Source organism: Eulemur rufifrons, chromosome 29 (genome assembly GCF_041146395.1).
Source record: "Eulemur rufifrons isolate Redbay chromosome 29, OSU_ERuf_1, whole genome shotgun sequence".
Taxonomy (NCBI): domain Eukaryota; kingdom Metazoa; phylum Chordata; class Mammalia; order Primates; family Lemuridae; genus Eulemur; species Eulemur rufifrons.
The window spans coordinates 94337965-94563118 of record NC_091011.1 but is presented as its reverse complement, the minus strand read 5'-3'; the positions used below and the strand labels follow the sequence as shown (position 1 = coordinate 94563118).

Here is a 225154-nt window from a genome sequence, read left to right as displayed (position 1 = left end):
TGCAGTGGAGTGTTGAAGTCCCCAACTATTATTGTATTGGGGTTTATCTCTGCCTTTAGATCTAATAATATTTGCTTTATGTATCTGGGTATTCTTGTGTTGGATGCATATATATTTACAATTGTTATATTATCTTGCTGAATTTATCTCTTTATTATTATATAGTGTCCTTCTTTGTCTCTTTTAATAGCTTTTGACTTATTTTGTCTGATACAAGTATAGCTATTCCTACTCGCTTTTGGTTTCCTTTGCATGGAATATCTCTTTCTACTCCTTCACTTTCAGCCTATGTGTTTCTTTGCAGGTTAGGTGAGTTTATGTTAGGCAGCATATATTTGGGTCTTGCTTTTTTATCTACTCATCCAATTCATATCTTTTAAATGGGGACTTTAATCTGTTTATTTTCAGGGTTAATAGGTGAGAATTACTCTTGTCATTTTATTGATTTCTGGTTGTTTTGTATACCCTTTATTCCTTATCTCTTTGTGAATTTCTCATTCAAATCATGAATTATTTTCCTGATTTCATTGAATTATCTGTCTGTATCCTCTTGTATCTCACTGAGATTCCTTAAGATTATTATTTTGAATTCTTTTTCTTGCATGTCATGTATTTCCTTATGATTGGGGTTTGTTAATGGAGAATTATTGTGTTGCACTGGTGGTGTCATATTTCCTTGCTTTTTCATATTTGATGCATCTCTACATTGATTTCTACACAACTGGTGGAAAACTTTCCTCTTCCAATTTTATGGAGAAGGTTTCATAGGGAAAGACTTATTCATATGAATAGGCCCTGGGGTGTTGGTTTGATGAGGTGCATTGGCCTTGGTTCTAGGTGGATGTAGTGTGGTCTGTGCAGTTTCTCCAACTGTAATCCACACTAGTGACATTTGTGATTGTCTCAGTGGCCGAAGCTTGAGAGAGTTTGTGGCAGTGGTCACACAATTTTGACAAGGGTCTCACCAGGCTGTTTCTCAGGTCAGGGACACCTGCATGCACACAGTGGGTCAGACAAATTGGGGCTGGGGTTGGGGCTACAGGGCTACTTCTCCGACTCCAACTAGGAGCACATGCACACAGTTTTTTGGCTCGCTTGGGGACATTCCTGCCAGGAGCAGCCCATGGGGCTCTTTCTGAGGTACGGGACATGGGCACACAGCTGCTCAACCTGCTTGGGGGGAGTGTTTGCTAGGGGTGGACCATGGGCTGTTTCTCAGGCTCTGGGACATGGTCGCATGGCTTCTCAGCTGGCCTGGTGGCCCACAAGGCTGTTACTCAGGCCTAGGATGCAGGTACAATGCTGTTCAGCTGGACTGGTGGGAGCAGGAGCAGCCTATAGGGCTGTTTCTCAGACCCTGGATGCAAGTGCACAGTTGCTCCACAGAACTGGGGGTGACGCACAGGGCCATTTCTCAGGCCCAGGATGCAGCCACATTCCTTCTTAGTTGATGTTGAGTGCAGGTCTGCTGGGGGTGGCCCGTGGGGCTGCTTCTGTGTCCTGGGATGAGGGCACACAACTGTTTGGCCAACTTGGGGGTATGTGTGCCAGGGGCAGCCTATGAAGCAGCATCTTAGCCCTGGGATGTGGGTGCACAGCTGCTTGGCTGGCCTGGGGGCATGGTGGCTGAGGGTGGCCCATGGAACGGTTTCTAAGGCCCAGGACACGGGCTCACAGTTGCTCAGCAAGACTGGGGGCTTGTCCACCAGGGCCAGCCTGCAAGGCTGTTATCTTAGCCCAGGACACAGATGCAACACTGTAGTGGGTGGGACATTGAAGGCTGATTCTAATGCCCAGGAGCCTGTCAGCTGCTCAGAGGCTTCAGGGCTGCTTCTGCTCCAGGGAGGGTGTGCAGCAGTTTGGCTGGCTCAAGGGCAGATTCACCCTGGGCAGGAATGCCAGATTGTTCCTCCAGCTGGAAGTGAGGTTGGCAGGAGTTGGCTTCTCTGCTGTGCAAGATCCTGTACCCAGGCTCTGCACTGCTGGAGCTGTGGTGGTCATCCACTGGTGCTGGCTTGGTGGAATTAAGATGGAGCCCCAGTGCTGCAGAGGTGCAGTGGCTACTGGCCTCCAGAAGATGACACACTCCAGAGGTAGCTCTCATCTCAAGATGGTGCTGTGCTACAGCAGCTTGGCTCACAGGGAATGGATGGGGGGTGGGTGGGGAGTGCACACTTTGTGCTCCTAAGCCAGAGCAATACAGCTGCGTGAATTCATAGCAGCTCTCCAAACTGGGCTCAGGGCTTGTGAGGACTGCAAGATTCTTCTGTAGTAAGGACCATAATATTTGCAGTGGCACTTGGGGCTAGTGGAGTTCTTCTGCTTACATTTTCCCTGCAACGGATGTCCCTCCTGTCTCCAGGCTGAACTGATCCGTGCAGGGCAGATGGAGCTGCAGGATCCAGGTGCCTCCATGCTGCCCTCCTGGACTTCCAATCACCACAGGTGCCTCCGCACTCCCCGCTGCATTGCAGCCCTCTCCCTTCAACATTCCAGTCAAATCTTAGCTGTTTATCCATTGTGTTGATGCTTTCTTGTGGGATGGGTTGTACACAGTATGGGATACAGAGTGATGTTGCAGTACATACAATGTATAGTGAGCAAATCAGAGTAATTAGCATATTTATCCAGAAAATACTGAATGTTGTTTATGGATACTTATGTATGAATATAAAAGAATTTTAAAATGAGACTTGTATCCAGAATGTATAAAGAGTCATCAAAACTCAGCAACAACAACAAAAATTCCAATTAGAAAATGGGCAAACAACCTGAACAGATATTTCACTGAAGAGAATGTATAGTTAACAAATAAGCACATGAAAAGATGTCAGCATCGTTGGCCATTAGGGAAATGCACATTAAAACCATACTGAGATGTCACTACTCACCCAGAGAAACGAAAACTTAAAAAACCTGTCCACAAGTGTTCATAGGAGTTTTATTCATGATAGACAAAAGCTGGAAAAAACCCAAATGTCCTTCAGTAGGCGAATGGTTAAGCACACCATGGTACATCTATACCATGGAATACTACTTGGCAATACAAAGGAATCGGCTATTGATACACACAGCTTGGATAGATCTCAAGGGGTTTATGCTGAGTGAAAAAAAGCCAGTCTCAAAAGGTTACACACTGTTATATGCATGATTCCATGGAGGGCTGAGGGCAATGGCTGTGGCTATGAAAGGGTAGCACAAGGGACCCTTGCGAGGGAAATTTTCTGTGTGTTGAGGTAGAACTAAACGTACACAAGAGCAGGTAAATCAGTGACATCTGAATAAGATTGGTGGCTTGTGTCAATGTCAGTTTCCTGGTGGTGATATTGTACATTAGTTATTTAAAATTATGCCATTGGAGGAAACTGGCTGAAAGATACACAAGATCTCTCTGTTTCTTACAACTGCCTGTGAATCTACGATTATCTCAAAATAAGTTTTAAGAAAACAGTGAAAGGATACAGGCTAAATTCATAATAGCAGTTGTCTTTAGGGAGGAGAGGAGTGGGATGGATTGGAGGAGGAGGATGTTAAAGGGAACTTGGCTGCATTGATGGGATTTTATCACCTTGAAATGATGAGCCCAAAGTTATATTTACATTACGTTTATTCTATTAGGTGGACAGTAGCATTGTGTCTAAACAATGTGCATACCTTAATTAAAAATACTGTCTTGCTGAAAAATGTTAACAATCATCTGAACCTTTAGCAAGTTATAATCGGTTTTCTGGAGAAGGGTCTTGCCTTGACGTTGATGGCTACTGACTGATCAAGGCGGTAGTTGATGAAGGCTGAGGTGGCCATGGCAAGTCTTAATATTAGACAACTGTGTTAAAGTTTGCCGCATCAATTATTGACTTTTCTTTTCTTTTCTTTTTTGTGACCTTGTTTGGAAGTCTCTTCCTTTCATCAAAGATTTCTTTGTAGCATGGGACACTGTTTGATAGCATTTTTTTTTTTTTTTTTTTTTTTTGAGACAGTCTCATTCTGTCACCTAGACTGGAGTGCCGTGGCATCAGCCTAGCTGACAGCAACCTCAAACTCCTGGGCTCAAGTGATCCCCCTGCCTCAGCCTGCCAAGTAGCTGGGACTACAGGCACACACCATGCTGCCTGACTAATTTTTCTATTTTCAGTAGAGACAGGGGTCTCACACTTACTCAAGCTGGTCTCAAATTCCTGAGCTCAAGAGATTCTCCTGCCTCAGCCTCCCAGAGTGCTAGGATTACAGGTGTGAGCCACCGCGCCAGCCTGTTTGATAGCACTTTACCCACTACTGTACTTCTGTCAAAATTGAAGTCATCCCTCTCAAACCCTGCCACTGCTTTACCAACTAGGTTTATGTGATATTCTAAAACCTTTGCTGTCATTTTAACAGTGTTCACAGCATCTTCACCGGGAGTAGATTCCATCTCAAGAAACCACTTTCTTTGCTCATCTGTAAAAGTAACTCCTCATCTGTTCAAGTTTTATCATGAGATAGCAGCAATTCAGTCACATTTTCAGGCTCCACTTCTAATTCTAGTCTTTTACTATTTCCACCACATCTGTAGGGACTTCCTTCACTAAAGTACTGAACCTCTCAAAGTCCTCCATGGGGGTTGGAATCAACTTTTTCCAAACTTCTGTTAATGTTGCCATCTTAACCTCCTCCCATGAATCATGAAAGTTCTTAATGAATCCTTTCCAGAAAGTTTTCGATTTTCTTTGCCCAGATCCATCAGAGGAATCAGTATATATAGCAGCTACTGCCTTACAAAATGAATTTCTTAAATAATAAGACTTGAAAGTCAAAATTACTCCTTGATTTGTGGGCTACAGAATGGATGTTGTGTTAGCAGGCATGAAAACAACATTAATCTCTTTGTATATCTCCATCAGAGCTCTTGGGTGACCAGGTGCATTGTCAATGAGCAGTAATATTTTGAAAGGAATATTTTTTTTCTGAGTAGTAGATCTCAACAGTAGGCTTAAAATATTCAATAAGCCATGCTGTAAACAGATGTGCTGTCACCCAGGCTTTGTTCCATTATTAGGGCACAGATAGACTAGACTTAGCATAATTCGTGAAGGCCCTAGGATTTTTGGAATGGTAAATGAGCATTTGCTTCAACCGCAGTAGCCCCTAACAAGAGAATCAGCCTGTCCTTTGAAGTTGTGAAGGCAAGCAGGGACATGTCCTCTCTAGCTATGAAAGCCCTAGAGGGCATCTTCTTCCGAGAGAAGGCTGTTTTGTCTACATGGAAGATCTGTTGTTTAGCATGGCCACCTTCATCAATTATCTTAGCTAGATCTTGGGGATAACTGGCTGCAACTTCTACATCAGCACTTGCTGCTTCACCCTGCATTTTTATGTTATGGAGACAGCATCTTTCCTTAAACCTCATGAACCAACCTCTGATAGCTTCAAACTTTCTCTTACAGCTTCCTCACCTCTCTCAGCCTTCACAGAATTGTAGAATTGTAGACAGTTAGGTTTTGACCTAAGGGAATGTTGTGGCTGGCTTGATCTTCTATCCAGATCTCTAAAACTTTCTACATATCAGCAATATGGCTGTTTCATTTTCTCATCATTTGTGTGTTCACTGATATAGCACTTTTAATTTCCTTCAAAAGCTTTTCCTCTGCATTTACAACTTGGCTGTCTGGAGCAAGAGGCCTAGTCTTTGAACTTTCTCAGCTTTTGATGTGCCTTCCTCACTAAGCTTAATCATTTCTAGCTTTTGACTGAAAGTGAGAGATATGTGATCTTTCTTTCACTTGAACACTTAGAGGCCATCATAAGGTGAATAACTGGCCTAATTTCAATATTGTTGTGTCTCAGGGAATAGGGAGGCTCAAGGAGAGGGAGAGTCAGGGAATGGCTGGTCAGTGAAGCCGTCAGAACACACACATTTATCAATTAAGTTCACCAGCTTATATGGGCACAGCTCATGGTGCCCCAAAACAATGACAATAGTGACATCAAAGATCACTGATCAAAAATCACCATAACAGATACAATAATAATGAAAAAGTTTGAAATATTCTGAGGATTACCAAAATGACACAGAGACACAAAGTGAGCACGTGCTGTTGGAAAAAATGATGCCAGTAGACTTGCTCGATGCAAGACTGCCACACACCTTCAATGTGTGAAAAACGCAGTATCTGGGAAGTGCAATAAAGCAAAGTGAAATAGAACAAAGTGTGCCTGTAATACAGAGTCCCTTTGCCATCGATGCTGACACACCTGTCCTGGGATCAACCAAGCCTCTGGACCACATTGGGAAGGTACAGAAAAAGACAGTGATTTGGAGATGAGAGAAAATCTAAAGAATCAAAAAATTTAAGATTGATGTCAGCATGGATGGGATGGGGGAGGGTAAAGGGAACACGAAGGAGAAGTGAGCAGTGAGGCTTGCAAGACAGTTCTCTGGGTGGCCTTGGACCATTCCAGGTCTCCACCCCTTTTTGCTTGCAGGTCTCAAGAATGACTATAGAATGTGCCGGAAATGCCCCATCCTGAGATGCGGAGGACCCGGCCAACACAGCCCGGGCTCTATTCCGCTCTGTCCTGAGAACAGCATGTCCATCAGTGCTTTAGCCCTGCATTTCATGTCACCCCCGGGATGTCAAACCCAGGCTGGGCTGCTTTCGAGGGTCCCCAGACAGGACTCCATCCACCCTGGGCAGCTTTCCTGAGTCTTACGGGACTGACTCTATGAATCCGAGGCTCCCGTTGTCCCTTGCTGCCCATCTGCAAGGAATATTCCCGCTCGTGTAGCCTGCTGTAGGTGAGTGTTCCGCCTCACTGGACGCGGGCAAGTAATAAAAGCACAGCCTAAGATGCCGTGGGCCAAAGTGGTCACCAGTGCACGCTGGAACTGCTGTGCAGGGGGCAGGATGCATGAGACAAAAAGCTAAAACAAATTTTAAAGTTCATCTGCCTTGAACAAATGTGGCATTGGAAGGAGAGGTGGGATAGGTCGTGCTGGTCCCACACTGTGTGTTATTGGACAGTGATGTCAACTGAAAAGCTAGCAGGGAAAGTTCCCAACCCTGCTCGGTAAGCAGCACCTGCCTCTGGGGCTTCACCTTCTGCCTGTACACAAGCCAGGCACAGACTTTGTTGTCTCAGATGGAACCTTCCGTGAGCTTCCAAGCTGGTGCCAAGCAATGATGGTGTCCTTTTTGAAAAAGGAGGATAGTTATGGCATAAGGAGCTCCGTTTAGGTTGAGCAAGACCGGCAGCTCTCTGCTGAGTCAGAACGAGCACCTGTCCGTGTGTGAGTGGAAGGGTAAGGAAGCACAAATTAGGTGCTGCCATCTGTAGGAAGGTGTGTAGCCCAGTGGTAGAGCATTTGCCTGTAGATCAAGAGGTGTGTGGTTCAGATACAGCTGCCCCATTTGAAGGGTTGCATTTTCCTCCTTGAGCTGACTTGAAAAATCAAGTTTTACTTGATCACGGTCCATAGTCTAATCCCCTCATGGGCAGAGGCTGACTAGAGCCTATCAAACAGCGCCCACGTGGCTCACGGCCATCCCCTGTGAGTCAGGGTCCAGTGAGGGGCTCAGCACTGCCTTAAAGACCAAGGACGAGACCAAGTCCATCCTCAATACCTTCTCTGAGGGTACGTTTCCTGGTACCCCACTGGTAGCAATTTCTGTATCATCCATGGTCCCTTTGGAAAGGGGTTTTTTAACAGAGAATTCAATATAAGTAATTGTTTACCAGTGTATCAGTTTCCCAGGGCTACCGTAACAAAGTACCACAAAATGGGTGGCTGAAAACAACAGAAACACCTTGTCTCACAGTTCCTAGAGAACGCCAAAATCAAGGTGTCGGCAAGGCCGTGCTCCTTCTGAAAGCTCTAGGGGATGATCCTTCCCTGCCTCTTCCAGCTTCTGGTGCTCGTTGGCAATCCTTGGCGTTCCTTGGCTTAGATGCATCCCTCCAACCTCTGCTACATCTTCACATGGCTGTCTTCTCCCTGTGTGTCTCTCTCCTCTTTTTATAAGGACACCAGTCACACTGGATCAAGGGCCCACTCCATCTCAGTCTGACCTCATCTTGACTAATTGCATCTGCAACAAACCTATTTCCAAGTCTTGTTCTGAGGTCCTGGGGGTTAAGACTCAACATATCTTTTAGAGGGACGACAGGATTAGAGAACCGTATGGGCAAAGAGGGAAGGCTAAGTATCATGTAGGTAGTGCCTTCAAGAAGCAGCTGTCACCTTGGGCTGGGGGAACAAATAGAAGAGGTTGAACTTGTTAAAATCTTAGGCGCTTGAAGAGTATCTCTGTGGGTCAGGGACCCAGACCCCTAAGGAGGTGCTAGTGTCGGGGAGGAGTTATGATGATGCTGGTCCTGTGATGCAGCCGGCTGCAATCACTGTTGTTTCTGGGTTGAACTGTCACTGCCAGATGACACACACAGGGGCCCAAAGCTTCTCCATCCTCTGACCTAGTCCCTCTAGAACCCTATTGGCAGGACCAGCCAGGAAGCCGGCAAAGGAGAAGTGTGGTTTGCGGAGTCCCTGACCCAGCATCACAGAGCAGAGCACACAAGGGTGGACTTGGAATTAGAGACAGTCACATCTTCAATCATTTCTTCAGAGACCTCATTTCAGCAGATAAAAGGGTTGACTATATGGAGATTGGGGCAACAGGAGAGAAGGTCAGCCTGAATCCTAGGGAGTGGTTTTGTGGGGAGAACTATAATCCAGCATCCAGAAAATGTGGGTTCTGTGAGTGTTGCAGGGTTGGCCAGGCCATTGCACATTTTGAGTCTCTTTCCAGGTGCTCAGCACAAAACCCACGATATAGATGTCTCTATAGATCCTTCCAGCTGTCAGAGGAATGCTCCCTAGGTCACTGCCCTTTCCCAGGGACTGAGGATGGAGAGGTGGCAGAGGTGTGACATATGGGAACCTGCTGCTCCTTCTAAGGCAGGAAGATGAATTGGCAGTAAAGCAGGCCTGGCAACTCAGAAACTCGTCTGGGGCAGCAGCTCTGGGTGTGGCTGCACAGGGAAAGGTGGTTCACTGGGCCTCACCACACAGCAGGGGGTATAGCTCAGGGGTAGAGCATTTGACTGCAGATCAAGAGGTCCCCAGTTCAAATCTGGGTGCCCCCTAGCATTTTGGCCACTAAAGATAGAAAAGGAGTTCCAGTTTCCTCTCCCCTTGCTGAGTTCAGTTTCTTCCAGCAAAGGAAGAATCAGAGGACATCCTTGCCTCCCTCAGCTGATGTGTTTCTCTCAGCTCCGACTCCTCCTCCGGTCTTCCCACTCCCCCTCTCCTGGGCCCTGGGCTCTGCAATGTGTACTTTGATCTTCTGGTCAAGGGCAGGAACTAGGCCGTTTCAGGGTAGGCAGAGAGAAATCTGAGATCACCTACTGCTGGCCAGAAGATAGTGCAGTAATGCACTCAATGTGTTGAGAAGAAATAACAGCCAGGTGGGCACTCAATGTATTGAGAAGAAATAACAGCCAGGTTAGAATTCTGTTCACAGAAAAATTGTTCTTCAAGAACAGACAAAAGACCAGAGACTTTACCACTGACAGATCCTCACCAAAGAAAATTCCAAAACGTATACTTTAGAGAAAAGTAAAATGATCCCAGATAGGAGGACTGTGGTACAAGAAGGAATGTTAAACAACGAAATTGGTCGATCTGTAAGTAAATCTAAATGTCACTGACCATAAAACATAATAATGTCTGACATAGTATATTTTAAAGATAAAACTAAAATACTGGTGTGTTACTCCATTTTGTGTTGCTATAAAGGAATACCTGAGGCTGGGTAATTTATAAAGAAAAGAGATTTATTTGGCTCACGGTTCTGCAGACTGCACAGCACGGCCCCAGCATCTGCCTCCGGTGAGGGCTTCAGGGAGCTTCCAATCGAGGTGAAAGGTGAAGGGGGAGCAGGGTGTCACACGGCGAGAGAAGGAGTAAGAGAGGGAGGAGGTGGTGCCAGGTTCCTTTAAACAACCAGCTGTCACAGGAACTAATAGAGCAAGAACTCAGTCATCATCACAGGGAGGGCACCAAGCCGTTCTTTAGGGATCTGCCTCCACGACCCAAACACCTCCCGCCAGGCCCCACCGCCGATACTGGGGATCAAATTTCAGCATGAGGTTTGGAGGGGACAAGCATCCAAACCATCTCAGCTGGTTATCAAAGTTAAAGGAAAGAGGAAAGAGGTTATCAAAGTTAAAGAATTGTAATGTCATTATGTAATTTGGGAGGAAGACAAATATATTAACTTTAGGCTTTTTAAATTTTCCTGCAGAAATTTCTAGTGTATCACTTAAAAAGTTGTGGTTTTTCCAAACAAAAGACTATAAGAGAATGGAGGGTAAATGCTAGTAGAGCAAATATATAAAATGGAAAAAAACATTCCAGTTAATCCAAAAGTAGGCAGGAAATGAACAATGAAAGAAAAATGGGGCAAATGGAAATCAGGCAGTTGGAATAAATCCTGATACATCAGTGTGCTGGGCTGAACGTGGTATCAGTTTCCTAGGGCTGCTGTGACAAAGTACCATAAACTGGGTGGCTTAAAACAACAGAACTTTATTTTCTCACAGTTCTGGAGGCCGCAAATCTGAAATTGGGCTGTCGGCAGGGTCACACTGTCTCTGAAGGCTCCAGGGGAGAATCTGTTCCAGGGCTTTCTCCTGGCTTCCGGTGTTGCTGGCATGCCTTGGCTTGTAGACACGTCACTCCATTCTCTGCCCGCATCCCGTATGGTGGCCTTCTCATGTCTGTGTCTTCACATGGCATTCTTGTCTGTGTGTGTGTCTGTCTCCATATCTCTTCTCTTCCTAAATGAACACCAGCTATATTAAATATATGCATAGGTCTGTTCTTGGACTCTGTTCTATTCCATTGATCTGTTTCTCCCTATGCTAACATCTTGCTGTCTTAATTACTATGGCTTTGTAATCTTTGTATCTGGTAGAGCTAGTTATCTCATTTTATATTCTTCAATAGTGTCTTACCAAGTTTGGGCCATTTGTATTGACACATCAATTTTAGAATTAACTTTTTCAACTCTCCCCCCACCCCTTACCAAAACAAAGCCTGTTGATAATTTGATTGGGATTGCATAAAATCTATAACTCAGTTTTAGGAGAACTGAAACCTTTATGATATGGGATATGGAGTATTTTATTCTGTTTGTTTACTTATATTATTTCTCTCAAGGTTTTATACTTTTCTAAGCAAAGATCTTGCCTAGGATTTTGATAGGGATCACACTGAATCTGTAGATCACTTTGGATGGTATTGTCATCTTAACAATATTAAGTTTTTCAATTTATAAACATGGGATGAATTTCCATTGACTTATGTCTTCTTTAATTTCTTTCAGCAATGTTTTATAGATTTCATTGTACATGTCTTTTGCCTCCTTCATTAAATAATTTCTAGGTATTCTTTCTAATACTATTGTAAGTGGAATTGTTTTTATAATTTCCTTTTCACATTGTTCATTGTTAGTGTATAGAAATGCAGCTAATTGTGTGTTAGCTTTTTATCCTGCTACTTTACTGAATTCATTTATTAGTTTTAACAGATTTTTTGGTGGAATCTTTAGGGTTTTCTACATGTAAGATTATATTATCTATTAACAGAGATAAATTTACTTTTTCCTTTCCAATTTGGATGACTTTTTTTCTTGCTTAATTGCTCTGGCCTAAAACTTTCAATACTATTTTGAATAAAAGTGGTGAAAGAAGGCATCCTTGCCTTGTTTCTGATCTTACAGAAAAACATTTCAGTCTTTCACCATTGAGTATGATGTTTAATATGGTTTTCCACATACGGTTTTTATTATATTGAGGTAGTTTCCTTCTATTCCTAGCTTGTTGAATGTGTTTATCGTGTAATTGTGTTGAATTTTGTCAAATACTTTTTCTGCATCAATTTAGAGGAGCATGTGGTGGGGGGGATTCCCTTCATTCTGTTAATGTAATGTGTTATGTGGATCAATTTTCATATATTGAACCATCCTTGCATTCCAATAATCCCACTTGGTTATCATGTATAATCCTTTTAATATGCTGCTGAATTTGGTTTGCTAGTATTTTGTTAAGGATTTTTACATCAATGTGCACAAGAGATATTGGCCTGTAGTTTTCTTTCTTTGTGGTGTCTTTGTCTGGCTTTGGTATCAGGATAATTCTGGGCTCATGGAATGATTTAGAAACTGTTTCCTCCTCTTCAATTTTTTGGAAAAGTTTGAGAAGGATTGATGTTAGTTGTTCTTTACATGTTTTATAAAATTCAGGGAAGCCACCAGGTCCAGAGCTTTTCTTTCTTGGGAGGTTTTTGATTACTGATTCAATCTACTTACTCTAGTCATAAGTCTATACAGATTTTCTATTTTTTTGTAATTTAGCCTTGATAGGTTCTATGTTTTTAGGAGTTTTTCCACTTCATCTTGGTTATCCAGTATGTTGACATATAATTATTCATAATAGTCTTTTATAATCCCTTTTATTTCTATAAAATTGGTAGTAATGTTCCCACTTGCATTTCTGACTTTAGTAATTTGAGTCTTCTCTTTTTTGTTAGTACACCTGGCTAAAGGTTTGTTAGTTTTGTCTTTTCAAAGAACCAACTTGTGCTTTTATTGATTTTTCTATTCTCTATTTTGCTTTATATTTTTAATTCTCTATTTTGCTTATCTCTGCTCTAACCTTTGTTATTTCTTTCCTTCTGCTAGCTTTGGGTTTAGCATATTCCCTTTCTACTTTCTTACGTTTTAAAACTAGGTTATTGATTTCAGATCTTTCTTGTTTTCTTTAATTATTTGTTTTATTTCAGCATATTATAGGGGTACGATTGTATAGGTTACATATATTGCCTTTGCCCCACCTGAGTGAGAGCTTCAAATGTGTCCATCTCCCGGATGGTGCACACCACACCCATTAGGTGTGAATATATCCATCCCCTCTTCCCCCCTCCCACCTGCCTGACACCTGATGAATGTTACTACTATATGTGCACATAAGGATAATGTGAGTGTTTATAGCTATAAATTTCTGTCTTAGCACTGCCTTCACTGTGTCTCATAAGTTTTGGTATGTTGTGTTTTCGTTTCCATTTATCTCTCTATATTTTCTAATTTACTTTGTTATTTCTTCCTTGGTTGGTTAAGAGTGTGCTGTTTAATTTCCACAATTTTGTGAATTTTCCAGTTTTACTTATGTTATTGATATTCATCCTATTATGGTTGGAAAAGATACTTTGTATGATATCTATCCTTTTAAATCTATTGACACTTAATACACAGCCTAATATATGCTCTATCCTTGAAAATGTTTCGTGTATACTTGAGAAGAACATGTACACTGTTGTTGGTGGGGTAGAGTGTTCTATATATATTTGTTAGATCTAATTAGTTTATTGTGCTGTTTAAGTCCTCTATTTCCTTACTTATTATCTGTCTGGTTTTTTTAATCCATTATTGAGAGTTGGATACTGAAGTAGTCAACTTTTATTGTAGAACTGTTTATTTCTGCCTCAATCATGCCAGTTTTTGCTTCACATATTTTGATGATCTGTCATTAGGTGCATAAATGTTTATAATTATTATATATTCTTGCTGTATTGAACTTTTTACTAATATATAATGTTCTTTGTTGTCTCTTGTAATCTTTTTTGACTTAAGGTCTATTTTTTCTGATATTAGTACAGCCACCCCTTCTTTCTTTTGATTACTATTTGCATAGAATATCTTTTTCCATCCTTTCACCTTCAAACTATTTGTGCCTTTGGATCTAAAGCAAGTCTCTTGTAGACAGCATATAGTCAGACCATTTTTTTTAAAAACTATTCTGCCAGTATCTTTTTATTAGAGAGTTCAATCCATTTACATTTGAAGTAATTATTGTTAAGGAGGAACTTACTTCTGTCATTTTTGCTATTTATGCCTTATAGCATTTTTGTCTCTCATTTCTGCATTATTGTTTTGTGTTTTTATTTTGTAGTGAATGTCTAAATTTCTTTCTCATTTCTTTTTATATATATTCTATAGACATTGTCTTTGTGATTACCCTGGGGATTACATGTAGCATCATAATGTTGCAACACTCTAATTTGAATTCATACCGCCTTAACTTCAATAACATACAAAAACTCTGATACTTTATCAGCTCTATCCTTACCCCCATTGGTTGTTGGTTTCACAAAATTGCATCTTTATACATTGTGTACCCCAAAACATGAACTAATAATTCCTTTAAATGCATTAGTCATTATCCAGGCACAGTGGTGCATGCCTGTCATCTCAGTTACTTGGGAGGCTAGGGTGGGGGGATTGCTTGAGCCCAGGAGTTTGAGGCTGCAGTGAGCTATGATTGTGCCACTGCACTTCAGCTTGGGCAACAGAGCAAGACCCTGTCTCTTAAAAATAAAAATATGTATATATAAATAATGAATGCATTAATCTCTTCAGTCATGTAGAAAACAAAAAGTGGAGTTACAAACTGTTGATGCTATAATATTAACTTTAATATTTGCCCATGTAATTACCTTTATTGAGGTCTTTATTTCTTCATATGGCTTCAGGTTACTGTCTAGTGCACATTCATTTCACCCTGCAGGACTTTCTTGAGCAATTTTTGCAGGGAATGTCTAGTGGTAACAAACTTTTCAGCTATTGTTTATCTGGAAATATCTTAATTTCTCTCTCACTATTGTAGGGCAGTTTTGCTGGATATAGGATTCTTGGTTGGTAGTTTTGTTCTTTTAGTACTTTGAAAATATTAGCCCACTTCCTTCCAACCTCCAAAGTTGCTGATGAGAAATCTGAAATAACTTAATGAGGATCATGTGTGTGGTGAGTTGCTTCTCTCTTGTTGCTTTTAAGATTCTCTTTGTCTTTAGATTTTGAAAGTTTGATTATGAGGGGAAAAATACAAGTTCCCCACCACTGGCTTTTTATGTTTAGCAGGACTTATGCAGGTTTCTTTTGAACTTAGAGATATAGATCAAAGCAAGGAAGCAGAAAGAAATACAAAGCACAAAGGGTATTCTTAAGTAGCTCCTTTTGCATAGATGGTCATAAGTCTCAGGACGGGTTTAAACTGTTTTAAGCTGCCTTAGTTGCCTTATAGCACCATTTAGTTAATTGTAATACTAAAGTCCCCACCTAATGGGAAGTACTGCACATGCTTAACATGTAGCATACGTAAACATGCAATGATAGAGAGAGCTCTGTATCACTTGCCAGAAGGAATTGAAGACTCCACCATGGGCAGGCAGTGCAGATCTTACACTCTGGAGAATTCCTGTGCCACTCAGAAATTGAAAGCTCTGTGTAAGTAAACTCTAATAAACTCATATAACTTGCCAAACAAGCTTAATTTTGTTTATTATACTTGAGATTCATTGGCATCCTTGAATGCAAGGATTGATGTCTTTCATTAGTTGTGACATAGTCTCAGCCATTGTTTCCTCAATACTGCATCTACTGTAGTCTCTCTCATTTCTTATTTCAAGATCCCAATTAAATATACATTAGACTTTCTTACTGTATCCTCTATATTTATTATCTTCTCTTCTGTGCTTGCCATACGTTTGTCTCTCCATGCTTTATAATGGATAATTTTTCTTCCCAATGTTTTAGTTCACTGATTTTCTCGGTAGCTTAATCTATTCATTGAGTTTTTAATTTTAGTTATTGTATTTTTGGATAAAAAATTTTCTATTTTGTCCTCTTTTCAGATCTCCTTAGTTAATTTTTATGCTTTTCAATTTCCTATTGAGATTTTCAAGCTTGGCTTTTATCTCCTTGAACACAATAAGCATTGTTATTTTACAGTGTGTTCCTGGTGTTTCTAACATCCAAAATCTCTTTGTTTAGTTCTGTGGTCTGTTGTTTCTATTGATTTTTCACTCATAATTCTTTGCTTCCCCATATACATGGTTATCCTTGACTATAAGCTAAACATTTTCATTTTATTTAAAATTTTAATTGTAGAACTAATTTTCAGCTAGGGATGATAATATCTTTCTTTATTTGCTTTTTCCAGGTTAGGACAAAGTAGTTAGGACACCTTAGTATAATTTCAAGGCTTAAGTTTTTCAGCTATTACAAAACCAACTATGAATTCTTATAGTGGCTGTTTTTCTTTCAGTTTACTCTAATCCCTTGGGGTCCTAGTCCAAAGCCAGAGATGGTTTTACTAGTGTCTGTACTCTAGTTAGGCCCATAATTCTGACTTCTATCCCCCTAGTCCTGAGAGGCTTCCAAAAGTTCCACTCAGCTTCTCAGCTGCTTCTTTTGGACTGAAAAACACATCTCAGGGCCAAAGCAGCCTCTGATGTGAAGGTTTAATTTTGTTTCCCATCGTTTTCAAGTCCACATCTAGTATTTCCTGTCTAACTAGTTAGCTCTTTGATGCTTTTAATGAAATGTTTTTCATACTTTACAAACTTTTATTTGTCCTCATAAAAAAGATTGTTTCAAACTGCTTTGTCCTTCAAGGAAAATGGAGAATCCTCTGCAGATTTCTTTTTTTTATTTCAAAATATTAAGGGGGTACAAATGTTTTTGTTACATGGATACTTTTTATAATGCTTAAGTTGGGGCTTTTAGTGTGCCCATCACCTGAACAGTGTTCACTACACCCAATAGGTAGTTTTTACCACTTTTCTCTCCCCCCTTCTTGACTTCCAATGACCTTTACATCTATTTGTGATCATGTGTACCCATCGATTAGTTCCCAATTATTAAAGAGTACATGTGGTGTTTGTTTTTACATTCCTGAGATACTTCACTTAGGATAATGGTCTCCAGTTCCATCCAAGTTGTTGCAAAAGACATTACTTCATTCCTTTTTATGACTGAGTAGTACTCCATGATATGTGTATACATATGCCACATTTTCTTAATCCACTTATGAATTGATGGGCACTTAGGTTGATTCTACATCTTTGTGATTGTGAATTGTGCTGTGATGAACATTCAAGTGCTGGTGTCTTTTTTATAAAATGACTTCTTTCCCTTTGGGTAGATACCCAGTAGTGGGATTTCTGGATCGAATGATATACTTATTTCTTTAAGGAATCCCCACACTGTTTTCCATAGAGGTTGTACTAATTTGCAGTTCCACCAACAGTACCTAAGTGTTCCTTTCTCTCTGCATCCATGCCAGCATCTATTGTTGTTTGATTTTTTAACAATTGCTATTCTGACAGGGCCTCTATAAGATTCTTTACAATTATTTATATGTCTTAAATATTTTATCTGAATTTTTAAAAATTATAATATAAAGTAGGGCCTACTTCTAGGCATTCTCACCAAGGAAATACTAACCCAGGGCGAGAAAGAAGTGGTAAAAGAGAAGGAAGGAAGAAGGGGAATCGGTGGCCAGAGTCCGTTGTAGAGGCAGCACCGCCGAGAAATTCCCAGGAGAAGAAAAAGATGGCTTTTGGCATGGTTTTCAAATCACTGCAGTTACCCCTGGAGGAAGGAAGATGTGTATGTTCCCTCCATACCTCACGGAGCGTAGTAGCAAGAACAAAGAGATAGCCTGTGCCTTCCTTCTGGAGATGAGAGAGGCTGAGGAAGTAAGACATTAAGACAGAGAAAGTAGGCCGGGCGCAGTGGCTCACGCCTGTAATCCTAGCACTCTGGGAGGCCGAGGCAGGAGGATCAATTGAGGTCAGGAGTTCGAGACAAGCCTGAGCAAGAGCGAGACCCCATCTCTACTAAAAATAGAAAGAAATTATCTGGCTAACTAATATATATATATAGAAAAAATTAGCTGGGCATGGTGGCGCATGCCTGTAATCCTAGCTACTCGGGAGGCTGAGGCAGTAGGATCGGTTAAGCCCAGGAGTTTGAGGTTGCTGTGAGCTGGGCTGATGCCATAGCACTCACTCTAGCCCGGCCAACAGAGTGAGATTCTGTCTCAAAAATAAATAAAATTGAAAAAACAAAAAAAGACAGAGAAAGTGAAATCACACATGTGCCATGAAGGTGCAAGAGTCCCAGGGGCTGGACTGGGCTGGGCTGAGCTAACTTGGTCACCTCTTCTGTCAAACGTGACCCTGGCAGTTATGTGGATGATAGTCAGGGGAGGATTCTTGGAGCTTGTCTTGATCCAGACTCTAAATTTTATTACAAGACAAAGCACATTAATTTAATGGCCCCAGGTGGGAAGAAGGGGCAGGAATCCCAGCACCTACTTCAGGTGATTAAAAGGGTCAAGGAAGTAGGGGGCACCTGGATTTGAACCAGGGACCTCTTGATCTGCAGTCAAATGCTCTACCCCTGAGCCATACCCCCACCTATGCATGAATGCTCATTAGCACCTTTTCATCGATGGTACTACACCCAGGGTATCTGTATATTTGTAATCTGCTGTCTTTTCTGCATGTTCCAGAAACTGGCAAGCCTTCCCCACTGTGGCCTGCCCTCCTTTCCTTCCTTTCCACCTTGACTAGTTTCCCACTCCCTCTTTCTGGGACTGTGGCAAGGGCACCGGAGTGTGAAAGGACATTTGACTCTCGAGTTCCCCCCCCCCGCCACCCCCCCCACCCCGAGTCCGCACGGAGTTCTCAGGACAGGAGCTCTGCTGCGGGGTCTTCGGTGAGCCTCACACTCAGCCCGGGGACGGCCTCCAGCAGCGGTGGGGAATCTGCGGCCTCAAGGCCATCTGTGGCCCTCCAGATCCCCAAGTGTAGCCCCCTGACCGAATCCAGACTTTGCAGAACAAATTCCTTTATTAAAAGGATTTGTTCCATAAAATTTGGATTCAGTCAAAAGGTTGTACTCAAAGATCCAGAAGGCCACATATGGCCCCAAGGCCCCAGTCCCAGTGGCTCTGCCTCTCCCACCGATTCTGTCCTCATAGTGTCTTCTCTCTGTGCCTCCCTTTATGTCCCACCTTCCAAGGGGACAAGTCTGACCTGCTGTCCCCTGGGCTGACGTTAGCTCCTTCCACCCGCGGCTACTTCAGCCCGCAGGTCCATGTCCTAGCAAAGCTGCTCTGACAAGTCTTCACCCAGTGTTGGGGGCTGGGAAGAGAGGACATGGTGGAGACGGGGACTGCAGGTGTGGGGAGGGGTCAGGCAGTGGCCTCACTGCCAGGGAGGGGTTCCACCTGGGCAGGTGCTGGGCCCCAGACACCCCCTCCGCTGAGCTGGCTGCAAATATCACATCCTTGGGTCAGTGAGGGAGGCTGTGCCCAATCCTGGTATGTTGAAGTGGCCTTGAGACAGAAGGAAGCGCAGGGGGCCTGAGATTCCTCCAGAGTGCTGGGTAGACCTGTCCAGCCAGCCCACAGGTGTCAGGGACTCTCCTCAGTGTTCTGGACAAAATCACTGCTTCCCCAAAGTCCCCGTGAGCTTCATGGACGACTGGAGGCTGACTCCATGGAGAGAGCATGGGTGGGCAGGGCGCTGGGAAGGGGCGATAGAGGAGTCAACCTCCTTTGTGGCTTCTCTTCCAGCGTGTGGGGGTTCTCCTGGCTCTGTCCCCCATGCCAGGCCCAGCATGCAGGCCAGAGGACAGCGCCCTGCCCTGCTGCCCCTCGCCCTGCGGTTCAGGCGGAGCCGCCTCCTGCTCTGCTGGGAGTCCGGGAACCATGTCTTCCCTGCCCCGGGGACTCACAGCCGGTGACTGCGGCGTTCCCTCGGCAAACCCCCACCGCCGGCCCCCTGGCCTCCTGAGTTTTCTTTTTGAGAGGGAATCTGGAGCTGGCTCACCTCGCTTCTCCACAATGCTTAGCAGATTGTGGGGGTTGGACGCATGACACACACGGTGGGAAGGGAGAAACAGGTCTTGTGTCTCAGGGCGTGGGGTCATGGCCAGGCTCTTGTCCAGGACCTGCCCGTCTGTCTGTCATGCGGCAGGGTGCCCCCACCCCAGGCAGGAGCTTGGCTGTGCATCCGGAAATAGCTGTCAGCTGCGTAGTTCTAAAGGTGCAATTAAGACATAAGGACAGGCCTGGGGGTATAGCTCAGGGGTAGAGCATTTGACTGCAGATCAAGAGGTCCCCAGTTCAAATCTGGGTGCCCCCTGCCAGGATCGCTTTTAGATGTAGTAGACAGGAGGAGGCAAATAATTGCCCTGGTCACCCATATTGGCTCTTAACTCTCACCCATATTGACTCTTAACTCCCACCCTTTCCCAGGCAGTAACCGAGCTGTGCTCAGTCTGTGTCATCTCTAGACACAGTCACAGGCTGTCCTCCAAAGGCAGTGACTGTGAGTCTCACTCTCCGTGGTGGACACTCAGCCTTCCCAGATGTTCGTGGGGTGGATAAACAAACCTTCCTCGGAATAATGTCGCAGCCTCGAGCCTCAGTGAGTTCCAGACACACCTGAGTCTCACTCTCCGTGGTGGACACTCAGCCTTCCCAGATGTTCGTGGGGTGGATAAACAAACCCTCCTCGGAATAATGTCGCAGCCTCGAGCCTCAGTGAGTTCCAGACACACCTGACCCACTTTTTAGGAAAATCTTTGTTCTTTTTCCTCCCGTGGCCTGGAGGCCTCCCCAGCTTCTCCCGCTGGCAAATGCCCCTCGCCCTCTCCTCCAGGAGGCCCCCAACTCCCCCGGCAGGACGGCTCCTCGCTCCCTTCTCCCATGGCCTCTGCGTAGGCTCTGCCACTCCTGTGGAAATACTCTGCTTCGTGGGTTTGTCTCCTATTTGGACAAGCCTCTGAGGAACAAGGTCAATGTTTTATTTGTTTCTCTGTCCTCCACGTGGATGACAGGGCCTGGCACCGCACAAGCTCCATGAGTGTTCATGGGGCAAGTGAATGGGTGAAATAATTAGCACCCTCCTTGAGGACTGGGCCAGGGTGGGGGAAGAGACCGTGCTCTGATACTGTTTTTAGTTCACTGTGGTTGCCTAGAAAGAAACCATGAGTGAGCACAGCCGAAATTCTAAGTCACTCAGGAGAGCAAGAAATGTGGGCTCTCGGCAGTGTAGGGCTGTGCAGTTTTCAGCCTGTTGAAGTGAGTTCTAGAAGGAACGGTGGCCACAGCAGCAGCTGGGAGGAGGGCAGGGCCTCAGGGTCCTCTACCTGTTTGTTACACACGATGTTCAAAGGTCACTGCTGTTACTGCTGTTTTATGTTGAGGAAAGACTTGCAATTTGTACTTCCTCATCTCATAAAACAATTTTTTTTTATTTTATATAGCAAATCTCATCCATTTTTGTTGTTATATTTCCAGCAGTTAGAATTGATACTGTGTTCTTTCTGAGGTTGGGGACTTGTGGTATGACTTTGAGTTAGGCAAAAATTTCTTAGATATGACACCAAAAGCTCAATTGCTTAAATTAGACTTCATCAAAATTAAGAACATTTGCTTTTTGAAAGACACAGTTAAGAGAATGAAAAGACAGGTCACAGACAAGGGGAAAATATTTGCAAACCATGTATCTGATACAGGACTTGAACCTATAATACATACAGAACTCTCCAGACTTAATCAGAAGAAAACAAACAACGCAAATGAAAAAAATGGACCAAAAGATCTGAATAGACACTTCACCAAAGAAGATATGTGATGGCAATAAGCACATAAAAATATGTAATTAGGAAATACAAATTAAAAGCACGATGAGATACCACTATTAATGAATTACATTGGAATATAAATCAGAAAGACCGACCGTAACGAGTGTTGGTGAGAATATGGAGCAACTGGAACCCTCAGACACTGCGCGTGTTAACTTAAAATGCTACCGTCACTTTGGAAAACAGTTTTGCAGTTTCTCAAAAGGTTAAACATGAACCTACCATACGACCCAGCTATTCCATGGCTGAGTATTTACCCAGGAGACGTGAAAGCATGTCTGTGCACTTAGGCACGAATGTTCACAGCAACTGTGTTAAAGCTAAAAACTGAAAACAACTCATTTTATAAACAGATGAAAGGATAAACAAATCGTGGTATACGCATACAATGGAATACCTCCCATAAACAAAAATGAATGAACTAGTGATACACACAATAGAAACAGATCTTGAGTAAAAGAAGCCAGACCAAAACAAAACAAAGAGTACATATGGTACACTTCCATTTATATAAAGTTCTAGAAAATGCAAGCTAATCTGTTGAGACAGAAAGTGGATCAGTGGCTGCCTGGGGTGGTGGCAGTGTTAAAGGGACTAGTGCTTTACCTAGAGAGAGAAGGCAGAGAGGGGTGGGGGAAACAGAGCCCCAGTTCATGTCTCTCCCACCTTCCCTAGCCCTCCGCAAAGCTCTGCAACCCTGCAGCCTCCCACCTTGTGGCCCTATGTCAGTGGCGGTTGGCACCAGCAGAGAAGAGCGTTTTTAGTAACAATAACCTGGAGTAAGAATGAGGTTTGAATCCAGACCTGAGTTTAAATTGTGGTTTTACTACTTACCCCTGTGGGACCCTAAGTGGGTCATTTAACCTCATTGAGCATCTATTTCCAGCTCTTGAAAGTGTGGGTAACAAGAGTACCTGTTCCTAGGGTTATTGTGGTTATTAAATGAGAAAGGACACTTAAAGGTGACAAGAACAAAGTAAACATTCAATAAACATTAGCTCTCCGTGCTACCAATAAAATGTTACAAAATTTTTAAACAACAGCATCAACAGCCAAGACCCTTTGATAAACTCACTGTTCGTCACAAAGCTCCTTAAAATGGTAAAGAATTGGAACAACCTAATGTCCAACCTTAGCAGAGTAGTGTGAGTCAAGGCGTATCAAGGTAAGAGGTCTTCACAAATGTGAACTTCCTCTGTCTTCCTAGCCCAGTTCCAGATGCTTCCCCTGGCCTCAAAGACCTTTCTACACTCCACATTGCACATCTCCCAACCAGACCCTTCCAGACTGAAACTGCACTTGTTATCTAAGCCTGGCATGCGGAGCCCCTTCCCCCGGCTTCCCCTCTGGCTCCCTGCGCCTGACACACCAAAATATCCACCAAGTGTAGGTCGCTGATGAGCCTGATGAAGGCTGCTTGCGTGGATGAGTAAAATGAAAGCTGGATTGGAACAGGAGGTGAGGATGTGGAGTCAGTGATTACACACAATTGTTTTGAGTCATTTTTCCAGGAAAAAGGAGCAGAAAGAAATGAGCAGGAACTGGAAGGGTGGTTCATGGGATCATCAGAAACTTTTTAAGATGGGCAATGACTGTTAAGGCATGTTTGTGTGCCTATGATGATGATCAGTATGAAGGGAGAAAATGATGCGAGAGAGTGAAGACATCATCACAGTGGAGCCTCGAGAAGGCAAGAGGTGGACTGTAATTCACAAGTGATAGGGTGACCTTGGGCAAGAACGGACACACTTCCTCCTAACAGGCAGGAAGAGCGTGTGAATGCAGATGGAGACTGGTCGGTTGGACTCGGTGGAAGAAAAGTGGAGATGGTTCTCATCTGATTGCCTCAATTTTCTTAATATTCAAGATATTTGTCAACCACAGAGACTCTAAAAGAAAATGATGTTTATTCAGGAATAGGCATTGCAATGGGAATACACGTGCTGTAGTAAACCATGTGCATAGTCAGGGAGATAAAAGAAGACAAAGGTTTTTTAAAAGAAAAGTGGGAGGATTACATGATTGTTTTGAAAGATAATTATCCTTGGCTACAAGGATCAATACCAAGGGTGGTGCCAGTCCAAGCTTGGACAGGCAATTGCCAAGCAGCTGTCCTTGCAGAAGTGTTTTGTGTGTGTGTAAGGTTGTGACGGCCTTTGTGCAAGGTTGTGGTTTTTGCAGTCTTTTGTGACACCTCTTGCTATCAGGCATACTTGTGTGAGAACCCTCCCTTCACGGCGTTCCCTGGCTCCATTTCTCAGGGTTTCTAACACAAATGGACTCCATTTTGACCCTGACAAGTCTCGAGTATATCTCCCACAATCAGAAACAGGGAGGGTAGGGAGTGTTAAGGATTTGAGAGGAGCACAAATGAGGTGAAACAGCCATCGCAGAAAGTAAGAATGCAAGCGCATTGTACAGCCCAGGCGGCCTGCCCAGCGGTGTTAGACGCTGATTGGAGAGTCGGGTCACAGGTGACTACAGTCAACACAGGTGTGTGATTTTTTTCCCCCAGCAATGTCCCCCTGCTCAGTTGTGGGCATGGACCAAGTGAATACCTGGCTTGTAAATCCTATATGAACAGCTGTGCTAAGTGGTCCCTCCTCCTCAAAGCAGGAAACGGGGAAGCTCCTTTGAATTTAGTGCAGAACAAAGGACAGGACTCAGGCCAGGCAGTGGAGCCGAAAATCAAAAATTCCAAGTATCTGCTTTAAAAGTTTGGTGTCTTTCTATAAGCTTTTAGTCCTTTTAGTCCTCAGAGCCTGGTGCTGACAAACTAGGCTACGCAAATCCCACGTGCCCCCGTCTCCCTGGCTGCTTCTAGAAGGGCTTTCATGTCCCAGCTGGACCTGGAGAAGAGAGGGGAGGGGCCTGTGGAAGAAGGGAGAACGTGTGTGACTGTGGAGGTCACACGAGGAGGAGGAGGAGGACGGGATGAAGAGGGGTCATGGCTGGTTCATGCATTCAACAGACAATTATTGAGCCGCTAGCGTGTTTCAATCTGTGCCATGTTCTGGGGACCCCTAGCTGATGACGACTTCATCTTGGCACCCAAGGAAGTCACAGTCCGGAGAAATATCCTGCTGCAGATGTATCTGCCAAAGGGCAATGTCATCGCCTTCCTACTCTCAGACCTCCAGAAGAGGTCTCTGCTCACAAGGCTAAGGGCTCCTTGGGGCTTGGGCGTTCATTCTGTGCAGGCCAACAAAGAAAATATTTTCTTGTTGATGTCTTTGTCCACAGCATGGAGAAAGGGAAAGGGAAAGGGAAGGTTGCAAGGCTGGGGGACTAGACCTCCAGGTGAGGGAGATGGTTGAGAAGGTGCGATGCTCAGCCCAGCTCCACTCATCACATCTTCCTTACAATTGTCTAGCATCTCTTCCTGCCTTGTCCTCCTCCAGCCCAAACACTGCGGGGCCAAACAAGGTTTTGTTTTGTTTTAAGTTTCATTCTGATCACATCACTCCCTCTGGTGAACAGCTGTTGATTCTGGTTACCCACTACCCATTTCTCCAGCTCCTTAATACTCTTTCAGTATTTCTCCTTTCTCACCACCTTTTTTTCCCCAAATACTATCTCCCAAAAGATGAGCTCCAAAGATTCTAGGAGTAAAGAAAGCAAGGGGGCACCCAGACTTGAACTGGGGACCTCTTGATCTGCAGTCAAATGCTCTACCACTGAGCTATACCCCCTGCTGGCATTCTGCTTCTTACTAATAGCATTTCTCCTTTAGAATCATGTTGTATTACACGGTAAATGGCAGAGATCAAGTTTCAACTGATAGAAAATAAAAGAAGGAATGTATTGAGTCGCAGCAATGTAAACAGAGAAGCAGCTGACTTCCAGGAGCTCAGATACTATCAGGACTTTCTCCCTCCAGCTTTCTTCTTTGGTTCCCTCTTAAGTCAGATTTAATGTCTCAGACCAGTCTCTCCACGCAACTGACACCCTGCCTGCAAAATGTGTGGGTTCGCATCTCCACACTTTGGTTGCTGGAGAGAAGTCTGAAAAATCCTAAGGGAGGACTCTACTTGGTTTGGCTTGAGGTCTGTGCCTATCCATGACCAACCACTGTGACCAGGGGGTAGGGCACATGAGTGGTATAACCATTTCAGAAGCAAGGTCTTGTAAGAATATATCTGCTCCCACTCAGAATCTATGTCTATAGTATGTGGAAGAAAGGTGGTTCTGCCAAAGAAGTCACAGGTAGCCAAGACATGGCCACAGGGGCCATCGCTGCAGCTCTCGGTCTTCTCGGTGGAGTCTCCCGTGTTAAGGAAGACTTGGCAACCTGCTGCTCGGCTGCCCGGGGCCATCAGATTCCGTGATAGTTACTGTTGGGCGGAAAGGCGAGTAGGTGTTCACGTCCCAGGTGGAGAAAGATTTTTCACACAGAGATTCAGATATATAAAAGTAAAATTTACTTTATCCTTTAGAAGGACAGAGAGAGAGAGAGAGAGAGGAGGGGGAGCAGAGAGACAGCGTGGCATCCCAAAAAAGAGAAGGGAGATGCCAGTAGCAAGGCCAGGTGTTTTGTTGCTTTTATGGAGACGAAGAGAAAAATAGTGATTGTTGTGAAGTAATTAGTAGGTAGGCCCAGGACGTCTTTCTTGTTTTTTCTGTTCCTGGAGAGCTGGTTCTCTCTGAGATGTAGTCGGGCCTTAGGTGCCTGTTGCGTGCCTGAGTCTAACGACCCCACAGTTCCTGAGCTCAGCTTCATGGAGCTGCCTGACCTGGCAACACATGGCAACTACTCTGGAACATGGAAGAGCAGCGAGAATTATACGCAGGACTGAGGCTGAAGCAACGGCATGTTCCCTATTTGGACTGGGTCTTGCGCTCTGAGGCGCTTACTTAGTAAACAAGGCGGTGGGAAGGAATCCAGGTGAACATGGCAGCAGGAGCAAAGGAATCAAGTGCAGCCTTGACCAGGTTTGAGGATGGCTGCTGCGCACGGCGCCGTGGGACAGGAGCCCGGAGAGGAGGTGTTGAGGCCCAAGGGCCCCTGCAGAACTAATAAGCAGTATGATCCCTGAGTGTGACTCCACTGGAGAAAAGGGACAGTCACCTGTCAGTGTGTTGGGGCTGGAGCGTAGGGCACTGGATCTTGGGTGGAGAAGTCCGGGTTCACGTCCAGACGGCTTCTCCCTATTCTGGCTTTTGCACGTGAATGTCCTCCTGTTTCATTCACACCACACCCCACGCGCTCCGGTACTTGGGGGCGAGGGGAATCTTCACTGTGCGTGTTCGCCCAGAGGAAAAGTCCCTGTTAGGGTTGAATTGTGTCGCCTAAAAAGATATGATGAAGCCCCTAACCTCTGGTACCTGTGACTGTGACCTTACTTGGAAGCAGCGTCAATTCAAGACGAGGTCATTAAGGAGGGGCCTAAGCCAACATGATGGGTGTCCTCATAGGAAGAGAAGACACATAGACACGCACACACAAAGAATGTTACGTGAGGACGGAGGTGGAGATTAGAGCTCCGACCGCATGCCAAGAGCACCACGGACTGAAGCTACCACCTGAAGCTAGGAAAAGGCGAGGAAGGGTCCTACCCAAAGTCTCGGAGGAAGTAGGTTCCACCAGCACTTGATTTCTGACTTCTGGCCTCCAGAACTGTGAGAGAATAAACTTCTGTTGTTTCAAGCCACCCAGTTCATGGCATTGTGTATGGCAACCCTACTGTCCCCCTGCAGGGGGTCACTTGGTCTCTGTGTCCAGGGCAGGGACGTGGCCTGCGGGGGGAGCAGTGAAGTGGCCCTTCCGAGCACCTCCAGGCTGCTAAGGACCAGCTTTGCTGAGCTGCTCAGATGTGGGGGTCCCTGGATTGCTGGGACTGTGGCCTCTCTGGCCATGAAATAGCTTTCCCTGGAGACCTTTGCTCCTCAAGGAAGGGGGAAGGCTGAGTAAGAGAAGGGAAGGGAATATTCAACCCAGATCAGGAGAAAATAAGTGGCCTCTGTTAGGTCCGGAGCCGAGAGACACACGAAGCCTCATGTGTGTGTAGCAAAATGCTGTTTATTTTGAGCATCTGGGTGCAGGCTGAAAAAGCGTCCACCCCAGGAAAGGGAGAGCGGAGGGTTTTTCCGGGGGAGTAAATAAGTGGGTCAGAACAGCCGGCTGTAACAAATTCTTTTGCAAACAACCAGCTCCTAGGACCCCTACCCCAGTCACGTCCATCCTTCAGCTCCGGCGGTGTCCTTACCAGGAGAGGGAGGGAGGGACAGACTTCGTCTCTGTGGTGGGGGGAGGAATGCTGGCTGGTAGATTAATCGCATTCCATCCTATACATAGTTGTCGGGCTCCCACCTGGAACAAACCTAACCGCCTCCACAGCGTGTGGCGAAGGAGAGAAGTGCCCAGGCCTGGCGGTCAGGAGTGCTCCGCGAAGGCTCCACACACGACCCGGCTCCTTACAGGTGAGGCTGGGGGTGGCCGGGCCCTCTTAGGTCCTGCTCACCTCCTCGCACCTGCAGGAAGGGAAGGAGTGAGGAGGCGGCTGCAGCTCTGGGAAGGGGGGGAGGGGCCGCCGTGAGGGCTGAGTGTGGCCGCACCCCCCAGTGTGCCAGCTGAGCCCCTTCTCTCTAGCCTGTCTAGGCTCTGCTTCACCGTCTGCTCCTGGGGATGATAAAAGGCCCCACAGTTGTGAGGATGAAATGAGAAACTTTAGAGCAGGCGTCAGCTAACTACTGCCTGCCACGGGGTACAGCTCTCTGGGCGAAGAATGGGTTTGCTATTTCTAAATGCCTGGGTGAGAAAAAGAAGATGGGAGCTCATAGATTTGAGGAAAAGTGAATGAGACAATTGTTTTTTAAAAAAAATGGCAGAGAGTGCTCCATAAATATTAGCCGTACTTTAGAAAAACATTTTGTGGCATGTAAAAATTATATGAAATTCTAACTTCAGTGCCCGTGAATAAAGCTTCCCTGGAACACGGCCACTCTGGTTTCTTTACGACCTATGGCTGCTTTCCTGTAGCAAGGGCAGAGCTGAGTGGTTGCAATAGACTGGCCTGTAAGATAGCAAATACATATAATCTGGCCCTTTTCAGAAAAAATGTTCAGAGGCTAGGCTTGGTGGCTCAGGCCTGTAATCCCAGCACTTTGGGAGGCTGAGGCACGAGGATCGCTTGAGGCCAGGAGTTCGAGACCAGCCTGGGCAACACAGCGAGACCCAATCTCTACAAAAAGTAGAAAAATTAGCTGGGCATGGTAGCATGCCTTTATAGGCCCAGCTACTTGAGAGGCTGAGGCAGGAGTATCACTTGAGCCCAGGAATTTGAGGTTGCAGTGACCTATGCTGACACCACTGAACTCTAGCCCAGGTGACAGAGTGAGATCCAGGTCAAATTCAAGAGCAATCTGGGATCCTAATTATTGCCAGTCCATCTGATAGGGCCCATCGCAGTTCTTGGCTCAGTTTCACATTTCTAGGACCTTTGTCTAAAAATGATCTTTTGATCTGACATTATCAAGAATAGTAACCATTGGCTAACTTGTCAGCCACCTGGCTAGTTATCACTTCTTAAAAGGATGCCCACCACACACATATTTTCCCCAATTTGGGAACATGTCTACAGTTGGGATGCACTTACTAGCCTGCACTGAGAACAGCCATAGTGAAATGGACACATTTTTTCCTTGTTTAGTGAAACAGAAAATAAAGGTATGTCTTATAATCGATGGATCTCAGGTTCAATGTGAAATACAGTAAGTATATAACTATTCCTCAAGGTAGGAAGTGGTAGATAAATGTTAACATTTTTATTCATTCATTCCACAAACACAGGGATGGACGCTCAGGGACCTGCCCTCCAGGCCCACCTGGACTCCGCCCTTCTTTGGAACCCTGTCCTGGACTTCTGTCCTTCTAGCACTTTTTTTTAGAACTTCCAAATGAAAGCGTAATTGAAAATAACTGTAATTCACCACCAATCACTGGAGCCTAGAGTTAAATATTGTTACCGCATCACGAATAAGAATAATCACAGAGTAAGGAGGAGGAGAGGGGAAATTTACAATTCCTCATAAATATTTTCTTATTTACAGAGATTTGAAGTTATTATGGCAAATCAGAGAGCTTCCATCAAAAACCTACTCGAGACACAGCGAGAGCTGGGAGACAGCGCCAGAGTCGCTGCGCCGGGCCGGACGCAGCTCTCCAGGGTTCACTAACAGCTGCTTTGTGCCCTCCAGTGAGGAAGACGGTGTAGACAGCACCAGCTCCTCCCGAACTAGTCCTCGGAAACCACAGGCACAGTGTCAAGTACTCAGGTGAGGGGCGGGGGGAGACGGGGCTTACCTGGCAGCGGGGGCTCTGAACTCCTAGGGATCTGGGGAAGTCGGGGTCACAGCTAGATCTCCAGTAGCTGAGGAGGAATTCAGCTTAGCAAAATGGCAGGGTCCCAGCCATCCGCAAGGGCCAATCTGAAAAGCCCAAGTTATTGGCCTAAGTTGCTCAGATGGTGGCAGAGGCCACCAGGGTCTCCGGGGGACTTTTCAGCTGCTGGCAGACCACGTCCAGGTTTCTCTCCCCGCTTCCTTTCAACGTTTAGGTGCTTCTGCAACATTTACTGGAGCCTGTGCCATCTGCTGGCACTTCTGTGTGCTCCCCTCATGCCACCATTGATGGCGGCCACCCCTTACAGCCCCATAGCTAGGGAGCAGGCCTTGGTTTTCTTTGTACCCCTAGTGGCCAGCACAGGTTGGATCTTCAGAAAGGCCCCTTTGCCTGCTTGCTACAGCAAGGGCTTGAAGGAAAATCTGACACCAACTGGACAGGGCCTATGGTGGCCAAGAGGGCCAGTAAGGAGCACCAGGCTACCGCCAGCCCAAGCCCTTCTGTGACAACGTGGCCCACAAAGTTGCCTTTCCCAGGTAACTGGGTGGCGGGGTGGGGGCCTGGGGGTGTTGAAGTTACAGAAAGTTCCCGTGAATCTTGTGACAGCTTACCAAGCCTCTTGGATTCACACCTGAGGGACACTTGGGCTCAGCCTATTAAACAGGAGGCAGAGTATAGCCTGGCCTCCCAGCACTACTGCCCACCTGGGGAAGCACTTTAGAGTTTGCACAGGTCGCATCCAGGAAACCAAGCAGCACGGTTCAGGGTACACAAGCCCTGGCTCCCCCTGTAGGCACTAAGCAATCACCATCTCCTAACCAGCGTCTCCAAAAGTCACTCCCCTAATGGAACAAGGACAGCAAGCCACTCCCTGCCACCCCAACCCACACCCTGGCAGTCCCCTCCAGTGAGGCTCAGGTCTCACCCTGGGCTCCGCCTCCCTGCAGCAAGACACCTGTGAGCACTCTGCCCACCTCACAGTCCATGGGACAGCAGCCCTCCCCTGGGAAGCCCAGATGACAGCACAGGAGACTCTGACCTGGCCAAGGAGTGCCCTTAGGAGAGGCTGCTTGGATTCAAGGAGCACCCATCGCCCCTGCACCCTTAGTGGCCCCTTCAGGGAGTTCTCTGGGTGCTACCCTGCATTCTCCATCTTCACACGACAGGGAGAACTGTGCAGGGACCCCGGCAGACTTTCCTGATCACCACCACTCAGCTGCCTGTCCCCAGGGCTCTCTCCGAGACCCAGCTCAGTCTTGGCAGTCTCAAATCTGGGCACAGCAGAAGGGTCACTGGGGGCCTTCCCCCATACTGCACCCTTGAGGCGGTGGCTGGGCTCCCCAGTTGGGGAGCCCCTCTCACACATGGCATGGGGTGGAGAGGGTTGGCTGCCCTGGTGGCGCACAAGCCAGGAGGGACAGGTGAAGCTCTCACCACACTGGTCACAGGGATAACCCTTCTCCTGCCAGTGGCAGCGCAGGTGCCGCAAGAAGCTGGGCTTCTGCACGCAGCGCTTGCCACAGTGGGAGCACTGGAAGCCACGCTCACCTGAGTGCGTGCTCTGGTGCACAGTCAGGTTGGCCCAGCGCGTGAAGCGCTTGTCGCACTGTGTGCACTGGAAGGGCCTCTGCCCGGTGTGTGTGCGGTAGTGGGCGGTAAGCGTCGACGGGTGCATGAAACTCTTGCCGCACGGCTGCAGGTGTAGATGCGCACAGTGATGGCTGGCGAGGGTGGCCCGCTGTGCGAAGCTTTGGGAACAGTGGGCACACGCAAAGGGCTGGGGGCCATGGTGCTCCTTCCAGCGCAAGCTCTGGCCACACTTGGCGCAGGGTGGGCACCGCCCCATGCCTGCAGCATCTGGTACAGCCAGGTTCTGGGGGCTTGGAGGGATGGAAGCCACTTCTCTCTCCCTGGGGACAGGAGGTGGATCCCTGCAGGTGGTCCCCTCTAAGCCTTCCTTGCCAGGTTCCCCTTCGGCTACCCAGGCTGGCTCCCACGCCTTGGATTCTTCCTCCAGACTCTTCTCTTTGCTGACCAGCCAGGACTCTGCTGGGAAGGGACACAGAGGGACTCAGCGTGAGCCTGTCACTGAAGACCCTAGCTCTGGACCGGCCTACTTGATCTCCTGCTTGCCTTCTGCCAGGGTCCCACCCTGTGCTATTCTACCTAATGCCAACCCAACCCACCTCTGAGCCCCGGCTCCAGGGTCCCCTCCAGAGTGCCTCCGGCCTCCCCTCTCATGGAGCTTCCCAAGCCCAGACGGTGATGTTCACCCAGCAGCACCTTCATCTGGGCCACACGTGGCCACTGAGATATCCCTTCTACCACAGTGTAACTACAGAGCGCCTTCAGCTGTACCCATGTGGTAAATATACGTGGTTTTTCTTACGATACTGGCCATTATTTTCACTGGATTCTCAAAGGGCTCTCTGGCTCTGGCAACAGTTGTTTCCTCCTCTTATTTTACACTGTTGATAACCACGCTGGTGTCCTCCCTCCTCCTAACTGCAAGCTCCTTGAAGGGAGAACACGGTGTCTTAGGCACCCGTGAGTCCCTGCCCAGACCGCACTGCCTACAGACAAGTTCATAAAATGAAGCTAGGACACAGTTTCAGGAAGAAAAGAATTATTTCGTGGAGCAGTATAGGAGGACACAGCACAGCAAACACACAGGACCAGAAAGACAACATGGGAGGCTCCCCAGGGGCCCCCACGGTTCCCAAGGCCCAGGCACGTAGCCTGCAGCCCTGCCCACTGAGCCTCACCTGGGCGTAGGCGTTGAGTGGTGGTTCCTGCGGGTGAGGCCAGCTGGCCTGTTCCTAGGGGGAGAGTAGAAGGCCCTGGGGGCATCAGATGTCATGGGGCTCCCATCTCAGTCTTTGCTTTTACACAGCAAAATGGTAATAGTGGCTGCCCCGGGGAGGGGACCAGGGTCGCGCAGGTGGCCAGTAGAGAGAGCCTTTAGCTGTATCCGTGACCTCTGCACTGCTTGGCGAGAGTGTGTTCCTGAGAGACTGTATCTGCATAATCAAAACAGACACTTTCAAAGGTTAGAGGCTGGTCAGTCCCTGTTCAGAAGGATCGCACAGCCTTGGTTCTCAAACTCTGACGCACCAGAATCACCTGAGGAACGTGCTGAAAGTGCAATGCCCAGACCTACTGAATGAAGACCCCATTTACACCGTTCCTAGAATTCTGGCAGGAGGAAGGCACCTGTGGAAACACCCAGCCTACACCCATACTGAGGCCCACAGGTCTGCAGCAGAGGAAGGAGCCCCTGAGAGAGAGGCCTAGTCTCGGGGGTAAGGGAGGAAAAACTCCTCCTGATAAGTCTGGAGATGTTATAGAGAGGGTGGAAGACACGGAAGGAACTGCGAAAACAGCAAGGACTACCCAGACCCCAGGGCAAACCCCCGAGCACACCTTATTCCTCCATGTGCTTGGGGCTTTGCTCAAGTTGCATTTGGGAGCTGCCCTGGCTCCCTGGCAGAGCTAACCCAGGCTGGGGGTGGCCTCTGGCCCAGGGGCACCTCGGCCAGGCCCTGCCTGCTTTGCATCTACCCAGAGCTACTGCAGCCCTGGGGACCATGGTGCTGGCCACAGCCTCTGAGCCAGTCCTACCCAGACCTGCTGAAGGGACCCAGCGCCCCTCCTCGTACCACAGGGGAGGAAGCCCTGCCCAGGTCCCTGCGGTGACAGTGCTCAGTGAAACCACAGAGCCCGAGTCCCCTGCTTCCTGGCAGGCTCAGCACACTCGCTCGGGCTGCCACCTTCATCCTGCCTCGCACAGCTCCTTTACTCACTGTCCCTTCCCTGGGTCCTGGTGCCCTGCAGGTGCCTGAAAATGCTACTTTTAGCCTCACTCCTACATGTCAGCCATTCAAAACCCTTGTAAACACCCACCTCCTTCTCCGGGCTTGCTGTGACTTAATTTACCTAAAGAGCTTGCTTCAAAGGGGAACCTATCTCCCCAAATAAAATGTAAAAATCTGGGAATTAAGAAGCAGTGTCATGGCATAATCCATTTTGTCCGAGCAAACAGGGCTCCAGGGTTCCTGTCCTCTGCTTCAACAAGAGAGGTCCCATTGTCCCATCTGTTATGTATTTCCAGGTGCCATTTGAATAAAGTGTTCCTCAACTTAGGAAAAAAAGCTTTGAAAATTGCATTCTGATTCAACACTGCTATTTGAAAGACAACTGCACTCCTATTCTGGTTCATCGTTCACTCACTGTTCATGACTCACTACCCTAGTTCGTGCAGGGGCTGGGCAGGGCCGTTACAGCAAGACACAGTCCCCTGCCTCGAGGAGCAGGACCTGCAGTGAGGCCCTGAGCGTGCAGGTGCAGGGCAGGTCTCCAGGAGGAGGCTGCCCTCCAGCCCACCCCACCTCGCAGGATTCTGCACACCCCACGATAGCCTTTCTCAATCTCGGGTTCCTCAGTATCTGCTCTGCCCTTCCTCACAAGTCCCACAGTAGTCTCAGGCCATAGTGATGGCTCCACAGGGACACAGAGTGCGGGAAGTGGCTTAGGCATTCCCTGGGTGTCAGAACCTGGGTCTGGCCCTGACATCAGGGGACCCCTGACACCATATGCCCATACCAGGTGAAGGTGGGGAAGGCCCTGTCCCACCCCACCCTGAGAGACTCACCAGTGCCAGAGCCCTGGCCCCCTGCACTGGGCAGGCTGTGGCTGCCTGCCTCCTCTCCCCTCGCCACTGCGGTCAGGAGCTCTGGCTTGGTGGCGGCACAGCCTGTGGGGAGAAAAGGGCAGTGACAAGGCTCTCCTCCACAGGCCCAGAAAAGAGCGGGTATCTTGCCAGGCTTGAAACAGGACCCACTGCCCTTCAAGGTGTATGTTAGGGGCAGAGTGTGGGATGGGGCAAGGCCTCCCAGTCCTCTCAAGCCAGAAGTAAGAGTGACAAGGCCAGGAGGAAGGGTCCCACTGACTACACAAATAAGAGGCCAGTCAACCTGTCCAGCCACCTCATATGACAGATGGGGAAATGGAGGCCCAAGAAGGGGATGTAGTTACACACGGTCGTCAGCTCTCAGGCTTCCTGCTGCCCTCCCTTCGATGTGCTCACCCCTGCCCCCCAAGACCAACCAGCCTCCCTCACCCCACCTCCCCGCAGCACAATGGTACCCTCTTGTGGAAGAGGAACCTTTGGGGCCAGGCAAAGGGAAGCAAGACACTTTGTTCTGGACCTCAGCCTCTGACAAGGGGAGAGGGTGGACCAAATGCCAACTGCTCACCTGCCAAAGCAGGGAGAGTTCAGGTGTGCAAGCAGGGGAGCACGGAGTGGGAGTGGCTATAAAAATTCAGGTCTAATCAAGTCTTAAGCACACACACACCCCTAGCTGAAGAACCTAACATTCCAGGGATGGCCCTCATTTTCTAGACTTGGGGCACCCTTAAAAGCAGCATACAATTAACCAAGAGTTTCTTGAGAACTCACAGGGTGCAGAGTATAGCTCAGCAGTCAAATACAAAGTAGGGGAGGCCCCCACGCCCCAGAAGTAAATGGGCTGGCAAGGGAGAGCTGGCGAAGGGCAGGACAGCGAGCACCAGATTCCAATTCCTACTGACTCTCCATGAGATCCTGGACAAGTCATTTAACCTGCTTCGTTTCATAAAACCTAAAATGATAATTAAGGACACCTTCTACCTGGCCTAAAGACAGAGGGCCGATTAAATGATCGCCACGTGCTTCCCACTCTCACATCCAAGTCACCTGAAGAAAGAAAGAAAACCAAGGCTTGGGGCCAGCCTCTTACCCAGGGAGCGCAGGGCCTCGCGGTCCCCCCTCATGGCATCCATGCAGAGCTCCTTCTGCTGGTTCTCTGGGGCGCGCCCCCGCTGCTCTGAGCAATACACCGCTACATCTTCAGGAGACCCCGGCACCTACGAGCACAGCCACCCACAGCCATTACAGAGAACAGCCAAAACCAGTCCAGTCAGGTCTCTTCTTTCCCCTTCTCCAAACCAGAGGGCATTGCCATCCGAACCACTGGGCAAACTCATTTCCAAGTTAAATGACTTGTTCCTTCCACTAAAGGGATTCAGGATCAAGCCTTCTGGGTTCTCCTCCCCTCTCTTAGTCACACATATATCTTCTGTCCCAAGTGTGGACTTCATGGAAGGACTTTCTGGTGATTTCCCCTACTTGAGCCAGTCCTTATTCTCAGAGATCATTCCAGAATAATAGGTATAACCATTGCTGCACAGCCATATCCCTCCCAACAAACCTCATTCCATCTGCTAAAACAGGCATTTTCCTAGAGTCACAATTTTCTTCTGACATTTTTCAAGCCCTTCAAAGTCAGCTGGTGACTAGCATTAAGCACCCAGGGGTCAGGCTTCAGCAGCCGAGGGGCTCCCTCCACTATGTCGGTCCTCTCCACCCACACCCTATTCCTGTACCATGGGGGCCTCCTCCTTGCTGCCCGGGGGGCAGCCGCAGGACCCAGAAGTTTCTGTTGCGCAGCAGGTTCTCCACGTTCTCCAGCCGCCTCTGCAGCAGCCCGTACTCCTGCAGCAGGGTCCCCAGCACGGCCCACTTGCCCTCCAGCTGGTTCCCGAACTCCACGGCCGTCTTCTCGCAGTCGGCCAGCTTCTTCTCAGCTGTCCCCGTGCGCCCCTCCAGGCTTTGAAGTCGGATAGCCTGAGACTCCATCTTCTTCTCCACGGCCTGAACAGCAGCCAAGACGGCCAGAAGGGAGATCTCAGCAGACTGCATCTGGGCCTCTTGTTGGAGGTCCGAACCCATACGCCAGTCCTGTGACTAGACACAAGGAGGTGAGTCGGCCACCAGAAGAGGAGCCCCAAGTCATTCCCAGCTACAGGAAGGTCTGTGTCCTCTGGAATACAGACTTCTTCCAGGTGCCAGAGACCTCACTGGTCAGACTCCAAACAGACCCCACCTGATAGTCAAAGACAGCACACACCAGACCCCACAGAGCCCCGGTGAGAACAATCCTGAACCAAGCCCTGGGGGCAACAGAAAAAGAAATAACAAGCACTACTATCACAAATGAACAGAGAGTGTAATGGAGTGGAATCCCAGCTCTACCACTCACTTAGCTTAGCCAATTACTAAACCAACCTGGGATCACAGCCCAGCAGCAGCAGCAGCCGCCAGTCCAGAACAGTGCCGGGGGCCCCAGGTCCCACACACACCCAGGCAGCAACCTCAGTCCTCACCTTCCTCTAGAGCAAGCACAGCCCCCTTAGCGGACTCAGAGGGGAGGAAGATCTTGCTGTTCTGGCCGTGGGCTAAGGCCCTTCTGCCCCGACATCTACTGGTGTGTGACTTCCTGCTCTGCCTGAGATTCTGGGTCCCTATGGCCCAGCTGCCTCGTGGACCAGCCCCAGGGTAGTCTCCACACTAGAAGGCCAGGTCCTAGCTGCCAGGCAATGGGGGCCCGAGAAAGTCAAAAGCAGAACAAGGAGAGAAGTGCAGCAGAACAAGGAAATATTTCAAAGAATACCTTGCCCACAGGAGGTAGAAAAATGTACCATATATTACCAGAAATAAAAATCCAAGAAGCCTCAGCAGGGAACAGCTGAGGTTCAAAGGGAGCACTCCTGGAAGGGGAGCTCTACCAGAGCTTCACCCAATGCCTCTCCTGCCATCTCAATCCTGCGTAATTGGAGGTAAAGCCACGTAACTTCTCCAAGGTTCTGTTTTCTCACTTATGAGGACATAACTTCCCTAACTCCTAAGGTGGTTGTGTGGATGAAATGCACTACAACTATGGTTAAAGCACTCAGGGTGTATGACATTAGCACATATTATGTTATTAAAAACAAATATAAGGACCACGAAGCAATGATCAGAATGTGTTATGAACCAAAGACTGTGATTATTCCAATTTTGTGCGACTGGGTTTCCCAAGACCTCCCTGATAAAAGTACTCAGAAAAGTGCCCCACATATACTAGGCACCAGTTGCCAGATGCCTACCCCTTCCTTCCTCCCCTCACAGCACAATCTCTCCATCCTCGAGTCCAGCCTCTGCCCAGTACAAAGTGTACGTGACCTCCACAGATTACGGGCAAACATCCTTAGCTCCCTGCAATGCCCTGCCACAAATCTGGCATCCTGGGATGTATCTAAAACCACTACAAAGCTGTTGCTACCAGGAGGTGACCCCTCTACCTTCAGAAACAAACAAAAATCTCATCCCAATAGTTCTTGTCAAGCAGGCCAGGGATGGACTAGGTCAAGCCTAAGCCCGAAGCCCACTAATCAAAAGTCCTCTACGATGCAGACCCAGCCAGGTGTGGTGGTGTATGCGCATGTAGTCCAGGCAGATCGCTTGAGCCCGGGAGTTCGAGGTTGCACTGAGCTATGATCAGGCCACCGCACTCCCACCTGGGCAAGAGAGCAAGCCCGTCTCAAAACAAACAAAAAACAATGCAGATCCCTTCTCAGCAGCAGTAGGAAGGGCTTCCTGGGGAATTTTTGAAAACAGTGGGCAGGCACACAAACCCATCCTGATTGGAATCAGAGCTCAGGCCTAGAAGACCACTCACAGCCAGGGGCGAGGCTCTGGCTCCTCCAGGGAAAGCTGAGGACTCAGACTGGAGGGAATACACCCTCCCCAAACGACAGCACCTGTCTGAGCTTGGAAAAGGAGAATGAGAATGGGGTAGATTGTCTTTCTGAGACGGCCACCTGGGGCACGAGTGTGTGCCCAAAGGACAGGAGCCGACAGAAAAGCCTTGGGGAGTCTCTGGAGGAAGGACATCCACAGTCCACTGCCCCCACACCTGGACCCAACAGAGCCTGATCCAGTGGATATCAGGTGTGGAGGGAACCTCAGAAATCTGGTGGTTAAGTCCCATCGCCTTGTTCTATAGAGAAGGAAACTGGGTCCAAAGATGGAGAAGGGACCTCACTGTGTGCTCTCAGGCGGCCTTGTCCTCCCTCCACCCAGGCTGAGCCCTCCCCAATTCCAGGGGTGGCAGGACGGGGAGCGGAGCTGGGGAGTAGGACCTCCTCCCGGGGGATTCAGGACTCGGCTCCACGTCCCCAAGCCCACTGTGAGGGCCGCCCTTACCGGAGCCGCAGCCACCTCAGCCATGGCCCTGCGCTGTCCAGCCCGACCCGGGAGTCGCCGCCGCCGCCCCGCGCGGCCCCACGCAGACTCGGCCGCCCGGTCCTCTCCGCAGGCAGCGCCGGCCCGGCCCCGCCTTCGTCCCACGGACTGGGTTCACGCGGTCGTCGGGCCTCGGGACACGCTGGGCGAGCAAACTAATCCCGAGCGGCCGCGTCAGCTCAGGCGCACGAATGTACGCGCGCGGCCGGGCAGGCGGCTCCCGGGCGGCCAGCGGGGCCCCGCCCCGCAGCCCGGGACCAGCTCCCCATTGGCTGGCCCTGGAGGCCCCGCCCACGTCCCGCGCCCGGCCGGTCCCTGTCGCCGGGAGACGGCACCCCATTGGCCTGCCCGGGAGGCCCCGCCCCGCAGCATGCACCCGTACCTTGCGGACGCCCTGCAGGTGTGAGTACCAGCGCTGGGGCTACCTTCACTTGGGAAGGCGCCCCGAACCCGCAGCTCGTGCGCAAAAGCCCACCGGAGTCGCCAGCTGTTACTGCCTTGTACGGCCGCTCACCTAGCCGAGAGCAGGAACCAAGTTGCGTGCACCATTCACTTATGCCAACATGTTTATTGAGCACTGATTAGGGCAAGAGACCGCCACCTTCACGGTTCTGAAGGGCTTTTAATGTCGTGGCCCAGCCGCTTCTTTGTTTTACAAAAGAGGAAGCCCAGAGCTGGGAGAGTCTGCGGCCCAACCGCGGCTCCTGCCTCCCGGTCTGAGGTACGCTAGGCTCCTGCACCACAAAGCTTCCGTTTACCTATTTCAACGTAAAGAACGTTCTTTCAATGCGTCCTATTGAGTGCAAGGCAAACTCCCAAAGCTTAGCTCAGAGCCGAACACACTGAAGGTTATAATAAAAGAAAAGGGGCACACAAGCGCATAGCAATTCGTGGTTTGTGTTTCTATTAGAGTACCCGTATTTGTGCAGGGCATTTAGCATTAGAACGTGGCAAAATACTTAGCCCAGAGGCATCCCCAGAACACCTGAGACTAGCTTTGCAGCTGAGGGTTAGGCTCTGAGCAGCTACACTTGCACCATAATCCTGTCTGACCACCAGCTGACAGCCCACTGCTCATTTGTGAAACACGTGGGCAGGATCCACAGCCCAGAATGGTGTCTCTTCCCAAACCCAGGGGAGCTTGGCTGACTTGTGGGATACTTACCCTTGCCCCAGAAATGATGGCAACGTTATCACCTGCCCCTAACTCTGTTCAAGACTTTGGGAAAGCTGTGAGGGGTCAGAAGGGCAACAGGAAGGGGCACAGCCAGGACCCAGGGACCCAGAAGCAGGTCCAAATGCTGGCCACTTCTCAGTGCCAGACAAGACAGCAACCTACCAGGATAGCTGGGGACCCATCACTCCAGCTGCAGAATTACTCTCACCAGGCTGCTCTAGAGGCAGTACCCAAAGTGGTGTGATTAAGAGGCACAAGAAGCTAGCTTTCCTCAAGACTTCTCCATGAGGCCTGATACTGCCTGAACTTCCAGTCTGAATCTTATGCTTTGATAAGAACTTGGTTGAAATATAAAGGGCTCCTGCAGGACACAGCCCAGCGGGAAAGTCTTCCACTGAACCCAGCAGAACCCCACTCACTCCAGAAGACAAAGGTGCTTCCTGAGGGATTTTGACTGGGGGAAAGAGCTGGTGACCAACATGGAAGAGAAAGGAGGCCCTGAGCTGGAACATGACAAAACTAGGCTTCACGTTTGGCCCAGTGCCTCTAAATCTGACCCTGACAACTCTAAAGTGAGGTAGGACACACTGGAGCCATGACCCCCTTTGACAGACAAGGACTGTGAATGAGACCATCAGTGGTTGAAGGATTCACCCAGATCTAGCCCAACTCTGCCCCAGAGCCTGATTCTCAAAGAACTCCACCTTCAAGAGAAGGCAGCCCCTTCTTTAATGCCACAAAGCAGGCCTGGAGAGCTGACCAGCCTCACCCAGCCCAGGGTCTTCTTGGGGAGGAGCTTCCTGGGCTCGCCCTGCATCCCCCCAGGGTGTTTTCTGGGGTCCAGTTGATGGACCTTGCACACCCATGAACACTGAGACCTTAGGGGAGGAGTGTCTTCCATTCCCCTCTCAACTGATAACAAAAGTCAATAATGCATGTGACTGGCCAGTGGGGGAAGGACTGGGAACACTCTGGGCCAAACCCCTACCTGCGAAGACACTTTGTTTCCAGAACGGCAGCCACGGCCTCCCATTGAGACCCACAGGCTGGTGGAGACTGAGCTCCTCTTCTAGCCCTGCCAGCCCCACTCGGAGAGGAGGTGGCAGAATAATTCCTGCCCCTCAAGAGCTCTTGGTCCCCTTTGCAACTACACACATACAAAAGCACTAGAGAAGCTCCATAGAAGAAAAAAAAGTTTCAAAGTAACAAAGCAGAAAGCACAGTTTCCAGTGCCTTTTGTTCAGGCTGTCCATCCGCTCTGCTGTTGCTCATGCTGACTGCAGGTGAGACCTCTGTGAACACAATCAAAACCCCAGGTCCCCCAGGTCTCTATCGCAGCGCTGTGATCTCTGCTCCTCTTAACCATGGTACCTGCCAGAGGCCCCCACCAAAAATTGGCATCCTTTAAGCCCTAAGGAATCCTTCACAAGTCAGGAATGTAGAAAAGGCAGTGAAGAGTGACAAACGCAGGGAAACAGGAAATGGAGGCGTCTGGTCACACATATACACTCTGTCACCAAAAGGGCCACTGCTTCCCATCTGAATGAAAAAAAAACAAAAAACAAAAAACAAACCTCTCTCCAAACCATACCGGATGAGGAAGCAGAGTCAGGACCAGGGGGAAGGCAGGCCCCGCCCCACAGAGAGCGAGCAGGTGCTGCCAGGTCAGCCCTCCTCGGTGTGGCGGGGGCGCGGCCGGGGCAGGCTCCCCTGGCGGGCAGAGGGAGCCAGAAAGTGCGGGCCCGCCTGGCCGCGGGCGTGAGTCTGCATGTGGACAGCCAGGTGGTGGTTCCGGTTGAAGGCCCGGCCACACTGCGGGCACTGGTACGGCCGCTCCCCGGTGTGGATGCGCTGGTGCCGGAAGAGGTCCGAGGGCCGGCGGAAGGCCTTGCCGCAGTAGGGACAGGCAGGCCAGCCCTGGCTGTTGCCTGTGTGCAGGCGCTGGTGCAGCAGCAGACTCTTCCGCTGCTGGAAGAAGCGCAGGCACTCGCTGCAGTGGTACACCTTGGCGGCCGCCGGCCTCCGCCCCATGAAGGCACGGCCGGCCACGGAGCGGTGGCCCTCGGGCTCCTCGGGGAGCCAGCGGATGACAGGGCCCGGGACCACCACCTCTCCCGGCTCCAGGGCGGCGTGGCCTGCCCCCCACCCGGTGGGCGAGCTGCCCCGGGCCTCCCCGGGCTCCTCCTCCACGTGGGTCCGCTGATGAATCGTCAGGTTAATCTTCAGGCGGAAGCTCTGCCCGCAGTCTGGGCAGGGGAAGGCCCGCTCTCGCCGGCGAGGGAGGACTCGGGGCGGTTCCCCCATAACCCCTGGTGGCCGCGGCCCCCCCGCCCGCAACCTGGGCACACCCTCGGCGTGATGCCTGCTGGGGCCCCCAGTCCTGTTCCCAGGCCCTTTGGGGATTCCACACTGGGTCTGGCTTGGGGACGCCACCAGGAAGAGCTGCTCCGGCATCATCTTGTCTTCAGACTGTGCCTCTGTCTTGATGGCCACACCACCACCTGGCAAAAGGAATCCACGCTGGCTTCCAAGTGGACCTCACCGCCCTGGCCCTGGCCCCAGTCCTTGCTTCCAGCCTCAGCCCGGCTCCTGCCTCCCTGGAATCCTTTGTCCTCTGAGTGCTCACAGCACAGAGGCACTGCCTGAGGATTTCATTCAGTCCTGTCTGCTGCCATTTGCCCCGTTCCTGGAGGCGGCCAGGCTAAGGACATCAGGAAAGAGGTCATCAAACTGCCAAGCCAGGAACCAGGGAGGTCAGGGGTCAGCCAGATAGGAGAAAGATGGGTGGGAAGATGAGGGGGCGACACAGAGGCAGAGACCCTGGAGAGTGAGACACTCCGCATGGCAGAGGTGCTGGCAGGACCCCACCCCCACGAGTCTGATGAAGTTAGTTAGGACACGTCAAGGGCAATGAGCCCTGTAGGCTCAAAGTTACTCATCCACATGACAAATTACACGGGTGTACAGGCCTGGCACTGCACTCGCTGGTGACAGACAGAGGCACTATGACCTCAGTGTGGGCCTCGCTCAACTCTGAGGGGGACTGAGGCACAGGAACAGCCAGGACAGGGCAGTGGGAAGGACGGGCTGAGGCAGCAGTGGGTAGTCACAGCCATGTGCCCGGGACCCAAGACCTGAGGTCTCAGCAGACAGCTCTCCAGAGTCCCTACCACTGGGAAGGAAGGGTCCTGGCGCCAAGCCCTGTCAGAGCACAGACGCTAGGCCGAGGAACCTGAATCAAATCGCAGGCCGCACATGCACACTGCAAGTCACGGGGGACTGTGGGCCTGGCCACTTCACAGTGCTGCTGAGGCCAAGACCATGGGTGTGGCTTTCTGTCATCAACAGAGTGCAAACCTGGTGGCGTGCAGCTTGTTTTCATGCAGTCCCTTTCCACCCAGGCCAGACCGCAATGGGGAAAGACCAGGCCCACTGACTGATCTGGGTCCCCACAGTCCCGGGGGAAATAGCAGCCGGGGGGTGAGGGAGGAGAAGCCCCTCACCAGGTCCCATCACCCAGCCCACCCCACTCCCAAAGGGCCCCCTGAGTGCCTGTGAGGCTCTGCTGTGGCCACAGGTGCCTCCGCCCTGCACTCACCTGGCTCCAAGCAGGGCAGGATGTCCCTAGGAGGGGCAGTTGATGACTCCCTATCTGAAGACTCTCCCTCCTGTTTAATCAAGGACAAAACACTCGTGCTGGCTGGAGGCTCTGTGAGAGAGACAATCTCATGAGGGCCTTTTCTGACACTGGATTCCTATGGTGGGACAGCCATGTCCCCTGTGGGCTCTGGACATGCTCAAGTACCAGCCAGGGAGAGGGGGCCACAGGGATTCTGTATAGAGAGCTTCAGAAGTAGGCTGGGCACGGTGGTTCACACCTGTAATCCTAGCACTCTGGGAGGCCGAGGCGGGTGGATTGTTTGAGCTTAGGAGTTCGAGACCAGCCTGAGCAAGAGCGAGACCCCGTCTCTACTAAAAAAATAGAAAGAAATTATATGGACAACTAAAAAAATATATAGAGAGAAAAAATTAGCTGGGCATAGTGGCACATGCCTGTAGTCCCAGCTACTCGGGAGGCTGAGGCAGGAGGATCGCTTGAGCCCAGGAATCTGAGGTTGCTGTGAGCTAGGCTGACACCACGGCACTCTAGCCTGGGCAACAGAGTGAGACTCTGTCTCAAAAAAAAAAAAAAAAGAAGCAGCACCAGCAGCAGCAAGACAGCTATGAAGGCCACACCTCAACCCCCACTATAGGCCAGTGTTAACAACTCGGCCCTCAGCATCTGACTGTCACCCAGATGGGCCTTGAAAGGACAAAGGGTTTGGGGAGGCCTCAGGACACAGTTCCAGGTCTGCAATGCAGCAGGGACACTGCCTTCCCACCCGAGAAGGTCCCATCTCTCGAACTCCACAAGCACAGGAGCACAGGGAAGGGAAGGGAAGAGATGTCACCTCCAGCCTGTGGGAGGTCACACATTCAGTGGGGGAGATACACCAAAATCACTGGAGAGAAAGCAACCAGAGGCTGAACATCAGGCCAGCACAAGAGCCAGGCCAGGAAAGACCACCCAGGTACGAAGGCCAGGCCAAACATTACATTAAATGCCCTCTGAATCACACATTCCCGTGAAACGGTGGCCATGACTTGCCTTTAGAACTCTGGAAGGATGACTAAAGCCAGAGTTCCTAATAGGTCTTCAGAAAAAGGACATTTACTAAAAACTGCAACTTACCAGCACCATGCCAGGACAAGACACATACAGCCCCACTGATGTGACCCTCTTAGAACCCTGTGCAGGCCCAAGACATGCCCCTGCACGCCCCTCCCCCCACTCTAGCCAGACGGGTGTGCCAGGCCTCCAGAGCACCTGAAGAACCCACAACTCTATTCAGACTGTTGTCTCATGCTGAGAATGCCAAAACACACCTTCTTTTAGACCTGTCTCCAAGGCCCCTTTCCCAGGAAGCCTGTCCAGCTCAGTCCACCTCAGCCCAGCGGGCTCCCCAGCCATCTCTCCCACCCCCAAGCTGCCGGCTCTTATCCTCAGTACCCTTTTTCCATAACCGGCGCGCTGCCCTGGGACAGTTTATCCTGCTGCCTTGGCTGTCCTGACTCACCGGTGCCTGGCCTGGGTGGGGTCATTCTCGCCTCCAAGTCTTGCTGCTGCTCAGGGGCTGCTACTTCCCTTGGCTCCTCCTGGGCTGGGCTGAGCGGGCTGGCAGCATGCTCTGGGTGTGCAGGGAGGCCTGGGAAAAGCACATCAGGGGCATTGGGCACAACATGGGAACACAGACTGCCCACCCCAGTGGCCAGGGACCCTCTGCAGAAGGGCCAGTGCAGAGTCAACGGGAACTTGGGGCATCGGCTCAAACACAGGTGTGATGATGGCCATCTAGTGGCTAGATTCTAGTCCAAAGCCTCCATGTCTGAGAGAAGGAAACTGAATAGTATAGTAATTCACAGTAATCATCACCAGACAGGTCATGACAGAGCAGGGTCAAGAATCTGGCTTTTTGGCCAGGCATGGTGGTTTATGCCTATAGAGATAGATTATATCCCAGCACTTTGGGAGGCCAAGGCAGGAGGATTGCTTGAGGCCAGGAGTTCAAGATCAGCCTGGGCAACACAGCAAGATCCCATATCTCCACAGAAAAATTTTTTAAAAACCTAGCTTAAGGCAGAGAGGAGAAATGCCACGTTGCCTGTCCTCCCAGCCAAGAGGGTGTTGCTGGCCTCCCCTGGCAGCCTCCTCCTCCAAGCCACTCTCCATGGTGGCAGGGAGACCAGGGTGAGGCAGAAATATATACTAAAGATGTGGCCCCTGGAGCACCCACGTTTCCACCTCAGTGTTCATCTTTTAAGATAACTCTTCGTCCCTGCACCTGCTCTCCTGACTCCAGTGTTGACACAAAATGTGTGCTCAGCACCTGCCTCCCAGGGTGATCATAACCAACCCAGCTGTTACCGAGGTTTTCAAATGGTGAAGCCCAGAAAGGAGCACATGTGCCCTCTCCCACAAGAAATGCAGCTCTGGTTTTTTTAAGGAAAAAAACCTGTGATGAGAAAAAAATATATATGAACAAAAGACTGACGGCAAAAAGGCTGATGGAAATCTAGCATCTGAGCTAAAATCAGCTAAAGGTGCACGTCATGTGTCCATTCATGCTGAGAAGAGTTGGAAATCAGAAGGTTATCTTCAAGGGACAGACAGGAAGTCCAGAATCATTGAAAAATGTGGTTCTACTTCTAATCCTGAAGTAGATTTGAATTTACCATGTTGGATTTTCCTGAACTGCAAGATCCAGAGAAACAATCATTAGCAAAGATAGAAAAGCAACCCAAGAGGGGGCCTGTCCACTCGACTGGCATTTCTCTTCCAGGACAAGTAGTAAAAATAGCTTCAGGGTTATTAGAGGGTAAAATAATAGTGAAAAATAATAAACCAGCTGAATCTGTAACTGATAACACTGCTGCTAATTCCCCTTCATATACAAGGGAGTTATTATAGACAACGATGGGTTACGTTGTTCGGCAGACATTATCTACAGAACTGTCACCAACCCCTAAAAATGTTGCTTTCATGATAAACCTAAAGATGGTTGCTCCATCAGCAGATCCTAAAAATTTTAGAATATCGTCTTCTGAAGTTTAATCTTTGGATCCTTCCTACAACAAAGAGAAAGACATTGTTCATCCTACTAAAAAGTCCAGACCAACACAAAGGGGTAACTCTGAGCTAAGTGAAGCCTCAGGAAAGAATGAGAAAAAGAAATGTCTAAATCAAAATATGGAATCCTAACAGTTCCAAGAGCCACCAAGAATTAAAATTTTTTAAATGGTGGGAAGAAGACCCAAATTCTGCTACAGTTGGATTTGGGGGGATGCCGACAGCACTGGAAAAGCAGCAGCAGCCCCAGAATCAAAGCCTTCCTGCACACCGGTGGTGTTCCAGATCTGGGCAGAGCTGGGCCCCTCTAAAGATGCCTCTTCAGTCAGGCGAGGAGCCCACATAGCCCCCTGGACTCCAGTATCCGCCCCCCCTCGATGAAGAAAGGAAGCAGCAGGAGGTCCCCCAGAAAAAGAGGCCAACCTCACTGAAGATTATTTTGAAAGAATGGCAGGAGAGACAGCAGCAGCATCTCCCAGAAAATGCTGTGAGCCCAGCTTTTGCCAGTGACAATGTGCAAGGGGGCGGTGGTGCCAACCAGTCCCTCGAGCAGGTAGACCCTTCAGCTCCAGGGGGATGGAAGAATTGGACTCAAAGAAACACCGTATGTCAAAGTTCCCAGATCTCAGTTTGATAATCTATAAATCTTGTTTTTTTTTAATGAACATATTCTGAGTATGTTCTCTGATGTAGAGGATAGGAGGAAAGAAGTTTACTTTCATAGTTAAGGGCTGCTTAATTTTTAATAAAGAATTATTTTAAAAAAAATGAATCTGGCTTTTTAGGGACTCCTGGCTCAGAACACTAGAACGATGGCTTCCAAACCCAAGTCCTCCACCAGGCTGCTATAGAAGGACCCCCAGGGAGCACCCCCAGATTCTAATCAGTAGTTCTGGGTGGGGCCTAGGAAGTATGCACTTTTAAAAAACTTCCTATAGCAAAAAAAGATGAATAATTCACAGAATAAGAAATTTAAATGACTCTTAAACATATTAAAAAAAAAACCTCAACCACACTCAGTAAGAGAGATGCCATTAAAACTTCACTGACATACTTCTTACCTATTAGACTGACAAAAACCCTACAAGTTTGCCCACATTCTCTGTTGGCCATGCTGAGGGGAAGAGGCCCTCTTTCACAACACAGATGACAATGCAAATGATACGAGCCCTATGTAGGGGAATTTGGTGATAAATTCTCCCAAAATTACATATTCATTTACCTTTTGACCCAGAAGTCCAGCTTCTAGAAATCTCGTTCAAAGATACATTGGCAAAAATATGAACTGATTTATATACAAAGTACTCCCTGCAGTATTATTTATATCAGCAAAATACTGGAAATAAACCAAATGTCCACAGTGGGGACTGGTTAAATAAACTATCACATCACAGAACATTCTGAATCCACAAAAGAACTGAGGAAGATCCCTACACACTGTCATAAAGTGATCGCTAGGACACACCGTACAAGACTGGGATAGGGATACAAATGTATCTATGTGTTACTGATATTTCCAAAAACAAACACTGCAAGTATAAATAAACTAACAAAAATGATTATCTATCCAACAGCGCTTTGGTTTGGGGAAAAAAAAAAACCAACCAATTATCTCTAGGGACAGGGGACAAGGATGGAAATGAGACTTCCCTGAATGTACTCTGCTAAATCATTTTGACTTTGTAAACATAAAATATCTTACATGTTCAAAAAATTAACTTAACTCAAAAAGTAAAAAGAACAATCTCTAAAAATCTAAAACAGAAACAAATGAATACAACTATATACCAAATTGGTGATATAAATGCATAGAGAAAATAATTATTTCAAGTGACTTTAAAGGGCACTTTTTTCTTTTTTAGAGACAGGGTCTCACTTTGTCGCCCAGACTGGAGTGCAGTGTCGATCACAGCTTACTGCAATCTCAAACTGCTGGGCTCAGGTGATCCTCCCACCTCCGCCTCCTGAGTAGGTGGGACTACAAGTGTGCTACCATGTCTGGCTAACTTTTTCATTTTTGTAGAGACAGAGGTCTCATTACGTTGCATAGGCTGGTGTGGAACTCCTGGCCTCAAGTGATCCTCCACCTCAGCCTCCCAAGTACCGGGATTATAGGCGTGAGCCACCACACCCAGTCTAAAAGGCATTATTTTGTCTATAATCCTGAATGGAATGTATACAGAGGATAAAGAGAGCTGCAAAGAAATCTTAGATTTCAATTAAAAGTTGTTAGTAGAATTACTGGCTTCATTATTTTGAAATTGTGAGATATTACAGGATAATGAAATGTTAGGATTGGATATAAGATCATGCATAAGTAATTAGGTTAATTTAGTCAGGAATTTAAGATTTCCATGAAAAAGGAAAATGATATACAAGTGTAAAATCAAAGAATATTAAATTTGTGTTTGAAATATCAATGTAAACTCATGATTTTTCCCTTTTCAAAAATACAAATTTTTCTGACAAAAACCTTGAAGTAATGCTAAAAATTAGGAAAAACTAACACTCATATTGTGGTCTCTAAATACCATTCCTCATTGAAAGGAATCAAAAATCCATGGAACAATGTTGATTCCAGGTCTGGGCAGGAAATACACAGATGAATGTGGCATAATCTAATGGTGCCTGGAAAGCCACTAAAGTCACATCAAAATGACCTATGGACCAACTCAAAGAGGCTCCTACTAGCTAAAGATGGGACAATTTAAGCAGGAAAATAATAGCTGCAAAGGAATGGCACACGTAAAATATTCAACAATCTCTGGAGTCATAATAATACTTAAAACAAAAACGCCCAAGTCATGGGTCACCTCTGGAAACTACTAAAGCAGCAACTCTTCATTCTCAACCTGGTGAAGGAAAGAATTAAGCATCTATCCTCCTCTTCTGTGCAGGATGTATTTCAGGGTAACTAAAGGAGTTGATGGGGAAACTATTCTTTATAAAAGAATTTCTGCTATTAAGTACAGAAGTAATGACAGAATTTCACCATCTTGCAACCCCTGATGAAATAATGAATCCAGACAACAATCTTCAATGGTTATTAAAATCATCAGGGGAAATATTGATGGGGAACTTTATAATAGAGGGATAGAAGGGTGACAATCACAAAAAGAAAGACAACCAAATGTCTTGTGCCTCATGATACGATACGGCAGGGAGTAGTCTGAAGTAGTCTTGTCAAAAACATTGATCCTCAATCTAAATAAGCCTCCAGAGCTACCTAACAGCTTAGGAAATGCAAGAAATAAAAGAACATGTTAAAGGACACCAGATCCAGAATGTGAACATTAAAAAGACATAAGAAATGACAATGAGATGTCAACAAATAAATGGCGGGGGGGGGGGAGGGATCCATCAACTGACAAATGGATAAACACAATGCGGTATATCTATGCAACGGCACATCAGTCAGCGAGGAGGAACGAAGCACTGACGCACACTACTGCAGGGCAAACCGTGAAAACCTCACACGCGGAGAAAGCAAGCCGACACAAAAGGTCACATATTGCATGATTCCATTTATATGAAGTGTCCCAAATGGGCAAATCCATAGATGCAACAAACAGATTTGTGGTTGCCTGAGGCAGCAGAACACGGGAAGGGGACAGGGAGTGACTGTTGGTGGGTTGGTATGGGGTTTCTTTCTGATGGGACAAGAAGGGTCTAAAATTGGACTATGGTGATCATTGTACACCTCCGAATATACTAAAAAACACTGAATTGTACACCTTAATGGGTGACTTGTACCGTATGTGAATTACATCTCAATAAAGCTGTTAGAAAAGGATGGGGGATGTTTATAGGCTTTTTATAGACTTCAGAGACATATAAACCAAATGCAACATGTGGACTTTGGTTTATTAGAATTAGGATCCAAACACCTATAGAGACATTTTTGAGACTATCAGGGAAAACAGAACAAGGGCTAAGTATTAGATGATATTCTGTGGGTGTGATATTAGTATTGTCGTTATGTTCAGAAAAAAGAAAAACTAGATGGATGGAGCAAATGTAGCAAACTACTGTTGAGTCTGGGTGATGATCATTTGGAGGTTCACTGTACTATTCTATTTTCATTTATTTTTAAAAATTTTATTTTCAAAAAAGGTCCCCATAGGATTCTGATGTGCAGTCACGTTTGGAAGCACTGTCCTGTACACTAGCTGTGTGGATGCAGCATGCCCAGCCTCCAAGGGCCCACTGCCACACAGGGAAGCAGTCCCTGACAGGCCTTCCCACCACGGTTGCAGGTGGGGAGCAGTGACAGGGGCACAGGGTGGACATGGACACCCTTGAAGACTCCAGGAGGCAGCGGCAATACTGCAGCTGGTATTACTATTAGCAATAATAGGTCCCCATAATTATAAAATGCTCTGTGTGTACGTGCTCAACATCGGCCAGGCCATTTAGTTTTCACAACCTGAAGTGAGTGTGATTGTCCCTTAGTACAGATGTAGAAACCTTACAGCTCTAAGGAAAAGCCCTCCACCTGCCTACTCAGGATGGCCTTGGACAGAGGGTGCCCTGCTTTGGGTTAAGGGTCTGGGCTCCTGTCCTGGCCTCTGAGATTGTCTGGGGAGCCCAGGAGTGTGGAGCCATGGTTCAGCCTGCTCCAGCTGCTCCCCATCTTGCCCCCACACTCACCAGCTCCTGGCTTCCTTGGGCGTGCTGCTTCCTCCTCATTCCCCTTCTCCTGGTCCCAGTGGTCTTCGGGACAAGGCTGCTCTCCCCTCTCTATCCGGGTAAGGATGTCCGGTTTGGAGATGGCATAATCTGTGCGGGAAATGGGGAGAGAGCTGGGTCCCATATCCCCACAGAGATGCAGAGACTCCCAAAGTAACAGAAGCCAAAGCAAAGACCGACTGCAGGAGGCCAACCTGCAGACAGAGGCCCAGGTCCTCCCTCTGCAGCCTTACCCAGGGAGACCAGCGTCTCATAGTTGCCCCTCATCACGTGCTTGTAGAGCTCCCTTTGCCAGTCCTCCAGCTTGCCCCACTCCTGCTCGGAGAAATACACGGCCACATCATTAAAGGTCACGGGCACCTGGAACCACAAGTGTGGCACACGCTCACCAACAGGCTCACAGCATGGACCCTTAGGCTACCCCAGCCCAGGGCACCCAGGGGCTACCTTGGGGACCTCCCCCTTGCTGCCTGGGGGCAGCCGCAGGATCCAGAAGTTTCTGTTGCGTAGCAGGTTCTCCACGTTCTCCAGCCGCCTCTGCAGCAGCCCGTACTCCTGCAGCAGGGTCCCCAGCACGGCCCACTTGCTCTCCATGTGGTTCCCGAACTCCACGGCCGTCTTCTCGCAGTCGGCCAGCTTCTTCTCAGCTGTCCCCGTGCGCCCCTCCAGAGTCAGCAAGCGGGCCAGACAGCAATCTACCTTCTTCTCCAAAGCCTGAATGGCGGCCACCACTGTCCACAGTGTGATCTCCGTGGAGTAGAGATACGAACTCTTCTCAGCAGCTGGCTGGGGTGATAGAGGAGGAGTCGAAGGCCTCTGGTCCTCTGCTTGCTTGTCCCTCTCGGGAGCCTGCTCACAAGAAAAGAGAGATGTTATGGAATTATGCAATTGAATTTCCACCTGAAAAAGAAACCTCGGAATGGCACTTGCCCTAGGAAAGCTCCATCGAGATCCTGAGGGCCAGTTAGCAGAAGAGTGGGGGTGGACTGGGAGGCTAGGATATCCAGCCTCGGTGACAGGAGATACTGGCTGGACCAAGGTGCTTCCAAGTGGGAAACAGGAGGAAAAATATGGCTGTAGAGAAGCATGTGCAGCGTCAGGCAAGTGACTCCTCTTCCTGGGTCTCAATCTCCTCCTCAGAAAATGAAGGGCCAAGGCTTTGTAGCACACAGAGAACAAGAGCTCTGCGGCCAGACAGCTCTGCCACTCACAAGCTGGCCAACTATGAGCAAGGTTTTTAAAATATCTTTCAACTTCACTTCCACATCTAAAAAATGGAGATAATAATATTACCTACATAAAAGGGTCGTGAGAATGAAGGAGAATCTTTGTTTAAAAAAAACACTTGTTACAATGTCTAGCACACAATAAATAATAAATGTGAGCCCTATGTTGATAGGGCTAAGAATGTAATGATTGCTATGGAATGAATGTGTGTCCCCCCTAAATCCATATGTTGAAGCACTAATCCCCAATATGATGGCATTTGGAGGTGGGGCCTTTGGGAGGCAATTATGTCATGAAGGTAGAGCCCTCATAAACAGGATCAGTGCCCTTGTAAGAAGAGACATGAGAAAGGTGATTTCTCTTTCTTCCAGGTGAGGACACAACGGGAAGACGGCCATCTGCAAAGCATGAAGACAGCCCTCACCAGGAACCAAATCAGCTGGCACCTTGAAGTTGCACTTCCAGCCTCCAGAAATGTGAGAAATAAATTTCTGTTGTTTATGGCACCCAATCTATGGTATTATGTTATGACAGCCCGAGCAGACTAAGACAATGAGGCTGATGACGGTATGGTCTTGGCTCAGGAATACAGTATGAAGTAGTTCATGTGGCCTTTTTTTTTCTTCCATCTCTTTCATTCCATCACTCTTCAGGGCCTTGGAGAAAAGATTCTGAAGTGCCTCAGCTTGCCTTGGTGTCTGATTTACGAGTCCTCACTGTACATATGCAAATGGCCCAGGTCCTCGTTCACCTTGCTAAAAGCCTTGCTGGAAAGACAAACTGACATCTCAGCCCTCCATTTCATTTGTCCTTCATGGTTTGAACCCTATCTGTTTGACTTCTGAAATCATCTCAAATCCGTCCACTCTCCTCCTTCCCCACTGCCATCACATGGTAGAAGTCGCAATGGGCCTGGCCCGGGCCACTGCAATTCTGCCCACCTGATCTCCCCACTTCAACCTTCTCTTCCACGATACACGAGTCAGTCATCTTCTAAAAACACAAACTAGATCATTTCATTCCCCTGCTTAAAACTCTTCAATAGCTCCCCAGTGCACCTAGGATAAAATCTAAACTTCTTCATACCCCGGCCTACCTCTCTGACCACATGGCCTCCCAGTTATTTGCTACGCTCCAGCCACACTGGCCTCCCATGGGTTCCTAGGGTACACCAGCTCTCCTCCTCCTTATACCTCTGCACATCCGGGTCCCCCTCATCTTTAAGGATCTGGCTTAAACATCACCTCATAGAGACTTTCACTGCCCGACACATCTAGCGCAGGCCCCCATGTTAGTCCCTTCACAGCACTAATAATCCATGATTTCATGTGTTTGCCTGTTTTATGGTTTATTTCCCCCATGTTTATTATTGGCTGTTGTAGCCCCAGCTTCTGAAAGAGTGCCCCACTCATAGCAGATGCTCAATAACTGCTTACTGAATAAATGAATGATAGAACAATGCATGCATTCAATAATGACCACTAACACCTATCACACTAAAGGTACATTGGGGTTGGGGGCTGTGGCTCACACCTGTCATCCCAGCACTTTGGGGGGCCAGGGAGATGGATCCCTTGAACTCAGGAGTTGGAGGTTAGAGTGAGCTATGATCACAACAGTGCACTCCAGCCTGGGTGACAGAGTGAGACCCTGTCTCTAAAAATAAATAAATAAAGGCCGGGCGCGGTGGCTCACGCCTGTAATCCTAGCACTCTGGGAGGCCGAGGTGGGCGGATCGTTTGAGCTCAGGAGTTCGAGACCAGCCTGAGCAAGAGCGAGACCCCATCTCTACTAAAAATAGAAAGAAATTATATGGACAGCTAAAAATATATATAGAAAAAATTAGCCGGGCATGGTGGTGCATGCCTGTAGTCCTAGCTACTCGGGAGGCTGAGACAGGAGGATCCCTTGAGCTCAGGAGTTTGAGGTTGCTGTGAGCTAGGCTGACGCCACGGCACTCACTCTAGCCTGGGCAACAGAGTGAGACTCTGTCTCAAAAAAAAAAATAATAAAATAAATAAATAAATAAATAAAGATAGATACAGTGGGGATGCAGAAAAATTAATGTGGTTCTTTCTTCTCCAGGAGAAAAATTCTGTACAGGAATACTCGTTCTTATTTTTTAAGAGATGGGCGTCTCACTCTGTTGCTCAAGCTGGACTCGAACTCCTGGCCTTAAGCAATCCTCCCACCTCAGCCTCCTGAGTTGCTAGGATTATAGGCCAGAGCCACCACACCCAACTTAGAAATACTCATAATAACTGTGTGAGAGAATGGACTAACCGAGCTGAGGGCAAACCTGTCCTGTTTGGGAAGTTTGGGGCTCTCGGGTGCTGCAAGGCCACAGAGGGAAAGGAGCAGGTGGATAGGAATGGTGCTGAGGCAGATGGTGCTGAGGCAGTGAGCCCCGGCTAGGCGGGGCTGACCTGTCACCCATACAGCTACAGAGAGGCCTTCCAGCCCCGCCGCCCCCACCCCAGGGAACAGGGCCATAAACCCGCACAATCCCCAATCCCTCTCTCTCCCTTGCATTGAGGGAGCCCAAATGCAAGCACACCAAACTCACTAACTAAAGGAGAGGGAGAGGAAGTTCCCTTTAAAAAGCATCCAGAAAAATCAAGGTTTCAAAACTTCACTGAGATGTATTAATAATAGCAGACACCACTTATGAGTGCTTTATAGGTGTTTTTCGAGTATGTCAACAAATGGAAAAGGATTATTTTCTTCGAATTGGAAGAACTGCACAATATCATGCCAACATTCCAAAATCGGCTAAACTAATCTTTAAAAACAAAAAAACTCCACAATTCGTCTTGTAAACAACGTTTTCTATCTTGTCCTAGGTAAACGCAGAATACTAGGTATCTTAAAAGGGGTCTAATTCCAAACTCCTGGCCTGGGCGTGAGGCTCCTGCATCCGCTAGATGAGGGACCTTGGGCCAGTCCCTTCCCTGGCCTCAGGCTCTGCGGATGTCATGCTGGCGACCCCTGTCCTCCCTGCCAGCCTTGGGAGGGGGCCGCGGGACCTCAAAAGAGACAATGGATGGGGGAAACAGCTACTCAGTTCAGATGCGAGGTCGCATCGTCGTCTTCAATGAAACTCTGGTGCCTGGCTTGGCAGAGGCCGCGGAGGGGCCAGCTCGTCCGCTTGCCTGACGTCGCACCCCGCCCGCCGGGCCTGCAGTTTGGGCCGCCCGGTCAGTGGCCTCCAGGCCTGGCCCCGACGCCAGACGAGAGCCGCTGGCGGGACTCGGGGACCCAGCGATGGCCGGAACAGTGAGCTCGGAGGCTGCGCCCGCGGCCCTCCAGCGGCTGGCTGGGGCGCGGCCCGAGACCCTCGCACGGGCCCACACGGCTGCGGCGGCCTGGCCCGTGCGGGCGTCCGCGGGGCCGGGGGCGCTTACCGGGGTGGGCGCCGCTTCGGCCATGGCTACCCGCGTCACTCGCTCGGCTGCGGTCCTCGGGCCCGGCCTGTCGGGCCTGGCGGAGTGCGGCGCGGCGGCGACGGCGGAGGCGGGGCGGGAGCCGCCCAGCCTCGGAGGTCCTGCCCGGCGGCCGCGAGCTGCGTCCAGAGCCACGTGCCCCGCTGGCCCTTTAAAAAAGAGCTGCGCTCGGCGGCCGGGCCCGAGGGCGCGCGCAGCGCCCCCTGCAGCCCGTAGGACCGCACGCCGGCGGGGCCCAGACCGGGGCGCGGCGTCGACGCCCGGGCGGGCGCGCCGCGGCCTCCAGGCAGACCTTGTCCGGCGGAGGCCGCGCTCGGGCCGGCCGGGGGACCTGACCCCTCTCCAGGGTGCTGGGCGCAGGGGCGCCGGCGTCCCACGCGGGAGCCCGGGCGAGGGCTCCTGGGGGCGGCGCGCAGATTTTGGAACTTCGAAGGTGGGGGGGAAAACCGTGTCGGGGGAGCGGGCAGTCCTTGACGGGTGATCTCAAGTGGATTGAGACTATTTTAGCGCCTTTAACAGAATTTAGCGCCTAAAGTGACTTTATTAGTTTGGGAAAAGAAAAAGTGCAGATTGTTTTTTAAAGGCCTCCTCTCCCCTCGGGGAATCTGGGGTCTCTTCCTTTCCCCCGGGGCCTGCTCCCAGGGCCGACATCCTCCGCCGGGCCCTCTCTGCCACTCCCAGGCCTGACTTGCCCCTCAGCCACCAACCCGGGATTCTTCTGCGGCTTTGGCTCCAGGCTGGGATCACAGCAGGAGTCAGTCAAGTCCATCACTAGTTCAGAGCCTGAAACATCTTGCATAAACCACCCAATCTAGGACCCATTTTGGTCACAACTTGCTGAAGCATCTTTAATAAAATGTGCTGCATGCAGTGTAAGCTTTGTTTTCTGCCTTTTCTGCATTTCCCGTTCATCTTACACGCTTTGTCCAACAACCCAGCAAATTTTTCCCACTAGGAATTAATCTGCAGTTTTGTTTGTGTGCTTGGGGTTTTTTGTTTGTTTTTTAGTTTTTTCATTTTGTGTGCAGTGGGAGATGGAGGGATAAAGTTACTTCTGCAAATATTTGATCCAAACAAAAGTGTGGCCAACTAACAGAACATAAAGAAACGGATACGCTGAGTAAGGAACACCTCCTAGAATTGGGGGCAAGGTGTGTTACTTTAAAAGGTAATAAAAAAATCAACAGTTAGCATTATTTAGTTTGGAAATTCTTGCTGAAATAACCCAACCTGAGAGACAAATTACAAATGTGTACTGAATACATTAAAAGCATCCCTATGATCTCATCAGTCCAATATATTAAGGATTATAAGAAACTGGTAAATTGTGACTTTATAAAATAAGGGTTAGGGTCCAATGCAGAGTTTGTAAAGTGGATTGGAGAGGAAGAAATGTTAGTACTTAATGAGCTCTGTTCAGGGATTAGTGCTATAATTTTTGACAGCTGGTCTTAGTTTTTTAGGAAAAAAAGTTTCTCAGTCAGTGGTACTCAAACTTTAGTGTGCATCATGTTCACCTGGGGTGCTTGTTAAAATACGGAATGCTGGGTACAAACCTCAGCATTTCTAGGTCTGAGATGGAAGGAGGTGGGGTGATGAGAATTTGCATTTCTAATTCCCAAGAGATGGTGCTGGTTCTACTGGCCTGGTGATCACGGTTTGAGAATGATGGCCATGTTTATCAGGTTCCCACAGCTACCTCCTATTCCCATGCTCTGATTTTATAAATATGTATCTTTTTAAAAACTAAACACTTTGCACCACAATGTGGTTTCCTGAGCAGACCAGCCCGGGTATCAAGTCAGCTGTAGCTTTGACATAAATTAAAACTACATTGATCTTTATTAAACTGTCTCTTGTGAGTTTGCTTCTTTGTGGATCAGATCTCCAGGGCCTGGATACCTCTGGGTGAACTGACAGCATTGTGTTTCTAAAGTGGAGGCCCAGCCCTGGGTGCAGGTCACTAACATAGCCAGTCATCTGCCTCTGCTGCAGAAAGTGGGGTCATCAGATGATGAGGGCCACCAGAGTAACATGCAGGATTACTCAAAGTCGGGTCAGGACACTCAAGTGCTATCGTCCCCACCACAACGTCCTCAGCCAAAAGAGAGGGGCAGCTCACCCTACAATCCAGGCATGTAATTCAGATTAGGGAGTGGACCCACACAGAATTATAAAGACATTAGGAGTGGAAGCATTAGTAGAGGGAGACAAGAAGTATAATCAAGTCCCTCTTCCTCCATGAAACCTTCCCTATTTCCAACAACACTGAGCTCCCTTTTGTGTGAACACCCATCATACTTCATTCAACAAACATTTGGGTGTGGTGGCTCATGCCTGTAATCTCAGCACTTTAGGAGGCTGAAGTGGGAGGATCGCTTGAGGCCAGGAGCTCAAGACCAGCATGGACAACATAGTGAGACCTTGTCTCTAAAAAAAAAAAAAAAAATTTTTTTTAGTTAGCCAGGCATGGTAGTGTGTGCCTGTAATCCCAACTGCTGGGGTCCTGGGGAGGCTGAGGCAGGAAGATCACTTGAGCCTAGGAGTTGAAGGCTGCAGTGAGCTATGATCACACCACTGTACTCCAGCCTGGGGAGAGAGCAAGATCCTGTTTCTAAAAAAATAAGAAATAAAAATAAATCGTTTCATGAGCACTTGTGTGTCCTCAGAGATGTGGCATCAGGGTAGAGTTAAGTTGTGGTCCCTGCCTTTCCAAAGCCTCCCATGCTGCAGACTCTCCCTTGGTGTTTGTTTGTTTGTTTTGAGACAGAGTCTCACTCTCTTGCCTGGGCTACAGTGCCGTGGCATCAGCCTAGCTCACAGCAACCTTAAATTCCTGGGCTCAAGTGATCCTCCTGCCTCAGCCTCCCGAGTAGCTGGGACTACAGGCATGCGCCACCATGCCCAGCTAACATATATATATATATATATATTTTTTTTTTTTTTAGTTGTTCATATAATTTCTTTCTACTTTTACTAGAGACGGGGTCTCGCTCTTGCTCAGGCTAGTCTTGAACTCCTGAGCTCAAACAATCTGCCCACCTCGGCCTCTCAGGGTGCTAGGATTACAGGCATGAGCCACCACACCCGGCCTGTTCTCTGAATTCTTACAGCATTTTAGCCTCACTTATCTGAAGACATATTCTACCTTGTATTAGATTCCCTCAGCAGCCTGTAAATCCAAGATCTCTGATTACCCTTTTATCCCTCTATAGAATGTTGCCCATGGAGGCCGCTCAGATATTTGTGGGTGAACAAAATCTAAGGCTGAATGAAATACTGTGCTGGTCTAGGAAAGGGTTGTGCAAAGGTCAAATAGTGGAATAGAACTGATTTTGACAGGACATAAACTCAACTAGGACAAAGATCTTCATTTCGTTCACTGATGTGTCCTAAGTTTTCAAAACAGTGTCCGATAATAGATGCCTAATACATGTGCATCTAAGCCAATGTTCCTATGAACATTTGTCCAGTGAAAAATGAATAAGGGAAGCTTTCACATAAGGGAATTATAAACCAAAACAGTGAAAAATAGTGTTTGGTTCAGAAAAGGGCATTGCTGAAAGCACAGCTTATTCAATAAATGACAGGAAGCCCAATGTGGCAGCAGCAGTTTGGAGAGTGAAAGGAGAAAAATGGATGCATTAGGTTGTCAAAGTCTTGAGTTTTATATTAAAATATTTGCTCTTTATTGGTAGCTGCTGAAAGCCATTGCAAAGTTGTGATGAAAGCCCATGTCCAGTTATGTTCAAAGACAGTAACTCTAGCAGGAAAAATAGATGTAATTAGGAGGAAGAGACCACTTAGGTTACTGAGAAGTTCAGGTGAGTGACAACTAGGACCTTAAGTGTGGGAATAGGAAGGAGATAAAAGACAGGACAGGTAAGTCTCTAATGTCTGGCATTTAATTCTTCCCTATGTGTTGACTTCACTCTCTAACTTGATTATACCTGTCCTTCAGATGATTCCATTTCCTGTTTTCTCCTCAGCACCTAGCAGAGCAGGCTCTCAATGAAGGATAGTTGAAGCAGGCAAGAGGCTATTTTTTGGAAGACTTAAGACAGTGCCTCTGTGTGCAGAGAATCACCTGAAGATCTTGTTAAAATGCAGATTCTGATGCAGCGGCTCTGGGAGGGGGGCCTCAGAATCTGCATTTCTACCAAGCTGCTGGGGGCGCCAATGCTGCTGGTGCAGAGACCACACCCTGGGACTTAGAAACCAACTGTGACATCGGGGCGTTTAGTTGAGGAAGCAATAGCACCCCGTGGCCAAGTTTGTGGGCTCTGATGCAAGACGGGTTCCTACCACCTCTGCTTGTTACTTCACTTCTCAGGTCTCCACCCACATCTCATTTGTAAAATGAGGCAAAATCATGTTCACCACACAGGATAGTATGAGGATTTATTTTTATGTAAAGAAATTAAAACAGTGCCTAGCACACAAGTGCTCAACAAATGTTAGCAGTAGTCCAAATGCTTGACACAATTACTTCCCTGCCTCAAGGAAAACTTAACTTTGCTAGAGAACAAGGACTGTTATCTTGTTCTTGGCCTTTTTCTCTACAATGTAAGGCACAAGGCTGGTCATATTAAAACACTCAACAATTGGGAGGTAAAAATAATCAAGGACGGGACAGAAGGGGTATCTACAGTATAATGCAAAAGCTTACAGGTAAGAAAAGACTGTGAAAGAAACTTAGGAAAGAAGCTACGCACAATGAAGCTACACACCTCGCACAGCACCTGCCCCACGACTACTTCCCTGCATCAGTTTCTGTAACAAGATGATCCCATCCCTTACAGCAACCCAAGTTTCCTTGTATCTATTCATCTGTTCCTTTTATCTCCATACCCAACTCATTCTCTCCACAGGCAATTGTAATGTCTTTAATGTTTACCTTTTGGTTTCTAAGTGTTCTTTGAAAATGTTTTGTGTGCATGCATTTTTAATTTACATAAATGGTATTATGTTAAGATCTCAATTTCTTACCTTCTCTACTCAGCATTGAATGTTTAAGATGGATCCAGGTGGCTACACGTGTGTCTAGGCCAATGTTCCTAACAGCTGCCTACTACTCCCCTGGGTACCCACCATATCTCATCTACCCTTTCTACCTCCCAACAGCCGACACCCAGATTGTCTCCAGCTCTCCACTACCACAAGTAGGACCCATGAATATTTTCACCATTGCTCTCTTTTTGTCTTCTGTCCTAGGGTTAAGTAAAAGTGCAGGTCAGGCTGTGCCGTCAGTTCTGTCACTGTTCCAGATGCACCTCTTCCACCCTGGGCCCCAGAGAGTGTTTTTGACAAATGGAGAAAAAACACATCTAATATGAGCCTTTTTTGCTAGTAGCAAGTTTTATTCTAGGCAACTGCAAATCATCCAAGGGGACATTCGCATATGACCCAGGAGCCCGCTCCCATCTCCCCAAACAGTGGGGCAGGTATTCACCACCACTGGGAGACAAGCATCTGTGTGCTTTTTCTCTGCCATCCCTGGAATAGACAATCCCAGAATGAATTTGGAACGTGTAATCTGAACAAACTCAAGTAAGGACTGGTGAAATAGGAACAAACTCAAATAACCACTGATACACGCTGAATGACCTTAAGTAACAAAGTACAGGGTGTCCCAAAAGTCTCCACACAAAGGAAAAATTCTGTCATGAATATTTTGTAAATAAAGGTACATTTGGCTACAATTTCCCATTTTCCCTATGTATGGAGACTTTGGGGACACCCTGTAGTTATTTCTACTCCAGGAGGCTGCAGCATTGCAGCAAGGAGGGGGTGGGAAGAGGAAGAGAGGGGTGTGGTGAGACACCTAAGCTCCCAAAGCTGGACTCAGCTCCTTTACTAAAATCTTTATTCTCAGCAGGGATGCGGTCTACCCTACCACTCTCTTCCTCTTGGTCCTTTTGACACAATTAGCCCATTTAAGAGCACCAAGCACTCCCACAAGAGGGAGCCCTGTAGTCCCTTGCTCTCTGGCCTAAGTGTGGGTGGGCTAAAAGAGCCCCATATACTATTCCCTCCTAGAGGGTAGGCCCAGTCCCCATGTTAGGAACAACTTCTACAACTCTTGAAATTTAAAAAACAAGTGTTGGGATGTATTCTTTAAAAATCAACTAAAATCTAATTCTAAAAAAAGGTTCATCAGAGCAGGATAAGCAGTTTGTTTAAATTATTCCTTCTACTTGTTATTAACAGAGACTACAAAAGAAGAAATAGAAGGTTATGCTTCCCAGAACTCTTCCACACACCTGCTTACCCACTGTGGCCTCACTGAACCCTTCAGGAAGCCGTGCAATGCCGGGGTGAGTCCTGGAACCAGCCACCAGACCCTGCGGGGTTACATCTCCGACCCCAGCCCAACAGTATCAGCACGGATGGGAAAATTAGAGACCTGAAGGTGTCAAGAGACAGCAAACTCAGCAGCAGGGTAAAGACCTGGTCCCAGACCTGTCCTCTTCCACGTGATTTTCAGGACAGCCCTTGGGCTTGGCTAGGTACCTGGTCAAAGGAAGGCAAATGAGAAGCAGTTTCCCTCAGGAAGAAGTCAGTCCCTGACTCTGCACAGTGTCTCTACGGGGGGACAAATGCCACCCCCCTCCGCCCCCCGGACGGGCGAGGGGCTGGCACTCTTAAAGCAGGCCATTGGGCCTTCCAGGCTCCAAGGCCAGCCCACCCCGCTCCCGCTGGTGGATCTTCTGGTGCTGCAGGAGATGCTGCTTCTGGACAAAGCTCTTCTCGCACTCAGTGCAGCTGTAGGGCCGCTCGCCCGTGTGGATGCGCTGGTGCCGCACCAGGTCAGACGGGTGGCTGAAGCTCTTGCCACAGTAACCACAGATGAGGGAACTCCGGCTCTTCCTCCAAGGGATGTGGCCCGGCAAAGCAACCAGACTGTTGGGCGAGAACCTCTCCTGGATGCGTTGGCCAGCACTGGGCCCCTCCTGCAGGTGGCAGCGCTGGTGGGTCACCAGGCTCACCTTGCAGCTGAAGCTCCTCAGGCACACGTCACACTGATGCAGCTTGGCCCTCTTGGCCTGGGGCTTAAGCTGTGGCCTGGGCCTAAGGCTCTCCTCTGGCTCTTCAGGTGTAAAAGCCTCCCACCCTGAGTGGCTCCGCAGATGTGTGGCCAGCTGTTGCTTATAGCGGAAGTTGATCTCACATTCAGAACATTCATAGGGGCCGGAAGTGTCCCTTTTCAGCTTCAGGCCCTGCCCATGTTCCTGACTCAGCTGTATCTGCCTATGAGATTTCTGCTTCGGGCAGCCCAGAATTCTGCCACCGCTAACGTCTCTACTGCCCTCAACGGGCTCCTCTAGATTAGAGCCCCCAGGACCTGTTTCCAAGAGGACAGAACTGCCCTGGCCATCCCAGAGCTCAGTGTGCTCCGGGGTCAGGAAAGCCTGCTCTTCAGTCATGACTGAGAACTCTCCAGGAAGATGTGAAGAGCCTTCTGGCTTGTACTGTAGCTCCTGTTTGATCATGACCCCATCTGCTGCAAAGAGGAAGAAAACCAACAAAAAGGATCACACTCTAGCACCTTCAGTTTCTTCTGAGCCAAACATCTGTGAATTTCAGAAGCACCCTAGGAACAAGTGAATTAGGACGCTTGTGGGAGAATGAGGCTGACTAGGTTCCAAGATTTGTGAAAAACCAACCCATAAGCATGTTGACTGGAAATCTGAATATTACTCTTATAGAACAATGTTATAAATGATAGTTCTCCAAGCTTGTCTACAAATTTATATTCAATCCTTGTGAAAATGACAAAATATATTGTAATAATTATACTAATTGAGAGTGTTTAAATAGCAAATTTGAAAGATTAAAGAGAAATAAACTAAACCTACAGCTAAAAATCCGTGTCCCCAGCTCTATTCTTCCTGCATAGTCTCCCCAGATGACCTGCTGCCAAATGCTTCTCCTGCATTCCCTTCCCTCCTGAAGCTCTGACCTACCGCTCTCAACCTCCAGCAGATTTGGACTACAGCCTATCACATACTCTATTCTGCGGGACAGGAGGAAGGGTGATATGGTCAATAGTCTTAAGGGCCCCACAGAGTAGGAGTTAAGAGACACATATAAAGGTGAACTAATGAGTCATAAAGGTGTCTAGAACAAGCAAATGCCACATGAGGTTGCTGACAGTCAGCGTTTGGCAGTTCAATAGTAGGAAAGCTCACTGCAGACTGCAGAGAGCTGCAGGAGGGAGACTGAATATTCTGGAGCCACTCACCTGGGTGGGCACCAACAGGGCCTTCCTCCTCTAGGTCGCCCAGCATCTCTGTACCCAACTCTGCTTCTCCCTCTGGCTGGCCAAGGACCTCTGGGTTGGAAACAGCATAGTGTAAGCCCAGGAGAGAGCAAAGCTCACTGCACACTGGGCAGCTGCTGATGAACAAAGTGACCAAATAGCTGGGAGTAGAAACTAAAACTTCAAAAGATTCAAAGGCTACCGTTCTTGTCACTTTCCCCTAGCAGTGGAGGACAATTAGAAAATTCTGGCCAATCCTAATGATCAATCTGGCTAGCTGCTGCTCCAGTGCCCTCCCCTGGAGCCCCCGTGGCTGAGGCAGTCGGGCTGCAGAGCCACTGCTGCTCTCCCCAGCACCAGCACTGCTTCCTCCCAGGACACAGCTTACGTCCTGCCAATGCTTCCTTTCAGGGGATCCAGTTTCACCCTTGCTAAGGCACCGCAATGTAAGGTAGGCAGCGTGACAGACAATGGAACAGCTATGAGGAGAGCCCCTGACCCAGCTGAGGTCACGCGGTCACCTCGCTGGCCCATCTCCTACTTCCTTCCCCAGTTACTCTGCTCCAGGCACAATGGCCTTCTTGACACCCCTCCACGGACCTAGGTTTTAAAATATTTTGTCTACCAAATAAAATGCATTTATTACATAATGGGTAACATTTTACATATAAAGATTGCTACCTATTAAGCAGCACGTCTAATCAACATGAAATAAACATTAAGATCACAATGACTGGCTGTAATTCCAGCCAAATGCCAGAAAAAGCTTCTGGTTAGCCTGTGCTGCCTGCCTCGTCCCAGGTACTGCAGGGTTTCTTGTCAGGGAGGAACTCAAGTCATACCACACTAGAATGTATATAATGACATCTTATCTCTTAGAAAACATTATCAAGAACTATGTGACCACAGAGAAGAAATATAAGAGGCACAACACTGAGACCTTTCCAAAAGTCCCTATAAATGGGAGGACCTGTAGACTCCCACTTCTCAACCCAGCACAGGCCAACAGAGGATCCAAAACCAAGTAGAGTCACAGGTGTAGTCTGAGTCACAAGCTACGGGCCAGAAATTGTAGGATTTCTGGGAGAGAATTCTAGGGATAAAACCACTACCCACTCAGAGAGACCAGCGTCTCATAGTTGCTCTCCATCACGTTTCTATAGAGCTCCTTCTGCCAGTCCTCCAGATTCTCCCACTCCTGCTCGGAGAAACAGACGCCATCATTCTCCAGTGACCTGGACACCTGAAATCACAAATGGCACACAATGAGCACCGCTACTCACAGCCATGAAGGAAAAGCCAGCATTCAGAACCTTAGATATCAAAGGGCTGGGCTCTCCCTCTTGCCTAAATTCTCAGTGGGGCTACCTTGGGGGCCTCGCCCTTGCTGCCCGGGGGCAGCCGCAGGACCCAGAAGTTTCTGTTGCGCAGCAGGTTCTCCACATTCTCCAGCCGCCTCTGCAGCAGCCCGTACTCCTGCAGCAGGGTCCCCAGCACGGCCCACTTGCCCTCCAGCTGGTTCCCGAACTCCACGGCCGTCTTCTCGCAGTCGGCCAGCTTCTTCTCAGCTGTCCCCGTGCGCCCCTCCAGACTCTGGAGTCGGGCGGCCTGAGACTCCATCTTCTTCTCCACGGCCTGAATGGCAGCCACCACCGTCCAGAGTGAGATCTCAGTGGTCTGGAAATATGAGCTTTTCTCTGTGGCTTGTGAAGGAAGCGTGGAAGAAGTTAAAGATGTGGGGCGTCGTTTTCTCCTGTGCTAAAAGATCAAAGATACAGGGTCAGTCAGACAATATCATTTCCAAACATCAAGAAGTGATGCTTGGACACATCTGTCCAAGTCCAGAAGATACCATAAACAAAGTCTAAAAACAAATAGGGACAGAATATTTAACAAGATGTGAAGTGTAAAGGAAAAAAACCCAAAAATAAAACTGCAAGCTATAAATCATTTATGAAAGTGGAAATGCAAGCAATCAATAAACACATGAAAAGACAACCACCTTGCAATCAGGAATATAAATATAACCAAGTGAAACCACTTTTCACCCATCAGACTGACAAACATGAGAAAGAGAGACATGGCATAACATTCAGAGCGATCATGACATGGTAAACTGACACTTTCATGACACTCCTGGAATAAAAAATACTACAAACTCTTAGGGAAGGAAATCTCAAAAAGTCATTAAAAACCCTTTCACCTAGCAATCCCACTTAGAGACTCTATCTTACAAAAATAAATGGCATTAGTATTTTCAAACATACAAAGATTAATACTGGTAATACTCTTTGGAATGGTCAAAACCTGGAGATAATTTAGATGTCTATTAATAAGGGAAGGGTTAAACTATGGCACAACTAGAAATGGTTTTATATAACTACTAGAAAGAATGAGGGCTGGGCATGGCTCATGGTTGTAATCCCAGCACTCTGGAACACTGAGGCAGAGGTTCTGCTTGAGGCTAGGAGTTCAAGACCAGCCTGGGCAACATAGCAAGACCTGATTTCTACAAAAAAATGTTAAAAATTAGCTGGGCATGGTGGCACATGCCTACAATCCCAGCTACCCTGGAGGACGAAGCAGGAGGATTGTTTGGGCCCAAGAATTTGAGGTTACAATGAGCTATTATCACGGCACTGCACTCCAGCCTGGGTGACAGAATAAAACCTTGTCTCTTAAAAAACCAAAAAGAAAAAGAAAAGAGACTGAGTGAGTTTGGAAAAGTGTTCATCATACATTGATAGGTTAAAAATCCAACTTTTAGGGAAATACATTTATTATGGTCCCATTTTCCTAAAGAAGAGAAAATATATGGGTATATGTTTATTTCAGCATAAACAAAGGTTTGGAAAGATATTCACCAAACAAATGTAAACATCGGTTACCCTCAGAGAACTGTGAAGGAGGGTTTACTCTTTCATTAAAAACTATCGCTTATTCAACTTCTCAATAAACATGTATTCTTTCATGATTTTTTTTCTTAAATCCAATATTTAAGAGTATTCCTGAAAGTGATAAGAACACAAAAAGTACACTTATGCTGACCATATTTCTGGATTTTGTGGCACAGGCCTCCCTTTGAATATCATATTGTCAGATCATGTATTAAACAATGGGTGTATCTTTATGGTCTGAAAATCCCATCACCATGAAGTACAAAATACTTCCCTATTGTTAAGGAAACTATAATCTGCTTGAGTAATCAAACTCAATCTGCTATATCTAACTATAATCTGCTTTCTAATCTCCAAAACAAATACTATAAATAATACTTATGTTAGACTACATGATATTTAAGGTAATTTCCAACCCTGAGAAACTATTGCTTTTTAATATTGAATAGTTTAAAAAGGAATACTTAAGTAATACATAAAATGTACAAAGTAGTAATAAATATTCATGTAACCACCAGCTTAACAAATATACACACACACACAAGTAACACCTTTGATGTCCATTGGGTGACTCTCTGAAGTAACTACTATTCTGAATTTGGTTTCTATTAATCACCTTTCTTCAGGTTTTTAGGTTTGTTTTTAAAACAGTATGTTCTTTAGTTTTGCATGTTTTAGGACTTTATATAAATGGAATCATTGCTCTACAACTCCTAGGAATATTCTATTGTTTCATGTGGCTGTAATTAATTCTTTTTCACTGATGTATAATATTCACTGTACGACTATACCACAATTTATTTTCCATTCCATTATTGATGTTTCCACATTTTTGTCATTACAAACAGTGTATAATGAACACGATTGTACATGGTTCCTAGTACACACACAAACAAAAGTTTCCCTAGGATACAGTCCTAGGTAGGGAATTCTTTGGTCAAAGGGTATATATACCCTGAACTTAAGTAGATAATACCAAATATTGCATCTTTCTGTTCATTGGCCATTCAGATTTCCCCTTTGGTGAACTACCTGCTCAAGTAATTCATCCATTTATCTTTTGGGTTATCTAATTTTTCCTTACTGTCTCATAGAATTTCTCCACAAATTCTAGAAACTAATCTTTATCAGTTTTACATATTGCAAATATCTTCTCCTTATTTGTGCCTTTTTTAACTCTTTGTTATCTTTTGATAAAAAGTTCTTAATTTTAACGTGGTTTTGTTTTACCAATGTTAATTCTTTTATGGTTTGAACTTTTGTGTTGAGTGTAAAAACCAAATTCTTATATTACACAATACCATCTTCTAAGCACTTTATACATTTGCCTTTCATATTTGACTATTTACCTCAACTAGGACTGATAATTTGTGTATAGGATAAGGCTCAAGTTCCATATGGGAAATCATCAGTAGACCTAACACTATCTTATGAAAGATCCATCATTTAACCACTAATCTGTAATGTTATTCTCTGTCACAAATCAAGTTTTCATACATATCAGTCGGTTTCTGGCATCTTTATTCTGTTCTACAGGTCAATTTTCATTATCACTTTACCAATATTATAGTCTTAATTATCATATTTTATGATAATTATTGACATCTGGTAAGGCAAGTCCCACCTCATTTTGCAAGAGTATCACCTGGGCTATAGTGCCATAGCATCAGCCTAGCTCACAGCAACCCCAAACTCCTGGGCTCAAGTGATCCTCCTGTCTCAGCGTCCTAAGAAGCTGGGACTACAGGTGCATGCCACCACACCTGGTTAATTTTTTCTATTTTTAGTAGAGACGGGTCTTCACTCTTGCTTAGGCTGGTCTTGAACTCCTGAGCTCAAGCAATCCTCCCACCTCGGCCTCCCAGAGTGCCAAGATTACAGGCATGAGCCACCAAACCAGGCTAAGAATATCTTGACTATTTTTGGCCCACTGATATTCTACAAACTTGAAGAGTTTCACAAAAATATCTTCAGAGATTTTGTTTGGAACTGCATTGAATCCACAGAAAAACTGAAAATAAGTAACATCTTTAGGATAAAATGTTCGAATCCATGCACATAGTATGCCACTCCATTTTAATATCTTTCAATGTTTTAACATAGTCCGTTAGGTACCAGTTCTGATCGTTGACTGTCGTACAACAAATCATCCCAAAACTCAGTGGCTTAAGACAACAACATCTATTGTGTTTTGCTCAGGAATCTGCAATTAAAGGAAGACATGGTATGGACAGTTTGTTTCCGCTCCACTGTGTCAAGTAGGGCAAATCATAGGCAGACAAGTACTAGAATCACTTCAGGAATCTCAAGACACATGAAGAGGGTGCATGGAGGTGTTCTACTCAACAGCCTAAGGTTCCTCCACACGGCAGAGTCAACCAACAGACAATGAGAGTGAACACACTTTTATTCCTAATAGGTTTCATTGTTTTTGCCTTCTCTCCTTTGTCTTCATTGTATCTCTATACGTTGATATTATATGCTGATAGATACATGGGTAAAAAGTTAATCATATGTACCTGTGCTGTCCAATATAACAGCTGCTAGTTACACATGCCTGGTTATATTTAAATTAATTAAAATTTAAAATTAAGTTCCTTGGCTGGGTGCAGTGGCTCATGCCTGTAATCCTACCACTCCAGGAGGCCGAAGCAGGAGGATCACTTGAGGTCAGGAGTTCAAGACGAGCCTGAGGAACATAGCAAGACCTCATCTCTACAAAAATAGAAAAAATTATCTGGGCTTCAAGGAGCACACCTGCAGTCCCAGCTACATGGGAAGCTGAGGCAAGAAGATGGCTCAAGACCAGAAGTTGGAGGTTGCAGTGAGCTACGAGGACACCACTGCACTCTAGCCCAAGCAACACAGCAAGACCCTGTCTCAAAAAAATAAAATAAAATAAATAAATAAACAAAATAAAATTCAGTGTCTTGGTCATACTAGCTACATTTCAAGTGGTCAAAAGCCACACAGGATTAGTGGCTACTGTTTTGAACAGTGTAGAGCATAACATTTCCATCATCTTGGAAAGCTCTACTGAATGCAGTATACCCTTACTAATTCTTTTCTGCTCAATAAAATACTAAAGTTCTGTTAACATCTTCTATTATGATGGTGAATTTTTCTTGTTCTGCCATTTTTTGTTTTATATATTTTGAGACTATGTAATTAGGTGCATACAGGTTTAGAAACGTCCTATCAAGATGGTCAATTGAGTCTTTTACCATTATAAAAGTAGTAGCCTTCTAGCTCTAGCAATATTAATATATTTAAGCCAACTTTCTTTTTTTTTTTTTTAATAACCACCTTTTTATTGACTATTGAGCACTTGAGTACACCTGAGAACCTTAATTTTTTTTTTTATAACAATTTAATTTTACAGAATCAGAGTCTAACAGTATATCTTGTTAGATACAGTATGTCCTCATAATGTATACATTATTTCTTGTACAATGATATGAAATAATATGGGAAATATTCATGATAAATTATTAAGTGAACAATGCAAGTTAAAAACAACAGTTTCATATTTTTTTCCCCGCCCCCCCTTTCCCGAGTCAGCACCTTCAAGTGTTACCACTCCCCAAACGGTGCGCAATGCACTCATTGTGTAGGCATACTCCCATCCCCTCCCCCACCCCCCACCTCAGTCTGATGTCCAATTGGTGTCTTTCCCAGATTTGTATTTAGGTGATTATCAGGGAAACCAATTTTCTGGTGAGTACATGTGATGCTTGTTTTTCCATTCTTGGGATACTTCACTTAATATAATGGGTTCCAACTCTCTCCAGGAGAACCATAGAGATGTCGTATCTTCATCATTCCTTATAGCTGAGTAATATTCCATGGTATACATATACCACAGTTTACTAATCCAATCACGTATTGATGGGCATTTGGGTTGTTTCCACATCTTTGCCCAACTTTCTTTTAATTAGAATTTTTTTGTATATTTTTTCATATTCCTTTATATTCAACTGTTTCTATAGCCTTGTCTTTTACTTGCATCTTTTATAAACCATATAGGTGGATTTTCCCTATCCTGACAATCTTTGCCTTTTAACTAGAACATTTAGTTCATTTATAGTTATTGTAATTATTGATTTGTTTTATTTTTACCTTTTTTGTGCTTTTGTTCTCATCTTCTTTCTTGCCTTCTTTTAGATCATTTCTTTTTTATTCTGTTATTTCCTTTTGCAATCTGTAGTTACACAATTTCTAGTCTTTTAGCAATTATCCTAGAAATTATGGGAAGCATACTTACAAAGACATTTTAACACTTGAATTCTGATCATTTCTTCCTTTTACATCAATACCATCACATATTTGAATTCTCTTTGTTTTTAATCCCACAAGAAATTTTAACTGTTTTAGTCAGTCAATATTTGCTTAGATTTACCCATTTTCATGGATCATCACACTTTCTTACATTTTCAGACTTTCTATTTGGGATAATTTTCCTTTTACCTGAAATGCATCCTCTAGAATTTCCTTTTTTTTTTTTTTAAATAGAGACAGAGTCTTACTCTGTCACCCAGGCTGGATTACAGTGGCACGATCATAGGTCACTGTAACCTCGAACTCCTAGGCTTAAGTAATCCTCTTGCCTCAGCCTCCCAAATAGCTAGGACTACAGGTGCAAGCCACGGCACCCAGCTAATTATTTTTATTTTTTGTAGAGACAGGATCTTGCTGTGTTTTCCAGGCTGGACTCAAACTCCTAGCCTCAAGCAATCCTCCTGCTTTGGCCTTCCGAAGCACTGGGATTACAGGCATGAACCACTGTGCCCAGCCTAGAACTTCCTTTAATGAGAGTGTATTGTTAGTAAACTGTCAGTTTTAATTTGTCTGAAAATGTCTTTATTGTATCCTTGTTTTTGAAAGATATTTTTGCTCAGTATAAAACTCTGGGATCACAGTTATTTTCTTTCAGCCTATTGACAATATCATTTAACTGTTGCCTGGCTTCCATTGTTGCTGTTGAGAAGCAGTCTTACTGTAGTTCATTGGAAGGTAATCTGACTTTGTTCTTTGGTTGCTTTTAAAACTTCTTTCTGCCTTGTATTCTGCAGTTTCACTACTATGTGCCTAAGTAGAGAGTTCTTTTTGTTTATCCTGATTGGAATCCACTGAGTTTCTATGTATTGGTATTTGTATGAGTTTGTGTGTTCCTTCTGGAATTCCAATTAAATGAATGCTAGATTTTCCCATTCATCTTCTATATCTCTTACCTTCTCATGTTTTCCATCTCTCTCTCTCTCTAACTCTGTGCTGCTTTTGGGCTAATTTTTTTAGCTCTACATTCAGTTGACTATCTTGTCAGCACGTCTAATGTGCTAGGTAAAGGTTTCCATTGACTTTCCAATTTTAATTATATTTTCTGTTCTTAGAAGTTCTATTTGATTATTTTTCAAATCTGTTTGGTCATGTTTATAGTCTCTTGGCCTTTACTCATACTTTCCATCCCTCCTTTTATCTTTAAATATATTAAACAGTTAATTCATATTCTGTGTCTGATAACTCCAACATATGAAATCTCTGAGGGTCTAATTTTGTTCTTCATTATTTTTACTGGCTTCTCTTGGTGTTTTTTCCTTGTTTGGTAATTTTTTATTTTGAACTCATATTTCCTGGAACTTTAAGTATGAGAATTAGTTGAAATCTGAGTTACATGTAGATTCTTTCAGAAAAAGATTTGTGTTTATTTCAAATTGCCAGCTGGGGGCTCTACTTTAAACTAAACTCTTGGCTTGAGGTTTCTTGGATCATCCAGGTAGTATGAATTCAGGGAACAAACTCACATGAGGGTCACCGTAAATTCTCAAGGAGCACGTCATACTCATCTCTCAGTACCAAGGTTTGACACAATTTTCTTTGCAATCAGCTGGGGGTAAGAACTTACTTTTAGTTCATCCTTACACACAATGTTGCCCTTTGGAGACTCAGCTTTATGGGATTGAGGTAGGGAGCTTCTGATACACTCTACCTTAGGCTATGAGTCTTGTCTTCTATTTTCTAGGTTCCTTGAAGTCATAAACACAAAAGACAAATGTTCAGCATGTGTCCTCATAGTTGGCTTCAGAAATCTGACTATCTTTTTAGAGTTCTCTCTTTCACTTAGATATTGGGCTCCAAGTATTATTTACTAGCACACATTTCAAATATATTTATGTGGGAGTTTTCCCCAGCATTTGTAGTTGTTTTCCTCAAAGGTACGTTGGTAACTTAGTCATACTGTCAAATGAGAGTCACAGAATCCTGAATAGATGTCTGAGAATAAAAATATGCTGAAGAACAATTTAAATAGTCCTACACTGAAAAATCCATAAGTTATTTAAAGCATAATTTGGGACTCTGGTGGACCTTTGAGGCTTCATTCTAACAAGGTCTGCAGAAGACATGTAGGTAACCGTGAACTGACCACTAAGGAAGCAGCACTCTGGCAGGGTCCTCTTGCCCCACTCTGATGCTAATTTGGTCTTGATGAAAATCCTGGTCTTTGACTGGATCAGCTTAGCTTACAGCGGACAGATGAGGTAAATATTGTAAACATTTGTATCCTGTCTTCCCAATTCAACTGTTAACTTCCTTGAACACAAACACTTGTTCCCTAAGTCTTCCAATCTCTCCCTTCTTAGTTCTTACCTACATCCTATAAGAATCAAATATAAATATAGCACACCCTGCTCATGGTATAGTTTTCACCACAGGATCTCCATTCTCACAAAGACTTCACATGATTCTCAAAGTGTTTCTGGACCAAAAAATGCTTCATTAAAAACCAATTTCGGGGGGGGGGGGGAAGGGAGGGATATATACCTACATGATGGGTGCAACGTGCACTACCTGGGGAACAGACACGCCTGGAGCTCTGACTTGGGGGGAAAGGCGGTACATGGGCAATGTATGTAACCTGCAATTCTGTATCCCCCATAACAATAAGATGATATAAAATAATAATAAAAAAAAAACCAATTCAATTCCATCTGCCCTTTCCATAACAACTCCTCCTGTATTATTAGGTTAACCACTACTGTGGAATAGTGTGAGAATGTCAGAGATGGAAGGAATCTGAGTTCATCTAGCAACTAGTCCAACACTCTTAATTTACAGTTATAGTAACTGAAGCCCAGAGAGGTAAACAAAGTTGCCTAAAATCAACCAACCGGACAACTGAGTTATGGCTGAACTCCAGTTTCTTGACTCCATACCCAAGATGTTCCTCACACCAAGCTCCATAGCTTGATATTCCCTGAACGGGGATGGTTGGGGGAGAGGGAAGCAGAATGAGAAAGAGCTTGGACAGCTCCACAAGCAAAATCCAGTAACTACATTGTGGGTAACACCTGTTCCCAAGGAGAAGCAGCCCAGCCTGACTTCGACCTGTGGCTGCCACTCCAGTACAGAAATCTGTAGCAAGAGAGTGTGGCAGAAGAACAGGCAACACGTCAGACCAAGAATGAGCTAGTTGCAGAGAGACAGTGAGCCCTGGGGTCCCCGGGGCACCGGGTAAGCTCACTGGTAGGGATGGAGATCCAGGGTTTCCAACCTGTGCCACCGTTCCAACCTGTGCCACCGTTCCAACCTGGAAACAGGTTCTCTTTTCGCACAAATGATAAAATGTGTGAGCAGGATCACAAATCCAAGAACATAAAACAAGCCTTGGAGAAGTTTCTAGGCAAAGGCACGCAGCGCCGAGGCTCCGACCCCGACGCGAAGGAACCGGAGAGGAAAAAGGCAAAGCATTAGGGTCGCGAGGAAGAAGGTCGGTGTTCACCCGCGCCAGCTGGGGCCCCTGGAAACCAAGCCCCGACTGAGCCCCGACCGCGAAGGCCCGCCCCGGCCAGGGGCTCCGCCGTCCCGAACGCACCCCTGAGGCTGCGCGAGGGTGTTTCTTACCCGAGCAGGCGCCGACTCCGCCATGGCTGCAGCCGCCCCTTTACACCCGGGCCCCGCCTGATGGCCCTCGGGCTCTATGCCAGTCCGCTAGGTGCCTCGGACCCTCCTGGAAGCCGCCACAGCCGCCGTGTTGATACAAGGTGCATTCTGGGAGCGGGGCCCTCCCGGGCCCAAGATTGGCTCCAGCTGCTCGTCCTCACCGCGCGGGATTCCCCTTGCGCCCCCGTGCGGCAGGAGGGTGAGCAGCAGCTGGGCGCTCCAGGCCATGGGGCGGTAAGAGGGCTCTATCCCTCAAAGTCAAGTGCGGATTCGGAATTAAGGCAAACCCGTGGGCCTATGTTGTGTCTTCTGGGTGCCCATCACTCCGCTAAATGTTGTGAAGGATTACAAAATGTATAAAACTCAGCCTTTTTTTCTGAGGGAGGAGCATATAATCTAGTTGGGGAAAAGAGATATGGTCCCGGCCGGGCGCGGTGGCTCACGCCTGTAATCCTAGCACTCTGGGAGGCCGAGGTGGGCGGATCGTTTGAGCTCAGGAGTTCGAGACCAGCCTGAGCAAGAGCGAGACCCCATCTCTACTAAAAATAGAAAGAAATTATATGGACAGCTAAAAATATATATAGAAAAAATTAGCCAGGCATGGTGGTGCATGCCTGTAGTCCCAGCTACTCGGGAGGCTGAGACAGGAGGATCGCTCGAGCTCAGGAGTTTGAGGTTGCTGTGAGCTAGGCTGATGCCACGGCACTCACTCTAGCCTGGGCAACAGAGTGAGACTCTGTCTCAAAAAAAAAAAAAAAAAAAAAAGAGATACGGTCCCAAGTGTTAAGTGGTTTTATTCCAAAAGTTCACCTGTTATTTATTTGCCTTTTCAGAATCTAGAAACACAGTTTCCACATCAAACAGTGTGGGGTCAGGTGCCCAGGCCAACCCGCTGTAGCCTACTAATTATGGTAATCACATGCCTTGGATAAGCCAAGATAGCTCTGATTTCAAATGTTTCCAGTCCTCATGCTTCATGTTGGACTAGGTGTTTGGAGTTTTAGTTTGGAAAGCGTGGCCACGTTACCATTTAATCACGATGTACTTAATACCCAATACCAGCAACACTACTACAACCATACTTACCTAATTTATGCCTCGTTGTATCTCTAGAGACAGGCAATGAACTTCCACTTCATATGATAGGCATGATGTGCTTCCTCTGAGAACTAAACTCTTAAGGTCAAAAGAAAATTATTTTCATGTGACTGGCTCTTTCTTTGCACACAGGTTCAGTTCAGCTTCTACTTCCTCAGAGACTCATTCCCTTTCCACCCTGTCTACAGCTCAACACCCCCTTCCACCCTAACACTCAATTTCATTACTCTGCTGGAAATTTATCACTATCTCAAATAACCTCATTTTTTCATTAGTTTACATGTTAATTATCTGTATGTCTTCCACTAAAATGTCTTTCTACTGTATCCTCCATTTATTGTACATAGAAGTGCTCATAAATATTTCTGAATGATTGGTGAATCAGAGAATAAGGCTAGGAAAAGTCATCTCAAAGAGAAGCCATGATTTCCAGGGCAACAAGATCAACAGGAGCTTGATTGAATCATGCATAAATCTAAAGAAAGAATGGGCCAGCCTGAAGAAACTACTCAGCCATGGAGATACTGCCCAGTGTCTGACCTACTCTCTCAGGCCAATAAACACTTGCTCTCAGGAACAGAAAAAAAAAATGTAGCACAACTGTGGAGACAGACATATCAGGACATAGGATTCTGAGGTCATTAAACAGGTCAGTGATAGAGCTCACTCCCTCTATTCTGTGTCTGTGCTCACCAAGCAAACTCTGATGGTACACGTTCCCACGTAGCTGCTGGGAGACAGCAAGTGGACCAGACTGATGCAAATGTCCAGTCCGCCCCTGGAAATTATTAAACTGATACTCTGGTTTATATATCAATCTCTTGAGAGTCAGCATGATTCAGCATCCCAGACTCTGAACCTGGAAGTCTGGAAAAGGATTTAGATCAAATTTCCAGCCTATAAGGGAGGCAGCACCAGGCCCTGGCTTGCAGTCTCCTGGGCTGCGGAGATGGTGTAGCACAGGGATTTGCACAGTGGAGCTGAGGAGTGAGACCATCTGGGTCCCTAGCCCAGAACTGCCCCTGACTAGATGTGGACCTTGGGCAAGTCTTTAACTTCGTAGTACCTTTGTTGCCTCACTATTATTGATGAATAATAGTACTTAGCTCAGTTGTTGTGTGGGTTAAATGAGTCAATTCAATTCAAGTACTTAGAACAGTATCTGTCACAGAGTAGGAGCTCAAGGAGTGCTCATAGTCATTATTATTCTCTGAGTCACAGCTCCTTCACTTACTGAGAGGTTTGTGGCCTATGCTCATTCTGCCTCAGTGTCCTTGCCTTCCCATTGAGAGCTTGAACACCTCATTCTAGGGTGGTTGATACAACTAAAAGAAGTAATTTATGTAAAGTGCTTATGTAGCCATACAGCATACAGCATGTACTCAGTAACAGGCGATTTCTTGCTTCTGCTTTGCTTTTGCTTTTTCAAGGTCCAAGCCTTGTATTGCAATGAATTTACCAAGATAAATGTCACTTTTTTGTGTCTCTTAAAAGCTACCCATTTGTCATTTCCTGCTGACTCTCATATCTTGACACATGCCTTTTAAAAAACTTTAAATGAGGTTCACAATTATTCCCATTGGTGTCAGTGGTATTAGAGAAATCAAGAAAACGGATGCCCTTAGTACTTTACCCTATCATCTCTACATCGGTAGAATGCAACCAGCATACAAAGCTGAAAGTGACCTTACATATCATCTCACCCACACTCTCATTTTTAGTGAAAGAAAAAAGTATTTTGGCAGAGTGTGGTAGCTCATGCCTGTAATTCTAGCACTCTGGAAGGCTGAGGCAGGAGGATTGCTTGAGGTTAGGAGTTTGAGACCAGCCTGAACAACAGTGAGACCCCTGTCTCTTCTGAAAATAGAAAAAATTAGCCAGGTGTGGTGGTACATGCCTATAGTCCAAGCTACTCAGGAGGCTTGGACTTGACCCAAGAGTTTTGAGGTTGCAGTGGGCTATAATGATGCCACTGCACTCTAGCCGGGGCAACAGAGCAAGACTCTGTCTCAAAAAAAAAAAAAAAAAAAAAGGAAAGAAAGAAAAGGAAAAAAAAATACTATTCTTAGAATCTCAAACAAATGATATACGTTAAAATGATGGTTTTAAAATATTTATCTTATCCTTTAAACTTTCTATTGTGTGTATGGACTTATAGCATGCATATTGGCACATACATGTACATATATGCATGTGGAAACAGTTTTTACTCAAGGAAGTTTATAAACAATGGCTTTATTTTGCTCAGTTGAGATTCTTTCTGTTCTGTTACCCTTACTACCCTGCAAATCCCTAGATGGCAGGGACCATGTCTTGTGTGTTCCTTCTGTCACATTAATAACCAGCCAAAGAAGATGCCCTCCTCAGCTTCCAGGTCAATGAGAATCCTAGGATGACCACACCTTGGCCCAAGGTGCCTCCCCTGCTGTATACATGTCTGTAGTGGACACCCATGAACTTCATCAGCCAAGCATGTCTCCCTTTCTCTGGGCATAGCTCCTCCCTCCCATCAGGAAATGCTCCTCCTGGGCTCTAGCCATATAATTGAAATGCGTGCTGCCATCTTCCTACGTGGCAACTCCAGCCTGGTCTCGGTGACCTTTGAAGGGTGAGCACCTGACTCAAGCCAGCCCAATCATAACACCCTAGCCTCCTGGCTAGCCAGGGTGGACATGTGACCTGAGTTGGACCTGGAATTTTTTTCATTGAGCTGAAGGAAAAGGCCAATTTTCTCCCTAGTGAAACTGTATGAATCAGGAACAGTCTTGTCCTCCATTTTGGGGGGGGGGGGCGGTAAGGTGGTTTGAAGGAATGATAAGCATGACCTAAACACAGAGAAAGGAGCAGAGGTGACAGACACATTTTTGTCTGTGTTCAAGATTGGTTCTTAAACTGTTCTTTTGAGTCTGTAAATAATTCCAGGTTCCTTCCAGAAAGTTCCCCTTTCTCCTTGGTTGGCCAGTCAGCTTCTGTGGGTTGCAACCAGAAGCACATTGACTAATAAGAGTATGGACAGCTCTCAGTACACCCAAACCAAATGGAAGGTCCCAGAACGTAAGGAGTGCCTCCTGTCTCGTCTTTGTATCTTTCTCAGCCCCATAGTTCCTTGGATTTGAAGATACTTCTAAAGGCTCTGCGGGAAATCGGGAGAGGAGGTGACCTGGAGTGGAGGGACAGGGACAAGATGGAAGCAGAGCTGGGGCCTGAAAGAGCAGGCCCAGTTCCCCTCGAGAGCCAAGGTGGGAATAAATGAGGGGAAGTGGTCAAGAGACAGGCCTGGTGGAGCACAGGGCGAGAGCACGGCAGTAGGAGATAGACTAGAGACGGCGTCTGCCGAAAGGCTAAACATCTGTGCAGCCACCATACTTGCTGCATAGAGAAAGAAACGCTCCTTTAAGCATTGAAGGTAATCAACAGGGAACTGCTAAAATAAATAAGGCCCATCCATTCAATGGAAACCATGCAGCTGCAAAAGAGAAGTTATGTACTGATCAGAATGATCTCCCGGATACCTTAAAAAAGCAAGAAAGCAGAGCGAAGAACAAAGCATACAGTATTGTACCCTTTCTGCAAAAACAGGAGGGAGGATTAGAGTATATATGTGTGTTTGTATATCCACAGAAGTATTAATATATATGAGACCTGATAGCTTGAATGCTTCCACATCAGGGAACTGGGTGACTAGGTGACAAGGAGGTTTTTTAGTGTCTGTTTTTTTACACATTTTGAATTTTGAATGTATTAATGTAAAACGTATTCAAAACTTCATTAATTAATTGATTGATTAAAAACTGGTATAGAATTCCAGGGAGAGAACAGTGTTTTGTTTAGCCAGAGTTTTATAGGCCATTTTAGTTGTTGGAAAAAAGAGGCCTGAGGGCACAGCCAGAAGGCAGAAGATGAGCAGAGGTAAAAGAAAGTTGCTCTCATTAAGAAGTGAGGATTTGGGGATTCCTCTGGGTAAACAATGGGGCAAGACAGCTACTCTTTAGAGAGGCAGAGATCCAGCCAGGACGACGGCAAATTCTAAGAAATTCCTTATGGTGAGATAGTTGAAGATGAAGATGAAGGTCAAGATGGTTTTAATTAAAAAAAATTTTTTTTTTAAAGAGACATTACCAGGCTGGAGTGCAGTGGTGCAATTATGGCAACCCTCCAACTCGTGCGCTCAGCGGATCCTCCTGCCTCGGTCTCCTGGGTAGCAGGACTACAACCATCCTACAACATGCCCAGCTAATTTTTTTTTTTTTGTAGAGATGTGCAGGGCAGGGGTGGGGGGGGGGGTGGGTGCTGTCTCCCGATGTTACCCAGGCTGCTCTTGAACTCCTGGCCTCAAGTGATCCACCCACCTCACCTTCCCAAAGTATTGGGATTACAGGCATGAGCCTAGTTAAAGGTCTTTTAAGAACAGAGATAACTAATATGTTAGGTCTAATTTCAGGTCTTTGCTGTCCTAGGTTGAGATAAGCCCCTTTCTGTAACCTCCAAAGTATAAAAGCGTATTACACAGAAGCGTCTTGTGGGGAAATCAAACTAAGAAAACACACTGAGCACCACAGTCAGGCTTAACGCAGAGCCAAGAGGAGCCCAGCACGGTGAAGGGAGGTGCAGTGAATCTGAGAATCCAGAAAGCAGGACAGTGAAGGACAAGCCGACAAAGGAAAATGAACCTCTCCTCTGTTCCACGTCCTTGAGATGTGGGCGGCGGCTGCTGTTTTTGGCTCTATTGTAGCATGGGGTCTCAAGCCACTTCACGGTTAAAGGATACCAACCCTATAGGGACGAAAGGTGTGGGGACACCCGGATAAGCAACGCTGGCTTACACTTCACACTTCTAATACTGGATGCAGTCTCTCCCTTCAATCTTGAACAGGAGAAAAACCAAAGGCAGTCCGTTACCATAGGAGACAGTAAACCTATAGAAATTACCAAGCTGAGGGGTGATACGGGTTTAAAATATAAACAGGTTCGAACAGAGGTTCTCAACCTTTGGGGCAGGAATCTCACCACAGTTGGGGGTGCGTGTGACTCTGACACACACCCAGGACCCCTCCTCTCAAGCATTACTGGTTTAGAGATATCCCTCCCTCATGGCTCCCTAGGAGTCAGTGGGGGATGGAATGACAGCCGTGGCCTCCTCCAAACTGTCCCACAGTCCAATACAGACCAGGGCCTAGGCCAATAGGATGCTCCATTGCATGTTTTTATAACAATAACAATTGGATGAACCAATACTGTACAATTATAGGCACAGGCTGGTTAACCTTGGGCCTGGGGTGAAGTTCCCTACGTTTCCCCTGCTCCTCACCTATCCCCAATACCCAGGGGTCAGATCCCAGAGAGCCAGTTATGGTGCCCGAATCCTTGATCATAAAATAACTTTGTTTGCCTGTGGTTTCTCTCATTTCCAATGGCATCTGGCTTAAACCTGCTTTCCCAAGACTTCCATTTCGTCTTCTCTGACTTCCGTTTGGAGCTATGCACTGAACCCCAGGCTAATGGGCAGCCTGTCTATGGGACAGTTTGGGTGTTGAAGGACCTCCATGGCCTGGCTGTGCCTCACCATCCAGCTATACTACGTACAATGTCTTCACTGCCCGCCCCCACCGACTGGCCACACCAGTCTCCCACCTTACAATCCCAGCTCCTATCTCCATGCCTTGTTTCACTCTCACCCCACATTGCCTCCTCCCTCCTTTCCCTCTGCTCCCTCCAACTCAACCTTCAAGCCCCTACTTTTCCAAAGTTTCATCTTATGGTATCATGAACTCCTACTCCTCACAGCAACTCTGTTATCAAGCAAACTACTGCCTTGGGCTGCCAGTTTCCTCTTCATGTGGGTCTGTCTCCCAGCTCCACTCTCTCGCACCCCTACAGCACCCACCCTGACTACACACGTGCTGAACACTACAGAGGTAATTTAGTGAACGAAACACAGTGGCCAACATCCTGAGTGTCTCCGCCTCTGATCAGATCCAGGGTTGTAGCTCACTATGGGACTCTCTCAGGACCTGTGCTGGGAGTTGGGGCGACTCATGGTGTCGTGGGGTCCACAACCTAGGACTTAGGAAACCAGAGAGTCTGTCTTGGCCATCACTAGCTCAGTTACTAAACCTCTCTGGGAATCAGTGCCTTGGGGGGTAAAATAAAGGGATGAGACTGAGCTATGTGCTCAGATGTTTCAAACACGTCTCAGTGATTTCTCCCCTTCCTCAAACTCCCAACAGCCAAATCAAAATTTGATCTTATTTTCCCTGATTTAGATTATGAAAATATTTTGTGTTTGCTTTTGAAAAGTAGCATAATGTCCTCTCCCAACCAATCATTGAACTAGAGGGTTTCTTTCTGCTCTAACAAAACTCTACTAAACCTCGTCTGTGTTTAATTTCTCATCTCAGCTTGTTTTCTTAAGATTTGCCTTCCTCAAAAAGCAGAATAAAGAAAAAAAAATCCCAGTTAATTGGATTCCAGTTCATTGAGGCTTTACTGTAGGAAGCCAAGCTGGAGAACCCCCTGGCTTTGTGAACATGCAGTCTGCAATCTGGATACCTTTTATTTAATTTCAAGAATTCCCTTTGCACGGCAAAAATGGGTCTGAGGAAAGCAGAGCATCGCGATGAGGGCAAGGGCGGAAGCGGAGAGCTCACACAAGTGGTGCCGAGTGCCGGCTGCCCACTGTGCCCTGGCTGGGAGAGAAGCGGGAAGAGCAGGAAAGTCATTTTTGACACAAACAGAACAGGGTCCTAGGGCATGCCACCCCACCCCGGTGCTTGGCCATGCAAGACGCTGAAATGGAGACTGTGGCTCCTCGGGACGTGGTGCCCAGAGCCACGAAGCAGATGCACCAACATGAAAGGGAGTCCTTTGGGCGCTTCCCAAGGCGCCTGCAGGGTCCGGAGCACAGTAGGGTCTGTGTCCATGTCCAGGAGCATGGTCAGTTAACAGATAGCACCAATTGGGAGGCCCAGGGCAGAGAGACTGAGGCTCACACTCTGGCACCCACTTGCCCAGCCCTCCAGGGAAGAGACTCACTTTCCTGGTAGCTGCTCTTGCAGCAAAAGCCTCTCCCTCACCCCTTTGCCCCGGGGAAACTGGAATAAATCACCAAGGTGAGGTCTGACCTAGGGCACCAGCTGCCTCCGGAGGGCCAGGGCACTCTTGTGCAGTGAGGAGACCTGCTGCCCCAGATTGAGGGACTGGAGGTGGGAAGCAGAGGCTGAGGGTTCGGGGCTGCCACCCAGAACCTCTCACACAGAAAGAGCCTTCCAGAAGCATAACCTGGGGTGTTTTGTAGCCAGTCTGTCCCCCATTCCCAGTAACCCATGAGTTGCCCTCTCTTGCTTCTGGAGTTTTTTGTTTTGTGTTGGTGGGTCGAGGGGAGGAAAGGGAGAGGAGAGAGCCCAGGAAGGCCAGGCCAGAGCGGTCTCTCCGACCACCGAGGTAGGCAGCGTGCGTGGTGGGGACACTGCGCTGGGACGGGCGCCTGGGCGGCTGCACCCCTCTTCGTGCCTGATCTTGGGTAAACCATCTCACCTGTGTCTCAGTTTCCTCAGTCACCAAGTCAAGAAAATCCTACCCCACCTATCTCAGAGGGATAGGCTAAGGGCGAAAATAGATAACGGATAGAAAACACTTTTAAAAAAGTATAAAGCGCTATTCAAACTCGAGGCAGTGTTGTCATCATAAAGATGCCACCCTTAGCGCATCCCTCAGCTCACCGTCAGGCCTTCGCTTCCTTTTTCAGGGCGTCCCCTAATCTTAGAACCTTATTTCCTTATCTCAGAAGGGTCTCCAGACTCCCTGGTCGCTTCCCCTGATCAGTCTGTGGCCCAGGTGGCCTGAGGGCGGTGCCTCCTTGCTGTCCCTCTGGCACCTCCCCAGCCGCTCGGTCCACCCATGAGATGACCTGGGCTGTCCATCCCGACCAGACGGACCTGGGGTGCCCCTGCCCAGCCCTCGGGGACCCCGTCTGGAGTGCAATTCCTGTTCCCAATTTCCAGCAGGTGGCCGGTAGGGGGCGGGAAGGCGCGCCGAGAACGCGGGGCGGGAGGGCCCGGCCCAGGACCCCGGCCGCCCCTCCCCCAGCCCAGCCCTAGTCTCGCTCGGACGGCGGCTGCAGCGGCCGCGGGGCACCGAGGCCGGGGCCGCCGCTGTGCACGCGCAGGTGGTCCTTGAGCGACTCCTTGTAGCGGAAGCTCTTGCCGCACTCGCCGCACGTGTAGGGCCGCTCGCCCGTGTGGATGCGCTGGTGCTTGAGCAGGTTCTGCTTGCGGATGAAGCTCTTGCCGCACAGCGCGCACTGGAAGGGCCGCTCGCCCGTGTGCAGCCGCTGGTGGTTCTGCAGGTGCTCCTTGCGGCTGTAGGTCTTCTCGCACTCCGAGCACTTGTACGGCCGCTCGCCGCGGTGCGTCATCTGGTGGCGGATGAGGCCCGAGTGGCAGTTGAAGCTCTTCTCGCACTCGGCGCACTCGTAGGGCCGCTCCTTAGTGTGGCTGCGGTGGTGGATGATGAGGCTCTTGCGCACCCCGAAGCTCTTGCCGCACTCGGGGCACGAGTAGGGCTTGCTGCGCGCGCCGTGCAGGAGCAGGCTCCGCCGCAGGCCGCCGGGACAGCAGCTGCCACAGGTGCCGCCCGCACCCGCACCAGCGCCCACGCCACCACCGCCCGTGCCGCCCTCCCCGCCCGGCGGCGCCTCGACCGCACCACGCTCCCCGGGCAGCGCCGGGAACCCGTCGTCCAGCAGCCCGCGGCTCGGGGGCCCCCCTGCGTTCTCGGCCACTGCGAGCGGGGGCAGACTCTGCGGCTGTTGCTGCGGCTGCGGCTGCGGCTGCGGCTGGGGCTGCGGCTGCGGCTGCGGCTGCGGCTGCGGCTGCGGCTGCGGTGGGGCCGGGGGCGGGTTCTTCACCATCAGCAGGCTGTCACCTGGGGGAGACACGAAGAAGTGATATGCTGACAGTGTTCTCGCCCAGGACCCCACACTGTCCCTGCGAGGGGGCCCAGGTCACGTGCTCTCTGGGCCTCAGTTTCACTAAAAATGAGGGGACTGAACATGAGCGGTCACAATCTGCATGCCCTGCCCCCCCACCTGCCCAAAGCCACCCTGCTGTGGAGCCGCAAAAGCAGGTGCCCAGCAGGTAGCACACAGGAGGGGCAGGACACCCCTGCAGAATACTCAGGGCTAGGGGGTAGCAAGATACCCAGAAGTCACCTTGGAAGGTAGAACTGTCCAGACATAGCAAGACTTAATTGTAGATGGACAATGCTAATTTATCTTGGGAGAATCTCTCACCTGGGGGGGGAAAAACTTGCTAGGACTTACCCCAGGTGAATCCTGGCTAGAGGTCCACAGGAATGGAATGCAGGGAGCTGGGACCGTAAGCACCAGGCGGACTGGCAGCCACGTCTCCACTAAGCAAGTGGCATCTGACTTCGGCAGGGTGGGCAGCTGGGACCGTGTGAGTCCAACCTCAGCCCTGATGGCACCTGGACCCTCCCAGCCCCTGTGTGGAAGTGGCTGCTCCGACTGCCACCCAGGGAAGTGTGGCTCCTTCCCCATGCCCCTTTTCCTTGCACCCTAGAGTCTCCAGGCCACGAGTGCACAGCTCTCCACCACGTTGGGGGTCAGTGAGGGACCAAGTCCAGGCCCCCAGCATCAGAACAGTGACCTTAGGTCCAGAACTCCACTGCTGACAGAGAAGCCATCCAGCGTGCTGACTTTATCTGGAAGTCTTCTCATGCCTCCACCCTCCGTCACCTCCCACCTAGAGGAGCTGGCTCCCACACGTAGGGGCAGCCTGCGGAAGAACTCTGATGAAAGTGAAGTTTGCATCTGCCCCCACCTCTTCTTGGCATCCCGTTTTCTCCTCTGTGCTCCCAGCTCGCCTCTGCCCAGGGCCCACCTGCTCCCTGGAGGCCACTTCTCCAGCCACATCCGCCACGTTGCAACCAACCCACCATGCTCACCATTGTCTGACTAAGGCCTGTCCTCAAACAATTCCCTTACACAGACTGGGCCCAGCCTTCCCCCTCTGTCCCAATCAAAACTGACCCGGCACAGAACCATCTCCACAGGACACTGGCCAGGGGTAGAGGCCAAAATAATTCTCACTTCAAGTCAGGATGTCTCAGGACGGTCATCCCAGCTCCAGAGCGTCCTGTGAGATCTGTGTGGCCTCTGTGGCTACCGCACTGTGGGTCTTTGCTTCTCCCGCTACCCAATCCTGCTAGTCTCACTCCTTCATAGGTGTTATTCCCAAGAAGACTGACACGGAAACACATGCATGTAAACCTCCAGGGACTGTTTCCCAGGAAACCCAGCCTAAGACAATGTACTCTGATAATTTTTCCAACTCAGTGTGAGCCTCGACCCATTTTCTCACCATCCCGCCATGCTCCACGCCCTTTTTCTGTCTTCCTGATGCAACTTGGCACTGGATCCAGCACCACAATCACTCGCTGGCAAACACCCTTATTGCCTTTTCTCCCCTCTCCTCAGTCGTGCTGGCCTGGAGAACCCCAGTCCTGCAACTGTACTCAGGCAGCTGAATGATGCAGCAGAAAATTCCACAGACCTCACGAGGGCCCTCAACATAGCCTGGCACCCTGGCCCAGGTCCCAGGTGTGTTCTAACTTTCCACTCTTCCAGGATTACCTCATACCTCCTCCTCTAACCCCGCCCCCACAGGGCGTTTCCTTTCCAGTCTTTGGCAGGTAATGGCTTCAGATATAAGCATGTGACCTAGCCCTAGCCAATCAGGTGTGAGGAGAAGTTTGCCAGGAGGCTCCTGGCAAGGTTTCCTCACTCCTTAGAGTGTGTAAGAAAAGATGGCTTTCCTTTTTCCTCTGGGTCTGGATATGAAGGTTGGAGCAGCTGCAGCCTTCATGCTGGCAGCCTGAGGATGAAGCCACACCAAGGATGGCCACGCAAAGAGTTGGAAAGAACCTGGGTCCTTGAAAACATAGCCGAGTCCTTGAACCAACTAAACCTGAACCTGACTACTTCAGGACTTCTACTTACGTAAGAGAATACATTTCTTTATTCTTTAAGGCAGTTTGAATCAGGATTCTAAAGCAGTTGAGAGCATCCTACCAGCCACAATGGTCTAGTTATCTCTCGACTTAAAAAACACCCTCCCTAGACCCACGTGCCCCTCACCCCAGTTCATCTCATGTCATCTGTCTGTTCCCTTCCACAGCAAGATGCACCAAGAGTTACCTATACTTGCTCTTACCACTTCTTCACCTCCTATTCTCTTTTCAGATGATTACAATAGGGCGTGTGTCCCCACCATTCTACCGAAACAACTTTTGTCAAGGTCACCAACAATCTCCAATGCCCCAAATCCAACGGCCTTTTCCCTGTCTTGCATACTCAACCCCTCGTTGGCAACTGACATGGTTAAACACTCCTTCCTTCCCTGCTGAGAGAGTCTCTTCTCCTAGCCTCTGTGAGGCCACACTCTTCTGGTCTCCTCCAGGCTCAGACCCGGGATCTCTTTAGTTCTTTGTCCTTGGAGCTCACGCAGTCCTCAGCCTTAAAGCAATCTATGTGTAATAATTTGACTGGTCTTTGTCCCTGGTTACTGGGAAGCAGCCTCTAAATCCTTGGAATCTCCTGAGTTATAGGAGTGTCTTTGTTATTCATGGTGGGCCCATAAATAGAGGGCTGAAGCTAACAAGATGACTCAGAATGGGGGCTAGCCATGCCAGAAACACCAACCACATGATTCAAGGGTCAGGGCCTGAAGCCCAGCCTCCAGGGAAGGAAGGGGGGTGGAGCCAGAGTTGACTCCCATGACCAGTGATTTGGTCGATCATACCTATATAAAGAACCCACAACAAAAACTCTGGACACCAAAGCTCAGGTGAACTTCCTTGATAGGCAACACTGTATATTGTCACACATCGACATGCTGGGAGGGTGACACGTCCTGACTCCACAGGGAGAAGACAATGGAAGCTTTTTGTCTGGGACCTTCCCAGACCTAGCATTATGGGTCTCCTTTTGGCTGGTTCTGATTTGAATATTTTTGCGGTAATAAAACTATAATTATACATATAGCACTTTCCTGAGTTCTGTGATTCATTCTAGCAAATTACTGAACCTGAGAGGGTAGTGGGAACTCCCAGATTTGTAGCCAGCTGATCAGAAGTAAGGGTGGCCTGGGACCCCCAAACTCGTGGCTGGTGTCCGAAGTGAGGGCCGTCTTGTGGAGGGCTGTGCCCCCGACCTGGGCAGTCTGGCCAGCTCCAGGCAGCTGGTATTGGAAGTTACTGCAGCCTGTGACTCCCAAATCAGTTGAGCCCCCAGCTCACTCTCTTGAACTTCAGACTCCTATATTCATCTACCTAACACTGCCACATGGAGGTAACTTCAAATTTTAATAGGTCCAAAGCAGAACACCGATTGCCATAGCAACACTGGTGCTTTTCCAGGGCTCGGCACTTCAGCAAATGGCACCACCATTCTCCCATTTCTTCAGGACCCAGACCTAGGAGTCACTCTTGACCCCTCACCCACCACATGCAATCCATCAGTCACACTCTCAACGTGCGGCTCGAATCCATCTACTTCTCTCCCATGCGCGGCTGCTATCCCTGCTCTGACCACGCGGCATCCCTCCGCCTGGTCTGTAGCAAATGCACTGGCCTCCAGAGTGGCTCCTGTGCTTCCGCTCTGGCTCCGCACACCACCCCCAACCCGTCCTGAACTCATCCTACAAAAATGTAAACCAGACCATGTCACTGCCCTGTTTAAAACTCCGTATTAGTCTCTCCTTTTATCGGAATAAAATCCAAACTCTAACTTGGCTATATGTGGAAAGCCCCTCCCTATCGGCAGCTCCAGCCACACCCCGGAGCCCCCCTGAGCCCTCGCTCCTCCTCCCTCAGTCTTCTCTTCCCCAAGTCCCATAGTTGGCTCCTTCTCCGCGCGGAGGCTCACTCAGGTGTGACTTCCCGGGGCGGCCTTTCCTGCCCCCCTCTGCCCTCTCCTGCCTCACTTCCACCTGCCTGTTCTCCCTGACGCATCATCCTCTGAGCAGTCACCACACCCAGACTTTGTCTTGTCTGCTTGTTGTCTTGCTTTTTGTCATCTCCTCCTACAGAAGGAAAGGTCTTGCTTCGCTGCGTATTCTAAGTGCTTATAACATGGCACAGCACATAGCAGACACTAAGTAAATATTTGCTAAATAAATAGTAACTAAAAAAGGTCAGAAACACTGTTTTCTGTGAATAATGTGGGCATTTCAGTGGGTGCTTTCAAATCACATTCTGGGTAGGGTGGCCCAGCTCCAGGCTCCTGACCACCACTCACTCCGGAAGCACCTGGTCGTCACTGGACTCCAACGTCCTATCCACACTTCCTGCTTCGATGGAGCCTCAGGCACATTAACTTTGGGTGATCTGGATGTTCTTCTTATATTACACTAACTGAGAACAGAGACAGCAGAGACCCCACACTCATTAATATATAAATTCAGAATCTGTTTTCCAAAAATGCAATGTCCGATTAGGTTGAGGTCTGACTTTGAGTCAAGCAGGACACTGGTTCTCTCTCTCTTACATACCCCAGGGCCAGAGGAGGCTGGCAGGAAGGAGTTTCATACATTTCTGCATTTTACTCTCTACCCCACTACTCTCTTCCCTTCCATCCCCTTTTCAGAAGACTCTTCCACATAATACCCCGCCTCACCCTCAGTTGTCCCTGGCAACCACAACACTAAGTTGCTCTTAAGCTTCAAACCACAGATGAGATAGTAGTTTCAAATTCCAACATTAATAACCGGGAGGAAGGCTCACTGAGGGAGAAAGAACAGAGGCCCCGATGAGAGGCTGCAGTGATTGGACAGGCAAGAGAAGCATTTCAGACACTCCTGTCTCCCAAATTCTGGGCATTTCCTCCTAAACGCTAGGGTTTGAGGGCCTTCCAAAGATAAAACAACATGAAGCAAATTTCATGATCCATCACAGCCAAACTGAAGTAAGAAAATGGTTTGGTCATTTGCAAAGCCCTGCAAGTTCCTCCCGGACCTTCCTAGACCGGCTTCCACACTGCCCAGGTCCTCAGGAAAAGGCCCCTCCAAGCCCACGCACTCCGAGCGGACTGGGAAGAATTGGGAGGTGGCGCTGAGGGACAAGCAAGGGTTTGGGCAGAACTTCCTGGCCCATGACTGAAGGGCTGGCTCCTGAGCCTTCAGGGCAGAGCTAGCAGAGGTGGCCAAGGCGCCCTGGAGGAAGAAGTGGTATCAGCTACTATCATTTCTTCCTGTGCTTCAGGGCAGTTCCCTGGCTTTGCCCCACGTCAGCCCACCACGCCAACAGGTTACAAAGAAGGCTGCTTCCAGTTCTCTCAAACAAGGGCACATACTGTTCCCCTACCATCCCTGGCCAATTCCTCTAGGCCCACCCTGGCTCTTTCAGAAATGCACTAAGTTTGTCTCACAGAGAGAATGATCTGCTCACCTGAGTTGGAAATGGCCATTCAGATTCAGAAATAACCTATGTCCTCAGCTCCTGCATGGATTTAAGCTCTTACGTGATGTCAGGAGTACAGACAAGAACACGTGTTCAGCTATCCCTTTAACACTCTAATCAACCCCTGGTGACACTAAGCCAGCCGCCTTGAGGCAAGGACATTGCACTGGGTCTAGCCAGGAATGTTAGCCTGATGCTAAGAGTGTTAAATAATCCCTAAACATATGTCTGAGGTCATAGGTCAATAATCGGAGCTTCAGAAAGACCCAAGAGACTCCAGTCTGGTGAGACATTTGGTTCCATACCTGTTAGGGAAAAAAAAAGTCCCCTCTCTCTATTTGAGCTTCAGTGTCTTCACCAGTTACTCAGGGATGTCAGTTCGGGGCTGGCTCGGGTGCTTTGGCTGGTGTTTTCTAGTACGTGGCCACCTGTTGCCACCAACCTGCCGCAGGCACCCTGGCTCATCTCTGCCCCAGCCCGCTCTCCTTTCCCTGCCATTAAGGGTTGAATTACGTCCTCCCCTACAACATGTTGAAGTCCTAACCTCCAGTACCTCAGAATGGGACCTCATTTGGAAACCGGGTTGCTGCAGATGTAGTTAAGATGAGGTCATGCTAGAGTGGAGTGGGCCCCTGATCCAATACGACTGGTGTCCTTATAGGAAGACGGCCATGTGAGGACAGACACACAGAGGAACGCCAAGTGAAGACGGAGGACTGCAACGAAGCATCTACAAGCCAAGGACATTAGAGATTGCCAGCAGCCGCCAGGCGCTGGGAGAGGCAGGGAGGAATTCCCCTGCAGGTGTCAGAGAGCCAGGCTCTGCCAACACCTTGACTTTGGACTTCTGGCCTATGGAACTGCGAGGGAATAAATTTCCATTTTTTAAGCCACCCAGTCGGTGGCACTTTGTTATGACAGCTCTTGGGAATACTCCTGTTCTCACACGCCAAAAAGAAAGGGGACAGTGCTTTGGTGAAGGCCTTAGAAAGGCTGCCATCGACAGAACGTCGCGCCAGAAGGGGCAGGCCGAGGAAAGCGACCGGCCCTCATCTCGGCCTCGGCTGCTCAGCTCCACAGGAGACACCCCGGGTCCCGGTGGGCGCGTTACTCACTGGGGCCAGAGTCTAATCCGAGCTCTCCTTCCACTGAGTCACGTGGGCCCCACGGGTACGGCTGCTCCTCCTGCTTGATCCATGACAAGATGTCATGTGCTGAGATGAGAGACTCTGTCACAGAAAGAAGGCAGTCTTAGATTTGGTTCACTTCTGCTTGGCATCCCATCAAAGCTTCACAAACCACTGCATGTAAAGGCTCCAGCTCGCAGGGCACGTGACGGTTGCAGGATCTGTGCTGCATGGAGAGGCCACCCTTCCTACCCTGTAACCGCCTTCCTAAATGCGCTCTCACTTGCTGCTCCCTACATTTCAAGTTGCCCAGAGAGGAAGAGATTCATCCCAAAGTCTGTACACTGTCAGAGCCAGGATTAGAACCCAGGTCTTCTGAATCTGTCCACTGATCCCCAGAGGAACCGGTGGGGCCAGGACAGGCCAGAGGACAGCCTTAAGTCTGATGGCCCACAGGGCCACAGCTGATTGGTATGACTCAGAAATCAGCAATGGCAAACCGGAGGTCACTGGTGAGAACCACAGTGAAGCCTGACCACTCTTTCAGGAAGGCTCCGTGCTCCCCCTGCCCTGGGTCCCCTCAATTTCTCTGTTGTAAAGTTGACAGACTACAAGGAATCCTAGATTCTACTTCTCATCTTCTCTCCCTGGTGTGGGGGGTAGGATGAGACTTTGGTGTCATAACTACCAGGCAGAAGACACCGCACTGCTCCAGGTCCGCAGACACACACACAGGCCCTGGGCAGGCGGGCGTCCCTACCATTCTAGGTGTGTTTCCCTGAATGCCTGGACCCTCCCTAGAAGTTTCTTGGGAGATATCCAGCTAGTATTCACTCAAGAGAAATTCCACAAAATGTAAATGACATTGTTCCCGTTTATTTTTTAAATATTTTATTTTTAATTATTATGGGTACGTAATAGTTGTAGTAAATGACTTTCTGACAGAAATATATGCAGATTTTAGAAGCTCTTTGGTTGTTTTTATTATTCGAAAATCAGTGCTGAAGTAATTTTAGTATCAGTTCCATTGGCACAATAAATCATCAACTGTGATTCCTTTTGAAAAACGCTGTTTCCCTCAGTATTCGTCCTGGCACCTTTCTCACCTGAGTTGGGGTCCGTGGGAATGTCTCTGTCTGCCAAATCCTGCTGGTCCCACACACACTGGTGCTCCTCCTGTTTGATCCGGGACAAGAGGTCCTGGGCAGAAATTGGGGAGTCTACTCGTGGGGACAAGAGCAGCAAAGGCATTAGAAGACGGGAAACCGCCTGCAAGTTTGTGTTTTGCGTAAATCTCTGATTTCATGCAATTATCTCTTTCCTCTAAACATCAGGTACAATTAAATTAGCCTCATTAACTAAAGGTTTAAGTCAGCTTGGCCCCAACTAATGGAGCTTTTGCTGCAAATAAGTGGCAACTATAGGGAGTGACAAAACAGTGACTTTAAGATGAAGAGTCTCTCTGTGCTGCAGGAACTTAAAATGTCCTCAGAATGAGGTTCCTGCCCTAGTGCTGAGACCACCAGGCACAGAGGTATTCCTCATGAGGGGATTTTCTAGGAAGATGACCTCTTCCAGGAAGCCTTTTAAAAAATTGTATATTGACAAATTATAGTTATATAGATTGATGGGTACAAAATAATGTTACAAGAAACCTTTTAATCATTTGAATGGGATTTTTCCACGATGTAAGAAAGAGATCCTACATTGTCTTTCTTCTACAGAGTCTATTAAACCTAATTTACCCCTTATTGCCTTCTTATCTCTTAAAGATCTCTTTAAAGATAGTAATCCCACGATGGTTTCAAGGAACATGCCTGATGACAAGTGAACGGGCTTTCCTCTACCCAGACACTAGTAACACTTACCTATGGGTTTGAGGCTTTGACTAAGGGGGGGATGAGGTTTGTGGAGCTCTAACCTGTGGATAAGTAAAGAGCTACAGTATGTTAATATATCTTCTGAGGATCAATTTTATGTGTCAACTTGGCGTGGCCACAGTACCCAGATATTTGGTCAAACATCATTTAAATGTTTCCATGAAGGTATTTTTTGGAAGAGATGAATGCTGAGATCAGTAGACTCTGAGGGAGGCAGAAGACCCTCGCCAGTGTGGGTGGGCCTCACCCAACCAGCTGAAGGCCTGATAGGAAGACACTGGCCTCCCCGCCGGAAGAGGCAGTTCTGCCAGCAGACGGCCTTCAGACTCGAGCTGCGACGTCAGCTCTTCTCCAGGTCTCCAACCTGCCAGCCCACCCTGTCCACCCTGGACTTGCCGGCCTCTCCAACCACGTGAGCCAGTTCCTTACAGTGCAATAAATCTCCCTCTGTCTCTTTCTCTACACACACACCCCCTTATTGGTTCTCTTTCTCTGGAGAATTCTGACTCCTGCACACATCTGCTCCAACAGAGTTCTCACCGATGACCAGAGTCCAGCCGGAATACCACCTACCAGGAACTCCCCACAGGACCGCAGGCTGGTGGGTGCCTGGCATAGCGGCGGCAGCCCATAAATACTTGTTTAAAACAATGAAAGGTCTTCCTGGTCAGGGAGCAGGTCTTGCTGACCTGTTCCCTTACCCATAAAGCCTAGTAAAGTGCCTTATGCTTAGTACTTCTGCCAGGATATTGTTTTTTTAAGGGTGAAGGAGGAATAGCTAAAGACTGAAACTACAAATAGGAGAGGAAACAGATGGACTGGCACATTGTCAGTGCCAGTGCCACGTATGTGTCCCCTGGAGGAATCCTGTCTCAGCCCAATCCTGGACCCAGGGCCCCTCCATTTCCAGCTCAGCCCTGTGGCCCGGCACACACGACAGACAATGCCAGGAGCCTGCAGACCACGCTACGCCTCTGTGGTCTGGGCGGCCGTGCGGCTCACTCACCGGTGATGGATTCTGTGGGGACGGCTCTTTCCTCCAGGCCCCGCTGGCCCCGGCCACACAGGGCTTCCTCTCGCTTCACCTGGGAGGACGCGTCCTGTGCAGGCACCAGGGGCTCTGCTCCTAGGGACAAAGAATCACATTGCTTGGTGTCTTTTTTTTGCACGATGGTCACCGGGACGTTTTGTGATCAGGAGCGTGACTGTCAGCACTTGCCAGGGGAGTGTCCGGGGGTCTTGGGTTCCTGTTGGAGCCACGGGGGACCCTGAGGAGCAGAAGGTCCTGGAGTAGAAAGGCAATGAACATTCAAGAAAAAGGAACAGGCAGGCAGCAAAATGAGGTGCGATAAGGCCAGAGAAAGAGTTTAGAAACGACCCCATGCTGGGTAACCGGCTGAGTGCTCATCAGGACGGGCCGCAAGTCTGACCTCTGTGAAGGCGCCGTTAGACCTTGTTCTGCACCCCGGCGAGAAAGAGCCGGCCAGGCTTGGCCACGCGCACGCACCCCCGCGTGTGTGTACGGCCAGTAAGAGGCCGGGCTGGGCGAAGAGGCACAACCAAGCTCCGTTCTCGGATGGATAATGCACAACATCCCTTCACGGTCAGTCCTCACTTACGGTCGTCAGCGGGTTCTTAGACACTTTAAGCCATATGACATATGGAAGGTCCTCAAATAACATCATTTCCTTCAATGTTGTTTCCTTATAACATTGATGAGAAAAAAAATCTGTTGTGTTATACATCATTTCTCTCAAAGTCACAGTTTCCAAGAACCTATTGATGATGTTAAGTGAGGACTCACTGCACATAAATGACACTGACATGTCCTCTACGCAGAATCCCAATGCGTGACAGACTGGACATCTCGAGGGGCTTCCCGGTGAGTGCGCCAGCCCTGGCAGGCGGCGGCTCAGGCAGCAGGAGAGCGAGGGGAGGAAGAGCCTGAAGACGGGGTTCCTGTTTCCAGCCCCCCACTGACTCGGTGGACGAACCACTCGACCTCTCTGGGTTCCGGTCTGCCCTTCTCGTCTATGAAATAGGCCTGGTGATCCCTGCTCCGTCCCGTGCATGGTGACGGCTCCACAACCCACTGAATCCGGTGAGGTTACGGCGCTTTCAACGTAAAAAGCTTCCACATAAGACTAGGTACTGTCACCACAGCCGCTGAACATAAAGACCAGTGTTTGACGAGGGCAGGGAAGGAGCCGTTTGGACGAAATGTCCAGGACGGGAACACCCAGAGACAGAAAGCAGGTGAGTGCTTGCGGGGCCTCGGGGGAACAGGGAGCGGGCGTAACTGCCAGTGGGTCTGGGGCTTCTTACGGTGGACATGTATGTTCTGGAATTAGGTAGTGGTGACGGTTACAAACCTTTGTGAACCACTGAATTATAATATATACTTTAAAAGAGTTAAATTTTGTGGTCTATAAATTAAATCCCAGTATAAGAGAAAGATTGGTGAGGAGGAGGAAGAGTGTGGCCCTGAGCGCTGGCTCCTGAGAGAGGCTCCCGTGGAAGTGCTCGCCACCTAAACACAAGGAAAGACAGAGGCCCAGACGCTGAAAGCTCATCCGCTCGGCAGAGAACGCGGCTTGGGTGTCTACGTCCGGCACTGCCCGGAGGCGCAGAGGGCCTGATAAAGACTTCCGAGAACCCCAGACCCGCACATCTCAGTGAAAGCTCATTGTGTGTGATGTCCTCAGGGAACCGGATTTCTTCAGAACTTAAGACTGCTTCCCTAGGGAGGCACAGCCTGCAGGCGAGTCTGCGTGGGATGCGTGTGTTTCTGCGTCAGAGTGAGGAGCTGAAGCTGACGCTGCAGATCAGAGCCGAGCAATGAACATGGTGCCAGGGCAAAACCCCAGTCTGCTGCAGACTCCCTTGACAGCTCCTGTCCCCCTCCCCGGGCCTGGGCCCTCGGCCCTCCCAGCCAGGGCCTCTCTCTGCAGTTGCCCGGGCCAGGAGGGATCACAAGCCCAGGCCCCTCCTCGTCTCTCCAGGCAGCTTCCCTGTAAGTCCAGAGCTACGTGGCTTTTCCAAACCTGAAGACATGTAGCCGTGGTGCAATTTCAGGCCCTGAGATCTCTTCCTGTACGTGACCACCAAAACTCAACTACAGCCAAACGGGCCCTAGGGAGCAACTCAAGAGATGCTCCCCCTTGAACATGAGCAGGAGCGCCTCCCGGCGGCAGCTGCGGGCTACCCAGCTCCCATCTGCACCTGTGCCCTTCCCTGCACCTGGCACTCCCTTCAGCTGCCATCACCTGTGTCCGGATCCATGGGGATTTCTCTCTCCTCGGGGTGACGTTGCTCCCACACACAAGGCTCTTCTCTGGGCTCAGCCTGGGCCGGAGCATCTGGCTTGGGCACTGGGCCCTCCGCATCTGGAAGTGAGTTGGAGAAGGAGGGCTGAGTGAAGCCAGCCAGGGTCCAGGGCAAGGTGACGGGAGAGCTCTCTGCTACTGGGGCCCCCTCCACCCGTGTCCCTCCACGTGGTAGCAGGTATGCAAGTAAGGCAGGTAATCTCCTATGAGGAACCTTGAAAACAAGTCCACAGAACCCCAGATGTCTCGTGTAGAAAGAGCCAGTCTCTGAAAGCCAACATCAGGCCAACTGTGGCCCACCCCAGGCTGCTGGGAGGCAGTGTGCAGTGAGGTGCAAAGGGTGTGCTGAATTCTAAGGCCACAGGCCCTGTTACTGGGTTTTTCATCTTTATCCTATTAGAAATTGTTGTATCTTACTAGCATTATAAGTAAATAGTTTCTTGAGTTCTCATTAGGTATAAACATGAAACAACTTGCCCAGGTGGTGTAAATGTGGCTTAGTAAGCATTTCACAACCCTCTCCAGAGACTGTGCACCAAAGAGGAGAGGTGTCCTTACCTAGTGACATCAGGGTTTTGTAGTTCTCCTTAACAAGGTTGTTGTAAAGCTCCTTCTGCCATTCGTCCAAGTTCTTCCACTCGTCCTCAGAGAAGTAAACAGCAATGTCGACAAAAGTCACTGGAACCTGAGCCAATGAGAGTTTTAGTCCAGTGCTTTCTGCTTGTTCCTCCCTCCACATCACCTGCACCCGTGGGCCCCACCGAGGCCCTGAGCCTGGCCCCTGCCCCACGGCTCCCGTCTGCCCCACCTCAGAGTCGCAGCCCCCCAGCCCCCATTTCAATGCAGCCGGTCCTCTGTCCCTGGCCTTCTCATGCTCCCGGTAACAGTGACCATGGATGCTGCCCCGCCTTTTTTTAAAAGCATTTAATCATATCCTTTGTTATTTCACTTTTAGGTCAACTGGATACCTGAAGGTAAAGTGCAGTCAGTGTGCTGCTTTGGGCATTCCGGGTGACAGAGGGTGGCAGGTTCTCAGAGTGGGTATCAGTGAGCCAAGCACAGTAAAACTGTTATCAAACCTGTATTTCAGGTCAGGTCGCCTCTGTGTACATGGCTGCATTTTTGTCAGTAAAACAAAAATCTAAAGGCATGAGCTAAAGCGCCAGGATCTTGGTCTATTCTGTTCGCTGCTGTACCTTATGCTAGAGGAGCACACAGTAGGGGATCAACAGACACTTGTCCAGTGTGTTCAGCACCCACCGGGTGCCAGGGCTAGGAAGTTCGGTGGGAGCCTGACGAGTTGCCTGAGCTCACTCACTTGTCGTCAAGGTACCCTGATCTGTGACATAAAGCTGTTCTTTCAAGTTGACAAGGATCCTCCTTTGTCCTCACTTCAGCCACTCACCTTGGACTGAACTGTTCAAAATGATTTCACTTCCCTGACTTTAATAACTGAACTCCCTCCTGTGGCCACACAGGCTTCCTTCTTTCCACTCTCACGACCCTACTGAGCCAGCTTTTCACTCTCGCTCTAAAAAGTCCAGCCCCTCCATTCTCCCCCACCCCAATCCTAGTCCATTAGTCTTCGTACCTGCGTTCACAGGGCCAAAGCTGGACTGTGTGGCACCTTGGTGTGACTTAGAAAAAGACAGCAGAGTCAGGCGCACGGTGTGGTGAGCAGGCAGCACGTTGATACGAATTAGAAACGTCAGCCCTCCAGCCAGGTGCACGGGACTGAGGGGGCCCCGCGCGTTTGCGAGGTGTACCCCGTGGGCCACGGCCCATCCCTGCTCACCGATAGCTCACCATCCATCGCTAGAATCACAACTAGAACTTTGAACTCCTTGAACTTTCCACCAGACTCAGGTAAACCCCCAACCTAGGAAAATGAATATAGATCCCTTTCTTCATTTAAATTCGCTGTTGCTGGATAAAATTCACAAAATTCTTCAGACAACATCCTGTCATAGTGTCTCACAGCCCTCCGTTGATCTCCTGTTGACACCTCATTATGTTCCCTGCCACGCTTGTTCCAAACTTCTCGCTCTCCCACACCTCCACCTGGCCTTCCCCCATCTTCTCCCATCCACCTTTGACCTCAGGGGGTGTTGCTCCTTCCTCATCCTCCCCCTTCCTGCCCAGCCCCCCCCCACCAATAGTGTCCTCCATTTCTCCTCCTCCTCCTGCCTGTGACACTCAACCCAATCTCTTCTTTTTCACACCTTCAGCTTCTCCCTCCCCAACCTGTTCCTTCCAGGATCATCTCAACCTCAGAAAAGCCTCTCTCAGCTCTGCTACCTCAAGTTACTCTGCTCCGCTCTGCACCTCAAACACCCTGAGATGTATTCTCTTTTCTTCTTCACGATCTGCACCCGCTTCAACCCTTTAAGACCTGCCGCTGTACCCTCCGCTGTCTGAAACCACACCCTACAAGACCATCAGTGCCCCCCTTCTATGGAAATCCTCGCCCTCTCTGACTTCTTTGGAAGATCAGACCACCTTTCTAGAATGTTCTCCTGCTTGGCTCCCATAACTGTGTTGCCTCCTGTCCGTTCGGCATGTCTTCTTTGCTTTTCCTCTTCCTCCTCCATGACCAAGGCCCTGCCCTTACCCTTCCGTTTTGTCACTTTCCCCTTGGCAGTTTCACTCTCTGCCCTTCAGCTGTCCCCACCTTGCAGAGGACACTTTCCTTGCTCCCTTCAAGTTCAATGGCCTTCTGAGTAGCTCCCCTTAGTCACCTTTAAGTATCTCAAAGTAAATGTATCCAAAGCCAGGTTCGTGACCTTTCCACACCAACTCTGCTACCCGACTTCACCGTTTCTGTGCTGGATCTAAACTCTGGAATCGTATTCTCACATTTGGAAACAGACATCACTGTTTAAAACTGTTACAGGAGGTGGCAGAAGCCTGAGACACGGTCTGGGACTGCAGGGAACCTATAGTCAGGCTGGATGGAAAAGACTACCCATGAATTAGCTATGAATCATTTACAAATACGACAGAATCCAACAGCACAAAGGATCTGGAGACAGTATCTTTCGTTGAATGGGACAGATGAAGAGAATTCATCTAGCATGTCCAAGAGGATACAATGAGTTATAACTGTTGCTAGCAACATTAGTTAACATTTTCATGGTGCTTTATGGTTGGGGTGGTTTTAAAATATGTCCACAAATTATTTGACAGTTCTTTTACTAGGTGTTTCCTAATTCTTCCCCCCTCAAGCATGGGCAGGAGTGCGTGGATCACTTCTAACAAATCAATAAGTGACAGTGTAGAACTTCTGAGACAACATCATAAAAGACATTGCAGCTTTCATCCTGGTCTCTCAGTTCACTCCCTCTGGAGGGAGCCAGCTGCCATGCTATAAGGAAGCTCAAGTAGCCCTATGGGGAGGGCCACGCAGTGAGGAACTGGGGCCTCCCGCCTACAGCACAGTGAGGGGGCCATCCTGGAAACAGACCCTCAGTGCCAGCTGAGCCCACAGATGGCTGCTGCGCCCGTCAATAGCTCGACGGGCTATTCGTGGGACTCTTCATGGGACTCTGAGCCAGAACTACTCAGCTAAGCTATTCCTGAATTCCTGACCCATAGAAACAGCAAGATGATAAATTACTTTTTTTTAAGGTGCTATGTTTTGGGGTAATTTGTGACACAGCAACAGGTAACTAACACAATGACCTGCATAGTGGTTTTGTTTGTTTGTTTGTTTGTTTGTTTGTTTTTGGGACAGAGTCTCGCTTTATTGCCCGGGCTAGCGTGAGTGCCGTGGCGTCAGCCTAGCTCACAGCAACCTCAAACTCCTGGGCTCAAGCGATCCTCCTGCCTCAGCCTCCCGAGTAGCTGGGACTACAGGCATGCGCCACCATGCCCAGCTAATTTTTTCTATATATTTTTAGTTGTCCACATAATTTCTTTCTATTTTTTTAGTAGAGACAGGGTCTCGTTCTTGCTCAGGCTGGTCTCGAACTCCTGAGCTCAAACAATCCACCGCCTCGGCCTCCCAGAGTGCTAGGATTACAGGCGTGAGCCACCGCGCCTGGCTGTGTTTTTCCAGAAACAAAATCAATTCATCTTCACAACTGCATTAAGTAAGCATACTATCATCTTTGTTTTACAGATAATAATACCAAAACTCAGAGGAACCAGCTGGGAATTTACTTAATTATTTATACTTCACTTCTTTCAAAAGAGGAATTGAGGAGGCTCAGAGACAACAAGAAACACAGTGGACCAATGGTAGGAAAACCAGTACATGGCAAAGTCAAGATTCAAACCCAAGTCCTCTGAATCTGGACCCCAAAAGTATTTCATTGTTCTGTAAGGGCACATGTCAACTCAAGACTCCTCGAATGCCTAATCCAACATACAGAACACATAGTACCACGTAAGGATACAGCGCAGAGATAAAGTGCACACCCCAGAGAGGAAGGCAGTATGTAAGCAGATGCTGACTGTGCTAGACAAGCAATATACGCAAAACCATCCTAAAAACCAGTCTCTGTGGGTCCCAGTGCTAGGGGATGTTTCGTAGAGGAACCACAGGCACTGTTACAACTCAATTCTGTGAGGCCTCAATAACTAAATGTCAAATAACTACTCTGGCAAAGTCACTGGGGTTGGTTGCCTCAGCAGATACAGAGACATACAAGACCTGGTCCCTTCCATGGAGCTGTTAGCTCTCCAGATGGGGAGAGTCACTTCTTGCATCCAACTGTAAGTCAGGTACTGTTATAGGCCCAGGGACACCAGTGAACCAAGGAGAATTTACATTCTGGTTGGGGAAAACCAACCGAGAAAACAAAAAACAGAATACTGTCTTTAAGAATCATATCTTAAATATTTAAGATGCCAACAGCATAAGTGCTTTGAGGAAAATAAGAGCAGGGCCTGGGAGAAGAATGTGCTGGGGGACGTGGTCCTTTTATAGAGGGTGGCTGTGGGCGGGCACCCTGATGAAGTGACAACGGAGCTGACCCCTGATGGACGTGGGGGTGCAGAGCTGGGCAGATATCCAGGAAAGGACCTCTCAGTGGAGAGTCCTTGAGGTGCGGGCACTGCGGTACAATGGTAGAACAGCAGGCGGCCAGTGTGCGGGAGGGAGTGCGCACCGGGGAGGGGAGGGGAGATGACGTCAGAGCGGCAGGGAAGAGAGCACAAGCCATAGACAAACCTGGGCTTTTATTCCGAATCTGATGGGAAGCCATTGGGAGGTTTCAGGGGAGGTGTAATGGGACTGATTCACGTATTAAAAGGATCATCTGCCTGCTGACACTAGATTGTACAAGTTGGGGAACAAGGATGGAGACAAGCAGACCCATCAGAGGCCATGGCAATCATCAGATGAGCCATGACAGCAGCTCGGACCAGATGATGGTGACAGCGGCAGAGGTGGCCAGGAGTGGTCAGATTGTGGATATATTCTGAATAGAAATCAGATGGTATTTACTAATATATTGGCAGCAGGGTGTGAGAAAGAAAGAAGACAAGTGTGACTCCAAGGCTTCGGCCTGAGCACCTGAAAGGATGGACTATCATCAGCGGAGATGAGGATGACTTCAGGTAGAACAGGTTCCAGGCAGAAAATCTGGAGGATACTTTGGCCGAGTTAAATCTAAGATATTTACTGACACCCGAATGGAGATGCTGAATTAATAGGCATCTGGGCAAGACGCAGAGAGAGGGAGAGTGGGAGGAAAAGAATCTGTTTGGAGTTGACAGCATGAAGACTGCACTCAGCACCACGAGCCGGATCCGGCCCCAGGGAGTGAGTGTAGACAGAGAGGGGAGGCCGACACAGCCCGGGGCCGCTCCACACGTTAAGCAGTTGGCAAAGGAGGCAAAACCAGCCAAGAAGACTGAGACAGAGCAGCTGGTGAGGTAGGAAAAGAGTCGAGAGAGAGCAGTGCCTTGGAAACCACACCAGAGGGGTTTCGAGGAGGGAGTGGTCATCCGCGCACAGTGCTGGGACGAAGACTGAGAGCCAGCCCCTGGCTGTGAGACCGGGAACAGCACGAGGGAGCAGAGGCCTGATCCTCGTGGGTTCCAGAGAGAACGAGCCAGTTACCAATTTCCTGGAATGCTGAGAGGAAGAGAGGAACACATTAAATGAGACCACGCGACACAACCAGCAGAATTCAGACAGCCAGACACGTGACAAGACAGATGGCCCGATTCCGACCACAGACAAATTGTGAGGGAAAATAAGAGGGAGGAGGAGCCTATAGATTTAAAAAGACTTAAGAGACATCTCAATCCCAGTGTGTGGACCATATCTAAATCCTGATTCAAAGAAAAAAAAAACGGAAACAATTGAAAATTTAAATACCAACTGGATATTTGAGTAGGTTCCTGTGGTGGTGGTAACATTTGAGGTCATTTTTTTCAAAGAGTCCTTATCATTTAGAGCTAAGACTGAAATATTTACAAATGAAATGATTACTGTCTGGAATTTGCTTCAGAATAAAATGGGAGGGAGAAGTGGGTAGGGATGTGGATGACACAAGATTGGCCAAGAGTTGATTTCTGTTGAAGCTGGATGAGGGTTTGTGGGAGATCACAACACTATTCCATCTACTTTTTGTATATGTTTGAATACTCTATAATAAAAAGAGGGGGTAACAGAGAGAGGAGGGGAGAAGACAGGGAGGAAAGAATTGGAGATAACAAGTATAGACAACTCTTTTAAGGGATTCTGCTCTAAAAAGGAGCAGAGAAGTGAGGTGCTAGGTGGAGGTTTTTGTTATGGAGATAGGCAGAGGGAGGGAGAGTTCGCATGCTGTGGGGAAGGACCTGGCCTAGCCGGGAAAGCTCATGATGTGGAAGAGAAAGGGGGGGATGCTAGGGAGACCCCCAGGAAAGGCGGAAGGGTGTAGACACCACGCCACAGCAACAAGGGAAGGCAGAGTCTGTGGGCACCAAGGCAGCAGGTGGATGAACAAATGCAGCATGTAGAACCCCCTTCTGAATGACTCCATTCTCTCAGTGAAATAGAAAGCAGTGAATGATCGGGGGAGAGTGGGAGAGCAAATGGAACAGGAAATGGAGCGTGAATTCTGAACTTCCAGGAGGGCCCGCCTGAGGTCAGTGATCGTGACTTGAAAGCGATCTGGCCTTCGTGGTTTGGGGTCCATCTCCAGCCATGTTCAGATGAGGATAAACAAAGACAACCAATGACAAATGGTCACTGCTAGGTGCCAAGTGGACGAAGCAAGGAGAGAAGAACTGCAGGAATCTGCAGACAACCAGACGACTCAGGGAGGGTCTGGGTCTAGCAACGGCAGAGGATCCACGACACAAACATGCAGACTCTGTGGGGAACGAGTACAGGCCAGCCTTGCTGGGCCAGAACATTCAAGACTAGATAAAGCAGAGACAGGCTTTAAGAAGACACTGAAATTAGTCAACAGGAAGCCAGAGAAGTTTGTGAGAAGGACTGACAAAATAAAATCAAGGGTTTTGTTCACCTGTTCTGTTCCTCACCTCCATCCCTGCCGCCCCCCCACCCCCACATACCTTGGGGGCCTCCCCCTTGCTGCCCGGGGGCAGCCGCAGGACCCAGAAGTTTCTGTTGCGCAGCAGGTTCTCCAAGTTCTCCAGCCGCCTCTGCAGCAGCCCGTACTCCTGCAGCAGGGTCCCCAGCACGGCCCACTTGCTCTCCATGTGGTTCCCAAACTCCACGGCCGTCTTCTCGCAGTCAGCCAGCTTCTTCTCAGCTGTCCCCGTGCGCCCCTCCAGGTTCAGCAGCTGGCTGGCCTGGGCATCCACCTTCCGCTCCACAGCCTGAATGGCGGCCACCACGGTCCACAGTGAGATCTCCGCTGTGGGCAACTGGGGCTCCCGCATCATGCGGTCAGGGAAGACGGGTGCCCTATCCGGGAAGGGCGGGAACTGAAAAGGCATCGGTCGCCGGGCATCCATGTCCCATTCTTGAGCCTGTGTATGAAGGGAGAAAGTGACAGCCCAGGATGAGACCTTGTGTGACGGGGGGAAGGCGGCTCAAGATCAGGGGACAACTAACCAAATGCTATAGATTGTCTTTCTTCTGCCAAGCACCTGCCCCTCAGGTTCCGGTGCTCATCAGTGCCCTCAGCAAAGCTAGAGTGCCAGCCACCCAGCCACCCAACTAACCTCTCACCCACCTCCTGCCTGTGGGAGTCAGGCTTGTCACTGGTTCACCCACCTTGACCCTTCGCAAGTGAAGGCCATGACGCCTGCCTAAAATGTTGCAGACCACTTTCTTTGACTAGAACAGCTGCTTTCTTCCAGGGCCAGACTTAAAGACACACTTCATATTTGCCTAGCGTTTTTTGTTTCAAAGTAAGAACCTACATGAAAGTTATCTGACGCTAATCTTCCCAGCAATCTCTCAGCAGGTTAGGGCAAGAATGATGATCTCTGCTTTAAAGATGATGAAACCAAGAAGCGACTGGTCATCCTACAGCGCCTCCCTGCACTGCCAGCTGGAGCAGCTCTAGGTGCTGCAGGTAACAAAAACGCCCTTCAGGTAGGTGTTGCCACTGCTGTTCCTACCAGGGCTGCGGTCAAGGGAGAGACCAGAGAGTCCCAGCTAGAGGGCAGACAAGCAACTTCCCCCCCATATATTACTACAACTGTTGTTTCATAAATACTTTGCAAAATGAAAATACGTGTACCAAAAAAACATCACTCATTAGAAGCGAACAGGGGACACCCCTCATCCCCAAGAAGACTAAGACAAAGAGAAAAATTGCTCTGGCTCCCTTCTGCTTCCTGGGGAAGGGGTGCCCCAGGGCCCGGGGCCTCTGCCCATACCTTCCAGCACAGGGCCCTCAACCAGAAGGTGAGACCAAGAGGTGCAGCTTGGGAGCTGAGCCCCGAGGCAAAGAGAGAACAGTCAAGGTGGTCACAGTTCACTGGTCATCTGGAGAACTGGTGTCACACTGTGCCAGCACCCAGGGCTCACTGGACAACAGCACAGGCTGATAACCAACTCTCTTCCCCCCAGCTGGGACAGGAGGAGTCGTTTTCTGTTCTCCCTGTTGCTGATGAAGAGGCCTTCAAGTTGGGAAAAGCAGAGACCTGCTGCTCTGAGGTGGTGTGGGCAGGCCGATGGCAAGCACGCCCGCCACCCTCTCTAACTCAGCAGCTGCGACAGCCACAGAAGAAGACCCTACGGCGTTCTGAGAATGGATGCATGACAGGGAAGAGTGGAGAGCAGGGCTCTAGGGACGCCAGACCCTGCTAAGTGAGTGGCAGCATCTCCATCAAAGTCTCCATCTGGGTTCCTGGAGGATTCACTCCAGGAGAGGGGACAGGGCTGACAGTGGAAGTTTAGGAAGTCACTGGCCCAGCTTAGTTTTCTCAGGACCTAAAGCTGAAAAATGATCAAACACAATAGAGCAGCTCCTGACTGACCCGTGAGAGCCTTACGCTGAGCAGAGGGGGGCCTCTGAGGGGCGGCCAGGGCCCTCTGAGACCCTCCTCTGGGGAAGCCACCAGGGCAGTCTCAGGACCCCCTTGTCTCTGCCCAATTCTGGAGCACTGGTTCTCAGACCTTGCCCACGGAGATTACTGAGGGAGCCTTAAGCGACTGGTGCCTCCTCTGGCCCCAGAGACTCTGTGTTCGCCTCTTCGAGACGAGGCCAGGGCGTCCGGACCAGCCCAGGCGACTCCAGGGTGCAGCCGTTTGCCAACGGATGGAAAGACGACACGGAAAGACGACAAAGTCACCCCTTCCCTGGCTCACACCCGGTGCGGAGGAAAAGTGTGTTACTCCCCACACTTGGTGAAAGATGGCAATAAAACATTTTGAAAAGCTTCTGGTCAAACTGGCTGCGGCGTAAACCTCGATGGGGCATTCATTCCCGCCGCCGGAGTGAGCAGTGCCAGCGAGCCCCTCCGCCCGCCGCGCGCAAAGGGGAGCCCGGCTGGGGTTCGGCGACGGGTCTCGGCTCCGCCAGGTCCCGGGAAGGGGGCGCCCGGGCCCGGCGCTAGGCCTCCGCACCCCGGCGGGCACTCGGCCCGGCGATCGCGCTCGGCGGCCGGGCCTGCGCCCCGGGCCTGCGTCGGGCCCGCTCCGCCCTGCCCGCCGCGCAGCCGCCCGCGCGCCGCCCGCCTCGGGCCTGGTCCCGGCGCCGCACGCGGGGGAGCCGCGAGGCCTCCAGAGGACGCGCCGCCGGGTCCCCGCGGCCCCGGCCCGCGCCCCGCCCCCACGGCAGCGGCCATGGCGCCGGCGGGGCTGCTCCCACCTGCATGGGCGGCATTCCCTCGGCCATTTCCCCGCGCAGCGCCGGCTCCTGGTGGCAGACCTCCTCCGGGGGCAGAGCCTGGGCCCAGCTCCAGCTCCCGCTGTCCAGCCCCAGGCCCTGGATGCCCAGCTGCTGAGGCTGCGGCCGTGTTGACACAAACTGCATCCTGGGAGTGCTGTTCCCCGCTCGGGCCGGCCAGGGAGAAGAAGAACGTTTTCCAGGCGCCTTCCCCCTCGCCGGGGCCGGACAGCTCCATCTACAGCCCGTAGGAGCAAACAGTCCCCTTCGGCGGCGCTCCCCGCCCCTCCGCCGCCAGCGCGCCAGCCAATGGCCTCGGAGCTCCTGCCCGCCCGCGGGGACCGGCCGGGCCACTCCCGGGCGGGCCACCACCGCCCCAAAGCGGAGATGCGGCGGCTTGGCTAGAGCCCAGGGGCCCTTGGTCGGGGATGGCCTACCTTAAAGTCCCAAACCATGCAGGGTCCTGGACAGTGGGCTTGATTTCTGTTAATTCTGCAAATGTGTTGGGCATCCCAGGAGAAAATGGTGCCTGACCCTTTCGAAATTTTCGCAAAATTCCGTCTTAAAACACTTTATTCTGGGCCAGGCGCGGTGGCTCACGCCTGTAATCCTAGTACTCTGGGAGGCCGAGGCGGGTGGATTGAGCTCAGGAGTTCAAGACCAGCCTGAGCAAGAGCGAGACCCGTCTCTACTAAAAATAGAAAGAAATTATCTGGCCAACTAAAAAATATATATAGAAAAAATTAGCCGAGCATGGTGGCGTGTGCCTGTAGTCCCAGCTACTCGGGAGGCGGAGGCAGTAGGATCGCCACGGCACTCACTCTAGCCCGGGCAACAAAGTGAGACTCTGTCTCAAAAAAACAAAAACAAAAAAACCACTTTATTCTGGCCTTTCCCCTTCCCTCATTCCTTTGAGGCTTCACCTCTCCCCCTCTTCCCAATCCCAATTTACCTGGACCAATCCCAGACCTTTGCACTGGCCTAGATGATATAGAAGCGATTTATGCTAAGGTGTAAAAGAGGGCTGAGCTCTTCCTCCCAGGTAAGGTGCACTGCATTTTAATAGCTGCCTCTTCAAAAACCTTTAGGTACAGCTCAACGTCATTTGAAAGGTCAGGCCAGGTCAGAGGAGGAATCAGGGAGAAGACAGTGTGGGCTGATGGAGAAGATGGGGGAGAGGGGAATTCATTCATCTGTTCCACAAATATTTATTGAGCACCTGGTATGTGGCAGGTACTGTTTAGGCAGAGGGTGGTCTTTGCAGTTGCATACACCTGAGTTTACATCCCCAAATCACTACTCACTGGCTGTGACTTTGAGCAATTTATTTAACTTCTCTGAGCCTCATTCATTCACCTCTTACATAAATGAAGGCAATAATGCCTACTGTACTCTATTTTAGTGTTGTGAAATTAAATGAGATGAGAATAGTGCCTGGGATATGGTAGGCACTCAGCAAATATAGTTACCTGCCAAAGGTCAGTCCTTATAATTATCCTCAAAGCAGTGCCTACTTTGTCTTCCTAAATAACCAGTCCCTGTCAAGACAGAGATCTCTAAGGCTTATCATTCTGTGTAGAGGTGGACCTGCTGGTACCTTTGAGTTCCACTGCACTTAGTAAAATAAAGGACATTATTGGCCCAAGTGACATTTTCTTAGAGCACCATATTCAAAAGGACAATTATCAAGTACTTCCTCTGTTAGGCACACTTCTAGGATATAGAAGTGAGTATTTCACATGGACTTAGGACTATCCTCAAGGAGCTTATGGGCTAGTAGAGTTCATGCTCCCAGAAGTCAGTAATTTCCTTCCGTTTCCTGGCCATGAGCTGTCCTGATTATAAATATCATATCCACAACTATTGTGGGAACTAGGCAAGTCCTGTCTGGACAGCTCTCGGCAAATTCATTTACACCTGCAAGGCACATTTCAGAATACACCTTCTGCCCTATAGATCTGCAGTCCCCAACCCCTGGGCTGTGGCCCAGTACCAGTCCGTGGCCTGTTAAGAAATGAGCCACGTGTCACCCACTGCCTGATATCATGGTTAATATACATTCCGTGTAAGGGAAGGACCCAGGCCTGGCCCCTCAATCTCTGAGGCGGGAATTGACTACTTTTCATCTCCTCCCCAAGGAATTCTATGGCCACTGCTCTGGACAGGGTATTTGAAGTCATAGATGCTGAACTAAAGGATATAGAGGATGGGCGCAATGGCTCACCCCTGTAATCCTAGCACTCTGGGAGGCCGAGGCAGGAGGATTGTTTGAGCTCAGGAGTTCGAGACCAGCCTGAGCAAGAGCGAGACCCCCATCTCTACTAAAAATAGAAAAAAATTAGCTGGACAACTAAAAATATATAGAAAAAATTAGCCGGGCATGGTGGCGCATGCCTGTAGTCCCAGCTACTCGGGAGGCTGAGGCAGTAGGATCACTTGAGCCCAGGAGTTTGACGTTGCTGTGAGCTAGGCTGACGCCATGGCACTCAAGCATGGGCAATAGAGCGAGACTCTGTCAAAAAAAAAAAAAAAAAAAAAAGATATAGGAGATGCCAAAGGAGAGGGGATTCATAAATACCAGACCATTTATGGCTAACATGTCCTAAAGATTTCTGGTGCTCCGTATTCTCTGAACAACTACAGCAAAGCTTTATTTGAGGAAGAAAACCTCTAGACTTAGTCTTAGCTAAGTAAAGAGGGTTACCAGCTTTGCACTTCTATCTTGGTATCGCCCCATACCTAATTTAGTGAGCAGGCTAAGGACTACCAATGTGGTCACTGAGATAGGGCGACGAGGGCAGCCTCAGATCCTCAGGCGTTCCTCCCTCACTGGCGTGACCTGGGTTACAGCTACCTTTGCCGCTTTAGGACACTGTGCCTGGTTATGCCAACCTCCAAGGAAGAGAAACTGCTTAGGTCACAGTGTCACTGACATCCTCTGCTTGACTAAAATCAGAGGCAGGGGGTTATGGACAGGAGGGGTGATGGGAACAAGGTGATAAAGCTCCAAGACCACTTGGAAGGGGTAGAAAGTGTTAATGTGGGGGTCACAGTCCAATTTTTTGTATTAAAAAGTTTTAAGGGCAATTTGTTCTTGCTAATGGGTTTTCAACATCCCCTGCCTTTTATAGACCCACCTTTTGCCAGCATTTTAATTCAAACTTTCAATACCCAAACACACATACACATTCTCCCTCTCCCTTTCTCCTCCTTTTGAAAATTTTGCCTTATACCTATGTAAGGTTTGGAGAAAATACTACTTTTTCCCTATTGAGTTTATTCTTGGCCTACTTCAAATAAACATTTCATCACCTTCTTTACAAGTCTTGGCACTGTAGAGTGAAGTTTACTGGCTTCTCTTCAGTTCTTAATGACTCTATGGTGCCTTTCCTCAGTCTTGGTAAATGGGTAATTGTTTGGGTGACTAGGTGAGCGAGCCACTCAATAGTTATAAACACAACAGACACCGAGGGCTCAGAAACCCTTCATGCAGAAGACATGTCTTATGTTGGTAATTGCGATATATTCTCTTGAATCTTCTCAATGGGCAACTCTTCAACTTTTAAGTGCAGATTTGATTACTAAAAATGATCAAAATTCATTCAAATTAAAGTCTGGGGCTCATTCAGAAACATACCAGTTTCTCCAAATGCAAAAATAAGGTATTAGAACCATGTCTTATTATTAAATTCAAGCTGGTAAGAATGTCACCAGCCCCTTTTTGTCCAAGAAACTGCCCTTACAAGGAGATGCCAGCCTCACCGTGACAGAGGTTGGTTAGGTCCACAGCACAGGCACGGGTACCGTTCTCATCCATGCCATCCCAGGCCTGCCAGTATTTTCTATCCCAGGGTCTGGACACAGTAGGCACAGCTGAGGTGGGTGCTGCTTTTCCCACTGCCTCGAGAGCTCCTAACTTAACTACTGAGATCAGTCTGAACTTTGCCAGCAACCATTCCGCAGCCTTATTTCCTTCTGAGTCCTGCCTCTAGAATCAAATCATGACTTCCCACTGTGGATTCAAAGACCCTTCATCACTCTCCAATCCACAGCTCTCTGCTCCACTAAAGCAGGCTCACCATTTCCAGTCCAATAATTCACTTTCTCTTTCTATGATATTCTAAACCTTGCAGGCACATGAAAATCACTTGGGGGAACTTTAAAAACCAAAGTAAACATCCGGGCCCCATCACAGTCCAATCAAATCGTGCCAGGGTGGGCCCTGGCATAAATGTTTTGTTAACCTCCCCACGTTATTCTAATGTTCAGCCATGAACAAACCAGTGCAGAAGAATCTTCCTGCTGTCCCTCATCTCCTTGTCTCAACCCCACAAGACCATCTGGGGAAATGAACATCCTAAATTATTACCTACTGGCTAATAACATATTTATTCTTGTTTTTATCCTGTTCATTGAGGTTGTAGATATTTTCTTATATTAATATAATTTTTAAAAATTGTGAACTCAAGGCCAAGAACTGACTTGATATAGATTTATGTACATCCTTAATTTTGAATTCTGGTTGTTTAATCAAGTCTCTCCAGTAATGTTCCTACCACCTTGCTGATCTAATTCTTCCTACAAACTGATTATTTTACAAAAGTTGCTGGTAGAAGTCAACACATTATATAGGTCAACCTGATATTTTCTGCATTAAACTTTGTTTTCAATCTCTGTCCACGCATAATTTTGCTTCTCCCACTGCTCCCCAAATTGCAGTGTTGGGCTAGCTTCTCCCCAGCACAGGCAAGTAAGTTGGAAATGAATAAATGACTACAGCCCAGCCTTGAATGAAGGGAAGCATCAACATTATTCAGGAAATTGTTTAACCTGTCAACAAGTAATTCTCCTGCATTTACTATACCAACACCACCTTCTTGTGCCTGCAGTAGCGGTTTCAAAGAACTTTTTACTCTTCCCTCATTTGACTCTCACACCACCTTTGTGCAGTAGGTATTATCCTCACAGTATGAATGCAGAAACTGAAAGGTTAAAACTCCAGCCTCCGACATCCTTCCCAGGATCTTTTTCATTACAATAATCTTCATTCTTATAAGAGCTTTAAAAATATTTTACACTAAGTGCTGTCTTTACATTACACAAAATTTGTAGGGAAAAGTAATCACTGAATGACTCCAGCACCCTAGCAAAAGAATTATTTTGGTGTTTTCATTTTCCTATGCTTTAAAATACGTAGTTAAATGTATACTTCATAAGTATTTAAAACAACATTTTATACTTTTGCTAGAACTTTGTCAGTGTGTGTGGCTTTGAAGTAATTATAGTATGGTTAGAATGAGACTCTTTATTCTGTAATAATGCATCCCTCTCCAAGGTGTTTATTCTGCTGGGCTGAAGCAATCACTCAATAGGGCAAAACCTAAGTAGGAAGAAACCAAAGAAACAGGACCCAGAAGTACAATCTTAAATTCTATAATGTTGGGAGGGACCTTATAAGGTCCCTATACATAAAAATATATTACCATTTTGTTCAATCTTCATATTAGAACTAGGAAAAAGATCTTCATAAATAGTTTGTCCCATATCATATAGAGAATGTTAAGGACCATAATCCAGTTAACTCCTACTCCAGTGGTCTTCCCACTACACAGTTAATCGCGGTGCATCCATGTGCCCACAGCAAAAGGCACCACGCAGGATACAAAATAAGACATAGCCTCCATTGCTGGGTAGCTTAACTTTAGACCAGACTCAATATTTTACAGTAAATACTGGCTTTGCCAATAAACACACACAAAGCCACATAGCTTAATGAGGTTTTATCAAATATTTTATCTGAAAAAGAACCTGGCAATCTTGAGCATTGCAGCATGCTACTTTTGAGGCTTCTCTGATTGGGCTATTTGTCTATCTGCCTTCTTTGATGGGTGGTTGGGCTGAGGGGTGAAATAACTTGAGGAGGCAATTTAATTGACCAAGTTGACAAAAGTCACTGTGTGTGTGTATGATTGTGGCTAGAGTTACTTATTTAAAAAGAAACTGGAGCAGGTCCAGAAAGAGAGGAGGAGTAAGACTCTAGGAAGTGACAAATGACTCCTTCTCCACGATACATAAACACCACTTTCCAGGTCCTTTATGCAAGGGACAATATGCTCTGGCCTATGATAGCATTTAGGAAGTAGAAGTCTTTTAAGGAACCCTGATACAGGTTAAACAGAGAGTCTCTCTATCCTGGTAGTACTAGAAATGCCATACTATGTCACTGTCTGCCCATTCCCAGGTGAATCTACAGGCCCACAGATCCTGGTGCAGGGGCCACAGGACCTTCACACCTAACTCTAGTCAACTGAACCAGGATGAACATATACATATTCCAAGGGCAGCCAATCCAAAGGTTGGCTGGCAACTTCTGTGGCCTGGTACAGAAAGAGGAGCTGGGCCAGATTCCCCACTATAGAATCCGAACTAAGAAAAACCAAGAGAATCAGAGCCATATGGTATCATGGCACACAGAAACTTACAGAAGCCAAGAAGTACAGAAGAGATAGAAGAACAGGCTAAATGGAAGCAAAAGATGACGGCAGACAACAAGCAGAGACATCCAGTGACCATGTGCTTCTGTAGAGCAGCCTCAGTTCTGACACTTTCCACTTCAAATTGAGCCTGGCTTTCTCGCCCCCTCTGGTTGGCCCTGTAAAGTCTTTCCTGATAGCCACCGTACTGAACCTCCTGTGTGTCAAGTTCTATGCTAAACACTACTTTGCAGACTTTATTATTAATGATGAGGGAAGTTACGGAGAGCACTGCTCTAGAGTCCAGCTAAGGTGTCTTCAATATCAAATGTTCAACAGAAAAGGATCAAGGTTATCTTCTTTCACTTTCTAGACAATCAACCAACTTCCTTTTAAGATAGGTGGCTGAACCAGAGGATCATCCAATTGTGATGATGAAAAACCTAGTAAGCAAAGAATAAGTCTGGTTACAGTCAATACCTGGATCCACTCCAGGGAGATGGTGCCTATGTGTGATAGTGCAGACTTCTTAGTCCAGAGGGTGGACAGATCCAGAGCACGTTTCTGGGGTTTCCTCTTTCCTATCTTGTCTGCGCAGGACAACCAGTCCTCGGGTACTTCTTTAACTACAGAGTTAAATGCATGGTTTCTCTCAGTAGCACTTCATGGGCCAAGAGTTTCTTTTCCACATACTAAAACCTTCCTGTTAGACTTTACATTATCTTTTCCATTGATCCTTTTTATTTACCCACTTTTGAATCTTAAGCAAACATTCTTTATAGCAAGCCTGGAGTGCTACCTGGTAGGGGACTGATGGAGGAAAAGAACAACATGTGCAATAGTTGTACTTTGTGCCAGGGCTGAGGAACAGGTGCGCACCTACTCCCATCTTTCTGGGATGACCTTACACATTCGCTTCCATTCAGCTTTATGGCTCCTCCTTCACTGGTATTTGAATTATGTCCACTATTTGCCAAATTTAGGTCCCTACTGGTTACAGTTCCTTACAGAAGGGGCTCTAGAATATATCCGCAGCATTCTAACCCACAAGTCTCTTTCATTTAAAAGCTGTGTCCTTGCCAAATCTTTGAGTAAAAAAGAATTTTAGGTGTTACCTAGTCCCACATCTCACCCAGTATAAGAATCCTTTCTCCACCACACCCTGGAAAATGCTTGAATCCACCCAGAAAGGGGAGCCCAACACCAAAGACCATACTTTGACTCTTCTCTATTTTCACTGGGGGAAATCAAGGTGCAAACCCAAGCTGAATCTCACACTCAAGTTCCTAGTGGGTCACCAATGAAGCCAGAAGCCCCCAAATTTCCCCATAGTGTAAGTCCAGATTCTGGCTAGAAAGCTCTCAATCCAGAATCCAGGGGTTCTGTTCATCATTTGTCTTCTAAACCAGTCATCTAGACTGTAAGTTATGACAGCAGACTAGGTCTCACACACATTTCCTATGTCTCCCATGGTCCCTGGTATTGTGACTGTCACAGAGCAAATGTTTTATAAATGGGATTATCCTAAAAAGCAGCATGTTCAGACAGAGCCTTCCCAGAAGCAAAGCTAGCTGGGCTAACACCTTTTCCTAGCGTGGTTAAGCATAACTAGGCAGAGTGAAGGTTGGGCTAGGTGATAAGGAAAAAAATGGGTCCCTTCCTTATCATTTCATCAAGAAAGTATCCTAAGTATTTCCAGACGTTGTTCCAGGCATCTTAGGAAGAATCAGGGGAAACGAGAGAGTGTAGGAACAAACAACTTTTCTGCCCGAGATGTAGGGCTTCTGTATTCCCTGTCTTCTATCTCAGGCTTCCAAGCAGAAGTAAAACAACATATTAAATTCATTTCAGTCAAGTTTCAGCAAGAATTTCTCTGCTTTGATTTTGCTGTTTTTGGCTTTACCTGGACAGAAGCCAAAGACAGAGACAGGATTTTGGCAGGGGAAGGAATGTATCACAAGATTTTCTAAAGAATAATTTTCCTTTTTTCCTTTCAACAGCCTCATTTCGCAGATGAAAATTTGAGATCTGTAAAGGGAAGGTGACTTATACCCAGTTGCGGGTCTCACACTGAGGAGTGAAACCGCACTCAGATGCTCCCAGGTGATTAAATACCTCAAGAAAAGAACACACAGTAGTCAAGGTCCCTAAAAGCAAAACAAGCAGGAACAGGCTGCTTTTGTCTATGCAGGGCACTTAGTGATCTAGGAAGTTCCTCAGTCTGTCTACTGCCAGTGGGGTACAGCCAGAAGGGTGAACATACGCTCTCTCTGGTGGACCAAGAAAGCTGCATTGCAACCCTGTTATCCTCTCACTACTGAAGAAATGAAAGCTGAGAATCTGCTGGCACTTTCTGAAACTCCGTAATGGTTCTGGAAAGTGCTATGATCTTTGTTGCCGATGACTGCCAAGAATACCAGACACTAGGAATGGAAAAGCCAGCTTTCTGGCTTGGAAAAGATAAGGAAGAATTTGATGTAAATGACTCTCGAAACACGGTGTAGGCACAAATTTTAGGCTGTCCTGTCACTGTTATGTCACCTATTTCTCTGGGATCTCCAGCTTTTAAAGCTGGGGCTGAGAACACTACAATCAATTTTTTAACTAGAATCATGGCAAAGGTTTCCAGTAGTTTAAATGCCAGTAAGAATGCTTCAAATCAAGCCAGTAAAATGAGGAAATATTCTCCTTATAAGCTTTTAAAGTCAGATTTCTTGTTCATCCAATTAAACAAAATGTATTAGAAGAATTAATCTAGGAAGATAGTCTTGAGTTATCATGTTTCAGGGAAAGGCAGCCAAACAGGCATGTGAACAGATTGTGGCTGGTTTTTAGAGAGGAGGCAGTTACATCGACAGCGGCTTAAGCACCTTCCTTCAACAACCATCTTACCTATCAAGGAATTAATGAAAGGCTTTAGTTAAACATTCTCATGCCTCACGATGGGCTTCAAGCTTTGGAGGCTCTTCCCATCCACCTGTCTCAACCTAGAGACACAATCTATTATCAATCTGTTATCCTGTGATCATAGAATAACCAGAGGTCAAATCTTGCTTTCCAACCTCTCTGTATTATTCTTATAACTTTTGCTTTTGCAGTATCTTTGAAAAGATGTTGATGCTGGGTTCTTTTCCAGGTCTTTCTGGGTTTCAAAATGTGGTATTTTTGTAATGCTGTGAAGTTCCAAAGCACAGGCAATGTCTCTAGTCAAGCGTATAGGACCCCAAATTCACTGATGTGCCAGATAATAATTACTGTGGGTGGTGGATGGGCCATAGGCTTTCTCTTGGATTTTCTGCCCATAGATCACCATGAAGCCACAGAGATTTATATTTACAAAACTCCCCCCCCACTCCCTTCCCCATACCACGGGTTGGCCTCTAGACCTTCAGTGTTAACACCTAGGCCAGATGCTCCGAGCCCAGTTAAGAGGGGACCTGGTGGGTCAGGCGGCTGTCCGGATGGGTCACTGTCACCCCCACAGCCTCCATTGTGGCCTGAACGCAGGTGGTCTTTGAGTGTCTGTTTGTAGCGGAAGCTTCTGCCACAGTAGGAGCAGGGGTAGGGCCGCTCCCCGGTGTGGATGCGCTGGTGTTTCATGAGGTGATGCTTGCGGATGAAGCTCTTGCCGCAGTGAGGACAGCTAAAGGGCCGCTCGCCCGTGTGCAGCCGCCGGTGGTTGAGCAGGTGCTCCTTGCGCATAAAGCTCTTGCTGCAGTCAGTGCATGGGTAAGGACGCTCACCTGTGTGGATCATCTGGTGGCGGATCAAGGCTGAGTGGCCATTGAAGTCAATGCCACACTGAGGGCAGGAGAAAGGCCGCACTTGTGCATGACCTCGCTGGTGGAGCAGGAGGCTAATTTTCAAGCTGAAGCTCCTACCGCACTGGGCACAGCGGAAGGGCCTCTCACTTGCATGAGCTCGCCGGTGGCTGGTGAGTCGGGCCTGGTCAGCAAAGCGCTTGGGACAATCAGGACAGGGAAAAGGGCGCTCAGTGCTGTTATGAACCCTAAGATGGTAGGTGAGTCTTGATGGGTGAGTAAAAGTCCTGGCACAGTGTGGGCAGGTGGGGGGTGTCTCACTGCTGTGGTCCTGGGGGTTGCTGCTGAGGTTGGCCTGTGGAGTAAGGTGCTTAGGGCACTGAGCGCAGGGTAAGGGGTCCTCCCCGGTGTGGCTACACTGGTGGGTCAGCAACATGTCTTGGCTGAGACTCTTGCCACAGTGGTGGCATAAGAATACCTGTTCCCCATCTGGAGGTGGGAGGGGGTAGCTCCCCAACTGAGTAAAAGTCACTTGTCCCTCAGAGGCTTCAGGCAGGTCACTGGCTGGACGTCCAAAAGGTGTCATGGATGCAGACTGCTGGCTTTTGAAAGCCACATCTGAAAAAGCATCCTTTGCTGCTGCTGGTGGTGAAGAGAAGGGGACTGGAACCTCGGGGCACAAGGACGCTGGAGCAAGGCCTTCAGCTTTGATGACAAGCTCTTCGTCTGAAAGAAAGGATTCAAGAGTTATACCTGTCAACAACTGTCTCAGCAGCTTCTCTCATGCATTCCTACCCAGCTCTAACAGATTGCCCTAAGCTCTTAACTGGCTCAGATAGGAAACTCAGCGGAGGGCTGTGATAATAATCAAGGCATCCGTAGTCGCTGTGGCAAATCACCAGAAAATCTAACATTATACCTCTTCGATGCTCCCTGTTTAGAAAAGGAAAAGCCTTGGCATCAGTCTTCCTGACAGTGCTGTCATTATGTTTCACTTCTGCCCAAGAACTTTCTGTTGCCTGTTGTGACAAAGCCTAAAATCTCAAGTTTACCTACTCCTATTCCTCTCTAGTTTATCAGATAAACCCTTCACTATAGTCAGCTATCCTTACATTCCCTGAAAACAGAGCACACGTTTCTGCTCTGCCCCTTTGCTCATTCTGTCCTCCCTTTTGCAGAATGCTTCCCCTTCTGCCTCTTCCCAAATTATACTCAGCCGTACCACACCAATCTTCTAAGGCCCAATTCTGGCTTTACATCCTTCTTTAGGCCTTGTCTAACTACCTAAACTAAAACGGATACATGTTCTTGAAACTTCTCATTTCTTTTATATAAGCACCCATCCCACTCACCCTTGACATTTAACAATAAGCATGCTTAGTATTGATGTGTATGTCCCCAGTGTAACTTTTTCCAAGAACAGAAACTGTCTTATTTTTCATTTGCATTTCCCAGTTGAAAAAAAAACACAGGGTATAGACGATACTAAAAAAAAACTGGGTCCCTTCTGACCTTGAGATTCTCTTCTATAAATCAAATGGCAAAATATAAATGGCACTAAATATCTTAGAAGGAAGATAATTCTGTTTCTTCTCCGTCATCATTTTTTCCTTTCCCCGAGGGAGAGCTCTTCCAAACATCCCATGTGCACCTCTCTGATGGCATTTCTGTCTCCCTTGCTTGTCCCCCCCACCTACTCCCTATTTTTGTTCTTCCCTTTCTACATGATCGTCAAATGTTCTTCTGTCTTTCTTGACCCTCATACTTTTGGTCCATTTTGTTTGTACTTATTTTTCTTCCTCTGACAATTCTAATTTGTATATAAGAGTGTATTTCCTCACTCAGAAGTTACCTTAGTGATCTTCTGGTTTCATTTCTAGCTTATTTGAGCATGTCATGCTTCTCCCACAACCTTGCCTCTACAACCTCATTTCATCCGCTGCTTCTTCAGTCGGTCCTGGCACGAGCTGGATCTGACGTGAACCTCTTCGACATCTTACTCACCAGGATAGGCGGTCTTGTATATGTCACACTCCTTGGACTCCTGTGGAGCCCCAACCTGAGGCTCTTCCTCTTGTTTAATCCAAGACAGAATATCTGATGTTGAAATACCAGGCTCTATTTGTAGGGGAAAAAAGAATGGTCTTTAGGAACTTGAATAAGAAGGTGAAATAATCATGTTGGTTTACTGAACACTACATTTAGCCCAAACAGACACACACACACACACACACTTTTTAAAAATTTATTTGTTTGTTTATTTATTTATTTATTAAGTAGAGACAGGGTCTCACTTATGTTGTCCAGGCTGGTCTTGAACTCTTGGCCTCAAGCTATCTTCCTGCCTTGGCCTCCTAAAATGCTGGGATTATAGGCGTGAGCCAACGTTCCTGGCACCAAATATTTATTTCTAACTAACAACAAAACTGAACTAGCATTTTTAAAAATGCATAAAAACTCTAAAGAACCAGTTCCATATAAAACCAAATTTATGTGTTTTTCTGCAATATAATCAGCTTGATTTTCTACTTTCAGTGTGCCCATTTAAAAACAAAACACTTTCTTTTTTTTTTTTTTTTTAAAGAGATAGGGTCTCACCCTGTCACCCAGGCTGGAGTGCAATGACTTGACAAATCACAATTTTAATTTTGGAGATGACATCCTGAAATAATCTAGAATCAACAGTATCTTTAGTTTCGTTTGCATTCTTACATTTAAAATATTTCCACTTTGTTCTCTCACAGCTTGTTTATGAAATAATGAAGCAGGAAATATATTCTCTCAGTAGAGAGGCCTACAGAGGTTAAACATATTGTCAATAAGGGAGTATTTACAGTGAAACCCTGTATTATCAAAGATTTGCTTTAAAATAACATACCAGAAAAAAGAAAAACAAGACTGACCAAAAACAACTTTTAATGTTAATTAAAAAGCACATAAACTTCCAGAATTACAAAGTTAGGTCAGAATAAACACAGAATCTGACTCCCTAGAAACATACTTTCAGATTCCCAATTCTAGGCTCTTTCCAAGAGATCATATTACCATTGCCTATTAAAGGATACAGGTCACTGTTTCTTGAATGCTGGGAGAGTGAAGAATAGTATGTGCAAGCCCTGCAGGTCTTGGGGATTCTTTTTGAATGAAAACACACAGCCTCCAGAGGCTTTGCACACAACATGCCTCATCTGGTCAGCACAGACACAGCTGTGCTTGCTATCCCAGCCTAGGCCTATCTGGCTTCTTTTGGTCTAAAAGGACAAGTTAGCAAGGTCTAGAGAGCAAATTCAAGCACCCTATAGTTATTTCTCAAAAAGGGGCTTGCTGGCAGGTCATGGTTTTTATTCCTAGAAAATGAACAGAACTCACTGTTTTGTCCAATGTCTTTTAAGTCATTTAGAGATCACTGAAATTTAAAGGTGTGCCCAAAGCACATTAAATGAAGGGCAAAAGACTGTCAGATTATGTGTAGAAACTGGGAAAAATACAGATTTTAGCAGATGTGACAGCTGCCTTTCGAACTTCCTACTTTGACCTATATGTAAAGCTGAAGTGTATTAAACATACTCCAACCTTATCTTTGTTCTCTTCCACACACATATACACACACATACCTAAAAAGAAAAAGACAGAGGGGAAAGACTAAGTATAAGGAAGAGGATTTCTTAAAAGACATCCAGAAGAGGAACTTTCTATTCATCAAAAATGACTTTTAAAACACTTACATGCTTCTCTTTAACAATGTTCTGAATAATGAGATAGTGCTCTAGAAACCTCCAAATGTGATTCAAGTGGTTTTGACTTTTTGTTGTCATTATCAATTCACAGAATGTCACATGTATTTAATTAGTTTCAATCCATTGCAGTCATTATTCATTTTAATGTTGAAATTGTCTCTTCTTTGTCCAGTGGGAACCCCTGCAGATTGGCTCTATGTCCTTTTTGCGCAACCCCAAACATCTACTTTCCTCCGTTTCTGGTACAACAAACCGTCCTACACACACTTTGTACATTTCCTGCTCTAGGCTCACAATCAATGATCTTTCTGAGAAATAAGATTTAAGACAACGCCGCTAATTCCTAATCAGTTATCATTGCTTCTAGGTCTTTTCAATGGAGAAAGCTGTAAAATATATAATGTGTAGAAAAAGAGCACTGTCAATATTTCGGACTCATATTTAAGATTATAGAGCTTAAATAAAATCCTTTTATTTTTTATATCTTTTCTCTCTTATCCTGAAAATCTTGGTTACTAATGACATTAACATAATCTTTGCTTTATCTGAAAATATGTTTCAAAATGATACCAAATTATTTACCAAAGTAAGAAAGATTTTTCTCATGTTTTAGTCTTTAGGAACTATCCCTCTTGGAACATACAGTTAAAATATGTTTTAAAGTTATTTGAAATAAATCTTCTGTACATATTTGTCACCAACCTGATACACAGTTAGGTTTAGTTGTTTCAGAAGGTGTTTTTTAAAGTGTTTTTTTAAGATTGTGCAAAATATTTACAGGGTTCTAAAATCAAAATTATAAAATAAGGTATATTCAGAGAGGTCTAGCTTACATCTCTATTCCCCCCTCCTTGTATAGGCAGCCATTCTTACTGGTTTTTCTTTTAGTCTTCTATTGTTTCTTTGTAAATATATAAATAAATACATTAGTCCTCCCTTATCATGGGGTATGTTCTAAGCCTCCCAGTGAATGCCTGGAACCACAGACACTACTGAGCCCTATGTACACATGCATACCTCAATTTACTGTACTTTGCAGATATTGTGTTTTGTGTGTGTGTTTTTAACAAATTGAAGGTTTGTGGCAGCTTTACATCAAGTCGTTTTATTGGTACCATTTTTCCAACAGCATGTGCTCACTCTGTGTTTCTGTGTTACATTTTGGTAATTCTTGCACTATTTCAAACTTTTTCATTATTATATATGTAATAGTGATCTGTGATCAGTGATCGTTGATGTAACTATTGTAATTTATTGAAGCACCACTAAACACATACATTTAAGACAGTGGACTTAATTGATAAACATTGTATGTGTCTTTCTGATTGGTCCACGGACCTGCCATTCCTTTGTCTCTCTCCCTCTCTTCAGGCCAATATTGAAATTAGGCCAATTAATAACCATACAATGGCCTCTAAGTGTTCAAGTGAAAGAAAGAATAGCAAATCTCTCACTTTTAATCAAAAGCTACAAATGATTAAGCTTAGTGAAGAAGGCATGTCGAAAGCTGAGAGGTCAAAAGCAAGGCCTCTCGTACCAAAGTTAGCCAAGTTGTGAATGCAAAGGAAAAATTCGTGAAGGAAATTAAAAGTGCTGTGCCAGTGAACACAGCAATTGTAAGAAATATAACAGCCTTACTGCTGATATGGAGAAAGTTTTAGTGGTCTGGACAGAAGATCAAACCAGACATAACACTTCCTAGAGCCAAAGTCTAAACCAGAACAAGGCCCCAACTCTCTTCAATTCTGTGAAGGCTGAGAGAGGTGAGGAAGCTACGGAAGTTTGAAGCTGGCAGAAGTTGGTTCACGAGGTTTAAGGAAAGAAGCCATCTTTATACCATGAAAGTGCAAGGTGAAGCAGCAGCAAGTGATACAGAAGATCAGCTAAGGTCACTGATGAAGGTGGCTATGCTAAACAACAGATTTTCAACATTGATGACACAGCTTTCTCTTAGAAGAAGATGCCATCTAGGACTTTCAAGCTAGAGAGAAGCCTAGATTGAAAGCTTCAAAGGACAGACTGACTTTCTTGTTAGGGGCTGATGTAGCTGGTGACTAACTTGAGGCCAATGCTCATTTACCATTCTGAAAACCCTAGGGTTCTTAAGAATTATGTTGAATCTGCTCTGCCTGTGCTCTATAAAGAAAACAAAGCCAAATGACAGCACATCTGTTTACAGCACGGTTTACCGAATATTTTAAGCCTATTGTTGAGACCTGCTCAGAAAAAAATATTCCTTTCAAAATATTACTGCTCCTTGACAATGCACCTGGTCACCCAAGAGCTCTGATGGAGATATACAAGGAGATTAATGTTTTCATGCCTGCTAACACAACATCCATTCTGTAGCCCACAAATCAAGTAGTAATTTTGACTTTCAAGTCTTATTAAAGAAATTCATTTTGTAAGGCTGTAGGTGCCATATATACTGATTCCCCTGATGGATCTGGACAAAGTAAATTGAAAACTTTCTGGAAAGGATTCATTAAGAACTTTCATGATTCATGGGAGGAGGTTAAAATGGCAACATTAACAGAAGTTTGGAAAAATTTGGTTCCAACCCCCATGGAGGACTTTGAGAGGTTCGGTATTTCAGTGAAGGAAGTCCCTACAGATGTGGTGGAAATAGTAAAAGAACTAGAATTAGAAGTGGAGTCTGAAAATGTGACTGAATTGCTGCTATCTCATGATAAAACTTGAACAGATGAGGAGTTACTTTTACAGATGAGCAAAGAAAGTGGTTTCTTGAGATAGAATCTACTCCTGGTGAAGATGCTGTGAACACTGTTAAAATGACAGCAAAGATTTAGAATATCACATAAACCTAGTTGATATAGCAGCAGCAGGGTTTGAGAGGACTGATTCCAATTTTGACAGAAGTTCTACTGTGGGTAAAATGTAATCTAACAGCATCATATGCTATAGGGAAATCTTTTGTGAAAGAAAGAGTCAATCGATGTGGCAAACTTCATTGTTGTCTAATGTTAAGAATTTCCTGCTGTGAGCTTGACACCACGGCACTCTAGCCCAGGCAACAGAGCAAGACTCTGTCTCCAAAAAAAGAATTTCCATGGCCACCTCAACCTTCAGCAACTATCACCCTGATCAGTCAGCAGCCATTAACGTCAAGGCAGGAACCTCCACTAGCAAAAAGATTATGACTCACTGAAGGCTCGGGTGATCATTAGCATTTTTTAACAATAAAGTATGTTAATTAAGGTATGTACATTGTTTTTTTAGACATAATGCTATTGCACTTAATGGACTACAGTATTGTGTAAACATACATCTTATATGCACTGGGAAACAAAAAAATTTGTGTAATTCACTTTATTGCAATACTCACTTTATTATGAAGTCTGGAACTGAACCCGAGTTATCCCTGAAGTATGCCTGCACTTGCCCTTTTTTTCTGGAGAGGCAGGGTCTCACTGTTACCCAGGCTGGTCTCAAACTTCTGGCCTCAAGCGATCCTCCCACTTCCCCAGTGTTGGGATTACAGGCATGAGCTACAGTGCCTGGCTGTACTGGCCTTTAATCCCAGTTCCATCTTAACTAAGTACTTATCACACACTGTGGCCGTAACTTTTACAGTTTGAGGTGGGACGGCAAAACTAACACAAATTTCTTTTTCTTTCTTCACAATTTCACAGACAGAAGATTCATTCATTCTTATCGTAGATCTTACCAACCTCAGCATACAACTTTCCTTCCTTATTAAAACATTTCACCTTTTCACCTAAAGGAAATACTTTATGGCTTCTCTTTGGCATATCCAAATTGCCACCATCACTACTCTTGCACTTTGGAGACATTATTTAGTAAAATGAGAGTTTCTTGAACACAAGCACTGTTATACCACCACAGTAGAGATGGCTACTAGGTGACTAACAGGCAAGTAGGGTATACAGTGTGGATTCGCTGGACAAAGGGATGACTGAGTCCCGGGTGGGAAGAAGCAGGGTAGTGCAAGATTTCATCACACTGCTCAGAAAATGCAATTTAAAACTTATGAATTATTTCTGGAATTTCCCATTTAATATTTTAGCTTGTTTGCTTTTGCTTTTTGAGACAGAGTCTCACTCTGTTGCCTGGGCTAGACTGCAGTGGCATAATCTGCAACCTCAAACTCCCAGGCTTAAGTGATCCTCCTGCCTCAGCCTCCCAAGTAGCTGGGACTACAGGCATGCGCCACCATGTCTGGCTAATTTTTCTATTTTTTGTAGAGACGGTCTTGATATGTTGCTCAGGCTAGTTTCAAACTCCTGGCCTCAAACAATCCTCCTGCCTCCGCCTCCAAAGTGCTAGGATTACAGGCACGAGCCACCTCTCCCAGCCTCCACTTAATATTTTTGGACCACGGGTTCAGTTGACCATGGGTAACTGAAACCATGGAAAGTGAAGCCTCAGATAAAGGCGGGCTACTATATGTGTGTGTGTGTGTGTGTGTGTGTGTATATTCATTCATATTCCCCCTCTTTAACATAATGTGCCATACTATACAAATTATTCTATATTTTGATTTTTCACTTAACAAGAATATTCTGCAGATCTTTCTCATTCTTCTTTATAATTGTACTGTAACATTATTTATTTAAGAGTTCTCAACTGATGGGCATTTGGAATTTTTCCAGTCTTTTGTTACAATATTATAGTTAACCATAAAAGCTATGGAGAGCTAAAAAAGTAATAGGCCAGTTCTCCAGAAGTATAAGCAGTTGTTATACAGTCCACTGGGTAAGTATATATTCACTGAACTTGAGAAACCCCAAGAAGCTAATCCTTCTTTTTTGAATGACAATGCTAAAAGTCTAAAAGTTTCTCTGGCCATTTAAGAGCCATACAACTAAGTAAATATTTATTTTACTAAATAACTGGTTCTCAGCAAGAGTGAGATCCTGTTTCTACTAAAAATAGAAAAAATGAGCCAGGTGTGGTGGTGCACGCCTGTAGTCCCAGCTACTCGGGAGGCTGAGTCAGGAGGATGGCTTGAGCCCAGGAGCCAGAGGTTGCAGTGAGCTATGATGATGCCACTGCACTCTAGCCCTGATGACAGAGCAAGATTCTGTCTCAAAAAAAAGAAGAAAATAAAAAAGTCATGAATATATAATTAAACCTAAAAGGGGAAAATATAAAGGTACTAAAGGACAGACACATATAGTTTGGTTTTTTTTAAATGCTACATATTGATCAGCCCATGTTTTTTTTTTTTTTTTTTTTGAGACAGAGTCTCACTCTGTTGCCCGGGCTAGAGTGAGTGCCGTGGCGTCAGTCTAGCTCACAGCAACCTCAAACTCCTGGGCTTAAGCGATCCTACTGCCTCAGCCTCCCGAGTAGCTGGGACTACAGGCATGCGCCACCATGCCCGGCTAATTTTTTGTATATATATTTTAGTTGTCCATATAATTTCTTTCTATTTTTAGTAGAGACGGGGTCTCACTCTTGCTCAGGCTGGTCTTGAACTCCTGACCTCGAGCGATCCACCCGCCTCGGCCTCCCAGAGTGCTAGGATTACAGGCGTGAGCCACCGCGCCCGGCCTGATCAGCCCATGTTATATGAATCCTATTCTCAAGTTCTGGTAAATACCTAGATTGATAATCAACCAATGCAAGCTAAAACTATAACAAATAAAACCAGAGTATTAAATAAATCAAACACTTACGTTGTTAATTTTCAGTAAAAATATATTAAAGTATAACATATACGTTGACTACCCAGAAATGGAGTTTTAAAAACCAAAGTAAAAACAAATTGATAAAATAGCAGCTAAATGAAAATCTGATACATCATTATACAACCAAATTACTTGTATCTTTTTTACCCATCCCAAAAAAGAAAATGATATTGTCATTTATTCTTGCTGAGGTAACTAGTAATGTAAACCAAAGAGATATTCCCAATAATAAATCACTCTGTAAATCAAGTCACTCATCTTTATGGGCGATATTTTAATCTCATTACTTATATCTATGATATACAGATTAATCAAATTCGACCTGCTATATTGCTTAAATGCAATCATCCATACATTCTTAAAAATAATATGTGTGACAGATGTATGTATTGCTCAAAACTCGGAGAATGTACAATTAAGACTTAAGCATTTCATTGTATATAAAATTTACCTAAAAAAATATTGAACTCTAGGTTAATGATATTCATGCTGAACTATTTAGAGAGAAATGTACAGATACCTCTACTGATTTTGAAATACACTGAAAATAGAATAAGCTGATGGATGGATATACGCGTGATAAGGAAGGATGGTATAATGTCAGTGGTGGAATCTAGGTGCTGGATATCTAGGTGTTCATTAAAAAAATATTAATATTTCAACTTTTCTAGTTGAAAATTTTCATAATAAAATGCTAGAAAAAAGATAACAGTGTATATGGGACAGGGTGGGTTGTAAGAGAAGTTCATTTAAGAGAGATGTATGGAGGATAAATTTTCTGTGAGCTTCTAGCCAACAAAGAAAAAAAGTGTATGAGAATTTTCTGACAACAAAGGTGGGACATGAGAGAAACAATACAACTGGACTTGGGCTAGTAGTCTTTCCACACAATATTAAGCAGCTGCCAATCAAAAAGTTAGGAAGAGTCAGTGATGGCTGGCTCCCCAGACCTGGCAAAATCCATGATGTCCAGGTGGGTATCCTCAGAGTCCACTGGTTCCACACACCTTGGAAGAACTATGCAGATGCCTAGTCCCTTCAGCACTCCTGAAGGGTCACATGGATACTCCCTCAAGCCACTTCACTCCAGATGGGTGTGACTGCTTCCTTTATCATGTAAGGACATGTTTACTTTACTAAATAGCTAGGTCTCAGTACTTTTGCTGGGAAGTGCAATTAATCACCCGTAGATGTGTGGTATTGATTGATGCATTGGACAAGGTATATCTTAGCTCCTGCATACTTTTAGACGCCTAATGATCCAAAGTTTAGTTGCTTTAGCACCGAATCACTCTAGAAGCCTCTGCTTCTCTGAGCCACCTTCTCTGACCAGGAAAGGGAGATGAGTAGTGGATAATCTCTTCTCCCACTTACCTTCACTGGGGTCTGTGGGAATCTCACTTTCCTCTGGCCCTGCCTGGTCCTCTGTATTTTGTTCTCCTTCTGGTTGAATCTGTGATAAGACATCAGGTTGATTCATAGCATAATCTAGGAATGAAAGAAAAAGGGAGAGTGTATATGACAAAGAAATAAATGAGGATGACAACTAATCGCCATCAAGGCTGATCTGAAGCTTTGAGGTCCACAGTCCCAAGGCATTTCTTTTAGATCCCATATCACTTCTTCCCATCCATCCACCTCCAACTACGGATATCTATTCAGGAAAGCAGGTAAGAGGAAACGTAATGTGTGCGGAAAGCACAAGTGCCAAGTGAGCACGCCTACCCACTCCTTGAGTCACAGTGTGCCTCAAGGGGGAGAAGTCAAGCTCCTTTCAAAGTGAAGGATACCCATGGGTGCCATCAGCTGACACACCCATAACCCTGGACTTCACTCTGTCCTAGAATTTGGCAAAAGGAGAGATGATGATTTCCATTTAGCAAGTGTGAATTGGTCATCTTTGCCTTGGAACCAGAATCTGAGGTGAGGACAGAGAAAATGAAGACACTAGAGGAAAGGGGACTGTTCTAAGCCCTCTTGGAGCAGCTGTCATCTCATTCAAAAGGTGCCAACACTCAGCCTCACCCATGGAGACGAGAGACTCGTAGTTGCCCTTCATGATATTCTTGTAAAGTTCCTTTTGCCATTCTTCTAATTTTTCCCACTCTGGAGTGGAAAAGTAGATGGAGACATCATCAAATGCCACAGGCACCTAAAATTACAATCACATGGATTAGTCCCTCCCATTGCAACTCAGTCATTCAATAAATCTTTTCCCCCTAACTAGTGCCTTTTATTATTTTTTCACATTTCAAAGGGCTGCCAATAAGTATTCTAAATATCTCAAAAACTGTCATTTTAATGTTCCACTTGTCATTAGTATGATCCTAATATCACTCATGCAATACAGCATGTAGCTGGTACCTTTCCTTGACGCACATTCAAGTGTTTTGGCAAACAATAATAAAGTATCTAAATGCTACATATTTTAAAACTTTAAGCTTTATTGAGTCTCTGATTTCACCCCTTTGTAACTGCCTTTTCTCTAAGAACATCATTCCCTAGGAGATCCAGGTTCCTCTATTTTTTTTGCTTTGTATTGATTCTAGTTCTTCTAGTCTTTTGCCAGGTAAAGAGTTAGTCCCCTTTGATGCTATTGCTCCTGCATATGAGGAAAGGATAATTCCATGGTTGATGACTGAAAGCTAACAGGATTGATGCTGGACAAATGTTAGGAACCAAAATTAAACTTCAAAATTCATTATGTCTTCTCTGTACATCCTTTACTCTTTTTTGAAGTTTTGCATATTCTTCAAATGGAACATTTTGTCTATTTAATACCTGGCTTTCTGTTGCCAATTCTCTATTTGCCTCTGAGACTTCCACTTTCTCCTGCAATCTCTTCAATTTGTTTTCATGATGACATTTTTAATTTTTCTGGGCAATGGAGCTCACTGCAGTTTCTGTCTAGCTTGACTGTACATTTCTTCTCTGTGATACATTCATGAAATGTATACTTTTCTTCCAAACACTGGTCTGTTCCTCTTTCAATGTCTTCAACTTCTAGCTGCACTTTTCCAGCTTGACTTCCTAAAATTTGGCGTTCCTGTTTTAACTTCTCCATCATTTCCTTGAGCATTTTGTTTGAATTGTGCAAGTCACTCTCTGACTCTGCAAGTTAGGTCACTTGAATCTGAAAACTACTGATTTACTGTTTCAAGTCAGATTTTTCATTTTGTATTTTGTTCTTTGCTTGATTGTAGCTCTTTTGCCAAGCATTTGGCCTATAGTTTAGCTGACTTTTTCAGCCTCCAGGGATCTGACTGTGGCCTGTATCTCAGCCAGCTGCCACACTTGTATTTTTTTGACATTTTCTACCTGAGCACCAGAATTCTTTTTCAGCCCTTAAATTTTGCTACTTCAGCCTCTGAATATTTTAATTTCTGAAAGAAATGGACTTTCTTAAACAAGTACCTCCACTCATTTGCTGTCTCTTGTGGGATCAACACTAAGCAACTGGCTATGTAGTTCATCTTTGCCCAGTACTGCAATCTCTAATTCATATTTTAAGTTTTCTTATAAAACATGTACAAATTCGTCTTTTTGGTGATCAAATTCTGATTTGAGAAATATGTTCACAATGTAGCAAGGTGGAGGTGGGGTGAGGTACCAAAGGGGCCCCTTAGGCTTCCGACCCTGGGAAAACGTAAGGTCTCTGGTAGAGCTCCAAAGGCAGAGAGGGCAGCGTTGGAGAAAAGCCCATCTCCTCCTCCGTGAATGGGCTTCCTCAAGGGTGCAGGGCCAAGACACTACACCTCAGCCTACTGCCCACTCCCCTTAACCCCCTCATTCAATAAATCTTTACTAAGTGCCTACCAGTTACAAAGGTACAAATGCAACAGTATTTACTCCACATAACAAAACATTCTGAGTCTCCAGTATGTATAAGGTTTTTGCTAAGCACCAAAGATTATCAAAATATTCTTTCTGCCCAAAAGGGGCAGATGACTATATGCAAATTAATGGCACGAACATTTTAGAAACAGAACTATGATGGGGCTGGGATGACTCTAAAAGAGATGGGGCTTTGGCTAGTACTAAGAGGAATGAAAAAAACATTTCAGCAAGAAAAACTGAAGCGTGCATTCAGAGGACAAACTGTGTATTCCGCCTAGTTGGAGTCAAGGTTTCAGGTAGGGAATGGCCATATGCAAAAAAGAATTCTTCCCACTTCTTAGTACTGATTGGTCTAAAGCTAGGCAAAATTGGGAAAGTTCTTTAAAGAAATACAAGAATTATCTGTGAAAATCAAAGTACCCAGTATGAACACTATCACCTAATATAAAGCTGCCCTCATTCTGGAGTTTAGTTACTATAATGGCTGGCTCTTTCTCCTCCCACCTGGCAGCTTTCTACAGTGTTAATTTTTCTAAACTTTTAAAAAACTCTTTTTGTAGAGACAAGGTCTTGCTGTGTTACCCAGGCTGGTCTCGAACTCCTGGACTGAAGTGATCCTCCCACCTCTGTCTCCCAAAGTGCTGGCATTACAGTTTTACTCTTAAATATGAACTATTAAGTATCAATGACCATTTAGAGAAAGCCTGTGGGCCGAAGTGGGGCCAGGAGTGAATGCCGCTGCTTCTGCCAAGACCTGCTCCTCTTCCACGACAGCTAGATGAGACCTTGTCGGAGAGACTCTGGGGTCTGACGGAGATGTTCCCGGAGAGGGTCCGGTCCGCGGCCGGAGCCACTTTTGATCTCTCCCTCTTTGTGGCTCAAAAAATGTACAGGTTTTCCAGAGCAGCCTTGTGGATTGGGACCACTTCCTTTATGATCCTGGTTCTTCCTGTTGTCTTTGAGACTGAGAAGTTGCAAATGGAGCAACAGCAGCAACTGCAGCAGCGGCAGATACTTCTAGGGCCTAACACAGGGCTGTCCGGAGGAATGCCAGGGGCTCTACCTTCACTTCCTGGGAAGATCTAGATTGTTTCTGCTATATTTGAGCTGTCTTGGTGGGAGAAATTTGAAATTCAGTAGTATCTGAACTGCTATTACTTGGATTTTTTTTTTTTTTTTTAACTTTGGCACATTGATCTGTCTAAACCTGGGGGTGGGGAGATTCTCCCCACATTGTCTCACAGAAAGTCTGTCAGCTTGCAACTGTGCCCTCCACGCTATTCTGACTTATTTCTTCTGTCCTCACTCTGATACCAGAGTGCAACCATGCAAGTGGTTATTCCAGCTCTGGCCACTCACCCCTTTCACTGAACTGCTCCTAACTGCAAGATCTCACTATCCCATTGTGGGGTAGGAACTGATGCCAGTGGGAGGGATGTATCCCTGACCATTAACGACATTTTTTTTTTCTTTTAAAGAATGGCAGTGTCAGGGAGGGACATGCACACAATATGAAACAGGCAGAACACATTACAACTGTAGTGTAAAGCGGCCACTATGAATCCCTATACATGCTGGAGAGGAGGAAGGCCAGCTGCAGCTTCAGCCACAGGATGGGGACTGTGGAGGACAGAGGAGGAGCTCATTTCCTCTGCACATTTTGGCTATTAGACCTGTATTTAAAAAAAAAAAAAATAACAAAAAAAAACAGTGCTCACTTTTTGTATTTAATATTAAAAATGATTCCAACTGAAAAAAAAAAAAAAAAAAAAAAAGAAAGCCTGTGATATGAACATGAAAAGCTAAAATAAAAGGAGGGGGAAAAATGACCTTAAAAAAAAAAAAAAAGAAATAATTAGGAAACAGAATTTAAAGAGAAAAAAAAACTTATCTAATTACTATATCCATAAATATGTGAGATGCACCCATATTTATGGCTAATACACCCATAAAATAAAAAACAGGATGCCATGGAAAAAGGACAATGAGAGAAGAGTCTCCTTGTAACTAATATACAGGCATTCATAGCATAACAACATTGGGGTCAAGGACAGACTGCATATACCACAGATATTAATATAATATTGATTATCTGGACTGTATGTAGGCCTAGGCTAATGTGTGCATTTGTGTCTTAGTTTTTAATAAAGTTCGTTTTGTTTTGTTTTGTTTTTGAGACAGGGTCTCACTAAAACATCCAGGCTGGTCTGGAACTCCTGGCCTCAAGCAATCCTCCCGCCTCAGCCTCCTGAGTAGCTGGGATTACAGGTGTGTACCATAGTACTCAGCTCATCATAAAGTTTAAGAAGTTAAAAAAAAAAATCTAAAAATAGCAAAAAGCATATTGAATAAGGATATCAATAAAGAAAATTTTTATAATGGTACAATGCGTTTGTGTTATAAGATTATAATGCAGCTGAAAAATTCCTATTGCCTAGTGATGTCCTAGTGTATTACTCACGTTTGTGGTGATGCTGGTGTAAACAAACCTACTGTACTGCCAGTAACATAAAAGTATTGCACATACAATTATGTATGGTACATAATACCTGATAACGATAATATGTTACTGGTTTATATATTTACTGCAATTTTTATTATTATTGAAATGTACTCCCACTTATTAAAAAAAATTAATTGTAAAACAGCTTGGGGCAGGTCCTTCAAGAGGTTATTCCAGAAGAAGGCATTGTTATTATAAGAGATGACAACTCCATGCATGTTATTGCCCCTGAAGACTTTCCAGTGGGATGATACGAAGGTAGAAGACAGTGATACTGATTATCCGGACCCTGTGTAGGTCCTAGGCTAACGTGTGCATTTGTTTTTAAGTTTTTAACAATAAAATTTTGGGGTTTTTTTGTTATTGTTCTTAAGACAGGGTCTCACTGCACCATCCAGGCTGGTCTTGAGCTCCTAGCAAACAATCCTCCTGTCTCAGTCCCCTGAGTAGCTAGGATTACAGGTGCGAGCCACTGTGCTCGGCTCACAATAAAGTTTAAAAAGTTAAAAATAAAATAAAAGTAGGAAAAAGCTTATAGAATAAGAATTTAAATAAAATATTTTTGTATAGCTGTATAATGTGTTCGTGTTTTAAGGTAAGTGTTGTTATAAAACAGTCGAAAAGTTAAAAAAAAATTTTAAATTAAAAAGTTACAGTAATTAAGGTTAATTTTTTACTGGAGAAAGAAAAATATTTTCAATAAATTTAGTGTAGCCTAAATGCACAGTGTTTATAAAGTCTACGGTAGAGTACAGTAATGTCCCAGGCCTTCACATTCACTCACCACTCACTGACTCACCCTGAGAGACTTCCAGTCCTACAAGCTCCATTCATAAGTACCCTATACAAGTGTACCATTTTTGATCTTTTATATCATAATTTTACTGTACCTTTTCTCTATTTAGATATGTTTATATACACAAATACTTAGCATTGTGTTACAATTGCCTATAGTATTCAGGATAGTAACATGCTGCACAGGTTTGTAGCCTAGGAGAAATAGACTATACCATACAGCCTAGGTGTGTAATAAACTATGCCATCTAGGTTTGTGTAAGTACACTATGATGTTTGCACAATGACAAAATTGCCTAACAACACATTTTTCAGAATGTATCCCCGTTAAGTGATGCATGACTATACATATATATATATGTATGTATACACGTACTTTTTTTTCAAGATTAAAATTTTCGATAAGTGGATTGCAGGATAAAGTCAGGATAATCTCTCAGAATACAGAAAAGACAGATGAAAAAAAGATGAGAGGAAAAAAAACTAAAGGCAAACATTTGATCTAGGAGGCTCAACATCTAACCAGTAAGAGTTCCAGAAAGTGAGAACAGAGGCTGGACGCGGTGGTTCAGCTTGTAGCACTTTGGGAGGCTGAGGCGGGAGGATCACTTGAGGTCAGGAGTTTGACACCAACCTGAGCAAGAGCCAGACCCTGTCTCTACTAAAAAACAGAAAGAAATTATCTAGACAACTAAAAATATATATAGAAAAAATTAGCCGGGCATAGTGGCGCATGCCTGTAGGTAGTCCCAGCTACTCGGGAGGCTGAGGCAGAAGGATTGCTTAAGCCCAAGAGTTTGAGGTTGCTGTGAGCTAGGCTGATGCCACGGCACTCTAGCAAGGGCAAAAGAGCAAGACTCTGTATCAAAAAAAAAAAAAAATTTACCATATTAGAAAAACAGGACTTTAAAGAAGTATGCATTAATTAAAAAACATATTAACAGTTATTTTTCATAGGAAATATTTTGCAAAGCAAAAAAATTAGTGGCATTGTTTTACATTTTTGCAAATCTCTTTAATGTCTGGCTAAAAAGAAAACAGCTGGATTCTCATACCTGTTTCGGTATTTTACCTATTGTTATAGATAAAATTATTTGGGTTGAAGTATATGAAGAAAAGCTTGCCTCACCTAAACATGAAGCTAGAAAAAAAGGTAAATAATGTCTTGACATCATTATAAAAATAATTTTGTCTTTGTGGACACCTCAAGGTCTGTGGAACACACTTTAAGAACCTCTTTGATAGAAAAAAATATTTGCGTACCTATCATGTGCACAGTTCAATGGAGGGATACAAGGATAAATCAGAGATCTTGCTCTTGGACTTACAGGCTGCTGAGGGAATCTAATACAAGGTAGAATAGTACATGTCTTCAGATAAGTGAGGCTAAAAGTCTGCAAGAATTCAGAGAACAATTATTTTAGATGTGGGACGTTGGGGAAGCCTTTATGAGGGGCAACTATGAACTGGCCCTTTAAAATTGGGAAGAAAGACATTCTAAACGGAGGTAACATGACCAACATAGGAAACGTTATGGGGCGTGTACAAACAGCAATTTATCAAATTTGGCTGAAGAGTGGGGTGTCAGAAAGATAGTGGGCATTATGGTTGGGTCAGGCTAAAGGAGCTTGGATATTATTCAGTTGGCAACGGGGAGCTGAAGAATTCTGAGCAAAAGAGTAATGTGATTCTAGCTGTGACTTGGGAATACCAATCTAATAAAAATTATATCATGGTTTTTGTTGCTGGGGCAAGGGGTGGTAGAATATGTCAGAAGGCTTTTGAGTGAGACCAAGCAAGAGCCAGTGAGGACCTGACCACAGCTGCAGTGGGAAGGGAGTGGTGGACAAGACCATCAAGGGAGAGTCCACAGGATGGGAGGCTTTGGGAAGGCTAATCCTACCCAGACACCACAACTCTGAGCGCATGCAGGCGCTCACCAAATGACGGCTGAATGAACAAGTATAATGGGTGTTCACAGAATAGGGAGCTCAGTGTTGTCTGAAACAGGAAAGGCAGTTCATGCCTGGAATCCCATCACTTTGAGAGGCTGAGGTAGGAGGAATGCTTGAGGCCAGGATTTCAACACCAGATTGGGCAACACAGCAAGACCCTGTTTCTATAAAAAAATAGAAAAATTAGCCCAGCATGGTGGCATGAGCCTGTAGTCCCAGGTACTGGGGAGGCTGAGGCAGGAAGGTCACTTGAGCCCAGGAGTTTGAGGCTGCAGTGAGCTATGATCATGCTACTGCACTCCAGCCTGAGCAAGACCCTGTCTCAAAAAAAAAAAAAAAAAAAATCCTCCAGCTCTTCAGAGAGCCTCATCCAGAGTAGCCACTTTCCAATTACTCACTAATACTGAAAAAAAAAAAAAAATTGCTTGACACTTGATTATGAAATTTTAAAAAAATGATACAGGAAAGGCTTCATGGAAGAAGAGGGACTTGATTAAACTCTTGTTTCCATCTACTAATGCTTTTGCTCTAGTGTCTTTATAATTCTGTGTGGGTCCAGCCCCTTATCTAAATTACATGCCTGGATTGTAAAATGAGCTGCCCCTATCTCTTAGCTGAGGACATTGTGGTGGGGACAATGGCACTTGAGTGTCTTGACCCAACTTTGAGTAACCCTGAGTGTCATTCTGGTGGCCCTCATCGTCTGAGGTCCCCACCTTCTGCAGCAGAGGCAGATGGCTGGCTGTGTCAGTGACCTGCACCCCAGTTACTCCAGGGACTGGGCCTCCACTTTAGAAACCCAGTGCTGTCAGTTCGCTCAGAGGTATCCAGGCCTTGGAGATTCAACCTGACAAGAGACAATTTAATAATTAAGGATGAATGTAATTTTAATTTTTATTAGAGCTACACCTGGCCTGACACCCAGGCTGATCTGCTCAGGAAACAAAGTTATGGTATTGCGGTTATTTGATGTTTATAGAATCAGAGCAGGGGACCTGGCTGTTCTTAGCAATATCCATGCCTTCTTGCAGATGACAGATAAATTGCTGTTTACTCTAGAGAAACTTTATTCTAAAAAACTAAGACAAACTTGCACAAAGCTGAGTAAATACTTTCTTATTCTCCAATCCAGTTTCCAGACTCTGTGTGGTTTGCACCGGATATTAACTTATTTTATCAGATCACAACTTACTGGTATTTTATAGATTTTGACATACCTTCATAAATTTAACATATACTTTAAGATTCTAAGGTCTATACAATACTATTAAGTGATTATTTTCCCTAATTCCTTCATTTGTGTCCCCAATTAAAAATTTTGTTCCTTGCAGGCTAGAACCATAAATTATTCATCTTTACATCTTGCTCAGCACCTAAAAATCAGGCTGAGTAGTGTAAATTTGTAAACTCAATAAAGGGTTTATTTTTATCTAACTTCACTACAAAAAAGATCTGTAGTAGCTTACAACAAAAATTCATATGATAAAATAGTGACAAAAATAAAGGACCAGGATGGGCTTCCAGTTCAAAACTTGAAATTAAATACACATTTACTTTCCTTCCCACCTCCAAATTCCATTATAAATAAGATCAGGGGAGACTATAACCATAACAGTACAAAGAATGAGGAGAGGCCACCACCAGATCAGAGTTTGGAAGACAGAGGATGAGAGTATGCTGAGGTCTAAAATAGGGTGAGGAAGCTGCATCTCTGCCTATGCACAGGAGAGGACTGAAGCCAAGAAATCCACAGAAATTCCGAGCTCAAAGCTGGCAGAGCAGGAGTAAAAAGTGGTTATAAACTGCAGTTTAAAGGCCTATCCTTAGAATAACAGGCCTCTCCCATCGGCCCTGGCAGAGTGAGGTAGCAGTGGCACTTACTCTAAACTGAAACAGGAACTTCATCTCTAAAGAAATTTAACCACCTGCTGGAGACAGGATGGAATCCCAGCAATGGTGACAACTTAGAGTACCATCTTACTCCTTCTAGCCTCTGGGTGGTCCCTGCACTGCCTATATGCTCCTTGCCAGGCACCTTAACATAAAGCCCACCTATAATGAGCACCTATGGAGATAGCCCTCTCCCAAAAAGGAAAGATCATTTGGTTAAACAGGCCTGTATAGTGGCAGAGGACATATGCCAGCTTCCCATAATTAACTATTAATCAATCTAATTCTTCACTTGTGAATGTGAACAACCAACCAAGGATTACACGATATTGGAAGAAAACTAACATGAATAAACACTACAAATGATACTAGAGGGGAAAAAAAAAAACTAAAAATCAAACAAACCCCTAATACATACTCTTAGCAAAATTCAAACAGATAATGCATCCAGAGAGAATTCAGGCTGCTTTGCAAAAGGAGCAGCTGGGTGCGATGGCTCATGCTGGTAATCCCAACAACTCAGGAAGCTAAGGCTGGAAGATCACTTGTGGCCAGGAGTTCAAGTCCAGCCTGGGAAACACAGTGAGACTCCCATCTCTATAAAAAAAATTTTTTTTAAAGATAGCCAGGCATGGTGGCATGCACCTGTAGTCCCAGCTACTCAGGAAGTTGAGGCAGGACAATTGCTTGAGACCAGGAGTTTGAGGCTGGAGTGAGCTATGAATATACCCCTATACTCCAGCTGGGGTGATAGAGTGAGACACTGCCTCTTAAAAAAAAAAAAAAAAAGGAAAAAATCCTGCTATACATATCATGGGGGAAAAAAATTTTTTTAATTAAAAAGCAGAAAATAAATATTCTTAAAAATTAAATATATAATTATTAAAATAAAAATTAGCAAAAACAGACAAATGAGATTATATCAAACTAAAAAGCTTCTGCACAGCAAAGGAAACAATCAACAAGTGAAGAGACAACCTGAAGAATGGGAGAAAACATTTGCAAACTATTCATCCAACAAGGGATTAACACCCAGAATATACAAGAAACTCAACTCAACAGCAAAAAAACCACCCAATTAAAAAATGGGCAAATAGACATTTCTCAAAAGATGACATACAAATGGCCAACAAGCATATGAAAAAATGCTCAACATCACTAATCATCAAGACAATGCAAATCAAAACCACGATGAGGTATCATCTCACCCCAGTTAAAATAGTCATCATTAAAAAGACAAAAAATAACAAATGCTGTTGAGGATGCAGACAAAGGGAAACTCCGATATACTGTTGGTGGGAATATAAATCAATACAGCCTTTATGGAAAATAGTATGGAGTTTCCTTAAAAAAACTAAAAATAGAACTACCATAGGTTCCAGCAATCCCACTACTGGATATATAACCAAAGGAAAGGAAATCAGTATTTTGAAGAGATATCTGTACTTCCATGTTTATAGCAGCACTATTCACAATAGCCAAAATACAGAATAAACCTATGTGTCCAACAGATGAATGGATAAAAAAAGTATGGTACATATACACAATGGAATACTATTTAAATAAATAAAATCCTGCCATTCACAGTAACATGGACGAATCTGAAGGATATCATGGTTAATGAAATAAGCCAGGCACAGACAGCTAAACACTGTATGTTTTCACTCATATATAGAAGCTAAAAAAGCTGATCTCATAGGCTGGGTTCAGTGGCTCAGGCCTATAATTCTAGCACTTCGGGAGGCCAAGGAGGGAGGATTGCTTGAGGAGGAGTTTGTGACCAGCCTGAGCAACATAGTGAGACCTCATCTCAAAATTTTAAAAAAATGTTTTTTTGAGGGAAAAATTATCTTGGACCTGAAACTTGGCATTCAAATGTAACGGCTGAAAAATAAGGTCAAGGACATAAAAGTTTATTTCCCATATTTCAATTCAGTCAATCTTCAATACATTTTGACTAGAATTAAAATGCATTTTAATCTCATTAAGAAATCTTTAAGAGAAATCACAACATATATGATTTTTGGAGTCTAAGATGGAGAATTTAAATGTTATCCACTTATCCAGGTAAGACAATAACTTTAACTTAACTTTGCTGATTTTCTTATAATAAGAAATTTATTTACTTATTCATTTTTGGACATATAAATACAAAATTTAAATTATCCCAAAGAACGTATGGAAGGGCTCCAGATACAGAAATAAAACACACCAAGGGGCCGGGCGTGGTGGCTCACACCTATAATCCTAGCACTCTGGGAGGCCAAGGCGGGAGGATCGCTCAAGGTCAGGAGATCGAGACCAGCCTGAGCAAGAGCGAGACCCCGTCTCTACTAAAAATAGAAAGAAATGATCTGGACAGCTAAAATTATATATATATATATATATATATATATATATATATTTATATATAGAAAAAAATTAGCCGGGCATGGTGGCGCATGCCTATAGTCCCAGCTACTTGGGAGGCTGAAGCAGAAGGATTGCTTAAGAACAGGAGTTTGAGGTTGCTGTGAGTTAGGCTGATGCCACAGCACTCTAGCCTGGGCAACAGAGTGAGACTCTGTCTCAAAACAAAAAAAAAAAACAAAACAACCACACCAGGGAACAGGTTCTCTATCAGAAGCTGACTCCAGTATCCCTCCCAGCTACTTCCTCATCCTCTGCCCCCTCAGAAAACCTGAAACAGTTGTTTATCATCACTCTCTCTTCCACCTGCTCTGCTCAGCCTTCTATCCCCACCACTCCAGGAAAACAATTCTTGTCAAGGTCATCAGTGATGTCTATGTTGCCAAATCATATTCACCATCCTCACCTTTCTAGACCCTCTCAGTAACATATTTAACCTAAACTCTCTCCTTGAGCTGCTCTTTTCTCCTTGGCCCCGTGACACCAAACCTTTCCTGTTTGTTTTTTTCCCTACCTCATGGGCCTCTCCTTCTTAGTCTCCTCTGCTGATCCCTCCTACCCTGGAGCTTGATCCTTGGACTCTTTCTCTTGCTTTTCCACTTTCTCTCCAGATAATGCCTTCCAGTCCCATGACTTACGATACCATCTCTCTGTCAATGACTCCCAAATATTTCCCTCTGCTCTTGAACTTCAGAGTCGACTTAATATCTCTCCTGAATGTATCACAGGCATCTCAAACCTAACACAGCCAAAGGAGAACTCCTCATTCTCCATCGCTAAGTCCACATGAAAGGGGCAGCCTTGAAAAACTTAACAAGAAAATATCTAATCCCACTATTTCCTAGCAACAGTTAAAGATCAATCGTATGCATCCTGTCACTAACAGGCACACTGTAGGAGTTCTGTTTTGTACAACCACTGAAAAGAGCTGAACAGACGGAAAAGAGATGTAAACCTTTTCTCTTTTAAAATTGCTTTTGAGGATCTGTTTTTACAATAGTTCCTGAGTGAACAGCAGGGTGCAGGCTTCAGGCCTCAGCCATATCTCCTCGAGGGCAGAGTCACATCTCCTGCGATAATTCCTTCTCCAAGGAAAGGCAGGAGAGCCAACTCTTGGACTTGGACATCCTGCTGCCCCTTCTGTTATCATCTGGCTGCCAAGAAGAAAGGAGCAGATGCAGCAGTTCACAGCGCTCTGTTAATTTGGCTGCAGCTATAAACCTTCTTCACCCCCTAAAAAAAAAAAAAGCCTGAATAGCTGATTCTCTCTGCCAACATTCTCTACCTCCTTTGCTTCTGTGTTGGCCCTTTTCTGCCTGGGAAAAGTAAAATAAACTTCTTCTTTCTATCCTAATCGTTGTCTGGAGAAATCTTTCTCAAAACCCGTGTGCACTAGCTCACACCTGGACATTCTACCCTTACACCACACTTCCCCAAGGTATTCCCCTGGAGGAAATGCCAGCACCATCTATCCAGTTCCTCAAGCCAAAAGCCTGAGTCAGTAAACACAGGTGGTTAAGAGCGTATGCTTTGGAGCCAACTGGGTTCAAACACGGCTCATTTATTTTAAGTAACTATATGATCCCAGGCAAGTTAGGGTTCTTATGACAATTATATGCCTTAAAATAAGTAAAGCACCTAGAACAGTAAGTTCTAACTAAATTACCACACAGTAAATTTATTATTGTTGTTGTTCTTAATTCCTCATTTCCTAATTCCCACTAGTAAGTCCTGTCGTCAACTCTACCATCAAAACATCCTACATCTGTCCACTTCTCTCCATCTCCACTGCTGTACCCTTGTCTGAGCCACTCTCGTCACTCCTATTACAGCTGCCTCTTTATTTCCCCCCTGCTTCTGTTCTTGCCCCCATGATCCAATCTCCACAAAGCAGCCAAAGTGATTCTTTCACATATAAACCAAATATAATTCCCCTGCCTAAAACCCTCCAATTTCTTCTCATTGCATGTAAGCTAAAAATTCAAATTCCTTTTCTGAGTCTTAAATGCCCTACATCAGTGGTTCACAACCCTAGTCACGTATTAGAATCATGTATGGAGCTTTAAAAATGATTCATGCTTATGTTCCACCCTAGACCTGTTAAGTCAGAATCTGTAGCTGTGATGCCTATCAAAATTTTAAAAGCCCATCACAGGGCAAAGGCAATATATGTAACCTAAACATTTGCACCCCCAGAATACACTGGGGAAAAAAAAAAAGCCAACCAGGTGATTCTTATGTACAGACAGGGCTGAAAAACACTGACCTAAATGATCTGATCCTTCACCCATTTCTCCAGTCATGCTCCTATTCACTCACGCATACCAACTAACCGGCTTTTTTCCTTTTCCTCAGTGGTCCAAATCTGTTTCTGCCTCAGGCACTTTGCATTAGCTATTCTTTCTGCCTGGAGAGCTCTTCCTCAGATCTTATGACAGTGGGATCCTCCATCATCTTTCAGTCTCAGCTTAAATATTGCTCCTTTAGGAGACCTTCTCTGACATCCAAATGAAAGTAGATCACTAGATGGCACTTTATAAAGAATTTAGATGTATTTTTTGTATGTTTATATTATCTTTCTTTCCCCACAAAAATTTAAGCTCCAGAGTAGCTTATGTGGTCGCTATGCTCTTAGGGCATAGCTCAAGCAAATAGTTAAGTATTTGAGAAATGATTGTTGAATGAATGAGTAAATAAACAGGCATGCTTGGACATCAGCTGCCTCAAGGATGTCTTCCATGGTTTTAGAACAATGTTTACTTCCTTTTGTTTTATGAGCTATTTCCTCCAGAAGGACAGGGCCCTAGCATCCCAGCACACTTCTTCTGTAAAGGATGTTAAAGGACAGGATTTACTTCAGTCCCAAACCCTGATATTAACTACTAGGCTGTACATCCCTTACCGAGTCCTCCCTGTAACTTTTTCACCAGAATTGCCAACAAATTCAAATCAACTAATTTTTTTTTTTTTTTTTGAGACAGAGTCTCACTCTGTTGCCCAGGCTAGAGTGAGTGCCGTGGCGTCAGCCTAGCTCACAGCAACCTCAAACTCCTGAGCTCAAGCGATCCTCCTGTCTCAGCCTCCCGAGTAGCTGGGACTACAGGCATGCACCACCATGCCCGGCTAATTTTTTCTATATATATATTTAGCTGTCCATATAATTTCTTTCTATTTTTAGTAGAGGTGGGGTCTCGCTCTTGCTCAGGCTGGTCTCGAACTCCTGAGCTCAAACGATCCGCCCACCTCGGCCTCCCAGAGTGCTAGGATTACAGGCGTGAGCCACCGCGCCCGGCCCAAATCAACTAATTTATATGATATTTCGCTTAGTTTCCTCACCAAGATTCTGGCAGACAGGTTAACAAAGAAGGGACTCATGGGCAATGGGTAGAAGAAACCAAAAGAGAAAAAAACCCCATACACCAGATAGCCAAGTTTCGTCTGGAAAGAACTTTCCAATCTGAAGCTTGACATTCTAAATGGGCACTAAATTGAACACAAAATTCTTCCCCAATAAACATAAAACACCTTCATGGATCCTTCAGAGTAAGACGTTTTAAGAAATTTTAAAAGGAGATAAAATATCTAAGTAACTGACCAAAACTATCCCTCACTACTAGTGTAAGGCCTAAGGTACCACTTTACATTTAGAAGTGAAGGTATTACCTTGGGGATATCTCCCTTAACACCCGGGGGCAGCCGCAGGATCCAAAAGTTCCTGTTGCGCAGCAGGTTCTCCAAGTTCTCCAGCCGCCTCTGCAGCAGCCCGTACTCCTGCAGCAGGGTCCCCAGCACGGCCCACTTGCCTTCCAGCTGGTTCCCAAGTTCAGTCACTGTCTTTTCACAGCTGGCTAATTTCTTCTCTGCTGTCCCTGTCCGGCCTTCTAGGTGTAGGAGTCGCCGGCTGTGGACCTCCACCTTCCTCTCTATTGCCTGCACGGCGGCCACCACTGTCCACAGGGAGATGGCTGCTGTCTGCAGGTGTGCCTCATTTGCTGCTGGGGGCGTAGGAAGAGGAAGTGGCTGCAGGGATGTAAGGCACTCGGAGTCCCATTCAGAAGTCTGTGTGCAGTGGAGAGATGGAACAAGACATTGAGTGTTAGAAGGAATCCTAACTTCTAATTATTGCTTAATTGGATTGCTTAACTGTCTAGCTGAGATTAATATGAATATAATTTTAGTACTGGCTGCATATGCCTCATCTTTCTGGAGCTCACTGGCATCAGTAGCCAAGAGAACTGCTTTGATGATTCGGTAAGACAGTGAATGAATGAAATTGGCTCTTTGAGAACTAGTCTGGTATATTTCCTCTGACATAAGGCCCAGAGGCTCAGGTTGCTGCTGCATCTTCTATCTTTGGAAAAGGCAAATGTGCACAAAGATCCTTTCCAGGTTTCACTCAAGTCAGTGCCCTCTGATAAATCCCTTACAGACTTATGCTCTGGTCCTGCCCACACCCTGTTTATAAACCATAACCACAACACTCAGTCATGATTGAATAAGCTGAGAATCTTGAATCTGGAGAAATCATGACAGTTGTTTTCAAATATTTGAGGGTTATAAAACAGAACGCAGAACAGACTTATTTAATCTTATATTGTTTTATTCCAGAGGGCAGAACTAGAACCAACATATGGAAATTTTCAGGCAGGCAAACTTTGGACTATAATACATATTTTTCCCCTAGAGATGGGGTGTTGCTATGTTCTCCAGGCTGGCCTCAAACTCTTGGGCTCAAGAGATCTTTCCACCTCAGCCTCCTGAGTAACTGGGATTACAGGCATGTGCCACCACACCCGGCTAATAAATAATTTTTGAACCAGACCTTTCCAAGAAAATAACAGGTTGCTCCATCACTGAATGTAGTTTGAAACAAGGAATGGTATAAAAGGAAGCAATTCCTACAATAAATAGGAGGTTGGACTAGGATGAACTCTACAAAGCCTTCTAACTCTATGAACTTGATAAACAACTCTCTGGTCACAACTTCATTCTCATTTCCTCTGGTCTGCCATCCCATTAATAACTCCGGTCCTTTCGCCATTCCATTTGCTCCTGGTCTATCTGTCCATCCCTGGCTTTGCTTTCTTTTCCAGTTGATCATTACAGCCACTTTCAACTCGCCACCCTCCCCACCTTCACGCAAGTCTTTCTGCCTTACCTGCTCAGCTAACCTCCAGCCTTGAATCAGTCCAAGTGTTCTCCTCCATTCCTGTAAGCAGTCTGGCAAGCCCGACTAGAGGAAATCACACAACCAGGTAAACTGCTGCCACCACATACCAATGGTCTCTAAGCTCGGTGGGGACCTCAACATTGCCTGGTGCCCTCCGTGCTTCTTTTCCCATTCTATAAAGTGGCTGAGACAAACCCTCAGCATGCTCCTTCAACCATTAGCACAGCGATTCTCAAACTAATGTGCATAAGAATCACCTGGACATCTTGTTAAAATGCAGATTTTCATTCAGTAAGTCGGGGAGGAAAATTGAGATTCTGCATTTTTAGCGAGCTCCCAGGTGATGGTGCCACTGCTGACTCAGGGAGCTCAGAGTTACTACTAGACTCCTGTCCATTGCAGCCCCCTCACTCTTAGGAGAGGCCATGGCTGGATACTTTGAGAAGAAAATTAATTACAACTAAACTCTCTCAACTTTTTCTTTCTTCATACCCCTTCCTACTTCGAACTTATAGTATTAATAACTTAAGCCATGCTTTCTTCTTTCCTTCCCCAGGGAAAATTTTTCATCCCATTTGAAGCTAATCCCTCCACTTATGCCCTGAATATCAACCCCTTCCACCTTTTTGGATACATCATTTTTTTCTTTTTCTACCATCAATAAGTCAATCTCTCCTGATTCTTCTCCATAAGATTGACTTGCACTGTTCAATATGGTAGCCACTACCCTAGAGCACCTGACATGTAGTTATTTCAATTAAGATGTGCTATGAATATAAACTACATAGATTTTGAAGACTTAGTATAAAAAAAGTAAAATCTCATTATAATTTTTTAAGTTGACTACATGTTGAAATAATATTTTGCATATATTGGGTTAAGTAAAACATCATTAAGATTAATTTCGTCTATTTCTTTTTACTCTAACTTTTATTTAAGAAATAGGTTCTGCACGCCTGTAATCCTAGCACTCTGGGAGGCCGAGGCGGGTGGATCGCTCGAGGTCAGGAGTTCGAGACCAGCCTGAGCAAGAGTGAGACCCCCGTCTCTACTAAAAATAGAAAGAAATTATATGGACAACTAAAATATATATATATAAAATATTAGCCGGGCATGGTGGCGCATGCCTGTAGTCCCAGCTACTCGGGAGGCTGAGGCAGTAGGATCGCTTAAGCCCAGGAGTTTGAGGTTGCTGTGAGCTAGACTGACGCCACAGCACTCTAGCCCAGGCAACAGAGTGAGACTCTGTCTCAAAAAAAAAAAAAAGTGCTCGCTTCGGCAGCACATATACTAAAATTGGAACGATATAGAGAAGATTAGCATGGCCCCTGCGCAAGGATGACACGCAAATTCGTGAAGCGTTCAAAAAAAAATATGAAAAAAAAAAAAAAAAAAAGAAATAGGTTCTGGCTGTGTTGCCCAGGCTGGAATTCCTGGGCTCAAGCAATCCTTCCGCCTCCCAAGTAGCTAGGACTACAGGAGCTCACCTCTGCACCGGGCTTCTTTTTACTTTTTAAACATGGCTACTACAGAATTTAAAGTTATGTATATGGCTTCCCTTATATTTCTATTGGACAGGGCTGGCACAAACACAGGATCAGCTCTACCACCTTACAAAATAAAATTGGAAAAAGGAAAAATAGGTCCAAGAATAGAGAAGGCAACCCCCTGCTCCATTCCACCCCGCTGCTGCTGCTCTTTCTTTCCTCCTCTTCCTTTTCTCACTGTGCAGTCCCTCCTCAGTGGGCCAGTCTGGCTCCTGAGCACTAAAATGGCTCTCCTTGAGGTGACCAAAGGCTTCCCGGGTGGCAAATCCAAGGAATGCCTTTCAGTCTTTCACTTGACTGTTTCCTCCGCATTCTAAATGGTCGTGTGCAGCAACATCACGGTCGCCCTGGCAACTGGCCACTGCTGAGCCCCTTGCGGGCCTTCCGTAAACACTCGCTGAAAAGGATGGACGCGCGCACCACCGCTGATCCCACCCTCGGAGTCCGCACCAGTCATTCATTCGGCACATATTTGCGGAGGGCCTCCCGCGTGTCGTGCGCCGTCAGGCACCCGGCACTGGGGAGCCATTCGTCACGCAGTCTGGCGAGAGTACGCCTTAATGCACCTAAATTCCACCCCGCCAGCGCCCGGGTCGCCGCACTGAGGATTTGGTGACAGCTCCCACAGCTGGGAGAATGCCTGCCTGACAGATTACAAAACCAACCCAGCCCCACTTCCCAGCTTCTGGCTGGCCGTCGTGGGCTGCCACGAAGCGGGGCAACCCCTCTTGGCTTAAACGCTCCCACTGCGGGGGAAGAGGGTCCCTGGACCTCATCCCCGGGACGCAGGGGGTCAGCGCGTCCTCTCAGACCCGCGCTCTAGTCTGGCGTCCCCGGGTGGGAGGTTTCACACCCACCCGCTAGGGCCCCTCCCGGCAGGCTGCAGCCGCAAAGCCCGGGGCGACAGGAGACGTGGCCCGGGGACCCCGGATGAGGACGCCTGTGTCGGCCGCTCCCTAACGGCCTGCCGGCCCTCCTTTCTCCCTCGGGGTCTGGGTCGCGGAGACCCTTCCGGGCTCACAGCACTCGCGCATGGGCCCCCCTTACCGGAGCCGGGGTTGCCTCGGCCATGGCCCTGCGCTGTCCGGCCCGGTCGGGGGAGAGTCGCCGTCGCCGAGCGCTGAACCACGCAGGCCCGACCGCCCGGTCCTCTCAGCAGGAGGCGCCGGCCCAGCCCTGCCTTCCCGCACTGACGCGGCTCGCGCGGCCGTCGGGCTTCGGGACACAGCAGAGGCGCTGGGCGGACTGCCGGCCGGGTGGAGCTGGGGCGGTGAGGCGAGCTCCGCAGCACTCGGCCCGCAGCGACCCCTCCTCTGGCGTTCCGTGGGCAGCGAGTGCACCCAGAACGGCGCCGGCCTAGACCCGCCGCAGGCTCGCGCCGCCCGCCCGCCCCGGCTAGCGCGCCCCCTGCCGGCCCTGGCGGCCAGCGCCGCCCGCGGTCCCTCCGCCCCTGCGGCTGGTCGGCTGCGGTGCCCGGAGGCTTGGCGGACCCAGCGCACGTGTGTTCTCTTTTCTCACCCCCGAGCAGCCTCGACACAAGGTAGTTTGGGCCCGCTACAAAGCAGGGCGTGTGCTGGGAGGCCCAATTAGCAGGCACCGCCTGAAGGGAGGCACTTCTGCTGGATGGGCAGAGTGGACCACCCGGCAGAAGTGAGCCTGTGGGTTAGAATGAGTGACCAAGAAGCACAAATAAGTGATGAAGAAGATATGCGTCATTTGCAGAAATTATAAAAGTGGCGGCCAAGCTGGAGCGGCTCACATCCCCAGTGGCCGGCGTTGGGACCTACTACTCCTCTACCTCTCCCTTACGGCTCAAATTATTGCCTCTCTGGGGCCTGGTCTAGACGTGGAATTCTTGAGGGCAGCATTAGTCAAGCTTGAAGTTATGGTTAACTGGGTCTGGACTAATGGAAAGGCGAGAAGAAAGTGTCATCTGTAGAGGTTCAGTGTTTCAGGTCAAGAGAGTGTTACAGTAAGATACCACATACTCCTGGTTTTCCAGCACCCTCTTGATTTCAAGCATGCATGAGTCAACCCCTGCGAAACCTGTATTTCAACAAAGGAATCAAGTCAATGTCCAGAACGGTAAAAATATCTGTAAATCACAAAAGTATGAGTATCATCCTGTTGGGACAACAGCTCTTGAGCGTGCTAATTTATTCTTAGACTGTAGCTACGTGTGCAGTATATAATTTGAGGTCTACCTGAATATACATTTTGGTCAAATGGTGAATGTTTGATAGTTAAAATTGCCATTCTCTGAGTCAGAATATGACCAGTTATGAGAAAAAAAAAATCCAAATTTCCTTGGAATGAAAATTCAGGTTTTTTTAGCCTTATGAATCCCGGCGAAGAACAAAAAAAAAAAAAAAAAGAAAGAAAGAAAATTCAGTTTTATAATTTTATTATTTAAAATGTAGTAGTTAAAATTTTAAAGTTTGACCTCATTGGGCTATTTAACAGGGATATTTTCATTACTGAATAAGACACTTTCAACTAAGCTCAATGGAGCAGCAAGGCCGGCACCACCTGTATAATATAGGTAATATTACCACAAATTTATTACATGTTCCTTCCTCTAATAGGAACTCATTAAGGTAAGTCTTTCCTCCTATTTAATTCCTGGCCTTAAAATTTTTTTTTAGATGGTGACAGCATTTCATGAAACAATTTCACTGACTGAAGTTTTATGTACTGTTTAAAGAAGAGGCACAATATCTTCAAAAGTAGATTTAAGATTGTTGTACTGACTCATATTTTTTTTTTTTTTTTTTTGAGACAGAGTCTCACTTTGTTGCCCGGGCTAGAGTGAGTGCCGTGGCGTCAGCCTAGCTCACAGCAACCTCAGACTCCTGGGCTCAGGCGATCCTCCTGCCTCAGCCTCCCGAGTAGCTGGGACTACAGGCATGTGCCACCATGCCCGGCTAATTTTTTTTTGTATATATATTTTTTAGTTTTCCATATAATTTCTTTCTATTTTTAGTAGAGACGGGGTCTCGCTCTTGCTCAGGCTGGTCTCGAACTCCTGACCTCGAGCGATCCACCCGCCTCGGCCTCCCAGAGTGCTAGGATTACAGGCGTGAGCCACCGCGCCCGGCCCTGACTCATATTTTTAATTTTTAATTTCTAATTGCTCTTGCAGCAATCCAAATCACCAGAGAAAAAATTGTCCTTAAAGTTTGCCCTTAAAGAAATGTGACAATGGAAGAATTTAATTGGTTTTTGAGTTAACAAAATAATTGCAGTTTCCAGCTACATCTTAGCTTTCTTTAACCTACCCATTAATTTCAGCATCTTCCCTGGACTGGAATCAAAGGAAGATCTTTGCAGCGTGTATGATGTAAAAAATACTCTTAGATTGTCTTGCCATGTACATTTACAAGATACTTAAACAAGATGGAATAGCAGTCATGATATCTTTCAAAGGCTGATACAAAAAGGCTTTAATTTTGTAGTTTCCAGACATTACCATCATAGCAAGAGTTACTAATAGCCAATGGCTGCTTGCAGAGAAAGCAGTTTGTTTGTCAGAACTTGCTGAATAAATTGATGTGCCTTGAGAGTATTTTTTTTTTTTTTTTTTGGAGACAGAGTCTCACTCTTTTGCCCTGGCTAGAGTGCTGAGGCGTCAGCCTAGCTCACAGCAACGTCAAACTCCTGGGCTTAAGCAATCCTACTGCCTGAGCTTCCCGAGTAGCTGGGACTACAGGCATGTGCCACCATGCCCGGCTAATTTTTTCTATATATATTTTTAGTTTTTCATCTAATTTCTTTCTATTTTTAGTAGAGACGGGGTCTCGCTTTTGCTCAGGCTGGTCACAAACTCTTGACTTTGAGTGATCCACCTGCCTCGGCCTCCCAGAGTGCTAGGATTACAGGCATGAGCCACCGCGTCCAGCCAAAAGACACTATTAAGAGAGTGAAAACACAAGCTACAGACCTGGAGAAAATATTTGCTAATCATATACCCAAAAAAGGACTTGCGTCCAGAATATATTAAGAACTCTCAAAACTCAACAATCAGAAAAAAACCCACTTTCAAATGCCTGCCTCCTGCCTTCTTTTTCTTTTTCTTTTTTTTAGAGACAGAGTCTCCCACTGTCACCAGGCACTGGATTATAATAGCACTATCATAGCTCACCTGTAACCTTGAACTCCTGAGCTCCTGCCTCAGCCCCTGGAATAGCTGGGACTACTGGCATGGGCCACCCCGCCTGGCAATTTTTTTTTAATTTTTGGTAGAGACAGGGTCTTTCTGTGTTGCCCAGGCTAATCCCAAACTCCTGGTCTTAGGACATCCTACCCCCTTAGCCTCTCAAAGTGCTGAGATCACACCTGTGAGCCACTGTGCCCACCCAGCATGCCTGACTTCTTAAACTAGGCTTTGTTAATGTGTTTATTGCAATCAGCATTATCTCTAAGGGTCTTTAACATAATACATTATTACATGTTACTCTTTTACCTATTACCTAAAGTCTAGCTAATGTATTTTTAGAAGTGCTAATTCAGAGTTAAGAAAATAAACTTTATTTTCTGTTGGGGGGACAGAATCTCACTCTGTTGCCCAGGCTAGAGTGCAGTGGTATCATTATAGCTCACGGCAACCTCAAACTCCTAGGTTCAAGACGTCCTCCTGCTTCAACCACCCAAGTAGCTGGGACTACAGGCATATGCCATCATGCCCGGCTAATTTTTCTATTTTTGGTAGAGATGTGGTCTCACTATGTTACTCAGGCTAGTCTCAAACCCCTGGCCTCAAGCAATCCTCCCACTAGAGAAAATAAACTTTACATTGTACAGAAAGATCATTAAGAGTATCATAGAGTTGGCCGGGTGCGGTGGCTCACGCCTGCAATCCTACCACTCTGGGAGGCTGAGGTGGGAAGATTGTTTGAGCTCAGGAGTTTGAGACCAGCCTGAGCAAGAGCGAGTCCCATCTCTACTAAAAATAGAAGGAAATTATATGGACAGCTAAAAATATATATATAGAAAAATTAGCCGGGCATGGTGGCGCATGCCTGTAGTCCCAGCTACTCGGGAGGCTGAGGCAGGAGGATTGCTTGAGCCCAGGAGTTTGAGGTTGCTGTGAGCTAGGCTGATGCCATGACACTCTGCCCTGGGCAACAGAGTGAGACTCTGTCTCAAAAAAAAAAAAAAAAAAAAAAAAGAGTATAATAGAGTTGGTGGAGGTGTACCTTGGTATAACCTCTTTTGAACAACTTGGTAATGTATCAGTTATAAATATATACACCTTTTGATTCAGCAATTCCTCTTCTAGGAATATATTCTGTAAATATGTCTGCATGTACAAGATTTATTAAGGCAATATTTGTAGTAGAAAAAGACTATAACCCAAATGTCTAGTAAGGGATGAGATGAATAATAAACTATGGTACATTGGTATGCTGTGCAGCTGCTAAAGAACATGTGAATGAACTATCTTTAAAATGTCTTAAGTGTCAAAAGCAGAGAACTGTCCACTAGGATAGTTGACTGAGCTGAAACAGGAAACCCTCTCTCCTACTTCAAACTCAATAGCAATCCTATATCAAATATTTTATCCAAAAGTGTTCCCAAACTGGGTTATGGATGAGACTTATTATATTCTGTATATGTTATAATAATTTTCTATAATAAAACCTAACCTTTTCATTAAAAATTCTGTATTTACCAACCTGGGAAAAAAAACTAAATGGGCAAAGGACAAGCACAAACATTTTGGCCAGGTGTGGTGGCTCACGCCTATAATCCTAGCACTCTGGGAGGCCAAGGCAGGAGATTGCTTTAGGCCCAGAGTCTGAGGTTGCAGCGAGCTATGATGACGTCACTGCACTCCAGTCTGGGTCCACTGAGCTATGATGATGCCACTGAACTCTAGCCCAGGCAACAGAGTGAGACTCTTGTCTCAAACAAACAAACAAAGCCACTTTGCCAAGGGATGGCAGTTTAGCACTTAAAAAGATTTTCAATATCATTAGAAATTAGGGAAGGCTGGGCGCGGTGGCTCACGCCTGTTAATCCTAGCACTCTGGGAGGCCGAGGTGGGCGGATCGTTTGAGCTCAGGAGTTCGAGACCAGCCTGAGCAAGAGCGAGACCCCATCTCTAAAAAAAAGAAAAAAAAAAATGCCTGAAAATAGCGAGTGCTACAAGGATGTGGAGCAACTAGAACTCTTATGCATTCAGAAGGGGAACGCATAATGGTACAGTCACTCTTAAAAACAGTTTGGCCATTCCTTATAAAATTAAATATACATTCACAATATGACTCAGCAGTCCCACTCCTGGGTATCTTCCCTAAAGAAATAAAACTTTATGTTCACACAAAAACGTGTATACAAATGTTTATAGCAGCTCTATTCAGAATTGCCAAAACTTGGAAAAACTACAAATACCCTTTAATGGGTAAATGCATTTCAGTACATCCATAGTGTGGAATAATAGTTGTAAGGTTTAAGACCGGAATCTAGGGGAGGGGCGGTGCAGCCGAAAGTCAAACCACCCTCCCGGGTCTCGGCACCAAATGTAAGGTTTTTTGGATTGGCCGGCGCCAGAGAAAGAAAGACGAGCAGAGTTGAAAGGGATAAATAAAGAGGCATTATTGGGGCACTCCTGGGTGAGGGTAATGGGTCCCAAGAGAGGGGCCCGGGCGAGATTCTCGGGTGGGGGGGGAGGGAGGGAGGGAGAGAGAGACCCCCAAGAAGTCGCATTGCCCAGAAGTTTGAGTGGGCTTATATATGTTTTTAGAGTTGCGGAATGGGGGTTTCTTTGGCGGGAAGATTTTGGCGCGAAGAGTGAGGAATTTCTTTGTTGCAGTTTTAGGGCGGGTATTGAGAAATAGGAGGGGCCGCTGGTATGTGTGGACTCCAGGAACCAAGACTCTTATCAGGGTAACCATCCAGGTGTGGTCGTCCTTCAACTTAGCTGGGCCTTGCAGGCATTGTCCTTGGCAGGTCTCATGGTCTTCTTTTTTCCATTAGGGAGGGGAGGGGTGCCTGCCACCAGCGTTACACTATTCAACAATTAAATAAAATAGTGTGACACACACATCCACATTGTTATGTGGATGAATCAAAAAAGCATTAAACTTTTGAAAAGCCAGTCACTAAAGGCTACATATTGCATGATTCCACTCATATGCCATTCTAGAAAGAACTAGGAACAGCCATGCGTGGTGGTGCACTCCTGTAGTCCCAGCTACTCAGGAGGCTGAGGCAGGGGGGTCACTTGAGCCCAGGAGTTTGAGGTTGCTGTGAGCTATGATGACTTCACTGCACTCCAGCCTGGGCAACAGAGCATGACGCTGTCTCTAAAAAATAAAAATAACAATTAAAAAAAGAGAGAAGAAAACTAGGGACGAAGAGCAGATCAGTCCTTGTCCAGGGTACGCTTGTGGGTATAGGCCTGGGAAGAGGAGAATGCAGGGAATTTCAGGAGTGTTCGAACTCTTTTGTACCCTGATTATGCTGGTTATTACATGTATCCATACGTGTGTGAAAATTCATAGAACTTTACACCACAAGAAGTTAATGTTACTGTATGGTATTTTAAAAATGAAAAATTTTGAACTGTAAGGTACACATACATTTTGTAACCGAGTCCAAGCTTGTACCACATGCCACACATCAATAAGTCCAGAGACAAGGTGTTGGGTCAAGGAAAGTGACTTTTATCTGGAGAGCCAGCAGACAGAGAAGATGGCGGACTAGTGTCCTGAGAACCATCTTGAGAAGTTACTATGAAGTTTAGGCTCTTTTTTATGTTAAGGGAAGGGGAAAGAGGAGGGGCATTACAAGAGGTGACTGAGGCCAGTGTAAGGCTGGTGGCGGGCACCCCTCCCCTCCCTAATGAAAAAAGGAAGAAGCCCACGAGATCTGCCAAAAACAATGCCTGCAGGGCCCATCTAAGTTAAAGAATAGCCACACCTGGATGGTTACCCTGATAAGGGTCTCAGTTCCTGGAATCCGTACATATCACCAGCCCCTCCTATTTCTCAATACCCACCCTAAAACTGCAAGGGAAAATTCCTTGCTCTCCCCCACCATAAATCTTCCTGACAAAGAAACCCCTACCCCCCAGCCCTAAAAACATATATAAACCCACTCAGACTTCTGGACAATGAGACTTCTCGTGTCTCTCTCTCTCTCTCTCTCGACCAAAAATCTCGCCCGGGTCCCTCTCTTGGGACTCTTACCCTCACCCAGGAGTGCCCCAATAAAGCCTCTTTACTTATCCCTTTCAACTCTGCTCGTCTTTCTTTCTCTGGCGCTGGCCAATCCAAAAAACCCTACAGCCAGCAGACATCTGGGCATCAGTGAGGGTCAGAGGAAGCGTGAAACTTCTTTGTTCTTAGTTAACTTTGGATGATTTAAGTCAGCTCAAGGTGTTCCTGTAATCTTTAACATAGCATTGTCTTTTGTGTGCATATTTTCCTTACCTCCCCAGGAGTTAGTTTGGGAAAGGGACAGTTATCCTCTTTTTTCTAGAGTTTATAATACAAACGAAATTTTTCCTAAAATTAGCTGGCCTTTGTGCAGAGCTAAATAGAACCTTTTAATCTAAAGGGTATTACTGCAGGGGGTCAGAAGCAACATGCAGCTAGTTGTGCTAAGCCCCCCTTCCACTGTTACAAGTTCCATAGGAAACACACACATCCTAGCTACGCAGGGACTGCTTTCTTTCTCTTGGCGCCTCCTCTTCCCACAGGCTGCACACTTTTCCTTTCTGTTCCTTTAGCCTAAATCCTAAACTATGATTAGGATAGACTCTGAGGTTGATTTTCTTAGAAACAAAGTCACCCCTCTCCCTCACTCTCCTTTTTCTGTCTCTCCCTGTGTCACCCCTTCCTGTGTCTTCCCATCTCTTTCCCTATTCCCGTCTCTTTCGAGCTTGTCGATCTGGGTTTCATTGCCTCCGTCCATCTTTGCCTCCACCTCTGTCTCTCCGCCTCCCGGTAGAGGCCCTGGACACCGGCCCCCTTGCCTTTGGCCAACCTCCGTCCCAGCAAGCGGCCCCGGGATGCCTCGTCTCTGTGCCCGAGGCTATTCTCTGGCCCAGAAGGAAGCGTGGCCTGGGCCCGGGTGAATCCACCGACGAGGGACAAGACGTGGTGGCCAGAGCCCGCCTGCCTGCCCGGGAACTGGCTGGCGCTCCCACATGCTCGGCCGCGAGCGGGGTGGACCCCGGGCGCACGGCAGGCGGCGTGCTCCACGGTGATCCCTGGGGACCGTCCCACCGCCCTCGCGCGATTCCTGGGCTTCCCTCACAGCTGACTCGGAGTCGGCTTTGCGAGACCGACCCAGACACTCCCTCTCTCGCCCGCTCCTGCTCTGTCTCGGCTTCTGGGGGGAATGTGTGTCCCGGTCCCTGACTCTCCACTTCCAGCTGCCGCACCGTTTCCCCCTCTCTCTTCAGTTCCTTCAGCTCCTCTCCAACTGTTTCCCTCCTTTGGAAGTCCCAACTCATTCCGAGGACCCATCAGACATGGTGGGCTGTGGCCTGCGCGGCCTGGGCCAGGGGCTCTCCTGAGAGGGCTGTCCCTGAGTGGCGCCTGCTCCTCCCGGCCGCAGGGGGCGCCGTGGGGCTGGGCGTCTTGGGCCCCAGATCCCGCCTCTGAGGGTCGTCCCCGGGACTGCGTCGGCTCCTCCCGCCAGACGGGGGCGCTATGGGGAGCGCCCGTTCCTCCCGGGCGCAGGGGGCGCTATGGGGCGGGGCGCCGTGGGTCCCCGGTCGCCGAGTCCCAGTATGCACCGCGCTCTGGCCGGCGCTGCGTTTTGGCGGCGGGGGCGGGGGGCGATACCCGGGCTCTACTGGGGTTTGGGGCGGTGCCGGGGGTTGTGCGCTGCGGGGCCGGTTCCCGCGGAGCCGCCATGGCCCAGCCGGCTTCGGTAAGAGGGGCCGGTGTAGGCTGCAGGCTCTGCCAAAACTACAGTCGTGTCACGGCCGGAGTTGGGTCCCGGGCTAGGGAGTGAGGCGGAGGAAACCTGGGCCTGGGGGGATTGTCTTTCGCCCCCGGACTGAGCTCCGAGCCTGGGCTGGAGAAGGCACAGTCTTGGTGCGCGCAGTGTTGTGGAATTGATCTGGGAATAAGTCGTTTTGGGCGGAGTGGGGTGTGGGCGCGGTGGCGTTCGCCTGTGGTCCCAGCTGCTCTGGAGGCTGAGGCGGGGACGTCGCTTGAGCCCAGGAGCTGTGTCCACGGCGTGTCCACACTAAGTTGGGCATCTGTGTGGTGACTTTTCGGGAGCGGGGGACCACCGGGATGCCTAAGAAGGGGTGAACTGGCCTAGGTCGGAAACGAAGCAGGCAAAACTCCCGTGAATAGCCCCTGCACTCCGGCCTGGGCAACATAGGGAGACCCTGTCTCTTTGGGGGGGGGGGGGGATAAAGAGATTAGTTTGGAAATAAGAGGCCGGGTGAGGTCTGGTGTCTTGGCCTATTGTCTACTTTGGTCAAGCACTGTCCCCGCCCTCGGGCTCTGAAGTCTTGGGTCTTTCCTGGGCTCATGTGTAAGGGTAGTTAGTGGCTGTTCCATGCTCTGCTGCTGGAGGTAGCCTCAGAGAAGCACATCCTCCTAAGCAGGTGAGAAAACGGGAGGGGAAGGAAAACGAATTGAGAAATTGGAGACTGCTCCCTTTAGGAAAGGACAGAAAACTTGAAACCAGTTTGGGTGGTTATCTTAAATTAGATTTACCGCCAGTGCTGTAGTATGGTAGTGGAAAATTTGAACACTGTTTTTAGAGTTTGAAAGGCATATCCTGAGGCTTAATCCAAGAAACCCCATTACATTCAGTTAAGTATAACCTGCTTAAATATGCAAATTGTCCTTGTGCGCCCACTTAAATTTAATAATATTACTAATGTAATGCTCCCTATTAGCATTTTCTTCTTCCCTTCTGCCTCCCACTCCCTTTCCCCAGCCTCCCTTGGCAGGTACACCACATTCTTTCCCAAATTCTTAAAGCTGTGTCCCTTCAGCCAGGCTTTCTTTTTTATTATTTTTTCCCTCTAGGCAGTTGGGAACCTCCCGGAATATTCCTCTGTTCTGTGAAAGTTTGTGGTGCTGCTGCTTTGGCTATAAATTTGAGTCCATAGAACATGTGATGACAGCTTCTTGGCTATTGTATTATTTGGGATAGGCAAGGAGAAATCATTTTTTTAAATTTTCCTTTACACTGGAGAGGCTCGGTGCTAATTGTAAATATGGTCACAAATGAGTCTTTGTAGGTGGAAAACATGGGTGAGATGCAAGGAAACTGTAGAGGAATTTTGTTGAAATCTCATTTTAAAAACATCAATCAGTTTCAACTTGTTTGTTGTAACACCTGGTACTACGTAAGCTTTCAGAGCCTGTGATATTTTGATGATAGAGTTTTATCTTTGCAACTTTTCAGAATCTTGAGTGTCAAATGGCCTTGGCTATAAGGTCCCCTAGATTCCCTTATTGGGAGAATTTACTTTGTAGTACTTGTGACCATGATTTTTTATATACTTGGGAAGAGCCCTACCTATCTTTCTATTTCTAGATGACCAGCTTTTGGGGGGAGGTGCTCATCTGTGTTTGTAGCACAGAATCTGAAAGGAGTGAGAACGGAATTTTCAATTTATTTATGTTCTATTGCTTCCCTGTTGCCACGGTGTATCTGTCCCTGTAACCAGGAGAAACAGCCCTGGTTAGTCAGTCCATACCAGAGATTGTAGATTAATGGTCCATGAGCCAATCATGACTTGCAGATGTATTTTGTTTGGAACACTCTTTGTTGTTAAAACTGTAAATTTTGGCCGGGTGCGGTGGCTCACGTCTGTAATCCTAGCACTTTGGGAGGCCGAGGCGGGTGGATCGCTCGAGGTCAGGAGTTCAAGACCACCCTGAACAAGAGCAAGACCCCGTCTCTACTAAAAAAATAGAAAGAAATTAGCTGGACAACTAAAAATATATATAGAAAAAAATTAGCCGGGTATGGTGGCACATGCCTGTAGTCCCAGCTACTCGGGAGGCTGAGGCAGTAGGATTGCTTAAGCCCAGGAGTTTGACGTTGCTGTGAGCTAGGCCGATGCCACGGCACTCACTCTAGCCCGGGCAACAAAGCGAGACTCTGTGTCAAAAATAAAATAAAATTAAAATTTAAAAAAAACCTGTAAATTTTAATTGCCAGGATGAGAGTTCACATAACATGATGTACATTTCCTGTTTTTCTTTAAACACTGACACATTCCAATGTAAAACTTGTAGAAGATGATATTGGAGAAAACCTTTGGGACGTAGGGCATGGTGAAAGTTCTTAGATGTAACACCAAAAAAAGCACAATCTATAAAGGGAAACAAATGATAAGTTGTACATAATCAAAATTAACACCTTTTGCTTTGTGAAAGATATAAGAAAAGAAAAGACAAGGTACAGACTGGGGGAATATATTTGCAAACTGCATATCTGACAAAGGTCTTTCCCCCTCCCCACCCCCGCACTTTGAATGAATGACCTGGGGCTTCAAAGGTCTTATATTTAGAATATATAAAGAACTATCACTGAATAGTAAAAAAAAGAAATCCAATTAGAAATTAGAAAAACTATAAAGAGACATTTTACATAAGAGAATATATGCATAGGAAATAAGCACATGAAAAGGTGTTCAGTAACTCATTAGGAAAATTTAAAATAAAACCACAGATATCACTATAGACCTATTAGAACAGTTAAAATTTTTAAAAAGTGGCATTACCAAATGCTGGTGAGGGTGCTGAGAAGTTATCTCTTACACATTGCTGGTAGGAATGTAAAATGGTTTGGCCACTCTGGAAAATAGTTTGGCAGTTTCTTTAAACACTAAACATATACTTGCCATACAGCGTAGTAGTTGTAGTCCTGGCATTTATTCCAGAAAAATGAAAACATGTCCAATCAAAATATCCCTCAATAGCTGAATGGTTAATCAAATTATATATCCATACCATGGAATACTACTCAGCAATAAAAATGAAATGAAGTTATGTGTCACTTAATGATGAGGATACATTCTGAGAAATTCATTGATTTTTTTTTTTTTTTTTTTTTTTTTGAGACAGAGTCTCGCTCTATTGCCCAGGGTAGAGTGCCATGGCATCAGCCTCGCTCACAGCAACCTCAAACTCCTGGGCTTAAGCCATTCTCCTGCCTCAGGCTCCCAAGTAGCTGGGACTATAGGCATGTGCCACCATGCCCAGGTAATATTTCTATATATATTTTTAGCTGTCCATATAATTTCTTTCTATTTTTAATAGAGATGGGGTCTCGCTCTTGCTCAGGCTGGTCTCGAACTCCTGAGCTCAAACAATCTGCCCGCCTCGGCCTCCCAAAATGCTAGGATTACAGGTGTGAGCCACTTCGCCCGGCCTTGTTTGGTGATTTTGTCGTTATGCAAACATCAGTGTGCTTACACAAACCTAGATGGTATAGCCTACTACACACCTAAGCTATATAGTATAGCTTCCTGCTCCTAGGCACAGACTTGTACAACATGTTACTGTACTGAATACTGTAGGCAATTGTAACAGTGATAAGCATTTGTGTATCTAAACAGAAAAGGTACAGTAAAAATATGGTATTATTATCTCACGGATCACTGTGGTATATGTGGTGCACCCTTGACCAAAGCATTGTTACGTGGCACATGACTGTATTGCTAAACATCGCAACGTGGATGGATCTCAAGAACATCCTGAGTGAAAAAAATCAATCTCAAAAGGTTGCATATTATAAGATTCCATATATAACATTCTTGAAATGACAAAATTGTGATGGATGATATATTGGTGAGTGTGATTATAAAGGGTTGGAACATCCTCTTTGTGATGAAGGAACATAGTCATTTCTCAGTATCTGAGAGGGATTGGTTCCAAGATGCCCCTCAGATACCAAAATCCACGGATGCTCTGGTCCTTTATGTAAAATGGCATAATATTTGCGTATAACCTATGTGCATCCTTTCATATACATTAAATCATCCCTGGATTACTTATAATACCTAATGCAAGGAAATGCTGTGTAAATAGTTTATGCTGGATTATTTTTATTTGCATTTTTATTTTAATTGAGGTTGGTTGCATCCGTGGATGCAGAACTCAGGAATATGGAGGGCTGTTGTTTTGTTTCATTGCACTGTGGTTACATGAGTCAGCACAGGAGATGAAATCACATAGAATTATACACATACTTTATACCATTGTCAGTTTCCTGGTTTTGATATTGTACTATAGTAACATATAATATGACCTTTGAGGTAAACTAGGTGACGAGTACATGGAGCTTTTCTGCAGTATCTTTGTGACTCCCTGTGAAACTGTAATTATTTCAAAATAACTTTTTTTTAATTGACACATCCAGCAACACTGGGCCCAGTCTTGCAGAGCAGTAATTGGTTGCTGCTAAGTAAAAGATCCCTCTTTAGATGGTGCTCAAAGGCCTACTCTTCCTTCATTCACTCTACTTGGTTCCCCTTTATTATTTTCATTAGATTATGTGGCACCATCCAGACATAACTAATCTTTTCCTTCTGTCTCTTAATAAAGACATGGGCATTGAAAAACAAAGTAGTCTTAAAGTGAAAATGTATATATATACTGTTTGTGGCTCCAGGTAACCATGACATTTGATGATGTGGCCTTATATTTTTCGGAGCAAGAGTGGGAGATCCTGGAGAAATGGCAGAAGGAAATGTATAAGCAAGAGATGAAGACCAATTATGAGACCCTTGATTCCCTGGGTAAGATGGGATTCTAAGGAATCACTTTTTGGGTACCAACCTAATACCAAGAGGCTTCCTTCCCTGTGTCAGCTATGAGCTGGTTGAATATGACGCTGTGCCCAGTTTACATTCTTAGTATCTCTTTCCCTTCCTGTAATGGCGTGGGAATATTTAACTTGTCCCTTTTTATCCAGTGGTATCTGTGCCTTCAATATTATTAATAAAGGGTGTTCTTTTATTTTTTTAACGAATAATTTAGTGCCTGCTTATATTGCCTGAGTAAGATGAATTTCCCATCTTATAAGAACTAGGGCTTTCCTGAAGGGGGCGTAGTTATTCAGTTAGAGTAAGCTGGGACACAACATGGTGCACAGTGTGGATACAACAGGCAAGAAGGGTGCCTGGGTAAAGGAAGCGAGAAGAGGGCAGTGGCATGGGACACTTGGGTAACAGCAGGGAAATACTCAAGGAGTACATTAAAAAGAAATTTGGGGAAATTATACCTTGCTGCTTATCTGAGTCACTCTAACTCATTCTCATGTCATTAAAAACATTTCTAATAGTGAGACTCCATCTCTTCAAAAAAAAAAATTTTTTTTTAATTAGCTGGGCACAGTGGCAGGCGCCTGCTGTCCTAGCTAATTGGGAGGCTAAGGCTGGAAGATCATTTGAGCCCAGGAGTTTGAGGATGCAGTGAGCTATGATTGCACTACTGCACTCCAGCCTAGGTGACAGAGTGAAACCCCATCTTTAAAAAAAAATTTAAAAACCCATTTCTACTGGTATCAATGTAATAAATAATTTCAGTCTAGCCTGAGGGAGTCTTTGTCTGTTCAAGGGGGCTATAACTTAGTCAAAGTGAGGTATGAATGACAAGGAGTCAACCATGTGAAATCCGGGGGAAGAGAATTCTAAGCAGGGGGAAGAGCTAGTGCAAAGGCTCAGAAGTCAGAAAGAATGAGTTCAAAATGTTGGGAACCACACTGAGTCTATTGTAGCACAGGCACAGAGGACTAGTGGGAAATGACGCCAAGGTAAGGAGTTGGATTTTATTCTGCATATGAGGGGGAATCATTTCTCGGCCTTTTGGCTAAGATCGAGTGTACATACAAGGGGAAGATGATGGGGGGATTTAAACAGAGGCGAGTAATAGACTTTATTTATTTTTTTGAGTCTTGCTCTGTTGCCCTGGACAGAGTGCAGTGGTGTCATCATAGCTCACTGCAATCTTACAGTCCTGGGCTCAAGTGATCCTCCTTCCTCAACCTCCTGAGTAGCTGGGACTACAGGCCCACACCACGATGCCCAGCTAATTTTTCTGTTTTTAGCAGAGACAAGGTCTTGCTATTGCTCAGGCTGGTCTTGAACTCCTGAGCTCAAGTGATCCTCCCACCTTGGCCTCCCAGAGTGCTAGGGCGAGTAATATAGTTTTTAAATGATTGCTTGGGTTGCCGTGTGGAGAATGGATCATAGTGGATAGCAATGAAAAGAGAGAGACCACCCACGAGCCTTGGCAGTACTGGTGAGATTTCCTAGATAGGTAGTAATTAAGACAGAGAAGTAGGTGGTCTCCAGGTATGTTTTGGAGGTAGAATCCCAGATTTTGCTAATGGATGGGTGTGGAATAAAAGGGTGAAAGAAGAATCAAGTCCGCAATTTTCCGTTTGACTATCTTGATGGTGAGTGGCTTTATTCACTGACAGGAGGAAGGGTTGGGGAGGCAGCAGGTTTGGGGCACATTGAGTTTGAGATGCTCATAGACATTTGTTTGGAAATACAAAGTGATGACTGGCAACAGGAAACTGGAATTCCAAGGAAAGATCAGGACTGGATTTGCAGACTTGGGAGACATTACATGGATGGTGTTTTAAACCATGAGGCTAGTTGGGATCATCTAGAGAGAATATGTGAATGGGACAGAGAGAGCCCTGGGACACTCCAGCATTTAGAGGTTAAGAGGAGGAGACTGAGGCCTAGTGGCCAGCAGGGTGGGGGAAACTAGAGCCATGCGCTAATCTAGGATTACATTTTGAGCTGTCACAATTAGCATCTTTGAGTTTGGAAAAATCAGTTGGATTTTCCCAAATTTTAAAAACTAAACGGTATAATTTGCCAATAATTTCTTTACAGAGCATCCAGATCCTAGCCTCAGAGATTAAGATTTCGCAGGCCTGGGATCAGACCCAGGGACCTACATTTTTCACAAATACTTGAGGCACTGCTGTGCTGGTGATACACAGTTCCCTTTGAGAAGCATTGATCTGAGAGCTGAGCCTTTGGTAACACCAGCAAAGGCTAAAGGAGGAGGAAGCTTCCTGCTGCGGCGTCTGAAGTCACTCTACAGATTGAAAACCCTTCTTCCCTCTAGGCTTATGCCATTAGACTACATTACTCTCAACCTCTTTTTTTTTTTGGTTAATTTTTTAATTACTACACGATGTTTGTGATGTTTGTACTTACTGTCTACCTCTTAATCGCTGTAATTTAATAGCCTCCTGTTTCTTTCAGTTCATTAAGCAAACATCTTGGTACCTCAGTAGTTAGTTTCCTTGGATGTGAGGCCTCTATTTAGAAAGGTGGGCCTTGTGATCAAGGCTTCCTCACTAACTCCCTCTGAGTGTCCCTTTTGTTTTGCCTCAGTTGTTCTTTTTTTTTTTTTTTTAATATTTTTTAAAAAATCTTTTTTTTTTTCTCCTAAGCATTCAAGTAAAAGAAATCCAGTTGTTCTTATGATGTGTCATAATAATCACTTTTGGATACTTTGTGCCTGGATGTCAGCCGTTTTAAAATCCTCATTATCGTTCTCTGCATCCTTTAATTTTGTAAACTATTGCAGAGAGTATTTAAGCTAAACGGTCTTTTCCTTGAGCTATATTCCGTTGTCATTCATGTAATTTCAAGGGCTTCCCTTTTTTTGACCAAACATTTGTCTCATGTCTCCAGGAATCAAGTCAACTGTGAAAATAATTTTTAGTTAAGTGCTCAGTAAACCCAAACTGGGTCTGTGTGGATTCTGTTTGCAGGCTGTGCTTTTTCCAAGCCAGATTTGATCACGTGGATGGAACAAGGGAGAATGCTATTAATCGGAGATCAGGAATGCTTAGATGAAAGAAGAATGACAATTAGCCCTTCTGATGAGCAGCTGGGCTTGAAGAACACTGGAACATCATCAGGTTTTGGTGAGTAAGATGGTTCTAAGGTCATGAATCATTAATTTTCCTAGCCTTGTTTCCTGAATCTTTCTTTTTGGACAGTTGGCTAGACCTAGTCAATGAGAAACATTGTTTTGATGGAGAATGTTGGTTTTCTTTACTCAAGTGGGTAGCAAATATGAGAATGTATTACTTTTATAGAAGGAAGTTATATACACATTATTAAAAAAAAAACTGAAAAGACAGAATTTCTTGTAAAAGAGTAAGGGATCCATTTGTCAAAGCCCCAAGGAAAAACCACGTTCCTGCCACACCATGGTGTCCATTTGAAAATAGAAATATTAAAAAACTTGTGATTGAATCATAATGGAAACCGTAGAAATACCTTAACACTTCTAATGTTTAAGGGACTATTTCACCTTTATAGTATGTGAATGCTTTACTGAATCCCTGGGAGTCAAGGAACTCCCATGAAGAAGAAGGGAATTTGAGCCCAGGGGATGCGTCCAAGCTCCACCAAGAAGATAAAAGAATTCCCAAGGGTTTCATTGCATTGCCACTGTCTATGTATTTATTAATTTAACAATATTGAGTACCTACCAGGCTCACAGGACTATATTAGTATTATATTACTTAGGCTACAGCAAACAACTTTATAGACAGTGTGTGTATGTACATAAATAAAACAACCCTTACACTGTAGTTGTTGATTGTCTTAATGTCATAGCAATTAAGTCAGTCAACTATAAAGTAAGACTACTTATAAGTTAAAATTATAAGTCTCATTGGTAGAAAGTGCTATAGGAATTTAGAAGAGAAAGAATGGAGAAGAGACAGCAGTATACCAGGGGGACTCTGAAAGGAATTAGGATGTATGTAAATAGCTAAACCTCAGGCAGATTGGGTTAGGGAAAGAATTATCAGCTGGGCTAATACATGAGCAGAGGCCCAAAGGTGGGAACAAATTCATTACATTCAGAAAACAGAGAAGACACCAACCTGCCTGAAGCTGACTGTTTCTGGGACATAATGGGAGATAGGAGGGGAAACATAAGTTGGTGTCAGATTATCTGAGGCCAAGAATGCCAAGGTGAAAACTTTGATTTCATCCTATAGAAAAGGAGGAGCCTGGAAAGTTTTTTGAGTACCAAAGAATTAACAACTTTGGTGGCTATCCCTAAAAATCAGTGTTGTTCCCTTGGTACAAGGTGGTACTCAACCAATAAGTACAACTGCTCTTCTGCTGGGGTTAAATAGTGAAAGCATGTTTATAGGAAGATTAAACTTCCAGTGATGAGAAATAGGATTCCAGGACACGGGTAAGTGTGCTCTTGTCATGATCTAGGCAAAAGCCATTGAGTGCTGACTTATTCAATAACATGACCCAGTTGCAAATATCACTTATGTTGTCTTTTTTTTTTTTTTTTTTTTGAGACGGAGTCTCACTCTGTTGCCCTGAGTAGAGTGCTGTGGCGTCATCCTAGCTCACAGCAACCTCAAACTCCTGGGCTCAAGCAATCCTCCTGCCTCAGCCTCCTGAGTATCTGGGACTACGGGCGCCACCATGCCTGGTTAATTTTTCTATTTTTTTGTAGAGATGAGGTCTCACTCTTGCTAAGGCTACTCTTGAACTCCTGAGCTTAAGGGATCCTTCTGCCTTGGCCTCCCAGAGTGCCAGGATTACAGGTGTGAGCCACCGCGCCCGGCCTATGTTGTCCTTAAGATGTACACCAAGCATAATGAGAGTCTTCTGGGGGTAGTGCCACTCAGATTTCGTCCCAGGTTAAGAGCTAAAAAGAGAGAATTCCATTATCTCATTCAACAGGACATTGGAGGAAAAGCAGTTCTGAAATACAATGGCTCAGGTGAATGAAATTATCCTCTCCAGATCTAGTGGGTAATCATGTGATAACTGAGGCCCCTCTATGTCCTGTCATCATGGCTGTTACATTGGGAACAGTAGTGAGTGTGCTTATATAAATATATCTTTTTTATAATGCAGAATTCTTTGGAAAAGGAAATAATTTCTACAGTGTTTGTGAATTCAGTAAATTGCCATTTGGACATTCCTGAGAAAGATACTTTCCATTAGCATTTCTTCCAGAAATTTTTTCTTGAAATCTATGGTAGAAGGAGGACAAGAATATGACCTAAGTCTTCCAACTTAAATATTGTGCTATTTATTTCACAGATCTAAGGAAATATTATAATAGTACAATCAGATCCCCAGAGTGTAACTCATTTTAATTATCTCCAACTTCTGTTTAACCCTCTAAGGGTCATTTATAGTTCACAAGATATATCTGCTTGCAATTTTTTTATGCTAAGGTATTTCTTAACACATGGTGAAAGGAATATAAAAGCTAAATATAATTTATCTGTGGGAGGTAGAGTCACAAAGTCATTGAGATTAATGGGATTCCCTTTCCCTTTTTGTTAGTGACATGAAGGCAGCCCTTGAATCCCACTGTAGATTAGACATCACCACTGATGAGAGTGGTATTTTTTTGTTCTCCAGGTGACCAAGGAACTCTTGGGACAAAAGAAGAGGAATCCTATTTAAATGGTCTTCAAAAGCATGACTTGTGTGCTACCTTATCAGGGAAGGGTAGAATGACTTTATCGGATCAAAGAACCACCTTCCAATCTCCAAGTCTCCAAAAAACAGAGACTCTACTTAAAAAACTCAGTGTCACAGCATCTAATCAGGACAAGATAGATCCATCGCATAAACCTCCGGATACCCCAGGTCACTTGGAAATTCCGGCAGGGCTAAGATTTTATCCCTGCTGTGTCTGTGGGAAAGCCTTCCAGGGAAAGAGTGACTTGGTAAACCACAAAAGGAGCCACTCCAGGAACCAGCCCTATAAATATCCAAAGTACAAAAGCAAATCCAGAGGGAAATCTGAACTCAGGCGAAGCCAGAGATTCCCGTGTAAGAAGAAACGGTTCCAGTGCAATGAATGTGAGAAGAGCTACTATCTGAAAGGCAGCCTAGTCACTCACCAGGTTGTCCACACAGGACAGCGGCCCTACCCGTGCCCTGAATGTGACAAGACCTTCCGGTATAGAGCCAACTTGAAGAAGCACCTGTGTTTGCACAAAGAGGAGAGGCCGTTTCGCTGTGAGGAGTGCGGCAAGGGTTTCGTCGAGCAGTGTGAGCTCACTGAGCACCTTCGGCTGCACAGTGGGGAGAAGCCTTTCCGGTGTCCCGTGTGTGACAGGAGCTTCCGCCTGAAGAGAGGGATGAAGGTCCATCTTTCCCAGCACAGCGGGAAGAAGCCCTTCCACTGTCCAGAGTGTGGCAGACGCTTTTCTCGGGAGGCTACCTTGAAGACCCACCAAAGGACACATAGTGAAGAGAAGCCATTTTCTTGTGATGAATGTGGGAGGAAGTTCATCTACAAGATTAAACTCGATGAGCATATCAGAGTGCATACAGGGGAAAAGCCCTTTTCGTGTCCCGAGTGTAACAAAAGTTTCCGCCTAAAGAGAAGCCTAAAAGCCCATCGATTGCAGCACAGTGGGAAGAAGCCCTTCCAGTGTCCAGAGTGTGACAAGAGCTTCTTCTGGAGGAATGCCATGAAGGCCCACCAGCGTCTACATAGTGAGGAGAAGCCGTTCTCCTGCGGGGAGTGTGGCAAGAGGTTCACCCGGCCCTCCAAGCTCGCCTGCCATAGCCGAGTCCACAGCAGGCCAAAGGAGTTCCCCTGTGGCGAGTGCAAAAAGACCTTTGCTCACCAGTCAGGGCTCACCCAGCACCTCAAGATCCACACCACAGAAAAGCCGTTCTCCTGTGCCGAGTGCAGCCGGAGCTTCCGCCGACGCGCGCACCTCACCGAGCACATGAGGCTGCACAGCGGGGAGGAGCCTTTCCAGTGTCCTGAGTGTGACAAGAGCTTCTCCTGGAAGGCCTCCATGAAGTTCCACCAGCGGACACACAGGGACGAGAAGCCCTTCAGGTGTAGCGAGTGTGGCAGGACTTACACTCATCAGTCTCAGCTCACTGAACATCTGAGAGTCCACAGTGGAGAGAAACCCTACCAGTGTCCTGAGTGCAATAAAAGTTTCCGTCTCAAAGGGAATTTGAAAAGCCACCTGCTCCAGCACAGTGGCAAAAAGCCATTCTCTTGTGTTATGTGTGGCAAAAGTTTCACCCAGCAGTACAGGCTCACAGAACACATGCGAGTCCACAGTGGTGAGAAGCCCTTCCAGTGTCCAGAGTGTGACAAGAGCTACTGCATAAGGGGGAGTTTGAAGGTCCATTTGTATACGCACAGTGGAGAGAGGCCCTTCCGGTGTACTGAGTGTGGCAAGGGCTTCCTGCAGAAGAGAAGTTTGAAGGCCCATTTGTACCATCACAGTGGGGAGAGGCCTTTTTCTTGTGGTGAGTGTGGAAGGAGCTTCACGTACGTGGGGGCACTCAAGACCCACACTGCGCTGCATGCCAAGGAAAAGCCCTCCAGTGTCTAAGTCAAACCACACGGCAGTCACGCAGTGACATCCTCTAGGTGGAGCCAGCAGCTCTGTTAGCTCGAGGCAGGGTAAAGAATTCTCAGAATGCTGGCTACAGACGCACTGGCCAGATGTGTGGTCAGAGGCACCTGATGGCTCCTTGACAAAAGTTCCACATGATCCAGGCAAAGACAGTCGAAGAGGAATTTTCCTTTGATAAGCTTCATAGACAAGGCCTGCCAGGTAGGGAAGAAACATTATATACTGATCCGCTGGTCCAGCAGATCTTTCCAGTGCTGCCCAAGAGCATAATAATCCCTTCATTAAATTCAGAAACCACAGCCTCAGTGAACAAACGTTAGAGACAGGAATGTTTACCCCATATACCTCAGTCGGCTTTTCTTTACCGGGCCTCCTTATTTAAATTTCTGTTGACAACCTTGAGTTTTCTCTCATAGTGGATTTTCATTTTCTCTCAGATGGTGAGAGGGCATCTGTTTCTTGGCAGAATTTCTCTATATTGTTAAAAATAAATGTTGTCTTCTACCATCTCACTTATTAAAATGATCACCCACATAAATGTTATTTCCTTCTGGATTAATTTAGAAATCCACCATTGTGAATAACAAGCAATGTTATTTATCTAATGTTTCTGCATTTTCAACAGTGATGTGTCAACTCTCAAAGAAATATTCTTTCCTTAATATTAGAGTTCTTGAGGAAAATACTGAAGAAAAAAAATATTGCCAGTGTGTGGCATCACTCCATTTTTTTTCTCTGTGGCTTAATCTATTGTTATAAGGCAGTTTTTCAGGCTATTCTAGCAAATCTGCATCTGCCTTTCAGACTGTAAATCTTTAACATTACTCCCAAGAAAATTTATACAGCTTTCCTTAGGAAATTTTGAGGCCTTCATAAATTTTATGTCTGTAGCAGGAAATGTGGTTCCAAATTACCTGAATCAGAATCAGTTGGGATCAAGGGCGTTAGAAGAATTAGTATCTGTACAAAGAGGAAAAAAAGTGCCACCTGTGGTTGGTACAGTTCTGTGGGTGCCTGTTGGTGAGTCAGTGGTGCCCTAGTGCAAAGAAAAAAGCACTTTAGCTGTGCCGGGGCACACGTGGGCCAAACTTCAGCACTTGTTGGCCTCTTCAGCAGTGCACCTCAGGACAACTCTGTGTTTTTGCCTGGGATGCATGTTTAAAATGCAGACTCTTGGGGCCCTCCACAGATGAACCGAGTGAGAATCCTCCCAGAAGATGCTGTGTAAACTAAAGTTTCAAAACCTTGGATCTGGTGAGTGGAGAGACGAGAAAGAACTGTTTTTGTGAGGCATTCTAGCCATTCTGGGGTGAGATTCAGGTTAGAACTCTTCTTGTAGCCTTTTTCTCCTCCCTTTTGTAATAAAGCTTCTTGTGATAAAAGTTGCTTACCTTTATGGAGTGTATTAGTCTGCCATGGAACGTGTTAGGCTGCCGTAACCAAGTACCACAGGCGGGTGGCTTACTACAGAAATGTATTTGCTCACATTTCTGGAGGCTGGAAGTCCAAGATTGAGGTGGCAGCAGGGTTGGTGTCCGGTGAGGCTGTTCCTGGTTTAAAAACTTTGCCTTGTGGCTGTGTCCTCACATGGCCTTTTCTTTGTGCATGGGTTAGGTGGGGCTATTGGATGAGACTGTACTCTCATGACCTCGTTTAACCTTAATTAACCTCCTCAAAGGCTCTATCTCCAAATACAGGCCGTCACGTTGGGGGTCAGGGATTCAACCTATGAATTTGGCAAGGGGAGGAGACATGATTTGGTTCATAACATGAGGTTATGTCTGAGATTTATTGAACACTTATTCTTTACCAGACAATGCCATATATTTCACATTTGTAACCTCACTTTAAGCCTCACATTATAATGTCTGTTATTAACTTGGCCTTTATTCTCTCTAGAAGCTGAGTACTGGTCCTGAAACCACTTATACACCCTTACTTAGGTGACTAGATATGGGGCAAGGAAGACAGTTTAGATAGAAGCTTCTGTTCTGGTTGGCTGCTTTTGCCAGCCAATGGAGTCCCTGACAAGCATGAGGATCTGGAAAGCTCTAGTTAATATAGACCATAAAGTTCCTTTGTCAAGCCTCCCCTCCTTTCTTTTAGCTCCTCCCCATCTTCCACCTCCACTTAACGTTTTGCTCCCAGAACTCCTGCCTTCATTTGACCCTGGAAGCACTCCTTATTGCTGTTTCTGTGCCAGCCTCTCTCTATTTGCAGAAGACGAGTGATTCCATAGGTCACTCCATACTGTAGTCCTTCACCTAGTTCGCTCAGGTGAACTTGGGTGTTACCAGTAAGTCTAAAACAGCACTTTTTTGTAGATGTGGCTGATTTTCATAAAGGTATCCTCCCATTCCCCATCATATTAAATGGAGAAACTAAAACTTAAGGAGTTCTAGTATCTTGCCCAAGACCAGGGGTAGTAGATGGAGCCAGGATCTAAATTCTGTGGGTCTTGCTCCAAATCCTGTGCCTTTTGTACTGTGCCATATGACTGTGTCTCTTCTCTTCTGTCTTCTACTCAGCCCTCTGCTTTAGCTTCAACCAGTCAAGAGAATAGCTCTCACCGAGTAATGCAGCATTGGCATTGTTGAGTACTCATTACCTCTCCCAGACACAATTTTCTTTTTATTTCTTTATTTTCACATTGTTTTCTTTTTAGTTTTTCTGACTCTGTTGGGATTTCCCATAGTTTTTTTTCTTATGCTTCACGAATTTATGTGTCATCCTTGTGCAGGGGCCATGCTAATCTTCTCTGTATCGTTCCAGTTTTATTAGATGTGCTGCCAAATCAAGCATGTCCCATAATTTGATCACTGGCACTTTGGGTTTTGTTTTTTGCGTTTTTTAGGACATAAATAGCACTCTGTTCCCTGCCTAAATTCTAAATTAAGAAATTAGCCAAGGAGACAGAAATGTAAGATCAAAACATCACCTTAACTAGTGATAAAGCTAATATTGGAGAACGCAATTATGGAGCACTGGACATGAGCAAAGTGGATGAGGAGGCAGAGACTAGGAGCGCTGTGCTAATGGGGCTTTCCCTAAATGGAAAGAAACACCTAGAATGAGGAAAAAGCGTGCCTCACCACCCAAACCAACAGCCAGCTATGTTTATTTGTCTGGTTACTATTTTGCTGTCCCGAGCCACATCTTGTGCAGCCACTTCTGTTATCACATATGTGCTGATGACTTTCAAAGCTGTCAGTCCATCTATTTGACTTCCTCCTAGAATTCCTTATTTCCATGGGCATCTCCAATACAAAATGCCCAAATAAGGCCGGGCGCGGTGGCTCACGCCTGTAATCCTAGCACTCTGGGAGGCCGAGGCGGGTGGATTGCTCAAGGTCAGGAGTTCGAGACCAGCCTGAGCGAGACCCCGTCTCTACTAAAAATAGAAAGACATTATATGGACACCTAAAAAAAATCTATATAGAAAAAATTAGCCGGGCATAGTGGCGCATGCCTGTAGTCCCAGCTACTCGGGAGGCTGAGGCAGTAGAATCGCTTAAGCCCAGGAGTTTGAGGTTGCTGTGAGCTAAGCTGACGCCACGGCACTCACTCTAGCCTGGGCAACAAAGTGAGACTCTGTCTCAACAACAAAAAAAAACAAACAAAAAAAAAAAAAAACAAAATGCCCAAATAAGATGTGTTGTCCACAGCAACCCTCCCTCGACCCCTCTTCTGTACACCCTCCTGTATTTCCCACCTCTAAAATTTTAACTACCGTCTACCTACTCTCCAGAGTCGTAGATCTGATGATGACGCTAGGTTTTCCCACACCAAATTTAGCTCCTAATTTCTCCCAAATCAGATATAAGATCCCTTCTCTCTTTCTCTATTGTCACTAATTTAAGCCCGCTCTTTTTTACTTTTTATTTATTTATTTTTTTTGAGACAGAGTCTCGCTTTGTTGCCCAGGGTAGAGTGAGTGCCGTGGCGTCAGCCTAGCTCACAGCAACCTCAAACTCCTGGGCTTAAGCGATCCTCCTGCCTCAGCCTCCCGAGTAGCTGGGACTACAGGCATGCACCACCATGCCCAGCTAATTTTTTCTATATATATTTTAGTTGGCCAGATAATTTCTTTCTATTTTTAGTAGAGACGGGGTCTTGCTCTTGCTCAGGCTGGTCTCGAACTCCTGGCCTTGAGCGATCCACCCGCCTCGGCCTCCCAGAGTGCTAGGATTACAGGCGTGAGCCACCGCGCCCGGCCTCACTCTTTTTTAAAAAATAGTTTTACAGTTCTTTTTCTTAACAGTTCTCTGCCTCTGGCTTTTTCCTGCAGTGCATTCATGATACTTCTGCCAGATCTCCTCCTCCTGTCAAACTGGTTTTTCTAAAATGCAATTCTAATGTTATTTTCTTTTAAGAAGTATTTAGAAGGTTACCATTTTATTATAAATGCAGACTCTGTAACATGACATCTAAGAGCCTATGAGCTGACCCTGACCTGCCTTTGCAGCTTAATTTGTGAAACATTCACAGTATGAACTTCAGCCATATCAAACAGCATTTGTTTTTCTCAAGTGTATTATGTTTCCTCATGACTGCTCCCTCTGTCTGGAATGCCTTTCTTCCATTACCCACCTAAGTCCTTCATATTCCGAGACTCGGTCCAGACACCAGGAGTGCTTTATTCTCTTCTCATGGCACCTTTAAATACCTTTCTCTTCACATGAAACTGTGTGCCTCCCTCATAGACTGAACCCCTGGAGGGCAGCCATTGATCTTGTTTTGGCATTTTCTCCATTATTGTATTTTTGCCTAACACATGCCTGACACCGAAAACAGCCAGGCAGGGTGGCACACACCTATAGTTCCAGCTCCTTGGGAGGCTGAGTTGGGACGGTTACTTGAGCCCAGGAATGTGAGGCCAGCCTGGGCAACATAGTGAGACCTCATCTCTTTGTTTAAAAAAAAAAAAAAAAAGAACCATTCTAGAAATTCTTGAATGGTCAGAAGAAGGGATGAATTTGATTTGGAGTACTGAGAAAAGAAAGGAAGGATGGATCTGAAAGAAAGACAAAGATTGAGCAGGGTTTGGTGACTGGGGTACAGGAAGAAGGGGAAATAAAACATTCTTGAGACCCTGGTTCTGGGTCCTGTTAGATGAGTGAGGAATGTACGTACATTTCAAGGCTCTCACAGATGATCCTGACACACTAATATTAAATCATTGCTCTTCCCCTCCCATTCCTTCTCAAACACTGAGAGGAGCTACTCAAAAACATTTTTTTGTGTGTGATGGGGATTGTTGGATGGCAAAGGATTCAAGATAAAAGAGTGTAGATGCCGAAGAAAGGGTAGTCTGAGGAGATGTCATGGAGGTAGTGTGTCTGGAAGGTGTTAGAGCTCTCTGGAAAAGAGTCTTGGTGAGGAGGGCTGCTGATTCTATGGAGACAGTAAGGGCAATTAGAAAGCTTTGAGTATAGACAGGAACAAGAATGGAAGGGATGGGATGAGGGAGCTTAAGTGAGACAGTCTTCATCTTCGCATGTAGGAACTGGAGTCATCTCCCAAGAATGGGAGGAAGAAAAGGACAATGCTGTGTGTACTGAAAGAGATGCTCACCCCAGCCCTGATCCTTTTCATATTTCCTGTGCTACTGGTCAAGAAGCCACACAAGAAAGGAGGAAATGTTTCAACATTGATTAAAAGTAAAAACAGGCCGGGTGCAGTGGCTCACGCCTGTAATCCTAGCACTCTGGGAGGCCGAGGCGGGTGGATCGCTCGAGGTCAGGAGTTCGAGACCAGCCTGAGCAAGAGTGAGACCCCGTCTCTACTAAAAATAGAAAGAAATTATATGGACAACTAAAATATATATATATAAAAAATTAGCCGGGCATGGTGGCACATGTCTGTAGTCCCAGCCACTTGGGAGGCTGAGGCAGGAGGATCGCTTAAGCCCAGGAGTTTGAGGTTGCTGTGAGCTAGGCTGACGTCACGGCACTCACTCTAGCCCAGGCAACAGAGTGAGACTCTGTCTCAAAAAAAAAAAAAAAAAGTAAAAACATTCTAACACTGAAGCGCACATACCTTCAATCCATAAATCTCATTTCCCCTTGAAAATCAAAGAGAATGAGATGGCCCCTTCTTCTATTCATTCTCTCTCCAGCTGCATTTATTTATTTTTTCACAACTGTTTTTGCTTCTTTAAATCTTAGTTCTTCTTTGCAAAACTGTTCTTTTTTTGCATGTGAAAATGCTGTAATTAAAAAAAAAAGTCTTCATCTCTGTAGTAAATTTTATTTTATTTTATTTTATTTTTTATTTTTATAAATTTTTTTTTTTTTTTTTTTGAGACAGAGTCTCACTCTGTTGCCCAGGCTAGAGTGAGTGCCGTGGCGTCAGCCTAGCTCACAGCAACCTCAAACTCCTGAGCTCAAGTGATCCTCCTGTCTCAGCCTCCCGAGTAGCTGGGACTACAGGCATGTGCCACCATGCCCGGCTAATTTTTTCTATATATATTTTTAGCTGTCCATATAATTTCTTTCTATTTTTAGTAGAGATGGGGTCTCACTCTTGCTCAGGCTGGTCTCGAACTCCTGAGCTCAAACGATCCGCCCACCTCGGCCTCCCAGAGTGCTAGGATTACAGGCGTGAGCCACTGCGCCCGGCCTTGTAGTAAATTTTAGAAGGGAGAAGAAAGGAATTGTGAAAGAATTTGGGAGGAGAATGTCCTGTTTGGCAAGATTTATGAGAAATCACTAAAATTATTAATAAGGTTTCTAATCAGCTACATGAATTCTGTTGAAGTAAAGACTGTTTCTCATTAAAATTATTAATAAGGTTTCTAATCAGCTACATGAATTCTGTTGAAGTAAAGACTGTTTCTCATTGTGTTTGGAAGTAGACATGAATTGAACCAGGGCTGGGGAACCTGCAGCCTCAATGTGGCCCTCCAGATCCCCAAGTGCAGCCCCTTGACTGAATCCAAACTTCACAGAACAAATCCTTAATCTATTTCATCTCGAACATGAACCTCTAAGGGTGAGCTGGGAAAAAGCTATAAACAAAATTCAAATATGGGCAACAAAAGAGTAAGTTAATATTGGACAATTAGCTCCACCTAAGTAAGTTAGAAAATACCATTTTTCCATTAGTAAGTTAATAAAAATGAAGACATTATAATATTGCTAGTGAGGCTACAGGGAAATGTATAATCCTGGTTTCAATGCAAAAAGGAAAAAAGTTCATCCTTGGTTTTTTTTTAAAAAAGACTATTTCTAAAGCAGTTTTACATTCACAGCAAAATTGAGAGGAAGGTACAGAGATTTCTCATATACCGTCTCCCCACTATCAGCGTACCCCACCAGAGTGGTACATTTGTTACAACTGATGACCCCTACAATGACACATCATTATCACACAGTCCATATGGAGTTTACATTTGGATTTACTTTTGGTGTCACAGATTCTAGCTTACAGTTTACAGTAGGGTTCACTCTTGGTGTTGTGCATTCTATGGGCACTGTACATTCTATGGGATGCCATTCCTGGTCAGGTAAGTTCCAATTGTAATGGCATGTATCCACCATTTTAGTATCACACAGAGTAGTTTCATTGCCCTAAAATTCTCCTGTGCTCTGCCTTTGTGTTTTCCTCAGGATAACTGGCTCTCTCCCACGTGAGGTGCATGCTTCTTAACGGACAATCTGGAAATGAGTCTTTAAAATCAATTTTTTTAAAGCTCAATGGTTTTTCTTTTAGGAATTTGTCCTATAGCAGTAATTCAAAATAAGAAATACTGTATGGTTGAAAATTAATATCAATGCTACTTGTAATAATCAACTAGATGTAATGTTCTACAGCAATTAAAATGTTAAATATGGGCCGGGCACCGAGGCTCACGCCTGCAATCCTAACACTCTGGTAGGCTGAGGTGGGAAGATTGTTTGAGCTCAGGAGTTCGAGACCAGCCTGAGCAAGAGCGAGATCCCGTCTCTACTAAAAATAGAAGGAAATTATATGGACAGCTAAAAATATATATAGAAAAATTAGCTGGGTGTGGTGGCGCATGCCTGTAGTCCCAGCTACTCGGGAGGCTGAGGCAGGAGGATCCCTTGAGCCCAGGAGTTTGAGGTTGCTGTGAGCTAGGCTGAGGCCACAGCACTCTAGCCCAGGCAACAGAGTGAGACTCTGTCTAAAAAAAAAAAAAAAAAGGTTAAATATGAAGACCATGTAGATTGTATGGAAAAGTATATACAAAATAAAAGAATAAGAAAATGATATTGCCATCAGTAGAATTGTAAAACTACAATAGATAGGAAAATTAGGAGAGAACTTCTGAAATACAACATTTCCTCTAATAATAAGGCAATAATATAAAAAAAGAACTATTCTATAGCTAGGTCAAAGACAAGAGAAACATTAACATGGTTAAGAAACATAACTGAAGCGCAGCCTGCTCCACGGTGATCCCTGGGGACCGTCCCACCGCCCTCGCGCGATTCCTGGGCTTCCCTCACAGCTGACTCGGAGTCGGCTTTGCGAGACCGACCCAGACACTCCCTCTCTCGCCCGCTCCTGCTCTGTCTCGGCTTCTGGGGGGACTGTGTGTCCCGGTCCCTGACTCTCCACTTCCAGCTGCCGCACCGTTTCCCCCTCTCTTCAGTTCCTTCAGCTCCTCTCCAACTGTTTCCCTCCTTTGGAAGTCCCAACTCATTCCGAGGACCCATCAGACATGGTGGGCTGTGGCCTGCGCGGCCCGGGCCAACCCTGGCTGTCCTACTCTGAGAGCCGTCCCCGAGCGGCGCCTGCTCCTCCCGGCCGCAGGGGGCGCTGTGGGGCTCGGCGTTCTGGCCCCAGATCCTTCCGCCGAGGAGCGTCCTCGGGACTGCGCCGGCTCCTCCCGCCCGACGGGGGCGCTGTTGGCCGAGGGATCTGCAGCGTTCGGACCCGCCGATTCCCAGGGCGCACCGCGCCCCGGCTTGCGCTGCGTCGCGGGGGGACTTGGGTTCAGGCTGGGGGCTGGGCTGATTCCTGCGGAGTCGCCAGGGACTGTTGGCGTTGTCGGGCCCGGGGGTTGCCGCGGGAGGCGATGGCCGAGCCGGCTCCGGTAAGAGGCTACGCTACGCGGACGCCCACTTTCGGGGCCCCGGGTGGGTCCTCGGTTACCGGGCTGGGGTTTCCGTGGGCAGCTGCGGTGCGCGGTGGGACTCAGTCGGGAGGTCGCTTAGGTTGGGGGTGTGGGGTCCGGGCCCTGGAGGGAGCCGGTGGTCACCGCTCCAGGGGCTCGTCCGTGGCCAAACCCCGGAACAAAGCTGAGCGTGGACCGTGGCCGAGCCCGGGCGAGGGGGCCCAGCATGGCGACGAGCGGACGGGGGAAAGGATGGAAATAGGTCTGGCGCCAGAGATGAGTGTTACAGCTCAACCACAGTTTTGCATCATAATCACTGAATTCAGAACAAATGTTTTTAAAGATTTAAGATTCTGAATGGTTGAAATGGTGTTTGATGGGGGGCTTAAATGTCAGAATTTAGCCGATAATGTGGTGTTGTGTTGAGGGTAAGAAGGATGTTAACGTTGGGAGTAGAACAACCTAAATAGAGTACACGTTATATGACTAGTGTTCTGCTAAAGTCAAGGTTTAATGGAGTAGCTGATTTTTATTATGTTTTTATCTTGTAAACTTGTCAGCATTTTTCTGATTGTTAAACTGATTAATGAGCTAAGAGGGAAGCATGGAACAGCTTCTCCCCTAGAGCTTTCAAGGATAGCATGGACCTACTGATACCTTAATTTCAGACTTGTTAGCCACTAGAACTGGAAAGAATAAATTTCGACTGTGTTAAGCCACTCAGTTTGTGGTCCCTTAGTTATGGCAGCCCTGGGAAACTAATGCATGGACCTTCAAAATCAGTTCGGGACCACTGGCTTTTCCATTTGGGAAAAAAGTGTTAGATCGCTACGTCATACGACACACACAAAAAATACATTCTGGATAAATTAAAAATCAGAACATAAAACAAACCTTGAGCCTTTGGGAAGAAAATGTAGAGTATCTTTGTGATCTCAGCGTAGAAAAGAATTTCTTAAACAAGACCCAAAAAGTAAAGAGACTTAAGAAAAGATATGTTTGCATCAAAATGAAAACTTACTATACAATATAAGACAGCATAAACAAAATTAAAAGCTAAGAGACAGACTATGATAAAGTATTTGTAACTTGTATAGTCAGGAATCAACATGTAAATTACATAAAGAACTAGAAATGGAAAGATAAGTGACCCAGTAAAAATGTGGGTAAAGGATAGAAACAGGCAATTAACAGACCTGAAAAGAAATGGTCAATGAATAAAAGAATGGATTAAGAAACTGACATTCAGACAAGGGAACACTGTACCAAATTAGTTGTATATATGTCAACATAAATCTCAAAATGTTGAGTGAAAAATGCAATTTGCAATACAATAAAGCATTTATGTATAAAAGACACAAAGCAATAGTACATATTATTAATGGATGCATATGTATATTAAAAAATTTTAAGAAAAGAATGAACTGAAAAGTTTCCTGTGTGCCTTTACGAAGGGAGGGGAATAGGACTGAATATAAAAACAAGATTGAAGAGAGGAACCAAGGGAACTTGAGTTTTAGTCTGTCATATTCTATTTATTTCATTAGAAAGAACTCTGTCAGTGGTGAATACTAGGGTGCTTGTTATAATGTTCTCTGTAATATTCTGAATCTTTTAAATCTTTCTGAAAATATAAGTAATAAACAATGAAGGCTTTTGAGCATTTAAAAAACATGTTAAAAGTAAAGAATTTAATCAGAGGGGAGGCAAGTAAATATGTTTAAAACAGTAATATAAACATACATTCAGTTCTGATATAATACAGCATATGCATTTCTAAAAATCATAGTACAGTGTGAAATTGATAAAAATCAGAGTTTATGGGAGGAATGTTAGGTACACAACACTCAAAAAACTTCCATCAGTGACTTGTTGAAAAGATTAGAACCTAATAAAAGCAGTTTTATGCATGTTCATGATTAATAAATTAAAAATCTTAATTGCTTTAAAAACTGCTTGAAATTTGCATGTGGAGGTGGGCATAACAAGGGTTGGAGTTTGTGGGTTAGTGTGAAGTGGTAAAAAGGAAGGTTCTCTGAAATGAGGTGGAAAGTTTTAACCCCAGATATCGCTAAGTAGAGCTTAAAGCATAGGGTAGTCTGATTGAAGGGTTTGCATTTTGTGTACAGATCACAGATCAGTTCTCTTTGTTCACCTAGTAGCAAGGTTTCTCACCCTTGCTACTACGAACATTTTGTACTGGGTTATTTTCTGTTGTGGTGGCTGTGTTATGCAGGATGCTTATTAGCATCCTTTGCCGCTGCCGGCTAGATGCCAGTAGCACCTTCCCCAATTATGAAAATCAAAAATGTCTCCTTCATTTCTGAAGGATAGCATTGAAAAAAAGTCTCTAGACATTTCCAAATGGCCCTTGGGGCACAAAATTGCCTTAATTGAAAACCACTTACCTAGTGTTTTTACAGACAAAATTGCACGTAAGCAAATGCAAAATTTTGTAATATACTGTTCTCTAATATTTTAATCATGTTTTGAACAAATTCACATTCAAAATGAGTGTTATAGCAAAAATGACTATTTCATTAAACTTAAAATAATGAATTTCTGATTTAAATGTTGCTATAGTTTGGATGTTTGTCCTCCAAACCTTATGTTGAAATTTGATCCCCAGTGTTGGAGGTGGAGCCTAACGGGTGGTGGTTGGGTCATGGGGGTGGATCCTTCATGAATGGCTTGGTGCCCTCCTCTGTTTGATCCCAACAGAGCTAGTTAAAAAGAACCTGGCACCTCCCTCCTTTGTCTTGCTTCTCCCTCACCATGTGATCTCTGCACAAGCTCTTCCCGTTCTGGGGTGAGTGGAAGCATCTGAGGCCCTCACCAAAAGCAGATGTTTACCCATGCTTCTTATACACTCTCCAGAACAATGAACCTCTTTTCTTTATAAATTATCCTGCCTCTGGTATTCATTTGTAGCAACACTAAACAGACTAAGACAAATGTAAAGGCATCATTAGAGTTTTAAAACTCAACTCTAAATTTCATGTTGAATACAACAAAAATGGATAAAAATTAAAAATAAAAGTTGAAACAAGATACACTTTAATACCCATAGAAAATAAGCACACACGTGAATAGTTGCAATTCAATAAAAGATGAGATGTATATTTATGTAGAGTATTTTAAACTAACATAATTTATGTACTTTTAGTTATGAACCTTAACAAGTATCAGTTTACCTAAGCCAACCATAATAAACACAAATATTAAACAATGCTAACACATTTGCATGTATCACATTTACATGTATTTTTGTAATGCAATTTTTAAAGAAGCAATGAGATTCAAAACCAATTGCTGATAACTGGAATCTTGGTTAATCAGTTAAAGGAAACCAATGAACATTTAGAGTTAACCATTAAGATTTTTATTAAAGTAACGAATAAGACAGATGCATGCTGCTGTCGCTATTATTCAACATTATTCTAGCTAATGCAATTAGAAAAATAAGAAATGATAGAGTTAAATAGTTATAAGAAGTGTTAATTGCAGATTTAGTTTTCTACATAGGAACTCCAAGACAATCAACTACAAAAGGTTTAGCCAACAAGGGAAGTTATTTACAAAATGAACATAAAAATCAGCCTTCCAGGCTTTCATAATTAGAAATTTTAGTGGAAAAAATAGTTCCCCAAGCACAGTAGCAACTAAAACTCTAAAATACCTAGGAATGAATCTGTCAAGAATTATTTAAGGTCTATATGGAAAAAACTATAAATTTTACTAAAGCACATAAAAATAATTAAAGAGATATACCATGGGTATATCTCTGGGTGGGTATATCTCTGGGAGATATATCTCTGGGTGGTAAGATCCCATATTTTAAAAACCCAGTTCTCCCCAAATTAATCCATATATTTAATGTAGTCCTATCAGCTTCTAAATAGAATTTGTATTTAATTTGACAAAATATTTTTCCTGTTTATGTAGGAGAGAAAATAGACAAAAAAGGTCAAGACAGTTTCCAGCAAAAAATTATGTGGATTGTGGTGGTGGATGGCCATGGTCTCCCAAATAAAAAAACATTTGATAAAACTGTAAGAATTAAACAGTACAGTATTGGGGCAGGAAGAGACCAGTTCACCGCTGGAATAAAAATATACCCAAGAATAAATTGGAATCTATCAAAAAAATCCCAAATCAGTGGTAAAAGAATAGACTATTCAATAAATGTGACAAATACCCATTTGGGAAAAGAATTACAGTTGACCCTCAACAATACAGGGGTTACGGGTTCCAACTCCCCTCTCAACTACATGCAGTCAAAAATCTGTATATAACTTTTACTCCCCCAAAACTTAACTACTAATAGCCTACTTGTTGACCAGAAGGCTTACTGATTGCATAAACAGCCAATTAATACATATTTTATATGTTATGTGTATTACATACTGTATGGTTATAATAAAGTAACCTAGAGAAAAAATGTTATCAAGAAAATCATAAGGAAGAGAAAATATATTTATAGTACTGTACGTACTTACTGATACCTTAAATTTATGTCATCTGTTTGCAAGATGAATCATCTGTCTGAAATGGCGGGCAACCACAGCTGCAGACCTCGGTCTACATACGTATCAAGCAAGCAATGCGGCTTTTTCTTATAATGTCATGACTTTTCTCTGCTTCTTGGGAGCACTTCCAGCATCATTAGTGGCACTTCACGTGGGTCCCATGGTGTTATTCGGGGTTTATGGTATTGCAGTAAACACAATGAGAAATATGTGGGAACGTGAAGAGATCACTTTTTACTACAATACCCTAGTTACTGGAGAAACTGCTCACGTGGAGATGATGAGCATCACGCAGTATTTCAGGCAGATGCTTGGGTACTCCCACAGGGGCTCACCACAATAGCAACAGGAGATGGTTTCAAAATTATTATAGTAGTACTGTATGTACTACAGTTAATATGCATTTGTAATTTAATACTGCATATTTACATTTGTTTACATTTCTCTTAACTATGAATGGCATATACTGTTTGTGTAAATTTTAATAAATTTTATAGATTTATGTATATTTTATGGAAGTGATAAAATAGACTAATATCTATGTTTTATTCATTCATGACATACCTAATTTTTTCTTAAATTTTTTTGATATTTCTAGGCTATGTGGTTCATTTGTGAGTTTTTTCCAATTGTCACAAATCTTCAAAAATTTTTTCTATTTTTTTTTTTTTTTTTTTTTTTTTGAGACAGGCTCTTGCTCCGTTGCCCAGGCTAGAGTGCAGTGGCGTTATCATAGCACACTGCAACCTCAAAGCTGGTGAGGAGCTGTCTAAATTAAAAGAACTGGCCAGGTATGGTGGCTAACGCCTGTAATCCTAGCACTTTGGAAGGCCAAGGCAAGAGGGTCGCTGGAACCCAGGAGTTCAAGACCAGCTTGAGCAACATAATGGGACTTCATCTCTACAAAAAATTTAAAAATTAGCCAGGTGTGGTTGTGCACACTTGTAGTTTCAGCTATTCCAGAGGCTGAGGCAGGAGGATCACTTGAACTAAGGAGTTTGAGATTGCTGTGAGCTATGATGATGCCACTGCACTCTAGCTTGGACAACAGAGCAAGACTGTCTCAAAAAAAAAGAAAAAATCCACATATAAGTGGACCTTTGCAGGTCAGACATGCGGCGTTAAGGACATGTTTCACTGCCTGTTCTGTAATATACAAAAATAAGTTCCAGATGGTAAAAGGTTTCATCCTAATAAACAGCTCTTTTTTTTTTTTTTTTTGTTGAGACAGAGTCTCACTTTGTTGCCCAGGCTAGAGTGAGTGCCGTGGCGTCAGCTTAGCTCACAGCAACCTCAGACTCCTGGGCTTAAGCGATCCTACTGCCTCAGCCTCCCAAGTAGCTGGGACTACAGGCATGCGCCACTATGCCCGGCTAATTTTTTCTATATAGATTTTTAGTTGTCCATATAATGTCTTTCTATTTTTTTAGTAGAGACGGGGTCTCGCTCAGGCTGGTCTCGAACTCCTGACCTTGAGCAATCCACCCGCCTCGGCCTCCCAGAGTGCTAGGATTACAGGCGTGAGCCACCGCGCCCGGCCCATAAACAGCTCTTAAAACATGAAAAATCCAGGAGAATATGTTTTATAATCTTAGAATGGGAAAAGCCTTCCAAATCAAGATATTAAACCCTAAAGCCACAAAAGCAGTTTTAATAAATGTAATATTATAAGAAAAAAGCAGTACACCTTGAGGGAAGATGGGGAAGTTATCCTTATTTGAAAATAGTATGATTTTATTCCACCAAAAACTGACAGGATTACTATTGACTAGGATTGATAAATATGGAACATTGGTTAGATACAAAATAAGTTTACAAAAATCAGTAACTTCAAAAAATACTAGTAATAATGATTGGAAGTCGCAGGGGTGGTTCCATTTACATTTAGTAGAAAAAACAGAGAATACCAGAAATAAAGTTAATAAAATGATTCACAACATTTATAAAGAAAATCATTAAATTTATTAAAAGATAACAAGCAAGACCTAAATAAATGGAAGGGCAGCCTGTGTTCCAAGGTGATATCAATCTTTTCCTAAATACATATTTACACATAATGTAATTCAAACCTAATCCTAATGTACTTTTTTTTTTTTTTTGACTGGACAAAGTGATTTTGAAGTTTGTAAGGAAGAATAGATATTCCGGGAATTGACAACAGTAGCTTGAAATAGAATGGGGCAGGGGGTGGGAGCGGGGAGACTTACTCTCTGGGTATTACAACGTTACATATAGATAGTTTATGAAAATAGAGAGTTCAGGATATACAGACTCGCATATATGTATAAATCTGGATATATTTGCAAAGGTTGAAGGTTGGCATTTTAATCTAAGAAGGAATGGTATATTTAATAGTGTTGCATGATTGGCTATCCATATGTGTGTAAATAAAAATGCCAGTCTCATCTATAGAATTAAATTACAAATGTAAAAAGACTTTAGTGGAATATTTTTATAACTTTGATGTGGAGAATACTTAAAAATATGGAAACAATATGATAAATATGTATTGATTTAACTAAATAAAAGGGTCAATTTTCTATTTGGCAGAAGACAAAAGACAAATAGAGAAGATGATTGTCAGTTAGTCAAAGAGTTATTAACCCTAATATAAGAAAGTTCATTTAAGTTATGAGAACCCACTGAGCAAAGGATGTGAATGGTCATTCACAAAAATATGCAGAGAGCCAAAAAGTATGAAAGTGATGCTAAGCCTCACAAATTCATGTAAATTAAGACAATAAAATATTATTTCCCACCCATCACATTGGCAAAAAATAAGATTTAAGAACATCCTATGCTGTCAAAGGTGTAAAGAAACAGGAAGTCTGGGCCAGGCGCGGTGGCTCACACCTGTAATCCTAGCACTCTGGGAGGCCGAGGTGGGCGGATCGTTTGAGCTCAGGGGTTCGAGACCAGCCTGAACGGGAGCGAGACCCCACCTCTACTAAAAAAAAATAGAAAGAAATTATATGGACAGCTAAAAATATATATAGAAAAAATTAGCCGGGCATGGTGGCGCATGCCTGTAGTCCCAGCTACTCGGGAGGCTGAGACAGGAGGATCGCTTGAGCTCAGGAGTTTGAGGTTGCTGTGAGCTAGGCTGACGCCACGGCACTCACTCTAGCCTGGGCAACAGAGTGAGACTCTGTCTCAAAAAAAAAAAAAAAAAGAAACAGGAAGTCTCATCTCAATAGCAAAGGTAAATGTACTAGGTTCTTTCTGGAAGGCAATCTAGTGATATCTATTAAAACTGAAGATATTTATACCATTCGATTTAGTAGTTCTCCTTTTCAGACTTTATCCTACAGAAGTAGAAGCACTAATACCTAAGGAAGCACATCAGAGCATTGTTGGTAACCTATAAGGAGATGGAAACAATGTATGTCCCATTAGTGGAGTATATCTACTCATGGAATGTGATGCAACTTACCGAAGAATGAGTTTTCCTCTACATATTGACCTGGAAAGATGTCTATGATATTAAGTGAATGAAGTTACACAGTGATTTGCTCCTGTTTTTGTAAAGAAAAAAAGTTCTATACTCTACATATGTATAGATAGTTGGGACAAACATAAAGAAACTCCTGGAGGTCTTGTAGTTGTTCACAGCAGAACCACAGGATTCGGGTAGGGAAGGAGCAGTTCCCGGGAAGAAGCTGCTGAACAAAAACAGGAGCTGGAGTCATTTGGGACAATCATAACTATGTACGTACTGTGTCTATAATTTCAGTTACCTCTGACTTTTGAGGATGTTGCCATTTATTTCTCGGAGCAAGAATGGCAGAACCTAGAGGCATGGCAGAAGGAGCTTTACAAGCATGTCATGAGAACCAATTATGAGACGCTTATCTCTCTAGGTAAGAAGTGTTCACGTTTGTGGGTAAGTCACGGAACTGGATCCTGAAGGTCTCAGTCATTTGATGCTTTTGTTTGTCAAGTAGCAAGATTTCTCAGAAATTAACTCAGAAAGGCATTTTTACCCATGTTTTTCTAATCCTTACTCAAGGGTAGACATGGTTACATAAGAATATTTGAGACAAATAATATAGGTGGTCAAAGATGACTAAATATATGTTGGGGCTTTTTGTCACTACTTTCAGGTTGCTGTGACTTTACACATACCATGTGTGTGTGTATAAAAATTTTTTTTTCAGAGACAGGGTTTTGCTCTGTTGCCCAGGCTGGAATGCTGTGGTGTAATCATAGCTCACTGTAACCTCGAACTCCTGGGTTCAAGCAATCCTCCTGTCTCAGCCTCTCAAGTAGCTAGGAGTACAGGCATGCGCCACCACATCTGGCTAATTTTTTAATTTTTTGTAGAGTCAGGGTCTCACTGTGTTGCCCAGGCTGGTCTTGAACTCTTGGCCTCAAGTGATCCTCCTGCCTTGGCCTCCCAAAGTGCTGGGATTATAGGCATGAATGTGAACCACCGCACCCATCCTACCCTGTATATCTTTAACCTTGGATGCCCCTACCTTACAACTTTTACAGTGGGGTCTAAAAAATTCAGAAAAGCTAATGTTATTCCTCCCTGGAATGAGATTTTGGAAGGCTATACAATGAGGTCTTTATGAGTAACTATCTCTGCCTGGTAATGGTTATGGATGTTCCTCTGGTTGTTTTGCTTATTCTTTATATTTCTTTTTATTTATAAAATATGGTTTTTCATTGTTGTTAGGGTCTCTCTCTGTTGCCCAGGCTAGAGTGCAGTGGCTTCATCATAGCTCACTGCAGCCTCCAACTCCTGGACTCAGGCAATCCTGTCTCAGCCTCCCGAGTAGCTGGGATTATAGGTGCATGCCACCACACCTGGCTAATTTTTAAATTTTTTGTAGAGGCTGGGCATGGTGTCTCAAACCTGTAATCCTAGCACTCTGGGAGGCCGAAGGCAAGGATCGTTTGAGGTCAGGAGTTTGAGACCATCCTGAGCAAGAGTGATACCCCGTCTCTACAAAAAATAGAAAATATTAGCCAGGCTTGGTGGTATGTACCTATAGTCCCAGCTACTCAGGAGGTTGAGGCAGGAGGATTGCTTGAACCCAGGAATATGAAGCTGCACTGAGTTATCATGACGCCATTGCACTCTAGCCCAGGCAACAGAGTGAGACTCTGTCTCAAAAAAAAAAAAATTTTTTTTTTTTTTTTTTTTTGTAGAAATAGGGTCTCACTGTTTCCCAGGCTGATGTCAAACTCCTGGCCTCAAGTGATCCTCCTACCTCAGCCTCTCAAAATGCTAGAATTACCAGAGTGAGCCACTGTGCTGGGCCTTAAAAATCAGTCACTTCAGAGAAGCATCTAGTCAAAGCTAAAAGACTGCTGCTTCATTCTTACCCCTCACTCAATTAACTCCCCAGAGACAACCACTTTTAACCATTTCTGTTTCAGTTCTCAAAGTGGTTTTCTCCAATCTAAATATGCTTATGCTAACTTTGTTCCTTGATTTATCGAGTTTAGATAAGCATTAATTAATGGCTATGAAAAATGAGGCATTGGCTTACTTATGCAATCCGTCTTCTGTCTCCTTTTTCCCTTTCTCCCCAGATTTTGATGGTTTTTGTGCCTCTATTAGTAGCTTTATAATTTAATATATTTAAACTTCTAGATTGTGTTCCATGAACTTTATATTAGATCTCTTGTCTCTTTTAGTATTTAAAGATAAGTAGTTCTCTAGTACTTCCCTTCATGTCTCCTGCCAGTTCATTTATATTACAAGGTTTCTAATGTTTACATTTTGTTCTGTTAAGTTTTCCAGGCTGAATCTGTAGATTGTTCTGACACATGTAATCTAAGACATGTTATTTTCATTGTTACTGAAGGACCAGTTAAATTAATTGAATCTATAGAGAAATAAATATAATTCTATGTCATTAACCCTGTGCCACCCCAAAAAGTATATTCCAAGCATCAAATCAAATGGATTCTCTTTTTTTCTCATAGTCATCAGTTCAAAATTATGCTACATTTTAATTTGTTTCACTGTTAGGCCATGATTTTTTTAGATTTGGATTTTTCTTGGGTTTTTAGTTACTTCTTTTAACACATGCTTTCATCACATCTCTATGATTACCCATCCTCCTAATCATACAGTCAGTGACATGGACCTTCCTGCCTTCTGTCTGTTCTCCTCAAACCTATACGTTCAAAGCAATTCCAGTCAAATCTCCAGTAGGGCTTTTCATGGAATCTGATAAGCTGATCCTAAAGAACATGGAAGAACAAAGACAAGGATAACCAAGACAAATTTTTGGAAAAAGACGGAAAGTGATTGTCCTATCTTGCAGCAAGACTTACTATGTGGTACTGTATTAGAGACAGAAAAACATCTGATAGCACCGTGTGTTGTCAAGATGTGAAACAAAGCAAACACTCCTACTCTGCTGATGAGATTGTCAATCAGCACAGCCACTTTGGAGAGCAATTTGGTAAATACAGTAAGTTGGAGACACGCTTACCCAGGGATACAGCAGCTCACTTCGAGGACTGCCAGTGCTTATGTGTACTCACAGAGGCATGCCAGTGAACAGAAGAAAGAGAAGACTGATTGTGATATGTTCATATAATCAAATACTGTCGAACGAACCCAAGTATTTCAAAATGGAGAAATTTTGAAAACATAATTTGTGGGGAGAAAAGCAAATTGCAGTATAATATGGTATGGTTTATGTGAAGTTTAAAACCAGCATTATTTTATGTATTTACATGTATTTATCTATTTAAAAACATACATAGGAATGATAAACACCAGATTCAGGGTAGCACTTACCTCTGTAGAGGAATATACAGGGACTTAAACTGTGTAGTATCTCATATATTTTAAAAACCTAAAGTATGTCAATATGGAAAGATTTGACAAAGTTAGATGGCACCTAGGTTTTTGTATATTTTTCTCCATGTGCTAGAAATATTTTTAATAAATTAAGGCATTGTTTTTAGAAATCCTTTTGACTGAATAATTGAACCCCTGAGATTTGGCTGTTATTAAATGGTTATTAAAAATATTGAAGCATTTGCCATTATTGTTTTTGGACAAAATACAGCATTGCTATTATAGATGTATGGGGACCATGACGAAATTTAAACACAACTGGTCCACCAGGTCCAGATAGATTAGGAAGCACTGTTATGATGTAGGGGCAGTTCTGTTCCTCTTTGTGTAAACCTATAACCTGGTTTTTGACATCTGTTCTCATATATTGTCCCAGTAGTGAATTTTGAGAAATTTAGAAATAACTTAAGTGTGCTTTAAATTTAGTGCTGAAGGAAGCCAAACTGCTCTGTCTGACTTCTCTGTACAGATGATGGACTCCCCAAACCAGAACTAATATCCTGGATTGAACAGGGGGCAGAGCCCTTCAGGGACTGGAGAGAATCACAGAAATCAGGAAACATAATTTGCTCCTCTGCTGAGTTGCATTTTGATCCAGTTATTGAGGGACAGCTGTTTTGGGGTGAGTATTTAGAAATCAAGGCCCTGACCTTAAGACATCACATTCAGACTAATTAATTTCCCTTTTCTAATCTTGTCTTCCTGTTTGAGCTAAAGCTTGGTGTCTCTTATATTCTAGAGAAAGGCAGTAAAGCAGAGTGGTTAGAAGTGTGGCTTCTGGACCTGAGTCTGGATCTTGCCCTTTCTGGGTGACCTTGAGCAAGTTATTGAACTTTTCAGTATTTCAATGCCTGATCTATAAAATGAAAAGAATGAAAGTACCTATGTTACAGGATTAAATAGATTAATGTATGTAGTGTTAAAATGATCCCTAGCAAGAGTAAGAGCTCAGTAAATGTAAACTTCTTGGTGGAAAAGGAACAAAAGCAGAGAATGGTTATAGATCTTTAGGACCAACATGGCTTTCTTCCTATGTAGAGACTGTTGTCTATTTGAATACTTAAACCTTAGCTTTCCTCTTTCATTTCTTGTCATGATGGGAGAGTCTGAGATTTTTGAATTCTTAAAAGTCATTATTAAAGTACAGAATGAAAGAGTCAAATAGTTTTAGTTTTTAGCTGCTTCTTTCCCGAGCGCAAAGGAGGTTTTTCTCCACAAATTATTTCACTTTCTACTTTCTATTAATAATTCTTCCAAGAAACCTTCTTAAAACATTGGTAGGAATGGGAACAGGGAGGGAGGAATAGAGCCAAGCCTTGCCTGGCCCCAGGGACAGGACAGCTCATGGATTACATGTGACTGTGGTATCAGTCAGGGCTCTGTTAGGAACTTACTGCCGTCATCACTCCAGGTGTGTCTGTAGTCATGGGTCATAATAGTGGCCAACACTTCCAGAGTCCGTGCGCTCTGCCAGCACCATGCTAAGCACCTTGTGCACTCAATACTCATTTAATTTTTACAATAATCTTCTGTACTGTTGTTTCCACAGAAGGACCTGAAGCCAAAAGAGAGAGCTTAGACCCTGTGTTTGTGATCTGTCTTTTCCTCTTTTCAATGCTATCTTAATATGTCTGTTAGGTTCAGTGCTTACCAAACTCCCTTTGGACATGAACTAGAACCACGCTATATGGTTGTGTAGCTCAGTGGAAGCTGGATTCCCAGGCCACCACAGGTCACCCTTATGGATCACTTTATTGGTGACAGTCTTTAGTCACGCCATAGACAGGAATACTGACTGAATTTTTGTTTTCAATTTCAGAAAGCCAGCAAGCTGTAAATTCAGGAGAAACCAAATGCCATTTCCAAGTAGATCCTCTTCAAAGCCAGTATCCCTTTGGCCCCTTTTTTGGAGAAAGGGAAGAGGTTTCCTTCAAGCCTGCCCAGGGCATCACCCTCGTGAGCCCACAGAGACACGAAGCTCAGGCTCTAACTCCAGTAGTCCACAGCTGCAGCGAATCTACCCAAAGAGAAGGAATCCCAAGTCCCAGAAATCTGGATCTCCCTAGTTTGCAGGAAGTCCCCTTCTGGAAGAGCGCCCAGCACCCCTGCCCTGTCTGCGGGGAAAGCTTTTGGAAGAAGAACCACTTAGTAAATCATCAGAGGAGCCACTCGAAGGACCTGCCTCGAGCCTGGAAGAAATTCAGCAGGCAAGCTGATGCGCAGCCGCAGCGGGGTGCCCCTCCCGCACAGAGGCACTTCCCATGTCACCAGTGTGGGAAGAGCTTCCTCCTGAAGCAGTGTTTGCTGAGACATCTGGCTGCCCATCCAGGGAAGAGCCCATTCCAGTGCCCTGAGTGTAAAATGTACTTCCGGCAGGAGCGGACCCGTCTCAGCCACCACCTCGCGCATACAGGGGAGAAGCCTTCCCAGTCCCCGGAATACGACCAGAGCTTACCCCCGGTGGACAGCACGCAGGCTCACCAGTGCCGGCGGGGCGGGGAGAGGCCAGCCTCCTGGAGAGAAGGCCACGGCGCCTTCGCCAGTGCACACTCAGGACAGAAGCCAGGCCTGTGCCTGGACTGTGACACGCAGGCCCAGCCGCTCGGCCATGGCGCAGAGAGGCCCTGCTCGTGCACGGAGTGTAGCAGGTGCTTCCCTACGCGGTCCCTGCTCGCCAGCCACTTCAGGGTACGCTTGGGAGAAAAGCCCTTCCAGTGCCCAGAGTGCGACAAGCACTTCCGTATGAGCGGCCTGCTGAAGGTCCACCAGCGCGTGCACAGTGGAGAGAGACCCTTTTCTTGCGGGAAGTGTGGCAAGGGCTTCACCAAACAGTATAGACTCACAGAGCACATCCGGGTCCACAGTGGGGAGAAGCCTTTCTGGTGTGCGGAGTGTGGCAGGAACTTCCGTCAAAGGGGACAATTGCTGAGGCACCAGCGGCTGCACACGGACGAGAAGCCCTTTCAGTGTCCGGAGTGTGAGCTGAGCTTCCGCCTGAAGAGCATGCTCACAGCCCACCGGCTGCGGCACAGCGCAGAGAGGCCGTTCTCTTGCGGCGACTGTGGCAGGGGCTTCACCCACCAGTGTAAGCTCCGGGAGCACCTGAGAGTGCACAGTGGGGAGAGGCCCTTCCAATGCCCGGAGTGTGACAAGAGCTTCCGCCTGAAGGGCATCCTGAAGGCCCACCAGCGCACCCACAGCAAGGAGAGGCCGTTCTCGTGCGGCGAGTGTGGCAAGGGCTTCACCAGACAGTCCAAGCTCACGGAGCACTTCCGCGTGCACAGTGGGGAGAGGCCCTTCCAGTGCCTGGAGTGCAGCAGGAGTTTCCGCCTCAAGGGGCAGCTGCTGAGCCACCAGCGCCTGCACACAGGGGAGAGGCCCTTCCAGTGCCCGGAGTGCGGCAAGAGCTACCGCGTGAAGGCCGACATGAAGGCCCACCAGCTGCTGCACGGCGGGGAGATGCCATTCTCTTGCGAGTGTGGCAAGGGCTTTGCCAAACAGTCTAAACTTGTCGAACACATCAGGACACACACGGGAGAGAAGCCTTTTCAGTGTCTGAAATGTGACAAGAGTTTCCGCTTGAAGGCACAGCTGCTCAGCCACCAAGGCCTGCACACAGGAGAGAGGCCTTTCCACTGCCCCGAGTGTGACAAAAACTTCCGCGAAAGGGGACACATGCTTAGGCACCAGCGCATACACAGGCCCGAGAGGCCGTTTGCCTGTGGCGACTGTGGGAAAGGCTTCATTTATAAGTCTAAACTTGCTGAGCACATCAGAGTACACACGAAGTCCTGTCGTGCTCCAAATGAGCCTGACATTAAGAAAAGGCTTAGCCAACTGTTTGCAATGATAGAGGCTGACTGGAGTTGAGGCAGACCGGGATAGCCAAAGCACTGAGCAGAACTGATGTTGCCCTGGAATTCACAGCCGACAGTAGCCAAACCTAATAAACAGATTTTAGGAGCAGGGGTCCTTCTTAGAGCAAGAATGCAATACAAGTTAGGAATATAAGAAACCACAAAGGAGTTTCTGTGCTGAAAAATCACCAATTATATTTCTTGTTCATTGATACAAAGAGAAATTTCTACCATCTTAGGTGATCATTTTTGCCCAAATGTTAAGCCAGCTCTAAAATCTCAGCTTGAATTAAGACAGAAGAAATCCCTCTAGTACCATTCTCAAAGCTGAAAGGATGGGGTTCAATTCTACTTTTTGTTTTTTTCCAGAGTATGATCCTAAACTGTGGATTAAATCCAGTGAATCTTGTTGCAGGCCTGATATGCTGTTGGATTTGGATTGAGTTCATTTATTTTGAAACTGATAGCAATAAAATGAATTGTCTGAATCTTTGTTTGTTTGTTTATGTGAATGCTGAAGTTTCTCAGCAGCTTCTGTCGTGATGATGCGTAGTTCCCCGTAAGGAACTCAGCAAAATTTGGCTAATCTCAGTTGAAGAAACAAAACTGAAAGTGCTAAGAGGTATGGAACCAGACCTCAGATAAGACTTTGGAACTGGAGATACAGATTTAGAAGTTCCATAATAGAGATACTACTCAAAGCTGAGAGAGTAAATGAGGTTCCCAAGTGAATATCTAAAGCAGATGACTAAAAGCTGACTTATGGCAAAATAACAAACAGCTTAATCAGGAAGCATTACAGGCAACAACAGTTTATTGTGGAGGGTTTTGAAGCCAATGTTAAACACGATACAAGTGGAAGTCCAAGAAAAAGGCAAGGACTACCTCATTTGTTACTTTGGGTGAAGGTGGTGTGAGCACCAAATGTGTACACTCTAGGGACAAAGTTGTACTCCACACAAAGAATTTCTGATTTTCAGAGGGTTCATGTTTCGTGTAAAAGGTGGCTGACCTGAAATTCTGAGGGATGACAGGAAATGAGATTACTAGTAAACCAGTAGATACTACTAGAAAACAATGTCTTACAAATGATTTTCTCTGGAACAACAGGCCAGAGACATTCTGCAAGAAAAGAATTACATGGCCAGTTACACAAAGATCCTAATTAAATTGTCTATTGCTGCTGCTTTTTTTTTTTTTTGAGACAAGGTCTTGCTCTATCACCCAGGCTACAGTGCAGTGGCATGATCATAGCTCACTGCAACCTCCAACTCCTGGGCTCAAGCCATCCTCCTTTCTCAGCTTCTTGAGTAGCTGGGACTACAGGCACACACCACCACACCCAGCTAATTTTTCTACTTTTTGTAGAGATGGGGTCTTGCTTGTTGCCCCGGCTGGTGTTGAACTCCTGAACCTCAAGCAATCCTCCTACCTTGGCCTCCCAAAGTGCTAGGATTACAGGTGTGAGCCACTGCACCCGGCCTGCATTCTTAAATATGAATAGATAGGCAAAGATTATCAAGTATTTGAAAAAAAAACTTTTACATGAAAGAGAAAGACTGAGATAAGAAAAGAGTGTATCCCAGACAAATATAATTACCAGAATAAAAGTTAAATTTTAAAAACACTAATATTATTTTGAAAAATTAGAGAAGACACCATTATTATAAAACAAGGACATAATTTTAAGAAATAGGAAGCATCTGCAAAGAAAAACAAGTTCTAGGAAGTTAAATGTGATTGTTAAAAAAAAAATCTCATAGTAGGAATAGTCAAAGAAGCCTCCCAGAAAATAGAAGATCCAACAGGTAGAAAATAAGAAAGTAAATGGAAGAAGATAAGTTGTGCAAATACTAACATTTTGCCCATTTTTCTATCAAGCTTTTGATCCTTTTTTTCCCTTCAGTCTTTAATATTACATCCATGTATATCATAATCATATGTATGCATATATGATATGTGAATTAAATAAAATCCTAAGCCCCCTACTGACTTGAACAGGCTTCCTCTCAGCCAAGGGGACCTCAGAGAAACCTTAAAACTGAGTTCCCAGCTGTGATGGGATGGAGGGGTCAGACATGCCTCATTATAGCTCCCCTGTGGGCAGCAATCAGGCTTTTTTCTTTAAGAGCTAAACAGAAACCAGTCTCATGATCTACTCCCTATTTCTGGTTTTTGCACAACTAACCAGCATTTTTTCCCCTGATAAGAGACCGCAACCATGGAGTGGTTTTCTTCTTTTTTCTTTTTTTACTCTTTTCTATTTTTGTATTTTTTAACCCCTTAATTCAGAATGCACATGGAGTGGTTTTAACCAGTCCATGGAATATGCACAGAGGGGGTTTTCATGTCTTCTGCTTCACCTTTTGACATTAGAGGGCCACCATTTTCTGAACATGGACCCCATAAAGGGGCCTAAAGCCCGATTGATTGCACATGTGCATGCTTCTCCTTTCATAAGTATTCATGACTTCTCCTATAGCTTATCAAAAATGTATATTTGGCCATCCCAAACAGTATAAATTCCTGTTCCCATTGTTCCTCCCTCCAAGCATGTGTTTCTGGTTTCTGGCTGGAGTTCTGCTTCCCAGCCTGTCAGAATGGCCATCCACAGGCTGCAATCCTTTATGAGAAATAAAACTCTCCTTTCCAAATTTATGAACCTTGTCATTTTCTTCAGTGAACAGATAGATATAAGTGGGAGAAAAATCAAGCTAATAAATGGGGATTCAGTGAAGCATCTCACAGCATTGAAAGAATGTAACTGCAGTTATCCACTCCCACCATCCTCTTAGATTTTCACGCAGGGCGAAAACTACCTGTAATTTTAGTATCTGAAAATCATGTCATAACTTCCTTATTCTGTGAGAATGGAAAAGCCTCTTTCCTGCTGGATATGAAAGAGGAAGGATGCAGCTGTAAGAACTGCTGATCCAACACCATGGAAGCAGAACTGAGACAGGGAAACCTTCTTCTGCTAACATCATTGGAGCCCTGGATTAAGCTATGCCCGGACTTTTCAGTTACATAAACCAATAAAATTTCTGTATTGTTTAGAGTTGAGTTTTCACTTATGAAATAAAGAGTCCTAACTGACACAGAAATTGTTAATCGAATGGGGGTTGCAAGTAAGAGAACCCAAAATATGGAATTGGCTGCATAGAGGAAGTAGGATGGGGGGAGGTGAGGACTGTCCTGGTCCAGGGAGTTGACGGTCTTTGTTGGGCTGTAACTATCCCCTGCTGGATCTTAGGACTCAGACCACCTATGTACTAATATGAAGCACTGGGGACTTGGTAGGGAAAAAAGTTCAAGTGTTAACACTTGCTTGTTTCAGCCATCAGTAAATTTCTAGAAAAAAAGAGACAGCCTCAGGCTGAAACTGATCAGTCTGAAAACAAAGAAGGAAAAAATATGGCTTTGCTAAGCGGGGTCTTTTCTAATCTTTAGCAATTTCTTCAAATTTCATTTCCATTTAAATTTCTTCAGGTAAAATTTAAATTAATTATTTTCTTAAGAATAATATAAAGAGCACGCTTGCATTTAGTAAAATAATTCCCATCTATCTGTGTACTGACCTCTCAATTCTCATACTTGAAAGTACAATACAGGGAACTTTTTTTCTCAACCATTTGAGAGTAAATTGCCCGATGCCCAATTACCCTTCAAACAAGGACAGTCTCCTACATACACCATCAAAATCAGGAAACTGAAATTATACCCCTAATCCTCAAGGCCTATTCAAGTTTCGCCAGTTGTTCCAATGTCCTTTTAGCAAAAAGATCCAGTTCAGAGTTGTGTGTTGAATTCCATTGTCCTGTCTCTCTAGTCTCCTTCATTCTGGAACAGTCTCTCAGTCTGTCCTTGATTTCCTTGGCCATGATACTCTTCAGGATTACAGAGCAGTTATTAACATTTCGTAGAACATCCTTCCATTTGGATGTGTCTGATGTGTCTCCATGAATAGGAGGTTCAGGGTCTGTATCTTCAGGGAATATCCAAAGAGTGAAGCTCTGTTCTTGTTACATCTCATGGGGTGGCACTTGATTTCAGTTTGTTCCAAATCTGGTGAAATTCACTCTGATCACTTAATTTAGTGTCTGCCTAGCTTTTCCACTGTGACTGAGGAAGCTGCTTTTTTTCCTCCTTCCTTGTAATTAACAAGTATTTTTGTGATTTTTTAGGGAGGTACTTGGAAATCATGTAAATATCCCATTCCTCATCAAATTTTCAATTTATTTCTCTGTATATTTTATACCTGTATGAACTCACAGTTTCCTATTGTCTTCCTATTTTACCCCATGGATTACAATCCTATTCTATCATTATTTATTTTGATTCTCAAATTGTCCCAATTTGGCCAGTGGGAGCCTCTCACAGACATCTATGTCCTTGTGCATGCCCCTGGCATTCTTTCAGCAACTTCCTCGCTCTCTGGCACAAGAATATGTTCCAGGCTCATTTTATATATTCCTTGTCCTGGCGCTAGAATCAGCCATTTCTGCAAGGTGCCCTGGCTCCGTTTAGTGAAGAATGGTCAGAAGCCAAGAACTGGATGCTGGGTGTGCTCATGGCAGCTCCTGGGTCCTCTCAGTGGGCAGAATTAGCACATACGCCCCGCTCAGGCTCTGGCTCCCCAAAACTGCCTTACCAATAATGGCCTTCCTCACCCCATTCAAGTCTCCTCTGCCACCCGAGGTGAATGCCCTGCTCAGCACTTTGGGCTCTTGCTCCACGTAGCCCTCCTCACCCTGCTTGGGCTCTGACACACAGCTCTGGGCCACCACGGCCCCACCCCCGCCACTGCTGTAGGGGACGCCTGCCTTCCTCAGCTCCACTTAATGATTTTAGAACTGAATTATCTGGGAAGAGAAGGGAATGGGAAAAGCAGAAGGGAAGGAAAGTGGTGACATTGTTTATGGGAATGGTTTAGTTGACAAAACGTATCAATGTAGAAGTGAAGAATGATTAAAAAGGGGGTGGTAATATAATATGCAAGTGGATCTATGACTGAAATTAACCCCAAAGTAATTCTAGAGTTATAGGTTTGGGAGTCATTTACGTAAAGGTGATTCCAAAGCTACAAAATTAGGAGTAATTCCCTAAGCTCTGAAACAGTAACCACAAATTGCAGCCGACGCAGTCTGGGGTTTGGAAGGCACAGCCAAGTACAGGACAGCAGCAGGAGGAAGAGCGCTCTAACTCTATTCGTGTTACAAATGCTGACGTGAGCCATGTGTCGTCCCTGCTCCCAGGAGGCTCACCAGCTAGTGGGGGAGAAAGACGAGTAAGTCAGCAGATATGGTCAAGTGGTGTCAGTACTAGGCAGAGAGAAAGCACAGCAACAGGACAGCATGCAGAAAGGCCCGTTAACCCAAACTGGAGGGGGAGAGGAAGCTGTCCCAGAGAAACAGACACCTAAACTCAGCCCTGACAGATGACTAGACGGCTCCTACCCAAGAATCAGACTGGCATTGGGAAAAAAATGCAAGTTAGTTTAACAGAAGCCGAGGAACAAAGGAATTAAGCTTTTAATGGAAGCAGTCTGTGTATGGTTCATGATAGAAGGCAGAGCCAAGTCGTTGCAGGGAAGGACTTGGGAGTAGTACGTTGGACACCTGTACCCCTCCTGCCCCCCACACCCCATTCCGTACCCCAGGCTTCCCACCGCCTTCCAGCCTGTGCTTCCTCAGCAACAACCTGGTCAGCTCCTCTGCTCATTTCTTTGACCTTGTTGTCCAACCTCTTAGAAACCAGCTGGGACAGCCATTCAGCTCCGAGCAGCATGGCACTCTTATTGCATTGGATGCTGAGGAAAGCTGTTAGATGCAGCATTCCTGACAGTGTTTCTCCTGGAGTAGCGTTAATATTTCTACTGGTACCATAAAATATATGCCATACTGGGCTTTGTAGTTGTGTAAAAGTGTGGCAAAATGGGCACCACAATTCCAAATAAAAGTTATAGTCTTGGAATACAGGTGGCTTTATTTTCCCTTCCTGGCATCACATGGTCCTCAGGATTTGGGGTCTTGTTTTGATCTTCTCTCTCCCGGTATCTTGTGCCTTTAGTAAAGTGTGGGAATTCCAGCACCCTCAAACATGCTTTCAGACATAAAGCTCTAGGAAACCAAAGCACCCATGGTGCCCTCTGTGCAGCTGCCATTCCTACCCCAGGTTTGATATCCCAGATTGAGATGACGGCAAAACCGTTCTTCAGGGACTGGAGAACAGAGAAAACAGAGAAGGCAGTTTACCTCCACGCCGAGGAGCATCTGGAACTGAAGGGCATGGAAGGGCGGCTGTTGGGGCAAGTCAGGACGTGCAGCACTGGCGTTTGAGGCTGTACACCGAGGGCAGCCAAAGTCATCTTCTTAGTCTGCTTGTCACATCGGCAGGATTGGGGTTTGGAAAATGGAGATGGCTCAACTGGAAAGAGGCCTCGTTGCTCTTCTGGACAGGGATAAGGGGTGTGGGCTTGTTCACCGATGGATTTGTAAAGCTGATATCGAAACTAAAACAAAAACCTCAGATGTGACTAAGATGTCATCTCTAAAGATAAAAGTCTTATTAACATTAGTGTCACTAAAGTTGGTATTCAACCCCCCACTGCTAAATTTGACTGGCTTAAAAAAAAAATAAATAAATAAAAGGAATGTATAGTTCCCTTTCGAAGAGAATCGATGCTTTTTTTAATATATGTATTATACATACATATTACACATATTATGTATAATATATACATACATATTATACATATATACATATATTATATAATATATAATAAAAGAAGTGCAACCCTGGGTGGATTTAGAGGGACAGTGTACCCTGATGAGCCCAAGCTGAGTCACAGCTAAGACTTGGGAAGACACCAGAAAGATTCTACTGTTGCTCTGAGATGGAGGCTCTGAGATCCAGAGAAGCCGACCTTACCCTGGGACTAGAACCCAGATATTTTAACTCTGTCTTTCTAACTTGACCACACTATTGAATTAAATTGGCTCTGAGTCCAAGAAGAAAGAAAAATTGTCATGTAGAAGCATTTCTTTCTTAGTTTGTGAGTTCTTAATATTGGTTACCCTAGTTTTCTTGGTTTTAACACTGAATGTCCCATGCCCTGGGAACCTCCTCGGTTCCAGGCCAACTGGGATGGTTAGTCACCTTATTATCCTCCTAGGCTCTTAGAAATTTTAAAAGCATTTATTGTTCTGGTTTCTTCCACAAGTTCGTGATGTGAAAATAAAAGTTGATGAGGGACTTCTCTAAATTAAAAGAACGCGCCCGGTGCAGTAGCTCATGCCTGTATTCCCAAGCACTTCGGCAGGAGGATTGTTTGAGGCCAGGAGTTCATGACCAGCCTGGACAACAGAGTGAGACCCCATCTCTACAAAAAGATTTAAAAAATAGCTGTGCGTGGTGGCATGTACCTGTAGTCCCAGCTACCCAGCAGGCTGAGGCAGGAGGATCGCTTAGAGCACAGGAGTTGGAGGTTGCAGTGAACTATAATGATGGCGACAGAGTGTGACTCTGTCTCAACAAAAACAAATAAGGCAACTGAGTGAGCACCCTTCCTCACACCCTCCCACCCCTTCATTTAAAAAAAGAAAAAACAAAGGGGCCTTAGTGAAACTGGTTGTATCTGTCTCACATTTGGGTAATTGGGGGACTCATTCCTCTCCATTTTGTAAAGATTTATAGGAAACTATGAAGGAAGATGAACATTCTGACTGAGCTCTATGTTTGGGCTCTATCTTTGACGATTTTTTTTTTTTGAGACCGAGTCTTGCTCTGTTGCAGGGGCTAGCTAGAGTGCAGTGGCATCATCATAGCTCAGAGCAGTCTCAAACTTCTGGGCTCAAGCAAACCTCTTGCCTCAGGCTTCTGAGTAGCTGGGATTACAGGCAGGTGTGCTATTTTTTTTTTTTTTCTGTAGAGACGCGTCTCACTATGTTGTTCAGGCTGATCCGGAACTCCTGGCCTACCAGGGAGCAAGGTGCTGTGATTACAGGCGTCAGAGAGAAAGACCATTTTCTTTCTTCCTCACTTAACAATCTGCAAACACAAAAATATACTCATGGACTTTTAGGTTTCATTGTTTTTATCTGCCCTATTTTATCTTCTACAACTTCTCAAGCATACCAATTCCCAGGTGTTAAAAAAATCTCAAACCCTAATACACACCACAGACGTTTTTTCTGACATACAAAAATCATGATATTAACCTCGTTTTCTTGTCCAAGGTGGTTAAGAGGGAAAACCTGAAGACTATATTTAGATCTATGTAAACCACCAGATTGCTTATCTGGTACTTCCCTTTTGCAAAAAATCACGAGAGGAATAAATAACATGAGGCAAAGTTTAGACAAGAATCTTTTTCTTGTTCACAGATGAAACCGTGGAGAGGGGCTTCCCCAAACCTAGTGTGGGTTCACTTCACTGCCTGTTCATCCCGGCTCCCTAGCCCACTCCCCGTAGAGAAATGTGCTCAAGTAGAAAAAAAAAAAAAATCAAGAAGCCCACGAACATAAAGCAGACTCGGGAGCCTCGTTCTCTCCTTTTCTCACCCGCAGACTGGCTCGCGCTCCTTCGCGCGCTTCGGTCTCCAGCCTCCGGGCTAGCATGAGCCCGTACAACCCCGCCCCCCACCGCGCCTCTAAAGACACGTGTTCTTCCTGCCAAACGCCGCCGCAGGAAGTGGAGTTCGGCCCCGCCCCACATTTCCCAGGCCTGCCCCGCCCACCGCGATGCCGACCAATAGAAAACCGATGCGTAGCCAGGTCCCACCCCCTCCGGGCCCCGCCCGCCGGCTTAGTTCTTACCCGCTCCCTCTCTCGGCCTGTGCGCTCCTCGCAAACCGAGTGGCAGCCTCTGATTGGTGGTCACGGCGCAGCCAATCAGAAGGGGGCACCTCACATTAGGGCTCGGAGTTTTAAACGCGCAGCCCCGGGGCGCGCGGAGGAGGGAGGAGCGGGGAGCCACTTCGGCGGCGAAGGAGGCTCAGACGCGGACGAGGCGCACGCGGCCCGCGCCCTCGCCGCGCTGGGATTGGCCGGCCCGCGGCGTCTTCCGCCCCCCAGCCGCCGGGGCGGACTTCCTGAGGGTTTTTTTCCTTCTCTCGCGTGTCGCTCGCGGGGAGAGAGTCGGTCGCTAAACCCGGAGGTCCCGGAGTGTCCAGCGGTCGCCGCGCGAGGAGGCCGCGCCCCGCACCTGGCGCCATGAGGCCCCGGAAAGCCTGCCTGCTGGTGCTGCTGCTGGCGCTGGCGCAGCTGTTGGCCGCGGCGGGCGCCCAGGGGGCGGACGAAGGTGAGCGGGCGAGCGCGCCGCTGGGCCAGGCCGGGGGCTCAGCCTCCGCGGGCTGGAAACCGTGCGGGGGCCCGCGGGTGGTGCGGCCCCGGTGGCGGTCGGGCCTCGCGCAGAGTCGCTGCAGAACTAGCGACAGGCGCCGCGCCCGGTGCAAACTTGCTGGAGTTTAGGGGCGGGAGCGGCGGGCAGGACTGCAATGGGGATCCCGGGGGCAGCGGGAGGCCGGGGCTGCGGACTGGGGCCTCCCGAGCTCCCACTCACTGGAAGTCCCCGGCCACTCGAGGCTTGGACGTGGAGAGGGGCGCAGAGCACCTTCTTTCCAGTTTGCTCAGATCAGTTCAGGCTGACTGCCCTCTCCCTTCTCCTGGAAAGGGGAGCGTGGGAACTGGTTAAAATTTCTAGGCTAACACGCCCAGGCAGTGTGGGGGAGAGGAGGGCACTGCTTTCAGAACAGGTTCTAGAGAAGGGGCGAGGACGTGAGGCCCCAAGTGGGAACTCTCTGGAGCAGCCGCGGGCAACAGTCATTTTATTTCTTAAAAAATGTGGTCTGTAGACTTGGAAATAATTAACCCAAGCGTTCTGGTTTGAGGGAGAAAGGGATGGCTTGGTTTGCGTCTTTTAGAAACTGGAGATACCATCCCTTATGCTAGCATTTATTCAGCACCTACTATGTACCAGTCACTTGCGTTCGCTGGCTTCTGGGAGTAAAGGATGGTGAGTGTGGTACCTGCGCACGAAGCGCACACTCCAGGGGGAACAATAATACACCTAGTAGTCATCGTTCCTACATGTTTCTTCGAAATCAGCTAGCTGCAAACATAAGACAACTTTGAAAATTAGGACGTACTAGTCAATAAAAGATTGTTACTCCTAGAGAACAGGACATCCCAGTTCTGGTGTTAACTTTCTTCCTCTCTGCCCTTGCTCCTAATCACTAGTCCTTTACCTATTGAGTTTGTTCCAATATAAATAAACTCCCTTTCCTAACATTAATGTGTAGGAGAATTATGAACTTTGTACTCTTTCAAACAGATTGAGTAATTTCTGTTTGGGTCACTGATTCAAAAGAGTGTCCAAATAGAAAAGGAAGTAAAAATTAGCACTCAGCGAGAAAAACACCTGCCGAGAAAGGAACCAGATAGAGAAAGGAACCAGATAGCGGTGCTGCCTACAAGTGTCTTGGGACCTTTATCCAAATCACCTGGGTGCTTATTTAAATGCAGATACCCGAAATATGCTGAAGCAGAATGCAGGGGTGGGCCCTGGAATCTGTGTTTTAAACAAGTTCTCCATTGATTCAAGCAGAATCAACTTTGGGAGGCACAGTAAAGTTTGAGGACCAGTGTGGGTGGAGGGTACTTTTTGGAACGTAGCTAAAAAACACTACTGCTTTGTCTTGGTTTTGATCCAGTGATTCTTTTTCTGGGGGATTCTTGAGAGACCTGGGAGAGCGGCAAACTCAGTGGACTTCAAGGGCCCTTAGGACCAGCAAGTTTATCCTTTGGGTCACAGGTCACTAATATGGTAAAGTCCTTGGGAAGCAGTTGCCTTTGGGGTCCCAGGAATCCCTGGGGTTGTCATGGCCAAAGGCAATCCTCCCAGGACCTGTACTCTCGGGTGGGGCTTCTGGCTCTTACCTTGACTCTTTCTTATTCCTGAAGGTGTCCCTCAGTGTGCTGTCACTCGCATATTTTCAAAGCCTTTAGCAGATAACTTGTCCAGCAGATTTGTTTCCAGGCTGCACTACTCCCTACCCTAGATGTTCCAAGTCTTTAGGTTTTTTGTTTTTGTTTGCCTCTGTTACATCGTCTGGGCACCTAAATGCTCCCCCCCGCCCCCACTTGGGTACTAAATACACCTTAAGCCCTGATGTTTAAGCCTCTGGTTGCAGGGCTTGTGTCTCAGATTAGAAGTTGGCCTGTGCTCTTCACATCCTTCCAGCTAAAAGAGGGAAGGAAAATATTTTGATCCTGTTTGTTTGCTTTTAGAATTGGTTTGTTTAGATTTAAAAATCAGTGGAAATTCATTTGTGTGTCTTGCTAAGGAACTGTTAAACTGCTCTGCTATTTTCATACCTTAGAGGTAATTATTTTCAGAGCCTTTAAAATGTGGAAAATCTAAATGAGTCCACCACTGGGCATAATGGGAAGAAAATATATTTTGACAATTCACCATAGCAGTTAAGTCGTCAGGACCTTCCACTAAGTTCTCTGTGCCTCAGTTTCTTCATCTGTAAAATACATGTAATATTCTTCCTTCAAGGGATGAAATCTGTTTAAGAGCTCAGCACAGTGCCTGGCACATAATAAACATCAGCTGTGATGATACTATAACCAATAACACATTTCTCATTTTCTGTGTTTACTATAAACTTTTCAGTATTAGCCTAATGGTAGAGTTTATCCAGCTGTTACAGGTACTTCTCTGGTGGGTACTAAAGAGTGACCAGAGGCCGGGTGCGGTGGCTCTCACCTGTAATCCTAGCACTCTGGGAGGCCGAGGTGGGAGGATCGCTCGAGGTCAGGAGTTCAAGACCAGCCTGAACAAGAGCGAGACCCCCGTCTCTACTAAAAATAGAAAGAAATTATCTGGGTAACTAAAAATATATAGAAAAAATTAGCCGGGCATGGTGGCACATGCCTGTAGTCCCAGCTACTCGGGAGGCTGAGGCAGAAGATTGCTTGAGCCCAGGAGTTTGAGGCTGCTGTGAGCTAGGCTGACACCACGGCACTCTAGCCAGGGTGACAGAGCGAGACTCTGTCTCAAAAAAAAAAAAAAGAGAGTGACCAGAGAGGACCTGCCTGTGTCCAGAATGCGCAGGGAACCCTTGTTGTCATCAGATGTGCTCAGTGGGAGTGGACAGGGATTGCAGCAACCTGGCCAGATGAAGGGCTCCCCATTTCAGAAGTCACCTCACTATGGGCTAAGCAATGTGGAGATGACTGTGGGTGGCTTCATTTGCCTTGTACTGAGGAAGAGTGCCCCCCTTCAGAAGATGCTAGAAGGTTTTGAATATATTTTCTATCCTAGAATGTCCAACTTTAAAAGTGAAGCCCTGTGAAAAGTAGTCTCCCTATTAAAACGAGGGGTGTTTTGCTTGCAGGGATGTGATGAGAATAGAGCTGGCACCTTCTCAGATTGCAGAGGAATCGATCCTGGGGTTGTCTGTGAGTTGAGGGGAAATGGGAAGTTAGGGGCCATGCCTTATTGCAGCTAAGAGTTCTTAATTATGTGGGGAATGCCCTGTCATTTTGTTTGTCCTTTAAAAAGATAAATTCTTTTTTTTTTTTGAGGCAGAGTCTTGCTCTGTTGCCCGGGCTAGAGTGCCGTGGCATCAGCCTAGCTCACAGCAACCTCAAACTCCTGGGCTCAAGCAATCCTCCTGCCTCAGCCTCCTGAGTAGCTGGGACTACAGGCATGCACCACCATGCCCAGCTAATTTTTTCTATATATTTTTAGTTGTCCAGATAATTTCTTTCTATTTTTTTAGTAGAGACAGGGTCTCGTTCTTGCTCAGGCTGGTCTCGAACTCCTGAGCTCAAATAATCCACCTGCCTCGGCCTCCCAGAGTGCTAGGATTACAGGCGTGAACCACCTCGCCCGGCCCGATAAATTCATTTTTTTTAAATGTCAAGAAATAAGTTGCTTCTTAGGAACGCTCTATGTCATGGTAACTTGTCAACATCCATTTAATGGGGAGAGCTCCATCACTAGTAGTGATGAGAGTCCATCTCAGGCTGAGCTTAGGTAAGAAAACATCTTTGTTTCCTTTTTGTAAAACTCACTCTGGAATGGGCTTGCCTCGGTGGCTTTTAGACCTCAGTGTAAACATAAATCTTATACCTGTGTATTGAGTTGATTGTTGAGGTTCCTAGGTAGACGAGTGGATTAGGTTCCCCGGTGCTTGCTTTCTGACCTTCCGCCAATCTTGTCATCTGCCTGCAAGTAAACGACTCTTGCTGGGCAGAGCAGTGAGAGTGGGTATGACAGCCCATGACCCCTACCTACCTGTGAACACACAGATGGTGTTAGGGAGTGTGGTGCCCACTGGCCCCCAACTGGAGCAGAGAAACTGCAGAACATCCCAGCATCAAGCCCCCAGGTCCTTTAGGTGGGCTTTCAAGTGAAGAGTATTCAGACTAGCCTTTGGAAAGCCTCTGTGACCACAGTCTCCCTGGTCAGCATAGATCAGTTCAGGACTCACGGTGCTTACAGGATAGTTGTTGGTGGGATTCCTGGAAGTGCCTGGGGCAGTGGCCTGTAAGGACCAGTGTGAAATCCAGAGGTTCCCAAGAGCATTAGGTCCTGATTCAAGAGGACGGGGCAGATGCGCGGGCTGCCAGTGTCCAGTGGAAGGGGATCGGGTCTGATGTGAGTGTGAAGAAACCAGCCTAGGCTACCAGCCCTGGAAGAGTGTTATTCCTCGGGCTTAGTCTTAGTCAGTTAATGACATCAGAGCAAGATGAGTATTTTAACCTCACAAGGTTCTTTCAGAGAAACATGTAAATAAAGCAGGCAAGATTTTCTGGGTACTACAGAGCAGAAGTTCTCTCCTTTTCACCCCCTCTCCTCAGGAGTCTAGGAAGATTTGAAATAGGCGGACAGGAAATCCTTGGGCACGTCGGGTTGTTATTCTTCAGTGTGAGGAAGCTGCCCTTTCCTCCTTGGGAGGAAGTCAGAAAGCACTTGCTGGTGGGCCCAGCCCCTGCCTGTGCTGTCACGAACGCACTCCCCCCCAGAGGTGGAGGTTGTCTTCCTCCAAGCCCTGCCCTCCCGCGCTGGGGGCGGTGGGCAGGGGGCAGCTGGCTTTCCTGCAGCCTTCCAGCCCAGACGGTGGGCGGGGTGCCTCCTGGTCGCAAGCTAGCTTTGTACTTCTCAGATGGGTGGGTTTGCTTTTAGCATATAGAACTTTTCTCCCTCCCCTGACAGAGAACTCAGGTCTTAAGTTAGAGGAATGTGCGAGTCAGGAAGAAGTAGTGGGTTGCTCAAAGGGAAAAGGGTGAGTGCAGGGTGACCAGTGTGCAGGTGGATTTTTAGTTGCCTTTTTTGTAATTAGTTTGCAGATTGGTAAATTTTAACAATGATGAAAAAGCTGCCTGCTCCACCCATGTGGTGGGGCCGTGTGGGGCCATCGCAGGCTCCCTCCCTGGTCCGAGCAGCCACAGAGCCAACACTGGGCTGGTTAGTGGAAGACCTCGAGTCCCAGGGGTTCCAGGATCTGACCTCACCCATAGCCCCAAATAGTAACTAGCAGCGTTGATTTCTTTCCTGGGATGTGTCTCTAGAAAAGAAGAATTGGCCCCTTGAAACATTCTGCCTTCAGAGTTAATGAAATTATCAAGCTTTCTTTGCTCAATTCTATTCACAGATGTCACAGTAGCTTGAGAACCTGATTAATAAGAATGGTGATTCCATACTTCTATCTATCTGTAATTTGGCAAAAAAATTAAAAATTGGGGCTGGGTGTGGTGGCTTATGCCTGTAATCCCAACACTTTGGGAGACTGAGGTGCAAGGATTGCTTGGGGCCAGGAGTTTGAGACCAGCCTGGGCAACAGAGCGAGACCTCGTGTCTATTAAAAAAAAAAAAAAAAATTTAAATTAGGTGGGCTGTGGTAGCATGCCCCTATAGTCCCAGCTTCTTGGGAGGCTGGGGCAGGAGGGTTGCTTGAGCCCAAGAATTCTAGGTTATAGTGAGCTATGTGATTGGGCCACTGCATTCCAGCCTGGGCAATAGAGTGAGACCTTGTTTCATAAAAACCAAATTGAATTGAACCTTGACAATAAAATATATGCAGTTTCTCGAATTCTGGGAAGAAAACTTTCCAAGCAAAGGTGTAATGTGAGGGGGAATAAATATTCCAAAAAAATATTTTGACGGATTCCTAAATTTGTCATCCCAAAATAACTTCCACCCGGGAGATTAATCAGGGGTGACTTCATAAGTGTAAAATGTGATTTCCCGCCTTCTCCTTCACACTTCAGCCTTTCCCTCAAGGATTATAAAACCTATAGGGCTGTTTTTTATGAGTCTGAAGTAAAATGCCACCCCTTTCAGAGATGGAATTAGTATTTTGTCCTCGAGAATGAAAAGTTGAGAATGAGTACTTTTCTCCTATTTGTACTCCTTTGGGGGCCAGGAAGGTCACTCATTCATGGGAGGTTTTACTGAGGCCCTCCATGTGGAAAGCATACAGGAGGAGGAGGAGAAAGAATATCAGTGAGAGATAACCTTGCCTGCTGGGGGGAACCACAAAACGAGGTGCTTCTGAAGTGGAAAGCATGGGATGCGGGCAGGGGAGCCTGTGCTACAGGGGCGAGGCCTGGCAAGATGGCGGGGGGGGGGCAATGTCAGTGCCCCCTCTTGGCACTTGGAGGGGGCGGCGGGGGGGGGGGAGGGCAGAGGTATACAGAGCAGGGCAGAGGGCCGCGAGTCTGGAGAAGGGGCATCCTGCCCTCAAGTCCTGCTGGAGCACTCGGACTTTAAGTTCTAGAGCTGTGGTTTTCACATATCATTTATCTGTGATGTCTCTTTAAATGAAAGCTGAAGTGGCTGCCCAGTATGCAAACTTAGAGCAGAATTGCTGGCAGGAGGGAGGCCTGATGTCACCAGCTCATTCCAGCGTGGACCCCAGGGACCACCCAGGACTCAACACATTTTTGGGCTTTTGGGTTCTAGGGAAGTTTTAAGGAGGAGAGTTGCCAGTTTCCTAACCAGTCTGGGTATCTTCTGCTCAGAATCTTCTAATGGAGAAAATGCCATTGAGGATGAAGAGGAAGAGGAGGAGGAAGATGATGAGGAGGAAGATGACTTGGAAGTTAAGGAAGAAAATGGTGTGTTGATCCTAAATGACGCAAACTTCGATAACTTCGTGGCTGACAAAGACACGGTGCTGCTGGAGTTTTACGCTCCGTGGTAAGGACCACGTTCTAGTTCCTGCAGGCAGGCAAGCCTAGCACAAATGTTTTATGTAAAACATCTAAATAGTTCTTTTAACAGGTCTATGAGGTTATATTATTCCTGTTTTATAGATCATCAGTTCTTATACTTTTTGGTGCAAAGACCCCTTAACACTCTTAAAAATTGAGGACCCCAGAGAGCTTTATATGTAGGTCATGCTTATCAGCATTTACCATATTTAAAGTTAAAACTGAAAAATTTTAAAAATATTCATTGGTTCATTTTTAGTTAACAACCCATCATATGTTAACGTCAGAATACTGACATTCTTGTAAGTCAAGGAGCCTCTGGGAGACTCCACTGTATACCCAGAATGAATGAGAAAGACAGATAATGTCTGTGTAAAGAATTTTGACGTCACAGGTGCCCTGGAAAGGGTCACTGGAGCAAATTGTGAGAAACTTAATAGAAAAACCACTGTTTAGAGATGTTGAAAGTATTTGCTCAGGGCAGAGCTGGAATTAAAACTAGACTTGTTTGATGTCAGAACCCCTTTGGCCTTCCCTATGTGTGCCTCTCTTCCAAAGGGCAGATGTTTCCTCGAGCTCCCGTTTTTGCATGTCTTGGTCTATTTTGTGTTGCTGTGACAGAATATGTGAGGCTGGGTAACTTGAAAAGAGGTTTATTTAGATCGTGGTTCTGCAGGGTGGGATCATGGTGCCGGCATCTGCTTGGCTTCTGGTGGGGCCTTGTGTTGCTTCCACTCATGGTGGGAGGTGGAAGGGGAAGTCACATGGTGAGGGAAGGAGGAAGCCAGACTTTCACCCACTCCCACATTCCCAAGAGGGCACTGGCCCACTCATGAGGGCTCTGGCCCTGTGGCCCAAACCCCTCCCCCTAGGCCCTGCCTGCCGGCACTGCCACATTGGGGATCCAGTTTCAACATGAGTTTTGTCAGGGACAGACCACATCTAGATCAGAGCAGTGTGTATTGTTGGATTTAAATCTCCACAGATACAGCTAACCTTTTTTTCCTTCCCTAAATCTAATTCTTAGGTGTGGACATTGCAAGCAGTTTGCTCCGGAATATGAAAAAATTGCCAGCGTCTTAAAGGATAATGATCCTCCCATTGCCGTTGCCAAGATCGATGCGACCTCGGCATCCATGCTGGCCAGCAGGTTTGATGTGAGTGGATATCCCACCATCAAGATCCTCAAGAAGGGGCAGGCTGTCGACTACGAGGGCTCCAGGACCCAGGAAGGTGAGCTGGTACCTGAGTTGTTGGAGCAAGCCGGGGACCAGGACTCCTTCCCCCAGGAACAGAAAGTGCAGGGAGTGGGATTTGGATAATGAAAAGGAAGAAAAGTTGAGTGGACCAGGGACTGACTTCCTCAGGAGCACCAGCTCTCTGCTGGAAAGTTTGGGGTAACTGAGATTAAAATTAAACTTGTTCTTGGATGGGAGGGGTGTCTTCACATTTCAGACCATGAAACTCAAGATCTGGAGCAGGAGCGTTAAGAAATGACATCAGATTCTTGGAGATGTTCTAGAGCAGTGGTTCTTAATGGGTAGCGAGCATCAGGGTCACCTAGAGGGCTCATTCAAACAGATTGCGGGGCCCCAGTTGAGTTTCTGATTCAGTATGTTTCAGGTCAGACCAAATAATTTGCATTTCTTGCCGTGCTGCTTGTGCAGAGCCACAATTCCAGGGAGTCTTGGGAGGGCGTCTGCAACGTGGCCAGAAGGGTCCCTGCCTGGCTTGCATTTGGCACTATGTAAATTTTATTATTAACGAATGAGCAACTAAAATTGTGTCTTTTATCAAGGGCATGCCTCTTTTAATCACTAAAAAAGAAAATGATGCTGCATTTTCTGTTCCCAGTGTGGAATATTGGAAAGAACATTGACTAGGATTTAGATCTTTATGGCCATAAAATAGGCGTGTGTCCCGGACAGGTGCCTTCCCCTGGCTGGCCTCGGGTGCTCCCCTGCAGAACGTGAGGTAGCTGGGTGTGAGCTCACAGCTTCTTCACGTGGGTGTGAGAGCCCCTCTTCTGCTCCTGTAAGCAGTGAGAGCCACTGTGTGGTGCACCAAGAAAATGTGGTCCTCGCTTCTGTTGACTTTTAATTTCACAGTGTATTTGTCTATTGACTAGGTAACATGTTTATATGCTTCGTAATTCAAAGACGTGTATAAATGAATAGTCTTTCTACCCTGAACCTGGGTGATCCAGCTTCCCTCCAGAGTGGCAGCTTAGTGTAACTAGTTTCTTCTCTATTCTTCAGAGATACTTTGTATATATGAAAGCAAGTATGTGTGTGCTTTTTCATTTTTACAGTTAGCACATCTTAAACACCATCCTGCACCTTCATATTTTTATTTAACAAATGTTGGCCAGGCGTGGTGGCTCACGCCTGTAATCCTAGCACTCTGGGAGGCCGAGGCGGGTGGATTGCTCGAGGTCAGGAGTTCGAGACCAGCCTGAGCAAGAGCAAGACCCTGTCTCTACTAAAAATAGAAAGAAATTATATGGACAACTAAAAATATATATAGAAAAAATGAGCTGGGCATGGTGGCACATGCCTGTAGTCCCAGCTACTCAGGAGGCTGAGACAGGAGGATCGCTTGAGCCCAGGAGTTTGAGGTTGCTGTGAGCTAGGCTGACGCCATGGCACTCACTCTAGCCCGGGCAACAGAGTGAGACTCTGTCTCAAAAAAAAAAAAAACAAATGTTTCTTAGCCATATCAGTGCATAAGGAACTTAATCTAAAAACAAGTTGAAAGTAGCATGCTTTTATTATTTAAAAGTAAATACGCGTATATATTTGGAAACTTGTGACCAGTGTTTGCGAGGGAGGGACGTGGCCCATCTTGGAACCTTTAAACCGAACATCCTGTGTGTTAGTAATGGGCCTTCCCCGTGTTAACTGGCCCGGGACCTCCAGGTGTGGCGGGGCAGGCGCTTCACGCTGTGCCTGCGTGTGACGGTGCTGCTTGTGCTCACTGCGGTTTGAGAACTGCCGCTTTGCAGGAGCGCTTCTCATGCTTGGCCCCTTGGTGGATTCTACAGTGAAAAACAGAAGAGTTTGCAACCACTGGTTCCTAAGAACCGCCCGGCAACTTTTCTATGAGAATGTATCCTGTGTCCACTCCAGACATTGCATCTGTTTCTGGGTAATGAGGCCACAGATGGGCATTTTTTTAAAAAAGCCTTCCCAGGCAATGCCACACAGCCCGGGCAGTGGGACCTGCTGCTCCTGTTATGTTTCTCACCTTTTGCACACAACTTACAATATGTGTGATATGCTAGTGCTAGGCGTGTATGACTAAGTACATGTTTTGTATGTGTTTGGGGGGGGTGCCCCAAAATTGTATTAATAGGCAGATGTGAGCAAAACCACTGGGAGGTGCTGGCCCGGGGTTCACCTGCAGTTAGTGCCGTAGTCTGGTAGTGAAGGAAGTCTCGTTCCTCAGCTGGTCGTAGGCCATCTAGCAAAGTCTGCAGGTCGTGCACGTGGTGGTGGAAATACGACGGGTGGCTGTTGGGAAACGGTGGACTTTCTGAACCTTAGCTGTACCCTTAAAGCTGTGGAGGTGGCCCAGGCTAGAGGTGCCCTGGGTTTCAAGAAGTCAGACATTCCTTGTTGTCCTTGTGGGCCCTGCCACTCTCTCTCTTCCCCCTCCCCACCTGCTTCTGGAGAGAGGTGAGGTACCTGCAGGCTCGGGGTCCCCGTGTGCTCATTCTTGTTTGGTTTCTTTCAGAAATTGTTGCCAAGGTCAGAGAGGTGTCCCAGCCCAACTGGACACCTCCGCCAGAAGTCACGCTTGTGTTGACCAAAGACAACTTTGATGAAGTTGTGAATGATGCGGCTATCATTCTGGTGGAGTTTTATGCCCCGTGGTAAGATGGTGTTGGTTTCATATTACTAGGATATTGATCAAGCCCTTCCTGTATTTGGCACCCTGCTGGGCACTAGGTGCAGGTGGCAGACCCAGACGGCAGGCCCTTGCCCATGTGGCAGAGGAGCAGGTGGATGGACGTTGTGGGTGAGGGTGAGGCGCGAGTCTCCCAGAGGAGGGATGGGCGGAAGGGGGCTGTTGAAGTGGGTGTGGGTGGAGCCACCAGGAAGTCCTTTCTTTGGCAGAAGGGACCCAAAGAGAAGAACATGCCAGGGTGAAAGGTAGAGTGGGAGCCAGTGTAGGCTGATTTGCGCGGTGCCCTGCCTGGGAAGCCGAGGTGGCTGCTTTGCCGGGCAGGGAGACAGGCCTGACAGTTTCGCGGATGAGCAGTGGCGGGGGAGTCAGAGTAGTCGGAGCAAAGGGCAAAGAAGACTTTTCAAGGGAGAGGTGCGGCTAGTTCTAGGAGGGCCGTGGCCCTTTCCAGGAAAGGCCTAAGGGGCCATTTATCTTGGTGACTTTCTTCTGATTCTTGAGTGGGCTTGGTGTTTGTCAGCATGTGCTGTGTGGACCAGAATGGAAGCCAGTGAATTGTGAATTGGGAATATGACCATCGGGCCAAGAAGAGTGGCCTGAGGTCACCCTTGCTCCAGGTAGGGCCTGGATGAGCCAGACCCCCGGCTCTCGGGATTCTGTAGCAGAAACCACCGCACCTGGTGACTGTTGAGTGTACAAGTGAGAAGAGAAGGCAGATGGGTGGCTAGAGAAGGAAGTGAGTTGGGGGACAAGAAAGGAAACTTCTGGTGCATGTGGAGAGCAGGCAGGCATCCTGATGACCTCCTGTGATGCTGGAGAAACGCCAGCCCTTGTTTTGCTGCGCGTGGGGCACTGGCCTGGTGGGAGGGAGACCAGTGCCGCAGCCCCTCGCTGGCTGCTCTGTGGTCGCCCCGGAGCTGGGTAGAGCAGACCACCGTACGGCACACGCTCAGGGAGTGAGGGTAGTGCACGTTCGTCTCGTTTGTGACACCTCAGAGAACTACTGTCCTTTTACTTGCAAGTAGTGTCCATGTTGCAGGATGTATCCTATGGTTCGTATGGGTGTGCTAAGAACTTTGACAAAACAATGTTTTATTTTAACTCGAGAGCGCAGTGCGTGTGAGGCCCTGGCCAGGCATGAGTCCTCAGTTCTTATTGTGCAGACGGGCTGTTTCAGCTAGTCTTAATTCTGAGTTCCCCTGGCTCACTCATTTTCTGCCTGGGTGGGTTTGTTTAGTGAGGGTTTGTTAGACTCTCGAGTTCTCCACACCACGTTCATGTTCCTACCTCGGCCCTCCCCTCACCCTTCCTCCTGGGGAGTCCTGTGTAAGTCTTCCTTGTCCCCGGGTCCCAGCTCAGCCGTCACTGCCTCTATGCAGCCATCCCCTGACTTGTATCTCGCCAGCCTCTAACTCCCCAACCAAGAAAATCCTCTCCCTCCTTGGGACATTGTCTGTCTTGGCCTGTCCCCCGTATGTGTGCATTCACACAGGCATGTCCCGCTCAGTGTGTGGATGCCACGCAAAGAAGCTCATGTCTGTCCTGCTGGCAGCTCCTGAGGGCCCTGGCTCAGCGCCCTCATCTAGGTGGCATTCAGAGGTTTGCGGGTGTGGCCAAGTTGCTTGGGAACACAGGATGGGTTTCCCTCCTGTACCTCTTTTAGCTGGAAGGTGAGTCCACACTGGAACAGGCTCCTGACAAAACCAGCTTCCTCTTGGCAGGTGTGGACACTGCAAGAAACTTGCCCCTGAGTATGAAAAGGCCGCCAAGGAGCTCAGCAAGCGCTCACCTCCGATTCCCCTGGCAAAAGTCGATGCCACCGCAGAAACAGACCTGGCCAAGAGGTTCGATGTCTCTGGCTATCCCACCCTGAAAATTTTCCGCAAGGGGAGGCCTTTTGACTACAATGGCCCACGAGAAAAATACGGTATGGCTGCTTCCTTCCCCCCTGCCACGGTGGGGAAGGGAAGCTCCCTGGGAAGTGCTGGGTTCTGGTGCGTGTCAGCAGGGCATGGGCATCGGGAGACAGACGGTCCTGGGGGCCCCTGCTCAGGCATGTGCTCTGCTCCCAGGGATTGTTGACTACATGATCGAGCAGTCCGGACCGCCCTCCAAGGAGATCCTGGCCCTGAAGCAGGTCCAGGATTTCTTAAAGGATGGAGATGACGTCATCATCATTGGGGTCTTTGAGGGGGAGAGTGACCCAGCCTACCAGCAGTATCAGGATGCCGGTGAGTAGTGTCCCTTTTGGCTGAACAAAACGTGTGCACCCAGGCTGGCTGGCCATCGTTGCTAGAAAGTTTGCTGCTTTTGCATGAAGCTCCTGGGACATCCGTTTAGGGGATGGTTTGATGAAAACATTGAGATAGCAGCTGTGGGAATAAGCTTCCTGCTGTGCAGTGGGGGCTGGGGTTGTCCCTGTTGCCCTCCTTACGTGTGTTGCCCACACCAACTCGATGAGCCGGGCTGTACCACCTCCTCCTGCGAGGACCTGTCTTGGCTCCTCGTCTGCCTTTCAGGAGCCCCTTCCCGGAGCCCCTCCTCTAGAGGGAAAGTCTTCTGGCCATCAAGTGCAGGTCTCTGAGTCAGACTTGGGTTTGAGTTGTGGCTCTGCCCGTTATTAGTGCTGTGACCAAGGGGGTGATCTTTGCTCCTAAGTACATCATAAGTGCTAGTCTTGCTGTCGGAGAGTAAAATTATCATGAACAGCTGTCCGCAGCAGTGTTTGGGGGTTGGCAGTTGCTCCATCCATTGTCTGCCCATCTCTGGCTCCTGATGCCCGGGGACAGGTGTACTCGCCATCCCAAGTGGCCTCTTGGGGGTGAGCGAAAGACACTTAGGATTCTCTCCATCCTTATCAATTTCTTGTCAGTGCCCCCGACACACAAACCAAAAACAGCTTGGTTTTCTACTCCACAGTACTAATTATCATCTTTTAAATGCGCTGTTTGCCACTTAGTGCCAGTTGTGTTCTGCACGATAACTATTGTGCTAAATCAAATGCACAGTAATGTAATAAAACTTACAGTAGAGCCAAGTTCCCTTTGTGTTTCCTCAGTCTGTTGCTTAGGTAACCTTGTCATATACTCCTAACTAGTCGATTAGGAAGAAACTTGCAGAGGAAAACCCCAACCCACCCAGAACTGTGGGCAGCAGTAAAGTCCCAGCCCCAAGTCCAGCTTCAAGTCACACGTGTTTATGTGCTTGGAAATTCCCAGGGAATCTGTTAAGATTTGGATTCTGGGGCAGGCCTGGGCCCTCCGCTGCAGGGGCTGGAGTCTGGTTTGACTCAGGCAGGGGCAGGGCTGCAGGTGGGGTGAGACCCCCGGGGCTGGTGTGTCTGCTCACTGTGGGAGCCTGGAAGGAGCCAGAGACAGCCCCAGGGATGCACGGGGTTCTGTGGGGAGGCCACAGGGGCAGAACTGATGGGACAGCTGGCAGGGAGAAGTGGAGTTCTTGATGTGACTTTCTCCACCTGAAGCCACTGGTGACAAATACCGGGGCACCTGGAGCCATAGAACAGTTGGGAACCTAACATTTGGGTGCCTCCTGGATAGATGGGTTGCTTTGCTTAATCCTCCCCATATTCCTACAAGGTAGATTTTAAAGTCTCCATTTTACAGAGATGGAACTTGAGGCTCAGGGACATTAATAACTAACACACCTAAAGTTACACCATTAAGTAGGTCACGAAATTATGATTTGAATCTAAGTCTGTCTGACTCTGAAAGCCATAAGCTTATCTAGGCTGTCCCCCACTTCCTCCGCCTTCCTGAAAACGTGGTTTATCATCTCTACTATGTGTGTCAGGAGTGTCGAACCTCCAGCCCGAGATCCCTTCAAGGGTGGGTGACACCCAGTGTTTAAATCACAGCATCAGCTCAGGGTGGGTTCCGATGCCTCAGTGAGGGGGGAGAGGGGAGGGGCTCAAGGTGAGTTTACCTGTAGGGTCTAGGGCAGGGGTTGACAAACCAAAGCCCCCTGCCTGTCTTTGTAATTGAAGTTCATTGGAGCACGGCCACACTTGTATGTTCCCACGCTGTCGGCTGCATTCGTGCTGCAGCAGCAGGGTTAAGTGGTCGGGACAGACCATGTTGTCCTCAAAAGCAATACTCTTCACTGTCGGATACTTCCCAGAATGTTCTCCAAGCCCTACTGTAGAGCATCCTCAGACAGTGGGGTTTCATCTTAGAGTTTTCACAGCATTGAAATAAAAGCATATAGTTAGCCAAAGAACTACTTTGAGGGCTCCAGCCCACAGACAGCAGCCCACTAACTAAAGGAGGAGATTTAAACCCCCATGAAAGGTGCTGGATGTAAAAGCTCAACCTAGGGCTGTATAGGAATGTGTGGTGCTCACGCGATGTCTGAGAATCAGTGTGCTTCTCGTCATCATAGATGTCATCTGACAGTAGGTCCTGACAAATTAGCTCCCATGAATATTCAGTTTATTTTTGACAAATTTCAAGATACAGGATTTAGCTATTATATTGAGTTTTTAAAAACAAACTCCCTTAAGTGTTTAAGCTCTGGGAATTGTCCACACAAAATTTACTGTGGTAATGTCCAGGTCTTCTGCTTAGTTGTCTGAGCAATAACTTGCATCTTATTGTTACCTTTTCAGCTAACAACCTAAGAGAAGATTACAGATTTCACCACACTTTCAGCACTGAGTTAGCAAAGTTCTTGAAAGTCTCCCCAGGGAAGTTGGTTGTAATGCAGCCCGAGAAATTCCAGTCCAAGTATGAGCCCAGGAACAACGTGATGGACATTCAGGTGAGCAGGGGCTCTCCAGGTTCTAGAAGGGCCCAGCAGCGCCAGCCCCGCCCCCGGCGGGCGTGAGGAATCTGAGTGAGCCGCTTCTGAGGTTTTGCAGCATGGAGGCTTCATTCTGTCTGTGGGATCTGGGACACCTTTCCCAGCCCCCTCTCGCCACCCCACAGGTTCCTTGAAGTCACAGAGTGGGAGCACAGCCAGAGGTGGCTCCTGGTTTGCAGGAGGGAGGGACTGGGGGGCTCTCACACACCTGGCAGGTCATGGGGCCTGAGGCCGCTGGCAGCGCGCCGCCTGCTTTTGCCTTAACAGTTGCTCCCGCTCTTCGTACCTCCTGGCAGACGAGCACCAGTCTCACTCGGGCGCCCATCCCACTGTGGGTCTGGCCTGGGTGGCTGGCGGCTCGGGGTGAGGGCTGCGGAGCGATGGCAACCCTTTCTGTTCACCAGATGGAGCTGTTGAACTCGGCAGGTGGATTTTGCCTTTCTGTCCACTCCTGCACCCCTGCTTCATCTTCCGAAAGGGTGTGACCGCAGCTCTAGGAGGGCGAGCAGAGGGAGCTTCCCGCCCTAGGGAAGCCCGGGTCCGGTTCAGTGTTTGAGTGCTGCGTACTCGGAAGCGCCTCACGTGGCAAGTTTTGCACAGCTCAGTCCACGTGAGCTGCTGGCGTCCGGGAGCCCGGCCTTCCCGAGCAGTTCCTGCCTGGGCTTCGTGAACCTAGGCCCCCAGGGAAGGGCATGAGGTGTCTGCCTTGGCCTGAGGAGCCCAGTTAGTGTTGGCTGGAGGAAAGGGAGCCCAAAGGACAGCAGGGCATTACTGGGGTGTGCTTGGAAGGGGCACGCCCAGAGTGTCACTTCCTGAGACCGACCCTTCAGATGTCTCCACTGCTGAATCCCTTCCCAGCACACATCTGCACTGCGCTCACTGGCAGTGGCATTGAGGGGTGTGTGTGGCCCCTTTGCTGTTGGGGCCCACTGTCACCTGTGTCCTTTTTGAAGCAGGGTTCTACAGAGGGGGTGGCCATCAAGGACTACGTGGTGAAGCACGCCTTGCCCTTGGTGGGCCACCGCAAGACCTCCAACGATGCCAAGCGGTACAGCAAGCGCCCCCTGGTGGTCGTCTACTACAGCGTGGACTTCAGCTTTGATTACAGAGCTGGTGAGGGGCCCTCCACTGTGGGGGGGAAGGGGTAAGGGGACTGTCACTGTCACCCTGGGGCTCTGGCAGGTTGATGGCTTGGGTGCATCTTTTTTTAAATTTTTTCGCTTCAGCGTCATTTTTCCTTCTGTTCTATACAACTGTCCTTTTTCCCTTTTTAGCAAGAAGGGAGCTTAGAACCAAGTCCAGCACCCTCTTAAAGTTGAGGCAACGAGACTTGGAGGCTTGCAGAGGCCGCATGGCTAGGCCTGGAGCAGCCTCCGCTTAGGCCTGCACGGCCGTGCCAGCTGGGCGCAGGTCTCACGGGGCTGCTGGCTCACAGCATGGCCTGCTGCTCACAAAGTGTGGCTTTTTCAGGAATGCTTTTCTCTTGGCTGAGGTAAATCCGGGCCTTGTGCCTTGTCGGAGAACACCAGCGGCAGAATCTTAACCTTCCTGTCAGTGTGAGTTGGCACTGTGGCTCTCCTTAGCCGCCCAGCTCACAGCCCTCGGTCCGTTTCAGCTACTCAGTTTTGGCGGAACAAAGTCCTGGAGGTGGCCAAGGACTTCCCTGAGTACACCTTCGCCATTGCCGACGAGGACGACTACGCCACAGAAGTGAAGGACTTGGGGCTCAGCGAGAGCGGGGAGGACGTCAATGCGGCCATCCTGGACGAGAGCGGGAGGAAGTTCGCCATGGAGCCGGAGGAGTTTGATTCCGACACACTCCGCGAGTTTGTCATGGCTTTCAAAAAAGGTGAGCTGGGGCTGAGGTCTCCCCTCAGTGGCTCTTGTCCTGGGCATGTGGCACTCTGGCCACAGGTACAGGGTCAGCCAGCAGTCCCCGCCCATCCTGGTGCACACGGGGCCTGACATCCGTGTCCAGGGAAGGGCCAAGTGTGGCTCCAAGCTCCAAGCCACCGAGACAGCTTAGAAGTTTTGGGACAATTGGGAACTGAGGCTTTAAATGGACTGTCTCTGTGGATCTTGGTTGAGCAAGTGGCTGCAGTTTTGCGGTGCTGGCCAGATGACAGGCAGACCACGTTGCCCTGGTGCTTGTCTTCCCGGGGCTTCTCCGCACCGTGGCTCACCAGCCCATAGTGCCAGCTCTCAGGAGCTCCTCCTCTGCACCGTGTAGCGTCTCTCTTATGATGGCCTCCCTGGACAGGACCCATTAGGCCTGGGGGTGCTACACCCCCTCTGGCTTTTGCAGCAGTGGGAAGAGTAGAAGATACCCATTAATCAGAGAAATAAACTGTGAATTGTTAGAGTGGGGCTGTTGGAGACAAGGACCTTCCTGGTCCTGGCAGCATGTGACTCACCCTCCCTGGTGACCACCCATCCTCCTGTTTCACCGCCTGGTTCAGAGAGAGCCACCAGGGTCCGGGCTTTTTCAGCACTGACACCCCCTCCCCTGCTTGCTTTTCCTTGGCAGGGAAACTAAAGCCGGTCATCAAATCCCAGCCAGTGCCCAAGAACAACAAGGGGCCAGTTAAGGTCGTGGTGGGGAAGACCTTTGACTCCATCGTGATGGACCCCAAGAAGGACGTCCTCATCGAGTTGTACGCGCCGTGGTGTGGGCACTGCAAGCAGCTGGAGCCCGTGTACACCAGCCTGGCCAAGAAGTACAAGGGCCAGAAGGGCCTGGTCATTGCCAAGATGGATGCCACCGCCAACGATGTCACCAGCGACCGCTACAAGGTGGAGGGCTTCCCTACCATCTATTTCGCCCCCAGTGGGGACAAAAAGAATCCAATTAAATTTGAGGGCGGAGAGAGAGATCTGGAGAATTTGAGCAAGTTTGTGGAAGAACATGCCACAAAACTGAGCAGGACCAAGGAAGAGCTTTGAAGGCCTTGAGGTCTGCGGAGGGTGGGAGGTACCGGACACATGGCATTCCAGCAGTGGCGGCCAGGGCACCCGCGACAGCCTGCGGCCCAGGCCAGTGACACAATGGCAGTATCACAGTTCTTTTTTTATTTTTTTTTTATGCTTTGGTATTTCACCTCATGTTTTGAATCCTGAATAGCCATGAATGACTCAACAGTTTAGTCCAGATTTTTACGGAGGATACACCTATTTTTATCATGTGGGGGTTGGTTTTTTTTTTTTTTTCTTGGCACCTTCTATTTTCTTTACTGTTTCCTCAGAGCAGATAAGTTGAATCCTCTCTGTGTGAAAAATTTTTTTTTTTTAATTTAAAGTTTAAAAAACCTTTGCCAAATCATGTGGATTTTGCCGATTTTTTATCATTTCTGAGGAATTGTTAGTGTAAGAAGATTCAGCTACTGTTACGTGTTAGTTTTTGGTTTGTTCCTGTCATGGCACAAAGTGAGAACTGTCACCAAGCACCCTGCCGAAGATGACATTTCCGTCTGACCTGTGAGCCGCCTGCCCATCCAGGGAGAGGCAGTGTGCCCAGGCAGGGCTGGCTGTCACTGTGCCAGCTCCCCGCAAACCAAGGGCCAGGGTGGAAGAACATTGCCCAGGGTCCGCCAGACCCTACTCAGCTCCAGGGAGAGGCCACCCCACTATGTCAGAGTCCCTGTCGTTGGAGTAGAAATGACCTCAGACCCAGACATGGATACTTCAGGGTGGTAGAAAAAAGAGGGTAGGCTGTCGTAATGGAATAAAAACATTATCACAACTGAACCGCAATAACTATATTAGCAAACGTCCACTGTGTGCTGGGACCCTGAGGGGTGGGGCAGGAGCTGGGTGGAGCTGAGGCCGTGCAGGGGCCTGGCCCGGGCCTGCTGAGCCGGCTCCCTGTTCTGACCCCTGAAAGTCCTAGGGTGGGGGGCTTCAGAGGTCTCTCCCGAGCACGTCTGCTTTGGGCTGGGGCCAGGGGAGGGTGGCGGCTGGATCAGCCCTTCCGCAGAGGCGGCTCTGGGCCCCGCAGGTTCTGTGGCTTGTGTGTGATGGGAAATTTCATTGCAAGAGTTTCCTGGCCTCATGGAGTTTAGCCGTCTTCATCGTTCTCACCCCACTGCTCTCCCACCATCCACTCGTTCCTAAGTCTGACTGAAACAAAAGTGGTGAGGGCAGAAATTCTTGCGTTGGTGGCAGCTCTTTTAGCGGTGACTGGTCTGATGCAGGGGTTGGTGTGTGGCGGGGAGCAGCAGGTCTCAGGAAGGGCAGCCTAGGTGGGCTTTTCCCAATTACCTGCTGTTGGACTGGCCAGGGCAGACCAGGAATTGTGGGTAGCCGTGGTGTCTGTAAGTTGCAGAATCTCCAGTGCAACGAAAGGTCTTCCGTCAGGAGAGCAGGTGGCCCCCAGGCCTGGGCTGGGGCCTTCAGAGCCCTTCCCTCGGAGACTGCCAGAAAGCTCAGAGGAGTAAATACGGGGGCAGGGGGACAGTGCTAAAAAGCTTTTCCTTGAAGCAAAAGTCACATTCCTTCAACACTGTGCCAGGAGAACACAGTGCTTCCTCTCCTTGCGGGGCTTCTAGTCCCATCGGGGAAGCATTACACACGAGTGTAGAGTACGAAGGGCTGTGAGCAAGAGCCCTAGTCTCCAGCAGAGAGCAGCAGTGTGGCCTCATTGCAGCTGAGGGGTCAGGGAGGCCCTTTCCAAAGGGACGTTTTAGCTGAGACCCTGAGGATGAGTTGGCTTGAGCTGGGCAAAGAACAGGAGTAAATCCTGACACCTGCAGCCTTACCGTCACTGGAATGTCACAAGGGCAGCACCTCAGGCTGGACCCTGCTCCTCTGAATTAATCTGCATATAAGAAGATCCCTGCAGAGTCACACACACGTTGAAGTTTGAGAAACACCAGGAGTAAATGTTCCAGAGCCAAGACTGGCACTGCAAAGGCCCTGAGGCAGAAGTCAGAATGTATCATCTTCTGAAATACAATCAGGAAACCATGTTGGCCGGGCGAGGTGGCTCACACCTGTAATCCTAGCACTCTGGGAGGCCAAGGTGGGAGGATTGCTTGAGCTCAGGAGTTTGAGACCAGACTGAGCAAAAGCGAGACCCCGTCTTTACTAAAAATAGAAAAAATTAGCTGGTTGGGGTGGCAAGCGCCTATAGTCCTAGCCACTTCGGAGGCTGAGGCAGGAGGATTGCTTGAGCCCAGGAGTTTGGGGTTGCTGTGAGCTAGGCTGACGCCACGGCACTCTAGCCCAGGCAACTGAGTGAGACTGTCTCAAAAAAGAAAAAAAAAAAGTCGGTGTTGTCTGAGAAGTGCATATTCCTCTATACATTGACTGCAAAAGGCAGGACCCTTGTTAAGGAATCTATGCCAGACCAGGCAGGGAGCTTTAGACCTGTAGAGGAGACAAGTATGTCAATTATAGTCCAATGTAATCAGTGCCACAATGAAGGTGTGTACAGGGGCTCAGAGAGAGGGTACTGTCCCCGGCAGGGAGGCTGACTCAAGCTGGGAGGAGGAGGAAGTGAACTTCCCAAGTGGGAGCACATTGGGGGCAAACGGACAGGCATCAAGCTGCGAGGTGAACATGGAGGGGCATAGACAGGGCACTGAATAGGGTGGTGGCTGGAAAAGGTAAGGCTGGTGAGGGGGCCTGCGGTTGAGTCAGGAGCTTGACTTTACAGGTAAGCAGGGGGGTGACATCAGTTTGAGGTTTGATAATGAGAGTAACAGTCAGCATTTATTGGGCACTTAGCAAAAGCCAGGCCCCAAGCAGTTCACCAGATTGTCTCATTTAAGTGATCCGAGAGGTAGGTTCTATTGTTTACTTCACAGCTGAAGAAGGGAGGGGGGTGGGTCTGGCAGATGGAAAGCTGGACTGACTCTCTCTGGTGCTTGTGGAAACCCAGTCTGCTAGCCAGGGAGCAGCGGGCGGGCGGCGTTTGGAGTAGGAAAGGGTGCTCTCGGGGCTGGGAAGGGGCAGGAGCTCCAGGACTCTGAGGCTGATCGATGTTGGGGGTGGTGAGTGGACCTGAGAAGGCTGATAGGTGTCAGTGTGTGATGCAAAGTTTCATTCCAGGAGTTCACTCATCTCACTGTCTCCATCTCCATCATTTCCGAATGGAGGATTTTTTGTTACTTAATTGTGAAACTTTCAAGCATACACAAAAGTGAAGAGAACAGTGTTAACCAACACCCTTTACTCATCAACCACCTAAAACAATTGTCAACATTTTGCTGCATTTTCTTTATCTGTTCCTTCTTTTTTCTTTAATGATGTATCCAAGACATGTTTCACCCCTGCATGCTTGAGAGTGTGTTTTCTTACAGAGCCGCGGTGCCTTAGTGCAGCTACCAAGATAAATTATTCATCTAGTACCCAGT

The 225154-nt window shown here is 46.2% G+C and overlaps 7 protein-coding genes and 6 non-coding genes across 17 annotated transcripts; 6 read left to right on the top strand and 7 right to left on the bottom strand.

Moving 5' to 3' along the window:
- The first annotated feature begins 9048 nt into the window (after positions 1 to 9048).
- Positions 9049 to 9120, top strand: TRNAC-GCA (transfer RNA cysteine (anticodon GCA)). The gene has a single exon. It is a non-coding gene; the product is annotated as a tRNA-Cys (tRNA).
- Positions 9121 to 18221: 9101 nt separating this feature from the next.
- TRNAC-GCA (transfer RNA cysteine (anticodon GCA)) lies at positions 18222 to 18293 on the bottom strand. The gene has a single exon. It is a non-coding gene; the product is annotated as a tRNA-Cys (tRNA).
- Positions 18294 to 19957: 1664 nt separating this feature from the next.
- TRNAC-GCA (transfer RNA cysteine (anticodon GCA)) lies at positions 19958 to 20029 on the top strand. Its single transcript has one exon. It is a non-coding gene; the product is annotated as a tRNA-Cys (tRNA).
- Positions 20030 to 25156: 5127 nt separating this feature from the next.
- On the bottom strand, positions 25157 to 25228 carry TRNAC-GCA (transfer RNA cysteine (anticodon GCA)). The gene has a single exon. It is a non-coding gene; the product is annotated as a tRNA-Cys (tRNA).
- A 16594-nt stretch (positions 25229 to 41822) lies between these two features.
- ZNF783 (zinc finger protein 783) lies at positions 41823 to 56168 on the bottom strand. Its single transcript, XM_069462498.1, has 6 exons — positions 56145 to 56168; positions 51961 to 52362; positions 51747 to 51873; positions 51475 to 51603; positions 45275 to 45403; positions 41823 to 42658 (listed from the first exon to the last, which is right to left on the bottom strand). Exons 1-6 carry the CDS (start codon positions 56166 to 56168, stop codon positions 41823 to 41825), a joined length of 1647 nt encoding a protein of 548 aa, XP_069318599.1.
- A 5164-nt stretch (positions 56169 to 61332) lies between these two features.
- Positions 61333 to 75353, bottom strand: ZNF212 (zinc finger protein 212). The gene is made up of 5 exons (XM_069461723.1): positions 75243 to 75353; positions 65815 to 66204; positions 65563 to 65689; positions 64429 to 64518; positions 61333 to 63687 (listed from the first exon to the last, which is right to left on the bottom strand). The coding sequence occupies exons 1-5, from the start codon at positions 75264 to 75266 to the stop codon at positions 62828 to 62830; spliced, it is 1491 nt and encodes a 496-aa protein (XP_069317824.1). The 5' UTR covers positions 75267 to 75353; the 3' UTR covers positions 61333 to 62827.
- A 7528-nt stretch (positions 75354 to 82881) lies between these two features.
- ZNF282 (zinc finger protein 282) lies at positions 82882 to 107617 on the bottom strand. Of its 2 annotated transcripts, XM_069462042.1 has the most exons (9): positions 107417 to 107595; positions 104703 to 105122; positions 97746 to 97872; positions 97128 to 97247; positions 94868 to 94987; positions 93088 to 93201; positions 91970 to 92083; positions 85102 to 85301; positions 84796 to 84871 (listed from the first exon to the last, which is right to left on the bottom strand). In XM_069462042.1, the coding sequence occupies exons 1-9, from the start codon at positions 107579 to 107581 to the stop codon at positions 84863 to 84865; spliced, it is 1389 nt and encodes a 462-aa protein (XP_069318143.1). In that variant the 5' UTR covers positions 107582 to 107595; the 3' UTR covers positions 84796 to 84862. The 2 variants fall into 2 exon arrangements, with proteins under 2 accessions (XP_069318145.1, XP_069318143.1); XM_069462044.1 differs by having other exon boundaries at positions 82882 to 85301; positions 107417 to 107617.
- A 9002-nt stretch (positions 107618 to 116619) lies between these two features.
- ZNF398 (zinc finger protein 398) lies at positions 116620 to 148498 on the bottom strand. Its single transcript, XM_069461535.1, has 6 exons — positions 148234 to 148498; positions 144133 to 144528; positions 129106 to 129232; positions 128455 to 128568; positions 119673 to 119786; positions 116620 to 118394 (listed from the first exon to the last, which is right to left on the bottom strand). Exons 1-6 carry the CDS (start codon positions 148255 to 148257, stop codon positions 117241 to 117243), a joined length of 1929 nt encoding a protein of 642 aa, XP_069317636.1. The 5' UTR covers positions 148258 to 148498; the 3' UTR covers positions 116620 to 117240.
- Positions 146906 to 147012, top strand: LOC138377661 (U6 spliceosomal RNA). The gene has a single exon (XR_011231827.1). It is a non-coding gene; the product is annotated as a U6 spliceosomal RNA (small nuclear RNA).
- Positions 148499 to 157053: 8555 nt separating the features above from the next.
- Positions 157054 to 169800, top strand: ZNF425 (zinc finger protein 425). The gene is made up of 4 exons (XM_069461992.1): positions 157054 to 157071; positions 161794 to 161920; positions 164926 to 165081; positions 167573 to 169800. The coding sequence occupies exons 1-4, from the start codon at positions 157054 to 157056 to the stop codon at positions 169525 to 169527; spliced, it is 2256 nt and encodes a 751-aa protein (XP_069318093.1). The 3' UTR covers positions 169528 to 169800.
- Positions 169801 to 172246: 2446 nt separating this feature from the next.
- LOC138377666 (U6 spliceosomal RNA) lies at positions 172247 to 172353 on the bottom strand. Its single transcript, XR_011231832.1, has one exon. It is a non-coding gene; the product is annotated as a U6 spliceosomal RNA (small nuclear RNA).
- Positions 172354 to 186931: 14578 nt separating this feature from the next.
- ZNF786 (zinc finger protein 786) lies at positions 186932 to 194014 on the top strand. The gene is made up of 3 exons (XM_069461906.1): positions 186932 to 187022; positions 190461 to 190617; positions 191815 to 194014. The coding sequence occupies exons 1-3, from the start codon at positions 186989 to 186991 to the stop codon at positions 193859 to 193861; spliced, it is 2238 nt and encodes a 745-aa protein (XP_069318007.1). The 5' UTR covers positions 186932 to 186988; the 3' UTR covers positions 193862 to 194014.
- An 8778-nt stretch (positions 194015 to 202792) lies between these two features.
- PDIA4 (protein disulfide isomerase family A member 4) lies at positions 202793 to 222545 on the top strand. Of its 4 annotated transcripts, none has more exons than XM_069462221.1 (10): positions 202793 to 203148; positions 209886 to 210063; positions 211105 to 211310; positions 213813 to 213951; positions 215705 to 215910; positions 216056 to 216214; positions 218608 to 218759; positions 219758 to 219914; positions 220417 to 220650; positions 221329 to 222545. In XM_069462221.1, the coding sequence occupies exons 1-10, from the start codon at positions 203061 to 203063 to the stop codon at positions 221742 to 221744; spliced, it is 1935 nt and encodes a 644-aa protein (XP_069318322.1). In that variant the 5' UTR covers positions 202793 to 203060; the 3' UTR covers positions 221745 to 222545. The 4 variants fall into 4 exon arrangements, with proteins under 4 accessions (XP_069318322.1, XP_069318321.1, XP_069318323.1 ...); XM_069462220.1 differs by having other exon boundaries at positions 219755 to 219914; XM_069462222.1 differs by having other exon boundaries at positions 215691 to 215827.
- The last annotated feature ends 2609 nt before the right edge of the window (positions 222546 to 225154 follow it).

Bases quoted from the DNA above. Each gene is read 5' to 3' on its own strand.
- ZNF282 (XM_069462044.1), bottom strand. From the start codon at position 107,581: ATGCAGTTTGTGTCAACACGGCCGCAGCCTCAGCAGCTGGGCATCCAG. The intron at 105,123-107,416 runs GTGGGAGCAGCC...CTTCATACACAG, and splicing joins AGGGAATGCCGCCCATGCAG to GCTCAAGAATGGGACATGGA. The intron at 94,988-97,127 runs GTGATGGCAGCT...CTTTGTCCCTAG, and splicing joins CCCCATGGATCCGGACACAG to GAGCAGAGCCCCTGGTGCCT.
- ZNF212 (XM_069461723.1), bottom strand. From the start codon at position 75,266: ATGGCGGAGTCGGCGCCTGCTCGG. The intron at 66,205-75,242 runs GTAAGAAACACC...TTGATCTTTTAG, and splicing joins CGGAGTCGGCGCCTGCTCGG to CACAGGAGAAAACGACGCCC. The intron at 64,519-65,562 runs GTGGGTAGTGGT...TTTCCAACCCAG, and splicing joins TGAGACGCTGGTCTCTCTGA to AGGTCCTTGGCCAGCCAGAG.
- ZNF425 (XM_069461992.1), top strand. The intron at 161,921-164,925 runs GTAAGATGGGAT...TTCTGTTTGCAG, and splicing joins TGAGACCCTTGATTCCCTGG to GCTGTGCTTTTTCCAAGCCA. The intron at 165,082-167,572 runs GTGAGTAAGATG...TTTGTTCTCCAG, and splicing joins TGGAACATCATCAGGTTTTG to GTGACCAAGGAACTCTTGGG.
- ZNF783 (XM_069462498.1), bottom strand. From the start codon at position 56,168: ATGGCCGAAGCGGCGCCCACCCCG. The intron at 52,363-56,144 runs GTAAGCGCCCCC...TCTTGTGAGCAG, and splicing joins CCGAAGCGGCGCCCACCCCG to GCTCCCGAGAGGGACAAGCA. The intron at 51,874-51,960 runs GTAGCCCCTGGG...TTGTGGTTCCAG, and splicing joins GCAAGGGGGAGGTCCCCAAG to GTGCCCGTGACCTTTAATGA.
- PDIA4 (XM_069462220.1), top strand. From the start codon at position 203,061: ATGAGGCCCCGGAAAGCCTGCCTGCTGGTGCTGCTGCTGGCGCTGGCG. The intron at 203,149-209,885 runs GTGAGCGGGCGA...TCTTCTGCTCAG, and splicing joins CGCCCAGGGGGCGGACGAAG to AATCTTCTAATGGAGAAAAT. The intron at 213,952-215,704 runs GTAAGATGGTGT...TCCTCTTGGCAG, and splicing joins GTGGAGTTTTATGCCCCGTG to GTGTGGACACTGCAAGAAAC.
- ZNF398 (XM_069461535.1), bottom strand. From the start codon at position 148,257: ATGGCCGAGGCAACCCCGGCTCCG. The intron at 119,787-128,454 runs GTAAGTGGGAGA...CCCTACAAATAG, and splicing joins TCCCACAGACCCCAGTGAAG to AGCCTGGTATTTCAACATCA. The intron at 118,395-119,672 runs GTGAGTAAGATG...CCTTTCTTTCAG, and splicing joins ATACAAGACCGCCTATCCTG to ACGAAGAGCTTGTCATCAAA.
- ZNF786 (XM_069461906.1), top strand. From the start codon at position 186,989: ATGAGAACCAATTATGAGACGCTTATCTCTCTAG. The intron at 187,023-190,460 runs GTAAGAAGTGTT...TTCTCTGTACAG, and splicing joins TGAGACGCTTATCTCTCTAG to ATGATGGACTCCCCAAACCA. The intron at 190,618-191,814 runs GTATTTAGAAAT...AATTTCAGAAAG, and splicing joins GGACAGCTGTTTTGGGGTGA to CCAGCAAGCTGTAAATTCAG.